At 45.7% G+C, this 288,358-nt stretch overlaps 3 protein-coding genes and 2 pseudogenes across 5 annotated transcripts in view; 1 reads left to right on the top strand and 4 right to left on the bottom strand.

Annotated features, from left to right (window-relative positions):
* The first annotated feature begins 1,170 nt into the window (after positions 1 to 1,170).
* Positions 1,171 to 113,926, top strand: AAAS (aladin WD repeat nucleoporin). The gene is made up of 17 exons (XM_082246790.1): positions 1,171 to 1,270; positions 25,142 to 25,274; positions 26,856 to 26,983; positions 29,884 to 29,939; positions 42,823 to 42,914; positions 52,659 to 52,705; positions 53,915 to 54,013; positions 62,279 to 62,422; positions 63,342 to 63,462; positions 63,583 to 63,707; positions 63,778 to 63,838; positions 63,942 to 64,032; positions 84,373 to 84,466; positions 84,545 to 84,612; positions 84,700 to 84,781; positions 113,377 to 113,461; positions 113,544 to 113,926. The coding sequence occupies exons 2-17, from the start codon at positions 25,152 to 25,154 to the stop codon at positions 113,685 to 113,687; spliced, it is 1,560 nt and encodes a 519-aa protein (XP_082102916.1). The 5' UTR covers positions 1,171 to 1,270; positions 25,142 to 25,151; the 3' UTR covers positions 113,688 to 113,926.
* On the bottom strand, positions 38,629 to 39,507 carry LOC309546725 (lamina-associated polypeptide 2, isoforms alpha/zeta-like; annotated as a pseudogene). Its single transcript has one exon. The product of its transcript is annotated as a lamina-associated polypeptide 2, isoforms alpha/zeta-like (transcript).
* Positions 113,927 to 133,078: 19,152 nt separating the features above from the next.
* LOC309548206 lies at positions 133,079 to 135,844 on the bottom strand (annotated as a pseudogene). Its single transcript has 2 exons — positions 134,909 to 135,844; positions 133,079 to 133,230 (listed from the first exon to the last, which is right to left on the bottom strand). The product of its transcript is annotated as an uncharacterized misc_RNA (transcript).
* Positions 135,845 to 207,130: 71,286 nt separating this feature from the next.
* Positions 207,131 to 234,835, bottom strand: MYG1 (MYG1 exonuclease). Its single transcript, XM_082246287.1, has 7 exons — positions 234,571 to 234,835; positions 226,482 to 226,594; positions 223,429 to 223,588; positions 219,885 to 220,034; positions 213,193 to 213,315; positions 208,123 to 208,304; positions 207,131 to 207,389 (listed from the first exon to the last, which is right to left on the bottom strand). Exons 1-7 carry the CDS (start codon positions 234,790 to 234,792, stop codon positions 207,230 to 207,232), a joined length of 1,110 nt encoding a protein of 369 aa, XP_082102413.1. The 5' UTR covers positions 234,793 to 234,835; the 3' UTR covers positions 207,131 to 207,229.
* A 34,146-nt stretch (positions 234,836 to 268,981) lies between these two features.
* The window catches only part of ESPL1 (extra spindle pole bodies like 1, separase), a 270,074-nt gene continuing 250,697 nt past the window's right edge, over positions 268,982 to 288,358 (bottom strand). The window contains exons 29-31 of the mRNA XM_082244709.1: positions 272,448 to 272,531; positions 272,180 to 272,344; positions 268,982 to 269,321 (exon numbers count right to left, since the gene is read on the bottom strand). Coding sequence (XP_082100835.1) covers positions 269,114 to 269,321; positions 272,180 to 272,344; positions 272,448 to 272,531 — 457 coding nt within the window. The 3' untranslated portion in view covers positions 268,982 to 269,113. The remainder of the gene's footprint in view (positions 269,322 to 272,179; positions 272,345 to 272,447; positions 272,532 to 288,358) is intronic.

Genomic DNA, 288,358 nt, shown 5'->3' on the forward strand with positions numbered 1-288,358 from the left:
CTTGGTATGGAACTCGGCTAGGGAGGGGGCAAACAGGTGAACTCTGCAGTGCTTCCTGTGTCGGCACTGTGCAGCACTTCTCTGAAAGTTTACAAATTGCTGAAGGGGGGGGAGTGTGCTGAAGGAAGAGTACACTTCCTGCTGTGAGGCTGTGCCACTCTAAGACCTAGGACGACACCTCTATGGAGAAGTCTTGTGTGACAAGAAGCCAGGTGGGTCCTGCTCTGATCACATTGCACCGATGAGACTGCTCTGATCTCATTGCACCGATTAAATCATTCTGATCACATTGTACCGATGAGACCGCTCTGATCTCATTGCACTGATGAGACCGCTTTGATCTCATTGCACCAATGAGACCGCTCTGATCTCATTGCACCGATGAGACCGCTCTTATCTCATTGCACTGATGAGACCGCTCTGATCTCATTGCACTGATGAGACCGCTCTGATCACATTGCACCGATGAGACCGCTCTGATCACATTGCACCGATGAGACCGCTCTGATCTCATTGCACCGATGAGACCGCTCTGATCTCATTGTACTAATGAGACCGCTCTGATCACATTGCACCGATGAGACCGCTCTGATCTCATTGTACTAATGAGACCGATCTGATCACATTGCACCGATGAGACCGCTCTGATCTCATTGCACCGATGAGACCGCTCTGATCACATTGTACAGATGAGACCGCTCTGATCACATGATTGTACCGATGAGACCGCTCTGATCACATGATTGTACCGATGAGACCGCTCTGATCACATTGTACCGATGAGACCGCTCTGATCACATTGTACCGATGAGACCGCTCTGATCTCATTGCACCGATGAGACTGCTACGTCCGCTGTAATTACTTTGACCGACCTACGAAAAAAGGATAACACGCCCCTAATTAACATACCACTCCACTTAGACTGGTTTTCTGCAAAAAAAAGTGTCCCTAAAAATGTTTTGAGGAGTTTGACAACTATGATATACATGCTCATTCCCCAAATTCAGAACCAGCTAATCCTCTGAGGTAGGCTGTCTATCAGTGTATACAATAATGTGGTCACAGTAGTGAGGGCTCATAGGATAGGAAAATACCCCCCATACTATGTCCTTCATTCTCCCGGAGCGCCTGTGGATGACGTCACGGCACAGTCACATGACACGAGGCTGTCGTTCTCCGCCTGTCACATGGTATCGACGTCACTCAGCTCCAGGATTCGCCGGGCAGGCGGCGCGGGATTGTGAATGCGGTGTTGGCGCTGTAGTGCAGGTGACGTGTGTGATAGTCCGTGGCTGTGAGCGTCCCCCATGGCTGAGTGCAGGCAGAGGGTGCACAGGCGGCTGCTTTCTATGAATGAGTGTGGAGGGGAAGCTTAGAGCTCCTGTCTGTACTGGACTGGAGGGAACAGGGGAAAGAATTGAGCGGGGCTGACTCACTATTCCAGGGTTGTTTGGTCCCTCAGGCTGCTGGTTCTGTGTCAGTGATTCATGGCAGCCTTTACCAGCGTTTTGAAGATGGCAGTGTAGTTGCTGCTGACTTGTTTCTGGGGCCTCATCCAAAAACCAGGCGAATGAAGGCAGCTGGACAGTGCTGTACACATGGCCGCCACACTTTGGTGTTGCCTACATTTATACCGCATGATGTGATTGGCAGACAGTTGCCTGTAAAATATGAGCATTGGGACCTTTTCATGTGTGCCGCTAACATGGTTGCTTGTCTAAAAAGTGATCTGTTGTAGTTTATTTTCAGAGGGTAATTAACGCAGTGCAGAGGTGATATGTTGCCTCCTCATCACCTGTTTTAATCCTCAAAATGCGGCAACTGTTTGCAATTCACGTAAATGGTTTGCGTTCAGCGGTAGAACAGCCAGATGAAAGGGGCATGCCCTTTAACCTCCCCACGCCAACCGCCTCCCGGCTCTTTAAGAGTTCTAAAAGGCGGAGGCGAGCGCTCAGGTCATGTGACCACTATGATTGGCTGCCACAGCGGTCACATGATGGGAAAGCTCCTGAACAATACAAGTATGCATCGGAAGCTTTCTGGTACCAGCCAGTTGCCATGCTAAGAGCATGCTCCGTCATTTTAACAGGGCTGCATATATGTGTGCGCCCACTATCAAGGGGTTAATTTTTGCCATGCCATGTGTACAGCCCTGAGCGGCTGCATTCCCTTGTTCAGGCAGGCAGTTAGGGGGCAGTAGAACTGTGGCTTAGCTGCCACACTCTGGCCGCTTATGTGCGTTATCAATTTGATTATAATTAAAGCGTTATTAAACCCAAAAGCAAACATTTATTATATTACAGTTCAATTCTTAGGTGTAATGGCTGCATTCTTTTTCAGGCTTTGTTTTATTCTATTTTCATCTTGTGATCCAGGCAGCAAGTCTGTTGTTTTTCAGAGTAGAAACTCTCCACCAGAATTTATCAGTTCACAGTGGTTCTCAACTCCGGTCCTCGGGACCCACTAACAGGCCAGATTTTAAAGCGGAGTTATGGCCACAAAAAAAAAAAAATTTCAATGAACATACCCCCGGGACAGTCAGGGCTAGTACATTCCACAATGGATAGCCTCTGATCTGTCCCGGTTCGCACTTACCTGCAAGAAGAAATACTCACTTTTAAAATTTCTTCTCCAGCGTTGCCATCTCTGTTGTGGGCAGCTGAAGCCAACGCGATCCTCTTCTGCGTCCTCTTCCGTGTCTTCTTCTCCCAGAATGCGCATTCACCGGCCCCTCTTGTCACTTCCGGTGCGGCGCTGCATTCCTCCACAGCTTCTGGGCATGCCCAGAAGCTGTTTAGCAGGGAATGCGGCGTCGCACCGGAAGTGACGAGCGGGGCCGGTGCCGTCGCATTGATTCCTGGGAGCGATGACGTTCAGCTCCCAGGAATAATTGCAAACCGGAAGTGATGGCGCGGGCCGCGGCCGCCGAGGGAGGAAGTGGAAGAAAGGTGAGTATTTCTTTCTACAATAACAAGGTAAGTAAAAAAAAAAAATCCTAACTATCCATTTCCTTTTCAGGTGAAGAAAAGCAAGCGGATGGCCACAAAATCGATTATGTCGATTTTGTGGCCGGAACTCCGCTTTAAGTATTACGTTGGGGAGATGCAGACTAGAATACTGCAATCACTGAGCAGCAAATGAGATCACCTGTGATGTAATTTAGTTATCTTGCAAACCTTGCCTGTTAGTGGATCCAGAGGACTGGAGTTGAGAACCACTGGTTTACATGGATGAGACAAACCACCTAAAAGAGAAGGTTGGGGTTTTTATGTTTCTATGTTTTTTTTTTTTTTTTTTAATTTTCAAAATAGTAGACAAGTGTACAGAACATTTTAAAGCTGTCAATACTAGGGATCGACCGATTATCGGAAAAGCCTATATGCACTTCCCCGATATATCGGAATCGGCTCCGGAGGTTTCCGATATTGCCGATATTTAGGGAAAGTGCTGTACCGGAGTGATGCCTGCAGCTAGAGGCGTCACCCCGGTACCGGCGTCCATAGCCGACAGTTGGCTGTCTTGTAATGACAACCGATGCAGCTGAGAAGCTGCTCGGCTGTCATTACAAGGAGTGGGAGGGAACGTCTCCCATCCCACCGGAGACCCGGGCAACCAGCCTGCACGGCCGCCGAAGACCCACTCAAAGCCGCATTTGGCTCTGATCGGCTCTCCATGCAAAAACCGGAAGTGATGTCAAGACATCACTTCCGGAAGTTCCGCCTACTGATGCCAGATTTAAAAAAAATGACAGCATTCAAAACAGCCAAACTTTCAGCTTTGAATGCTTTTAAGTGCAGCAGAGGGGTTTGGGGTCTTTTAGACCCCCAGATCCCTCCACAAGAGTACCTGTAAAGTTAAAAAAATCGCCGTTACCCATACGCGATGACCAAAATATCGGTAATGGCAATGAAAAAACGATATCGGTCGATCACTAGTCAATACATTGTATGTCTTTTAGAACATCTATCACAGTGCTTACTGTAGAAACACAACAAAGTTGTATCTCTTTAGTTGGTAAATCTGTTCAAGGCGCTCATTTACAGTGTTTGCTAAACCAGGACGTGTTGCCCACAACCCCTGGCACCCCATTGGGTGCAAACTGTATTCTGGGGCAGAGGACGACCCGCCCAGACCCTAGCCCTTATTTCAACAGTGTTCATTAAAATTTCCAACAATGCTATTTCTGAACGATTTTTCTTCATAACCTCCAACAGAAGGCGTTAAATCATAATATATTTACTTAGGACAAAAAGTATTCCACAATAACAAAGAATAGTTGAAAAAGAAAAATAACAGGGTAGAGGAAGATAGAGATATAATAAAGAAAAGAAGATGTCTGTGTCCAGGTTTCATTCAGTAGCCCCTCCATAGGAGTCAGAATCTCTCCCTCTAGATCATCAAGGCCCTGACAGGTATTTCATCCAACGCTCCCATATTTTTCCAAAGAGGGTTAGCTTATCCTTAAGAATGGCCACCATTCTTTCATCAATCATGATCCAGGTCAGTTTAGCCTTCAGCAAATCAAACGGGATCACTGGCGACTGCCTGTAAAGATTAAGGCGATTAGGCGTTTCACATGTCCCGGGATCCCCTCAACCGGCCTCCCCAATAAAGCCTGGTTTTGAGACTTCACTAGATTGATCTGGGTGAGGGAATAAATGAAATTGTATGTGCGGATCCAAAACCGCCTGATTTCTTTTTTTTTTTTTTTTTTTTTTTTTTACATGTCCACCAAATATGGAGGACTGTTCCCTCCTGTCCACATCCTCGAAAGTACCTGAAGGAGGCCCCACGAACAGCGGATGAAAATCTTACTGGGACCATATACCATCGCAAGAAAACCTTATAATTCGCCTCTATAAGAGAAGTGGCGAGGTATGATCTGGAGTTGTTGGGTTATTTCCCCCACTCTCCCATGTCTCCTAACTCCTCTCCAAAATCTTCCCATCGTAGCATATATGGTAATTTAGTTGTCTCTTCACACAAGATGTTACATAATTTAGATATATGGCCTGTGTGTTTATCCACTGAGTCACAAATTTAATTCCATGGGAGTCGAGGAAGTAATATCACCTGTACGTTTGAGGGTGTTCATGAAATGTAAGATCTGGGAATATCTAAACCTCTCTTCCGAGGGGAGCGAATATTTTTCCTGTAATGTGTCTCTAGAGATCAATCCCCTGTGATCACATAGATCTGCTAATCTAAGAAACCCTTTGTTTGTCCACCATTCAAACGTGGAGGGACTGAGTATCTCTTTGACAATCTTTCCCATATCCCCATTGAAAAAGATAAGGTCGGGCACAATATACCCGGTCTGTGTTTGGCTTTCAGCCACATGAGATTATTAATTTGAGTACTACGTAGATGAGAGGACTCCAACTGCATCCAAATCGGGCATGACCGCTTTGAGTGGAAACTAAATAATTGTGTCAGTTGGGTGGCATAGTAGTATTTGGCTAAGTCTGGTGCCTCCAGCCCCCCCCCCCCCCTCAAATTCGGAGTAAACAAGGTGCGCCTGTTCACCCTAGGCCTCTTGTCTCCCCATTTAAATTTCAATACCTTCTGCTGGAAAGTAGGGTTTGGGGTTTTTGCAGATTCATACTTGCCTAGGTGGATGCAGCATCGGTCCCGCGGCGCCTCTAAGACTAAGAACCAAGCGATCAAACATCGCTGATCGCTAGGTTCTCAGGGCTCCCTGAGCAGAGAGATGGTGACTGTTAGGTAAGGTGAAATATAATACAGTTTTGAGTTTAGTACTGCTTTGAAGCCCATCTCTGGGAAACCTGAACATTTAATTGTTCATTTAGTCTAAGGGAGAGGAAAATACCTGCGCTCAGAGGTCAAGGATGTACTATTGATTGTCAAGTGTACTATAATAAGCCAAGTGGGCATGTGATTTATGGAAAGGTGAATATGGAGCAACAAGAGTAATCTAGTCACTAGTAGTGAATACCTACATAATCGTTGCTTACGGTTTTATATGGAGCATAAAAGCCCCAGACCCCAAGATCGAGACTTGTCTCGAACCGCACCCACTGGTCATAGACCACAGTAAGTGGGAAGCCCACGACCAGTGAGCCCAGCTCTCAGCAAATATTACAATTTTCCAAGTATTATGGCAAACCATTTTTAGGGTAACTGATTTCCAAATGTAGGATTTATACCTCGAGATAGGAAAGGGGAAACATTGAGAATATGGTACCAGACTGGTATGTATCAGAAGAGCGATAAAAAAGAATAAGGATGGAAAAAGAAGAGGGACAAAGTAGGAGGGTGTGTCCGTCCAGATGTTTCGCACATCAACCCGTTTGCGTGTTTAGGCTTACTCTTCTGGAACCTGTAAGTAGGCAAGCCAAGGGGACCATATATTGACAAAAATATTTTTTTCATTCAACATAATCTATGTGAGCTTGCGTTTCGCTAATGCAATGTCTATGACCTGACATTTCCACGCTGTTGCTATAGCAAATTTGGCTGACAAAAATATGAAGTAAATTAATGTTTGAGTATGTCTCGGGATATCTTCGACAGGCTTATTTAACAGGGCGATGCTGGCATCCTTAGTGATGTTGACCTATGTGACTGTAAAAATGAAGGAATGGATCCTCATTCAGAAACAGCGAACATTGGGGCACGTGCACCACATAAGTAACGGTGTACCTATCTGTCCACAACCCCTGAAGCAGTAGGCTGAGGTGCCTAGGGAACATTTTTGTCAAGTGTTCTGGAACTAAATACTATCTAGCCTGGACTTTGTACCCTGCCTCTTTAAGGCAACATTGAGAATGCCTTTATGGATTCTTGCACTCCATTTGCGCCAGTCCTCCACCTCGGGGGCAATAGACAGATCGCCCTCCCATTCTGTCTGGTAAGATAGTTTAGGGGCAGAGTTCACCTGTAATTTGCATAACATGAAGCTACCTCTGCGCTGAGCAGCATCTTGCATGCATCTATTTTCAAACATCATTCGGACTGCCATGTCCGTGTTTTCCTTTTGCAGAGATTTAAGAAAATGATAGATGTGTTGTAAGTGGAAGTTCTCTGCTGGAGGCATCTCCAGGCTACCTGTGTAATAAGAGGGGGGGCGTATTCCCCTGTGATTCAAGTAATCGCCTATGCAATATAATTCCTTGTTTAGCCACCAGCCAAAACTATCGGGTTGCGCACCGGGTGGAAACCGGGGATTTCTGAACAGGGGTGTGTGTGGAACGTAAGGGCCACCTTCTGCAGCTTGTATCCCATACTTTGTAATGAGTGGGAGAGCGTAGGGCAGAGGATAGCACTACTATGTGTCTGTGGGATCCAAAGAACTAAATCGGAAGTGGAGAACATGCCTGGGCTTCTATGAAAACCCAGTCTGGGCGATAGCGATAGCTATGAAATTGGCTTCGTTGGGCAAGATGTGCAGCTACATAATATTTCCTAAAGTCAGGCACGCCTAGTCCACCGGAAAAACTTTAGGAGAGTACATTGTGGCCCAAGCTATTCTGGAACCTTTGGGGCCCCAAATGTACTGAAAATGTTTTGATTGAAACTGTCGCACGGCATGAGTAGGGACCTGGATAGGTAGAGTGCGAAAATAATATAGCAACTTGGGAAGTACTGTCATTTTCACTGAAGCGATCCTGCCCATCCAAGACAGACCCAAGTCTGCACATCCTTCAGTAGCATGACAAATCATTTTGGATAATCGGCTTTGTATAGAGAGAAGATGTTTGGGGTCAGTGGGATCCCTAAATAGGGGAGGGATATCTGCTGTCACTGAAAGGGGAATTGATATTGAATACTCTGCAAAGTCGAGTTTGGCAAGTTAATAATTCATCGCCTCTGATTTGTCGTGATTGACTGTGAGTCCTGAAATGTTTTCAAAACGTTTCAGTAGACCTCAGGTTTGGTAATGTGGTGTGGGGGGAGGAAATAAATAATAGATCGTCTGCGAATAATGCGCATTTGTGGTTTCTGCTTCCGCTCTCTATACCCTGAATGTCCAAATTGTGACATATTGCGAGGATCTCGATTAGCTATAACAAACAAAATGGGGGATAGCGGGCATCCTTGCCGAGGACCTGATTGGATTTGTATTGGGTCAAACTTGTGGCCACGCATGACTCTCTGAGCAGAAGGTGAACTATATAATGTGTAGCGAGGCCACAAATCTGGGACCAAAATTTCATCTTGACAATTCCCGGAAAAAGGACCATGGCAGGGAATCGAAAGCTTTCCCTCACCCCTGTCCTATTCGTCCCACCATCCCAAGCAGAGTGAAGTATGGATGCAAGGTCAATTGCTCTTCGAACCTGGTTGGCTGCCTGCCTATGTGGTAAGAAGTCCACCTGATTCGAATGTATATAGTCTGCAATAAACATCGATAAGTGATTTGTAAGAATTTTGGTGAACAATTTCAGGTCGATGTTAATTTTAGAAATGGGTCGATAGTTGGCTACTTCGCTATGATCTTTGTGTGGTTTAGGGATAAGGGTAATAAATGCTCTGTTTGAGTCAGCGTCCAATGGGTCACCCTGTTGGATGGTTTTGAAAAAGTGTGTTAAGGTAGGGGCCATTAAAGAAGCAATTTTTTTGTAATGGGTTGTGAATCTTTCAGGACCTGGTGCGTTGCCCAAGGGAGCTTGTTTGATGGTGGCCACTACCTCTTCCACTGTGATTTCCCTGTGATTTCCCTATCTAGAATGTCTCTATGTTCGTCAGTGAGGGTCGGGATGGGAAGTTGGTTCAAAATTGTCGAAATCCAATCGGGCAGTGTTGCCCTTGTCACTATACAGATTTTTGTAGTATGTCTGAAATGCTTGTAGCACCAATTTAGGATTTTTGGTATAGGAACGGTTAGGTTTCCTAAGTTTTGGATTTTGAAGGGGGGCACGTCTGGGGTCCAATCTTGTCGCTAGGAGTCTGCCTGGTTTATCGGCTTGGGAATAAAACCTGGCTTTTGTCCAGCCTAATTGCTTTTCTGCCTTTGTAGTAAGGCATACATTTAATTCTAGTCGGGCGGCTTTGATCTGACTGCGTAAATCTGTCTGAGGGTTGCGTTTTTATGCTCTTTGAGGAGGGCTGTAAGGTTGCCCTCTTTTTGTTTTAACCAAAGATTGTTTTTTTTTTTTTTTTTTTATTTTTTTTATTTTGTACCCCTGCTTGTGGCCTTGTGAGAGGCTTGTGCTGGATTGTTCAGAGAGAACTCCTTTGGAGCCATCTCAATATCAAGGCAAATGGCCAGATTGCTGAGTTGAGTTTCAGCCACCAGATACGGGAGGATACCGAACTTTGCAAAGAGAAGAGGGCTACCACCGGGGAGTGATCTGACCAGGGAGTCTCAAGAATCTTTGAAGATGTGCATAGAGATAAAGACCTGGTGGTTGTGAAGAGGTGCTCTATCCGAGAGTACGTCAAATGGATGTGAGAGTAAGAAGTAAAATTGCGTTTTTGTAGTATTGAATTCCCTCCAAACGTCCACCAAATCATTATCCTGCAACAGTTTCGCAAATTTAGTGCCCAGTCATGTGGGCTTTAAAACTTGGGATCCTGGAGGACGTGTTTTGTCTAATGTGTCCCCACCCATTATTAACGTTCCCTCAGAGTGGGGACAGTTGTTGGAGTAAATTTTGAAAAAGGGAAACTGGTCCCTATTCGTAAGTGAGTAATGTCACTAAACTGCCCTCTAAATCTCCCATAACCATAAGGTAATGGCCTTCCCGGTCATTGATCTGTGAAGGAGAGAAAGCTAAGCTCCTTGCCACACAGCCACTCTCCTTTTCTTGTCTTGATTTACGGGTGAATTAAGACCCTGCACATTGTGTGATATGAGCTTGATGGGTCTTTGTGTGTGTGCATGTTTAAACTAGCCATAGCATGACATGGGATGGGGGTCGCTTACCTTACCTTTCAAAACCATATTGATAGTGTGAGCACATGAGAGTTGAACATTGATGACACCTGGACAGAGCACCCGAAGGAAAAAAGGAAGAGAAACGATTGTATGCCCACCAGGGGGCAAGGACCTGGGAGAAGGACCAAAAAAGAACTTTAGTGCAATTCAATGAGAACAATATGAAATGCATTGAGTAGAAAGCAGTTAGTGTATCAAAAATATATATCAAGTAGGCTACAATCAAGTGCAGGCCACAAAGCCACCATCCCTGATCAATAAAAATATCGGGGGGGGGTCTGGAATATAGGTGAGGTGCATTACTCACCAACCCAATCCAAACTGCACATTAACTGTAATGTCAACGATGAACGAGTGCTTAATGCTTAGTCTATGTCCTAATTATGACCATTTTTATACCTGAAACATTAGAAATATAAGACTTATTGTAAGCGACAGTGGTAAACGGATGACCTCTAGTGGACGAAGTTAAACAGCACCTATGTAGTTTTATAGGCATAGTCTACCTTGAACCTTGATTCGTTAATTAGAATAAAGGTACTTGAAAACTAAAAATTGTAAAGAAAAAAACTTAAAAACAATCATTCAGCAACTGTATATGAGGCACCCAGGATATAAGGAGAGAACCACAGAGAGATTTCTCTGAAGAGTGATTCAAAGATGATGTGCGACTTCTGGTTTTTCTAGGAGATTGCCACAATGGTGAGACTGGGCGGCTTCTGTCATTCCAGCCACGTCCAGAAGTAGTATGAGAACCTGACGATGGGGGAAGTGAGGAAGAGATGAGACCCAGACATTTAGGTAAAGCGTCTCCATCCGAGAAGTTGGAAAAGGAATAGGATTTGCCTTTGAAAGGAAATGTGAGGCGAAATGGAAATGATCATCGATACCAGATACCCTTTTGTTGTAGAGGTTGGAGCAGTGGTTTAACCACTTGCCGACCAGCCGCCGTACTTATACAGCGGCAGGTCTGCTCTGTCCCGTGAAACGACGTACATGTATGTCGTTTCGCGGAACAGCCAGTGGGGGCGTGCCGATAGGCCACAGGGGGGCCAATCAGCAGGTCCGGCGGCCCAGGCACCCGCGGTCGCTCCCCGTGGAGACAGAACGGCGGTCTGCTTATGTAAACATGGCAGATGGCTTTTTTTTGTCAGTAATGAACACTGGGATTCTGTGTTCCTCCTATTTAGAAACACAGGTCTCTGTGTTCATCCAGCAAGCCCACTTCCCACACAGTTAGAAAGCACCCCCTAGGGACACATTTAACCCTTTGCCCCTGGTGTTAACCCCTTTCCTGCCAGTGTCAGTACAGTAACAATGCATATTTTTAGCACGGATTACTGTAGTAATGTCACTGGTCCACCCCAAAAGTGTAAAAAATGTCAGGTGTCCGATCTGTCCGCTGCAATGTCGCAGTCCCGCTAAAATTCGCTGATCGCTGCCATTACTAGTAAAAAAAAATAAAAATGACAAATCTTTTCCCTAGTTTGTAGATGCGCTAACTTTTGTGCAAACCAATCAATATACACTTATTGGGATTTATTTTCTTACCAAAAAATATGTAGCAGAATACATAGTGGCCTAAAACGATGAAAAAATTGTATTTTTAAATTTCAGAATTGTCATTTTTTTTTTTTTTTTTCGTTTTTGTTTATAGCGCAAAAAATAAAACTTGCACAGGTGATAAAATACCACCAAAAGAAAGCTCCATTTGTGGGGGGAAAAAGGGCATCAATTTGTTTAGGGTACAGTGTCGCAATTTTCAGTTAAAGTAACACAGTGCCGTAGCACAAAAAATGGCCTGGTCATTAAGGGGGTAAAACTTTCCGGTCCAGAAGTGGTTAAAGGACCAACGTTTTTCCACAGTTGCAGGTGAAATGTCAGCAAATAGATTGAGGGTAGCTCTCTGGCCATTTTGCATAATGCTTTCCTTCACCTTGTAGCAATGAGGCTTAACAATAATGTCCCTTGGGACATTAGGACGCAGGGCTGTAAGGGCTCTGTGAGCACGGTCCAGCTCTAATTTACTAACAAGGATGTCTGGAAGCAGTGAGGTCAGTAATGTGGTGGCGGCCTCTTGGACGTCTGGTTTTGATTCTGGTAACCCTCTGATGTGGAAATTGTATCTACGGGACCTATTCTCAAAATCCTCAATTTTGGACAGTGCCTCTTCCAGGCGTGCTTCAAGATTGTAGATGCGGTCCGTATTCTGATTTGTTCTGTCCACCATGGCATCAAGCTTATTTTTAATGGCGTTGAACCTAGAACCCAGTTTCTGAAATTCCTGCTTCAGATCCCCTGTAATTCTCTTGCTAGCTTTTTCTAGGCCCTGTTCTAGTAATGGAGAGAATTTTTGCCAGAATTATAGGGTCTCCCGAGTAGGCAGGTTGGGGGGCTATGGGTTGGGGGCTGAGGAGTTCCTGGGAGGCCTGCAGGCTGTTCTGACTGGTGATGATTTCCCCCATGGCCCGGTCTAATGAGGAGCTGGATGAAAACGGGGACTCACCACCTGATCGCCATCCCTTGGAGTAGGAAGGATTGCTGGAGTGGCGGAGCAGTCCTCTATGCCTGCGGAATGTCCTGTCTGGGGTCCTTCAGGATAGCCAGCCCGATGCAAGGCCTTGCGCGTCGGCAGCATCGCCATATTAGTGGATCCGGCAGCTGCTTCACAATTTTCTGTGATTCTCCTGGGGTGTTTTTTGGCTTCCTCTTTTGCCATATAAATGTGACTGGGTAGTCGATGGAGGGCTTTGGATGATTTTTGAGAGTCCTGGGCCCTCGGATCAGCAAGATGCAGCCGGATTGAGTCAGTCGCGATGGAACCGGCTCAGAATGCGTCCTCCATGCTCAGCTGCGTGCATGCGCCTCAGTTTAAAGCAGCCCTGAGGTGGTTATGCCATAATGTTAATATGCACTGCAGACCCACCTGTCAAACAATCCACTCTAGTGTTGTCTCCCCCGCCCCCCCCCCCCCCCCCCCCGGTCTGTATCAGACCCTTTGTGTCAGGTATGGGTTTTAAAGGGCAGCTCCCACGCCAAAGTGTTAAAGAAAAAAAATGGCATGGGGTTCCTCCCCCTCCCCCAAAAAAAGAAAAATTCATACTAGACCCTTATCCGAGAATGCCGGTGAGCGGGGGTGGGGGGGGCAGGGATGAGCAAGCGATACCCCCCCCCCCCCCTCTCTCCCCTCTTATTCATACCAGGCCACAGTAAGGTTTAAGGCTTGGTTTCCACTAGTGCGACTTGCGGTGCGACTTGACACATGTCAAGTCGCACAGCAAGTCAAAACCCATTGTTTTCAATGGGGCACGTTTCCACTGCCGCGGCTTCAGTTGCCGCGACCTCAAAAGTAAATCGTGTACTACTTTTGAGCGCGACTTCCCTCTATATATGAGGGACAAGTCTAACTGAAGCCGTGGTTTACTTTTGCTACGAAGTCGTGCTAGAAGTAGCACGACTTCGTAGCCGCACTAGTGGAAACCGAGGCTTACTGCCCTTACTTACAGATGGAAGAAGTTCATTCCATAAAAGAACAAAATGATACATTGTAAAACGTGTTTATAGTTCTGTAGCAGCCTTGATGTTGATAAACATTTGCTGGAGGCTCTTTTTTTTTTTTGACACTTGTGAATGAGCAGAGAACAGCTTTGTATGAATCGAGGAAATGCTGTTTAAGTTGCGGTTCACATTTGTGCGATTGCGGAGATCGCATGTAATTCGGAGCACACTGCTCCTAAATTACATGCGATCTCATGCGGTGCGAATTTCAGCCATACACTTTGTATGGCTGAATTCGCACCGCATCCGCAATAAACACGCACATGAGGCTTTTTTAATCGCAGTAGAATCGGATCGATAGTGGTTCACACTAGTGGGATCCGATTCTGTGCGAACTTGCAGATCGCACTGCGATATGCGATCGCAACTGGGGGTGTTGACTTTTATTTGACACCCCCTGCGTATCGCATATGTCAGTGTGAACTGCCAGAGGTGCGGATGCGATGCGGGATCACGCTGCATATTGGCAGCGTTCTTGCATCGCACAAATGTAAACCGGGATTTAGGATCTTGAGGGGGTTGAATCGAGAGCGCGATCTTTAACAATTAATCGCGCAGCTCTGTGAGTTCGATTTAAAGCGGCAATAAACCCAAAACCAAAATGTCATATATTTAACAATCAGATGTGGTTTCATTCCCTCTGTTTTCACCTGGTGATCTTGACAGTACCACTCCTACTGTATTAGAGTGCCTCCACTCTGCATGAATGCGCACAAGGTCAAATTTGGACAGCAGCATAGTTAGTCTGGGGGAATGCGAGTGTTTGATGTCCTAGCAGGTTTATATACACTAACACAGGGGTCTTCAAACTATGGCCCTCCAGTTGTTCAGAAACTACATTTCCATTCATGCCTGGTCATGTCTGTGAATGTCAGTTTTACAATGCCTCATGGGATGTGTAGTTCTGCAACAGCTGGAGGGCCGTAGTTTGAGGATCCCTGCACTAACAGATTGAAGCCAAATTCCAGCTCACACTATATATGCGATTAAAGCAACAGTTTTTTTTTCCTTTTTTGGGATAAAAGTTTTACATAAAAACAGCTAACCCCTTTGCGCCAGTGCTTCCTGGCCCTTTAAGGCCCTGGTCCTCAACCCTGGTCCTCAGGGCCCACTAACAGGCCAGATTTGCAAGATAACTGAAATACATCCCAGGTGATATCATTTTCTGCTCAGTAATTGCAGTACTCTAGTCTGCATCTCCCCAAAGTAATACCTAAAATCTGGCCTGTTAGTGGGCCCTGAGGACCGGAGTTGAGGACCACTGCTTTAAGGGGTTTCAGATGCTGGGAGGTGGGGTTTATAACCACTGACCACCGTCATTGGCTGTCACTTGTCGCAAATAGTGATCGTGAGCTTTGTGTTAGCTGCCAGTAACTGTGCTGGGAGCGCGCAGGGCGTGCGCTCTTGACACGGCTACATTTACAATCTGATACACAAATATGCGATCGGCATCAGCGACCCGCCGCATATTTGCATACTGTTTGCATGAAGGGGTTAGGCACCCGTCTGTGGTAAATGATTTGTCTCAACCCTCTAACCACTACATCTGCAAGAGAGCTTATTTTGAAAAACAGCCTTGCTGGTCAGATCGCCAGGTGAAAATAATCGAAATCGGAAGAACTGACAATCCAAAATGCATAACTTCCCTGCCTATCAATTTAGATTAGAATTGATTTTGGCATTGCTGAAATGCTTTGTTTGATTAAATCTCAATTGATTGATCAGATTATAGTTTTACATGGCACAGAGATGTAATCAATAATCTGAGAGTATGTAGGTGTGGTCATCTGCACTCATGCCCAGGACCAGGCGGAGACTGCAGTCATGTGAAGAATCTAACATTTACACAGTTCCCCGACTTAGAGATGAGCTATTACCGTGTGCAGTAATTAAAATAAGGAGTTCCTCTGAAAAGCGACTTGTTCCATGTTACTACACATTGTAGTGTGTATGGCCACCATCCCATAATCTTCCTACCTGATGCTGTCCATTTAAGTTTACTTGGTGCAGGGGTATTGAACTAAAATTCAAGGAGGTCCAGTCACTAAAATTTTCTTCCGGCCGAGGTCCAAATCTCAAGTCTGTGCTATAAAAGATTGTACACGTCTACTTTACTTTTTTTGGCGCAAGCCACACTCTCTGGTGCTTTTGTTATGGTTTCCTCCACACATTCTGGTCATTCTCTGTAATTGTAAATGTCCCCAATAGTGTTTCCCCTTATATCAGGTGCCCCTACTAGAGTAATTAATTACATTGGGTGCTCCCATAAATTGGTTGCCACCGTCAGAGTACCCCTTATATCGGGTGTCCCCATCAGTGCCGCCTTGCATCAGATATTCCCATCAGAGTGCCCTCTTACATCAGGTGTGCCCATTGGAGTACTCCTTTACATTAGGTGACTTCCCATCAGTTGTGCCCATCTTTCATCAGGTGTGCCCTTCACAAGGAGTCTTGCTGAAGGGGGCGGGATACATAAATTGCATCACATACCTCGTGGCAGGCAAGGAGTGAGAGCTAGGAGCCACAAGATAACAAGCAGCAGGGGGTGGGGTGCGCATATGACGTCACGCCTTACCTCGCAGCTTGGCAGGGAGTGAGAGCCAGGAGCCGTAATAAAGTAGGCAGCAGGGGGTGGAGCACACGCAATGTCATTGGTTGCTGGAAGGCCGCGGTCACTTTACACTGGCGGCCTGACAGTCCTGACAGGAGCGTCGCTCGGTCCGTGTTTGGACCGCGGCTGCCATTTAATGACATCTGACTTAGTAGAAGTAACCCTGATAAAGCTTGCTCTTTTTGGCCTGTACTGGTCAGAGATAAGACCTTGTTAACACAGCCTTCAATGTGTACAGCAAGCTTGTCCCCAAAATATTTGCATGTTTTTATCAAACTTTGACCAGCTTTGTAAAAGTGTCACCAAAGGCAAAAGTGTATTTTCATTTTTTTTTTTTTTTTTGTATAATCAATTTTTATTGAAAATAAAAGTGCAATAACAATCGACAAAAATACAAGAACAAAAGTATACAGGATGGATGGGCAGAGCACTGGCACAAGCATATAGAAAAAAGGACACAACATAACATCGAGGCGACTCGCCTCAAACCCCAGCTCACATCAGAGGAGCTGCTGAGTGGGATCGAAGACCCTCGGCCGGGGTCCGGCCGCTAAGTAACCAAAAACTGACGGGGCCGGGGCTCTCCCAGGCCTGGGCATTCGGCCCCAGTTGGCCCAACCCCAAACCCCGGAGGGGGCGGGGGAAGAGAGAGCCCGGACCACCAAACCAATCTACACACTATGGCCCACCACTCCAGCATCGAGGATCCCCATCCAGAGCATCAGAGAAGGGGGGGGAGGAAGCTTCGCCAGCCAGAAACAAAGAAAAAAGAGAGAGAGAGAAGAAAAAAGGAAGGAGAGAAAAGAAAGGGAAAGAAAAAAAAAAGGGGGGGGGGAAGGGGGGGGAAGGGAACAGGGAGGTCCGCGCCTGGCGCCCACAACTCACACCACCGACAGGGTGAGAAATGTAGCTAGGTAGTAGGAACCTCCGAGGCCTGTTGGACTCGTCGGCGGAACTCAGGATCGGCCAGCGCCAAGAGGGCCACGTCCAGACTGGAGGACACAGGAAAAGAATTCGGGGCGTAAAAACGCCACTGGGACCAGGCAGCATCAAATTGTTCCTTAGCTCCCCTACAAGTCGCCAGCCACTCCTCAGCCTCCATAATCTCCTTCACCTTACGAAGCCAGTCCGCTTCACTAGGGACCCTGGAGGTCTTCCAATGGATCGGGATAAGGCGCTTAGCCGCATTGAGCAAATGTGGAAGAGCGCTTCGTTTGTATTTCGGAATGGGCACCAGAGGGGCATGCAGGAGAAAAAGACCCGGGCAGTCCGGCAGGTCCACACCGGTGCCAGCCCGAATGTGTTGCCGAACCATATCCCAGAACGGGCGGAGCAAGGGGCACGACCACCAGACGTGGAGGAGCGTCCCCCTCTGCCCACAGCCCCTCCAGCAGCCATCCGAGACCCCGGGGCAAAACCTGGCCAGAGTGGCTGGGACCCTATACCACCTAGTAAGCAGTTTGTAGTTATTCTCTTGCGTTTTTGAGTCTACCGAGCTAGAATGGGTCATGCGGTACATTCTATGGAGTTGTTCGGGGGAGAACTCCAGATCCAAGTCCCTCTCCCATGCCCGGATAAAGTAAGGCTTTGAGGGGGGCCTGGCCGACTCCAACAACTTATACAGAAAGGAAATTAGATGCGGCTGGGGGTCACGGGCCGCCCATAGACGCTCAAAGCCAGTAAGCTCGGTCCTGATCTGCGCCCGCTGACAAAGCGAGGCCACGAAATGTGACAGCTGTTGGTGCCTCCAGAAATCAAATGGAAAGCTCCCATAGCGATCACGTAGTGTCCCCAGGGGGACCAACTGCCCATCCGACCAGAAACGAGCCAAGCTGACCTCACCGTCGCTGGCCCAGGAGCCCAGAAACGATAGCCGCTCACCCGGGGAGAACCAAGGAAATCCCCCCACTGGAGCCAGCGGAGAAGTGGAAGGGGCCAGAGCCAAGGCCCCATTCAACCTATTCCACACCCGAAGTGAGTGGGTCGTCAGGGGGGATGCCCAATGCGACAGTCCCCTGTCCTCCGCTGGCACCCACGGGGCGTATGCCAAGTTTCCGCCGGCCACCGTTTTCTCTAAGGAGACCCACAGTTTAGTGGAGGTCTGAAACCGCCAATCCAACAGGCGTTGGAGAGCCACAGCTCTATAGTATTGCAAAATGTTAGGCAGGCCGAGGCCCCCCTCTCTTTTGGTCCTCTGCAACAAAGCAACAGCTATCCGAGGTCTCTTGCCCCCCCAAACAAAGTTAATAAACAAGCTCTTCAATTCGGCGAAGAAGCGCCGGGGAAGCGGCACAGGGAGCCTCTGCAGGAGAAACAACACTCTAGGGAGAACCGCCATCTTAAGGATATTAGTGCGGCCGACCCACGTAAAGGAGGATTTATTCCAGGACTCGAGATCTCCACGAATCCGCCGTAACAAGGGGACGTAGTTAGAAGCGTATAGGGAGTCCAGGGAGGGGGTGAGATGGACACCCAAATATTTCATGGTGGATACCGTCCACGAAAACGGGAAGGAGGACCGTAACGCCGACGCCATAGACGGGGGTATAGAGATGGGTAGGATCTCTGACTTAGAATAGTTTACCTGAAAGTTGGACACTTTACCATACTCCGAGAGTTCCGCCATCAGATTGGGCAGCGAGGTGACCGGGTCCGTCACGTGGAACAGGACATCGTGCGCGTAAGCGGAAAGCTTATGCTCCGAAGAGCCCACCGTGACCCCCTTAATGTTCACATTCGCCCGCACCCTGCAAAGCAAAGGCTCCAGGGTCAGGGCAAATAGCAGGGGCGACAAGGGGCAGCCCTGTCGTGTGCCATTTCGGATGGGGAACGGCTCGGAGAGGTTGCCATTGACCCTAACCTGGGCCACTGGGGATTGATACAAGGCAGAGATCCAACTCAGCATACGGGGACCTATATCCAATCGCTTTAGGACGGCCGTGAGAAAGCTCCAATCCACTCGATCGAAAGCCTTCTCCGCATCTGTCGACAGCAGTAGATAGGGGGGCTGGGGAGACCGGGTGCGGACCCAGTGAATAAGATGGAGGGCGCGGACAGAGTTGTCCCTCGCCTCCCGCCCCAGCACAAACCCTGTTTGATCCGGGTGCACGATGTCGGGAATCAGAGACTTCATCCTATTCGCCAGGACCTTGGCAAAAAGCTTCAGGTCCGTGTTCAAAAGCGAGATGGGGCGGTAATTTTGGGGTACAGTGTGATCCCGGCCGTCCTTGGGTAGGACCGTAATGTGCGCCAAGGACATGTCCCGAGGAAGGCTACCCCCCTCAGCCAGTTTGTTGAAAAAGGCGCACATGTGCTTGTGGAGTAGGGGGAAATATCTGATATAATACGCTTTGGTGAAGCCGTCCGGACCGGGAGCCTTCCCGTCCGGCAGAGACCGTACCGTGGTTAGTAACTCGTCTACCGTGATGGGGGCCTCCAAGACCTCACGTTGGGCCGAGGAAACACCCGGCAAACCCACGGACGACAGGTATTCATCTATCTCCCGGCGCCTACGCGCCAAAGATGACGCATCCCCGCCAGGAGAGAGGTCATACAGGGCCGCATAGTAGTCCCGAAACATCGACGCCATTCTAGAGCTGTGAAAGACCGGGGTGCCCGTCGGTGTGTGCAGCTTGGCGACATGGACCGAGAGCCGGCGCTTCCGGAGCGCTCTGGCCAACATCCTGCCGCATTTGTTACCGAACTCGTAGTACCGATGTGCCATGTACCTAAGCCGACGGGTAATCTGGCGATCCAACAGTTTCGCAAAAGTGGCACGGAGCTCAGTCAGTTCCGCCAGAGCTGCAGGGTCAGAGGTGCGCTTGTGGGACAGTTCCGCACGCTGCAAAGCAGAGAGGACCCGCTGAAAGTCCAGCTGCCTTTCCTTCTTAAGCTTGGAACCCCAGGCAATGAGGGAACCCCGGACCACGGCCTTGTGCCCCTCCCACACCATGCCTTCGCTAACTTCCCCTGATGCTTTTTCGGAAAAATAGTGGGCGAGCGTCTCCTCGACCCCCGAGGAGACCCGAGGGTCATCCAGTAGGTTCTCATTGAGTTTCCAGGACCAGGGCTTCGCGGATACCGGGGCCAGAGCTATGCGCAAGGTAATGGGGGCGTGGTCAGAGATCGTGATCTGCTCAACCGTGGAGTCCAGGAGCGAGTCTAAGGCACCCTGATCGACAAACAGCAAGTCGATCCGGGTGTAGACATCGTGGACAGCGGAATAGTAGCTATAATCGCGAGCGGAGGCGTTGAGCACACGCCAGCTATCGACCAACGCGTGCTCCTGGAAGGATTTGCGAAAGTGCCGTAAGAAAGCGTAGGAATGCGCCGAGCGGCCCGCCGACACGTCCAACGACGGGTCCGGGGACACGTTAAAATCCCCCCCCCAAGGACCAGACGACCCTCGCGAAAACCAGACAATAGCTCCAGCACCCTATCAATAAAGGAAATCTGCTGGGTGTTAGGGGCATACAACGTAGCGAAGGTGTAAGTCTGGCCCCCGATGGTTCCCTTAAGAAACACAAAACGGCCCTGTGGGTCGGTCAGGTGAGCGGTCGGCTGAAAGGGGCAGGTCTTGTGGATTGCAATAGCCGTACCCCGGGATTTAGATACCGGGGAGTGGCTCAAGAACCACTGGGGGTACAGGTGGGTCGGGAGTTTGGGGGCAGATGCGGCCGTGAAATGAGTCTCCTGCAGAAAAACCACCTGCGCCTTAAGTCGCTTCAGTTCCAGCCACAGACGGCTGCGTTTGTTGGGGGAGCAGAGACCACGAACATTGTAGGACACTACCTTAACCTCAGCCATGATGTCAGACGCATGATCACCAGGGGCGCTGCTGCAAGACACAGGGAGCCAGGCGCGGAAAAACCGGAACCTAGGGGAGAGGAAGAAAAAGAAGGGGGAGGGGGATGGAGAGGAAAAAAGGGAGAGGAAAGGGAGGCAGAGAGAGACAGTTATAGAGCCAAAAAAAGGAAAAAACCATGAACAAATAAACATACATTCAATGAACAACAAGGCCATGAAAAACACGGCCACCTGGGCAGTACGCCAGGCGATGGGGTCGGAGGAGGGCGCGGAGCCCACCCCCGGGCCCATGTCCAGTAACATGGCTGCCCCCTGCGGACCCCGCCATGGTGCCCAAAATAGGGCAAACTCCCAAGGCCCCGTAGGGACAGGGATATGGCCTACAGGAGAAGTGAAGTCAGACACGAGGAGCAGGAGCCTGTACAGCCCCCGCAAAAACAGTGCAAAAAATAAACCTGGAATCATGAAATGAATAACGAACCCCACAAAGGGAAATAAACCCCCCCACCCCCTCCCCCAAGCAAACCAATTCCAGCAGCAGTCACAGGAAAGCCTCAGGAGGAGGCCCACCCAAACGAGAGGCAGAGAGGGGAGCGGGGGCAGACAGTCACTAGGATAGGAGTTTAGGCCTGGTCACCCCGGGGAGCCGGGCCAGGGGAAGCCCCGCCCGATCGGCGCTTGCGACCCCGAGAGCCCTTCCGAGCCCGAGCAGGGAGCCAGGGACCATTCTGCTGTGGGACAACCACATTGAGGTCTTGACGCCAGTCCACAGGGCCCAAATCCAGGTGGGATAGAAAGCCAGGGAGATCATCTTTCGTGCGCAGTATTGCAGATTTACCATTGTGCTCCGCTTGGAGGCTAAAAGGAAAGCCCCAACGATACGTAGCTCCTGCGGCCCTCAGGGATTCCAATAGAGGCTGGAGAGAGCGTCTTTGCATAAGGGTGCGTCTAGAGAGATCCTGATAGAAAAACAAGCGGGCTCCATCAAATTCAAAGAAAGGGCGTCTGCGCATCTTCTGCATGATCTGCTCCTTAATAACATAACGGTGGAGTTTACAAATGATGTCCCTGGGATTGTCAGCGTCTTGCGATGGCGGACGGAGCGCCCGGTGGGCCCTGTCGATCTCCATAGGGGCCGCCGCAGGCAAATCCAGGATCTCCCGGAAGATATCCTGTAAGGTGGGAACAATGTCTTTGGCAGCAGTTGCCTCCGGCATCCCTCTGATCCTGATATTAGATCTGCGGCTGCGGTTCTCCTGATCATCCATTTGGCAAAGGAGAGCCTCAATGCGCTGATCCTGTGCCCTAAACCGCTCCTGGAACTGTGTCAGCACAGGAAGGGAGTCTTCAACCTTCTGCTCCAGGGATTCCAGCCGGGAACCCAAATGGGCTGTGTCGGTCTTCAGCTGCTCAATGTCCTGCTTGAAGGCCGTCTCCACCCGGCTAGCAAAGCGGTCAAGATCAGCCTTAGTCGGGAGGGCCCAAATGTGCTGGCGCAGATCCCTATCCCCAAGGAGGTCTGGAACGTCAGAGCCCCGGTCAGGGGAAGCGGAGGATCCCGGGGAGGGTGGGGGTGCAGTGTCACTCACCAGCACGGGCGAAGGAATAGGTGACGCTTCGGGTTGGGAGCAGCCGTCAGCCGTAGGAGCAGTGGCTTCCCGCGAGTCGCGGTCCGGCGCCATCTTGGAGGGGCCTGCACGCTGGCCCCGATCCTCCGTAAAAAAGGAGCTGATGGAGGTCTTGGACGATCTCGCCGAGCCCCGAGGCTGGGACTGGGCCCTCCTGCGTTGTGACATGGGGGTTCAGGAGAAGTTGGAGCAGGCTGTTCGTCCGGTTTAAGGCTATAAAAGCGGCGGGCTGCGGGAGCCGAAGAGCAGTGCGTCCTCACTCGGTCATGTCCAAGCCACGCCCCCGTGTATTTTCATTTTGAATAGTGTAAGGAAGTGTTATAACCCATCAAGTTATTTTTTTTTTCTTTCTGCACAGGCACACATACTGACTGTTATGTCCCTTGTGCTGATTATTGTTTTTATTTTGGCTGCACTTATGCCCCGTACACACGTGCAGATTATCTGAAGATTTTTGTCTTCAGATTTACCTTTTCTATGTAGTGCAAGGGCCTACCGGATTGCATACAAATTGAAAGTGTTTAGGTTTGACCTCATATTATATGGTTTTGGTAAGTCTGCAGACAAAAGTCTTCAGATAATCTGCACGTGTGTACGGGGCATTAGTCTCTAAACGCCAATCAAAACAAAGGGTGCTTTCTGTTATTTTAAATGGCAAGTTCACCTTTATACGCATTTCACAATAAGGTCCCCATGCACCACAGTGTTTCTAATATATTAAAATCCTGTGCTCTGTTCTTCAAAAAAATGGCCATCTCTTCAGCGAAATACACCATTGTTGTGCCCCCCCCCCCCCCTCCAAATCCGTCTGGCAGATGGCAGGATGCACCCACCCGTTGCTGAATGCACAACCCTGGGAATCCACAAATAGGCTGTGGTACACACTGTGGTACATGGGGTCCTTTTTGAAGAACTGTGTGTAAAGAAGTTTCAAGCTGTGCTGGAGCTTACTGAAGCCTGATAGCAGCTTGTTTGAAGTGACAGAACAGAAGCTTAGATATCGAACATCCTCAAAATGCAGCTTAATAGCACTTTAAAAGCTTCAACCATGCTGTTTTCCTGACGTTTTCAAATGCTGAAGCCCGTGTGAACCAGCCCTTAATTTCTTCTATGTTATCCTGACAGCATGATGTACAGTATATGTGTCTGTTTTCTGCACTGAGTTCAAGCAGATGTGATGGCCTTATAGCTTGAAACCTTTGCACTCATAGAGAGAAAATGCATATAAAAAATATATGTATATTTATACTTCAATTTGTTTTAAACACACCTGGCCTACTATAATGTAGCACAGATCTGAACAGTGGATTCTTGCGGTTGGAATTGCAGGTGGTTTTGGACAGCTGCAGCTGGAAAGCCTGTACAAACCAATGACTGTCACTGCCGCAGTATGTATGTACAAATAGTTTTCAATAGTTAGAAGATATATCTTATCGCAACACATACATATATTATGTTTGTAAAGGCCTTTGTCAAAGTACCCATGTTGATCAATGAAAAATACACACTGTATTATTATCAAAAGTATTTAGATGGCTGCCTTTAAACGCAAATGAACTTTAATGGCATCCCAGCCTTAGTCTGTAGGGTTCAATATTAAGTTGGCCCACCCTTTGCAGCTATAACAGCTTCATCTCTTCTCGAAGGCTGTCCACAAGATTTAGGCTGTCCACAAGATTTAGGAGTGTGTCTATGGGAATGTTTGACCATTCTTCCAGAAGGGCATTTGTGAGGTCAGGCACTGTTGTTGGACAAGAAGCCCTGGCTTGCAGCCTCCACTCTAAATTAATTTATCCCAAAGGTGTTCTATCGGGTTGAGATCAAGACTGTGCAGGCCAGTCAAGTTTCTCCTCCCCAAACTCACTGATCCATGTCTTTATGGACCTTGCTTTGTGCACTGGTGCGCAGTCATGTTGGAACAGGAAGGGGCCATCCCCAAACGGTTCCCACAAAGTTGGGAGCATGAAATTGTCCAAAATGTCTTGGTATGCTGACGCTTAAGAGTTCCCTTCACTGGATGCCCAACCCCTGAAAAACAAGCCCACACCATAATCCTCCCTCCACCAAATGATTTGGACCAGTGTACAAAGCAAGGTTCATAAAGATATGACTGAGCGAGTTTGGTATGGAGGAACTTGACTGGCCTGCACAGAGTCCTGGCTTTAAGCCGATGGAGGTACCTAACCACACAAATGTGCTTCTGGAAGAATGGTCAAACATTCCCATAGACACACTCCTAAACCTTGTGGACAGCCTTCCCAGAGGAGTTGAAGCTGTTATAGCTGCAAAGGGTGGGCCAACTCAATACTGAACCCTACGGACTAAGACTGAGATGCCATTAAAGTTCATGTGCATGTAAAAGCAGGCGCCCCAATAATTTTTGTAAGATAGTGTACCGGTTTTGTGTGCACCAGAAAAAAATATTTTTTGCTGGGTACATTGTATAATTTTATAGCAATTTCAAGAATCGTGGATGAAAAATGCCAGCATCACCAAATTTGTTGACTTTTAGTATAGTGAAACCCTTTGAGGTAATATTATGAACAGGCTTTAATAAGTCACTTCAGAATTGTTCATAGTCATTCTAAAAAATAGCAGCTATGTGTTTAATATTGTGTCTTTCTTAACATTTGCAGATCCAGCAAAATGTGTTCTTTGAATTTGTTCCCTCTGCCTCTTCCACGTGGAGATATCATGCTGTATGAACACAACAATAAAATGATGCCATCGCATACAAGTAACAGCCCACCCTCTTCCTTTAATACTTCAGTAAGTGACTGTAGCAATAGAAGTAAGTTACTGTAGCAATAGAAGTAAAGTAATATATTGAAAATAATTTAAACTGGACACCTCCGGTGTACTGCTTGGTTACTCTCTCTGTAAAATAAAACGTGAAATGAAGGAAGCAGGCAAGAGCAGCAAAGTGAAAGATGGGATATAGTAGAGAGTGGGTTTGGTTTTGTGGATCATGTGGGGTACAGTTGCTAATGGTGTTTATACAGCCTCTGATGCAGTAAAACCAATCAGGCTGTTCCTCAGCTGAGCTACTTATGCCTTATGGAGATGTTGCCATGGACTGATAAGTACTACAAACGTGCACTATTGGTTTGTCCCACATATGCCATGTGGATTTGGAACTAATATTATGGCTGTCTAAGTATATGTGTGATTGGGCTGTATTGACTTTCATATGGTCTAAGTAGAGCCATTGTGTTTATTCCTGGAATGAGCAATACATTTCCTAGAGTGGGTGTGTTGGACTTGCGTATATCTTCCTTCCTTATGGCTCACCCTGGAGCACTACAACCATTGCGACTGTGAAGTATTCTTTGTCAGCATCATCAATGAGGGTTGAAGTCTTTGCAAGCATACCTAGTATATGGCTACACCCCACCAAGTGATATGACACCAGTGAACAGTTGGTCCAGTTGGCTCCTCGGACTACACACCAGTATTTAATTTACAGCCCCCTTGGTGGAATTCCACACTATATTTGACTTATACAGCCATTTCATCTATATGACTTATCCTAAATTCCAGTAGGATGACCTCCTGTTTCTAGAGCTTTTATTTTGAGGTGTAATCCTAATAGTCTTTATTCCAGCCAGCATAAATTGTATAAGAGTGGTAACTTTTTATTGCAGGTAGTTATTACAGAAAACAGATTGCTATCTGTATCCATGCTGCTGTTGGTCTGTAAATGCAACATTACAAAACCATTGATTTTATAGGTTAGAATTCAGTAAGAAGTCAAATAACTGCAAGATGACTTATGACTTCTCTCTCTGCCTACGGTACAGCATGTGTGGTTTTTAAAGATGAACTATAGACAGAAAATACACAAATCAGGCAAATCTGTAATATACATCATTAAATGTATTTTTTTTTTTTAAATGCAAGCAGTAGAAGTACTTGAATTTGACCTGATAAGAGTTTTTTGCGGTGCCTGTATAGCAAAGCTGGAGTGTTACAGGAAGAAGCAGCACAAGGATCCAGTCGGCTCAAGTGCTGCCATGAAACATGGTATTAGTAAGAGAAAGCAGAGTGACAAGACTAGCCTCATCACTGTGCTGTTTCTTTTGCGGTCTAGTCATAGGCTGGAGGTGGGTCCACGAATACCTGGGCTTAGAGGAAATGGGTTGAATGATGTGATCAGACTGAGGACCGCATACTGCAGGGAAAATCTCTGGAATAAATCTAGTTTTGTTATTTTTTGTTAATGGGCTGTTCATTTTTATTTTTTTTGTTTACTGGAGTTCAGGTTTATTCTTCTGAATTTCATATTTTAGTTATGCTTTTTGTGCTGTTCTTTTTGCCAAAAACGCAACCACTGTGTTTTTGTCTTTATAGCTGGTAAATGTTCCAGAAATTACAATTCCTCTAGATTCAGTGAAGGTTCCGGGTAGAATGGAAGTTAGCAGCAAAGCAGCATTTATCCATCATAAGGAGAGCGTGTGGAAAAGATGCTTGAATTCATGGTAAGTGACCATGCCAAACTTTGATTATTCTCTTTTAAGGCTAAATTCACACTATCTTGTTTTGGTGTGGCACACATTTGCACAGGGAAAAGGTCTGTGTCCCTTTTGTAAAACCACAGCTGCATTGAAACCACATGGTGCTTTGGCACCATCCATGCGGTTCTGCAGGTTTCTGCGTAAACATACTGCTTTTTCCGAAACCTGGGGGTGTCATTTGGTATAAATGGCACTCCTGCCATGCCTATGGTTGCGGAAAGGCGTATGATTTAACCCACCTGCAATAGTTTGAAACTAGCCAAAGTTCATGTCTCTGTTTAGTTATTGCGGGCTATGTTACGCCTGGAATTACATCTAGGAAACCTAAATATCAACTCCGAGCAACTTAAAAATGATCCCTTGCAGTGGGGCTGTGCCTGCACTGCAAGGATTATTGCTCCCCCCCCCCCCCCCCACATTCACATTGCAGACCCCCACAGCTCTGTCCTTCTATTCACATTCTAGCCCCCTCAGTTCTCCTACCTTACTTAGGTACATAGAGCAGGAGGCAGGACAGCTCTTGACAGCGGGAGACACCGCAGCTTTGGATGAAGAGCGGGAGCTGCCAGAGTTAACTTTTCAAGCGTCCCAGCAGGTAACTGGTTGCTAGGACCACCCTACATCCGCACACCAATCACCTGCTGGAACACTTGAAAAGTTAACTCTAGCAGCTCCCACCCTCTATCCAAAGCTGCTTTGTCTCCCGCTCCCTATCTAGAGTTGTCCTGCAGCTGCCTCCCACTCTCTGCTCTGCTGTGATAATGACAGTGGCAGCAGCTGATGTGAAGAACCGGCTTTTAAATGATGGAGCCGCAGCGGTCCGAATGGGACAGTAACTCTGTCTCCATCCGGGCCGCTTTCCGCCTTTTTAGTGATGCCTGGTCTAAGAGAACAAAAATGGGAAGTTCAGTTACACCATCCTTCGCTCCTCCCTGCAGTCTCTTCTCTCTGCACTCTTGCGGTCAAGGTTCCTGACATCATCAAGACCACAACAGGGTCCATAGCCCTGCAATTGGACATTTTCTTGCCGAGGGACAGTTCACTGCTAGAGTTCCATCTGCCAAAGAAGCCGGGGATCAGGTGAGTAAAACTGTTTGAGGCTGTCACAAACACAATGCCTCCTGCACTTAGGAAAATAGCCCCGGGTATGGGTATGTTTAAATCTTCATTACACTTGAAAGCAGAAAGCCATGGTCTTGCTGCCCTCAAAGACTTGGGGAAGTCTACAACACTGCAACTATAAAAACAGAGGATGCACCAAGCTAGTGCCTTATCCTGAGACAAATAATTTATTGTATTATAAACGTGGTAAGTATTCTACTCACAAAGTTGCAATTGTTAAAAAAGCCTGAAAGATCTCAGCATAGTTCCTTCCAATTTATATCGACATGTAACAGATACAACAGGAACTGAAGACCCCCGTGGGCTGACGCGTTTTGAGGAATTCCTATTCAGAGCCACCTCGAAACGAAACAGCCCACGGGGGTCTTCAGTTCCTGTTGTATCTGTTACTCGTTGACACAAATTGGATGTAACTATGCTGAGATCTGTGATCCGCTTTTAACAATTGCAACTTTGTGAGTAAAACTGTTCCTGCTCTGTACTAAACAAGACGAGCAGTTAACCCTTCCAGTGAGATGGCGCAATGGTTTGTGGGATACACGTTTTTAAGAACCACCTCCTCTTCATCAGTTTCTCTGACAGCTGCTTCTCGGCTTGTTTTAAATGAAATATAAAGGAAATCAATGAGATCTATTAATGATGATAAAAAATTTTCAGGATAACTAAAAGAATGAATGAAAATGTAATGTAAAACCAACAAAAGAGTCATAAGCTTATTCACAACGCCAGTCAATGCACATGATAGAAATACAAAAGAAAAAAACCATGATGAAAATAATAAAAATCGTACAATCTATTAAAAATTGTTTGGTTGTAATAAAAGTCGATAAGCTAAAAAAAAAGGAATAATTGAATTTGTTAACAGAGAGAACCTCATGTGCAGGTAAAGGAAGCACGGTGTGGACCGTATAAAGACTCTGTGTGATGTATATGAAAAGGGGAAAAAAAAGTGCTTAGTTGATAGTACAATTTGATACCTTAAACGGGTGTAGTTGTTTTAAATTGATTCATACACAGAATGCAACAGACATGAGGGTGGCAAAAGTAAGGCGTTGGGGAAAGAAGAAAAGAAGCAAGTACCTGGAAGGTTAGGCAAGACCATAAAGCTAAGGAGAGCTCCCCATACATAACGATGCAGTGTTTATAGGAATGCAGAGAGGTAAACCTGGTAAGGAGGTGTTATGTTAAAGGATAGTATGACTTCTACCTCTTTTGCCACCCTTATGTACTATTAATTTAATGTCTGTTTTTTTTCTTTTTTAATAACATAAATGTCGTCTATATACGGTCCATACTGTGCTTCCTTTATGTGCACATATAAGGCAAAGCCCCATTGCAAGGCATATTCTTTGCATACCTTGTCATTCTTTTTTTACCTGTTCTTCTCACTATGGCCTTTTTCACTAAGGGGAGCTGAATTCATCTCCCTTTACTGCCTCCTGCAACATGTGCCAGTGTACATCATCTGGGGGGTGGGGGAGCATATTTGATGCTGCCTTCCCAGAATGTGTGGGGCAAGGGTTACATCGCCAATGGCTCACTAATCAGGGTGTGTCATTGTAAGTGATCTTTAGGGAAAGGTCTACTTTTAGTGTGACAGCAACATTATTTTCCTTTATAATCATTAATACATCAGTTGGGTGTAGTACAAGAGCAATATTCCATTTGTTAAAAAGCACTTTGAAGAATGTCGCACTTTTCATACTTGACATACACTGTCCATCTTATTTAATCCTTTCCAGGAAGCAAATGGGACTCGCTGGGATGCTTGAGGAGATCTCAAACTCAGAAGGAGAAGGTAAGATCCATGCCACAAAACGGATAATTTCTGACTGAAGTGTACAGTCCTTATTTGTCTGCTTGCTCTAGGTCAGTGGGCTCAATTCACTTAAGAATTTTCTCCAATTATCTCATGAGATGCTGAAAATGTCAATTCACTATCACCTCATGAGTTACGTATTTACCTCACAAACCAAAAACATGAGGTAAATAACTCCTAAAACAGTGTTAAAGTTGATTCACTAAGGAAATAAATGCATGAACTAATTAGGTAGTGGTCCAGGCATGAGGTACATAAGGCAGCCTTTTTCAGCTAGGGTTCCTTGAGGTTTTCTCAGGGGTGTCTTGGCAAAAAGCCTAAAAATTGCCCAAAAATTGTATACAAGCCGGCGTGTGGATGAAAAGCCTGCCTTTTAATTAAACCAAGCCAAAGGTTTTCATTGTGCACTGTTACAACCTTCTAGCTGCCGGCATCCTAACTACCAAGGGCACCATCAGTTGATATGAAGGATGTCGGTCGCCTGCATAGCATCCTTGTTTGACCCTCCCCTGCTCCTCTCCATCAGCGTTGGGGTGACATTAGCTGAGTGATGGAGAAACCTAGGAATACTAGTCAGTAATAGTTTACAAAAGTGTATTTGCTTTGGGAGGATAAATCCTCGCTAACGTTGGGTGTCCTACATGGGTGAATGTTGCTGCATTATGTAAAACTATTATTTTACATTTTAGAATGGGGTGCCTCAAGACTGCCCATAATTTTTAAAGGGTGCCTCAAGATTGTCAATCATTTTTAAAGGGTGCCTTGACTGAAATAAGGTTGCAAAACACTGATTTAAGGAATGTAAAAATATAATAGCTAATTTGGAGGTGTCCCTACCTTTTTTGGATCAGTTTCTCAACAGTTATGCATAGAAACTTAAATATGGAAAAACACAAACGGTGGGGCTGATTTTATTTAAAGTAAAACTTTCTTTTTCTTACGTTCTTTGACAGACACAGCTGCCTAGTGAGGAGTAAGGACCTGGCTCCCTGCTGGGACCTGAAGTTCCATTACTTTTTTTTTTACCTTTTTATTTTTCCTGCAGAGATCTTCTATTAATAGCCAGGCAGGGCAATCTAGATCCAGGCGGTCATCCCAGTCTGGCAGTATATATGAAGACTACCCCCCCCCCCCCTCCCTCCCCGGGCTTGTTCTCCCTCTATCTCCCTAAGGTGTTTGTGGCATATTGAGATGTTGCCGAGTCCCCCTAACTCAGGGCTGTGTTACTGGGGTACTTTAGGCTGAGACTTTTGCAGCCTACTAGTGGTACAGCTGCGCCCCCAACTTTAGGCCGCAGCTTTTGCGGCCTACCAGCAGTGTAGTGGCGCCTACGACTTTAGGCCGCAGCTATTGCGGCCTAATAGTGGTAAGGCTGGACCTGCAACCTTAGTTCGTGGCTTTTGCAGCCTACCAATGGTACAGCCGCGCCTGCAACTTTAGGCTGCGGCTTTTGCGGCCTACTAGCGGTACGGCCGCACCTGCAACTTTAGACCGCGACTTTTTCAGCCTACCAGCAGGGCTCCCTTGCCTGGCGGGACTACCCGCTCCAGTGGCGGGGCGGCCAGAGGCGCCGCTGCCTTGCTGCTGGGCCCTTGCCTTCCTCCCTGCTGTAGTGCAAAGGTCAAGGCGGTAGCCACTTTTTGTGTTGTGGCCCCCCCCCCCGCGACAGCCTTCCTTTTGGGGGGCCTCTCGGATGGTCTTCTTTTTGCTGGGCCTCATTTTGCGGCCCCTATCTGGGAACCATATGGGGCCTTGGCCAGCAGCCTTCTTTATGGGGTCTGACAACAGCCTCTTTTGCGAACAGCCCCCTTTTGTGGGTCCTTGGGCGGCGGCTCCCTTTGCGAGGCCTTTGTTTTGCGGAACCTCGGTCAGCCTCCTTTTGCAGGTTGCCTTTCTCCGAGCGGCTCATCTGGCAACCGCATGGCGGGTCTCCCTTTGAGCCCACGGCTAGGCCTTGGCATGTAGATTGGCCCTGCCTTGGTTTTCTAGGTGTAATATCACCGTTGTTGGTTTGTGAGTCTTAAGATTCACATTATATGGGCCATGTACTGTGGCTGTCAGGCCATAGATAGTCACTTCTACTTGCTGCCTGAACAGCTCCAGCTCTTTGAGGCCCCCCCTTGGAGGGGGGTAAGCATTCCTGGACCAACGATTCCACGATGCTCCCGGATAAGTCCTGTTCAGCATTGAGGTGGTTCCACCTTCTCTATGGGTAGGGCTTTGCCTTGCTGGTTTTTCGGACCATGGAACCCACCATGTTCACAACATGTGGGTCTGCGTTCTCAGTATCCAACTGTGGTATAGCGTCGTCTCCTTTATCCGCTTAAGCAGTTCTTTCCCTCCAATTTATTTTTCCTCTATGCGCCTGGTGCTGAATCTGCCACTCTAGGCGGTATTTGTCCCTATGTCCAAGCTGGCACAAGTTCCGAAGGTTCCTCCTGTACCAAAGGCCAGGCTGTGGGTCAAGCTGGAATCCATCCATGTCTTCTCAGGGTTTTTTTCTTCGCAAACCGTAGACATCCAGGATGCTTACCTGATGCTCCTATGGGCGAGGGACATGTTTCCTGCGATCTCCAGTTGGGGACGTGTCCCATCTATAATGGCATTTTACCTTGACCTGCTTTGTTGCACCCAGTTTTTTCTGAGGTGTTGGCTCCAGCCATGGTGTTGCTGAGGCAGCTGGGATTGCTTTGCCTGGTGACGGATAGCTTAGGGGACCTAAGGCTCCTTGCAGGGCTTCGGCTGGTTACAGAGCATCCTGAGAACCGTTCTGACCAGGGGACTGGAGTCTATGGACCTGATTCTCCACTCAGAGCATGCCAGCATGTTTCTTCTGGTAGACGTTTTTCAGATTGCAGTCGGATTGCTTTTGTCCTGTGGGTATCCTCCCAGCAGTCTTGTTTGTGGGCTCTGGTCCCTATGGTATCCACCTTTCTTTGTTGCCTTGTGTGAGCAGTTCCATGTGAGGATTCTGCAGAGGGAATTGCAGTCCATGCAAGGTGACCCTTCATTTCCTTAGACTTCCGTTTTTTCTGGACTGATCAACGGCTTTCCTCTTATGGTGGTGTTCCAGTTCGCTGTTTGACTAACTGGGGTGCACTCTCTTCCCTTCCTATGAACGGTCACTATTAAATGCCAACCTATCCAGCTGGAGGGAGAGCTCTTGGTTCGCCTGCTCTTCACTGTCTTCGGGCACGAGAGTTGAGGTTGACCCAGGAGTTATTTTTCTTTGCCTTCTCAATGGTTTCTTTGTTTGGGTCAGATCAGATGCTGGCAAACAAGGAAAAAAAGCCGCTCAGGTGCAAGTTCAAAGCCCGGTGCAGGTCAGATCCGCCGTCCAAGCATAGAAACATCCAAAAAGATAGAGACCGCACTCAAGGGTATAAGATGAAAACCAATCAAACTCCTTTATTCTCCATAAATACAGCAGACAGACAGTACAGTGCACGAACAGACATGTCGGGTAGACGCGTTTCACGATTGTATATCGCTTATTCATAACCACACACAATGAGACTGTGGATGCTGACAAACATTTGTAGATGAACCAAGTGGGTGGTAGCCGGGAAATGTAATCACTCGCACCTTGAATTAATTGGTAGGAGAACAGCTGCGAGTTCAGCAATCCATAGTCTCAGGGTGAAGACAATTAGTTACAAAAAACTCCCTCCCTCCATAGGGAGGGGGAAGTGTGCATACAAACCAGATCAGATGCTACCACCACTGTGGCCTAGTTCTTCAGCCAGGCTGACACGCACATTGTCCTGTTGTGGTGGGGTGCACAGCACTTTTCTGGCCTTCTCCGTCGTGCACATATCCGGCATTGAGAATTGGCATTGGAAGTGAGTTCTGTACCCAAGCTTTGTTTTTCGGCATATTTGCCTACAGTGGAGAATCCCTGGAGGGGTTGTCCTGATCTCCCTCCTTTCAAGGAGGTGTAATGATTGGGGGAGACTAAGGGTATCCCGGGCGGATGCATTGGATGCGTGTGTTCCCCTTGTCTGCTGTAGGGTTCATGGGATGGCAACTGTAGGGGTTCTGGTTCTTCGGGTGGCCCCAGACTAGTCTGTAGTACACTGACATGGTACGGTCTTAGATGTTCCCTGGTGGTTGCCTTTTCAGAAGGGTCCCCTCCAAAGGGTCTGGACCACCTTGGATGATTTTTTTTTTTAGGGGTTTCTCGTTTACATTCCCTGTGTTCTCTCTGTGACCCTTATTGGGTTTGAGTTGGGGTTTTGGTTCTCTAGAAGCCTTCCCTTAGTGAGTATAGAGGATATTACCTGGCTTCTCTTTCTCAGAGGGTTGCCCTTTTGAGTATTTTCTGCTTCTGCAGGGCGCATCTGAGTTGGCTTCCTCCTCTCCATTTGTTTTTTCACAGGGATAGGTTGATTCCTTTTTTTTGTCTCCCCTGCCTGGCAGGTGATGTCAGTCTCTCACTTACCTAAGAATATTGCCATGCCTTTGTTGTGGCAATGTTTTGGCATCCTAAGGAGCTTGCGCTGCACGCTTTTGGACGTGGTCTGTGTGGTTCATGTGCCCTTGTCCACTGCAACCTCCTCCTGTTGGTTTTGGGGAAGGCTTGGACCCTGCCATGTTTTTTTCTGTTGGACGCCTGTTCAGGCTTTCACTCCTAAGGGCAGGTTTCTCTTTTGCCTCTGGTGCATTCGGGCATCTATATCTCAGGGTTGCGAGACAGCACCTGGTCTGTGTGTTCTCTTAGGGCCCTTTCACATGGGCGTTCCGCATGTCCCTATATCATCCTATTTTTTTGTGGATGATATACGGACATAATGTATGTCAATGGCATTGCGGATGACCATCCGCTGACATCCGATTTTTTTTTTTTTTTTTTTTTGTCCTTTCAGTCCTGTTCCGTTTTTTGGAACAGAACCCTTTTTTTGTTCTGTTTAAAAAAAACGGAACGGATGCAAAATCGGATGTCCATAGACATACATTATGTCCGTATATCATCCGCTCCGTGAAAAGTGTCATCCGCTCCGTGAAAAAAAAAAGTGCCGGAGCGGATCGAAATGTGGTCCGCTCCGTGTGAAAGAGCCCTTACTAAATCTTCCCTGTTGATGTGTTGCATCTTCAGGTGTGTTTTTTTTTTTCTTTTTTTTTTTATGGGCGCAAAGTTTTGCAGGCTGCTGTTTACGCTTCCTTGTGGCCCCCTTTTAGGGGTTGTTTTGGTGGCTAGCATGTTTGCCTTGTTTCAGTTGTGTTTCGCCACCCCTCATTGAGGCACTGCTTTGAGACATCCCAAATGTCAAGAATAAAGAAGCTGTGTTCGTCAATGAATATAGGAAAAAAAATAGATTTTTGTTAGCGTAAAATCTTTCTCTGAGTTCATTGACTGACACAGCACCCATCCCTCTGTTGGTTTTACTTGTACTTTGTTAAAAAAAAACCTAAGTTAGACTTACCGGTGACGGTATTTCTAAGAGCCTTTCAGGACAGCACCTGGAGAGAGCGCAGCTCCACCCACTTCAACAGGAAACACTGCAAGTTTAAAAGCTCCACCTCTTCCACCATGCCTCAGTTATAGGGTATCCTCCGACATCTGGAAAACATAATGAAACATAACAACCACCACAGGTTAATATTGTTAATAAAATAACACAAAGATAAAAACGAGGGAGGGTAGTTGCTGCTGTCCTGAAAGGCTCTTAGAAATACCGTCACCGGTAAGTCTAACTTAGGTTTTCTCCAATCGCCTTTCAGGACAGCACCTGGAGAGGATAAGCGAGTAACTTACACTTAGTTCTGCAAGCTGTAGTCCCACCCTTTCTGCCAAAAGCCTGATCCGTGGCTGACAACAGATCCAATCTGTAGTGTCTGAGGAAAGTCGAAAAGCTCGACCAGGTAGCTGCTTTGCAAATCTGCTCAGGCGAAGCACCAGCCCTTTCAGCCCATGAGGTTGCCACTGACCTTGTTGAATGTGCTACCACACCTTCTGGAGGTTCTTCCCCCTGGGCCAAGTAAGCTTGTTCAATGGCCCATCTAAGCCATCTTCCCAAAGTACTTTTGGATGCTTTTTCACCCTTACGAGGGCCCAAAAAGAGCACAAATAAAGCATTCGTTTTCCTGAACTCCTTGGTTACAGAAAGGAAACGAAGAAGACATCTTCTTACATCCAATGTATGAAAAGCCTCCTCTTGCGAGTTAGCAGGCATCGAGGAAAAAGTTGGGAGCACAATTTCCTGGGTACGGTGAAAATTGGAGACAACCTTTGGAAGAAAAGCTGGATCTGTACGGAGTACTACTCGATCTGGAAATACTGACAAAAAAGGATCCGCAACTGAAAGTGCCTGGATTTCACTAACTCTTCTGGCTGAGGTGATAGCAATTAAAAAGATTGTTTTCAGAACTAAATTCGTTAAAGGAACTTCATCCAAAGGTTCAAACGGAAACTTGGTTAATCCCTGTAAATAAAACATTGGACAGGTCCCATCTAGGGAACACCTTGAGTGCTACTGGTCTATTGCGGGCTAAAGCCCTAAAGAATCTTATAATTAAAGTCTCTTGAGATAAGGTTCTCTCAAAGAAAACTGAAAGTGCCGCCACTTGGGTTTTAAGGGTGCTGGCTGCCAGGCCCATCTCCATTCACTCATGGAGAAATTCCAGCACTGAAATTAAATTCAAAAGTTCATACTTCTTAGTGGAACACCATGAATTATACTTTTTCCAAATCTTCATATAAATGTCTCTGGTAACCTTCTTCCTGCTGGAGAGAAGGGTGGTAATGAGTTTCTCAGAAAGACCCCGGGATCTTAAGAGGTCTTCCTCAGAAACCACGCTGTTAACTGAAGTTGATCTGATTCCGGATGATGCAGGGTCCCCTGAATCAGAAGATCTCTTCTGGATGGAAGCTTCCAAGGTGGTTTTGAAGCCAGATTCAGCAACAGGGCAAACCAAGGCCTTTTTGGCCAGAAGGGCGTGATCAAAATGAGATCTGTGGATTCTTCCTTGAATTTCCTGAGAACCAGAGGTATTAACTGGAAAGGAGGGAATGCATAACACAGAGGGAAGTCCCACTGATGAGCTAGAGCATCCAGCCCCCAAGCCTGATCCTCCCTGTGGAGGGAAAAGAATCTCGCAACCTTGGTGTTTTGTTGGTTGGTGAATAGATCTATCTGGGGAAACCCCTAGCTTCTGTAATCATTGTGAAAACCTCCTGATTCAGACTCCATTCTGCCTCTACCACTCTCCTTCTGCTTAGCAGGTCTGCTAGGAGATTCTGTGACCCTTTTAGGTGAATTGCTGTTAGGGAGGCCACATTTTGTTCTGCCCAGGAAAGCAGCTGCATCGCCAAAACAGAGTTCTGCTCCTTGTTCCTCCTTGTTTTGTAACATAAGTCACTGCTGTTATGTTGTCCGAAAGGATCTGTACATGTTGACCCCTGATCATTTCCTGAAACTCCTGAAGACCCAGAAATATAGCCTTCAACTCTCTCCAGTTGGATGACCTTCTGGATTCCAGTTTGGACCAGGTCCCCTGTACTGTTCGACCATCTAGATGGGCTCCCCATCCCCAGGCGCTGGTGTCTGTGGTCAGACGTTTGTTCCGGGGGAAGGACCACATCAGACCCTTCTCCAGATTCCTGGCATCTCTCCACCACCAAAGAGCTCTTTTTGCTTTTTCGGAAATTTTGATGGATTTTTCCTGAGGTTCCAGATGTGACCAACTTTGTAGGATATCTCTCTGAAAGAGACGGGAATGGAACTTCGCCCCCTGAACCGCTGTAATGGAAGTGGTGAGTAGACCCAGAGCTGCCATAGCGGATCGGACTGACACCTGGACATTGGTCTGCATGTGAGCGACTGCAGCTTGTACGTTTTTAAGATCTTCTCTTGAGGTAGAAAAACCTTTTGAAGAACCGAGTCTAAAGTGTACCCCAAAAACATTATCCTTTGGGAAGGAACTAGATTGGACTTCTCTAGATTCAGCAGCCACCCCAGGCTCTCTAGATGGAATCTTGTTTCTTGAATGTGCGTCAAGCACTGACTGTTGGAATCTGCAAAAATCAGGAGATCGTCCAGGTATGGAGATCCCCCTCAGTCTCAGAGGCTGTAGGGCTTCTGCCATCACCTTGGTGAATATCCTTGGAGAGGAGGAAAGACCGAAGGGAAGGGCCCTGAACTGAAGATGCCAGACCGAATCCCCTAGATTGACCGCCAATCTCAGAAATTTCTGATAGGACAGATTTATTGGGACATGCAGATAGGCGTCCCTTAAATCCACCAGAGCCATGAAGCAACCTGGGGACAGAAGTTTGGTTACAGAATAAATGGTATCCATCCTGAAATGCTTGTATCTGATTGATTCGTTTAAGATCTTTAGATTTAGAATCAACCGATACTTGCCCGAAGGCTTTTTCACCAGAAAAATGTGTGAATAGAACCCCTGACCCCTGGGAACTTGGGTGATGACCTCTTGAGAAATCCACTCTTTTAACAGAGATATCATTGCAGAGGCCTTTTCCCGATCTCTTGGAAGTGGAGTCATCCAAAACCTGCTTGGAGGGGTTCTTGAGAATTCGAGACTGTACCCCTGAGCCACAATGTTCTTTACGAAAAGGCTTGAGGATACTTCTTCCCACTGTGGGAGAAACTTTAACAATCCCCCCCCCCCACCGGGAGAGGAATGTCACTTGGTTTTTGTAGACTGCTCAGGTGGTTTTCTGGGTTTGCTGAAAAGGACGAAAATTTTTCTTTGGTGGTTTCTTCTTGGAAGGAAAAGCCTTTTTCCTATCCGCCGTTCTATCCAGGATAGTTTCCAAATCCGGACCAAAGAGCAGGTCTCCTGAAAACGGTAAACCACAGAGTCTGGCCTTAGAGGCCGAGTCACCCGTCCAAGTTTTCAACCAAATCGCACGTCTTGCTGAATTCACCAGAGCCCACGACCTTGCTGCCATTCTAATTGATTCGGCTGAGGCATCAGCCATATATTTAACGGCCTTAATGAGCAGTGGAAAGGAATCAAGAAGGTCTTTCTTAGCCGTTCCAGCCTCCACTGAGCTGATCTAACCAGCATTCTAAGTTTCTGGCTACCACTGTGGAAGCCATGGCCGGTCTAAGGCTGGATGTAGAGGAATCCCAGGCCTTTTTGAGGGAGTCTGCCCTTTTGTCCATAGCATCCTTCAAAATCCCCATGTCCTCAAACGCCAGATCTGTTCGGCGTGAAACCTGTGAAAAAGCCGCATCTACTTTAGGTTTTTTATTCCAGGGATCTGCTACATCATCCTCAAAAGGAAATCTTCTCTTTAGGGATTTGGAGAAAAAGGGGGCCCTCTCAGGGTCCTTCCATTCACTTTTAATTGAATCCGTAAGAATCTTGTGGACCGGAAACACCCTATGTTTGGTTTGATCTAAACCCTGGTACATTTTGTCATGTACTGACATCTGTACTTTTTTCTTCCGGAATTTCCATGGTAGTATATACCGCTTTAAGGAGTTCATCCACTTCTTCTAAAGCTAATTTTATATCTGGACGTTCTAGTCACTTCCTCTTCTTCCACTTCTTCCTCAGAATCTCTGAGGGAAAGTAAAGTACTAGCCCTTTCTTCCTCTGTGTCATAAGCTTCAGCCGACTTGGAGGTGGATGCTTGAGAAATTGCCCATACATTTTGCTGTGCTTCTGTCTGGGAATCTGTCTGGGAGGCTGATCCCCTAGCTAATAGGGAACGGACAGAAGTTAAAGTATCCTTAAGCTCTTGAACAGATGAAAACAGATCACTACTCTGTTGGGCTGTTTCTTCTTTTAACAAATCAGCTATACATGTTCTGCAAAGTGGCTTAGGCCAGGTATCCTTAAGAGGATTTTTGCAAGAAGGGCACTTCCTTGAAGTTGCTGAAGCCCTGGCTTTAACTGTGGCTTTAACCTAAGAGAAAAACCAGAACTAACTTAGTCATGCTGATTAAAATACAAACAGCCCCCCAGACAATACATACAATCCTGCAAGCCTAAGGACATATACCTCCAACTACAGGGCAGGCTTCAAAGGAGGAACAACAAAACATACTATAAGCCCAATAGTAAAGAAAAGAGGCACCCCTGTACCTCTCTTAACTGGGCTGGGCCGGTGCTGATGGCGCCTGCTTCCACCGACGCTGCGGTTCTGTCCTCCATCGCAGAGCCTGCAGCAAGCTGGACAGATCCTCCCCGCATGTATTGCATTTAAAATGTCCGCTTCCCGCGTCCCCCTGTGGAGACCGGAAGCGGAAGCACCGACCCTTGACCTGCTCCCGCCTTCTGCGCTGCTAGTGGCTGGAACCAAAGCCACCACGCCCCCGCCGGAAGTCCCGCCTACCGAGTCTGACGTCCCCCGACAGCCGGGACCAGGGACCGATATGCGGAAGAGAAACATCCGCCCGAGCTGCCTACCAGCCCCACAAGCGGACCCCAGGCGCACAGGCGAGACCCTCCGGCGAAGCTCTGCTCCTCTGAGCTCGAAAAGGCGGCCGCTCCGGAACAACCCCTTTGTCCTCAGGGAGGGGTGCTGGGATGGTCTCCACAAAATACGAAGAAAAAAAAGGGTAAGTCCACCCTGCTCCACCAGGAGAGAGCGCAGCCCCACACACTGGTTCCATGCAGTGTCTCCCCATGGAGGAGGAAACACAAAAAAAAACTGAGGCATGGTGGAAGAGGTGGAGCTTTTAAACTTGCAGTGTTTCCTGTTGAAGTGGGTGGAGCTGCTCATGACATCACGTCCGGGTTTTTGTATGGAGGAGACCCAATCAGAGCTGGGGGGGGGTGTAACGTCCCCCCCCCCCCCCGCTCTTTGTAATGACTGCCGAGCGGCTTCTCAGCTGCATCGGTTGTAATTACAAGACAGCTGATTGTTGGCTATGGATGCCGGTACTGGGGTGATGCCTCTAGCTGCAGGCATCACTCCGGTACAAGCACTTTCCTGAAATAGCGGCAGTATCTGTCACCTTGGTGGCCGATTCCGATATATCGGGGAAAGTGCGTATCGGCCCTCGATCTATCGGCTTTGCTGATAATCGGTCGATCTCTAGTGGCAGTATAACCCGATGGTCAAGAAAAAAAGAAGCTGTGTTTGTCAAAAAAAAGAAGCTGTGAATGTTTACATGGTGTGCAATAAAAACATGGCAACATTTCATTCTTTGTGTGTTATTAGTTTAAGCAGACTGTGATTGTCTATTGTTGTGACTTAGATGATGATGATCAGATCACATTTTATGACCAATTTGTACAGAAATCCATATCATTCCAAAGGGTTCACATACTTTTTCTTGCAGCTGTATATGTGTGTTTTTTTTTTTTAAGACTATTTTAATTCAATATTTTACATTTTTATAGAGATTTATTTAACCGATTGCCAACCGCTCCATGTATATTTACTGCAGGGTGGCGGCTCCTACAGGCGAATCAAGTACCTGTCTGTCTTTTGCACTTCTGGGTTTGCAGCGACTGGCTCCCACTGCGACTGTGATTGTTTGACAGAAGCAGAACGGCGGTCTGCCTATGTAAACTAGGCAAATCGCCATTCTTTGACAAAAGAAAACGGAGATCCTGTGTTTCTGTTAAGCACAGTACAAGCACCACCCACACAGTTAGAAAGCACTCCCTAAGGACACATTTAACCCTTTGATATCACCCTTGATGTTAATCCCTCCCCTGCCAGTGTCTTCAGTACTGTGACAGTGTATATTTTTTAGCAGTGATCACTGTATTGGTGTCACTGGTCCTCAAAAAGTGTCAGTGTCTGATTTTGTCCGTCATAATGTCCCAGTTCTTCTATAATTCGCTAATTGGCGCCATTACTAACAAAAATAAATAAGTTACATAAAAATATCCCATAGTTTGTAGACGCTATAACTCTTGCGCAAACCAATCAATATATACTTATTGTGATTTTGTTTTTTTGTTTTTTTACCAAAAATATGTAGCAGAATAAATTTTGGCCTAAACCGATGAAGACATTTTTTTTTTTTCCCTAACCTTTTTTTATTGGGTGTGTTTTTATAGCAGAAATGTAAAAAAAATTATATATATATATATATATATATATATATATATATATATATATATATATATATATATATATATATATATATATATATATATATATATATATTTATATTCTCAAGATTGTCTGTTTTTTTGTTTAAAGCGCAAAAAAAGAATTTCAGAGGTAATCAAATACCACCAAAAAAAAGAACATCAATTTTATTTGGGTACGACCGTGCAATTCTTAAAGTAACGCAGTGTGGTATCACAAGAAATGGCCTGGTTATGAAGGGGGTAAACCTTCCGGAGCTGAAGTAACTTAACTAGGTTTTTTTTTGATACACCACATGCGTTCTGTGAAAGCAGCTTCCCCTTGGTATTCTAGTAATCCTTTTTTTTTATTTTGTATTAATACGTATGCTCCAGGGACTGCAATGATTTAGTCAGTCCACATATTTCTACAGGTTAAACCATTTTACCTTTTTATTAACAATAAAACTGAAGTGGTTCTAATCCTTTACTGTATCCATCTCACATCATGTCATAAGATAAAATACCTAATGGTTTAGTAAGTAAAATACCTCACATTTTAATGAAATAACATTCATGCTTTATTTTAGTAGGGTTTTTTTTGTGAATTGAAAAAATAATTATTTTATCTCTGATTTTAAGAGTAAAATAATCTGAGAATTTAGCCCAATGAGTCAAAATCCCAGACAACTAGACTGTAGAAGTGGAGGTCATCAACGGCAGGCATCATCATTCTCTCCTCCTATAAAGCATCTGTATGTTTATGAAAGAAAAAAAAATATTCTGTTTCTGTCAAATGTTTTGCAGGTTAGTTGGCATCCACCGTTAAATATGTTGTATTTCCATTTTTTTTTCACAGTACCCCAAAGTTTGTGTCGTGTATCCTGCTGCTGCCTTGCTTTATGTCGCTGGTTTTCCTCTTTCCATGGGTCGCTATTCCCACACCTGTCAGTAAGTCACCTTATTGTGAATATGCAGCTGCATAAGACTGAGCCTCTCAAATCTGAGACCATAATGGATCTGTTGTGCTTAGTAAACAATTACTGAGGGGGAATTCACACATCGTAAAATGCCTGTCACCACAAGGACACACAGAAAACAGTTGTTTTCTAGGAGTATGATTCACACTGCAACCCAGCTTGGAGCTGCGCTAAAATGAAGTATGCTGCATTTTAACGCAGTGCACTGTACAGAACTGCATGGCACTGTACAGCAGCCCATCACGCTGCTGTACAGCAGAATTAAGTGTATGTTTGTGTACACTTCAAACAAAGTTTGTACCAAAATATAGGGAGCTGTGTAATGTGCTGAATTACGCACCACACTGCCCCCTACTGCAGTCGTGAACAGACAGACCGCTGCTATAAAGGTAAAGAGCTCTGGCAGCTGTCCTAGTGTGAATTCGCTCTTGTTCTTGGTAATTTTTAAACTATTATTTATTTAACTCCTTCCCATCAAACACACACGTATATGCGGCCTCACGGAAGTGGGTCAGTTTCCATGGGGCTGCATATATGCACGTCTCTTTGTGTGGGGAGCACGCCTCGCAACGCTCTACCAGCCCAGAGATCGGGCTCTCCTGAACGATTGGAACCTGGAAGTCACTGGAAGCCCACCCCTGTGTTCACTTTCTTTTTCTGCAGAGAATAAAGCTGTGTGAAAAAAAAAAAATGTATTAAAAAATTAAAGGTAAAAAAATAAAGAAAATAACCAGAGTAAAGTTTGCCAGGGTTAGTGTTAAGGTCGTTGGAGTAAAAGGTTACGGTCAGCATATTTTGGGTAAAATAAAAAAAAATAATAATTTTAAATTAGTATCATTGTTGGTGTCGGGTGTTTTAGGCACGATAAGAAAAATAAAAAAACACACCATTGTTTCTGGGCCCAACTACGGATGCAAACAACTACTAACGTGTGGTATTGCTACAATCATCAGGAGTAGGAGAATTTTTATTTTAGGTAGGTTTGTTGGTAAATTATGGTAATTGCCAGAAACATACATCTACTATTGTGGGCCAGTTTTCCTTTGATATAAAAAAATAAATAAATCAGGAGATATCCATTACCATTTACCACCAAAAGAAAGCCCAATTTGTCCAGAAAAAAACAAGGTATAATTCACCTAGATACTCAAACATGTCAAAGTTGAAAAATTGTACTTGGGCTTAATATTTGTTTTTCCCTTAGGGGAGGGAAAGGGTTAAAGTTTTTAATGTCTAAGATACAGAAAAAAAATCTTTCAAAGTAAACAAAATTTGGTATGAAGGATTTGGTATGAAGGGGCTGCTTATATATTTTTGATTACCTGTCATAATGTCAGCTATATTTTGACACCGAAAGCTAGTAAGCACCAGATTTACCCAGGTAGTAATTGCCTAGATTTACCCAGCAGACTGAAAACGACAATACAATATAATTATAACCTTTTTACAGTGTGATCAGTTACCAAGGGAAAAGCTCTTCATACCTTAGGTAGTCCTTTGCAAATCCCATAAAGTGTTATCTTACTGCTTCCCACCCGTGTTTTTGTAAAATTATGGATGGGTAAGAATCCTATTGTTCCAGGAGGACATCATATAATGCCTTACCGAGAACGCGCGGCCACTGCTGGGCCACGCTCTGGCATGATCTGTTACTCGATGTGTCCACTGTACACGGTGGATGACTAATCAGTGTACCAGCCTGCTGCTGGTAACATGATCGCTGTGACCAATCACAGCAGATCACATGACAGTTGTAAACAATGAATTAGCTACTTTTCATGCCATATATTCATTCATTGTATACAATTGTGTTGCTAGCTGTGATTGGTCACAACGATCACATGGTACAGACAGGGCCAATCACAGTTCATTTGTACCATGTGATTAGCTGTGGCCAATCACAGCTGATCACAACAATGCATGTGTCTACACACTGTCATTTAGTAAAAATGTGTGCTTATAGCAGTAAAATTCATTGCTATAAGCAATCATAGTATGTAAAAAAAAAAATCCTGATCAACTCCCCTGAATGGTAACACTGTATTGCTCTGGCCACAGTATGTAATAAAAAGAAAAATATTTTTAAAAATTGAATTTATTTTTTTTGTCACCAGTCAGTGTCCCTGTTCACTGCCACACCAGTTATATAATGGTGCTGTACTGCACTTGTGACAGTATGTACACATGTTTTTCATTCTTGTCCTTCAGGACAGCCACCTTTTGAGAGACCTTGGCTCCTCCCTTCTCAGGAAACACCGCCCCATCCATGCATATTTAAGCCCTGTCAGCCGGTGCCCTTCAGTTCTGGTGTTTCCTCCGGTGGGGAGACATCACCGGGAACCGAGGGCTGAATGGCCAGGGGGCTGAGGCTGTGTTTTCTGATGGGAGAGGCTAAGGCCTTTCCAATGGTGGCTAAAAGTCTGGGTAGGGACTCGGTTTACCTCTGCGGCTGCTGAAATGTCACCCAGCTTCTCAGGGGAGTCCGAGGCTGTGGGGGTCCGCTCTCTCTTGCTTGGGGAGAGCACTGCGGAAGTGCAGCAGGTCCTCCCGCATCTTGTGGCCAGCATGGAGCTCCGGGTGGCCCGGATGGTGGGTGGCGTCCCTTCCGGTGGAGGCTGGCACTTCCGCTAAAGCCACAGCCTCCGGTTTCTTCCGCGGTAATGGAGAACAGGCTGGGCAACAGGCTGGTACAAGCCAAAAGCTGGGGGACAGCTACAGACACAGGCTGCGACCATTCTTGGATAATGTCGAATGCACAGGCCTCAGGGACTGCTCCAAGTGAAGCCAGCAGCACCAGCCATCCTAAGGTAAGAGAACCCTGGGGTGGTGTTCCCTTCCCCCCACTAGCTCCACGGTGTAGTCCCCCCCCCCCCCCCCCAGTGGTCAAGGGGGGGGATTGTGGTGGTAGTTCTGGGACTGTGGTGGTGGGTCCCAAGTGCACTACTAATGGGGCATGCTGTGCTTATGTGCTGGGGGGCCTTGCATGGGTGCTTAGTCCATATGGTTTTCTTTTTTTTTTTTTTTTGTATTAGAGTAAGGCCTCAGACAAAACCAAATCACCACATAGCTCCAAGAGAAAATGCCCATCATGCAAGGCTACTATGGGGGGAATCCTGGACCAAGGCGCTTTGTAAAGAGTGTGTAGAGAGCCTATTTAGGGAACGTTTGGCATAAGTGTACTGATCTAACTGCATCGGTTAAGGAACTTTCCAGCACTTTTCAGTCATTTAAGGATTTAATTTTAAATCTATAAATTCCTCAGCCCCAGAACCCCCCTCAGATAGCACAGCAGGAGATTGCTCCACTCCCACCGGTGGTACCCTCTACGAGTGGAGGAACACTGGGGGGGTACTGAAAAACAGGCTGAAGAGTGTGATAGTAGACCTTCAGGCTCCCAGGGGGAGTCAGAAGGAGAAGGGTTGGATGGTGAGTCCACTAAAGCTTCTTGGTACAAATTGACCCTTGAAGAGGTGGAGGATCTTTCTGGAGCTATCCACACCACCTTGGGAATCCAGGAAGAGAAGAAAACTTTATCTCTTCATGATCAAATGTACTAGGGCCTGGGTGGTACATGGAGTCCTAGTGGAAGTGGTCAAAAAAGAATGGCAAGATCCTGAAAGTAAGCCTCTCTTCCAGAGCCCTGAAAATTAGATATCCCTTTCTGAGGAGGACGCATCAGTTTGGAACAAATCACCGAAATTGGACACGGCCTTCTCTCAGGTTTCAAGACAGACAGACCTAGCCTTTAAGGATATGGGCTCTCTTTCTGATCCCATGGATAAAAGGATGGATTCTCTCCTTAAAAAGACCTGGGATTCCTCCTTGGGGAATCTTAAACATGCAATGGCTATGACGGTAGTTGCCCGCAATCCGCAGTACAGTAATACTGAAGCACACATTGAGGCTGGCACCTCCAAGGAGACAATTCTGTCTTTCCCTACGTTTCGGTTCTACGGGTCGTGGCTTATATTGCATATGCATCAGCGGAATCTGTACACATGTCCGTCAGATCTTCAGCCCTAGCCAATTCAGCAAGGAGGGCTCTTAGGCTTAAGACTTGGCAGTGCAATAGCAGGTCCAAGGCTGGGCGATAGTGGGTCCAAGGCTAAACTGGTGGGATTCCCTTTACAGGGGACCACCTATTCAGACCAGGCTTAGAAACTGTCCTGGATCAGACAGCAGGCAAGAAAAAAATCCTTTCTTGTCAAGCAGGGATTGATGAAACCTTTCAAGAAGACTTACCCTCAGAGAAATTTCTCTGCCCCGAGGAGGTCTAAGGGGCAGAAGAAATCCTGGAGCCAAAGAGGCAGGGGCTGAGGGGGGGGCGTTTTTTTTGCGCTCATGAACAGCCCAAGAAAAATGCAATGAACTGACCACGGTGGGAGGAAGACGGGGCCTTAATCCCACAGTGGGAAGCGGTCCCCTCCAGTTCATTCTGGGGATCATAAGGGGTTGTCATTTTGAAATTTTCACTTCTCCCTCCGCACAGGATGTTAATCACCAAATTACCAAGATGCACAGAAAGGGCGCCTTCTTTACTTTCCTCCCTGAAAGAGCTGGAGGAACAGAGGGTCGTGGTGAAGGTTCCACCAAAGGAGTTAGGCAGAGGGTTCTATTTCCACTTTTTTCATGCGGAAACCTTCAGGCAAGTACAAACTTATCCTGAACCTAAAGCCCTTAAATGTCTCAATTGTTTACAAAATATTCAGGATGGATTTGATCTTCTCGATAAAGGCTATCCTTCCTCCAAACTGCTTCATGGCCTCAATAGACCTGAAAGACCGCTACCTGCATATTTCCATATCGGAAGAGTGTCAGAAGTTTCTCAGGTTTGCCATAAGGACAGAAGAGGGCACGTTGCATTTACAATTTCAGGCCCTTCCTTTTGGTCTGTCCTTTCCCCTCCTCATTTTCACCAAGATCATGGTGGAAGCCTTGGCTTGTTTGCGGCTCAGACTTTTCAGTCATTGCCTACCTGGACAATCTTCTCCTGTTTGCCCCTTCTCAGGAGCAGGTGTCCAAGGATCTACTGATGACAAGGCGATTCCTAGAGAGCCTGGGGTGGATCCTGAATCTGGAGTCCAGTCTGGTATCCACACAAAAAGTTACCTTTCTGGGCTATGAATTAGATTTCACACTTCAAAAGGTCTTTCTTTCTTTAGACAAGAGTCAGAAAATATACAGTCATGGGCCTTTTAGAAAGAAGTCGGCCTATATCGGTAAGACAAGCCATGTCGGCACTGGGGTCGCTAACGGCCGCAATCCCAGCGGTACAGTGGGCGGGTCTCCACTTACGCCCTCTACAACTATTCATCTTGGAGGTATGGGACCGCACTCGGGGCTCTCTGAATTCCTTAGTGCACTTACCGGTATGCATAAAAAGATCCCTCTGGTGGTGAAGGATCTCAAACCTGTCCCAAGGTCTCTTGGGTCCCGTCTGTGTCCAGAGTCGTCACCGTCGGGATGTGACGCAGGGTGGGGCGCACACCTGGACTCCCAACTGGTGCAGGGGTCCTGGATGAGCGACGATTCAAAGCGATATTCAATTTGGAGAGAACTGAGAGAAGTCGAGCTGGCTCTCAGAGCTTTCCAGACAGAACTACAGGGACACAATGTGCAGGTTTGTTTAGATAATTCTGCAGTAGTTGCTTATGTCCACCAACAAAGGGGAACAAGGAGCAAGTCTCTGTGGGCTCTGCCAGAAGGAATTCTTCAATGGCCGAAGCCCAAGTGTTCTCCCTGTCGGCTTTTTACCTAAAGGGAGCATTGAACCAATTGGCTGACTCCTGAGCAGAAAAACTTTAAGGGGAGACGAATGGATCCTCAATCAGAATGTCTTCAGGTTGATCACTTAGATGGGGGATGCCGTGCATGGATCTGTTTGCCTCTCGGCAAAATATGAAAACGCGGCTCCTCTTCTCCCTGAACAGGTGGGACAAGGGCGCAGGGAGTGGACGCACTCGCTCAAAGTTGGCTTTTCGCCAGATGCTATGCCCCCCCCCCGCCCCCCGCCTGTACTAATACTGGCGGTCCTGAGGAAGTTTCAGAAGGACACTAATATGATCCTCCATAGCATTGGCCCAGGAGACCGTGGTTTTCGGTCCTTAAAGCGGAGTTCCACCCTGGATTTTTTTTTTTTTTAATACCCCCGGGACAGTCAGGGCTAGTGCATTCCACAATGGCTAGCCTCTGATCTGTCCCGGGTTGCACTTACCTGCAAGACGAAATACTTACCTTGCAAACGTCTTGTCCAGCGCTGCCATCTCAGATGTGGGCAGCTTGAAGCCAGCGCGTCCTCTTCGGCGTCGTCTTCCGCCTTCTGTGGTCCCACGATGCTCTGCGCCGGCCCCGACGTCACTTCCGGGTCGCGCGCGTCACCCCTCCACAGCTTCTGGGCATGCCCAGAAGCTGTTTAGAAGGGGATGACGCGCGCGACCCGGAACTGACGTCGGGGCCGGTGCAGGCGCAATGATTCCTGGGAGCTATGACGTCCAGCTCCCAGGAATCATTGCAGAGCCAGGAAGTGACGACGGGCCGAGGAAGGAGGAAGAAGGAAGTAAGGTAAGTATATTTTCTTCGCTACGAGGTAAGTAAAAAAAAAAAAAATATGCGATTATCCATTTCTTTTTCAGGTGACCCGGAGCGAGAAGATGGAGGTAAGTATAAAAATAGGGTGGAACTCCACTTTAACAGTTTGGCAGTGTAACCCCCCTGGAGCAGGAAGCTCCTTGGATATAGGTAACACAACAAATTGATGGGTATGATGGCTCTCCCAAGACTGATGACAAGTGGGCACTTTGGAGTCCCAAATATTAAAAATTAGTCGCAGTGAAAAATATCAGGTTTATTAAAATCAATAAAAATGGTATAAGGCACTGTAGACAGCAGGGTGCATCCAGCAGTGAGGCAGTACCTTTTGGAATGGACCCAGGGATAGGGTGGGGGCGCCTGTCCAGATGTTAGGAGGACAACAGAAGCACTGATGCCTTGAAGATGGGATCACCTGAGGACGATGGAGGAAGGAGGGAAGAGGGGGGAGAAGCTCAACCCCCGTGGCCCGATCCGGCCGCAAGCTGTCCCGCAGCACAGCGGCGTCGTCTCCTTGCTTCAGGCGGCTGAAGCGGCGCTGAGGGATGACGTCATCAGCGGCTGACAGTCGACTCGCAGAAGCCCATACAGCGCACCATGCAGAACCCCGTAGCCGATGGTCCCGATGTAGAAGGCAGCCTCGCCGCACCGAACGCCCCACACAACAGTGCAAGCTGCCTTACAGTGGGGGAAACAAGAAGCCACAAGATGGAGGATTACATGTTTCGGGCTGTGCCCTTCATCAGATCTTTTTAATATTTGTGACTCCAAAGTGCCCACTTGTCATCAGTCTTGGGAGCGCCATCATACCCATCAATTTGTTGTCACATGTTTCTCAGTTAGGCTCTGGGCATGGGTCGGCTGCAACCCTGACATGACTTACTGGCATTTGGCTATAATCCGTCCATCCCACATAATTTGACTCTACACATTTTTTTTAAAACCTCTGATTATCTGTTTTTCAGCGCCAGGATTTGCTTGTATTTGCTTGGATATAGGTAGCCCAGTGACAGTGATGGAATTTCTACAAAGTGGGGCAGACAAATGTCAAGCTGTTAGCACCCTAAAAGAGTCAAGTTTCGGCTAGAAGTGTCTTTCTAGAAGTATCCTTAGCCAAAAATCCTTGCGTGATTTGTCTCTTTAAAGAGGTTGTAAACTCATTTTTTTTTTATTTTTTTCGTTTGCACCCTGAAAGAGAAACACATAATGAGCTAGTATGAATCGCATACTTGCCTTAGAACGAGCCCCCGCCGTGCCGCCCGCTCACCTCTGACGGGCGACATGTTTAGTCGTCCGTCTTCCGGGATCGCGGCATCCGGCCATCTGATTGGCCGGAGCCGCGGTGACGTCACTCCCGCGCGCGGGAGCAGACGGTCACGGGATGGGACTCTGAAGGAACGGCACCAGCGGCCGTTCCTTCAGAGCGCATGCACCAGTGACGTCACTGGCTGCATGTAAGGTAAATATCTCCTAAACGGTACATGTTTAGGAGATATTTACAGTACCTATAGGTAAGCCTTATCATAGGCTTACCTATAGGTACAACTTGCAGAGGAGGGTTTACTTCCTCTTTAAGGCCTTAAACAAGTAGAGACCAGTGAGTAATCTTCCCTTTTCTATATAGGATCTATCCGTGGTTCCACAGGCTCTCTTAGGAGAGCTGTTTGAACCTATTAAGTCTTGTACAGAGAGGTATTTAACCCTCGACAGGTTTTTTGGGTGGCGATCAAACCGCCAGGAGGGCTAGTGAACTAAAAGCTCTTTCTTACAAGAAAGCTCCTTTTCTACAGGTTTTTTTCGGATCGTATTCTGTTTAGAACAGATCCGGCTTTCTTACCAAAAGTGGTCTTGAAGTTTCACAGAGACCAAGAAATCGTTTTACCAACTTTCTGTGCGAATCCTGTGAATGAGCAGGACAGTAAGTTTCATAGGTAAGAAGGTGTGTCCAAACATGGATTGTACAAAGGAAGTCAGGAAGTCCGATTCCTTCTTTGTTCTATTTGCTGGCTCTAATAGAGGTTCTAAAGCCTCTAGACGTTCTTTAGCCAGATGGCTTAGGTTAGCCATTAGCCAGGCCTATGCTTCAAGTGGGGAGGAGATCCCGGTAGGTACCAGGGCACATTCCACTAGGGCTCCCCCAGAGCAGATCTGTCGGTCAGCAACCTGGCCCAGTTTTGCAACTTTCACCAAGTACTACAGGCTGGACCTGTTGTCCGCCAAAGATCAGGCTTTTGGGTGCAAGGTCCTTCGAGCGGTGGTCCCACCCTAGGGGTAGGTACTCACTTATCCTCTCAAAGGTGGCTGTCCTGAAAGACCGGAAGGGAAAAATAGTTACTTACCAATCACATCTTTTCCAGTAGTCTTTCAGGACAGCACCGTTACCCACCCGAAGAAGGTCTGGACATAAGACTGTCAGAAAATGGAGATTAGTATGATCTCTGTGTCTCCCCAGCTGGCCGGAGGTACTCTTAGAGAACTTATGGGCACTGGCTAACGGGGCTTAAATCTGTATGGATGGGGCAGCGTTTCCTGAGAAGGGAGGAGCCAAGGTCTCTCAAAGGTGGCTGTCCTGAAAGACTACTGAAAAAGACGTTACCGGTAAGAGTAACTCCTAAAAAAAAATGTGAAAAAAATTTTTTTCTTAATTTTTTCCCAAAAGTTTGGACTGTCTACTTTCCAAAAAAGTAATTTGAGTGGGGGTATTTGTACTGTCCTGGCATTTTCAGGTCTCCAATGAGTCCATCAGTACATCAGGATTGATCAGTTTTCTGATATATACCATAGTTTGTGGACTGTATACCTTTCCTACAGACTAAATAATATACACTGATTTGGGTTACTTTCACCAAAGCAGATACACTAAAAGCTGAAAATTGGCCTGGGCGGGAAGGAGGTAAAAGTGCCCGGTATTGAAGTGGTTAAGAAGCAGATGGAATGGCTTCTTTCTACATATGTAATATATTGTATATCACAGTTACCCAATTTCAGCTGGGGTCATGTAACAGTGCTTGATGACAATTTCACACCTGTGAAAATCATTAATGGTGGAGTCAGAGCCAGGATTTGATGTGTTATGATTTCCAAAACTTGAAATAGTGGTTCTAAACTAACTTTTATGTGTCCACAGATGAAAAGTGAAGATCTCACAGCAGAATTCTCCCAAGGTCGTTACTGGTATGTATATCCTGAGAAGTGCCTTGGCTGAGTGTTGGTCATTCCTTTCATGGTAAATTATATTAGGGGAAATTCAAACATGCACCAAAATTGTTGGTGCTTGCACCCCCCCCCCCCCATTCATGTACCTGTCAGAGTCTGGCACCGAGGTTGGAGTGTCTATGAACACTGAACACTACTGGACACTTCTTCCTCAGTGTGCTCTCTCTCAGACCACTGCACTGATTGAAGCATGGCTAAGCGCTTTTGTAGTAGGGGTGGGATGAGCCTAAAGTGGCAGTAGTTAGAACTACCTGAGTTTGTTGCCTGTGTTATTAATGTTACTGAAACTGGTGCAATACTTATCTTAAAGTAATTGTAAAGTCTCATGTTTTGTTTTTTTTTTAAATAAACATATTATACTTGCTACCTCTGTGCAGTTGGTTTTGCATAGGGCAGCCTGGATCCTCCTCTTCTTGAGTCCTTTGTTGCTGCTTCTAGCCCCTCCCTCCTGTAGACTGTCCAAGCCGAGCTGCAGTTCCGTGTGTCCGTTCAGAAGCGGAGCTGCCGTTTGGCACAGCCCCCTCTCCCTCCTGATTGGCCACCGGACTTTGACAGCCGCGGGAGCCAATGGCGCCACAGCTGCGTCTCAGCCAATCAGGAGAGAGAGTCCCAGATGGCCGAAAGACTCATGGACAGAGATGGGGCTCAGGTAAGTATTGGTGGATGCTGGGGAGACTGCTACATAGAATGCATTAGGATAAAAAAATCTCTTGACTTTACAACTCCCTTAATTAGGTGCAGGTAGATCTAAAGAGAAGTACTGCAAGAAAAGTGGCATTGGAGCGTTATTGAATTCCCCAGATCATGCCTTATGCCCAATATCAAAGCTTCATTGAAGCTCACAAGACTATTATGCATTTGCCTCCTTTGTGACTCCAGTGAGACAGTATTGAAAGTTCGAAGAGCAGATCTTTTATATAACTGTAATATGTATTTCCTACATGCTCCCTTTTGTATAACTGTAATGTCTACACATGACATGCTTCAATAGGATAGCGGTCTCAAACTGACATCTTGATCATTATACTCTGTTCGTTATACTCTGTACTGCTGTTCAAAATGGCAGAGGATTGCAGCAGCCAATACAAAGGGCTGTTGCGACCAAAAGTATTAGTTCTGCCTTGATTTTGACAAAGCTGATCTCCTATTGCTTGTTCTGTCTTCTAGGATCACTTGTTCACTCAGAACTTTAGCTTGGCATCCTCACACAAACAAGTTTGCATTGGCTCTTGTAGATGACTCCATTCGAATATATGCAACAGGAAGGTAAGGAATGCAGTGAAAGATGACAGGTTAAACACTTACGGACCAAGCCTATTTCTGACACGTTTACAAGTTAAAATCAGTATTTTTTGCTAGAAAACTACTTGGAACCCCCAAACGTTATATATATTTTTTTTAGCAAAGACTCTGGAGAATAAAATGGCCCTCGTTGCAATATTTTTGTCACGTGGTATTTGTGCAGCGGTCTTTAAAACTCAATTTTTTGGGAAAAATAAATTTCACTGCATTTAAAAAAAAACTAAACAAAGTTAGCCCAATTTTTTTGTATATTGTGAAAGATGATGTCACGCCGAGTAAATACCTAACATGTTACGATTTAAAAATTGAGCACACTCGTGTAATGGCGGCAAACTACGATACTTAAAAATCTCCATAGGCGATGCTTTAAAAATGTTTGATTACCAGCTTAGAGTTAGAGAATTTCCAGAATTATTGCTCTCTCTGGCGATCACGGCGACACCTCGCGTGTGATTCAAATAATTTTCATTTGTGGGCGCGACTTATGTATGCATTTTTCTTTATGCGCGACCTCACGGGGGGTGCTTTAAATTTTTCTTTTTTTCCCTATTTATTTTTTTATTTTTAACAAAATCAAATCTGATCACTTTTATTGCTGTCACAAGCAATGTAAACATCCCTTGTGACAGTAATAGGCAGTGACAGGTACTCTTTATGGAGGGATCAGGGGGTCTAAGACACCCCCACTGCACTTCAAAGTATTCAACATGCCAAAATCTGCATATTTTTGAATTTGGTGCCATTGGCAGTAGAGTAAACCGAAAGTGACGACGTGATGTTGCTTCAGGGTTACATGGTCAGAGACCCGATCGAAGCCGAATTCCGCTTCGTTCAGTACTCCAATCAGCTGGCAGAAGTGCCAGCCGGTTGCTCGGGTCTCCCGATGGGACGGGAGACTCGGGCAGAGCCGTGGAAGGGTGCGGGGGGGGGGACATTCCCTTTCGTTTGCTGGGATAACGGCAGAGCGGCTGCTATTCCCTGAAAGCCGACTTCCGGCTCTAAAAAATAGTACTGGGGCATCATCCCAAACAACCACTTCTGCCAGCCGACGTACAGGTACGTCCTTTTGCGGGAAGTTGCTAAACAGGACTGTATTCATTGTATAAGTCTGGTGTTTAAAAGAGATCATTTGTTTCTTGTAATGTGTGTTGAGGCCTTAACCCCAAAATTGTTCCAGATTTTTCCTGTTTTAAAGCTGCATTAAGCCCAAAACCAGAAATGTTATACTGTATATTGCAGCATACACATAATTGGATGGAATGGCTGCAATAGTTTTTTTTTTTTTTTTTTGGCTCCCCCCCCCCCCCCCCCATTATTTTCACTTAGTGATTTGGTTAGTAACAATTCCTGTAATAGGGTGTCTCCATTCCTGGTGGAGGCTCAATGGAGACAACGGAGGTGAGGTTAGTGTTAAATAGATTTGGCTAATAAAATTAAACTCCTGCTAACGGTTTTTTTTAAGCAGTTACAGCAAAATTTTCTGCTGTTAGGATAAAGGTTTTACATAAATTAATCACAAATGACCATTGTAAGGCATTAATTGATTTGCTTAACTCCCTTAATGTCACTTTTGACGGACAGATTGAGCTGTTGAGGGAAGTTTAAAGCTAACAGGCTTACTGGGAGGATAAACAGGTGAAAATAAAGGGGAAAATCATAACCATAAATGCTAAAACAGTCACCAATCTTAGAATTGGTAAGCTACAATATACTGTATTTTTTGGCGTATAAGACTACTTTTGAACCTCAAAAAAATCCCCCAAAAATGGGGGGGTCGTCTTATACGCCGAGTATAATATCTTCATGGTAACCTAAGTATAAGTATTACTGGTAGATGAAAATTAGGGGGGTCGTGTTATACGCCCAGTCGTCTTATACGCCGGAAAATACGGTAATATATTTTTGTTGCTGTACACTGGCACTAGGGCATGACCGTGACTGCTTTCTGCGTCAGATCCTATAAAGGGATATCTCACCAGTCATGGACATGCGCCTCTAATCCTCACCAAAAGTCTGCCATCCCACATTGTTTAACGAATTTAACGAGTTTAACGTTGTTTAGCGAATTTCCAGAAGCTTTTACCCTCTTCCCTCTTCCTGACCAGAGCTATTTGGCACTGTGCTACTTTACCTGGTAATTGCGTGGTCATGCAACACTGTACCTAAACAAAATTTATATAATTTTTTTTTTCACACAAATAGAGCTTTCTTTTGGTGGTATTTTTTGCGATGTAAATGAAAAAAGACTGAAAATTTTGAAAAAAAAAAAACCCAAATATTTTTTACTTTTTGCTAAAAAACATATCTAATAAAAATGTTTTATTTTTTCATAAATTTTGTCAAAATTCTGCTACATGTTTTGATAAAAACAAATCCCAGTAAGTGTATAGTGATTGGTTTGCATGAATGTTATAGCGACTACAAACTAGTATATACACTGTAATTACATTTTTTTTAATACTACTAATGCAACGACTGCGATAGTGCAGCAGGCAATCTGACACTTAACTGAAGCTGGGGAGAAATGACTACCACTGACATCACCAGTGACATTAATAGAGAAAACAGTAATACTATACACTGGCTGCCAAGGAGTTTACATCTAGGGTGATCAAAGGGTTAAATATGTGCCTAACTTAAATATCTGTTTCTCATCCCTGACCAAGAAACTGACAGATCGCTCCCTCTGTAAAGAGCTCTGTTTTGTTTACCAACACAAGAGCTCTGTGCTGTTATTGCAAAAGCCACTCAGCAGGTCCTAGCCATTAATCATTGGCTGGGACTTGCTGACAGGCTCCTGTTGTATACAATCACAGTGGGTGCCAGGCAGGGGAGCATGCATGCGCACGCCTGAAACCCGGATGTAGGCAGCGACGTACGGGTATGTCTTTTTGCATATAGCGCTCACAAAGTGGATATGTATAAATAATTGGTTGTTACGAAACTGTTTGCTGTGAAGATTGCCAGTGTATGAAGCTCAAGAAGTCTGTTATCACTGTCAATTACTTTTCTCTTTCGTTCATTGACGGACACAACTCCTCATCTTCATGACTATATGGGTTATACTTCCCCCCTACAGGAGTAGGGCACTAGGCAGACAAAATATTGATTACGCCTATGGGGCAGTCCAAGGGGATAAACTCCCACACTCTGCTATAGATATTCAGTTTTTTTTTTCTGCCTAGTCAGGAGTAAGGACCTAGTTCCTTGCTGGGATCTCTGGTCCTGGAAATTTTTTTTTTTTTTAAATGGAATTTTCTTTCCTCTTTCTATTATTTTGTTCCTGTGTGATCTACAATCAAGTGTCGAAATGGGCAACGAACTGAATACTCTAGATTCTTAGGGTTCCCCCAGTCCGACCAGCAAGTGTGTGCAGACCGCAGCTCCATGCTAGGTCGGCCGCGACATAGCCCCACTGGACGGGGGCTGGCCTGCTAGTTAAATGTCCCACGGGGGTGCATATGAACTGGCTTCGGCCTGAGTCACAGCATTTCCTCTTGGCCGGCAGCACCTACATTACAATGGAGCCGTGGTCTGTCGGGAGCAGTACCCACACTGTTCCTGGTGTGGTAAGTAGCTGTCCCCTTTCTACCCCTGGAGGGTTTTGGGGTGGACATGGCCCCTCCCTGGGAAGGTCGGACCCCCGGGCTCCCCTCCCTCCCAGTCAGTGTGTCCCCTGTCTCGTGGTCTATTGCAGGCCTTTACCCCCCACATCTGTGCTGGGCTCTGTGGTGCCAACAGTGCGGTGGGGTGTCCCTTACAGTGTTCTGCACCTTTTTTGTGGAGTCCCTGAAGCATATTTCACCACCTGATCCCCTCTCAGAGGCTATCAGGCCCTCCGGGTGCCAACAACTGACTGCACTGACAGCGGTACTTGGTGTCCGAGGTAGATTTGGTCCAAACGGGCTAACAAAAAGCACCCCCGGCCTTCACCTGTTTTCTCTGTCTTATCAGATCCAGAATCTGATTCGGCCGCTGTGGATGCAAGTTACCTTTTCGGGGGTTTGCTTCTACGCACCCCGCGTGCTCAGATAGTGAGGATGATTCCTCTACTCCTCTAGCTGTACATAAAAAGCCGCTAGTGAATGCACTGATTGCATCAGTGCGGGAAACCTTAAAGATGGAGGATGCGACTAAACCAGCATTGGAGGCGAGGGTCACCTTTTGGTACCCACAGGTTCTCAAAAGCGGCGAAGGTGTTCCCCTTTCCCACATTCTTTTACAATATTGTCACAAAACAATGGGGGTGCCCGAAACGCACCTTTGCAATCCCTATGCATTTTGCAAAGCGGTACCCCTATGAGGATTCCCTCCTTTGAAAAAAATGGACGGTTCCTCCTGTAGTGGACTCTCCGGTTTCCAGGTTAAATAAAGCCACTGTAATCCCGGTGGAAGAGTCCCCGGCTGATAGGTCGGAGGCCTTGACCCGCCATATGTTCCCTGTGGCTGGTTCGGCACTTGGACCAGTATTCACTATTGCCCTGGTGTCGCAAGCTATGACAGAGTGGGCAAAACTTCTACGCCGGGACCTGGACGGGGAACAGCTCCCCCCTGCCTTTGCGGAGCTTGCGGATCAGTTGGTCCAAGGGCTACAGTTTGTCTGGGACACCTCTTTGGATGCCGCTTCCTTGATTTCTAGACTGTCTGTCTCAGCAGTGGTCCTGCGGCGTATTATCTGGCTAAAATGCTGGCCTGCAGACCAGGCTTCTATGAAGGCCTAATCCGATCTTCAATTTGTGGGGGATTGCCTGTTTGGAGCTTCCTTGAATGACCTAATCAAAGGCCTCACAGGGGGAAAGAGTAGTCTTCTTCCTCAGGTTTCCAAGGGTAAGGAGTCTCTTTGCAGATGGGGGCCTTTCTTTTCGCTCACAAATGTCCTTTTCTTCCCTCAAGGTCTCAAGACAAGGGATCTAACTGGGGGTACTAAGGGGTCTTGGTCCCGCAAGCCCTGAGCCGGTTCTGCCAGACCTGTGAACAATGCGCATGAAGGGGCGCCCGTATCTGGGGTGGGGGGACGTCTTTGCTGGTTTCTGGATCTGTGGACCTTCCTGATCCAGGACAAGTGGGTCCATGAAGTCCTTCGCTCCGGCTACAAGATCAAGTTTCGATCTTCTCCTCCGGAAAAGTTCTTCCCTTCCATCCTGGACTTGTCCCCAGATTGCTTAGGGGATCTCTATGGGACAGTGCATGACTTGTTACTTTAAGGGGTGATTGTTCCAGTTCCGACATTAGTACATTTTCAAGGTTTTTACTCAAACCTTTTTTTACAGTTCCCAGGAAGGAAGGCAAGGTGCATCCCATTCTGGACCTCAAGGCGCTAAACTGCTTTGTGGGGGTACCGAAGTTCAGAATAGAATCCATTCGCACGATAGTGGCGTCCCTACATCGGGGATTTCCTCGCCTCCATCGACATCAAGGATGCCTACCTTCTTATCCCAATATGTCGCCCACCAGAGTTTCCTCTGCTTTGGCGAGGAGCATTCTCAGTTTGTGGCTTTACCCTTTGGTCTCGCCTCTGCTCCTTGGGTATTCACAAATGTATTGGCCCCGGTGCTATCATTGCTTCGTCAGTGGGGGATAGCGATACTGGGGTATCTGGGCGATCTGCTTTTGCGAGCAGAGACTTCTGACTGCTCTGTTGGACAACTTGGAGATTACTCTGCAAACTCTAAATCTTCAGAAGTTTTCTCTGGTTCCGTCCACAAGTCTGGATAATCTGGGTCTGACGCTGGACTTGGCCTCAGCCAGAGTTTTTTTTTTCTCAGTAAAAACTTCAGAAATTTCAGGATGCAATTTTGCTTCTATCCAGCAGACGATCATCTCTTCGGACTTTCATGCGTGTGCTGGGCCTGATGGTTTCTACCTTCGAGGTGGTTCAGTTTGCACAGTTCCACACAAGATCTCTGCAAAAGGAGATTCTGGTGAAATGGAACAATGATCCACCGTCTCTAGACAATCTGATCCTGTTGAGCCGGAGTAGGAGGGGGTCCTTTTCGACAGGCGTTGGACCAGGGGAAATGGTCACTTCACCCGGAGGTGTTTCATCAGTTGCGTCTTCGGTGGGGTACTCCTGAGGTGGATCCGTTGGCCTCTCGCCTCAACCGGAAAGTGCAGAGGTTTGTGGTACGGTCTCGGGATCCTCTAGACGACGTCACAGATGCATTAGTGGCTCCTTGTAGTCAGTATCGTCTGATTTACGCCTTTCCTCCTCTCAAGCTTCTGCCGAGACTCCTGCGCCGGATCGAGGCAAAAGGGATTCTAGTCATCATAGTGGCCCTGGACTGGCCTTGCCAGGCTTGGTAGGCCGATCTGGTGCCATCAAGGGCCAGGTCTTGGAGGTTTTCTTTGTTGCATCCCTTTACCCAGGGAGGGAGTTACTTGGTTCCTCCAGTGCGGTCTTTGTTACCGCCGTGGGACCTCAATTAGGTGTTGTCGGTTCTCCAGAAGCCTCCCTTTGAAAATATTCAGGAGGTTCCCCTGCTTACGTTATCCCAGAAGGTGGCCTTTTTGTGGGCTATCACTTCTGCATGCAGGGTGTCGGAGCTGACGGCGCTGTCTTGCCGTTTACCTTAACTGGTGGTTTACAAGGATAAGGTATTTCTTCATCCATGTCAGTCGTTCCTTCCGAAGGTCGTCTCTGATTTTCATCTGAATGAAGACCTTGTGCCCCAGGCCTAAGCATCCTAGGGAAATTGCTTTGCATTCCCTAAATTTGGTTTGGGCAATAAGGGTGTACTTGGCAGCTATGGAGTCTTTTAGAAAGTCAGACTCGCTATTTGTCCTCACGGGTGGACCTAGTTAAGGCCTGGCTGCTTCTGCTGCAATTATTTCCAGATGGATCAGACAGACTGTGGTTCAGGCTTATTCTATTAAGGGTCAGGTTCCTCCTTTCCATGTTAAGGCGCACTCTACTCGGGCGCTTGGTGCCTCCTGGGTCTTCCGTCATCAGGTGTCCAGTGATGCCGGTTTGCAAGGCGGCTACCTGGTCGTCTGTGCACACGTTCACAAAGTTTTATAAAGTGGATGTGTTGGAATCTGCAGATGCTTCCTTCGCCGTAAGGTTTTGCAGGCTGCTGTTTAGAGGACTTGTCCTCTTTGAGGGTGTTTTTTTATATTTTTTTCAGGTGAGCTCCAGTTGTTGATAGTTGAACTCCATGTTACCTGGTTGGCTATGTTTAGCCTTGGGGAAGGTTTTTTTTCTTGCTGTTCCTGCCCCTCATGTTTGACACTGCTTTGGGACGTCCCATATAGTCATGAAGATGAGGAGCTGTGTCCGTCAATGAACGAAAGAGAAAATGGGATTTTTGACTTAACGTAAAATCCATTTCTCTGATGTTCATTGATAGACACAGCACCCGCCCCTCTATGGTGGTGTTTTTTTTTCTTCTGACACTGCTTGTAACAAAACTGAATACCTATAGAAGAGATTGGGAGTATACCCCCTGGAACTGCCCCATAGGTGTAGTCAAGTTTTTGTCTGCCTAGTGTCCTACTCCTGTAGGGGGCAGTATAACCCATATAGTCAGGAAAATGAAGGGCTGTGTCCTTCAATGAACATCAAAAAAATGGAATTTCACAGTTAGTCAAAAATCCAATTTTTCCTACACCATCTACTATACAGCACTTTAAAATATAGTCTGGTTGTTCAGTGTTACCTCAATACCCTGTAACGTAGGGATCCTGACTAGTTCCTCGCAAAGATTGGATTGAAGTGCTTTCAATAATTAGCCTCTGGATATGGCAGATTTCCTTTGGCTACGTATTGAGTATATTTTCAAAAATTTCGTAATAGTTTAAACACATAGAAGTTTAAAACTTCGTTGTTTCTAAATGTCCATTATAATTAGTGAAACTTTTTAAATAAAAATTTGGGAACAGGTAGGATTTTGAATGCAGAAGATATAGAGATTATACAGAGTTTATTCACACTGTTTTTACACTTTCAGCATCTGTTCTGCTAATTGGGACCATTATTAAAAACAAGGTAGTAGGATATATTCGATCACTTTTCATTCAACTTTAACCTAACGTATTGTGCTCTGCTCAGGTTCAAACTTTAGGATGGACAGAAGTGCTGCATAGAAAAGCAGAAGCTTTGCACAGTGGGAAGCGCAAAGTGCTTGGTATATTGGCTTGTAATATGATTTTTGATGCATATTCAGTTATGTACGTAATGAACCTTGTGTGGATTAATATACTGTGATGTAATTTCTGTGACTTATGTTTTAGCTCAGTCACACCCATATTAAAGCATCGTTTACAGAAAGATGTGGCCAGCATGGCGTGGAAGCCTTTGTGTGCATCTGTATTGGCTGTAGCCTGCCAGAGCTGTGTAATTGTATGGCATGTGGACCCCACCTCTTTATCAACAAGGTATTAAAAAGCTAAATTTGATGGGCATTGTTTACTGATCACAGCCTATGTATACATTATTAGAAATGTGACACAATGGATTACTTTAGGCTTCTTGTATGTTTTTGACATAAATAGAATATATGAAATGAGAGGCATCACTGATGTATGTATATTGCTTTAAATATTTTTTTAATATATTGCTTTTAAATATCAGGATTTTGTATACCACATAGGATCTTCCATGATCTGTGCTTCTTTCTGTTCTTATCTGATTTGTGGAACCTGTCTTAGATAAGCAGTTTTACTGTGAGTAAATTTCAAATTTATATTGTCTACACCTTCATTTTTCTCCACTTGTATGATCTAACCAGATCAGCTAAAATGATCCCTCAAACACCACCAAGATGCAGCACAGTTGTGTGAGTGCTGTCATAGAGCTGGGTCTGTGTGCGGGCAGAGACAATTAAGAGTTTGTCTTTGTTTGAGAGGGAAAAAAAGTGGTTCTAAAGCTGGCCATGGATGGAACAAATTTCCAGTGGTTGCAGTAAAGAAATTTGTCAGTCAGTGTTGACAAGGGATTCCTCCTGCCAAGCCATTGTGTTCTCCCGCCGGGGGAGGCTGTCCCTGCTGGGTGAACACAGTGTTTATTGCTAGCGGCTATAACAGCGGCTAGTGATAATCACTTGTAAATTCGGCAGGCTGGTTGTACCCAAGTTGATCGATTAACTTGGGTACACTGAGCCTGCCTATACATATTTTGAACTCGGCTGTTTCCTGCTGAACCAGCCGAAATTCGAACCGTCTATGACTGGCCTAACTGCTTACAGATCCTATCTTCCCCCTTCAGTATTGTTGGGGTATTTCACCGAGGGCTACAACTGTTATGTTGGCTTAGATTTTTTTTTTTAATAAGTGCATTGTTTTCTAAATCCATTAGGCCTTCCTCTGGCTGTTCCCAGATCCTTTCACACCCAGGTCACAGTCCAGTCACTAGTGTTTGTTGGTCCCCTAAAGGTGGGCTGTTGCTGTCATCCTCTCCTGTGGACACAGCCATGTTGGTGAGTAGTAAAATTTACTCAAGTGTTCTCAATAATATGACTTCGCATAATATATGTGCATCATCTACTTTTTAGATATTTGCATATATATATATTTGTCAAAGTGTGTGTTAATTATAGGTGTGGGATGTGCCTACTGAGACCTGTGTACCACTTCAGAGAGTTGGAGGCGGGGGAGTTACGTTCTTGTCTTGGTCTCCTGATGGCAGCAAGGTGCTTTCTTCCACACCATCCCCTGTGTTCAGGTAGAGTGACGTGTTTTAAAGTTCTTGGTATATTGCTATTGATTAGTATTACAGTGCTACTATCTTACAGGGTATGGGAGACCCAGATGTGGACATGTGAGCGATGGCCAACACTTAAAGGCCGTTGTCAAGTATGTTTTCTAAAGCTCAGTATGTGTTTCTCTCCTGATACATTTCATTGATTTGTCTTGATATTTGGCTAATAGTTTCTCTTGTCTCTCCTTCACCCACTAGACTGGCTGCTGGAGCCCAGATGGAAGTCGCCTATTATTTGCAGTGCAAGGAGAGTCTGTAATATACAGTCTGTCCTTCACTGCTCCAGAAGGTATAGTGTTTTCACATACTGTAAAAGATTGTCTATGTTCACGTTTATTTATGAGCTGGAAATGAAGTAGCCTTCAAGTAGAACTCCACTTTTTTTTTTATATACATTTTTTTAAATTTATTTTTTAAATTGTTTTATTATTATTTTAGGACGACCACAAGTGAAATAAATTACATCCACTTAAATGTTTATTGGGGCTGCAGCGCTGCTATAGAAATGAGTTTAATTTGTGTTGAATAATAAACATTGCACCCTTCGTCTGGCACTGCAACTAATAATTTTGTTTATAGTACAGTATGAATGTTAGTCAATCACTTTCCCATCATCCATTCACAAATGGGCTTGTTTCTCTTCACAGAATATAAGGCATTTGTTTTGATCAGTAGATATGATATACTGTTGGTATATCCCCCGCGCCAATGGGCCTTATTATGCTAAAGGGGAAGTTGCAGCTGTTATAGTAAAGTGCAAGTGAATTATGTGTGAATAACCTTAGTAGGAAAGGTTACCTATAGCGCTGGCTTGATAATGAAACTAACAAATAAGGTGCATATAGTACAGGTATGTTTCAATATTAGATATTGGTGCTTCAAAGAAGGGTGCATAAATGTTTTGTGCAAAACAATGCAGTTATGGTTCAAAATAAATACTATACCAAAATGAATACAAAAAAATATATATCCAATAAAGTGTTGGGTTATAACAATTCACTATAAAGTGCACACTGTAAATAAAGTTATTTCATAAGTGCAAAAACTCAAGTTCATATAAAGTGCATGAGACGTGTAAAAGTCTCATAAGTGCTTCACACAGTTCATATTTAAAAAAGGGACTTCTTGTGAGATTGTTCAAAAAAAAATATATCTCTGTGCAATACAAGAGATAAAGTGCAGGTGTTCTGTGTCAGGCTTCTCAATCAGATTTGGTGTCACTCCTTATTCCATCGTGGCTAATAGTAAAATGGCTCACTCACCGGAACAAATGGGTCTTATTTGCCTTATGGCATTAAGACCAGAAACGCTTAGTTGGCCACCAGGGCCAGGATGGGTCCCCCTCCGGGTAGGTACCTCTGCTTGCTCCAATAGCAGCTATAGCATCTCTTTCCCTCATCCAGCTGGGTATATTAAAAGAAGGGAGAGCTCCAAATAGTGCAGTATCGTTTTAAAATTTTATTTGCACATAAGTAAAGCCAAAATTTTGTACGGTCAAAGACATGTACAATAGAAGTATAAACGCTGTCACAATGGAGTTGAGACCGGTAACTACCGGTTTGCGTTCCACCCAGCTCCTGTGACGTCACGATGTGCGTGCCATCTTATGCATTTCGTCACTGCATCGACGTCTTCAGAGACCTCTGTAGACGTCAACGCAGTGACGAAACGCACGTCGTGACGTCACAGGAGCTGAGTGGAATGCAAACCGGTAGTTACCACTCTCCACTCCATACCTTACTTTGAAGCACCAATATCTAATATTGAACCATACCTGTACTATATGCACCTTATTTGTTTCATTATCAAGCAAGCGCTATAGGTAACCTTTCCTACTAAGGTTATTCACACACAATTTGTTTTGATCAGATCATTTTTCATTTAAATGTTTTTTTCTTTTTCACAAAACAACAAAATAAAAAAATATGTTCCAGTGTGTGTAAATACGAGAGTGTGAAACACAAGACATTACTTGGTTCTATAAATGCTTTACAGGTACAAATGAGTTATGGTTTGAGTGCTTCCTGAACATTACAGGCATAGTGTATATTAAAAAAAAAAAGGCGATGCTTTAAAAGCATTTAAAGCCTAACTCTGGGAAATTTTAAAATGATTCTGTGCCTAATCTCTTGGTTAATTGCTCATTTAGGTCTAGGGGGCATAGAAAAGAGAATACTTAACCGATCCTCCACTTCTCTGTGCTGCCAGACTCATCACTGCAGTGTCTTCTCCCCCTTGTTCAAGTAGGCCATAGCCCTGCATTTAATATGATACTGAGGGGCAGTCCACTTCCAGCGTGGGAAGTGCCATCTGCTGGGGAGCAGAAGATCGGTTAAAGTGCAAAAGCTCTCCCCCAAGACTAAACGAGCAGCTAACCCTTGCAGTGCAGGTGCAGTCTTCTGGAGTTGGCCTTTAGTTGTAAAACCCAAATTATAGCTCTTAGTCTTGAGTGTGCATCGATATCTTATGTGTGAGTGCATCTGAAGCCCAATTGCGTACATGTGGGGATAGGGGCTATTAATAATTCTTGGTTTCTTTTTTAAAACTTTAAATTTACAATTTTACTTAAAGCGGAGTTCCAGCCATTTACTCACCTGTCCAGCGATGCGGCCGCCGGAAACCTCGATCCTCTCCCTCGGCCCCCGGCATCACTGCTGTGGGCACCCGGCTGTTACAGTTTGCGGCTTCACAGCCGGGTACCCACTGCGCATGCGCGAGTCGCGCTGCGCGCCGTGATTGGCCGGCAATCTTCTGGGACCTCTGACGTGTCCCAGAAGATTGCAGGGAGGGACGGGGAGAGGAGAACTTCCGCTCAGGGCGCCGCGGCGCTCCGAGCGGAAGTGGGAGCGGGTACCTGTCAAAACTAGGTACCCGCTCCCCCCCCCCCCAAAAAATGACATGCCAAATGTGGCATGTCGGGGGGGTCAGGACTCCCTAAAGCGGAAGTTCCACTTTTGGGTGGAACTCCGCTTTAAGTATTGCTATCATAATGCTCACAAGTGATAGGTTCTCTTTAGGAACATATCGGGCTTGTCCTAGAACCTTAATGTCACCCCTGCACTCTTTTGAAGCTAAACAAGCACAGATGTGCTCCATTAGCTCTCTCCCTGGCTTTTCTGTCAGCTCTGAACCCAGAAGGTGATCAGAGCTTGTCACTTCTGGGTTCATTCTAGTTTGGGGCTGGTTCCACTCCCTCTGCTGACATCCATCTTGGATGTCCCAGGTTCACCCGGAGAGATAAGTAAGCCCAGCATACATATGGGGGGGGGGGGGGGGGTGTCAGCATGTTTCCACACACGTGGAATCACTTCCACAAGAAAAAAGAATGACAAAATGCAAATTAGGAGTTTGTGTACATGCTGGCATTGCTGCCATCGTATGACCTACATTGGTGGCAGCAAAAGGGTTAGAGTGATTGCTGAGCTGTTAGCACATAGGAAACAGAACACATCTTAAGGCCAAGTGAATCTGAAAACTCAGGAATGTATGTTGATATTGGCTGAAATAGGGGAAAGACCAAGAAGCAGAGACAGACTGGGAACAAGCTACAAAATGCCTTGCTCCTTCTAGGTAAACTTATTACACTAAAAATAGGTCGGAGACATGGTCAGTCAGTAAATATTTGATGGCACACTTTTATTTATTCAGAAGAGCATTGATCTTACATAATTCACCTCCACACCTCGATGGGACTTTAAAACTTCATTTTCAAGATGTGTTAAGTGTTAATCTAATCATTTTTATTTGCATTGTTAGAACATGTAAAAGATTCAGGAGTTTGTCATAACAAGAGTTGTTTTAGACTTGTTTTCGAAGTGTTTTGCGGTTTAGATAATTTCCCAGTATTGTCCAAAAAGAGCATATCTTAAAAGGCAACTCCACTGTTGAGAGAAAAAAAACAATCCCCTCTGGGTGATCAATGTACAATGTAGGGATTTTAACAAACTTTGTTGATTCCCACCTGTTTCTGCTTTGAAGAGCGAGCGGTTTGTTTGCCTATATCTTTTGTATACGTATTCTGAAAGGCAGACACTTTTTCATTATTGATCACTTGATGCACTCGCAGTGTTCTAATGAGGAGAGTGGCAAGGTCTGCATGCCTTTAGAACTGATTAACCCTTTAGGAGCATCTCGCCAAAAAAAACAGAATTTCTCTGTCGCTCATTGACAGACGCAGTCCTCTTGATTAATAACACATTGGGTTATACTGCCCTCTACAGGAGTAGGACACTAGACGGAAGAAAAACGTTCTGGCCACACCTTAGGGGCAGTCCCAGAGGGTATATCCTCTCTCTCTCTGCTACAGGAAGTCAGTTTTTTCTGTCTAGTTAGGAGTAAGGACCTAAGTTCCTTGCTGGGATCTTGGTCCTGGCAGGATTTTTTAGAAAAACTTTTTTTTAGGCAGCTTTTTTTTTCTCCAGTTGTTCCTGTGAGATCTTCAAGCAAGTACGCTGAAACTGGGCGACGGGCTCGATGTTGAGATCCAGTGGTCACCCCAGTCAGCCTGCGAGCGCGTGCAGGCCCTAGCTCCGCGCTGGGTTTGGCTGCGACATAGTCCCACTGGACGGGGACTGACCCTGCGAGTTAAACGTCTCGCCTGGACGCCGACGACCAGTTGGAAACTGAGTCACGGCGTCCGCATTGGTCGACAGCCCCCCCCACCTCGGTGGAGAGGGGTTCTGTCAGGAGTTGGCGCCCGCCTGGTTCCGGTATGGTGAGTAAAATGTTCCCCCTCTCCCCCTGTCGGGTTTGTTGGTGGACGCTCCCTGGGATGGTCGGACGCTCATGTTTCTGGGTCCCCCCTCTATCCTATAACAGGTGTCACAGATCCCCCAATTGAGTGTGATTTTGTGAATAAGAAACCAGGAGGCTTGGTTTGGGAGCTGACTATCTAAAGTCACTGTATGAGTGTGCACTGTTAAGGGACCATGACTGAAGTCAGTGGGGCATTACTGTAATGATGGCCATGTATAAGGGTGATAGCATCCTACCTGATAAGGTTGCAATACAGGCCGATGCCTGTGCCTGGACTACCGCCATCCGCAGGCCGCCATCCTCCCGCAGGCCGCCATCCTTCCACAGGCCGTACACCTCCCGCAGGCCGCACAGGCCGGTGACTACCTCCCACAGGCCGCTGCCATCCTCCACAGGCCGCCATTTTCCCACAGGTCACGCGGGGCCGCCATCTTGGATAAGCCTCGTGTCTCCAGCATGGGGGCGGCCATGTTTGAGATGACCAAACACCTTAAGGAGTAATTGGGAGGCGCCGGAAGGCGTGTAAAGGGGCGGAGCCGCCTCCTTTACCCGGGAAAAGGAGCCAAAGACTTCCTGTCTGTAACAGACAGTGCTGGGAGCAGGTTGATAAATAACTTCTGTGCATCAGGTGGATGAGCCCTGGCTCTCTCTCTCTCTCTGTGGGGTCCAAGCAGGTAACATTAAGGGGCACTATTGCGGTGGGGGATTACAAAAAAAAAAGAAAAAGTTTTTTTCTTTGCAATTATTATTTTTTTATTTTTTTGCTGGCAAAGTGTCTTGTATAATCATGGACCCTGCCACACATGTATCCCCTCGAGGTGGCCGCATTCTGAGCTGATCACTGCAGTTGCAGGTCCCCTCTTCTGGGGCTGCTGTCTCAGGTACGGTCTCCTCAGACAGTGAGGAGGACGTTTTTGCCTCCGCCATAGCACAAGAAGAAGCGTTGGTGGATGCACTAGTTGTGTCTGTCCGGGAAACGTTAAGTCTTGAGGTTACACCGGCAGAGGTGGCTGAGATTGAAATTCCCTTTTGGTGCTAGTTAGCCTACCAAAATGGCGAAGGATTTTCCTTTGCCCAAATGGGGTCGTCTGAAACGTACCCCTGCTATTTCCAAACGCATGGCTAGGCGCTATCCGTTTGAGGAATCCCTCCTTAAAAAAATGGACGGTACCACCAGTGGTGGACTCACCGATTTCCAGATAAAGCCACTGTTATCCCGTTGGAGCACGCTCTGTCCTTTAGGGATCCGGTGGATCGAAGAGTGAAAGCGGAATCCCGCTTCATTTTTTCCCTGATAGGGTCAACCTTTAGGCCAGTGGTTTAGTTTCAAGAATGGGTTGGCTAATCTCCCCTTTCAAGGGGATCGCCTGTTTGGGTGAGATTATAAAGGATCTCACTGGGGGGCAAGAGCACTCTCTTGCTAAGACAGCCTGATGCGCCCCCACCCATCTCTGGGGTGGGGGGACGTCTTCACCGGTTTCCAGATCCATGGTTTTCCTGAATCCCGGACAAAGGGGTTCAAGAGGTCATATGGTCGGGATACAAGATCGAGTATTCGATCACTTCTACCGGTGCGATTCTGCCCTCCCAACATTCGTATGCTACAGGGAGCAGTAGTTCCCGTTCCTTGGATAGAACGTTTTCAGGGGTTCTATTCGAACCTGTTCACAATGCCCAAGAAAGAGGGCAAGGTGCATCCAAATTCTGGACTTGGGAAAGATGGAGTCCATCCATACAGTGGTGGCCTCCTTGCATCAGGGGGATTTCCTGGCGTCCATAGACATTTAGGATGCCTATCTTCATATCCCCATCTTTGCAGGACATCAGCGTTTTCTTCGCTTTTCCCAAAGATCATCCCTGGTTCCCACCAGGAGACTGAACTATCTGGGCCTAATTTTGGATAAATCCTTGGCAAGGTGTTTCTCCTTGCGGAGAAACTCCAGAAGGTTCAGTCAACGATTCGGATGTTGCTGTCCGTCAACTGGCTGGGACTGATGGTGGCCTCCTTAGAGGCAGTATTGTTCGCCCAGTCTCATACCCGAATTCTCCAAGAGGAGATTCTTCTCAAATGGAATCGGAATCTCGATTCTCTGGACAATCGGATCCGGTTGAGTGAGAGGACCAGGGAGTCTCTGGTCTGGTGGCTTCGGTCTCCGATGCTCAATCAGGGGAAGTCATTTCTTCCGATAGTATCCAGGTTACCAATAAAGGTATCGGAACTGAGAGCGATCAGACTTTGTCTGATTTACTGGACCGAGCAGCTCCAGGGCAGCCCGGTTCGGATCCAATCGGACAATGCCACGGTCGTGGCTTATGTCAATCACCAAAGGGGCACCTAGAGTGTCCTGGTGGCCATCGAAATGACCAGCATCTTTCGTTGGACGGAACGGTTTGTTCGGGCTCTCTCCGCAGTATTCACTCCGGGGGTGGGAAATCGGCAGGCAGATTATCTCAGCCGTCAGATTCTGGATCAAGGGGTATGGCCTCTTCATCCAGAGGTATTTCACTAGCTGTCCCTTCATTGAGGCACCCCGGATGTGGATCTGTTGGCGTCTCGGCTCAACAGGAAAGTGCGGAGGTTTGTAGCTCGCGCCCGCGATCCTCTAGCGGACGCAGCAGACACGGAAACTTCTTCGCAGGATAGAGGTGGAGGGAATTCCAGTTATCCTGGTAACTCCGGACTGACCTCGTTGAGCCTGGTACGCCGACTTGGTGAGGCTAGTCGCGGACGCTCCTTGGAGACTTCCTCTAAGGGAGGATCTGCGGTCTCAGGGACCGATCTTCCATCTTGCTTTACAATCGCTGGCTTAATGGCTTAAGGGATTTTCAGCTTCAGTTATTCCTACTCTAATTAAAGCAAGGAAAGCGACTTCCAGCACATGGAAGTCTTATATTGCGTGGTGTGAATCTCTTGGATTTCCTCCACTTACTTATTCGGTGACCTGAATCTTGGCCTTTCGGCAACCGGGGGTTGAGCAGAAACTGTCCTTGAGCACTATCAAGGGTCAGGTTTCAGCGTTAGCAATCCTCTTTCAGTGTTGTCGGTTCTTCAGAAACCTCCCTTTGAAGATATCAGGGAGATTCCCTTGCTTACGTTATCCCAGAAGGTGGCCTTCTTGGTGGCCATTACTTCTGCACACAGGGTGTCAGAACTGGCCGCATTATCTTGTCGTTCCCCATATCTGGTGGTTCATAGGGATAAGGTGGTTCTTCGTCCGAATCCATCCTTCCTTCCTAAAGTGGTTTCAGAGTTTCATCTGAATGAGAATATTGTGTTACCTTCCCTGTGTCCTAAGCCTAGCCATCCTTGGGAGTTTGCATTACACTCCTTGGATATGGTTCGGACAATCAGGGTACACTTGACTACTACGAACTCGTTTCGTAGAACGGGTTCACTTTTTGTGATCACGGATGGCCCTAGAAAGGGGTTGCCTGTTTCTGCCTTGACCATCTCTAGATGGATCAGACAGACGGTGGTACAGGCTTATTCTATTAAGGGGCGGGATCCCCCGTTCCCTGTTGAGGCGCACTCTAATCGGGCGCTTAGTGTTTCCTGGGCCTTCCGCCATCAGGCGTCAGTGGTCCAGGTTTTCAAGGCGACTACTTGATCGTCGGTTCATACCTTTACAAAATTTTATAAAGTTGTGATGGCATCGTCGGATGCCTCTTTTGGCCGCAAGGTTCTGCAGGCCGCAATTTGAGGAGATCGTTGGTCTACCTCGAGGGTTTGTTGGCTGATTGGCTCCGGTTGGGCCTTCTGGATTTTGATTTCTGTTATCCCACCCCTCATTTGTGGCACTGCTTTGGGACGTCCCAATGTGTTATTAATCAAGAGGACTGCGTCTGTCAATGAGCGACAGAGAAAAATGGATTTTTGTAAAATCTCACCGTAAAATCCTTTTCTCTTAAGCTCATTGACAGACGCAGTTTCTGAGTTGTTTTTGAGTTGGGTTGGGTTAAATTCTCTAACACTGCTTTGTGACATAACTGACTTCCTGTAACAGAGAGAGGATATACCCTCTGGGACTGCCCCTAAGGTGTGGCCAGAACGTTTTCCTTCCGTGTAGTGTCCTACTCCTGTAGAGGGCAGTATAACCCAATGTGTTATTAATCAAGAGGACTGCGTCTGTCAATGAGCTTAAGAGAAAAGGATTTTACGGTAAGATTTTACAAAAATCCATTTTTTTGTTGCGGAGGATACCTAAAATCTGACTTGTATCTTAGTGTAGATTTCTGGGAGAGTATCATTGAGTCAATCAGTAAATTATATTACTAGGGGTGTTCCGTACACCAATAGTGAACAGAACACTGCCAGGTTGCCATATTGGATTGAGGTTTACAGCAAATTACAGTGCTGCAGACTAAAAAGGAAAGAGAATTTTAATAGTCAATCACAATATGGCTTGTGCTCTATATTTTTTATTGGCTATATTTTTTTCCAACAAACATGGCGTTACCTGTTGTACATCACAGGACACAGAAGAGGTCCTATTCATGGCGACTAGGAAAATGCTGCCACCTTCAGGTGGATGGACACAAAGGCAGGAATTCCTGCCCAGGCATAGGTACACTCCCTCAAATTAAGCCTCAGTTTTTTTGCTAGTCTCCTTAGCTGATGGATGTGCTTCCTTGTGCCTCTCTGAAGAACTTTTGCTGGGCTTTGTTCCCATTTCTCCTGGCCTGATCGTTACCCCTCTGGTGGAGTTGGTGGGCTTTATCACATCGGCAAGTAGGCCAAGAGGGAACTATACCTAGACCACACTTTAAAGAGTAGGGGCGTCTTGTGATTACTGCAGGACTTTGCAGGATACTCAAATCCCCACACCCGCGCAAACTGAAATTATAAGTGATGAAAATTATATATAAAATAGATAAAAAATATGAAAAGTGATATTAAACTACATGTGTATATTGAGAGCTGCTTGTTATAAGACTAAAGTTAAGTCTATAGATAAAACAATGAAAATAAATCACTCGTGCTCTCGCAACCCCATAGCAATAAAACCTACATATGAATTTATCATGTCCATTAAAAATAATTCAAATGAGGTGCCTAGTGCCGATAAATCCAGAAGTGAAAATGTGATACCAAAAAAGGTAGGATGCACTTTATTAGCTCTCTTGCATATGTCTCAATCACATTGTATAGTACAGGGGTATTGAATTAAAATTCATGGAGGTCCGATTAGTAAAATTTTCTTCCAGCAGAGGTCCAGATTGCATTTTTGCGTGATGACTCGGATTCTTGACATCACAGCCCAGGTGTACAGGCACGACAGCCAATTCATTTGAATGGGCTGTACTGTCTGCGTTTTCTGCTGGGAAAAGGCCCTGGCACCTTTTTAAAAACGCTGTGGCATGGAAACTGCATGGTGCGTATGTACCATGCAATTTCAATGTGTGGGAAACCGCACCTTGTATTTCATTGCATTTAAGAGTCAATTGTACCCCTGCACGTTTTCTGTGCAGCTGCTTATCCCCCTTCACATCACCACTCACAGCACCGTCCCCCTTCACATCACCACCGTCCCCCCACACACACACACCACTGTCCCCTTCACATCACCACCCCCCACACACACACCACTGTCCCCTTCACATATCACCCCCCAAAGCGCTGCCCCTTTCATAACTCCCAACCCACAGCACTGCCTCCCTTCACATATCACTCCTGCAGCACTGCCCCATTCATATCCCCCCCACAGCACTGCCCCCTTTACCTCCCCCCACAGCACTGCCCCCCTATTATCCCCCCCACAGCACTGCCCCCTTCACCTCCCCACACAGCACTTCCCCCCTCACATATCCCCCCACAGCACTGCCCCCTTCATATATCCCCCCCATCAGCACAGTCCCTCTTACATATCCCCCCAACAGCACTGTCCCTTTCACACCCCCCTCACAGCACTGTCTCTCTTTACATTGCCCACCCCACACACACACACACACACACACACACACACACCACTGCCCCCTTATATCACCCCCACAGAACTGCCCCTTTGCATCACCCTCACACACATACACAGCACTGCCCTGTTAACACACACCCCTATAGCACTGCCCCCCTTCACATCAACACACACCACTACCCTCTTAACATATCATCCCCACACACCACACTACCCCCCCCTGTACATGATCTCTGCTCCCCAATCATCCTTCACAACTTCACAGCCTTGTCCTCCCTTCACTCTCCTTACCTTACACAGAGAGTGGAGAGCAGGAGGCGGGACAATCTCGAGGAAGACAGAGGAACAGCAGCGCTGCATGCATAGAGGCAGCCAACTGTGTGCCTCCCAGCAGCCAATCACCTTCCACCTCCCAGCAGCCAATCACCTTCCGCCTCCCAGCAGCCAATCACCTTCCGCCTCCCAGCAGCCAATCACCTTCCGCCTCCCAGCAGCCAATCACCGCCAGCCTGAAATGCTAATTCAGGCAGCTGCCTCCCTCCATCCATTCAATGCCGGTCCCGCCCCCAGTCTCAGTCCCACCTCCGGCCATCCGCCCTGCTCTGCTAATGACAGCAGCAGAGACAGGGAAGAAATCCAGCAGCTGATGGCGGCGGTCCTGATGGCCGCCATTTAGTGATGCCCGGTATAGTATATCCAATTTGAGTAAAAGAAGTAAAAAATGCACTTTTAAATTGCATTAATAAGTAAAAACGCTGGTTTGACGTCATCATGGGTCCTTGCAGGATACTACAGGCAGTGTTGTCAGGTAGCTTCTTCACAGGAAATTTTACTTTTCAGACTATAGACAGAGGTCATGCATTACCCTACATAGTGCCATGCAGCATGCCTTGCTTGAACACAAAGGGAAACTTCTTACACAGGAATGTGAAGATTTACTCTATTTTAACAGATAAGAAATAGAGGGCGCACCAGTCTATTGCATTACCTTTGCAACAATTTGTTAACAAAAGAATAAAAAAAAGTATAGGTATCTACTCACAATCAATGACCTCAATTAGGCATAACAAAGTCCAGAAAGTGCCCCGACCACCCTGGTCTGCCTGACAAGTCCCAAATGTGAGATGAATTTCCAAAAGAGCTGATGCGTTTAGAGGGGAGTCCTCTCCAAATGCGTCATCTCTTTTGGAAATTCATCTGACATTTGAGACTTGTCGGAGCCAGTGTTAATTTTGTCAAAATTTTCATCTGTGGCCTTTTTACAGTGACAAAAAGTATACGATGTTTTCGTCCACTGACGAAAACTACGACGAAAATCAATTCAGTTTTCACTAATGAACGAAAATGAAACAAAAATGTGAAGGAGGGACATTTACCCTCGTGACCTTCTGGTTTCCATGGAGCTCCAAGCTTGGCAGTAAGTACTAGGGATGTTGGCTGCATCTCTCACACACAAGTGTCTGCTTTCTTATCTCACTTAGCATGGGCTGCAATTGTTTCAAGCAACAGAAATATGAATACCAGTGTGAACCAAAAGGGTTGTTCACATTTGCAGCAGGCACTGTCACCCCACTGAAAAGTGATCCATGCTCTGGTCACTTTTTAGAGGCATTTGACAGGCAGTGATGAGGTGATATCACATTTCCTCATTGCCTGTTTTAGTCTCCTCAATGCCAATCCCTCAAGGTAATGGCATGGTTCACTTCCAACTCCACCTAATTTCCTTAACTATCCTTTGGTATTCAATGTGCTCTCACCTTATTTTCTGCACATCTAACACCTAAAGAGAGCAGCTAAAATAAGATGGAGTTCAAAGTGAATTTCCACATGTACACGGAGCACTTTACAGAACGTCTACCCTACTACCCATCTACACTGCCCTGCACTGCACTGAGGCACGCTAGACTGGAGAGAGCCCAATGTGTTGGAGGGGGCGACACCAGGTTTTAAACCCACCAGGTGACACCAAACCTAGTGACGCCACCGATTACAGGTCTCCGGACAAGAGTTCCGACTCATGGCCATCCGGAGCAGAGCATTGTGAGTGTGCATTACAGGCCTCCCCTCAGACCATCAAGAACACTGTGTGTATTACAGGCCTCCTCTTACTAACAGCATCTCGAGCACTGTGTGCATTACAGGCCTCCTCTTACCACCAGACTCCAGAGCAATGTGTGTATTAGAGGCCTCCTCTTACTACCAGCATCCCGAGCACTGTGCATTACAGGCCGCCTCCTACCACCAGCATCCAGAGCACTGTGCATTACAGGCCTCCCCTCAGACCACCATCAAGTGCACTGTGTGCATTACGGGCCTCCCCTCAGACCACCATCCAGCACTGTGCAGCATTACAGGACTCTCAGACCACCATTCCAAGGCACTGTGCATTACAGGCCTCCCAAGACCACCATCCAGAGCACTGTGTATTGCAGGCCACCCCTCAGACCAGTGTCCAGTGCACTGTGTAGCATTACAGGCTTCCTCAGACCACCATCCAGAGTTCTGTGCATTGCAAGCCTCCTCAGACCATCCATAGCAGCTAAACCTGTATCTTTGAGTTTTTTCAAACAATAATATAAATAAAAACATGTTAGAATTTTTTACTCCAGGTGTATATAATAAATTGGAAAATTCTAGAGAAATGCTTAAATAATGTATTACAATTTAACTAAACCCATTAGATTTTAGCCGACTAAATACGACTAAAACAATTGCAGATGACTAAAATGGCATTTTAGTTAAGACTAAAACTAAATCGAAGTTTGCTGCCAAAATTAACACTCTAGTTGGAGCACTTTCTGGACTCCGTTATGGCTGGTTGATGTCATTGTGAGTAAATACCTATATGTACTCCCTTTTTTTTTTTTTTTTTTTTTTTTTTTAATTGTTGCAAAGCTAAAAAAAAACTGGTTTTAAGAGGTTGTTTTTCAGCTGTAAAAACGCTCTAAGGGTCATTTTTACACAGGGCGGACCGTTTTTTGATCCGCTCCGGCACTTTTTTTTTTTTTTACGGACACGGATGACACTTGTCATCCGCTCCATATGTCCGTTTATCATCCCATCCGTTTGCGGATGATAAACAGAGATAATGCATTTCAATGGGATTGTGGATGTCAGCGGATGACACCGCTGACATCCGTTTTTGCGTCTGTTTTTTTAAACGGAAGAAAAATAGGGTTCTCTTCCGTTCAAAAAAAACACTAAACTGATCAGGACGCAAATCAGATGTCAGCGGATGGTAATCCGCTGACATCCCGCAATCCCATTGACACACATTATGTCCGTTTTTCATCCGCAAAAAAAATGGGATGACATACGGGAGCGCCCGTGTGAAAGGACCCTAACTCTGATAAAAGCTTAAAAATGCAGCTATTCCGCATTTATCAATGTTGTGTCATAAGCTTTTGTGGGAGTATAGTTTTTCTAAAAAATGCTACAGCTAAAAAAAAAAGCTAAAGAACGCTACTGCAAAAAAGCTGGAGAACTCCTCCTTCAGCTACAGCTTTGTGCTGACGTTTTGATAATGTCCAGTGTGCATGAGGCCTTAGTTTTTTAATTTGGGTTTCCCAAGCCTGTTATAAATGGCTGCATGTCTTGTGTGGGAGTTGAATCAGCTAAAGTGTGGCTGCACATTCCTCTCAAGCGCAGGAGATTTGCATTTTTTTCTTTGTTTACTATAGGCTGTACTTACAGGGCAGCAATGCTGCAATGAAACAATATGATCCATGCACATATTGTGCTGGTAGGAAGGTTTATAGTGGTTTTAAAAGGGGTGGTCTGGCATGTACTTAATTACATCATTGTTCACTTCTGTCGTTTTCTTAATTACTGGTCACATCATACATGAATTTGAGCTTCCTGATTCTACCCTGGGGAGGTTGGTTCACACTGCTCTGGAAGTTAGCCTGCTTAAGCGCACTCTGCTTCCAGCCTTTCTCATCCAGGTGCAGCAAGTTTTAGGACACTTTTCAGTTGCTTGGGGGTAGTCGTTTCATAGGTGTTCATGCTTAGACTGACATGCTGCGTGGTCGATTCAGTCTGGGTTCACAAGCCATTGCCCCTTCCAGGCAGAGATTTGGAGTTGGGCAATGGGATTGGCTTTCAAATCCCTAGATCAGGTAGAGGACCTACATTGTTCACCTTACAGTGGCTCCTGGAAGGGTCAGATTAGCTCAGAATTCCTGCCCTAATCTAGTATATCTAGTGCTTCAGGGACACTGTCCTCTGCAGATAAGGTTGCGAAAAAATTCCTCCCTTAAAAACACTGTGTTATTAGCTTTATGGGATTCTTAAGAGTTTTTGTTTGAATAAATATTTCAGCAATAGATATATATTTAAAAAAAAAAATGCCAGGGTACAAATTACCTCAGTGCTGGTAAGTGCCAATATACAGAAAATATACAGAAAAATGGGTATAACAACTACTGATAGTTGTAAAGTGACAAATATTAATCTTAATGATTAAATAAATTGGCAATGTAAATTAAGTGAATATAAAAATATCAAGGTGCCAATTGCCTCAGTAAAGTGCTAGCTGATGCAAAGGATAAAAATCAATAAATATAGCAACTAGGAATAATAATAAGGTGGCAAAGTGCAAAAAAGTGACTTTAGTGCCTATAGCACTAATTTGAATTTAAAAGCTGATGCAAGTACAAAACTCAGATAAAGCAACTACGAAAAATAAAGTGACAGTTGCAAAAAAGTGACAAACCTATATGTATAAAGTCCAAAATGTCCATAGAATTGTAATATGAAATATATGTAAAATATTGTAGACAGTGATCTTCAGTGGTGACTGGTGACCGTGAAAGACACTCGTGCACCCCTCTCTCCCAGGACCACACTCGGCAGATAAACGAACCCCTACAGGGGTAGCATGCACCACAGATTTTTAGGGATGGTTCTTGTATATTTCCCAATATTAAACCACAATGCCGGGAGATGGCAGGTTGGATCTGAAATGTCCTGGGTATATGGGAATAAAGACATCTTCATAGTATAATACCGTTTATAAAACCATTTATTTAAAAATTCTATATCGTACTCACAAGCACGGATAGACAGAAAACGGTAAAATCAAAGAAGCAAAGTCTTTCCAGATACAAGGAACACTTCCGGAACACCGTGCGTTCCCTATGCGTTTCATCGATGTGATGTCATCAGGAGCAGCTATAGGCACTAAAGTCACTTTTTTGCACTTGTCACCTTATTATTATTCATAATTGCTATATTGATTTTCAGCCTTTGCATCAGCTAGCACTTTACTGAGGCAATTTGCACCTCAATATTTTTATATTCACTTAATTTACAATTTATTCATTAAGATTCATATTTGTCACTTTACAACTATCTGTAGTTATATCCTCTTTTTCCTCTTACGCCCTCTGTTAGTCGCAGCCCGGTCCAATCAGCCTTCACTATTGGGTAATGGCAACCTCCGCAGGAGTAGCTAGGCAGTGAAAAAGTTAACACAACAAGACTTTTACACTTGACACACCCCTAGGGGCTGTCCCCCATACATTACCCTGCTCACCTCATCCCATGCTCTGTTTTTTGCTGCCTAGCTTCAGGAGTAGATCTAGGTTACCCAGCTGAGACCTATGTCTCATTTTTTTACATTTTTTCTTTGAAATCACTCACTATTGCCAGCTAGTCAGGGGGACCCCTGGAGGACTACAAGCAACAGCAGAGCTGGGCCTCGCACTGGGTAATATAGATCCTTATGGTGTCCCAGCCTGCCACCGAGCGTCGCAGGTTTGTGGTGCGTCCAGGCCTTACCACGACTGTGCCCCTCTGGATGGGGACGAGCCTGCGAAGATTCTTCGCCGGGATGTCTCAACTTTGGTACGCCCTGTGTTGCTAGCATCCCTTCCTGGCTGACGGCACCCCCGCTTAGGGTGGGAGGTGTTTCCTGTCTTGGAGAGGAGCCTGCGAATCGTGGTATGGTGAGTGATGCTACCCCCTTGTCCTGGGATAGTCTCCGGGGGTGTCATGTGGACCCACTCCTAGGGGATGGCAGAAATTAAGGCCTCTGTAATATCCCCATGCTCGACCGTTTTCTGATCCGGACACACTGGGGGCACTATACACTCTGATTGGAAAAGTGCGTGCGGGGAAGGGGGAGTGTGGGGGCTTGCCTCATGTCTGGAGGGTCCCTGGAAGCTATCCCCGTGGTTGTCAGTGACTTTGTACCGTCAAACTTTCGGCCACCATTTTGGGTAAGGGCAGGCTTCTAGTCTCACTGTGTGGGCAGCGGCCATTTCTTCTGCCCTTTGGCGCCGTTCGGGCGCCATCTTGTATTTGGGCAGCTGCCTTGTGAGGGCAGCGGCCATCTTTAATCTCTCCCCTCCAGTACTGATAGGCAGACAAGGCTGGGGCAGCCTTAGTGCATTACATCACTTCCCTCTCTTCACTGCAGCAGTGCGTGGAGGTCTGGTACAGTACACTGTGACACTGGGGGCTGTTTTTTGCTGTTTTCTCTGGCATTTTCCCTGCAAAACTTTACCTTCTCTGCTCTAGTTCAGTTTAAAGGGGGTCTCTATCATCGGTGTAGATTTGCGGTGGAACTGCCGATTTAAAGGGCCAGTGTCAAAAAAAATTTTTTGTGTGCGCATGGACTCACAGGACAGCAAATTCCCTCCAGACCTGGTTGGGTCTTCAGGGACACCTGAATCTTCTTCTATGGCCTCCTCCTTATCTGCTGTGCTTGCAACTTTAGCGTCTAAGGTGGATCTGCTGATGTCAGAATGCACTACTCACAAATACCCAATGCCCTCTCAGTCTTCTGACTCAGAGCCTGACTTGGTTGCCGGGGACAACGTCTCCCTGGAGTGGTCCCTGTCCTCGCATTCAGATGGGGAAGAGGAGGAGTCTCCCTCCAATACGGCGCGGGAACGTGCTATGATGGATGCACTCATTACCTCTGTCAGGGAGACTTTAAATATTGTAGAAGAACCCTCTCAATCAGGTAAGCGGGTTTCTTTCGGTTCCCGCAAGGCCCAGTGGTCGGGTCAGGTTTTCCCCTGTCCCGAGGAGTTTCACGAAACAGTGACCCGGCGGACAGGCGCACGGAAACGCTTTCACGCTATATCTTTTTGTTGGCGGGTTCCCTACTCAAACCAGTTTTCGCTTCTGTGATGGTATCTCAGGCGGTCACCGAATGGCTCAAGGATGTTAAGTGCATCCTGGTGGCGGAATCGGCCCCCCCTGCGGCCCTCGATCTAGTGGATCAAATGTCCCAAGCCGTATTGTATCTGTGATGCGGCTTTGGACGAGGCTCCTTTGGTCGCACGGCTATCTGCGGTAAGGATCGCTATCCGTCGCATTATTTGGCTAAAGAGTTGGTCGGCTGACCACGCCTCCAAGAAAACTGTGTCAGATGTCCCACATATGGGGAATTTACTTTTTGGGGATACCTTGGATGAATTGATCAAGGGTCTTACAGGTGGAAAGAGTACCCTACTGCCCCAAAATTCTAGGGGTAAACAGCCCCGCCCTCGGAGGGGTCCTTCCTTCGAGGCTTATTGGGGGTCCTTACGTGCCTCAGGGTCACAAGAAAAAGGTAAATCCTTCAAGGTCCCCGGGGGGACCAAGAAATCCTGGTAAGTCCAAGACGGGTCAGACCGGCTCGGCGGCCCAGTCCTCCTCCTCCCATCTGAAGGGATGCCCTCACCCGTTGTAGGGGTGGGGGGACGTCTGCGTTACTTTCAGGTACCTTGGTTGTTCAAGATTCGGGACAGATGGGTTCAGGAACTGATTTGCTCAGGTTACAAGATAGTTTCGTTCTCATCCCGCAGACAGATTCTTTCCGTCAAATCTGTCTGCCCCGCGACCGATTAAAAGATCTCAATGGGGGCAGTGCAGGATCTGGTTGCCCAAGGAGTGATTGTGCCAGTCCCTCAGCGGGACAGATTCCACGGATATTATTCCAACCTGTTACTGGTCCCCCAAAAAGAGGGCAATGTCGTCCGATTCTGGACCTCAAGTCCCTGAACCGATTTGTGCGGGTACAGGATGGAGTCCATCCGCTCAGTGGTGATATCCTTAAGTCCAGGAGCCTTCATGGCCTCAGTCGACCTATTTCCTTGATTCACACTTTTATAAAAGGCGTTTTGTCATCTAGCTCCCCCGCGGACGGCTCCATTGCCTCCGGGGGACTTTTGGTTTTGTCCGTTCTACAACGGCCTCACTTTGAGAATATCAGGGAAATAGCTTTGCCTGTGTTGTCCCGAAAAGTTGCCTTTCTGGTAACTGTCACCTCTGCCCGCAGAGTGTCTGAATTGGCGGCGCTATCTTGTCGTTCGCCTTATCTGATTGTTCATAGAGATAAAGTGGTCCTGTGTCCCAATCAGTCTTTTCTTCCCAAGGTGGTATCTGCCTTCCATCTTAACGAAGATATTATTGTTTTACCTTCGCTTTGTGCGAAGCCCAAACATCCCAAGGAATTTGCCTTGCATTCCTTGGATGTGATCCGAGCGGTCAGGGTTTACCTGGCTGCCACGGAGTCCTTTTTGAAAGTCTGATTCCCTGTCTGTCCTTCCCGAGGGACCTCGGAGGGGTTTGGCTGCGTCCGCTGCAACCATTTCAAAATGGATCAGACTATTGTTCAGGCCTATTCAATCAAGGGTCAGGTGCCTTCTTTCCCTGTGAGGGCACATTCTACGAGAGCTATCAGTGCCTCTTGGGCGTTTCGCCACTTGGCTTCTGTGGCTCAGGTGTGCAAAGCAGCGACTTAGTCGTCGGTGCACACTTTTCACTAAATTTTATAAACTTGACGTGATGGCATCTTAAGATGCTTCCTTTGGCCGCAAAGTTTTGAGTGAGGCAGTTTGAAGAGATATGTTTCTTATCTCTCTTATTGGGTGTTTTTTGGTTTGAGGTTTAGCTCCTGTTGAGCTTTTGTTGCCCTGTTGGCGCAGTGGTTTTTTGTTTTTTCCTCTGGCCCAGTTGACACGTTGCCTTTTTCCTAGTAGGTTGTGTCTTCCCACCCCTCAAACCTGCACTGCTTTGGGACGTTCCAATAGTGAAGGCTGATTGGACTGGGCTGCGACTGTTAGAGGACGTAAGAGAAAATAGTTTTTGTAAGAACTTAACCATAAAACTTTTCTCTGAGTCCTCTGACAGTCGCAGCCCCCCGCCCCTCTGAATTTTTTCTTGGGGTTGATGCCTTCTGCTACTGCTTGCTACAAAACAGAGCATGGAATGAGGTGAGCAGGGTAATGTATGGGGGACAGCCCCTAGGGTGTGTCAAGTGTAAAAGTCTTGTTGTGTTAACTTTTTCACTGCCTAGCTACTTCGGAGGTTGCCATTACACATTTACTAAGTTCTACCCTGTAGATGTTTATGCTTCTGTAGATGCCAGTTAATTGGCAAAAGGCTTGTAGTAGTGTTCGCAACCTCCTCCCCCCCCCCCTTTCCCATTTTGTTTTTGGGGTCTGGACCAGTGTTGTCCTGTTGCTGTGTTGCTTACCCCTCATGTTCAGTGCTTTGGAACAGGTCAAGTAGTCATGAATGTGTCCTGTGATGTAGGATTAGGAAATTAGGCTTTATGGTTCACCTGAAACTGAGGCCTAGCCAAGCTTGGCAGCAGTTATGCCTGGGTGGAGATTCCTGCCTTTTTTGGCCAGTGTCCATTCACCTGAAGACAGCAGCATAAACAAAGTAGTCAGAGAAATGTGAACTGCTCTGTGTCCTATGATGTACTCTAAGAAAGGGATTTTGCAGGTAAGCTGAAAATCCTAATTTGTGTGCAAGCCTTTGTGAATAGTGATTATGCACAAAGCATAAGAGTTTCCAATTATTAACTTCGCTGTTAGGATACTGATACACACAGAACATTTATTGAACTTTAGAGATCTTTAAATTGAAACAAATCATTTTTAGAAAAATAGTTTGCTAGCTCAGCTCACACTTCAGGGTGTGTTTTATATTAACATGGTCCTTATGATATCACTACACAGGTGAGATGCACTGTTCTGTTGGTGGAAGTCGAAGTGCAACGGTGGTCGCTGATGTATCTGAAACTGTTTTTGACACAGAGATGGGGGAAATAAGGTGGGTATAATATATCAAGTCTGTTGAACATCCCCTAGTTCTGAGAAAATACAATTCTCCCATAAACCTGTGTTGCAGAATTGGTGGGGAAATCCAGTCTATGGTTTGGGATCCGAGTGGAGAGCGGCTTGCTGTGCTACTGAAAGGTTGGTGTCTTGTTATAGACTAACCTGGATTTGAGCCCATTATTGGGTTAAGTGTTTACATTTAAGTACTGTGTCTGCCTTTTCCAGAGAACCCCAATGATGATAAAAGTGAATCTGTGATTGCGGTTTACAGGACAAAGAACAGCCCCATATTTGAGCTACTTCCTTGGTAAATATCTTATGAATGCTGTGAGGGATGTGATCTACTTGACAAGCATGGTTTAAACGTATTGCCTTCAGCTATGTATGTCTAAATGTGATATAGGAAAATGGGAAAAATATGATTTTACTGCCTTCAGTTGTGATATTTTTCTATGCTAGGCTATGAGCAATTACTGTATGATTTAAAGGATAAGTTCACCATTTCAAGTAAAAATACCAAATGCACATCTTTTTGCATTTAAAATTTTTTTTCCTGCTGAAGCATTTGAAAATACAGGAAATTGTGAATGAATGAAGCGACCGTGTGGGTTGATCCCCATACAGCCATGCGGTTTTCAAATTGTGACAGCAAATGCGGGGAGAAGATCCAACGCCCACACTGAGAGGGGAGAGGTGGCACCCTAAATATGGATGGCACATGTAACATGTTCCAAAATGTAAACTTAGCCTTTAAAGAGGAATTCCAGGTAATATTTTTCATACATACAATAGTTAATTGGTATATACTATACCTGGCTGATGCCCCTTAGAACCTGGTAATCCCTGAAGTAGACACTGCTACGCCAGTGATCTCCACTCACTTCCTGTCCCAAGCTGAGCTGCTGGCCTATTGCATTGTGAACACAGGCGGTCAGCTGATCAGCATGAGCGCCATTTCGAGAATGCTTTGCACTGCCCACCTTTCCACCTCTTCCAGTCAGGGAATGTTGTGCATTTATTCAGGCGATGCAAAGCATTCTGAATGGTGCCCATGCTGAGCGGCTCACATCTTGAGCTTGTAATGCAGCTGGCCAGCCGCTCAGCACAGAACCTGAAAGCAAATGGAAATCATTGGAGTAGCAGTGTCTACTTCAGTGATTTCCAGCTTCCATGGGCATTGGCCGGCTATGGTATATATACAGTTTAACATTGATCCCATCTGAACCAGCGATACTATGTAAAAATATACTGTACCCTGAGTTCGGCTGTAAAGTTTGTCTTTGCTGACCTCCCCTAAAATTCTAGTTGCCTGTGACCATTACACTCTGACTTTAATAATTTTAATATTTGAGTCACAGATCCAGAACAGGTATGAACCTCAGTAAAGTCAAAATACAGTACCTGCAGTACAAAGCTGCTGTTAGTGAGTGGTAAAGTATCAAAGTCACAGGCAGCTAGCATTTTCTAACTGTTCATCACAGGACACAGAGCTTGAATATTTATGACTAAATGTGTTATGCTGACCCCCCCCCCCCTTAAATTGAATTGACATTGGCCTAAAAAGGCAAAAACCCTGCCCAGGCATAAGCTCTTCCAACTGAACTAAGCGTCAGTTTTTTGCTAGTGTCGTGGGATGATAAATATGTCTCCTAAGATCTCTTTCATGGGCTTTTTTCCCCTCTATAGCTGGGCCTGTTCCTTACAACCCTGACAGTAGAGAAATGGGCTCTACCTGGGATCAGTTGCTATGACCAGCAGGCCAAGGGGTGAGGACTGTACCCGGACCCTGTATGCAACAGGGATGTCCTGTAATGTCTGGTGGTCGGCGCTGGACCCTGCAGGCACTAATCTCTGCTGTACAGTGTAGCCGATGACCTCTCTTGCGGAGTGCTGTACAGGTCAAGGGCAATGGTCTGCCTGGAGCGGGGGTCGAGTCCCTGAAGGCCCTGTGGGACACACGCTGTGATGGGTTAAGATTAGGAATGCTTTCCCTGCAGCTATGTGCATACTATCTGTACATGGGTGGGCACAATTTTCTCCTCGTGCATGCAGTACACCTATCTTGTTGGACCTGAGCTACGCAATGTGATACCAGACTGCAGTACATGATTAGTCTGCCTACAGCCCTATGTAGCATTGCTGCTTACTTATTCAGGTGCAGCAAGTGTTGAGACTTGTCTGTTGCTGGTGAATGTGTGCTCTGGCTTAGGCCAGTACTCCACTAAGCTGAGTGGCCACTTCCTTCTGGGGTTCCCTAGCCTGTTTAACCCTCAGGAAACTATGTCCTAGTGAAGAAATGAAGGGAGGATGACCATTCCCTCAATTGAGTAGGGAGGACCCCTCCAGTTCACCTAGTAATGGCTTCCCAAAGGGTAGGATTAGCCATGAATCCCTGCACTTATCTGGTATTTCCACTGTTTTGTAGGTGCAATTCTCCACTTTACTGGCTTCTAATCCCTTTTTGGGGATGAGGCTTTGGAGGAAATTGCTCCAGTAGGGGGAAGCTGTTGAGGATCAAGAATCCTCTTTGAATAAGTCCTAGGAGGAATCCAAGGATCCAGGGCTGTCTGAGACACAGAAGCCCACTATGGGCTTCCTAGTGGACCACTGCAGAAATCCTCTTCTGAAAAAATCATTGGTTTTGGGTTCTGATATCCGCCAAAAATTCACAAATCCTTTCCAGTACACATTTCTAGCTAGCAAGAAATCATGTATGCCATTTGGGCTCAGCTGATAAAAATGTTTTCACTGCCAAAGTAATTCGCTCACCAGTACCCCTCGGGGTTGGGGTTTTTACAAGAAATTGTGTTCTTCAGCTGTTGACCCGGCTATTTCATGCTTAAATAGGATCCTGGTCTTTAAAGCGGAGTTGCACCCAAAAATGGATCTTCCACTATTTTGCTTCCCCCCCCCCTCCGGTGCCACATTTGGCACCTTTCAGGGGGGAGGGGGGGGGAACGGGTACCCGTTTTTGACAGGTACCCCTTCCCCGCTTCCGGGACACGGGCCGCGGTGCAGTGTCCCGGAAGTTCGCCCCCTCCTCCTTCCCCCTGCCGCCGAGCCAATAGGAATGCGCAGTACGCTTCGCGCATGTGCAGTAGGGATCCGGCCGTGAAGCCGCAAGGCTTCACGGCCGGGTTCCATTTCCCAGAATGGCGCAGCAGCACCCGAGAGCCGATACCAAAATCGGCTTCAGGTGCCGACATCGCTGGTCTCCAGGACAGGTAAGTGTCCTAATATTAGAAGTCAGCAGCTACAGTATGTGTAGCTGCTGACTTTTAATTCTTTTAGGGGGAAGGCGGAACTCCTCTTTAAGCATGCCTTGGATAAGAAGTTAGAGGCTCTCTTTAAGGTGTCGTCCTTCCTGGTAGAAGCGACTCTACAGTCTGCAGTGGGAGTTTTTCAACACCTTGATGACTGGGGAAGCATATGCTCCATTCCAGAAAATCAGATTTAAAAGCTCCTGCTATTTGGCAGCACAGGGAAGAGCCTTGCATTTCTCATAAAATGCCTCCATAAGCCAAATTTCCTGCTTGGGCAATGGGCATCAAGTCTGTCCATGTAAAAAGGATCCTATGGCTCAAACGACGGTCAGTGAAACTTCTCTTCAAATGTTTGGACCATCCTTGGACTCTTCTATCAAAGGTGACTGTGGAGGAAAAGCACGTTCTTAACCCTTAAGAAGGCGGCAAACGTGACGGGTCAAAAACCAGTAATGCCTTTGGAATCTAAGAAGAGTTCCTCTCTTTGGTAACCAACTTCGGGCTTGAAACATTGAAGCCCACGTTTCGGTTCTGTAAGAATAGCTGGACTCCCGAGTCCTCTGGTTCTGAAGGCAAATATTCCTTACAGTGAAGGTGTCTGAACTTGCGCAGGTGGGGGGATATCTATGGGCCTTTGTGGCTGCCTGCACTCAGGAAGTCACCACTGACCTAGGTCTTCAGTGTGGTGTCCAGAGGCTTCAAGCTACAAAGGGGGTTTTGCTGCTTTCCTTCTCCACACTTTATACACTCAAGGAAATCTTAGGATCTACAAAGAGTGGTTTTCTTTGAAACCCTAGAGAGACTGCTGTCCCAGGGGGGCATTGCTGTTAGTGGCAGAGAAAGGAGTCTCACAGCTTTATATCCAAACTGCATGGTTCCCATATCAAATATAGACAACTGGCCCATTCTGAACCTCAAAGGTCTCAACTAGGTAATGAAACTACAAAAATTCACAATATATTCCATCTGGTTGGTAATTGCTTCGCTACATCAGGGGACTTTCTAGTGTCTACCTGCACATCCTGAGTTGCTGGCCTCACCAACTGTTTCTGTGATTCACAGTTGAGGTCACCACTATCTGTTTGTACCTTGCCTTTAGGCCTGCCCATAGTCCCCAGGGTGTCTTACCAAGTTCTGTGAATGTTGTAAACCCATGGTATCCCCATAGTGAGGTAACTGGATGACTTTCTTCTCAGGGAGTGATCAACTCAGAAACTGACGTACAGCAGAGACAGTACAGGTCTTGGAGAGCTTTGGCTGAATGCTGAATACTGAACCTTCAAAAGTTGGCCTTTGTTCCAGCTCAAATCCTAGAGTACTTCGGCTTAATCCTCAATATGGCTTACGTGAATGTACTGCTCCTGCAGGAAAAAATACTTTCCTCTTTGATCACAAGTGAAGTCCCTAAGGTTGTGGTGAAGTCCCTCGATTCGGGCCTGCATGAAGCTGCCGAGGAAGATGGTAGCCACCTTCAATGCAGTCCCCCTATGCCCAGTTTCGCTCTATAGCCCTTTAGCTCTGCATTGTATAAATATGGGACAAACATCAGGAGTCCTTGGATCAGAAGATGCATCTAACTCCCAGACTAGATCTTGAGCAATATGGCTGGCTTTCCTACACTGGTTTCCCTGTCAGGGTGCAGCTGATTTAATGCTGTGGAATACATCAGCCATCAAGGAGGGACAAAAAGTCACAATGCTCTGGAAGATGCAAACCTAATCTTGTCTTGGACAGAACTTTGTTCCAGCCATCTCTGCTGCACCCATTCCAGGCATGGAAAATTGGCGGGCAGACTTTCTCAGCCACCAGCAGCTGAATCCGGGAGAATGGGCTACAAGGAAATCACAGAGATTTGTCTGTGGTTAGGGTTACTATATGTGGATCTGTTGGCTTCCAGATTCAGCAACTAGACAATATATATAGTGATGTGAAGTGTTGTGCTGCTCCAACTTTGGCATCAATAAAATAAAACAATATTTCTCTATTGTTCATTGATGGGCGCAGTCTCTGATCTTCATATCAATAGGGTTATACTGCCCCCTACAGGAGTAGGACACTAGGCAGAAAAAAGTTCTGGCTACGCCTATGGGCAGTCCCAGGGGGTATACCCTCTCTCCCCGCTATAGGATGCCAGGTTTAATCTGCCTAATCAGGAGTAAGGACCTAGTTCCTTGCTGGGATCTCTGGTCCTGGCAAAAGTTTTTTTTTTTTTTTTTTTCTAGATAGTTTTTTTTTCTAGTTCACTTTTCGCAGGATTTTTTCCTGTGGGATCTGGGCGACGGGCTGGGTATATAGATCCAGTGGTCACCCCAGCTGGCCAGTGAGCATTCGCAGACCCCAGCTCCACGCTAGGTCAGCCGTGACATAGTCCCACTGGACGGGGACTGCCCCCCCGCGATTTAAATGTCTCGCCAGGTCGCATATGATTGGGTCTAGGCCCGAGTTGCAGCATTCCCCCCACTTCGGCGGAGAGGGGTTCTGTCAGGAGATGGCGCCTGCCTGTTCCTGGTATGGGGAGTAAATGTTTCACCCCCCTCTTCCCTTGGTGGATTTTGGGGTGGTCGTGGGCCCCTCCCTAGGACGGTCAGACCCTCCCAACCCCGGGATCCCCTCTGTCCTGTCACGCACCCCCACCTGCCTGCCCCCCCCCCCTTTACTACTGGGGCTATGTGACGTTTGTTACTACTCCTGGGGGCTGGGGCCGAGCTTTAGGCTGAAGGTGGGGGGGTTGCCCCGGGGACGGACGACCGATTGTGCGGGGGGGTTTAGCTGCTGTCCCAGGGCCCCCTTTCCTGTCAATCCCGTCCAGGAAGCTGGGGGGTCCCCACGAGGGTCCTCAGTAGCTCTGCAGGCCACTCAGGGCCACCATTTTCTTGTAGCCCATGTGCTCTGCAAGATTCGGTGGCCATATTGATACACCTGGCAGCCATTTTGCTGTAGATTTCTAATAGGAATCACTGACAGCCATGTTTTGGGATGTCTTGTTTGGGAATCTTTCTTTCTGGATCAAGATCGCTGCAGACACGTGCTGTGCAGACGTTCTGGGCCTCCTGGTGCATCTTTGGTGAAGGGTGGGGAGTCTGGGGGGTCTCTCTCTCTCTGCTGGGGGTCTTCAGTGCGCTGTGCCGGATCTCTGGGGGCGCTGTAGCACGGTGGGACGTTCTTGGGAAAAAAAAAAATGTTTCAACTTTTGCTGACGGGTTCCCCTGGTGCAACATGGACCCTGCAGAACATGTCACCACCCGACCCCCCCTCAAGGAGGCCGCAGGGCCCTCCTTATCCCAGCTTTCCATAGATGCAATTTCGGCGGTCCTGGAATATTTTGTGTCCCGGGTGGAGGTGGCCTTTAAAGGACGAGGTGCCAAAAAACGCCCTCCGCCTACCCCTGCTTTATTTGATATGTCAGATTCTGAGTCTGATTCAGCTACAACAGATGCGGGTCTCCCTACCGGGTCTACTACCTCACGTCCTGTCTCTTCTGACAGTGAGGATGACATCTCTACCTCCGTCACCGCGCAAGAAAAGGCGTTAGTGGACGCCCTGATTGTATCAGTGCATGAGACTCTAAAGATGGAGGATGCGACTGGGAATGAGGCGCAAGTTACGTTTGACACTCACAAGTCATCCAGAGCGGCAATGGTTTTTCCCTTTCCCACCAAACCTTCCAAAGCGTTCCCCTGGGGTCCCTTTTGCGGAGTCCCTGATAAAGAAGTGGACCCTCTGGTCTCAAGACTGAATAAGGCTACCATGATCCCAGTGGAGGATTCCCCGACCTTTAAGGATCCCCTTTCCTTTAAGGATCTGGTGAAAAGATCCTTAAAGAAAAGACTGAGTCTGTGGTCCGCAATATGTACTCCCTGGCGGGGTCTGCATTAAGACCGGTGTTTACGGTTGCCCTTGTCTCGCAAAGTTTGACTGAATGGGCTAAGTTACTACGCCGTGACCTGGAGGGGAAACCTCTTCCCCCTGCCTTTGAGGAGCTGTTGGACCAGCTGGTGAAGGAGCTGCAATTTGTTTGCGATGCCACGCTAGATGCTGCTCCCATTTTGGGCCGACTGTCAGTTTCAGCAGTAGTCCTCCGGCGAATACTTTGGCTAAAGTGTTGGTCTGCGGGATCAGACTTCAAAGAAGGCCTTAACTGATCTGCCCTTTCAAGGAGATCGCCTGTTTGGGGCTATCCTGGATGACATTATCAAAGGTCTCACAGGGGTTAAGAGTATCTTCCTCCCACAGGCTAACAAGGGTAAGGACCCGCGTCGCAGACGGGCCCCTCCTTTTCAGCACATACGTTTTTTCGTCCCTCAGTCGATAATTCAATGTCCTTCAAGGCCCGCTCATGTGGTTCCAAGCGACCCTGGTCTGGCAAACAAAAATCAAGTTTCTCCAGAACTGAGGACAAGGCCCCTTTGGCCAGAAGGTGCGCCCTCACCCGTATCTGGGGTGGGGGGGCGTCTTTGCCGATTCCTGGACCTGTTGCTGCCCTGGATACAAGAGACAAATGGGTTCACAAGGTCATATGGTCCGGGTACAAGATCGAGTTTCGATCCATCCCACCGGTAAGGTTGTTTCCTTCCAATGTGCGACTGTCCCAAGATCGCTTACAGGATCTCTTTGGGGCAGTACAGGACCTGTTACAACAGGGAGTTATAGTTCTGGTTCCGTGTGCGGAACGTTTTCAGGACTTTTATTCAAACCGGTTTACGGTCCCCAGGAAAGAAGGCAAGGAGCGTCCAATCATGGACCTGAAGGCACTGAATTGCTTTGTGTGAGTTCAAAAATTCAAGATGGAATCCATTTGCACGGTGGTGGCTTCCCTACGTCAGGGGGATTTCCTGGCCTCCATAGACATCAAAGATGCCGACCTTCACATCCCAATATGTGCGAGACATTAATAGTTTCTGCATTTTGCCATGGAAGAGGATAATTTTGTGGCTTTACCTTTTGGTCTCGCCTCTGCTCCTCGGGTCCTCACAAAGGTGTTGGCAACGGTCCTGGCGTTGTTATGACAGCAGGGGATATTGGTCCTGGGTTACCGGGACAATCTGCTTCTCCGTGCGGAGTCTCCCACGGTGCTGGTGACGAATTTGGAGATCACCATGAGAACTCTGGAGGAGTTCGGGTGGATCCTGAACCTTCAGAAGTCGTCCCTTCCATGAGACTGGACTATCTGGGTCTGACTTTGGACTTGTCAGAAACCAGGGCGTTTCTTCCTCCGGAAAAACTACAGACTGTGAATCAGCTGTTGCTGTCCAACAAATGGTCATCCTTTCGGATCTGTATGAGAGTTCTGGGACTGGTAGTGTCGTCCTTCGAGGCGGTCCCCTTCGCTCAATTCCAAAAGAGAATTCTTCAGAAGGAAATCCTTCTCAAATGGAACAAAAATCCAAATTCCCTGGTTAATCAGATTCGGCTGAGCCAGGTGACCAGGGAGTCCCTGATGCTCAAACAAGGGAAATCCTTCCAATATATTGGACAATTGTCACCACAGAAGCCAGTCTGTCCGGGTGGGGAGGAGTTCTCGGCAGGTTTTCTGCTCAGAGTCTGGTCCCTGGAAGAATCCAGGCTACTGGAGCTGAGCGCGATCAGGCTTTGCCTAGTTCACTGGACCGAGTACCTTTTAGGGTTGTCCAGTGCGTATTCAGTCAGACAATGCTACAGCCCTGGCTTATGTCAATCACCAAGGGGGCACCTAAAGTGTCCTTGCTGCCTTGGAAGTGGGCGGCATCCTCCGATGGGCGGAACGCTTTGTTCCAGCTCTCTCCGCTGTTCACATTCCAGGAGTGGAAATTTGGCAGGTGGATTTTCTCAGTCGAGACCTTGGATTCAAGGGGAATGTTCTCTCCATCCAGAGGTGTTCCAGCAATTGTGCCTTCATTGGGGCACTCCAGAAGTAGATCTGTTGGCGTCTCGGATCAACAGGAAAGTGCAGAGGTTTGTGGCCCGTTCTCGGGACCCTCTGGCAGACGCCACGGATGCGCTGGTGGCCCAGTGGGGTCAGTATCAGCTGATGGTATGCCTTCCCTCCATTCATGTTGCTGCCAAGACTTCTTCGCAGGATCGAGGCGGAAGGGATTCTGGTCATTCTTGTGGCTCCGGACTGGCCTCGCCGAGCTTAGTACGTTGACCTGGTCAGGCTAGTCGCAGACACTCTTTGGAGACTTCCTCTCAGGGAGGATCTACTGTCTCAAGGGCCAATCTTCAATCCTGCTTTAGTCGCTGGCTTTGACGGCTTGGCTGTTGAAAGCAAGGTGCTGAAGGACAGGGGTTTGTCTGCTTCAGTGATTCCTACTCTGCTTAAAGTGAGGAAAGCGACTTCTAGGAAGATCTATCATCGTACATGGAAGTCGTATATTGCATGGTGTGAGTCTCTTGGGGTTCCTCCTCGATCTTACTCGAGGCTCGGATCTTGACTTTCCTTCAACGATGAGTTGATCAAAAGTTAGCCTTGAGTACTATCAAGGGTCCAGTTTTGGCCTTGGCAATTTTCTTCCAAAGGCCGCTATCCACCCATTCCTGGGGCGTAGCTTTATTCATGGGGTGCGACACTTGACACCTCCGGTGCGACCTTCGTTGCCACCTTGGGACCTTAATTTGGTGCTGTCGGTTCTCCATAAACCTCCTTTTGAAAGTTTTCGGGAGATTCCTCTGCTTACCTTAACCCAGAAGGTGGCCATCTTTGGGGGCTATTACTTCTGCACGCATGGTGTCGGAACTGGTGGCGTTATCCTGTTCTCTCTATATGGTAGTTTACAGGGATAAAGAGGTGCTTCCTCCGGATCTTTCCTTCCTTCTGAAGGTGTTTTCCACTTAAATGAAGACATCCTGTTACCCTTCTTGTGTCCTAAGCCTAAACACCGTAAGGAAATTGCACTACATACTTTGGATGTGGTTCGGGCACTCAGGGTGTACTTGGTGTCTGAGTCTTTTCGAAAGTCAAGATTCGCTCTTTGTACTCACGGATGGCCCTAAGAAAGGGCTGCCTGCGCCCGCTGCGACTATTTCCAGATGGATCAGGCAGACGGGCGCATTCTACTTGTAGGGTGTCTATGGAAACACTAAAAGTATAGGTGGTTGCCGTTATCCCTGGATACTAGAACTGTGTTGTGTTGGTTCCTCAAACCAAGAGAAATGGAATTGTGTAGGCAAAAAAAATTCTACTTGGACGCTTCGTGCTTCATGGGCTTTTCGCCATCAGGCATCTGTTCGGATTTGCAAGGCGGCTACCTGGTCGTCTCTTCACACTTTCACAGAGTTTTACAAGGTGGATGTGCCGGCATCTGCGGATGCCGCTTTTTACCGCAAGTTTTGCAAGCTGCCGTTTTTAAGGGTGTTTTTTAGTCTCCCTTAAAGGTGTTTAATGTTTTTCAGGTGGGTCTCATCTTGTTGTTCTGATGAGTCATATGTTGCCTTGTTAGTTGTGGTTCAGCCTTGGGGAATTATTTTTCTGCTGTTCCCACCCTCATATTTATGGCACTGCTTTGGGACGTCCCTACTGATATGAAAATCAGAGACTGCGTCCGTCAATGAACGATGGAGAAAATTTGGATTTTTGTCTTACCATAATATTATTTTCTCTGATGTTCATTGACTGACCCAGTACCCGCCCCTCTTTTGATTTGGGTTGGTATTGTTTTCTCTGACACTGCTTTAATACAAAACTGACATCCTTTAGCAGGGAGAGTATATACCCCCTGGTACTGCCTATAGGCGTAGCCAGAACTTTTTTCTGCCTAGTGTCCTACTCCTGTAGGGGGCAGTATAACCCTACTGATTTGAAGAGACTGTGTTCGTCAATGAACATCAGAGAAGAGGATTTTACGGTAAGACAAAAATCCATTTTATTTATGCATCAAGAATGAAAATGCAGAAAAATACCAAAAAAAAATATTTCATTCATTAGAATATACATTTAGTGTGCAATGATAGTCTCCTATATGGTGGTTTTAGGTGAATATCTCACAAAGCCTCTAGCCTCTCAGATTATAGATGTTCCCTATGAGTAATATAGGTCAAAAAGCACTCTTACCCCTTTTCGGTATTAGGATTCCCTATTTTCCTCCTCATGCTGCGGTATCAATACCTTGGTATATGCCCTTTTAAGGGAATAGAAAAACCTCTCGCTCCACTGGCAGCAATATCTGAAAGCTCAAGATAAGATGATGACTCTCATTGTGCAGTATTTCACAAGGATTAGGGTTTTTCTAAAAAGTAGTTCTAACTCCCCACAGTAGGAGGAGGCGGCGCTGCGCTGCGAGAAGCCGGAAACTGGAACCAGGAACGTGTGTGTGTGTGTGTGTGTGTGTGTGTGCGGGCAGGCAGCGTGCTGTGTGCCAAGAGAGGAGGAGGAGGAGAAGGTGCTGCGGGGGGAGCCGGAGTGAGTGCGGGAGATTTCGGGGAATCGAGGTGACCGGGGGGAACCGAGGTGACCGGTGACTGAAGTCACTGATCGGCGGGGGGCAGCGGCGGAGGACCCAGAGGGACTGAAGGAGGACCACGACGTGAGTAGGTGACCGATCAGCTGATCGGCCACTGGGGGAAAGTCAGAGGGAATAGTCTTTGACTATAACTGTACTGTGACTGACTGTAACTGTACTGTAACTGACTATAACTGTAGAGTGATCTGCGATCTGGGACTGACTGACCGAGCTCTGCGACTGACAGCGATCTGTGGCTGACTATGCTCTGTGACTGACCGTGCTCTGCGACTAATAGCGACCTGTGACTGACTGACCCTGCTCTGTGACTGATAGGGATCTGTGACTGACCGTGCTCTGCGACTGATAGTGATCAATGACTGACTGACCGACCATGCTCTGCGACTAATAACGATCTGCGATTGACTGGCAGTGCCCCGTGACTGACGGTGCCCCGTGACTGACTGAGCGTGCTCTGCGACTGAGTACCTGGGAAGACTGGTAAGCATCTTAGCGACTGGTGAGTATCTTGGCGACTGGTGAGTACCCCAGGTTTAGTACCAGGGGTGATAGAGGTAGTGTAAGGAATAGCAGGTCGTTACCATTATTCCCATAGAGTAGTGGGTAATAATGTCCGACAGGATTGGGGATGCCACTCAGTGCACTTCTTGCTCCATGTATGCGTTCCTTGATGAACCAATCGAGGGCGAATACTGCTGTGCAGGATGTGTGCGACTTGTTTCTCTGGAAGCCCAGATCCTGGATCTAGAAAACATAGTGGCGACACTGCGTAGCATCAACAACCTGGAAAGGAGCTTGGACATTACCCATCAGGGGCTGGCATGGAGGAGTAGAGGAGACGCAGGCATCAGAGGTAGGCAGTTGGGTGACCTTTAGGAAGGGTAGAGGGATGAGGGTCAGGGAGGCCAGTCCTGAGTTGGTACACCCTAACAAATTTGCCAAGTTGGAAGTTGAGGGGATATCAGCTCAGGGGTGGCAGTGCTGGAGCAGACGCCCTCCCCCAGCTGCCAGGGGAGTGGTGGCTCCAGGAAGAAGGGGGGCCGAGATTCAGGAAAGGTTAGACAGGTTGTGGTAGTTGGGGACTCAATCATCAAGAGGACAGAGAGGGCAATCTGTCGAAAAGATTGCGGTAGCCGGACAGTATGTTTAACGGGAGCTCGAGTTCGGCACATCGTGGATCGGGTAGACAGATTATCGGGCTGGGCTGGGGATGACCCAGCAGTCATGGTGCACGTGGGCACTAATGACCAAGTAAAAGGAAGGCGGAGGATCCTAAAGAATGATTTCAGGGACTTAGGGAATAGATTGAGGACTAGGACCTCCAAGGTGGTTTTCTCTGAAATACTCCCGGTACCTCGAGCCACACAGGAGAGGCAGAAGGAGCTTAGGAAACTTAACAAGTGGCTGAGGAATTGGTGTAGGAAGGAGGGGTTTGGGTTCCTGGAGAACTGGGCTGACTTCTCAGTCGGCTACCGGCTCTTTAGTAAGGATGGGCTGCACCTTAATGGGGACGGTACAGCTCTTTTGAGGAGAAAGATGGCCACCAAGTTGGAGGGGCTTTTAAACTAGGAGACGGAGGGGGGGGGGGAGCTCAGGAGTAGAGTCAGGAGGGAGCAAAGGACAGAAGTCAGTAGTAGAGCCAGCAGCGACAGTAGTTCATAACGTCAATTGGGGGGTCTGTGCGGGGAAAAAACCTCAGACCAAACAGGAATAAACATAATCACCATTCACGATTAACTCCCACAAAATTAGGAGGGGTATATGCTAATGCCAGGAGCCTAGCTAATAAAATGGATGCGTTGGAAATGTTAGTACATGAGGAAGACATAGACCTTGTGGCAATAACGGAAACTTGATTCGACCCCTCACATGGCTGGCTGGCCAATATCCAAGGGTATTCTGTGTACCGGAAGGACAGGGTAGGAAAAAGAGGGGGAGGGGTATGTCTCTATGTCAAGAACAATGTAAGGGTGATAGAGAGGAGTGATATTACAGAAGGGATGAGTATGGAGTTAGAATCCGTGTGGGTAGAACTCCATAGGGAAGAAGAAAAGGGAAAAGTTATTGTGGGGGTTTGCTATAGGCCACCCATCCAAAGGGAGGAGGTAGAGCTGGAATTTATATCACTGTTGGGTAAAGTGGCAAAACTGGGATCAGTCATCATATTGGGGGACTTCAATTATCCCGACATTGACTGGGAAGAGGGGACTACACACTCACAGAAGGCCCGTCTATTCACGGACACCTTACAGGACAACTACATGTCACAGTTGGTGGATTCTCCTACTAGAGAAAATGCAGTCCTGGATCTATTGATCTCTAATGACCCAGACCTAATCTCGGAGGTAGGAGTCCAAGACAACCTGGGCTCTAGCGATCACAGGATGATCGCATTTAGCGTAAATAACAATATAACAAGGCAAGTGGGGAACATAAGAACCCTAAACTTCAGAAGGGCAAACTTTCCAAAATTGTGCTCATTGATCGAAAGGGTAAACTGGGACCAAACCCTGGGATCACTGATCACGGAGGAAAAATGGAAATGCTTTAGGAACATATTAAACAAATACATCTTGCAGTGCATTCCTATGGGAAATAAATTTAGAAGAGACCAAGCCAAACCAAAAACTTATTAGTGGAAAAAAATGGCCTTCAAGAAATATAAATCAGAGGGCACAGTATCGGCTTGCGAGCAATACAAGAAGGCAAATAAGAAAAGTAAATACGAAATCAAAATGGCTAAAATCAACTTTGAAAGACAAATAGCGGAGGATAGTAAAAAGAACTCAAAGAAATTCTTTAAATCAACAGCAAAAAAGCTAGGGCAGAGCATATTGCACACATAATTAACGATGATGGGAGGATGGTTACAGAGGACACTGAAAAAGCAACCGTGCTGAACGCTTTTTTCTCGTCAGTCTTCACACAGGAAAAGGAGGGGTACACTGACCACCACTGTATGGTTAGTAGTAATACACAGGTTTTGCCGCTATGGCTACCAGAGTTTGAAATCAGGGAAAGGCTGGATAAAATTAACACAAACAAATCACCAGGCCCTGAAGGCGTACATCCGAGAGTACTCAAAGAACTCAGTAAGATTATATCTAGACCACTGTTCCTGATCTTTGCTGACAGTATTATGACAGGAAATGTACCAGGGGATTGGAGGAAAGCTAACGTGATACCGATATTCAAAAAGGGGCAGAGGCATATCCTGGGAAATTATAGGCCTGTCAGTCTGACATCGATAGTATGTAAACTTCTGGAGGGGATAAGGGACTATATCGTAGAGTTTGCTAAAGACAATATCATCATCAGCAGTAATCAGCACGGGTTTACAAATGGGCGTTCTTGTCAAACCAATCTCTTAACATTCTACGAGGAGGTGAGCTAGATAGGGGCAGACCAGTGGATGTGGTGTACCTGGATTTCGCTAAGGCGTTTGATACAGTTCCCCACAAGCGCTTAATTTATAAAATAAGGTCTGCAGGAATCGACCGCAGGGTTTGCTCTTGGATACGGAACTGGCTAAAATGGGGTGTCCAAAGGGTGGTAATAAACAGCGCATACTAAGACTGGTCTGAGGTGGTAAGCGGGGTCCCCCAAGGCTCAGTCCTGGGACCAACCTTGTTCAATTTATTCATAAACAGCATTGAGGACGGGATCAGTAGTTCGATATCAGTTTTTGCAGATGATACAAAATGGGCAGAGCAATAACTGCACAGCATGAAGCAGATATCCTACAGAATGACCTGGACAAAATAACAAGCGGCAGCTGCCAAAGCCAGCAGAATATTAGCATGCATAAAGAAAGGGATGCATTCCAGAGATAAGACTATAATCCTTCCACTTTATAAAACTCTGGTCCGACCACATCTGGAGTATTCTGTCCAGTTTGTCGCCAGTCCTCAGGAGGGATGTGTTGTGTTTGGAGCTGGAGAGAGTCCAGAGAAGGGCAACTAAACTAATTAAGGGATTGGAGGACCTTAATTATGAAGAGCGTCTGCAATCGCTTGATTTATTCTCCCTGGAGAAGAGACGCCTGAGAGGGGACATGATAGCAATTTATAAATATCTCAATGGTGATCTCGGCATAGAAAAACAGCTATTCAGTCGAAGGGATTGCTTGAGGACTCGAGGGCATACAATGCGATTAGAGGAGAAGCTTTTTAACCTCAGGCAACGTGGGGGATTCTTTACTGTTAGGGCTACAAGATTGTGGAATTCTCTAACCACAAGAGGTGGTTTCTGCTGGAAGTATGGTGGCTTTCAAAAGACTCTTAGACGTACATCTCAAGGATCAGAACATTCAGGGGTATGTGAGATGATTACGACCACACACACCTACACAGGTTGAACTGGATGGACTATTGTCTTTATTCAACCTCACCTACTATATAACTATATAAAATTAACGTGCATTACCTGGTGTAATTATTTACTGGTGCTCTACAGAGGAAACACTTATTAAAGGTTCAGTATCTAAAATGGGTGCTGTCAGTCCTGTTTGCAACGTCACCCGGCTGCATCCATACGCATATCGTCATAGATCATATAACTTCAGGGGCATTCAGATGTTGCTACTGGTGAAGTGAGAGGTCTTTCCTTTCCCTTAAAGAGGCACCTAACAAGATATTGATACCGAGGCATAAGGAGGAAAATTGGGAATCCTTCAATTGATTGTAAAGGCAGAAGGTTTTTTTTAATCTTAATCCATTTTATGCATTAGGATAAAAAGCATTCTGTGTGCAGTAGCCCCTCTAATATCTACTTGAGGTCCCTCAATGTTGCAGGAGTGCCTCAGCTACCTGGGACTAGCCTCCTCCTGCTGTTGTCAATCAAAGTCAGTTGGCCAATGAGGAGAGAAAATTGACGGGGCTGGGGTGCTGCCCCGTGTCTGAGTGGACACAGGGAGCTGTGGCTCAGCTTGGGTACCCGCATAGCAAACTGCATGCTGTGGGGCACTCAACAGGAGGGAGGGGTCAAGAGCACAGAAGAGGGACCCGAGAAGAGGAGGATCCATTACAAAACCCTTACACAGGGCAGTTAAGTATAACCTATTTGTTTTTAACTAAAAAAAAAAACTGAATTTTTGTAAAATCTTACCGTAAAATTCCTTTCTCTGAGTCCTCTGACAGTCGCTGCCCACTCAGTCAGTCTTCACCAATGGGTATTGACCTCTTATCCATAGGAGCAAGCTAGGCATAAGACTTGTTAAAAACAAAGTAATTTACATAGACACACCTGTCGGGGGCTGTCCCACTGGTCCAATACCCCCCTGCTATCAGCATTCCCAACTCAGTTTGGTAGCAAGCAGTTAAAATCCAAAAGAACCCCAACAAGAGGGGCGGGGGGGGGGCGACTGTCAGAGGACTCGGAGAAAGCAATTTTACGGTAAGATTTTACAAAAATTCCGTTTTCGCTTACGTCCTCTTGACAGTCGCCGCCCACTCATTCAGTCTTCACCAATGGGATGTCCCAAAGCAGTGTGGACATGAGGGGTGGGAAGCGCAACTGTCACAAGGCAACGCAGCACCCAGGTCAGAGAAAGGAACCTTATCTGAACAGAAAAGTAAAAACTCTGGGTAACAGAAAAACTCAACTGGAGTTTTTCCTCAACCCAGGAAAGCAAATAAAGGGGAAAAAACAACCCCAACAGACGGGGACCGGCCAACGCCATGGCCCCCACAAGGCACTGCCGCACACAGAACTTTGCGGCCAAAGGAGGCATCCGCTGATGCCAAAACGTCAAGTTTGTAGAATTTGGAAAAGGTGTGCACGGACGACCAAGTCGCTGCCTTGCACACCTGGGCCACCGAAGCCTGATGTCGGAAAGCCCATGACGCACTCACCGCTCTGGTAGAGTGCGCCTTGACAGGAAAGGGCGGCACCCGTTCCCTAATTGAATAGGCCTGTACAATTGTCTGTCTGATTTATTTTGAAATAGTCGCCGCAGACGCAGCCATACACTTCCGAGGGCCCTCGGGAAGGATGAAGAGAGAATCCGACTTCCTGAAGGATTCAGTAGACGCCAGGTAGACCCTGATCGCCCGGACGACATCTAAGGAATGTAAAGCAAATTCCTTAGGATGCTTAGGGTTCGCACAGAGCGAAGGCAAAACAATGTCCTCATTAAGGTGAAAATCCGAAACCACCTTAGGAAGGAAGGACTGGTTAGGTCACAAGACTACCTTGTCCCTATGAACCACCAGGTAAGGGGAGCGGCAAGACAGAGCCGCCAACTCCAACACTCTGCGGGGAGATGTGATCGCCACCAGAAAGGCAACCTTTCAAGACAGCACAGGCAGAGGAATCTCCCTGATGTTCTCAAAGGGAGGCCGTTGCAAAATGGACAGGACGAAATTTAAGTCCCAAGGAGGTAAAGGCGCTCTCCTAGGAGGAGCCAAATGACGCACACCTTGAATAAAGGTGCGTATCAAAGAGTTTGATGCCAAGGGGCACTGGAAAAGGACAGTGCCAGTGCAGACAACTGACCCTTAATCGTGGTCAGCGCATTACGCTGGTCCACACCAGTTTGCAGGAAGGCCAGCACCCTCGCCACCGAAAAGGAGCGAGGGTGGATGCCCCTGGATTCACACCAGGCAAAATAAGCCTTCCAGGTACAGTAATAGATCTTACCAGACGAAACCTTCCTAGCATTAAGCAGCATAGGAATGACCGCCGACGAGAGCCCCCGATCTCTCAGGACCTGGCTTTCAACAGCCACGCCGTCAAAGCCAGCGACTTTAAAGCAGAATGGAAGATCGGCCCCTGAGACAGCAGATTGTCTCGTAACGGGAGCCGCTAGGGAGGCTCTACGACCAGTTGCATGATGTCCACGTACCAAGACCAGCGCGGCCAGTCCGGGGCCACCAGAATCGCCAACTTCGGTTCAGAGACCAACCTGCGAAGGAACCTGGACAACAACTGAATTGGGGGAAAGGCATAGATCAGCTGATACTGATCCCAAGGCACCACCAGCGCGCCCAAGGCGTCTGCCAGAGGATCGTGCGATCTTACCACGAACCTTCCCACTTTGTTGTTTAGCCGGGACACGAACAGATCCACATCCGGGGATCCCCATCTCGCACACAGCATCTGAAACACCTCCAGGTGCAGGGACCATTCCCCCTGGTCCAGGGTCTGGCGCCTCAGATAATCGGCCTGCCAATTTTCCACACCCGGAATGTGAACTGCCGAAATCGCCGGGACGTGAGTCTTGGCCCAAGACACAATCTTGGTCACCTCCTGGGCCGCCCGGGCACTCCTGGTGCCCCCTTGGTGATTGATATAAGCCACCGCAGTGGCGTTTTCCGTCTGCACCCGCACAGGGCGGCCCCGAAGCTGATCCGACCAACAGATCAAGCACAGTCTGATCGATCGCAGCTCCAAGATGTTGATCGGGAGGGAGGATTCCTCCTCCGACCAAGTGCCCTGGGCATGACAGAGTGCCCAGAACGCCACCCCAGCCCGACAGGCTGGCGTCCGTGGTGATCACCGTCCACAACGGCCGAAAAGACTTCCCCCTCCACCATGGCCGGAGACTGGAGCCACCACAGAAGATCCTCTCTTGTTTGGCGACTCAAAGATATCCTCTTTTCCAAGGACTGAGGAAGGCTGTCCCACCTGGCCAGGATCGCCGCTTGGAGAGATCGTGTGTGGAACTGTGCAAACGGTATCGCCTTGAAGGCTGACACCACCAACCCCAGGGACCGCATGCAGGTCCTGAGTGATGAGGAATCATTGTCCCTGAGGGACCTGACTTCGTTCTGCCGAAGGACAAGCTCCGGACCATGCAGAAAGACTTTCGCTTGGGCGGAGTCCAGAACCATTCCCAGGTAAGGGAGACTAACAGAAGGGGACAATGTCGACTTCTGAACATTGATGGTCCACCCGAACTCTTGGAGCGTCTGAACCATAGTCGACAGATCGCGTAACAGACTCGGGCTGGCACTCGATCTTAACAGGAGATCGTCCAGATATCCCAAGATCGCAACTCCCTGCGCCTGTAACAGGGCCAAAACAGGAGCCAGCACCTTGGTAAACACCCTCGGAGCCGAAGCGAGACCGAAAGGTAACGCCACAAACTGATAGTGTTCCTCCGCGATTGCGAACCAGAGGTACCTATGATGACCCTCGAATATGGGGATGTGTAAATATGCATCCTTGATATAGATGGAAGCCAGGAAATCTCCCGGGCTCAGGGAGGCTACCACCGAATGGAGGGATTCCATGCAAAATTTTTTAACCTGCACGAAGCGGTTCAGAGCTTTCAAGTCCAGAATCGGACATGCCTTGCCCTCCTTTCTGGGCACAGTGAACAGATTGGAATAAAACCCCCGAAATCTGTCCCGATGCGGCACCGGGACGATAACCCCCTGGGCTAGGAGATCCTGAACCGCCCGATGAAGATCTTGCAAACGATCTGGGGTCAAATGAAGATTTGACGTAAAGAACCTGTCCGCTGGCCGCAAAAGGTATTCGATCTTGTAACCTGATCGAATGATTTCCTGAACCCACCTGTCCGAGATCCGGAACAGCCAAGGCTCGAGAAAACCGCGCAGTTGTCCCCCCCACCCTTGGAACGGGTGAGTGCGTCCCTTCAGGTCGAGTCGGACTGGGCCGCCGCGTCGACGTGGACGGCTTTTGACTTGCCTGCCCAAGGCTTCCTCTGGCCCCCATGGCCTTTGAAGGGTTTCCCCTTGCCCTGTGCTTTGAAAGCACGAAAGGACCCCTGATTTGGTTTAAAGGAAGGGCCTCGCTTACCGCGGAAAAACTTACCCTTGGGATTCTGAGGCAGCAGCGTGCTCTTGCCCCCAGTGACCCCTTTAGCCAATTCGTCCAGGGAATCCCCAAAAAGGCGAGTCCCCGCATAAGGGATGTCAGAGACACCGTCTTCCTGGAAGTTTGGTCAGCCGACCAGCTCTTCAGCCACACCAAACGACGGGTAAGCACCGCGACACCAGACAGTCGTGCGGCTAAAGGGGCCTCATCTAAGGCCGCGTCACACAGGTACAGAACAGCCTGAATAATCTGGTCTACCATCTCCAAAGTGGTAGAAGGAGCGGAATCAGCCACAAGGGGTGCGTCTGAGCACCTTGGCCCAATCCACCACAGCCTGAGACACCATGACGGAGGCAAAAATAGGTTTCAGCAAGGAGCCCGCCACAATATAGGAGTGACGAGCAAGAGATTCCATCTGCCTATCCATGGGATCCCTGAACACCGGAGAATCCTCCGTGGGCACAAGAGTGGCCTTGTTTAACCTGGACACCGTGTGATCCACCTTAGGGGCCACGGACCAGCGCAAATCCGTAGGAGACACAAAGGGGTAACGGAGTTGAAACCGTTTTGGTACTACAAAATTGCGCTTCAAATTGCGCCATTGTTCGTTCACCGTCTCGTGAAACTCAGCGGGACAAGGAAACACCTGTGCCGCTTTCTGGGTTCTACGGGTCCCAAAGGAGGACCGCTTACCCTGAGGGTTGGGCTCATCCTCTAAATGTAGTGTATCTTTTACAGCGTTAATCAGCGCAGACATAGCAGCGCGTTCTCTGGCCGTCCCAGGGGGGGAATCTTCCCCCCCCCCCCTGCTCGTCCTCCGCCTCCCCTTCCGACTGGGAAGACTGAGACCCTTCAGGGGGTACACTGTCTATGGCAACCATATCCGACTCTGAATGAGAGGAATGAGAAAACCTAGGCCTTTTTCTAGAATCCCGTTCAGACATCAATAGACCCACTTTGGACGCCAAAGTCGCCAGTGAAGCAGTAATCGCAGATGATTCAGACGTACCTGAATCATCCCCCAAAGCTGGGGGAAATTTGCTGTCCTGGGACTCCATAAATACTTTTATGGCGCTGGCCCTTTAAATCGCAACAGCGGCGATTCCACCGCAATAGGGACTATACTGAAACACCCCACAGGCAGGAATAAAACTGATAGCCAGGAGATATCCCCCAAAAAACAGCAATAAAAGACCCCCAGGAGTGTTACCACGCTTGCTGACGATCTCTCTGCATGAAGAAAGGAAGTGATGTCACACCGCTAGAGGCTAAACAGGACTCGGACCAAGGGAAAATGGTTGCCCATAGAATTCAATGGCCGCCGAACACATGTATAAGGCAAAAATGCCACACACAAGATGGCGCCCGAAGGCTACTACTATTAAAATGGCTGCTGAAGTGCCCTCAATGAAGTCGGAGCAGCCGCCCACACCCAAAATGGCGTCCCCCGCGTTTTTTACCGCTGCGGGCCGCCCACACATGTCTGCACCCCAGGAAAGAGCACCTTAATAGTGTCATAAGAGTTAGGGACCCCAGCAACCCCCCACAGAGTGTCCTGGACGTGGTAGAGCCCCCGCAGGGACCGGGAGGAATGTGATCCCCAGACACACAGACATGAGGGGAGAACACAGACCTAGCAGACTGCCATCCCCAGACAGAGGCCCCACACAGAATGTACTTACCGTACCAAGATGACGTGGGTGCCTCTCTACGACGGGAAGCCTCCCACCCCAGGTGGCGGGGGGTGCCGTCAGCCAAGCAGGACTCTAGCAACGCACGGAACTGCGTGTGAGGCATCCAAGCGAGGTGGCCACCTCACGGGCTTTCGTCCCTGAGGACAGGGACAGGTCGTTTGCGAGGCCAGGGCGTACGCATAGCCTGCTAAACGCTTGATGGCGGGCTGGGATTCCATAAGGTCCTCTGTCCTGGAACACCAGGACGAGCAGTCCGACTCCCAGCTCCGCAAACGCCGTAGTCTTCCGAAGATCCGACTAAGGGCAGGAACAAATAAAAAGCTAGTAGTGCAAAGAAAACACTTGGCATAAAATAAAAGTAATAAAACAGAAGAAGGCTGAGACTGTAGGCCCAGCACAGGGATAGCCTATCTTACTCCTAACTAGGCAGAAGACAAACTGAGTTGGGAATGCTGGGGGGTATTGGACCAGTGGGACAGCCCCCTACAGGTATGTCTATGTAAATTACTTTGTTTTTAACAAGTCTTATGCCTAGCTTGCTCCTATGGATAAGAGGTCAATACCCATTGGTGAAGACTGAATGAGTGGGCGGCGACTGTCAGAGGACGTAAGAGAAAAGAGACTTTACAATCACTTTAAACCCAGAAGGGGGTAAGAGCGCCTTTTGACCTTTTTACTTATAGGTCACATCTATAAGGTGAGAGGCCAATCGCACTGAGGTGGAGTACAATTGAAATCATAGTTTAAATGGGGAGCACTGGAGGAGTTTGTGGGAAATTCCCCTGAAAACACCATATAAGAGACTATTATTGTACATTAAGTGTATATTCTGATGAATATGTGATATTTTTTTGGTATATTTTTGTGGAATCGGTGTATGTTTTGTGAGATTTGATCATTTTTGCTGCATATCAGTGGTTGATCTATAGAAAATATATTGTTTTATTCAAGGCAAAGTTGGAGCAGTACGGCACTTCATATCACTTTATATACAGTATCTCACAAAAGTGAGTACAACCCTCACATTTTTGTAAATATTTATTCTATCTTTTAATGTGATAACCCTTTGCTACAATGTAAAGCAGTGTACAGCTTGTATAACAGTGAAAATTTGTTGTACCCTCAAAATAACTCAACACAGCTATTTAATGTCTAAACCGCTGGTAACAAAAGTCAGTACACCCCTAAGTAGAAATGGCCCAAAGTGTCAATATTGTGTGGCCACCATTATTTTCCAGCACTGCCTTAACCCTCTTGGGCATGGAGTTTACCAGAGCTTCACAGGTTGCCACTGGAGTCCTCTTCCACTCCATGATGACATCACAGAGCTGGCGGATGTTGGAGACCTTGCGCTCCTCCACCTTCCATTTGAGGATACCCTACAGATGCTCAATAGGGTTTAGGTCCGGAGACATGCTTGGCCAGTCCATCACGTTTACCCTCAGCTACTTTAGCAAGGCAGTGGTCATCTTGGAGGTGTGTTTGGGGTCGTTATCATGTTGGAATACTGCCCTGTGGCCCAGTCTCTGAAGGGAGAGGATCATGCTCTTCTTTAGTTGTCGCAGTACATTTTGGCATTCATGGTTCCCTCAATGAACTGTAGCTCTCCAGTGTCGGTTACACTCATGCAGCCCCAGACCATGACACTCCCACCACCATGCTTGACTGTAGGCAAGACACACTTGTCTTTGTACTCCTCACCTGGTTGCTGCCACACACGCTTGACACCATCTGAACCAAATAAGTTTAGCTTAGTCTCATCAAACCACAGGCAAGGGTTCCAGTAATCCATGTTCTTAGTCTGCTTGTCTTCAGCAAACTGTTTGTGGGCTTTCTTGTGCATCATCTTTTAGAAGAGGCTTTCTTCTGAGACGACAGCCATGCAGACTAATTTGATGCAGTGTGCGGTGTATGGTCTGAGCACTGACAGGCTGACCCACCCCCCTACCCCTTCAACCTCTGCAGCAATGCTGGCAGCACTCATACGTCTATTTCACAAAGACAACCTCTGGATATGATGCTGAGCACATGCACTCAACTTCTATGGTCTACCATGGCGAGGCATGTTCTGAGTGGAACCCTTCCTGTTAAACGGCTCTATGGTCTTGGCCACTGTTGCAGCTCAGTTTCAGGGTCTTGGCAATCTCCTAATAGCCTAGACCATAGGTCAGCAACCCGCGGCTCTTTTGAACCTTTGCTGCGGCTCCGGGGCGGATGCTAGCGAGGGGAGGAGGCGCACTGTGCGCCCCGACAATCCCCACTGTGGTGCTGTCCTGGCTGTGACGTCGCGTGGGGGGCGGTGCGTGCGTTAGTCACGCACCGTCCCGACGTTACCTTCCCGCCCGCTGTCAGAGAGGAGGGCAGCGGCGCGCATGCAGTTTGAAGAAGACGTCCGTCCAGACTCCCGTCAGGAGCAGCACGCCAGGCACCAGTGTGAGGTAAGTGAACTGATGCCTCAGGGGGGGGGCCCACACACTGCTTTGAAGGGGGCACACACGCACGCTGGTCTCTGCATTGAAAGGGGGCATGTATGCTGGTCACTACATTGAAAGGGGCATGTATGCTGGTCACTACATTGTAAGGGGGCATGTATGCTGGTCACTACATTGAAAGGGGCATGTATGCTGGTCACTACATTGTAAGGGGGCATGTATGCTGGTCACTACATTGTAAGGGGGCATGTATGCTGGTCACTACATTGAAAGGGGCATGTATGCTGGTCACTACATTGAAAGGGGCATGTATGCTGGTCACTACATTGAAAGGGGCATGTATGCTGGTCACTACATTGAAAGGGGCATGTATGCTGGTCACTACATTGAAAGGTGCATGTATGCTGGTCACTACATTGAAAGGTGCATGTATGCTGGTCACTACATTGAAAGGTGCATGTATGCTGGTCACTACATTGAAAGGGGCATGTATGCTGGTCACTACATTGAAAGGTGCATGTATGCTGGTCACTGCATTGAAAGGGGCATGTATGCTGGTCACTGCATTGAAAGGGGCATGTATGCTGGTCACTGCATTGAAAGGGGCATGTATGCTGGTCTCTGCATTGAAAGGGGCATGTATGCTGGTCTCTGCATTGAAAGGGGCATGTACGCTGGGCTCTGCATTGAAGGGGGCATGCATGCTGGTCACTGCATTGAAAGGGGCATGTACGCTGGTCTCTGAATTGGGGTATGATCATTGGGCATAGCAAATTTTGCTATGGGGCCCTGTGATTTCTAATTACGTCCCTGTTTTCGACCCCCAGGTAGGTTTTTGTAAGTTTTGCGGCTCCCAGTTTTTTTTTTCCTTCGTAAACGGGTCCAAGTGGCTCTTTATGTCTTAAAGGTTGCAGACCCCTGGCCTAGACCATCCTTATGTAGAGCAACAATCCTTTTTTTTTTTTTAATCCTCAGAGTTCTTTGCCATGAGGTTCCATGTTGAACTTCCAGTGATCAGTATGAGAGAGTGAGAGCGAAAACGCCAAATTTAACACACCTGCTCCCCATTCAAACCTGAGACCCTGTAACACTAACGAGTCACATGACACCGGGGAGGGTGTCAATCAGGCATGATTGGTGGAGTGTTGTAGACATTGTTCTTTTTGGAAGGTTCTCTCTGGTCAGAGTGACAACAGAAGAGAGAGTGCCCCACAGGGATTTTTTAGGCATAGGCCAACCAGATAAGAGTAATGGAGAACGTAAGAAGTGTGTAAAATCAACTTTTATTCAAAAAATCAACCTTCAAGTTCTTCTTCGCTCTTTTCAGAGTGACCATAGGGTACTTGGTCACCTCCCTGACTAAGGCCCTTCTCCCCCAGTCGCTCGGTTTGGCCGGGCGGCCCTCTCTCTAGCAAGAGTCCTGGTGGTTCAAAACTTCCTAGGTTTACAGATGATGGAGTGCACTGTGCTCATTGGTACCATATGGTAGCTGCATAAAATTTTTCTGTACCCTTCCTCAGATCTGTGCCTCGATGCAATCCTGTTTTGGAGGTCTACAGACAATTGTTTGTGCTCTGACATGTATTGTTAACTGTGGGACCTTATATAGACAGGTGTGTGCTTTTCCAAATCGGGTCTAATAAACAGAATTTACCACAGGTGAACTCCATTAAAGTTGTGGAAACAGAATGACCCCAAGCTCAGTTTTGAGTGCCATAGCAAAGACTATGAATACTTGTGTACATTTGATTTTTTTTTCGTTTTTTATTTTTAATAAATTTGCAAAGATTTCAAACAAACTTCTTTCACGTTGTGATTATGGGGTATTGCTTTAGGCTACATTCGCACCTGAGCGTAGCGTTTTCGTGCGTTTTTTAACGCGATTTTTACCGCGGTTTTTGTGCAGGCGTTTTTAGATTGAATAGAGACCAATGGAAAACGCCTGTAATCTGCCCAAAAAGAAGCTCATGTACTTTTTTGAGCGTTGGGCGTTTTGCTCACAGCGTCAAAACGCTCAGATGTGAACAGGGGCCATTGAAATGAATAGGATTTGTATTGTTGGGCGTTTTGAGAGCTGATCCTAGAGCAGAAAAACTCCCCAAAAATGCCTACATGTGAACGGAGCCTTAGAGAATTTTGAGAAAAATAGAGAATTTAATCCATTGTGGAATAACAAAATGTGGAAAAAGCGAAGCGCTGTGAATACTTTCCGGATGAGATATATATATATAGATATAGATATAGATATAGATAGATATATATATATATATATATAATATGTGATCGACTGATGACGTTTTTTTTAGTGCCAATACCTATATTTTGGTCACCGGATATCGGTATTGGCCGATATTTTCAGACATTAAAAAAAAAATTTTATTTTTTTTTCACAGGTATGACCCCAAACCCCTCATCTACACTTAAAAGCATTCAAAACAGCCAAGTTTGGCTGTTTTGAATGCTGTCATTTTTTTAAATCTGGCGCCGAATACCTGGAAGTGATGTCATGACATCTCGTCCCGGTTTTTACATTGAGGACCCGATCAGAGCCGAATGCGGCTTTGATCAGGTCTTCTCTTCAGTGACCGTGGAGGTAGGATGCCCGGGTCTCCCGGTGGGACAGAGACCCGGGCGAGCCGCGGGAGGGAGGGACGTCCCCTCCCACTCCTTGTAATGACAGCCAAGCGCCTTCTCAGCCGCATCGATTGTCATTACAAGACAGCCGACATTCGGCTATGGACGCCAGTACCGGGGTGATGCCTCTAGCTGCAGGCATCACCCTGGTACAGCACTTTCCCAAAATATCGGTAGCCTCAGGGACTGTTTCCAATATATCGGGGAAAGTGCATATCGGCCCCCGATATATCGGCATTGCCTAATAGATGTATATAGTTGGGCAAAAAAGTATTTAGTCAGCCACCAATTGTGCAAGTTCTCCCACTTAAAAAGATTAGAGGCCTGTCATTTTCATCATAGGTATACTTCAACTATGAGAGACAAAATTAGAAAAAAAAATACAGAAAATCACATTGTCTGATTTTAAAAGAATTTATTTGCAAATTATGGTGGAAAAATAAGTATTTGGTCAATAACAAAAGTTCATCTCAATTTAGCGGTGGGAGGATGCAAAGCTGTCATGGCAGGAGTCTTCGCCGGGTGAGGCCACACCCCACCCGAGTTGGCAGCCGGCAATTATTGTGATTGACGACGGATCTACACTGGGGGACATTGATTTTGTTTTTTTTTTAATAAAAGGACATTTTTATTTACTTTTTGACACACTTTTGGTGAATTAACAGGGGCACAGTGTACCCCATACTCATTCACGTTGTGGGGCTGAAATCTGGGGACCCCTATGTTAAATGAGGTTTTTCAGATTCCTGGTATGGTTCAGGAGGGGGGGGGGGGCGGCACTTGCTAGTCTCCCCCTTTCCTGGCCTGCCAGGCTGCATGCTCTGATAAGGATCTGGTATGGATTTTAGAGGGGCTCAAGCCATTTTTTTGAACTTTGGCACTTTTTTTTTTCTTTTTTTTTTTATTGCTGGCAATTGTTTTGTTTACATTCAGCTGTCAGCAGGGAATCCCACTGACAGCTGATAAGTAATCCATTGTTAATGACGCAGGGGTTGCCGCTATTCACTATTTATGGATGCTGGCAGCCCCCACTCCTTAACCAAAATGTTACTGCTCCTAAACATTTTTCAAAACGCTGCTAAATATGTGCGTTTTTTTTATCTAGGGTTTCTTAAGCGTCTAGTGTACATGCAGTCTTAGGAGATGAAGAAGGACCACTTCCATGTTACTCTTCTGAAGGATTTCTTTTAGTGTAATATGTTCAGCTTGGGGAGGGGGGAAAGCTTTAAGCTTTAGAAACAACTTAAAGCTGACCTCCATTCAAACATTAAAAAAATGTTGTTTATACATTCAGTAAAACATAAAGCCCCGTTGAACTTTCAGTTTCATTACAAGTTAAATACATTGCTGGTAGATCGAAGTCAAAGCTGTACAAAGTCTTGCAGTTTGGGTATAAAAGCATGTGTCTTGTCAGCATGATGCACAGCGGAACCCCTTGCGCTCTGCAGTGCATCACTGATCCCTTTGCAGATGACCGACCCGCTACGGAGTCAGAGCCAGAGCTCGCCAGTTAGCAAGGAGCATTGACTTTGTTTATTGCAGATGGTTTTCGCCACTTTAAAAAAAAAAAAATGTTTATGCATGGAGGTCTCAATGAATCGGCATATGCCTCTGGTATAATATTTCTGAAACCCTAACATATATAATTCTTTGTCTCCAGTGCCTTCCTTCCAGGCAGAATGGGAGAGGATCCGCACTTTATGCAGTTTCATCCATGTTTCCCAAAGGGGGCACTGCTTACCGTGGTAGGGTATTTGTCTTGTCCTTTGCTGTGTTTCACTTATGTTCTACATCCACAGTAGTCTGACTGCCTCTTCTTTTCTCCAGCTCTCAAACTCTGGTCGCCTGTTCCATGTGCCCTTCTACTTTGTCAATGCACAGCATCCGCGGTTTATTCCAGAGACTGAAACTATGGTGTTAGCAGATGATGGCAGTGCAAAAGACACACCTTTGCTTTTTACACAAAACTAAATATCAAATCAATATGCTTTTGTTTTATATGCTGTATGTTTTACATAACCAGCACTACACTGTTTAGATTTAAAAAGGAGACTATATATAGTACATACTGACTGACAAAAATGCAATTGTGTGTGTTTTGTGTTTGCTGATATGTGGACCAGAACACAAGATATTGGCTCTCAGAGTAAGTGCACGGTTGGGTGGTTTTCATTTCAGCATTTAGCAGGTAATTATAATGCAATTGTAAGCATTGTGTTTGCACGGGGGTCTAAAATATTTCCAGATAATGTAATATTTCAGTTCCTCACATTCTTATTTCTAGTGAATTGTAAAAATGCAGCATTTACCCAATTCTGTGGTGAAAGAGATATCATTAACTGAGTTAAAATTTCTCAAGGCTTTGGAGAGCCTTACCTGACAACCATAGTGAACAAAATGACTACCTGTCAGCAAATTGAAATGGTGGTTTTCCTTTCAAGTGTGGAGGTGTGGGCAGACAGCTACACAGACTGCAGGACTGTGGCATTGCATTCACGATCTGTTAATCATGGGTGCAATGCTTTTACAGGTCCCTAACAACAAAAAAAAAAATTTTTTTTACCTGCAAAAAAAGCGTTTAATATTATTTTCGTAAAAGTGAACTTCTTTATTTGCCATGTTTTTGACTTTCAATAGATTTTTTTTTTTTTTTTAAACATGGCGTAAAAAGACTTTGTAATTGCCAAGAAGGTGTTAGACGGCTGGAACATCGCTGCCTGGGATGTGATAACATCCAACAGTATCAATAGCAAAATAATAAAAAAAAACTTGTAGCCTGCAAGTTAGAGTAGGTAACAACTATATTTTTGAATTTGAATCATTAAATTGTTTATGAAGCACTCCCAATTAGTAAATATTTAACCACTTGCCGACTGGTCACGTTGACCGTACTGCGGCAAAGTGGTTCGTTATTGTCCAGCAACGTAGTACTACGTCGCTGGACTCCTCCCACTGTAGGCGGCGCCCGCCGCCGGAGGCGCACTCCCGCTGTTTTCATTCACAGCGGGAGTCGGGCCAGGGGAGGAGCAGCGGCGATTGCCGCTGCTCTTCCCCGATCGTCGGGGAATCTAGTTTGGAGATCCGCCCGCCTGTGTAAACAGAGCGGGCGGATCTCCTCAGTGACAGGGAGTGACAGATCGCAGTGTTCAGCATAGCTGAACATCCGATCTGTCCCTGACTCACTCAGTCACCTCCCCCCCACACACGTCAGTAAGCACCAGGCATACATTAACCCCTCCCTCTCCAATAAAATTAACCCCTTCCCTGCCAGTGTCATTTTTTCAGTAACAGTGCATATATATAGCACTGATTACTGCAGTAATGTCACTGGTAACCCCAAAAATGTCAGTCAAGGGTCCGATCTTTCCGCCGCAATGTCGCAGTCCCGCAAAAAAAATCGCAGATCGTCGCCATTACTCATTACTCAAAAAAAAAAAAAACACCAAAAATGACAGAAATCTTTCCCTTAGTTAGTAAACGCAATAACTTTTGCGCAAACCAATCAAAATACGCTTGTGATTTTTTTTTTTTTTTTACCAAGCATATGTAGAAAACAAATTGGCCAAAAATTTTAAAACATTTTGATTTTTACATTTTTTTTGGGGGGGGGGGGGGGAATTTCATATAAAAAATGTTAAAAATATTGTTATTTTTTCAAAATAAACGCTATTTTTTTGTTTATAGCGCAAAAAGTCAAAATCGCACAGTTGATCAAATACCACTAAAAGAAAGCTCTGTTTGTGGGGAAAAAAAGGACGTAAATTTTGTTTGGGTACGGCGTACCACGACCGCGCAATTGTCAGTTAAATTCGCACAGCGCCGAATCGCAAAAAGTGGCCTGGACGTAAGACAGCAAAATCCTCCGGTGGTAAAGTGGTTAAAACACCTAGGGTTAACACAGTTTGAGTCAAAATGAGACTATAAAGTTCTGCATATATTAGGTTGTATGAGATAAATTTAGGGATACATTGGTCTCTAATTAGCTCAAATATTTAATTTGCTGACTTTAAATTTAGCTTCATGTCACAAAACAGCACTGGTTTTAATTGTATGTCCAAAACAAAAAGTAACTTGAAAATAAACTGCTTCAGCTGCCGCATCTGTACACTCTACAAAGCCTGAACCTATTGGATTAGCAGTTACTTTGTCATTATACCATAAATTATCATACCTATTTTTTTTTGTCTAAAAACGTTTATTGAAAGTGTTTCGGTACAAAAAATACAATGCATAATAAAACATCCATACATCGTATATATAATTTTGTTATAGAAATATGAAAATATAAAACCAAAAAACAAAAAAAATAAAGGTTCTCCTTCTTTTAGAAAAACCAACTGTAATATCATCAGTGATAGCAAAATATTTAAGTATATCAATGTCAATAGAACTCAGTAATTAACAAACGGTGTATTGAGGTAAAGGTTAATGTTAGGGATTGACTGGAGGTGCATCAATTTGTGAAGCTTTGTACATGAGCCAAGGGTTCCACTTAAGGTCATATGTGTCTGGTGTTAGTAACGGAATGTTGTAAATACTCCATATGTCTTATTTCCTCAATTCTACTAAGAACCTGTGGTAAGGGGACAAAATTTTTTTTCCAGTGTAGAGCAATTGTCCAGTGAGCGGCAACACAGATAGTGTGGATAAGTTGTTGGAACTGGGAGGGGCGTATCTTGTACGTTCTGGAAAAATATGCAGTGGAAGTGTGTCAGTTCAAGTCTCTTACCGGCCATCTTGTCCACAATCTTGAACAGTTCGGACCATACTTGTTTGACCCTGTCACAATCCCAAAATATATGTAGGAGTGTTCCAAGGTCTGGACAGTCGTCACGAAAGCACAGAGGGGAGGTGTCTGGAAAGAATTTATTTAATTGTACCGGCGTGTAGTACCATCTGGTGAATAGCTTAACTGCCGTCTCTCTAATAGAAAGGGATCTGGTGCATTTGCGCAAGTTTGACCACATTTGATTCCATTCACCAACCGAGTACACCGCATCAAGCTCTGTCTCCCACTTCAGCATATATGATAATTTAACATCTAAGTGTTGAGAGTTAAAATCATTGTATATGATACAGATGAGTCTTCTGCCCCTGGGTGTTGTAGGGTAGATATGTTCGAAGCCTGTTCCCGGAGAGCCGGAGGGCTTAGGGAGAGATGATTCAAAAAATTGTCTAATAAGTAGATATCTAATAAGTAGATATCTAATAATAATTGTCTAATAAGTAGTAAATATACCTATTTTTTAGGGAAAAATACTTTTAATTTTATGGTCGTCTTAAAAATATTCCTTTTGTGTATACAAAGGACAAAACAAAGTTTACCAGTTTTAAAACTAGTGTTATTGTTATGTCCCATTTATAAGAACAATAAAATTGTTTCTGGTAAAAATCTGGTAAAAAATAATTGTGACATTATAATAATGATCTGCCTGCCCAGTATAGACATGGTAAATATGGCAAACACAGCTGCCCAGCCCACTAATAAACAAAGAAAACGACTTGGAATTTTCCTTGCTGGGGGTTCCATAATGGAGCATATTAAAATGTAAACTGCAACAAATTCAAAGGAAAAAAAAAAGGAAAACCAACAAGTTTATAATTATATAATATAGTGAAATATTGAGGTTGAACAGTCATTGTAACATCATAACATAGGTAGTGTATGTGTAATAGATCAAGTACCAATTATCCTAACTTCTCTGTTTTCTATTAAATTATCATACTAAGACTGAACAAATAGAATTTTGGAACCATACATCACATATTTTAGTAAACTTAGAAAGAGAAGAGGATCTTAGAGCAAAGTGCCTTTATATCTCACATTGGTAGTAAAGATCTGATATATTTGAGAGTGAAGGAGTGGAGTCGGACTTCCAGAGTCTGGTGATGTTAATTTTTGCTGCGTATAATTATTCTGGAGTTGGGAGGGAATCGTTCTACATTTAGGTGAAGTAATGCTAGCTTGGGATCTGGTTGAGTTATTTTGCCTGAGATTTCAGAGATTAATGTAAAGATTTTATTCCAGAAAGATTTGATTGATTTACATGATCATATGATATGAAATAAGGAGCCTGTTTCACCACGTGATCTCCAACAGTATGATGGGTGATTAGGGTATATTTTAGAACGTTTAAGAGGGGTTAGATACCATTGGTGAAGAATTTTCAAGCATGCTTCCCAAAAATTGGTATAGTGGGATCGTTTAAATGAAGATATGAAGGCTTTTTGCCATGTTGATTCTGAGATGGAGTGTTCCAGGATTAAGTCCCACTTGGAGAGGGAGTGGGTTTTTAATTGGGAGTGTTTTATGGACTAGGTTGGAGTAGAACTGAGATAATCCGTTCCCTGGGTATTTACTTGCGAGAAAGAATTGGTAGGGTAGTAATGGGAGAGTGGACTAGGGATAGTTTATGGTGTTGTAGGCAATGATGGATTCTCAAGTATGTAAAGTAATCAGGGAAGGAGTTTAAATTTGGTTTGAAGATAGGGAAAGGGTGCTAGGTCGTCATTTTAAATAAAGGTCTCGTATCAGTCGTATTCCTTTGCTTTTCCAGGATGTAATATTTAAGAATTTTGTTATACCATGTAAGGTGTCGATGGTTAGTGGTATCGATCTATGTTCTGGAGTATTATAGGAAAGAAGGTTAGACCAGGCTTCGAGACGCTTTAATGCACAGGTGGTTTATATTGGTAGCATTAATGTTTAGAGATTTGAGGAGCAAGGGTGTCTTGGGGTGAAAGAGGTTTAAAAAAAACAGTGGTTCCATTGTGGTCCAAATTTTTTCCTTAGTAGGATGCCACCAAAAGTAGAGGTTGGTCCAAAAGGGTAGCTTGGTGGTAATAACGGATATGGGGAAGGCTCGCGCCCCCATTGGTTGAGGGACGTATTAATAAGTGGGTGGCACATCTGGGTCTTTTGGACTCCCATACATATTGGTTGAATATTTTTTGGATATCACTAAGGAATTTGGAGGATAGAGGTATGGGGAGGGTTCTAAATAGGTAGAGCAGTTTGGGGAAAATTAAACATTTTCAGAACTGCAATACGGCCTATTTTGAATAAACCAGTTGATCTGAAGGATGATGGATCTTTTGGCAAGGATTGTAAGAAGGGTTTGAAGTTATAATCAAAAATCTGCTTAGTGTTGGGGGTTAAGTTGATTCTTAAATATGGAATTGAATGATCTGCCCATATGAAGGGTAAATTATTAGGTTCTGTTGGGTCTGAAGAGGTGTTTTGAGGTTTGGATCAGTGATTTAGTTCCATTTAATTTGTAGTAGGAGACTTTAGCATATTGGGTTAGGATGGAGCGTATGGTGGCGAGAGGTTGGGTTGGTAATCATTAATATTATGTCGTCTGCAAACAGACTGATTTTGTGTTCAGTGTCTTTAAAAGGGATACCTGAAATTAAGGAATTTTCTCTCATTTTTGTAGCTAATGGTTCCTCAAGAAATGCAAAGATAATGGGGAGAGGGGGACATCCTTGACGTGTACCATTGGTAATGTCAAAGGGTTTCGACATTGCACCATCTGATAAGACTTTTTCTGAGGGGGGGGGGGGGAAGAGTAGAGGGAAAGAATGGCCTTTTGGAGCCAGTCCGTAATACCAAACTTTTGTAAAACTGCTTGTAGAAATTTTTGTAGATTCTAAGCTATGTATGAGAGAGTAATCTTCTAGTGGCATCAGGTGCTTGGCGTCCAGGTATAAATCCTTCCTGATCAGGGGTGTATCAGGGAAGGAAGGAATGGCATTAGTCTTCGAGCTATCACTTTAGCATAGATTTTCATATCTGTGTTTTATAAGAGATATAGGTCTGTAGTTCTGTACATGTTCTGGGTCTTTAGCTGGTTTGGGTATGGTCGTTATCACTGATTGTTACATCTCTTTCGGGATGGAGCCAGAGGTCGGCTAGGTGGGGGGAGAGAATGGTGGCATATTGTTTGTAATACTCATTAACGTAACCATCTCCTCCTGGGACTTTATTTGATGGTAGAGTTTTGATAATTTTTTCTATTTCTGCTGATGAGAATGGGTGGGATAAAGTTTGAATTTGTGACGGGGATAATGTGGGAAGTTGTATGGAATGAAGGAAGGTTTGTATTGATTCAGGGGTAGGTTGGTGGGTGGACATGTCATCTTTAAGATTGTAGAGGGACTGGTGATGGTCACTGAATGCATTGGCAATGTCCACAGGGTTGCTTACAAGTGATTTGGTAAACGGATAGTAAATGTGGGTTATTTTGGTTTTAAGACGCCGTTGTTTGATAGTTTTTGCTAATAAGGAGCTCACTTTATTCCCTAGGGAGTAGAAATTCGCTTTCGATTTTCTTAGGTGAGTAGCATATTCGAAGGACAATAGGGAATGAAGCTTATTTCTGTCATTAAGTAAAGAGGAGGAGAGGGATGGAGAGAGGAAGTGTTTATTTTTTTTCTTCTTTACTTTTGATGGATTCTAATACCTCTTCAATTTGTCACGACCTCGGTTTCCTGATACAAATTTGTATTTTAATATAATATTTAAAATACAAAATTACAATATTTAATTTTAATAAGAATGCCTCGCATAAAGGCTTTATACGTAGACCATAGAGTTGGGATTGAGATGTCCGTGGTGGTATTTGTCTTAAAGAAGAGCAAGTGGGCTTTTTCTATTGTCTTAAGATGTTTCGGGTCTGCTAGGAGTGACGGATCCAATCTCCATAGGCGAGGACTGAAGATGTTCTTGCGAGTACCTTTTGTAATACTCACTGGAGCATAGTCAGACCATGGTTTTGTCTCAATAGACGAAGAGGTGATCTGTGGAAGTGTCCATTTGTCCGTAAGGAATAAATTAATCCTTGAGTAGGACAGGTGTGGGGGAGAAAAGTAAGAGTAATCTCTTTCGGCTCCGTGTAGCCATCTCCATATATCTTATAGGTCATTGGAGTATAGAAAGGAGTTGAGAGTCTGGTAGTTAGGTTTTCTATTTGATGTGTCGAGTTCGGCGATGCCAGTGATGTTGAAGTCACCTCCTATAATTAGATGACCGCTTTTACATGTTATTTGTGAAAAGAGTTTTTCCTCTATCGTCCTTTGACAGACGCAGCCTCATCTTCATCAGCTGAATGGGTTATGCTCCCCCTTGCAGGAGTAGTCTAGGCAGGAAAAAAATGTACATTTTTTTCTGGTGTGAAGGCGCCTGGTTATTTTTATTTGATCTATAATATACCTGCTGCCCCTTTAAATGTATAAATTACAGTAACAATTATAGGTAAAAAGGCGCTGATATAGTTTAAATATTTTTGTGTGTATGTGCAATATACTGTGAATGGTTTTCAAAATAAAGTGCTTGCTCTCTGCAAAAAAATGCTATAAATTCCTCAAAAAAAGGAGCTGATTTTATGTGCAGGAAAAAAATGTACATGCCCACGGGGCTGTCCCTACAGGCATATAACCCACCCACACTCAGCTCAGCAAACCAGTTTGTTTCTGCCTAGAGAAGAAGAACCTAGGTTTCCTGCTGGGTCTTCGGTCTCAGTTTTTTTTATTATTTTCCGAATATTTTATTTCTCTTTACTCACTTTGCTAGCTAGTGTTCAGGGGGATTCTCCAAGTGATCTGCAAGCAATGCTGACTGGGGCTTCGCACTGGATAATCTAGATCCTTATGGTCCCCCCAGCCTGGCCTATGAGCGTGAGCAGGTTATAGTCCCGCACTAGGCCTCGTCACGATGGTGCCCCTTTCCTGGATGGGGACAAGCCTGTGAGCGGACCCCTCTCCAGGAAGCGACAACCTGGAATGCCCTGAGTCACAGCGCACCCCTCAGCTGGCAGCACCCCCACTACGGGTGGGAGGAGGTCTGCGCAGAGCGGAGCCTACCCGGTCCATGGCATGGTGAGTAAATGTGACCCCCCCCCCCCCCTTGCACCTGGTGGACTTGGGGGGGATGTGGGCCCTCTCCTGGGGATAATAGGACCTTTTACCTCCTAAAAGATCCCTCAGGCCTGTCAGGTACTTGGCCTTTGTGCCCTGTCTCCCTCTCCCGTCCCCACAGGGGACTATGTAACTGGGGCACCTGGCATCCTGATCGGGTAGCAATAGTACCTTGTTTCTTGCTGGGTCTTGTAGATCCTTGAGGCCTTCATTGTAGGGGTCCTTGGCGGCATGGCACGCCTTGGGCGCTGCCATCTTAAGTGTGGGCAATGTACAGATTTTTCCTATTGACTTGTATGGGGCAGCTATTTTCCCTGAGCTTCCTATTAAAATGCATTGGCAACCATTTTTGTTTAGTTCTATGTACTGCACTAGTAGCATGACCTTTTACATCCAGGCCGAGGTCACTTCCTGTGTCTCTTCTTCATGCTGTAGAGGCCGTTCAGGAGGGTTCTCTCTGGAGGTTGTACAGTACCGGGGTCTTGCGGGCATATCCCTGCATACTCTGCTGTTAGTGTATATTAAAGGGGGACTCTGCAGACCACTGCAATCGGCGGTGGGAACTGCGATCAGCGTTTCTTAACCACTTTACCACCGGAGGATTTTGCTCTCTTACGTCCAGGCCACTTTTTGAGATTCGGCGCTGTGCAACTTTAACTGAACAATTGCGCGGTCGTGGTGCGCCGTACCCAAACGAAATTTACGTCCTTTTTTTCCCACAAACAGAGATCTTTTGGTGGTATTTGATCACCGGTGCGATTTTTACTTTTTGCGCTATAAACAAAAAGAGCGTTTATTTTGAAAAAATAACTATTTTTAACATTTTTTTTTTTATATGAAATTCCCCCCAAAAAAATGTAAAAATCAAAATTTTTTTTAAATTTTTGGCCAATTTGTTTTCTGCTACCTATGTTTGGTAAAAAAAAATCACAATAAGCGGGACTGCGACATTGCGGCTGACAGATCGGACTCTTGACTGACATTTTTGACACTTTTGGGGGTACCAGTGACATTATTACAGTAATCAGTGCTATAAATATGCACTGTTACTGTAAAAATGACACTGGCAGTGAAGGGGTTAATTTTATTGGAGGGGTTAATGTATACCTGGTGCTTACTGACGTGTGGGGGGGAGGTGACTGAGTGAGTCAGGGACAGATCGGATGTTCAGCTATGCTGAACACTGCGATCTGTCACTCCCTGTCACTTAGGAGATCTGCCTGCTCTGTTTACACAGGCGGGCGGATCTCCAAACTAGATTCCCCGACGATCAGGGAAGAGCAGCGGCGATTGCCGCCGCTCCTCCCCTGCCTGACTCCCGCTGTGAATGAAAACAGCGGGAGCGCGCCTCCAGGGGGAGGAGTCCAGCGACGTAGGTCTACGTCGCTGGACGGAATCGTGCCACTTTGCCGCACGCACAGTGCCGCCGGTCGGCAAGTGATTAAAGTGACGGTACTCCTTTTTTTTTTTTTTTTTTTCCCTTTTAATTATGGAGTCCTTGGCTGTGAATTCACCCTCAGATCCCCTTTGTGTGACTCCTGGACAGTCAGGATTGCAGTCGCTGGCCTCGATTTCAGCAGCTCTGGAAAGCCTGGCAACAAAAGTTGATTTGATTTTGTCATAAAAAAGGTTAATAGCCGGAAACGGCCGCGGCCTTCTCCATCTTTGGTGAAGTCCTCTGATTCAGATGCCCCCTCCCCCCTACCTGAAGAGTCGCAGTCAGATGGTGAAAAGGACCTGTCTTCTTCAGCTGCAGCCTGGGAATGCGCTTTAGTGGAAGCCCTGATTAGTTCAGTGAGGGAAACTTTTAAAACTGGCTGATCAGCCCACACCGGCATGGACGCGGGTTGCCTTTGGCTCCCGCAAAACCCATCAGTCTGGAAAGGTTTTCTCCAGTCCCGAGACTTTTCATGATATTGTGAATGACCAATGGCGGCGCGTTAAGCATGTGCTAGTGGTGCTTTAAACGCCGGTATCCTTTTGCTGATATGGTCTCCAACCGTTGGACGGTGCCACCTAAGGCGGACCACCCTGTTTCCAGGTTGAACAAATCTGCTATTGTGCCTGTGGAAGGTTTCCCGGTTGGAATTCCTTTCCTACCATCTTCACGTGTTGGCAGGTTCCATTTTGAAACCGGTCTTTGTGTCTTGTTTTAGTATCACAGACGGTTACGGAATTAATTAGGGTTCTGAAAGGGAACTTGGACCCTGACGTGGTTCCCTCAGAACTAATGGAACTTTTGGACCAGATGACCCAGGCCCTGGTGTTCCTGTGTGATGCGTCCCTGGATCTGCCTCCCCTAGTGGCCAGAGTCTTGGATGTGGGGATTGCCCTGCGGCGCATGGTTTGGGTTAAGAGCTGGTCGGCTGACCAAGCTTCCAAGAAAGACTGACCGATCTCCCTTTTCTGGTGTTTGGCGACTCACTGGATGAGTTGATCAAGGGTCTGACTGGCGGGAAGAGTACTCTTCTCCCTCACTCCTCCAAAGAGAGTTTCTGGAGTGGGGGGATGTCTGCGCTTCTTTCAGGAACCCTGGACATCCTTCGTTCTAGACAAATGGGTTCGCAAACTGATATGTTCCAGGTACAAAATCGAATTTTGGTCCCGGCCGTGGGACATGTTTTTTCAGTCAAATCGTCCCCTGTCCCTGGAGCGTTTGAAAGATCTTCGGGGAGCTGTGCAGAACCTCCTGGCTCAAGGCGTGATCGTCGCTCTGAAGGTTTCTATTCAAACCTGTTCAGTGCCCAGAAAATAGGGCAAGGTGCGTCCAATCCTGGATCTCAAGGCCCTGAACTGCTTTGTGCGGGTGCAGAAGTTTCGAATGGAGTCCATTCGGTCGGTGGTGGCATCCTTGAATCGGGGATTTTCTGGCCTCCATCGATATTAAAGATGCGTATCTCCACGTCCCCATGTTCGAGGGACATCAGCGATTCCTCCGCTTTGTGGTAACAGAGGAGCATTTTCAATTTGTGTGGTCTCGCCTCCGCTCCCAGAGTTTTTAAGGTCCTGGCCCCTGTGCTGGCCTTGTTACGTCAGCGAGGAATCTCAATTTTGGGATATCTGGACGATCTGTTGCGAGCAGACTCTCATTCGGATCTGTTGATCAACATCTCTTTTACAGCTCAGACCCTTCAAGAATTCGGATGGACGATCAATTTTCAGAAATCTGCTCTGACGCCATCCGAACAGGGCACTTATCTGGGGCTGACTTTCGACTCTGCTCTGGCGAGGGTCTTTCTCTTCTTGGAAAAGCTTCAGAAGTTGCAAAGGGTGATCAGGTTTCTGATGGAAACCGATCACTCCTGCTTGCATGAGGGCCCTGGGCCCGATGGTATCAACCTTTGAAGCAGTCCGGTTTGCTCAGTTGCACTTGAGACCTCTGCAGAAAGAGATTCTGGCAAAATGCAAGAGGGATCCTTGGTCATTGGACCAGAGGATTCTTTTGAGCGATCTCACATGGTCGGCTCTATCCTGGTGGATCCGGTCACCTGTTCTGTCAGGGTAAGTCCTTCCTGCCGCTGTTCTGGACGGTGGTCACCACGGACACCAGCCTGTCAGGCTGGGGTGGAGTGCTGGGGAAGCTCTGTGCCCAGGGGACTTGGGCAACAGAGTCCTCCTTGCCGATCAATGTTCTGGAGCTGAGGGCGATCAAGCTTTGCCTGCTCCACTGGATGAGTCGGCTACGCGGCTCTCCGGTTCGGATGCAGTCGGACAATGCCACGGCTTACATCAATCATCAAGGGGTCATCAAGAGTGTCCTGGCGGCCAAGGAGGTGGCCGAGATCCTGGTTTGGGTGGAAGCCAATGTTCCGGCTCTTTCCGCATTCCACATTCTGGATGTGGAGAATTGGCAAGCGGATTACCTGAGTCGTCAGCTGTTGGATCAAGCATGCAAGATTCCTCTTAGGGTGTGGGATTATGTGGGTAAACTGAACATCTAAATAAGTGCAAATTTAAGTAAAAAATGAATTTTTGTAAAATCTTACCGTAAAATTCCTTTCTCTGAGTCCTCTGACAGTTGCCGCCCACTCATTCAGTCTTCACCAATGGGTATTGACCTCTTATCCATAGGAGCAAGCTAGGCATAAGACTTGTTAAAAACAAAGCAAGTTACATAGACACACCTGTCGGGGGCTGTCCCACTGGTCCAATACCCCCCTGCTATCAGCCATCCCAACTCAGTTTGGTAGCAAGCAGTTAAAGTCCAAAGAACCCAAATAGAGGGACGGGGGCGGCGACTGTTGGAGGACTCAGGAATTTTACAAAAATTCAGTTTTCTCTTACGTCCTCTGACAGTCGCCGCCCACTCATTCAGTTTTCACCAATGGGATGTCCCAAAGCAGTGTAGACATGAGGGGTGGGAAACGTAACCGTCATAAAGGCAACGCAGCACCCAAGTCAGAGAAAGGAACCTTACTCAAACAGAAAGGTAAATCCTCTGGGTAACAAGAAAGCTCAACTAGGGCAACAACCCAGGAAAGCAAATAAACAAGGGGGGAAAAAACAACCCCAACAGCCAGGGACCCGCAAAACCAGGGTCCACTTAAGGCATTGCCGCACAGAGAACTTTGCGGCCAAAGGAGGCATCAGCTGATGCCAGAACATCAAGTTTGTAAAATTTGGAAAGGGTGTGCACTGACGACCAAGTCGCAGCCTTGCACACCTGGGCCACCGAAGCCTGATGCCAGAAGGCCCGCTCTGGTAGAGTGCGCCTTGACAGGGAAGGGCGGAGCCCGGTCCCTAATCGAATAGGCCTGTACAATTGTGTGTCTGATCCATTTTGAAATGGTTGCCGCAGACGCAGCCATACCCTTCCGAGGTCCCTCAGGAAGGACAAAAAGAGAATCTGACTTCTTAAAGGATTCAGTGGACGACAGGTAGACCCTGATCGCCCGGACGACATCTAAGGAATGTAAAGCAAACTCCTTAGGATGCTTAGGGTTCGCACAGAGTGAAGGCAAAACAATGTCCTCATTAAGGTGAAAATCAGAAACCACCTTAGGAAGGAAGGACTGGTTAGGTCACAAGACCACCTTGTCCCTATGTACCACCAGGTAAGGGGAGCTGCAGGACAAGGCCGCCAATTCCGACACTCTGCGCGCAGAGGTGATCGCCACTAGAAAGGCAGCTTTTTGCGACAGCAGACGTAACTAAATCTCCCTGATGTTTTCAAAGTTAGGACGCTGCAAAACGGACAGAACCATGTTCAAGTCCCAAGGAGGTTAGGGCGCCCTCCGAGGAGGGGCCAGATGACGCACACCTTGAACAAAGGTGCGAATCAAAGATTTTGACGCCAAGGGACGTTGGAAAAGGACAGCCAGTGCAGATATCTGGCCCTTAATCGTGGTCAGCACCAGGCGCTGGTCCACACCAGTTTGCAGGAAGGCCAACACCCTCGCCACTGAGATGGAGCGAGGGGAGACGCCCCTGGATTCACACCCGGCAAAATAAGCCTTCCAGGTACGGTAATAGATCTTACCGGACTAGGCCTTCCTAGCCTTGAGCAGAGTAGGGATGACCTCTGATGAGAGACCCCTGTCTCTCAGGACCTGGCTTTCAACAGCCATGCCGTTAAAGCCAGCGACTGTAAAGCAGGATGGAATATCTGTCCCTGAGATAGTAGATCGTCTCGTACCGGTAGCCGCCATGGAGGCTCGACGGCCAGTTGAATGATGTCCGCGTACCAGGACCGGCACGGCCAGTCCGGGGCCACCAGAATCACCAACTTCGGTTACGAGACCAACCTGCGAAGGAACCTGGACAACAACTGAATCGGAGGAAAGGCATATATCAGACGATACTGGTGCCAAGGCACCACCAGCGCATTCGAGGCGTCCGCCAGGGGATCGCGCGTTCTTGCCACGAACCTTCCCACCTTGTTGTTTAGCTGGGACGCAAACAGATCCACATCTGGGGATCCCCATTTCGCATACAGCATTTGAAACACCTCCGGGGGCAAGGACCATTCCCCCTGGTCCAGGGTCTGGCGGCTCAGATAGTCGGCCTGCCAATTCTGCACACCCGGAATGTGAACTGCTGAAATCGCCGGGACATGTGTCTCGGCCCAAGACAAAATGCTGGTCACTTCCTGGGCCGCCCGGGCACTCCTGGTGCCCCCTTGGTGATTGATGTACGCCACCGCAGTGGCATTGTCTGTCTGCACCTGAACAGGGCGGCCCCGAAGACGATCGGACCAATGGCGCAGGCAAAGCCTGAAATTTGGGCTCAAGGAGGCCACCACCGAGCGGAGCGATTCCATGCAGAATTTTTGAACGCGCACGAAGCGGTTCAGAGCTTTCAAGTCCAGAATTGGACGCACCTTGCCCTCCTTTCTGGGCACAGTGAACAGATTCGAGTAGAACCCCCGGAATCTGTCCCGATGTGGCACCAGGACAATCACCCCCTGGGCGAGAAGATCCTGAACCGCCCGATGAAGATCTTGCAACCGATCTGGGGTCAAATGAAGATTTGAGGGAAAGAATCTGGTCGCGAAAGGAATTCGATCTTGTATCCCGATCAAATGATTTCCTGAACCCACCTGTCCGGAATCCGGAGCAGCCAAGGTTCTAGAAAACTGCACAGACGTCCCCCCCCTGGAATGGGTGAGGGCGACCCATCAGGCAGTGGCGGACTGGGCCGCCGCTCCAGCCTGGGCGGTCTTCAGGTTGCCCGCCCAGGGCTTCCTGTGGCCCTTGAAGGGTTTTCATTGAAGGGTTTTGGTTCGGTTTAAAGGAAGGGCCCCGCTTGCTGCGGAAGAATCTACCCTTAGGATTCTGGGGTAGCAGAGTGCTCTTGCCCCCAGTGACTCCTTTAACCAATTCGTCCAGGGATTCCCCAAAAAGACAAATCCCCGCATAAGGTATGTCAGACACCGTTTTTTCTGGAAGTCTGGTCTCCCCTTACCTGGACTGACCAATGTGATCCAGCATGATATAGTGACGGAACCAGGGGTTTGCGTAAATTTAAAGCCATATAGAATCCCAGAGGCCAGGCGAGAGGCAGTCGCAAAGGAAATAAAAAATATGTTAGAGTTGGATGTAATAGAAGAGTCCCACAGTGAGTGGTCGAGCCCCATAGTATTGGTCCCAAAACCTGATGGCACTATCAGGTTTTGTTACGATTTTAGGAAACTCAATAGTGTATCCAAGTTCGATGCATACCCGATGCCTCGGGTCGACTAACTCGTGGACAGGTTGGGACAGGCCCGCTACATAACAACCCTAGATCTAACGAAAGGCTATTGGCAAATACCCCTAACTGAATCAGCCAAAGAGAAGACTGCCTTTTCCACTCCTGAGGGCTTGTTTCAGTACAAGCGGATGCCTTTCGGTCTGCATGGGGCCCCTGCATCCTTCCAGAGAATGATGGACAAAACTTTGAGACCACATCGCTCATACGCAGCTGCTTATTTGGACGATGTGGTCATCCATAGCCTAGATTGGGACTCGCATCTGCCCCGAATACAAGCAGTGGTAGATTCCCTTAGGGAAGCAGGTCTCACGACCAACCCAAAAAAGTGTGCCATAGGCCTGGAGGAGGCCAAATACCTTGGGTATGTTATTGGTCGGGGACTGGTCAAGCCTCAGACCAATAAGATTGAGGCAATTCAAAAGTGGCCCCAACCGGTAAACAAAAAACAAGTTCGGGCCTTCCTAGGCATTACGGGGTATTACCGGCGGTTTATACCTAACTTTGCCACCATTGCCGCCCCTCTGACTGACCTAACGAAGGGTAGAGGGTCGGCCATGGTCAAATGGAATCCTGAAGCGGAGGAGGCGTTTCAGAGGTTAAAGCAGGCCCTTTGTGTACTGCTGGTGCTGGTGACTCCGGACTTCACAAAGGAGTTTGTGGTACAGACTGACGCCTCCGAGGTGGGCCTAAGTGCTGTATTATCCCAGAACAGAGGTGGTGAGAAGCACCCTGTTGTATACCTGAGCCGAAAGCTAAACAAGCATGAAAAAAACTATGCTATTGTCGAGAAGGAATGTCTTGCTGTTAAGTGGGCTTTGGACTCCCTGAAGTATTACTTGTTGGGGAGGTCGTTTAAGTTGGTCACTGACCATGCTCCCCTAAAGTGGATGTGTGACAACAGGGAGAAAAATGGCCGCGTGACAAGATGGTTCCTGGCTCTACAGCCGTTCAAATTTACAGTAGAGCATAGGCCGGGCACGCTCCAAAACAATGCGGATGCCCTCTCCCGCATGCACTGTATGATTGGGTCGATTGCTCAATCGCCGCCGCTTGAGCAGAGGGGGAGGATATGTGACGGTATGCGAGGTGAGATAGTATATAATCGCTATATTTCACCTCGCATACGTTCTGTGGTGAGAGACTAAACCGGAATCCGGCCCGGGTTTTTCCAGCCTCTGTGACAGGCTAGGTTCCGGTCCAGAGATTGTAAGTTACCTGAGTCCATGCTCAGGTGGACTTTAAATTAACAGGAAAAGAGCACAGAAAGGCTCTGGCCTGAGACTCAGAAGGGGATCTGAGAGAGGAGCTCTTTTTGGACTTTAAAAGGTTTGCTTTGCAATATGTTTTTTCGGTGATGGGGACCAGCCCCACACTGTATAGTGAGGAAAATTCCTTTATAGTTTAGCGCCGGACGGCAAGGATTTATTTTACTGTTTTGTTGTCTGTTTCATATTGGCAAACCTCTGCTAAATAAAGCTGGCAACCCACCAGACTTTTAAGAAACTACCTGCATGCTGACTTTATTTTGCTGGAAAAGGTGATCCCTGTGAGCGAATCTCCCACACCTTGTAGTTGGCATTGAAGTTATATTCAATTACGGACATATATATGCTTTTTTAATTGTGGTTAGTTCACCAACTAGGGCATGATAAATATTTAGGCTGGTCTACTTAGTTTTTTTTCCTGCCGTCACTTTTCTATGTTTCATTTTATTCTCCTAGCTCTATGTTCTGGAATCTTCTTCCAGCAGTCAAACTCCCAGCTTGTGAAATCCTGAAAAGACTAGAAACAACCATCGCAGTTCCCTTGAATACAGAAGGAGCTAAAAACTAAATTTGCCTTGCATCCTACGCTAGGAGGGGGCTACATCTACAAGTTATGTGTGCATGTATTTTTAAACCATAGAAATGAATCCAAAACCAACACTTTTTTAAATGTAAAGACCTCCTTTAGAGTGCATTTGCACTTTTGCAGCCAAATACGTTTGTTAGATGTTCTCAGTCACATAGCATGACTTAAGCAATATTTTAAAATTGCTGAATACCTTTTTAGTTGCTTTTTTGATAGCACTGAAAAACCCTATTCCGCGCCCTTTGTTTATAAGGGGCCTGGGCAGCCGTGCTTGACATTATTGCAGCTTTACTGTGCTGCTAGACTTATTATCAGTTATAAACTGGATTTGAACACCGTCGTTCCTAACAAAGTGATAACGATTTAGAAACATACCGTGTTAGTTCAGCTTTCTGTTTTTTGTGAAAAAAGTAATTTTTTAGAAATATTTCAGGTATGGAAATTTTTACATGATTACTTTGGCCAATCTGGACCAATGTAACTATGTGTAGCACCCTCCTAGATAGGTAATTCTGGCTCACTTTATCCAGTGGAGCTGCATTTTGTGCTTAGGTGAATTCATGTTTGGCTCACTGTGTGTGTGTGCCTGTGTGTTCTGGCTTGTTTTGTGTTTCAATGGCTGCAGCATTGACTGCTTCCCCCTGGTTGGTCCAAAAATGTTCTGAAAGTTAGTAGGCAGGAGGAGTCTAATCAGCAGCTGAATTTTAATGCAGTCCGTCCAATCCCTGGGGAGAAGTGCACAGATGGTAAATGGGAGTCTGTATAAATACTCAGACTGAAAGCAGCCTGGTCTTTTTCCCTGAGGAGGAGATCATAGCCCAGGGGGCTATTAGCTCCCTAGGCTATTCTGGCATGTTCCTGCAGGTTGTCGAGGACTCAGTTGGGCTACCTGGAGGCCTACATTGCTGAGAGTTGCTGAAGTTGACTAAGGGGCTGTTGTCTGAGGACCCAGTCTGGAACCACAGGGTGACGTGTCTGAAGGATTTTGTAAGGAGGACACCAATTTTCAAAGTACATTAGAGAGTACAGACTGGTGAGAGATATTCTAGACACTGTGTGCTATTGCCATTCCTCTTGTGCTACAGTAAGTGTGTTTACAGGGGACTATGTGTCCGGAAGAGCTCATTCTATTTAGTTCTTAGTGAAAGGACTTCTCTTTAACTGTGCAGAGAGGAAAAAAAAATCACCTCAAGTTGCTACTAGGAAGCTCAGTCCATCCTTTACGTGTACAAGGACTTGGCTCATAGTTTTACAAGATAAAGTTCAGTGTCCTCAAATCTTTCCTATGGGTTACTCGTGTATCCTACCATTACCTACTACCTATCCAGGTTCTGTAATAAAGCATCAGAAAAAGCATCCCCCTAGACTGGTTAATGAGCCTGAAGAGTGACTGGAACTGTGTGCTTGGTTGCGAGGAAACTACTGGAAAAAGGATCTGGGCAATTTACTTAGTGACTCCTACGCAGGTAACGCTACATATGCATATACCATACTTGTGGAATCCCTCTAGAAACTTGAAATCATGGTAGTTGACACTGCACTGCTGCACCGTACATTACATACTACTGACCCCTGCACCCTGCATTTACCATGCATGTTATATGTCACTAAACTTTCATCCAACCATTAAAAAATATTTGTTTTTTTACAAAGGCTACGATATGAAAAAAATAGCATTGAAATAAACATCAGCGGGTTTAACCAAGCACTTTTTAGCTCAAATTCTTCACCATCCTTGTTACTGGGGGTGCGCTTAGTGTATGTCTCTGCTACTAACTGTTCCTTGTTTGAATGGACTGTCCCCAATTTGGAACCAAATCCCTCTGTTTCTCTTTTCTCTTCAGTTGTTCCTCTCTTTGTTTTGATTTTTAGACCACTACCAAGTAAATGCACTATTTAACTTTATTAAGTGTTATACTACCTTTCCTCCAACCACTATATTATTGCACAAAAAGACAGGTATACCATTCAAAGTGAGTAATTCACCACGGGTTTCCCTGCAAAGTCCCCAGGTGCTTATCCAGCTCGTTGCACTTCACTGAACTAGTCGGGGAAGAAAATGAATCCCCACGCAGGGCTGCAGCAACATGTTTTGCTTAATAAACACCAGCAGGGGTCACCTCTATTTTATTGTATTTGATATTTTGAAAATCCAGTATAAATGAAAAGTAAAGGTGAACAAAAAAAAAGAAAAAACACCTGTGGGTTTAATTAGTCATTTTTCATATTAGTGCTTCATTATCAGCATAAGTGGAGGCATGGAAGGGCTAAAGAATGCCTCATTACAGTCTCAAAAATGTAGGAGGTATGCTAAGGAGAGTGCATCTAAAGTGAACATCCCATACATTTAATTTTCTTTAAAAAATAAATTCAGAAAGTATTGTTCATTTATTTTAAATAACTTACGGTTCATCACAGAGGTCTTCTCTAGTCGTATCTTTCTTTACCTTTTCCTGTTTGTTCAAAACGATATCTAATTCTGCTGCTTTGTTACTGTCTGATTGATACAACTTTTCAGATACTGCCTTTATCTCCTCATTAGTGATATCAACATCTAGAACAACAGGACAAAAGCTCAAAGGGCTGGTTTCTGGTTTGACACAAGTGGTCTCATATGAGACTTTGCAATATATATACACAACAAGGATTGCCATGCATGGAAAATAGAATTAAGTGATGCAAAACAGAATTCTAGCCAAATGTTTTAAAAGAGTAGGAAGCTTTTAGAAATACTGGTAAGTTTATATTGCTATTGGAATTTAGGGAGATTTTTCTCCTAAGCCAGGCCGTATTAACCACGGCAACAAGAAGTTAAGGGAATCTCTAAGCAGTCAGCAATAAATACAGGTGCATCTCAAAAAATTTGAGTATCATCAAAAAGTTAATTTATTTCAGTAATTCAATTAAAAAAAAGTGAAACTCACACATTATATAGATTCATTGCACACAGAGTGATATGTTTCAAGCATTTCTTTCTTTTAATTTTGATAATTGTGGCTTACAGCTAGTGAAAACTCAAAATTCAGTATCTCAGAAAATTAGAATATTGTGAAAATGTTCAATATTGTCATGATATATATGACAATGAGAATAGCCAGAATGTGGTACCCGACTTAGAAGTCAGGAGAGAGGATTTATGTACCGAGCAATTACGAGATGTCACCCTCCTTAGAGCCAGAGAAAACGCTAAGATGGTGGATGGGGAACCAGTAGATCCTCACTGGGGGGTGTCTTTTCCCTACATTGCCATTAAAAACAATTTACTGTATCAGGTGGTAAAACGTGGAGAGGTTGAGGTTGAACAGCTGCTGGTTCCCAAACCCTTCCTCAGGTTGGCCCTAGACCTGGCCCATGGTCATGTAATGGGGGGACATCTCGGTATCAAAAAGACCAGGGAGAGAATCACCCAGAGATTTTTCTGGCCCGGGTTGCATGCAGATGTCAGGGGGTACTGTGAATCATGCCCTGAGTGCCAAATGTCGGCACCATCGCCCCATTTTCTCAGTCCCCTGGTCCCTCTACCAATCATCGAGGTTCCTTTTGAGAGGATCGGCATGGACCTGGTGGGGCCGGTAGTGAAGTCTGCCCAGGGTCACCAGCATATTCTGGTAATCCTAGACTATGCGAAACGCTATCCTGAGGCCATACCCTTGCGTAACACTTCCGCTAAGGCTATCGCCAAGGAGTTAGTCCAGGTGTTTAGTCGAGTGGGAATCCCAAAAGAGATCTTAACCGATCAGGGCACTAGCTTCCAGTTCCTCCGGCTCCCCAGCCATGACAGGGAAAGGAAGAGGATCTCCAGCTCCCTCGATTCCCCCAACAGGGTTTCCTTCACTTTGGCAAAAAGGGTCTGGTGAGAGTTCCTGTGCTTCCGGAGCAGGGGGAGCTCTCTCCACCAGCCTCCCCTTGTTCTCCCACAACCTCCAAAAATGGGGGAAATCCCTCCCCACTAAAGCTTCATGAAGTAGCGAAGGCACCACCCCCACTGAATGGGTCACACTGCCCCAAGGGGTATCAACCTCAACCACTGCTGTCTGGTAGTCCCGAGTGTCCCCATGGATGCAAATGACCCCGATAGTACTGGGGTGTAGTTTTGTGGGATTTACACAATCACTTCTGACTAGCATCACTACACTTCCAGAGTCTAGCAGGGCTGTGAGCGGCTTTCCATCCACTGCAATAACACACATTTGTTTTTCAATGCGACTCTGACATGATGCAGTATATCTGACATGATGCAGTATATGCGACCTGTGCAAACCAAGATATGCGTCTTTTCCTATAAGCAAAATCGCATTGCATAGGTTCATCATTTATAGGACAGTTTGCAGCAATATGCCCAAATGCATGGCAGCGGAAACACTGTATGTGCTCTACCCCCAGTCCTCTTAGCGGTCCCAAAGACCTTCCTGGCTTCTTTGGCCAGTCTCCAGGCCTAGGACCAACAGTCTCATTAGCTGTAACAGTCTTATCTAGTTTCCCCATGCACTTGAACCCTGGAACAGTCTTACCAGAACCTCTGGGCGATCTTGCACCCCTAGACACACTGAAGTGGGGCGTAGACGGGTTCACCAAGTCCTCAGTAGCACTGTACCTCTCCACTAGGTCCACCAATTGGGCTGCAGTTTTGGGGTCCCCCTGTCCGACCCACTTCCTCAGAGCAGCAGGGAGCGCACGCAGGTACTGGTCCATTACCACACGCTCCACGATCTGGGGGCCCGTCGAGGTCTCTGGTTGCAACCACTTTTTGGTGAGATGGACCAGGTCAAACATTTGAGAACGGGGCGGTTTGCTGCTGGAATAGGTCCACTGATGCACGCGTTGGGCCCGGACTGCCATGGTGACACCCAAGCGTGCGAGTATCTCCATTTTCAGAGTCTCATAGTCCTGGGCCTTATCTGGGTCCAGGTCAAATACGCTTTTTGCGGTTCTCCTGTCAGAAATGGGGCCAACAGACCCGCCCACTGTTCGTTTGGCCAACCTTCACGGACAGCGACTCTCTCAAAAGTCGCCAGGTATGCTTCCACATCATCGGCCGGTGTCATCTTTTGCAGGTGGTACGAGGCACGTACCAATTTTGGTTCAGCTGGCACAGGAGATGCAAATGCTTTTTTCAACTCCAGCAGAGCCTCTGCAAACTGCCGGTTCATCTCCTGCTGGGCTGCCTGTTGTGCTGCAGCAACCTCCTGTTGTGCTCTAGCGGCCTCTGCGATTTGGCGGTTCATCTCCTGCTGGGCTGCGTGTTCTGCTGCAGCGGCCTCCTGTTGTGCTGCCCGCATCCTCCACCACGTGTGGGAGATTAGCTCACAGGGATCACCTTTTCCAGCAAAATAAGGTCCGCATGCAGGTAGTTTCTTAAAAGTCTGGTGGGTTGCCAGCTTTATTCAGCAGAGGTTTGCCAATATGAAACAAACAACAAAACAGTAAAATAAATCCTTGCCGTCCGGCGCTAAACTATACAGGAATCTTCCTCCCTATACAGTGTGGGGCTGGTCCCCATCACTGACAAAACATATTGCAAAGCAAACCTTTTAAAGTCCAAAAAGAGCTCCTCTCTCAGATCCCCTTCTGAGTCTCAGGCCAGAGCATTTCTGTGCTCTTTTCCTGTTAATTTAAAGTCCACCTGAGCATGGACTCCGGTAACTTACAATCTCTGGACCGGAACCTAGCCTGTCTCAGAGGCTGGAAAAACCCGGGCCGGATTCCGGTTCAGTCTCTCACCACAGAACGTATGCGAGGTGAAATATAGCGATATCTACTATCTCACCTCGCATACCGTCACAAAGGTTATATAGCGTATGAGAATAAATATAAATATAAAAATCAATAAAAAAGTGCAAAAACAAATTTGTGGCAAAGGGTGTCCGATACAATATTATACAATATGTGAATTCATATTAGTAAATTAGTGGACTATCCAAAATTAAAAAGCATATATAAATCCGTAGTTAAATATAGCTTCAATACAAACTGCAAGGTTATAAGGCATATATATATATATATATAAATATAAATCCAGGAATCAATAAAAAGTGCAAACACAAGTTTGTGACAAATAAGTGTCCAATAATTTTACACTGGTGCAAAATCCATAGAAGATATTAAGGTGCTCTTTTTTGCAGTGACCCGGAGTGCAGTGAGTGGGCGAAAGATAAGGTGCTCCCCCTCTCCTTAGGTCCCACGCTTACCAGAATCAAGTACCCCTACAGGGGTAGACCACGAATCGATATTAGGGATCGCTCCCATACAACAGTGATCTGGTCCCTGTTCCTTTCCGGTTTAATCCAATCCACCCGGTCACACTCCAACTCAATGCAAAGTGGCTTACAGCATCGATATCCCAATGGGGAGGAAATAGCCAGAACAATCCCAGGACCTGTACGTCTGTTTTGTTTTCTGGGTCTGCGCACCGCCGGCGACCTGCTCCTGCTGTGATTTGACACAGCAGAAGCCAATCAGCAGGTCAGACGCACCCAAGGAAGGGCATATAAATGGTCAAATACAAGACAGACACGAAAAACACAACCAGGAAATAGATCCTACAAAACAGGACAATATTACAGTACTCCTCTGATTCCTCCTCACAGGAGGTAGGAGAAGAGATGGACCTAAACCAACCGACAATGGATAACAAAGAGATGAGGACAGTAGAAGAGGGGATACCCCATATGAGAGGGAAGACCGTACAGAAATTGAAACTGAAAGCCAAGCAGAAGGGGAACAAAGACAACCAATAAAGCATCATCAGATCTTTACTAGATCGAAAAAGAACAAGGGAGATGGATCCCAAACTACAACCAGGTTTTTTAGGGAAGCAAAATCTCAAAACCAAGAAACCCCCCTCAATCAGTAGACTCCCTAGAAAGGAGACAAGAGGAGAGGGAAGAACTATGATTAACCTATCATCATATACCCTTACTACAGAACAAGAAGAGGTCTTATCACTTGGATTATCATTTTGCCCAAATACGGGAATAGATAAATTCGAGACTATTAAAGATATAAACCTCTTTGCACGGAACTTACTCTTTAAATCTATATACCAGAAAAGGCCACAATAAGAACAAATACCACAAACCCTAACAACGGCGGAATTCCGAGCCATAAAAGACCTAAACATACTCCTCCAAGAGAACAACATGGATATCTTCGATGAGCCCATGGAATCAGACATAATAGTGGAAAGCGAGGACGAAGAGGAACCACAACAACAACAAAAGTTCAAAAAGAAATCTAACAAATTTCCCTCACTCAATTCAAGTCCCGCGATTGCTCTCTTCGTCAGACAAACGACAAAAGATATTGAAAAATTAAAAGAAAAGAACACGGAACAAAATCTTACAAAACAACAAAAATCAGCTCTAAGAGAACTAAAAGAGAATGAAAATATTACTATAAAACCTGCTGACAAAGGAGGAAACATCGTGATAATGGATAATGATAAATATGAAGCTATGTGTCTGAACATTCTATCAAATCAAAAATGTTACAAGAAAATTGTTCCAATTATGATAAAGAAATACAATGAAGACTTCTACTTGAAAGCAGACAGAGCGTTGAATAACGGTACTATTTCACAAACATTATGGGAATACATAGGAACGCCGCACCCAAGAACTCCAACTCTGTACATACTCCCTAAGGTCCATAAGGACATAACAAACCCACCTGGAAGACCTATAATTTCAGGGAATGGTAATATTTCTGAGTCAATGAGCAAGGTGATTGACATGTACCGAAGACTGTATGTAACAGAACTACCCTCTTATACCAAGGATACCCTACACCTTTTAAGGATCCTAAATGATTTGACAATACCCGAAGACGCCTACCTTATCACCATCGATGTTGAAGCACTCTATAATAACATTGCGCATGCAAAAGGCCTACAGGCAATACAAAAAACTTTGGGCAGAGGAAGCAAGTACTACCAAAAATTCAATGACTTTATCCTGGACATGCTAAATTTTATCCTGAATCATAATGTATTTACCTTCTCTGGCAGTTATTACTTGCAGACATGTGGCGTAGCCATGGGCACTAGCTGTGCCCCATCCTACGCAAACCTCTACTTAGGCTTATGGGAGCAGGAATTCTTGGCTAAGGAAGAACATATGAACATTTCTAATAACATCTTAATATATCAGAGGTACATAGACGATATCCTGATTATTTGGAATGGACCTGAACACATGATCCATGACCTGCTACAAAATGAATCAAAATGACTATAATATGTTTTTTACATTGAACAATGACCAAAGCAAAATCTCGTTCCTTGACACTTGGATTAAAAAAAACTCAAGGCAAAATATCTACCACCCTATATAGTAAGGAGACAGCAGGCAACATGATCCTGCATGCATCCAGCTTCCACCCAATCTCACTCAAAAACTCCATACCCTACAGCCAATTCCTGCAGCTGAAAAGGAATTGTACAAGCCAAGAGGATTTTCAATCGGAAGCAAATGCATTGACAAATAGACTTCGACAAAGAGGGTACACAAAGACCACACTTTAATAGGGCAAACCAAAGAGAAAGAGAAACACTTCTCTTCAAAGACAACAAGGACCTACCCAGAAAGAAACCCACAACAAGGATCATATTGAAATTTACAAATGAGCATAAAAAAATCAGGCAAATCCTAAATAAACACTGGTCCATATTAAAAGAAGAACCGAGCATCTCAGGCCTACTCCCAGAATATCCTCCCATCACTTTTAGGAAGGCAGGCTCCCTAAAACAAACGCTAGTTCAAAGCGAATACAAAGAGGGGTCCAGGAAAGACCCCTGTAAGACTAAGGGAACTTTCCCATGTGGGAGCTGCGCCCAATGCCGTGTCATCTGTAAAACCACTGAAATTATTCTACCAAATGGGGAGTGTTTCAAACCAAGACATTTCTGCAATTGCAGGACCAGAGGGGTAGTCTATATGATGCTGTGTGAATGTGGATCCTTCTATATCGGGAAAACCCGACAGGAGCTAGGCAAAAGAGTTAACAAACATATGCATACCATGGACATCGGAAACTACTATGTACCCCTTGGAAGACATGTGGCCTTTGACCACAATTACAAAATGCCAAAGGTCAAATTCCTAGCCCTAGATCGCCTCCACATTCCAGCTAGAGGCAAGGACTGGAATAAAATCTTACTCCAAAGAGAAATGAGGTGGATTAGCCGCCTAAAGGCCACCCACCCACCAGGCCTACACGAGGCTCAAAGTTTTCACCCCTTCTTGGAAGGTTTTTCTTCCGGAAAAACAGACTGATTTTATCTTCATTTAAACCATGTTCCCATTTTTCCTCCTTTCTACTTGGGCTCACACTTAAAAGAAAAAGGAATCTTGGATCCATCTTCCTCATAGCACTATACTATGTGCCAAACGCACACTAAGTATATATGCTTTTTCCTTTTCCTTGTTTTGCGCTTTATGTAAACAGTGAAATCTGTATCCCAGATGTATATATCCAGAAATATACGCCCAGAGATATATATATATATCCCAGAAATATATGCCCAACGTGCCCCTCGGGGCAACCTCGTCATTCACCATTCTTGATCTATCCAGGAACCCAAGAGTGCACCTTTTAACCTCAGAACCAGTGGTGGCTGGTGCTCAAAATTTTTGGGGGGGCGCAAAAAGAAAAATGTAATAGGTATTGCTTCGTGCCAAAAAACGCAGTAAAAAAATTGCGTGACTTTGAAGCTGTGCCCCCTTCAATGCAATGAACACTGTGCTGTGCCCCCTTCAATGCAATGAACACTGTGCTGTGCCCCCTTCAATGCAATGAACACTGTGCTGTGCCCCCTTCAATGCAATAAACACTGTGCTGTTCCCCCTTCAATGCAATAAACACTGTGCTGTGCCCCCACAATGCAGAGTTCCGCGTGCATGCCCCTTTTAATTCAGAGCGCCACAGCATTGTCCCCAATCACTGCAGAGTGCCCACAGCATTGTCCCCCAATGATTGCAGAGTGCCACAGCATTGTACCCCAATGATTGCAGAGTGCCACAGAATTGTACCCCAATGATTGCAGAGTGCCCACAGCATTGTACCCCAATAAATGCAGAGTGCCCACAGCATTGTACCCCAATGATTGCAGAGTGCCCTCAGCATTGTACCCCAATGATTACAGAGTGCCACAGCATTGTACCCCAATGATTGCAGAGTGCCACAGAATTGTACCCCAATGATTGCAGAGTGCCACAGCATTGTACCCCAATGATTGCAGAGTGCCACAGCATTGTACCCCAATGATTGCAGAGTGCCCACAGCATTGTACCCCAATAAATGCAGAGTGCCCACAGCATTGTACCCCAATGATTGCAGAGTGCCCACAGCATTGTACCCCAATAAATGCAGAGTGCCCACAGCATTGTACCCCAATAAATGCAGAGCGCCACAGCATTGTACCCCAATAAATACAGAGCGCCTCAGCATTGTACCCCAATAAATGCAGAGCGCCACAGAATTGTACCTCAATGATTGTAGAGTGCCACAGAATTGTACCCCAATGATTGCAGAGTGCCACAGCATTGTACCCCAATGATTGCAGAGTGCCCACAGCATTGTACCCCAATAAATGCAGAGTGCCCACAGCATTGTACCCCAATAAATGCAGAGCGCCACAGCATTGTACCCCAATAAATACAGAGCGCCTCAGCATTGTACCCCAATAAATACAGAGCGCCTCAGCATTGTACCCCAATAAATGCAGAGCGCCACAGAATTGTACCCCAATGATTGCAGAGTGCCACAGCATTGTACCCCAATGATTGCAGAGTGCCACAGCATTGTACCCCAATGATTGCAGAGCGCCACAGCATTGTACCCCAATAAATGCAGAGTGCCCACAGAATTGTACCCCAATGATTGCAGAGTGCCACAGCATTGTATCCCGATAAATGCAGAGCGCCACAGCATTGTACCCCAATAAATGCAGAGTGCCCACAGCATTGTCCCCCAATAAATGCAGAGTGCCCACAGCATTGTCCCCCAATCAATGCAGAGTGCCCACAGCATTGTCCCCCAATAAATGCAGAGTGCCACAGCAATGTACCCCAATAAATGCAGAGTGCCACAGCAATGTACCCCAATAAATGCAGAGTGCCACAGCAATGTACCCCAATAAATTCAGAGTGCCACAGCATTGTACCCCAATAAATGCAGAGTGCCCACAGCATTGTCCCCCAATCAATGCAGAGTGCAGCGTGCGTGCTCCCTTCAATTTAATGCACTTACCTGGCGGCGGCGGGATCTTCCCTCCTCGATCCAGTCCGTCCTCTCTGCGGCGGCGGCGGGAAGGAGAGCGGCTTCTCCCTCATCCTCCGAGCGGCGGTGACGGTGAGTGACTGACTCACGCACCGGCACCGCCCCCATTGTGACGTCAGGGATCGGATGTACTGGATGATGATTGGTCCAGGCTGGAGACTGGACCAATCACAGCCAGGATATCCGAAAGTGGGGGTGTCCAATCGCAAGGACTTGCGATCGGGTTACGCCCCCAGAAGGCTGCCGATCGGCGCCCCTTTTGGGACGTAACCCCCCCCCCCTAGCCACCACTTCCCTTACAAAGGCCGGCGAACCCAATTTTTTTTTTTTTTAACTTTATTTGTTCGCTGTCATTTTTTTTTTCTTTTTTTTTTCTTTTTTTTAGGGGTAGGGGGGCGGCGCCCTGGCGCCCGCTATGCACGGGCCGCCACTGCTCAGAACTGTAACTGCTGTTAATACTTTAACAAAACACACAATGTTATATCTCTGTTATTTGTTTATTACTTCCAAAATATTCTTAATTATTATTTTGGCAAAGAATATATGTATATTATTGAACTGTACAGCTCTGCATGTCATGCTAAAATCCTCAGAAATCTCATTGCACCCAGCACGGCCAACCCTGATCTTTTGGTCGGGGTACATTGGGGCATGAGAAGAGTGCTCGGCACCTCCCGATCCTCCTCATGACTCCCTCTAGCCGTGCTGGCGGCCGTCGCGACACGACCGGAGAGCCGCCGGGAAGCGCCGCAAATCCTGCGCAGGCGCATTACCCGGCTAGGTTACACAAGGTGCGTGTCACGTGGTGCCGCGCAGCGCCGTTCTGCGCATGCATGCCACGTATAAAAGGCCGGGGAACAATCACAGATCCTCATTCTGTCTCCAGCAGAGGGAGAGAGAGGATCGTGAAGACGTTTGCTGCTGCATCCTCCACCTTTTTCAAAAAAGTAAGTTATCTATCAGACTTCGAACCAATGCGGAACAGTGTACATTTATTGATTTAAAAAAAAAAAAAAAAAATTCTCCAGAGCGCTGGAAACAGTTTGAAAACAAGAAACAGGAACTTGCATTGCAGGGAACCGTGAGGCAATCCTTGGGAGCCCACTGTCCACAATCCGAAGTAATTATATATTCTATCTAAAACTCTTTTCTGCCCAATATGGTTTTTAGAAATTATTTTTTTCAAAAAACGAATATAATACATCCACCTTGTTCTATCCCTACATAGGAGTACCACTTCGTGGAACAGCATTCTGTTCCTGTTGCAATTTGAATCTCTGAGGACAATGCACATATAGGCATGGACCGAGCATAAGATACATGTATGTTTATGAAAATTAAAACTTTTTTTAGCATATTTTTTCCGACTATGGAATTTATGCTGCTTTTTTCTCATATATACATATTGTCACCCATAGATTTGGTGATCTATCCTTGAGGAAGGCCTTTTTAGGCCGAAACGCGTAGGACTCTATGATCATCCACAAAATTTCTGCTCTGAACCCCTCTGTTACCCAGAGAACCACAGAGCTGAACAGTCCACTGTAAAGTCACTTTATGTGTCACGATTATTCCATACTTTTCTCACTTCACTTTATGGGCCTTTACCCATACACATCCACCATGTTATGGGTCATCCCATTATTTGTATTTCTTGATATTTCTTTATAATAAATCCTTTATTTTACCTAACTTTGAATTACTCTTGCCCATTAAGTCCCCACCATTTGGGTTTGAGGCACCCACATCTACAAACACTGGCACCCTGTGGTGGCTGTCTGTGTAACGCTCCTTGCGTTTCTTATAAGGTGTGGATTTTCAGCTGCAGAAGTAGTTCCACGTCAGTAGTCATGTAGGAGATATGCTGAGATACCAATCCCAACCTCAATGACTCATCATGTATGGAAGGTCTTATTTCAGCCAGTAAATACACACAGTAATTAAGCTGGTTCCTAGTGTGACTTTATATACATGTGGTAAGACAATGATTAAGGTCTTAGGGATAGGTTTGAGTGGAAGTGGTAGGTGACAGACACTTGAGGTGAGACAGTGCAGATGGATGCAGGAAGGGTTAGCGATCATGTATGATAACAGATGACAGAGTAGCAGGTGCATACAGGAGAGATCAACCCAGTGCAGGAAATAGTAGCAGTAGCCTCAAGAGCTAGCAATCTAGTTATGCAGATGTAAAAGACAGTCCTTGCTATGCAGAGCTAAATAGTGTAAGCCTAGTACAAGTCTATAGAGATTTCCCCTGTGGGGTACTTAGCACTAATAGCGATAGCCGAAGGATCGCTCAGGAGATGCGGATGATCCAGTAGCAGGATGCAGGGATCAGCGCAGCGAGGTTCGTCAGCGAGGAGAGCTTGCAAGCATGGAAGCTTCAAGCAAGATTAGTATCCAGGTACTGGTGTTTGAACGAACACATGTGAGTGAGAACCGACGCCCTAAATAGCCATCTAGTCCGGCGCTGGGTGATGACAGCTTCAGCCTTAAAGGGAAACACACCTATATGTGTTTCTTCTGTCTAGGTAGATGGAAATCACCCGGAATAAATGTGATAGGAGGCACTGAGAGTGCCAGAACCTTACATTACCCCCCCCCCCGTAAGGCCGGCTCCGGAAGGCCTCTAAGGCTGGTTGTCTATATAAGAATCGGAAAAAACTGGTTGCCGATACGAGAATCGGATAAGACTGGTTGCCGATACGAGAATCGGATGAGACTGGTTGCCGATGCGAGAATCGGATGAGACTGGTTTCCGATGCGAGAATCGGATGAGACTGGTTTCCGATGCGAGAATCGGATGAGACTGGTTGCCGATGCGAGAATCGGATAAGACTGGTTGCCGATATGAAAATCGGGAAGAAAAAAAAAAATGGTTGCCGATATGAGAATCGGATCAGGTTGGTAACCGATGAGAATCGGATCACTTGTTGCCGATATGAGAATCGGATCAGGTTGGTAACCGATCTGAGAATCGGATCACTTGTTGCCGATATGAAAATCGGATCACTTGTTTGCCGATATGAAAATCGGATCAGGTTGGTAACCGATCTGAGAATCGGATAGGACTTGTTGTTAGGGTGTCTGCTACATGGACCCCTCACTAGAATCGGACGCATAACCATCCGAAGTAATCCTAGTAGTCCTAGCAACCAATGCTTCTTCAAACATCCTCAGATCCTTCCTACATACCACCGTGCCATTAGAAGCACGTACGCAGTCAGGTGCAAGAATCTCTGTATTTTCATCGGAAGCCAGAAATGTGCTTGCAAAAATAGGAGTATCCTCAGGAGGTGGTACAGGAGGGTTTTTTGAACGTGGTATAAAGTTCACTGGAGTTGAAGGAATATCTATTCCAAGATTTGTTAATTTCTGGGTGTCCTTCACTGATATAGAACGGGGACAGGGCTGGCAACAGCCTTGATAATTTCCAGGCTGTTTTTCAGGGAAGACCCTTCGGATTCGCCTGGCCTCCATTGGGAGAGCCTTAGGCCTATGGGGTCTGGTTGGGCAGAATGTAATGAAATGTTACCCCTTCACCACAATAAAAACAAAGGCCACAGATTCTCCTGTGATCTCTTTTTTCTTGTGAGGACAACCTAGCATGTATGGCACCAATCTCCATAGGCTCCTCATCCATCTCTGTAGGATCAGGGTCCAAATGGGATGTGTCAGAGTGACAAGGTCGACTGTTTGAGGCAGGCTCGGACCATGACCAGGCAGGATCACCATATCTACTAGGTCTCCTTTTTTCCTTAGGTAGCCGGGGTCTGTGGTTACCTGGAGCGGGTTTAGGAGTGGGGTCAATAGCTGAATTCTGAGAAGAACTGGATAATGGCATTTCCATTTTTTCAGACTTCCTTTCTCGTAGTCTATCTATGGTGATACTGAGTTGTATCAATGTATCCAGGGTTTTTGGCATCTCTGCTCGGGCGAGCTCATCCTTGACGGCTTCTGATAGGCCAAGCCTAAATTGGGTTTTCAGAGATGCATCATTCCATCCTGAATCAAGGGTCCATCTCTTGAATTCTGCGACAAAGTCTTCTACAGGCCTTTTTCCTTGTTTCAAGGATCTTAACTGAAGATCGGCAGTACTCTGCCTATTGGGGTCATCATATAGGCTAGTGAGCTCTGCCAGGAACAAGGCATAGGAGTTGAGAAGCTGGTCGTTTTTTTCAAAAAGAGAATCTGCCCAGGCTCGAGGATCGCCTGATAGGTAAGAAATAATAGTACAAACCTTAATGTGATCAGTAAGGTAGGTACGAGGTTTTAGCAAAAAAAGTAACTCACATGCGTTTTTAAATTCGCGAAATTTTTTGCGATCGCCTGTAAATACCAAAGGGGGATTTATCTTGGGTTCAGGAGACTGTGCAGAGGTAAGTTGTGTCAGTCTAATTACCTGCTGCGACAGAGCCTGATTGTCGTTTTTCAATTCAGCAAGTGCGTGTATTAACGCAGATACCTGCTGTTTTAATTGTGTCACCTGAGTGGCTACTTCTGCTGAATCCATTTTTTGGGTTCGTTCAATCTGTAACGCTCCTTGCGTTTCTTATAAGGTGTGGATTTTCAGCTGCAGAAGTAGTTCCACGTCAGTAGTCATGTAGGAGATATGCTGAGATACCAATCCCAACCTCAATGACTCATCATGTATGGAAGGTCTTATTTCAGCCAGTAAATACACACAGTAATTAAGCTGGTTCCTAGTGTGACTTTATATACATGTGGTAAGACAATGATAAAGGTCTTAGGGATAGGTTTGAGTGGAAGTGGTAGGTGACAGACACTTGAGGTGAGAGTGCAGATGGATGCAGGAAGGGTTAGCGATCATGTATGATAACAGATGACAGAGTAGCAGGTGCATACAGGAGAGATCAACCCAGTGCAGGAAATAGTAGCAGTAGCCTCAAGAGCTAGCAATCTAGTTATGCAGATGTAAAAGACAGTCCTTGCTATGCAGAGCTAAATAGTGTAAGCCTAGTACAAGTCTATAGAGATTTCCCCTGTGGGGTACTTAGCACTAATAGCGATAGCCGAAGGATCGCTCAGGAGATGCGGATGATCCAGTAGCAGGATGCAGGGATCAGCGCAGCGAGGTTCGTCAGCGAGGAGAGCTTGCAAGCATGGAAGCTTCAAGCAAGATTAGTATCCAGGTACTGGTGTTTGAACGAACACATGTGAGTGAGAACCGACGCCCTAAATAGCCATCTAGTCCGGCGCTGGGTGATGACAGCTTCAGCCTTAAAGGGAAACACACCTATATGTGTTTCTTCTGTCTAGGTAGATGGAAATCACCCGGAATAAATGTGATAGGAGGCACTGAGAGTGCCAGAACCTTACAGTCTGGCACCCTGTGGTGACTGTCTGGCTTTCTCGCACCCTGAGGTGGATGGCTGGCTGGCACCCTGTGGTGGGTGGATGGCTGGCTGGCACCCTGTGGTGGGTGGGTGGGTGGCTGACTGGCTGGCACCCTGTGGTGGGTGGCTGGCTGGTTCAGGGCCTATGGGTGGCTGGCTGTCTGGCACCCTGTCTGTGGGTGGGTGGCTGGCTGTCTGGCACCCTGTGGTGGGTGGCTGGCTGGCTGGTACTGGGCCTGTGGGTGGGTGGCTGGCTGGTATTGGGCCTGTGGCTGGCTGGTACCGGGCCTGTGGATGTGGGTGGCTGGCTGGCACCGGGCTGCTGTGGGTGGGTGTATGGCTGTGATACACACCTGCGAGACTAGTCTCGACTCCAGACGAGGCTGTCCAAGGCTAGGGAGGCAGCCTAAGAAGGCAGAATGATGTCACAAAAATATCGGCCAGTTCCGGGGCTGATACCGATATATCGGGGAAGGTGCGTATCCGCCCTCGATATATCGGCCTTGCCGATAATCGGTCTATCCCTAATTCTGAACCCTGGCTTCTTGTAATTGAGAACCTGCAATAATTATAGGCTGTATAGCTTGACTGCTATTCTTTAAATGCTCATTAGGTGGCGACCAAACGTTAGCAGCTGACCTAGCAGGAGGTGCTGATACTGCAGCCTGACTAGACTGTAGAGTGTAAATCCCTAACTAATTCAGCTAATAAGTCTGAAATCCCTGATAACATAGGTAAAGATAAGACTCACCAGCACTAGCCTGCTGTGGATGATTACTTGCTTGAACTCCAGACTGTGTGATTACTTGAATGGGGCTCTCATGGTGCGAGGCTTTCCTGCTGCTGTGGGCTAGAAAGCCGACACCTCCTCTCTAACTCTGGCTGGCGTCTTTCGTTGCCTAACTCCAGCCATCCATCTTCCGCCCCGCCTCCTTAGCGATGCTCCGCCTCCGGACACAACCCCTGCCGCTCCACCAATCGCCCGTGCGGTGACGACCACAGAGCTCTCCTGACGTACTGCGGCTGGCTCCTTGAAGGGTAGTATCTTCGGCACGGGGTGTGCCTCCTCTTCGCCAGCCCGCCTGCCGACCCAAAGGTGACTCGGCGATCTGGCTCTTCTGCAAGCGGCTCCTCTTCTCTTTCCGGCAGTGGAAGCAGCACCACCATGTCCCGACCCGGGGCCTCTTCGACTCCTCGCTCTCAGTCTTCAGCCGCAGACTCACCGCAGGTGACTGCGACTGATGTAGCTCCCACCGGAGCCTCTTGACACACCGCTAGAGGTAGGTCCAGGCATCTTCTTATCCAATCTTCACCGCCTTCTTCTCCCGCCCACTCGATAAGACACCGCAGTAGGCTTATCTTCCGGCCCCATAAGCCACTGTTTGCTCAGTGGAGAAAACTCCTACAGCACCACAGCTCGGCTTCTGAGGCGAATGATTCTGAGCCCCACGGAACCCCTTTATATACCCCTAACCCAAGCCTTCTAGAATATTCTTCCAGAAGGTCACATGACCCCCAGCAGAGGACAGCTGACCCCTCCCATAGCCCTTGACCTTTTCAAGACTCCTAGCTCTTAGTGCCCAGAGGGAGACTTGAAACCGCCCCTCTCCCGCCACTATCCCATGAGGGAAAGGGGAGCTAGAAACTGCTCCCCTTTACCACACATTCCGTCTCCATTGAATGTGTCTGGCGTGGGTTATGAAGGTGGGTTTCATCAGGAATGATGTTCCATTCTTTAACCACTTAAGCCCCGGAGGATTTGGCTGCTAAAAGACCAGGGGGTATTTTGCGATTCGGCACTGTGTGATTTTAACGGACAATTGCGCGGTCGTGCGACACTGTACCTAAACGAATTTGACGTCCTTTTTTTCCCACAAACAGAGCTTTCTTTTGGTGGTATTTGATCACCTGTGCGATTTTTTGATCACGCGCTATAAACAAAAAAAGAGCGTCAATTTTGCAAAAATAACAATATTTTTCACATTTTTTATATGAAATTCCCAAAAAAAAAAAAGTAAAAATCAAAATTTTTTAACATTTTCGGCCAATTTGTTTTATTCTACATATGTTTGGTAAAAAAAAATCGCAAAAAGCGTATTTTGATTGGTTTGCGCAAATTTTATCGCGTTTACTAACAAAGGGAAAGATTTTTGTCATTTTTGTTGTTTTTTTTTTTAGCGTGTAATGGCGGCGATCTGCAATCAATTTTTTTTGCGGTACTGCGACATTGCGGCGGACAGATCGTACTCTTGACTGACATTTTTGACACTTTTGGGGTTACCAGTGACATTTCTACAGTAATCAGTGCTATATATATGCACTGTTACTGTAAAATTACACTGGCAGTGAAGGGGTTAACTTTATTTGAGAGGGAGGGGCTGTGTGTGTCCCTAGGGGTGTGATTCTAACTGTGATTGGCTGTGGCTTGAGGTGTAGTTACACTGATCAACGGTTCTACATAGTAAACCCGTATGATCAGTGTCTCTACACAGGGAGAACTGACAGGCAGCTTGTTTACACAAGCTGCCTGCCTTTCTCCCTCTCCCCCGACAATCGCAGAGTGACCGGCGGACATCGGGTCCGCCGGTCACACGCGTGGGGGGGTGCGTGACCGCCCCGCCGGCGGAGCGTGCTCGCTCCCCAGACCCTCCCAGGCTAGTGACGTACCGATTAGTCACTCTGCCTGTGAGGGGCTGACCGCCGTAGTATATGTACTTGCGGCGGTCGGCAAGTGGTTAAGTAGATTGAAGCCAACTTCTGATAGTAAAGGATTTTCCTTGACGTTTGATGATAAGCTTGGTCGGGAAGCCCCAGTGGTATCCTATGCCGTTTTGCTTAGGGCTTTGGTGATTGTAACCAATTCTTTCCTGTTGAGTAAGGTTGCTTTCGAAAGGTCGGCAAATAATTTGACGCCTGCATGTGAAGGTGGAAGCTGTTTTCCCTGTCTTGCCGCAGACACGATTTTTTCTTTCATATGATAGAAATGTATTCTTGCTAGTACATCTCTGAAGCAGGGAGAAGTCAGGTTTGGGGATTCTGTGAGCCCTGTCAATGGCTAATTATAGGTCGGTAATTGAAGGAATGAAGTGTTTCATCAGTTGTTAAATACATGGACTTAGTGCTTCAGATGTAATGGATTCAGGTATTCCACTGAATTTGATATTCTTCCTTCTGGAACGGTCTTCTAGGTCGGCTATTTTTAATTGTGTTGTATTTCAGTTTCATAGTGAGTATGTGCATCCACTTTATCATTATGGGCTGTGCATATCGCACTCCTTTTTGTTTCTACATGAGACAATCTGTGTTCTTGATCTTGTACTGCTTGAGAGATAGAGATTGATGTTATAGTTGTTGAACGATCCATGTGCAGAGATTGCCTTAGAGAGAGAAGCAAATTCTTCATAGTTCTGAAATAGGTTGATCTGAAGCTGGAAAGGCTTCTATGTCAGCCTGCATGTTAGGTGCAGATATAGGGAGAGAGAGATCTGCTGGAGCTGACAGGCAGGGTAGAGGAATGTCTATCCGAGGTCTAGACCTTACAGGGCTTCACGAAGAAGGGGAGAGAGGAGAAGAATCACCCGGATCTCCTTCATAGAGGGGCATAGAGAGCCTGCGGTCCTGCTGAAATGGTTGTTCTTCTATGCAGTGAGCGCCACCGCCATCAGCGCCATCTTGGCCACCTGAGGTGATTTTTTCCGGGTAGAAATCTTTCACTTTTTGCAGCCTGGCTGGTGATTTCCTGCATCGGGGCATGTTGCCCAGTGGTAGAGGAAGCTGTGCCAGTTTAGTAGGTGAGTAAAAGACCTTTAGGTCAGGATGTTAATGCTATTAAAGCTGGAGAAAATCAAGAGCTTTAGAAGATGACCCGCCTCCAGACATGCCCCCAAACTGCAATTTTTAAGTATTTTTGGTATACTATGTGAATGGGACATGCAACAAATATACAGTGGGTATAGAAAGAAAAAATCACCCCCCTTTAAAATCACATTTTGTTGCTTTGCAGCCTGAAATGAAGACACACAGATTTTGTTTTATCCAGATGTATTTACTAGTGCAACCCAGAACATCCAAGTGAAAGATATAAAACACCAACATGTCAGAAAAAAAAAAATCATAACAGAGTTGGCAAAAGGATCAGACCCGCCCATGTCAGTATTTTGTTGGACCACAGGTTGCTTTAATTGCAGCCTTTAGTCTGTTGGTATATGTCTCTACTAACTTTGCACATCTAGACTTTGCAAGATTTGCCCACTCTTCTTTGCAGAACTGATCAAGTTCAGTAAATTTGAGGGCTGCAAAAGTGGATTTACACCTTAAGCCTTGAGTCATACTGTCACCTTCAGGAGTATTTGACACTGGCAAACAGAAAAACAGGATAACCCCTACTATAACTAGCATGTTTTTTGCTAGCATCTATGAAGATGGACAGGTTTTCTTGTCTGCTGAAGATAAACCTATTCTGTTAGTACCTTTCTTATTTGATTTGTTTTATTTTAGTCAAAACTCTTTTCTACATCACTGGTGAAAGTACCCCTTCTTCTGGTGCAGTTGTCCTCAGCTTGGCTTTTGGATTATCACACCTGAACCCCACTGGACAATGTTGTGGGAATAGCCTGAAAGTGAACTTCAGTCCCTGGGTCCCACAGGGGGTAGTTTTCAGACTCTGTTCTGGTACACGTTCGTTGCAGAGAACTTTCCCGATAAGATAAGAAAATCGGAAGTAAAATTTTGTTTGACGAATGATCTGCCAATTTTCGGATCGTTAGTGTAGTGCTTTTGACAGCCAATTACGAATTTTCGGAAAACAAAAACTGAATATGCAGGCTATAACATTTGTATCATATGTGAACACAACGTCCAAATTTTGTTTAATAAGTACAGTTTTCGTCCAAAAAGAGCAAGACTACGCATGCTTGGAAACAAAAGAAACATACAAAACAATTCAACACATGACATTACTTCTGAGATATAAAAGTAACCTCTTCATTTTTGATATGGGACTAGCATGCAACAAAAAAGGATGAAAATTAGTCCGATAATCTGATTGTGTGTACGAGGCTTTCGTATAGAGTTGCTGGCATTGCCTCAGCTCTTACCCTGTTTGAAAACTCATTCAGTGAGTAGTGAGTGAGTAGTCTCCCTTGCCTTTGACGGGTGAGGCTCATTAAACTCTTACCACAAAATACTTCAAAGCTCGTTATGGAATTTGTGATGTTCAAATGCTCATGCCATTTGTTATCCAAAAAAAAAATAAAAATATCTAATGGTGGAATAAAGTAGGTAAAAAAAACCTCCATAAAATGTGCTCACATTTAAGTCTTAAGCTACTAAACTTTGAGCCGCCCAAGTCCTTGACTGATGAGCTCACCCCTGAGTTGCAGTTTACACAGGGTCCCCAGCTCCTTAGAAGAGTGGCCAAGGTGAGGGTCGGAGGGGCATGGGATGTGGGATCTGGGAGGTGGTGGGATGTGAACCTTTGTGATCAATGATTCTGTAATTTATTATTATTTTTGATAAACTTTTGAGGAGGTAGCCATTTGGGTGCGTCCTACAGTCTTTCTTCTTTTTGTTACTGATATTATTCCCAAGTTAAATTGAAAGGTTTTGGCTCTTATTGACGCAGTAGGCATTAGGCTAGAAGCCAGAGAATACGCCTGTTGCTTCTACAAGTGCTGTTTCCAGTTTTAATAACCAATAACCATACTAGTCATGGATGCACCTGTCTTTAATCACCAAAATATGTATGAGATTCTAAGCCCTTTTTAATGCTGTTTTCTTGCTGGTGGCTCTTGCTCTTTACCTGATCCTAGCTTTGAATTTACTTTGTCAAACTGTATGACTAAATACCACACAATACCTGAGCTATAATCCCCAATCCACCAAAAAACATTATATGTTGCTGGACAAAATGTTATCCCCCAGAATAAATAATTTGAGCCAATAAACCATTGCTTTAGAATAGTTAATGTAAAAGAGGGAAATTCCAATAAAAATTGACTATTTTTAATCCTCATGCTGCTAGCATTGGTAAATAGATAGGAAAGTATTTCATATTTATTTCTTTTAAACTTAAATTTTTTTTTTTTTACCTTTCTTCAGCTACTTCCTGGTTTCTTGCCTAGGCAAATGGTTTCATACATCCCAGTCTTCAGGAGAGGAGGGATTTTCTCAACTAAGCAAAATCTCCTGCATGCATGCCTGAGGGCAGATGGATTCCAAGTAGCAAATATTGCATGAATCATCTGCCCTTACTCAAGATGGCCACAGCCAGGAATGCTAGGGGTTTGTGATTTCTGAACAAAATAAAGCGTGGAGACATGGATAAGTGGGAGAGTTTGCTTTGCATTTTAAAATTGAATAGAAAAGTGTTTTTGGCTTGTGGTGCTCAGGTGCAGTAAAGATCGACTTTAACAAAACAAACATGCTATGTATCCCATCCAAGTTAGAGTGATCAATATATTAGGAATAAATACAATATTGCATGTGACAAGTATTTTAGTGATGAACATTTATATATATATATATATATATATAGAGAGAGAGAGAGACCCCCTGAACATCAGAATACATTATATGGCAGTTATATAAAAAAAAAAAAAAGAAAAAGAAAAAAGTCCTTCAGTGACTATATCCACAACATGCCAGAAATTAATTTTTCCTCAATTCTTCACCTCTCTGCACCAACATATAGAAATATAGCACGCTCACCAAATTTATATGACCATTTAACTCCAAAATAGTCATACAATCGCTGATAGTTAAAGGATAAAATCACCACCGACACCTCTTCTTTTTATTATTTTTTTCCCAACTCCCCCTCTAGTTGGATTGTTATCCTTCCAACCCTCCCCTCAAGCTTCAATATCAAACCCCCAGAACTTCTGGGTTCCCTATATAGGGTCTGATGTTACGTGTGCTGTGATCACAAGAACATCCTCATGAAGGCAGCACACTTGAGTGTTTGGGGGTTATTCATATTGGAGCCTGTTTTTTCTGTTTATATGCACAATGGCAATTGGCAATTTGTCTATCTTTTATGCTGCGTGGAGGGCTGTATAGATAAGGGTCCAACTGAAGGGGGAGTTGAAAAAAGAGGGGTAAAAGAAGTAATTGATTCATCGCCAAGGATACCACTTTAGTGTTAAGTGATGGGTCTAAACAGATGAAGATAACGTGATTGACTGCTGCAGTTATAAAGTGTATAAGTGCAAATGCAACTCAGTAGTGAAAATGAAAAAAGTTTACCGCGCTAGTCCCTTTAATATATGAACATTCAACAAAGATTGATAAAGTGCTTAACAATTCATTAATACACCATTGTAAAAAAGCCAAATAATTGTTATCCACACTCAATAATTTAATCAACGAAATCCCATATTGGTTAAAAGCCTACTTAGCAGGTGTTTGGTAACATGTATGCTTTAATGTGCTTGATCCACTCTGAATATGGTACCCCACATGAAATTGTACTTACCAGAACCTGTTGACCAACTCTCCCTAGTTTGATCAAACTCTTTTGTAGGGCATTTCCCTTTTAAATGTTTGTCCGCTGGTCCAATGGTACCATTCATTGGGAAATGATAAAAGGAAGCCCACAGTGTAAAACCATTATTACAATTTTTTTTTAAAAGAAGGTATTACACTCCATTTTCTGGTGACGGTTGGAACATGGGACCCGGTGTCTACAGCATTGTTTTTTGCGGTGCCCGCCGTAGTAATTCCATGCTCAGAAGAGCAGCTCTGGTCCCCGTTCAAAGATGGTGCCTGGTGGAAGTGCCTCATGATGACACAAGCAAATCTTTGAGTAAAGTAAAGATCTCCTGGTGCTCTTGGTCCTAAGGGTGCTCCTTGGACTTAGGGCCTCGCTTTTTGGCTACACTGTGAAAGTCTCACAAATGTAGTATCTGCATTCATGGGAAAAGTAGTAGAATGTGTTTTGAGGTGCAATTCTAGGTTTGCTTATGCGTCCTCTATCACCTCTCCTATTTGCTATTGAGCCCCTGGTGGAGTGCCGACTTGAGTGTCCAGGGTCTTATTAATAATGGACTAGAGGAAAAAGTCTCCCTTTATCCCACGATATGATTATTTAGTGGACCCACAGTCATACCTACAGCAATTGTAAGCTACTAATCAAGAATATGACCACGTCTCGGGATTCTGTGTAAACTGGGAAAAAATATATAATTTTCCCTCTGGACATGGGCATTTCCCTACACATTCCAAGTTCTTGTCCACTACCAGTTTTTGATGATTGGGTAATGTCCAACAACCCATTCAACGTTATATTTTGTGAATAATTTAACCTCTACCTGTGGTCTAAATCAGTGGTCCTCAACTCCGGTCCTCAGGGCCCACTAACAGGCCAGATTTTAAGTATTACCTTGGGGAGATGCAGACTAGAGTACTGCAATCACTGAGCAGCAAATGATATCACCTGGGATGTATTCCAGTTATCTTGCAAATCTGGCCTGTTAGTGGGCCCTGTAGGCCAGGGTTGAGGACCACTGGTCTAAATTACCTTTAGCTATAATGGACAGTATAAGTATTTTAACCACTTAAGCCCCGGAAGATTTTACCCCCTTCCTGACCAGGGTTTTTTTTGTGATTTTTTTTTACTGCGTGACTTTAACGGACAATTGCACGGTCGTGCGATGCTGTATCTAAACGAATTTGACGTCCTTTTTTTTCCCACAAACAGAGCTTTCTTTTGGTGGTATTTGATCACCTGTGCGATTTTTACTTTTTGTGCTATAAACAAAAAAAAAGAGAGTAAATTTTGCAAAAATAACAATATTTTTCTAATTTTTTTATATGAAATTCCCCTCCAAAAAATGTAAAAATCAAAATTTTTTAACATTTTTGGCCAATTTGTTTTCTGCTACATATGTGGTAAAAAAAAATCGCAAAAATCGTATTTTGATTGGTTTGCGCAAAAGTTATTGCGTTTACTAACTAAGGGAAAGATTTTTATCATTTTTGGTGTTTTTTTTTTTAATGAGTAATGGCGGCGATCTGCAATTTTTTTTTTTTGCCGGACTGCGACATTGCGGTGGACAGATCGGACCCTTGACTGACATTTTTGACACTTTTGGGGTTACCAGTGACATTACTGCTGTAATCAGTGCTATACATATGCACTGTTACTGCAAAATGACACTGGCAGGGAAGGGGTTAACTTTATCGGGGAGGTAGGGGTTAAGTGTGTCCCTAGGGGAGTGCTTTCTACTGTGATTGGCTGTGGCTACTAGTGTAGGAACACACTACACAGGGGAGAATGACAGGCGGCTTGTTTACATCAGCCGCCTGACTGTCTCCCTCTGTACCAATGATCGGTCGAGAGACCGGCGGACATCGGATCCGCCGGTCACACGCATTAACTTCCCTGTGAACGATCCGCGGCGGGCGTGTGCCTCCGCGGGCGCGTGCTTGCCCGCTATTGGCTCACAAGGAAGTGACAGGCAAGTGACGTACCGGTACGTCACTCTGCCTGGCCCGGGGCTGACCGCCGCAGTATATAGTGGTGCGGCGGTCGGCAACCGGTTAAAATTGTTCTTTTTGCCAGACTTCCTTTATATCTTTACAAACTTTCCAGTCTATATCCCTAAGGCAGGCGATGGATGAAATGTGGTTGTGGGAAAGAAATTTGCTTGATTTCCCCATCAACACAGTCAGCTGAGTTATTGTGTTCTCCCAGTGGGGGACGCACTGAGCCATCCCTACCAGGAGAATACAGTTATGATTGTTAGCACCTATAGCCCCTGGTAGTAATTGCATGTAAAAATCCATCATGCTGGTTGTACCAAAGTCGATCAATGGATTGACTTGGGTACAATCAGCCTGTCCATAGATGGTTTGAATCTCGATGCTGAAAAGACCAAGATTTGTACCATCTATGACCGGCTTAAGCGGTGTGTCTAAGAAACTAACTTGCTAATATGGTCTTTCCCCTAGGGAGGTAAACCAGCAAGGATAAGAAAGATACTTTGCAACTACCAATGTCAGAAGGAGATTTAGCAGAAGGAGATTTAGCACTACCCAATCTTCAGGGTTAGTTTCGTTTTGCATCTTGCACATCCCCACTGGTGTTCCTTAACTAAGATTAATACACTGGTTTAGACTAATTAAACAAGTAATCTCCATGTATAATTTAACCTACAAAGCCTGAGCTTGTTCCCCTGCCTGGAAACAGTCTACAATATCTGCTGAAATGTCTGTATGTGGAATAATGTTTCTTAGTACATACATACAGTATGTGTTTACTCCTAATGTTGGAAATAGCAATCCTCACCTTTTGGATGTACACGCTCTCTTTAGAAAGTCCTAAAATACATATATTGCTGTTTTACCTTGAGGATGTTTCTGATACGTGTGATTGGCTGGTATTACTGTATATAAATACTTTACTGTATGGGTCAGTATTGTTTCTTGAACTTTGTATGAACTGTACAATCCTATTTTGGTTTTGGCACGTGTAAATTCAATAAAAGATTTACCTTTAAAAGAAAAGTATGGCTATGCTGTGTTCTAATTGACAACTTTGTGTAAAAAAAAATTAGCATTTTTCAAAAACCTGTGGCAATTTTTTTTTTTCAAAAGATTTACTAAGTCTTTTAGAAAATACCTTTTGGGTTTTTGCTTTCCAAAATGTGGTCATTTTGTGAGTGATAGTCAGGAAATGTGATGCGTAATTTATGCTCCTTGAAAGCCCAAAGGTATTCCTTGGATTTTGGGTCTCTCTATCAGTCTAGTCTATGAAAACGTCTCACATATGGTATCTCCATACTCAGGAGGAGTAGCATAACGTGCTTTGGGGTGTAATTGTAAGTATGCCTATGCCATGTGAGAAATAACCTAAAATGACAACTTTGTGAAAAATGTATCAATCCTGATAAATTGCCCAAAAGATTTGGCTGTAAAAGAATAGAGTGTAAATATTCCCAGCTGCCCGCTGTACCAAACACTGATCTTTCTCTAAAATCTGCTGAATATTAAAACTTTCGTTTGTACAGATCTCCTATTACCCCAGCTGTGTTCAGTGTTTACTCCCACTGACCAGGGCAGGATTAACTATTAAGCAAAAGAAGAAGATGCTAAGGGCACCAGGGAAGTCATGGCTTTATATTATAAGTGCACTTTAAAAGTTGGCCATCCACTAGTGGTTCCTTCAGTCAAACGTTGGTTTGATTTTACAATCGTTAATGGGGTCAAAGCAATGTTAATTTTTGACTGTAGCGATAAAAAAAATTTGAAGGAGCACAATGAAAAATGTTTCTGGAATGTAAAAATTTCAAATAATGAATGTAGTTTTGGTTGGGAAATTACATTAATTCCAAAATCAATTGTTAAAATTCTGGAATACTTTCAAATTACATTTGTCAAGTCATCGAATGTATTGAGAATTTTCAGACAAATGTGTGTACGCAGTGTATGGCCAGCTCTAAACAAAGTGCACCTATTTTTTTTCCCTGAGCTCATCTTCCCTCTCCACAGATGTGTGCTTACCGAAAACCGATATCCTAGGCCTTGGTTTACTTACCTCCCACACCCCAATATCTCTCTCTCTCCTGACCCCTGCAGATTTTAGTGGACTTGTCTACCTTTTGTCTCTACATAAATACAACAAAAAAGTTTTTATTTAACATAGTTGTGGGGTCGGGCCTGGGACTGACCTAAAAGAAAACAGAGAGAGGTTTATATATTTTCAAACTTTTATTTCACAGCGTTTAAGGCCCCTTTCATGCGGAGTGGGATCCGCTTTGCTCAGCAGGGAATCTGTCTGCTGATCCCCCGCTGAGCAGAGGAGAGTGAAGCAGATGATACAGACACAGCCCACTTTGCTCTCTGGACGGCTGGGTGTAAATGGAATGGCTGTCTGTTTACACCCAACTACCCTCCAATCTGATCTGCCTAGACGGAGGGGACTAGATCGGATTGGATATAGGCGGTGTAAATGGACACAATTCCGTTTAAACCCGCCGGTCCATAGAGATACATGGACCATCCAATTAGGTCGCCTGAAAATTAAAAAAAAAAAACCCTAAAAAAGAAAACCAATGCAACCATCACATCTAAGAATTGGTAAGCTGCAATATGTTTGCTTTTCGGTTTGATACAAATTCATGGCTAAGTTCACACATGTCCGGATGTGGTTTGCAGTCAGTTTTTAAGAGTCCGGTGCAGCTTTGTTCACTAGTTCAGGTGTCATTCAGGTGCACATTTTTACTTGAATTCTGACCTGAACCAGACCCAAAATCACACAGGACTCTCTTCAAGAACGGACCGCTGCCTCCCCAGACATGTGTGAACCGGCTCCATTCAAAATGTGTCTGAAACGCATATATGTGAACCAAGCTAAAGGTACGTTCACGCCTGCATTTTGGCCTCAGTGTGTAGATTAAAAAAAAAAAACCATTGGTGGGGGGTCTGCATCCAGAGCCAATAACTTCAGGTAATCGACACGTAGTAATAACATGTGAGTGACTGCAATTAGCTGTGGCAGTTGGCAGCCTCCTATTGCTTTTAGTGGGGCTGCCTTCCACCACTAATTACCAGGACCCCCTGCTGATTTTCTCACGTCTACATGCTGTGAGGCCAAAATGCATGTGTTAAAGAGGTTGTAAACCCGATTTTTTTTTTTCTCACCCTGAAAGAGAAACACATAATGAGCTAGTATGCATCGCATACTAGCTCATTATGAAATACTTACCTTAGAACGAGCCCCCGCCGTGCCGCCCGCTTACCTCTATGGACTGAACATGTCGCCCGTCTTCCGGGATCGCGGCATACGACCATCTGATTGGCCGGAGCCGTGGTGACGTCACGCGCGGGAGCCGACGGTCACGCCACGGGGCTCTGAAGGAACGGCACCAGCGACCATTCCTTCAAAGCGCATGCGCCAGTGACGTCACTGGCTGCATGTAAGGTAAATATCTCCTAAACGGTACATGTTTAGGAGATATTTACAGTACCTATAGGTAAGCCTTATCATAGGCTTACCTATAGGTACAACTTGCAGAGGAGGGTTTACTTCCTCTTTAATGTAGCCTAAATATTTCATTTGGTCCAGCTAGCCCAGACAAACTATTTCTTTCACTAACACATGCAGTGGTTGTGTGCCCTGCATGAACTGTGTGTAGCCTCAGCTTCTGGAACAAAATTGACTTGGAATGCATGCTGCTCAGCCATTCTCAGGGAGCTTTGTATTTTATGAATGATTACAAAGCTTCCTCTGACTAGATGAGGCAGTGGTGAGGGCAGATGAAGTCATGATTTCTGACTCCACCAATCAAAGGAAGCTTTGTATTCATTCATAAAATACAAAGCTCCCTGTGAATGGATGAGCAGCACTCAGCCTGACTCAGTTTGTTTTACTCCGCTCCAGACGCAGGAGGATTTATTCTCTTATTTTATAGACACAATTAACCACCTCAGTTCCGGTAGGTTTTACCCTCTTCGTGACCAGGCCATTTTTTGCTATTTATCACTGTGCTACTTGTACTGGTAATTGCGCAGTCATACAACACGGTACCCAAAAAAGAAACTATACTTTTTTCACAGAAATAGAGCTTTCTTTTGGTGGTATTTGATCACCACTGGGTCTTTTATATTCTATAAATGAAAAAGGACTGAAATTTTTGAAAAAAAAAAAAACATTTTTTTTACTTTCTGCTATAAAACCTATCCAATAAAAAAAATAAAAATAATAAAAATGTTTCCATAAATTTAGGCCAAAATGTATTATGCTACATGTCTTCAGTAAAAAAAAAAAAAGAAAATCCCAATAAGTGTATATTGATTGGTTTGCATGAAAGTTAAACTATCGTATATACTGGAATTTTTTTTTATTTTTTATATACTACTAATGGGGTTGATCAGCAACTTGTATTGGGACTGCCATAGTGCGGTGGTCAATCTGACACTGAGTGGGAACTGACTAGCTGCCACTGACCTCACCAGTTACACTAATACAGTGATCAGTGCTAATATTCACGGCCACTGTACGAAGGACACTGGCTGGGAAGGGGTTAACATCTCAGGTGATCAAGGGGTTAAATGTGTGCCTAACAATGTGTAATATGAGCTGATTTTTGATAGGTCCAGTAGTAGTGGTGGGGGGGATGGATACAGTGGCAGCAGTCGTTGGGGGGGGGGGATTGAAATTAGTGTCGGCAGTGGTGGCGGGGTGGATGGGATGAGTGGGCAGCGGTGTGTGTGTGGGGGGGGGGGGGTGCGAGATGGGATGAGTGGCAGTGCCAATATGGGGGGATGGGATCAGTGTCACTAACTTGCAGATCACTTGGTTCCCCCTCCATGCTCAGTCTCAGTGCATATCCTGCTTCCTTCCTTCCCTCTGGATACACATAAAGCATTTGACTCAGTGAAATGGCCATACTTGCATGAAGTATTGGCAAAGTTTGGGTTTGGCGATAACTTTCTCAGATGGATTCAATTATTGTATTACAGACCTAAAACCCGTTTAACCCCCTTAGCGGTAACCCCGAGCGTGACTCGGGGTGGATTTTTCATGCTAGGATCGGTATCCCTGAGTCACGCTCGGGGTAGATGTGCAGAGCCTGCAGCAGGGTTCCTTACCTTCTCCTTGCGATCCAGGGATGATCTCCCATTGCTGTGATCGCCGCCGAGATCCCCGCCGCTCGTCCATCAGTCTGATGACTTCCTGGTTCCGTTCCCTGCAGCAGCAATGGTGCATGGGAGCGGAACTGGGAGGGAAATTCAAAAGTTGCACCAAAACAAACACATAAAAAGGAGGTGATACAGTGTACCCTGAGAGGATTACACTGTATCACCTTAGTATCAGACACAGTGCCCTTTCAGTGCCCCTTGCCATTGTCACTTGTGAGAAATAAAACCGTTTGAAAATGGCACCAAAAAGCGATGTCCTACAAATGCACTTTTGGATCAGCTGAGCGACAGCGGCAGCGACACGGAGCAGCTCGCAGAACAGAGCGACGTTGAGTCGTGGGGAGATTTGTCATCTGACTCTGACACCAACACTGATCCAGAAAGTGACAACGCCGATGATCCCGCACCTGACCTAAAGTGATGTGCGCACTTGGTGCCCACTAAACAGCGATGCGGACCAGGCAGCGCCCCCGAGATTCCGATTCACTGGATCTCCTGAGATGAAGGTTGATGTGGAGAGTGACAACCCTCTGGCGTACCTGAAATTATTTCTTACTGAGGAGGTAATTTTAAAAATCGTCACAGAAACCAACCGCTACCATGAGCAGCAATCCGCTACGCTGCGTGCCAGATTTTCCAGATCCAGAAAATGGGAACCGGTCACTAAAGAGGACATCTGGCAGTTTCTGGGACTCATCATCCTTCAGGGGGTGGTGGGGAAACCGCTCCAGAAATGGTATTGGACCACCAATAAGATGCTGGCCATTCCATTTTTTGGCACAGTGATGTCCGAATATCGTTTTTCACTCATCATGAAAAATTTACACTTCGCCAACAACGAAGAGTTTGATGAGGCCACGCATCCTGCGCCCAAACTCAAAAAAATCTGGGAGGTGTGCCAAATGATTGTCACCAACTTCCAGTGGACCTACGTGCCAGAAAGGGATGTCAATGTGGACGAAAGTCTGATGGCCTACAAGGGACACCTGAGCTGGATACAGTTTATTGCATCCAAAAGAGCGCGGTTTGGCATCAAATTTTATATGCTCTGTGAATCATCCAACGGATATATCTGGAACGCGGTCATTTACACCGGTAAAGGTACCAAGTTCAATCCCAGGTACAGCAGCTATGGGTTGGCCACATCCTCTGTCCTTTCACTGCTGGACCCATTGCTGAACCAGGGATATTGCGTGACAACGGACAATTTTTACACATCTCCGGAACTTTGAGGTTTTGCTCCTAAACAAAACTGATGGGTATGGTACTGTTAGGCCAAACCGGCGTGACATGCCATCAATGTTTGGCAGGAAAAAACTAAAAAAAGGAGAGATGGTTGCCTTTCAAAAGGGTAAAATGATGGCAATGCGGTGGCGAGACAAAAAGGACGTGTGTCTCATGAGCACCGTGCACAGGACCTCCACTGCCATGGTCCGCACAAAACACGGAACAGATGTGCTGAAGCCGCAAGTCGTGATCGACTATAATCACACAATGGGAGGTGTCGACCGATCTGATCAGGCAATGACATTTTACCCGGCGATGCGGAAGCAACAGAAAAAGTATTACAAAAAGATTTTCAGGCATCTCCTTGAACAATGCCTTTGGAACGCCTATATCCTTTATAAAGCAAACACTAACATACCTCTTGTTCATTCTGACTTTATCTGGAAGGTGGCTGAGCAGATTTTTGTCTACCACCCGACGCCATCAGTATATGCTAACAGACCCGGACGGCACGCTGTTGACGTTGGCAATCCAGAACGCCTGACAGGCCGTCATTTTGTAGACTTTGTACCGCCAACCGCAAGAAAGTTAGCGCCTACCAGGATGTGCGTCGTTTACTGTTCCAAGAAGGATGGCAATGGAAAAAAAGTCAGAAACCAAACAAGGTACTATTGTCCTGATTGCAACGTCGGACTTTGTCTAGTTCCATGCTTCAAACTGTTTCACACTCAGCATGTGTATTGTATTTCTTTGTTTGACAAATTTCATTATTTTTCATTGCATTATTGAATAAAATTATATTATTGATTAGATTATAATTCATGTGTTTGTGTTTCAAATTTATCACATCTGGGATGTCTACTGGAGTCTTGTTTTGGTCAGGTTTAAGTAAGTATTTACTAAGAATTGTAGGCCTACAATACATAACGCCAAATTTCCATGTAAAAAATTGTACCGCTTTTGGTACATAATTCCTGACCTAATCATACCGCCAGGGAGGTTAAGAGTAAATACATATGTATCAGACCCTTCCCTATTGCGAGAGGTACTACACAGGGCTGCCCCCTGTTACCGTTGCTTTTCGCCAAAGCAATAGAACCATTGGCTGAATTGATTAGGGCAAATCCTGGTATTAAGGGCCTATCGATTAACCACTTCAGCCCCGGAGGATTTTCCTGCTTCACGTCCAGGCCACTTTTTTCAACTTGGCACTGCGCAAATTTAACTGACAATTGCGCGGTCATGTAACGCTGTACCCAAACAAAGTTTACGTCCTTTTTTTTCCCACAAACAGAGCTTTTTTTCAGTGATATTTGATCACCTCTGTGCTTTTAATTTTTTGCGATATTAATTTAAAAAAAAAGCAAAACTTTTGCGAAAAAAATTGATATTTTCTACTTTGACAGTTAAAAAATATCCAATATATTACATTTTTGTCATATATTTAGGCCAAATTTTTTTTTTAAGTACATGTCTTTGACAAAAAAATCTCAATGAGCGTATTTTTAACCACTTTAAGACCGGAAGATTTTACCCCCTTCCTGACCAGGCCATATTTTGCGATTCGGCACTCCGTTAGTTTAATGGACAATTGCGCGGTCGTGCGACGCTGTACCCAAATTAAATTTATGTCCTTTCCCCCCCCCCCCACAAATAGAGCTTTCTTTTGGTGGTATTTGATCACCTGTGCGACTTTTTTTTTTAATTTTTTAAAAAAAGAGCGACAATTTTGAAAAAAATATATATTTTTCACATTCTGATGTATAACATTCCCCCAAAAAAATTTACAAATCAACATTTTTTAACATTTTAGGTCAATTTGTATTCTGCTACATATTTTTGGTAAAGGAAAAAATCACAATAAGCGTATTTTGATTGGTTTGCGCAAAGGTTATCGCGTTTACTAACTATGGGAAAGATTTGTCATTTTTATTGTTTGGTTTTTTTTTTTTTTTTTACTAGTAATGGCGGCGATCTGCGATTTTTTTTTTTTTTTTTTGCGGGACTGCGACATTGCGGCGGACAGATCGGACCCCAAACTGACATTTTTGACACTTTTGGGGGGACCAGTGACATTACTACAGTAATCAGTGCATATTTATAGCACTGTTACTGTAATAATGACACTGGCAGGGAAGGAGTTAACACTGTTGGTGATCAAGGGGTTAAATGTGTGCCTCATGCTTACTGACGTCTGTGGGGGGAGAGGGTTGTGTGACACAGACACAGATCGCAGGTTCAGCTATGCTGAATCCTGTGATCTGTCCCTGCCTGTCACAGAGGAGATCCGCCCGCTTTGTTTACAGAAGCAGGCGGATTTCCTCACTCTTTCAGGGAAGAGCGGCGGTGATCACCGCCTCTCCTCCCCTGGCCCGACTCCCGCTGCGCCACCGAGAGAGGAAGGAATCCTGCGACGTAGGTCTACGTCGCTGGACCTAGCCGAGCCACTCTGCTGCAGTAGCAGCAACGTGAGCGGTCGGCTAGTGGTTAATGGGCTTGAGGAGAAGGTGTCCCTTTATGCAGATGATATGTTGATATATCTAGCAGACTCAAATTCTTCCATAAACATGTTATTGGAGGCCATCAGCTGCTTCAGCCACTTCTCGGGGTTCAGGGTGAACTGGGCGAAATCCCTCTTGTTTCCAGTGGATTCTGATTTTCCCATAACTCTTTCATCCTCGTGCCCATTAAAAATCGTAGATACCTTCCGCTATCTAGGGGTAATGGTACAACAACCGCAATCACTATATTTCAGAAATAATCTAGATCCTCTCTTAACCTAATCTGAAATTGTGGGCTAACCTCCCGCTCAACATACGTTGTAGAATTAATATTTTTAAAATGATCTTTTTTGCTGCCGTTTCTTTACTTTATTTTTATTTTATTTTATTTTCGTTTCTTTACTTTAGATATCTTTATCTGCGGCATTCAGCTGCGACTCAGTTTGGCTTGTGTATTATCTCCAAAAAGCCCTCTCCTTTTAGAGCGTCTTTTATTAGACCTAAATCATTCTAAACTCCTATCCACATACTATTTCTCACTACTACACTCCAAAACGGACAGACTCAATCTCACTGAATCCAAATGGCGTGTACAGAAATACCGGAGCTTACGGAGGAAATATGGCAAGAAGTGCTTCCATTGCAGGTATCTACTGGTATTTCCTCCAGGGACAAGGTTATTCAAACAAAATTTTTATATAGAGCATATTACATTCCCTATCTGTTGTTTAAGCTAAATAGACTATCATCAGCATCGTGCTATCGTTGCTCCATAGCTGATGGCACTTTTTATCATATGGTGTGGGAATGTCCACCTGTCAGGACTTTCTGGTTGGAGGTGACTGCATTTATTAGCTCTATTTCCCTGATACCTAACATATGTAATCCCTTGAGATGCCTTATAGGGAATATTGATGATGAATCCTTATCTAAAAACGTTTAGCTTTTTATGAGACTGGTGTTATATTATGCCAAGAAATCCATACTTATGCAGTGGAAATCCTCCACTCCTCCTACTGTTGACTTTTGGCTGACATTGGTCAATCAGGCACTTCCTCTATACAAACTGATGTAAGAAGCTAGAGGCTGCCCTCATAAATTCCATAAAGTTTGGGATACTTGGGTGAACTCTGTTAGAGAAATTAAGAATGTCTTTATAATCATTTATGTATAAGGCTGACTGTGACTCCATTTTGTTCTGCTTGAATAAAATCTAACTGGTTTTAAATGCCCTATACTATATATGGTAATGGCTAGATTTCAGAGTTTGTAAGATGAAGCTTCTTCCCCTTTAAGGAAATGGCAATAAAAAACAGACATTCCTTATTGTCCTGGGGGAAGGGTGAAGTCAGGACGTTTAACTGTATATATATGTGCCAGCTAGTTTAAGAAGTCAGACAAGTCTCAGATAAGAAGCCAACTAGGCTAGCTACTGTGTATATGCCACGGGTCACAGGCAGCTAGAACCGGTGGGTGAATATCTGAAAATCTCCTGTACTTGTCTCCTCATATATGAGAAATAAATCTTTCCTTTTATCAGTTTGTGGTCTAAAGGTGATTTCCCTTACATCTTTGGTGCCGAAATTTTACCCGGGAATCCAAGATCCTGTGAAGTGCCAGAATACCGGTGACCGATACTGTACAGGGGAATTTCCGGTTCAGGCGGAATTCCTATCTTAAAGTCCTCCGTTTGAATTGACGTTATCAGAGGCCGGTTATCTGGGGCTGGCCCATAGTAACAGGTGACGTATTTTCCACGAATCAGTAAGAAAGAGACCCAATCTGGTTCAAGGTAAGAACATTTTATTTATATATGCATATATCGATAACACTAAGAATGTTAGTTGTGTAAATGGTTAAAAGGTTTATTTGTTTGTCTATGTATATTATTTGTTTGACTTGTACTATTCTTGATGAGAGGAAGTGAGTTGTCACGCACTCCTCGTTCCGAACATCTGTGGCCATCTTGGATGGGCAGATAAAGTGACCGATCTGCGTTTTGGTAAGACGGACTCAGGGCGTCCTGAGTAGACAGTCGAGCACTGCAGATCAATTTCTCTATCTCCTCTTGTTGTCTATGTATCAGTGTGTTCTTGTCAATCTTATTTTGTTTCTGTGTCTGGTTTGATGTACGGATATGGTCTGTAATATAGCCGGGCCACAGATAAAGAAAATTTGTAGGACTTTTAAGTCCAAAGCAGCCTTGTAACTCTGTAAAGAAGTCCCGTGCAGACAACCTAAATATCCGTGAGATCAAACAACTGCATATCGGTCTGTCTGAAGTGTCTCTGTCTTAGCTTGATACAGGGATGTGGTCTCTAACGGCCAGGCCACAGATAAAGGAAATTTGTAGGACTTTTAAGTCAAAGCAGCCTTGTAAGGCTCCATGTACACGGGACGCTGGAAATGGACGTTTAGGAGCAGTTGGGCGTTTTTTTCAGAAGTCCCTGAACGCAGCTCCATGTTATCTTATCTGTCCATGTACACATGGTAGTTTACAGTCATTTGCAGGCAGTTGCGTTCAGGGACTTTTTTTAGAACGCAATTATATTGCGTTCGAACGTGTGTTTCCCGACGTTTCAAACGCAGAAACGCGGCCGAACGTGACTAAACGTGACTGAACGTGATGAACCTACGTTCAGCCACGTTATACGTTTTTTTTCTTCCATTCAAAATCAATGGTTCCCTATGGGAGCCTATTGATTTGAATGAAAGTCGCACCGCAAGTCGGATCCGACTTGCGGCGTGACCTGCACTGTGAGAATCTTGAGGGGGAACTCCACGCCAAAAATGGGAAAAAAAAAACTGCGTGGGGTTCCCCCCCAGGTTCCAAACCAGGCCCTTCGGGTCCAGCATGGAATTTGAGGGTAGCCCCACGCCGAAAAAACGGCGTGGGGTCCCCCCCAAAATCCATACCAGACCCTTATCCGAGCATGCAGCCCGGCAGGCCAGGAAAGGGGAGGGGACGAGCGAGCGGCCCCACCCCCCCTGGACCACACCAGGCCACATGCCCTCAACATGGGGGGGTGTTGGTGCTTTGGGGCAGGGGGAGCTCTGCACCCCCCACCTCAAAGCACCCTGCCCCCATGTTGATGAGGACAAGGGCCTCATCCCCACAACCACCGGCCAGGGTTGTGGGGATGAGGCCCTTGTCCTCATCAACATGGGGGCAGGGTGCTTTGAGGTGGGGGGTGCAGAGCTCCCCCTGCCCCAAAGCACCAACACCCCCCCATGTTGAGGGCATGTGGCCTGGTGTGGTCCAGGGGGGGTGGGGCCGCTCGCTCGTCCCCTCCCCTTTCCTGGCCTGCCGGGCTGCATGCTCGGATAAGGGTCTGGTATGGATTTTGGGGGGGACCCCACGCCGTTTTTTTCGGCGTGGGGCTACCCTCAAATTCCATGCCGGACCCGAAGGGCCTGGTTTGGAACCTGGGGGGGAACCCCACGCAGTTTTTTTTTTCCCATTTTTGGCGTGGAGTTCCCCCTCAAGATTCTCACAGTGCAGGTCGCGCCGCAAGTCGGATCATCCTGATCTGACTTGCGGTGCGCCTTCCATTCAAATCAATAGGCTCCCATAGGGAACCATTGATTTTGAATGGAGGCAGAAAAACGCTGCTAAAAGCAACGTGGCCAAACGTGCAATAACGCAAATGGAAAAAGCTACTGAAAGCACGTTTAACAGCTGCTTTTTCCCGGCGTCAGAAATAGCTTTGCAGGACGTTTTTTCTAACGTCCCGTGTACATGGAGCCTAAATCTGTAAAGAAGTCCTGTGCAGACAAAATAAATATCCCTGAATCAAACATAAAAATAGAAAACTGCATGCCTGTATTTTTAGCAGGACGCAAGATCGGTGTATTCTACAGCAACGTACAGCTGTAATAAGTCCGTGAGTGCCTGTGAGATAACAAAGTACTGTGCATAAGTGTTAGGAATACCAATGCTTTTTAGTAGAACATAGAACTGGAAGATTGAAGGAGTATAGTAAGTTTTCCAGAGAATCTGTGGCTGTCTGCGAGATAACAAAAGTATTGTGTATAATTTGCATGCACGCTAATAAAAATTGTGTAAGAATGGGCCAAAATTGTGTGAGAATAGGTCAGAGATGTGTGAACCAAGAAGAAATGAATGAAGACACTAGATATATGTTTGATTTAGACAGAATGTGAAGTGTCTTGGGAAATGGATGAAATGTTATGATTTTGATGCATCGTTAGATAAAAATGAATGTGTCAAGTTGTGCAGGAGAATTAAAAGTGAAGCCGGTACCAAGATTAAGAAACAAAAGAAACTAGGACTACTTCAGGCCAAAAAATGGCTTGAAGAGTCTAATAGGAGAATAAGTTCCCAAAATCATAAAAAGACGATGTTCATAGATAAAGAACAAGATAATAATTCTGTTGTCTTACAAAGCCTTACCAATGTCCTTCAGCAAGCCTTACAAAATCCTGCAGCTCCAGATCCCCCACTTGAGGCAACTGCACCCCTATCAGCTCAGCTAGTAGTGCCTCCTCTCCCACCAGCGTATCAAATTTACCCTGAGGTTCCAAGGGAGCCTATGCCGCCCCTAAGAACAACCTTGTCTGTAAAAAGGACCAGACAGGGTACTCCTTATAGCGCCGCTGTAACAGGTTTCCTTACAGATCAAATCGTAGGTCTCTTAAACCCTATTAGAGAACTCCTATCCCACAGAAACAACACGGGAAAATAGAGGAATATCCCATGATTCCAGTTCCCAACCCCGGGGCAGGACAGAATGTAGGTACTGATCAACAGCCTGATATTTTACCTGATACCTTCATGGTCTACAGACCATGGACACCTGAAGATGTAAAGAAAGCCACTGAGTGCATCCCACATCCTAAGTTAAATATAAGACAATTTAGGGATGGGGCAAGGGGAATGATTGCCAGTTATAATCTAAATGGCAGGGAAATAGAACAGGTTGTAAGACAGATACTAGGACCAGATTGGCACCATGTGGCAGGGGATTAGACGGCTTTAGACAATAATGGTATAGTGCTACCTTATAATAATGCCCAATTAGGGGTAAACACAAACGCCCTGATAACAAGAATAGAACAGCGATGGGTGCAAAGGGCTGACTAGGCAGCCATTAATCAATGTATTCAAGGTGAGGATGAAACCGTTGATAACTTCATGATAAGAATGAGGGAAGTGTTCAATAATAACTCTGGAATTGAGGTCCCAGCAAATCTAGTTAATGATACTCCGTATGAACAACAATTAAAAAATGTGATTTTAAAGGGACTCCAAGCCCCCATTTCTGGTTTCGTGACCAAGCACATGATAACCCACAGAACTTGCAGGCTCCATGAGTTCATTGAATACGCACGCCACGCTGAGCGTCATTTTCAATTAAAAAAGAAAAACAAGAAAGGAAAGGTTTTCATTGTAGAGGAAGATACTGATGCATATGTCATTGAAAAAGGTACCGGGAAGGTAAGAAGGCCCCAACGGAGACCTCGTATCAAGGATTACGAGGGTAGGAAGGAAAGAAGGGAATGTTTTTTGTGTGGTAAAAAGGGCCACATGGCAAGAGAGTGTAAGTCAAAGAGAGAGAGAGAGAGGAGAAAGCATGACTAGTGGGAAAGGAGAAGAATGAAATAGAATGTATCAAGAATGAAATAGATTCAGGAGAACTTGACATGTTGGACATATGCAATGTGGAAATGTATTTACAAATTGAGATAAAACCAGAAATAACACTCACTGTACAAGGGAAACAAATTAACTTTTTGTGTGGCACGGGGCATGTAAAACTTTGATTCATCCTCAGGATTTACCTGAAGGTATCAAAAGAAAAGGAACAATTTTTGTAAAATCAGCGAGTGGTGGAATATGTGTCTGAAAAACTTCTTGTAGAGGACCCACAAACAAAAAGAAAAACAGAGTGTAAAATTGTGATATCTGAAAAGTGTCCGATTAACCTATTAGGCAGGGACTTGCTGCATGCACTAGACATTTCAGTTATACCAGCAGAGGGGGGTTTGAGAGCCTACCGAGCCTGCGGAACATATGTGATGAAGGCTGACAGTGAACCTTATTACTGGTACAGCTTGGACTTAAGTTCCACAGGTCCAGGAAGCATGCAGCAACCCCTTCTCAAAATAGCAGAAGAAAAGCTTAAAGGGAAAAGCTATGAGGTTCAACATAATTTACACTGTACTATGTATTTTAAACATTCCATAGGAACTGATGTTGATTATGAAAGAAAATTGCGTAAGTTTTCAGGGGTCAGAATGACATTGAAAACTTTATACTGGGATCAGGAGGGAAACAGCATGGCCACCTGTCTCCTTCCTGATGAGATATTCAAGTTACATAGGGGAAGAACTGTACCCCATGTATCAATTACTCAGAATGTCTCGTTAGATTGGTATGAGTTAAGGCCCGTACACACGTACCGATTGTCGGCCGTAAAGATTCTGCCGACGACCGATCGGCCGATTGTAGGCTTGTTAGTATGATGCTTCCGACAGCCGACAGCGCATTTTCGGCCGAACAGAATCTGTCGTGCAAGCATTAAAATTTTTGTTGGCCAACACCAGAACGGCCGATTGTTCGCCAGTCAGTACAGATTTCGGCCGACAGGCAGCAGATTTGCAAGACTGGGCATGCTCAGAGAAGAAAAAACACAGGGAAAGTTAACCATCACATGACATCACTTCTGCAGTCGGCTGTTGTTGGCCGACAAAATTCGTGTGCAGTCTTTTGCACTTTTCAACAGACAAGACAGCCCTCGGACAAAAGACGGCCGATCGTTCGGCCGACAATCGGTACGTGTGTACTGGGGCTTATGGGGAACTTTTGACTGACTGGGTACATATAACACCTGAACAACAGAAAATAAAGGGAATCCAGTCTTTCAAACTTAATTGGGTCACACAATGTACTCCAGGAGTGCACCTTTCAGGAGGATACTATGTCAAGGAATGACTATTCCTCTTGACCCAAGAGGAAGAGGATGCATTGAAAGACATCCCCGACTATCTTTGGTCAAAAGGAAAGAGTGATGTTGGACTGATCAAAACGGCAAGTGAAGTACAAATCACCCCTAAAAGTACTATGAGACCCTATCAAAAACAATACCCTTTAACCACTTTACCACTAGCCACTGTGCTGCTACTGCAGCACAGTGGCTCGTTATCGTCCAGCGACATAGACCTACGTTGCTGGACTCCTCCCCCTGTAGGCGGCGCTCGCGCGCCGCCGGAGGCGCGCTCCCGCTGTTTTCATTCACAGCGGGAGTCGGGCCAGGGGAGGAGCGGTGGCGATCGCCGCTGCTCTGCCCGATCGTCGGGGAATCCAGTTTGGAGATCCGCCCGCCTGTGTAAACAGAGCGGGCGGATCTCCTAAGTGACAGGGAGTGACAGATCGGAGCATAGCTGAACATCCGATCTGTCCCTGGCTCACTCAGTCACCTCCCCCCCCACACGTTAGTAAGCACCAGGCATACATTAACCCCTCCCTCTCCAATAAAATTAACCTCTTCCCTGCCAGTGTCATTTTTACAGTAACAGTGCATATTTATAGCACTGATTACTGCAGTAATGTCACTGGTACCCCCAAAAGTGTCAAAAATGTCAGTCAAGGGTCCGATCTGTCCGCCGCAATGTCGCAGTCCCGCAAAAAAAATCACAGATCGCCGCCATTACTCGTTAAAAAAAAAAACACCAAAAATGACAGAAATCTTTCCCTTAGTTATTAAACGCAATAACTTTTGCGCAAACCAATCAAAATACGCTTATTGCGATTTTTTTTTACCAAACATGGGTAGCAGAAAGCAAATTGGCCAAAAATGTAAAAAAAAATTGGTTTTTACATCTTTTTTGGGGGGAATTTCATATAAAAAAATATTAAAAATATTGTTATTTTTTCAACATAAACGCTCTTTTTTTGTTTATAGCACAAAAAGTAAAAATCGCACAGGTGATCAAATACCACCAAAAGAAAGCTCTGTTTGTGGGAAAAAAAAGACGTAAATTTTGTTTGGGTACGGCGTCGCATGACCGCGCAATTGTCAGTTAAAGTCGCACAGCGCCGAATCGCAAAAAGTGGCCCAGATGTAAGACAGCAAAATGCTCTAGTGGTAAAGTGGTTAAGAAAAGATGCAGAAGCTAGTGTGGATCCAGTAATTAAAGAATTGTTGGATAGAGGTATAATCATAAAATGTCCAGATTCGCCCTGTAATACACCATTGTTCCCTGTTAAGAAACCGCAGGGAGGGTGGAGGCTCGTTCAGGACCTACAGGCAGTAAATAAGGCTGTGGTGCCAAGGGCCCCAGTCGTGCTTGACCCCCATGTCCTCCTGAATGATCTTCAGCCTGAAAACAAAGTATTCTCTGTCATTGATATAAGTAATGCGTTCTTTTCAATATCTTTGCATAAAGATAGTCCGTTCTGGTTTGCATTTACTTATAAGCAAAAAAAGTATACACATACGCGATTACCGCAAGGGTATTGTGAAAGTCCTACGATTTTCTCACAAGAAATGTCCAACAACTTGTCCAAGTTTACACCTCCCTGCGACAGCCAAATACTTCTGTACATGGATGACATATTGGTGGCATCTCCTACAGAATTAAGCTGCCAAAGAGATACGCTGGCCCTGTTGTCCTTTCTTGCTGAGCAGGGACACAAGGTCAGTAAAGATAAGTTGCAGCTTTGGAAGACACAGGTGAAGTACTTAGGATGTACTATATCACAGGAAGGTAGGCATCTGGATGACGGCCATAAGACGGCTATACTTCAGGTTCCTAGACCACGCACTAAGAAGGAAATTATGTCTTTTCTTGGGATGGTTAATTTTTGCAGGTCTTGGATAGCAAACTATGCAACAGAAATAGCTCCCTTAGCTGAACTGATTCATAGCACTCCAATGTCAGCTAGAGACAAAATACAATGGACTTTAACCTGGCTCTAGATCCGGTGGTGGACACATCTAAGGGGTCCTCCCACCTTTCTTATGCTGCCCTGAAACGCTTCAAGACGCTGTTCCAGGGGTTCCGTCTGGTTGATCCTTGGCGTATCCTTCATCCGGAAACGAGGGACTAAACCTTCTACTCCCCCCCCCCATGCCTCTTATTCTCGTATCGACTTTTTCTTGTTGCCCCAGACCTTGCTGCCACGCGTCGTCGCGGCTTCCATCGGGTCTATTGCATTCTCCGACCATGCCCCGGTCCTTTTGGATCTGGATCTGAGCTCCTCGGACCGCCCGCAGTGGCAGTGGCGGCTGAATGATAGTCTCCTCCATGACACTGCCGTGGTGGAGGAACTGAGCTCGGAGCTTAGGGGTTTTTTTACCACTAATGCTACGTCCGAGAGCCCTCCCCTGATGGTATGGGAAGCGCATAAGAGTTACATGCGTGGCGTTCTCATCAAGCTAGGGTCACGCCGCAAAAAAGAACGTATGCAGCAGTTGAGTGATCTCCTCTCTAAAATCAGCGCTCTGGAACTGACCCACAAGCGCTCTCTGGCTCGGGCTGCCCTGCAGGAGCTGACGGTTTTGAGGGAGCAGCTGCGGTCCTTGGTCCTTTTCCGGGCTAAGGCGGCACTGGCCAAGTGCAGACGAACCTTTTACGAGCATGGAGACAAATGTGGGAAATTGCTGGCTCGAGCGCTCCGTGTGCAGAGGGCCCGCACCTTCGTACCTGAGCTCTCGACTTCGGGGGGTCGCAGAGTGCATTCTACAATGGACATCGCTGAAGCCTTCCGTCAATATTATTCGTCTCTTTACAATTTGTCACCGTACTCACTGTCCCATTCCGGGGCTGGGAGGATCGACGCGATCCGATCTTATCTTAGTGCTTCAGGCCTCCCCTCCCTTCCGGTGGAGGAGGTGGAGAAGTTGAATGAACCTTTGCGCCCTGGGGAGCTGTTAATGGCTCTGAAGGCGACACAGCCGGGGAAGGCCCCGGGCCCGGATGGCTATTCCATCCGTTACTACAAGTGCTTTAATGACATCCTTTCTCCCCATTTCCTTGCTGCATATAACGCTACGGGTGAAGGAGTCACGTTCCCGACGGACTCACTTAGGGCTCACATCGCGGTTCTCGCAAAGGAAGGTAAGGATCCACTGGTCTGCGCCAGCTACAGGCCTATCTCGCTCTTAAACGTCGACCTGAAGCTCTTTACTAAGATCCTGGCCTCCAGGTTGGCCCCGCTGCTTCCGCAATTGATCCACGACGACCAGGTGGGCTTTGTCGCTTCCCGGGAAGCCCGACACAACACCACCAAAGCGCTTGACCTGGTGCACCTTGCCAATACCCGCCGAATCCCGACTTTACTTTTATCCACCGACGCGGAGAAGGCATTAGATCGGGTAAACTGGGAATTCCTCTTTGCTACCATGGAGCACGTTGGAGCGGGGGAGCGGCTCATGTCATGGGTTTGAGCAATATACTCAGCCCCATCGGTGAGGGTCGATGGTCACCTATCTGACCCCCTGGTAATCTCCAACGGGACCCGACAGGGCTGCCCACTCTCCCCGCTGATCTTCGTCTTGACCCTCGAGCCTTTCCTGCATACGGTGAGGGCCAATGTTGATGTTGCTGGGGTATCGGTCTCCCCGACGCTTTCCCCTAAGGTGGCGGCGTACGCGGATGACCTCCTCTTCTTTCTTACGAAACCTCTGACCTCTTTGCCCAATTTGCTGAGAGAGTTCCGCGTTTATGAATCCCTTTCGTTCTATAAAATAAATCAAACTAAGTCCGAGGCCCTGGCGGTGGCAATTCCACCCGCTCTCTCTGCTCTCCTCCGGGCAAATTTCCCCTTTAAGTGGGGATCGACCCATGTTCGCTATCTGGGGATTTCCCTGCCGCACTCCCCGGACCGAGCCTTTGACTGCAACTTCCCACCCTTATTGACACGTATCAAGAAAGATCTCGATGACTGGCACGGGGGACGATTTTCGTGGTTCGGGCATTGCAATATCATAAAAATTAACGTGATGCCCCGCCTATTATATATGTTCTAGGCGGTCCCGGTGACCGTCCCGGTGACCGTCCCGGTCTCCTTCCTCCGGAAGGTTAATCGAGTATTCCGGGAGTTTCTGTGGCGCAGGGGCTCCCCGAGGCTGGCGTTGCGTGTTCTGCGCATGCCTAAATTGAGCGGTGGCATGGCTCTGCCGGATGCTGTCGCCTATTATGAGGCATGTCACTTGTCCCGTATTTTGGACTGGTACCGCCATGGCCCCCTGAAACAGTGGGTACGATTGGAGCGGGGCTTGGTGGGGACCCCACCCGAGGCCTCCCTGTGGACTCCCTCAGCTGTCCAGAGGGAACTTTCAGACCACCCGACTATTGGCCCTACCTTGCGGGTGGGGAGGCAACTGTGCCACGGTGGCTCATTGGCTGCCCTGCCGTCCCCCCTTCTCCAGGTGGTTGACAGCCCTGATTTTCTTCCGGGGGTGGACCAGCCGGGATTCAGGTCTCTGAGGGATGCGGGACATGGTCAAGCCCGCCACTTTGTGTGGGACGGGTCATGGATCACTAGGTCTCGCCTTCACTCGGACGCCACCTTCTCCGAACTGAACTTCTGGCAACAGGTCCAACTCTCGCATTTTTTACAGTCTCTGCCAGCGGCGCCCCTATTTGCCAGACGTCTCACCTACTTTGAGGAACTTTGTTCCGTTCCGTCTCCTTTACGTCACACTATTTCCCTCATGCACAAGACTCTGGTCACCCCTGAGGCGTCATTCCGACCTCCCTATTTTGCACGTTGGGAGCGGGATCTTGCTCTGTCCTTCACTGATCAACAGGTGGAACGCATACTGTTTTTCACATACAAAACTTCGATTTTCTCTCGCTACCAGGAGGTAGGATATAAATGTCTGACCAGGTGGCACTATACCCCGGCGCGGTTGAGTCGGATGTTCCCGACCAGTGTTGACACTTGTTGGAGGTGCGGGAAGGAGCGAGGGACGTACCTCCATATTTTCTGGTCATGTGAACGGGTGCAGCCATTCTGGACATCGGTACGCCTCATTGCCCAAAAATTCACAGACCACCCTCTGACACTTGACCCTGCGCTTTTCCTGCTCCACCATCACGAGTTCCCGAGGGCGTCATATCGGAAATCCATCTTGCCGTTATTGTTCACAGCAGAGAAGAGTTGCATCCCCCCCCTTTGGAAGCAGACCCAGCCCCCGACCGTGGCCATGTGGCTTAATAAAGTCAAATGCATTAATGAAATGGAAGATCTGATGGCGACGGAGAGGGGAACCAGAGAGAAATTTACGAAACGCTGGTTCTACTGGCACGAGTTTACATTCTCTGCGGAATACCGTGATTTGTTGCTTTAAATGCTCTGTAATTGTAGGTGCTGGTGGGCTGCGCCAGCCCCTCCCCCCTTATCTTTCTCCCTTACCCCTCTTTTTTCTTCTCATTTCGCTTTCTCCTTGCTGTCCCTCCTATACCCCTTTTTTTTATTATTCTGTCTGGCTTACTCTTGTAGGCGTATTTATCTGCTTATCTGTCAAGATCTACGTCTTGCTCCCAGACGGACGTACTGGTGTCGATCCCCCCCTGCCCCTGAGGGGTTCTTGGGATGCCGTTAAGGGGCGGCCCCCCGCGCGCCTGATACCGGCCATGTGTTGGATGCCGGTGGTGGCGGGGGTCTGCCTCGCGATGGCCCTTGGGCTCCTGATTTTACACTTAGTACCATATTTTCCTATGTGCTTGGGTCTAGGGGGTCGAAATGCTTCTGTTTAAGTATCTGGGGCTATACGCCCCCATGTTTCACTATGTTATTATCCTGTTATTCCATGCTGTCTGAATGAGCCGAGAGCTCTGTTTCCTACTTTTACATTGTTACTGCTTACTGTGTTTATCTGGTGGCTTGTAATGTGCCTTATTTTTTTGTTTCAATAAACGAATTTAAAATACAATGGACTTCAGAGGCAGAGAAAGCCTTTACTAAGATTAAACAATTGATTGTGGGGTCAGCGGTTCTTGGATTTCCCAACTACAAAAAGACTTTCTATCAAACAGTAGATTGTAAGGATGGGTATATGACCTCTGTCCTCACTCAGGTGACAAGCACAAACCAATTGCATTTTACTCTACCAGGTTGGATCCAGTGGCACATAGTTTACCCCACTGTGTCCAAGCTGTTGTAGCAGCCTCAATGGCCATTAAGTCTTCAGCCACGATAGTTCTCTTTCACCCCCTCATCTTGAGGGTTCCACATGCCATTTCAGTAGTTTTGCTGCAGGACAAAATCTCCTACTTGTCTCCAGCAAGGCATCTGTCATGCATGACCACTCTTTTAGGGCAACCCCATATTACCATTGAAAGATGTACTACACTGAACCCTTCCACACTTATCCCTACACCTGTTGAAGGAGAGACACACGATTGTATAGCTCAAATTGATGAAAGAATACTTCCAAGAAAAGATCTCACAGATGTACCACTTGATAATGCTGATATTACGTATTTTGTTGATGGATCCAGCAAAAAGAATGATATAGGTACAAACCAAACGGGCTATGCCGTGGTAACACATAACCAGGTTGTTGAAACAGGTAAATTACCCAATTTCTATTCAGCTCAACAACCAGAGATCATAGCGTTAAACAGGGCATGTGACCTGGGTAAAGGGAAAAAGGTGAACATATATACAGATAGTCAGTATGCGTTCTCCACTATACATGTATTCGCACAACAATGGAAAAATAGGGGCATGGTCACATCAACAGGCAAACCTATCCAACATAGGGACCTCATCCTAGCCTTACTAGACAGTGTACAGAAGCCAGCTCAAGTAGCTATATGGAAGTGTGCAGCCCATAAGAAAGGGACAGATCCTATCACACAAGGGAATGCCTTAGCAGACAAGGCCGCGAAAGAGGCAGCTGGAGGTAAACAGGAAACACACTCCTATCTTGTTAAACCAGTAGAAATACAGAAAACAATAGATGAGACCTGGCTGACAGAAATGCAGAGAACAGCACCTGAAAGCGAAAAACAAAAATGGTTATCAAAAGGAGCGACACAGGCGAAAGGTATCTACACAAGTACTGAAGGCAAACCTATCTTGCCTTCCTCCTTGTTTAGATATGCAGCCTTATTGAGCCATGGGCAAAGCCATGTCTCAAAAGGGGGGATGGTACAGATGGTTAACAAAGTGTTCACAACGTATGGTTTCACTAATTACTCAAAAAAATTTTTTTGACATGTTCAACCTGCAATAGGTATCATGTGAAGGGGGCACTTAGACCTCTACAAGGTCGGTTCCCTAAGCCTCCTTACCCCTTTCACACGATAAGTATGGATTTTATTGAACTGAACAAATGTGAAAATAGGAAATTTTGCCTAATAATAGTTGATTTACACACGAAATGGGTGGAAAGCTTTCCCCTGACACACCCTGATGGGCAGTCAGTGGCCAAGGTAATCATAAAGGAAATAGTTCCCAGGTTTTGGATTCCTTCCATCATTTACAGTGATAATGGTTCTCATTTTGTGAATCAGACAATACAGCAAATCGGCATATGGTACAGTATTGACTTAAAAAACCATTGTGTCTATCACCCACAGTCTGCAGGTACCGTAGAAAGACATAATGGTATTTTAAAAGGTAAATTGAAAAAATTAATGGAAGAGACTGGTAAAAACTGGATACAGTGTCTGCCAATAGCCTTGCCTTTTTAAGCATGAGAGTAACTCCCACAGCAAGGGGGTTGACATCTTATGAGATACTGTACGGGAGACCCTACTATATTCCACAACTTAGGCCATTTGTTAGGGAAGATGAGGAAATGGATTGTGAACTAGCAAACTATATGAGAAAACTGTTAACATCTAAGGAAATATTGTCTCGAAACTCCGGCAGAGCAGGGTATCCTTGTGCAACCAGGGGATTGGGTGTGGATCAAAATAATCAAGAGAAAACAGTGGTCAGATCCAAGGTGGGAAGGGCCTTATCAGGTATTATTGTCTACACCCACAGCTGTAAAAATAGCAGAAAGAGTACCTTGGATACATCTATCACATTGCAAGAAAGCAAAGTATCTAGGGCCAGAAGAGGGAGCGCCCACAGAGCCTTGATTGTAAGTCCGGCTACAAAGGGGGGTGACTCCAAAAGGGACCACTCGTCTCAAACCCGGTGAAGAAAATGGAACAAGATAGGCTCATAGGGGCGATAAAACAGCTTAGGGAAAGACAGCTATTAGAACCTGGGTATTTTACTAAGACATGGACAGGTAGGATCTTATTAGGTGGAATGGTAGTCGGAGGGATTATAGCACTGATATTGATACTCTTGCACATCAACTCCCCTCAGTGGGTCAACAGGGTAAAGTCAGGAATGACAAAAAGAGAGATAAGAAGAGGGGACAAAGATGGAGTATATACTATGACGGTCAATGAGGGGGTTACCACAATGATGCAAATTGATATCTGTAGCATTAACTACTGCCCCAGTAATTGGAATTTAAGGTATAATAGTAAAAAATATGAGAGATATCGGTGCGGAGACCCCACCTGTTCATCCTGGAGTAATGTATGGTGGACAACAGATAAGTTAGGATATTACAACAAAGGTGCTGTGGTCCCTGAGAGTAAAAAGAATTTGGTATCCAGACTGTCAATAAGTCACTTTACTTACGCGGGCTATAACCATAACTTTTTGACTGTAACCTTAAAATATCCTAAAAGCACTGACTCTGGAGATTATGGTTTAGGAATAGCTGTCCCATGGAACTACGGATCAGACATTTTGATGAGAATAAGAATCCAAGTGTAGCGGGGTTAAACATGCCTAAAGACACTGTTTGATATGTGGGAAGGAACTAGGCTCCCTCTAGTGGTAGCTGCATGGAATTTCCCGGGCTGTGACTTCCTTTTCACAAGATGAAGAAACTACATCTCCCAGGCTGCTTTGCAAGATCCAGGAACTAGGCTCCCTCTAGTGGTAGCTGCATGGAATTTCCCGGGCTGTGACTTCCTTTTCACAAGATGAAGAAACTACATCTCCCAGGCTGCTTTGCAAGATCCAGGGTGCACGGCTGCACCGCACGGCACTATGGGGGAGGTTATTTAAAGGAAGAGAGAAGCGCGCGAAGGGGGGGGGCCTTTCTGCGCTGGACTCTGAGGAACCAGCGAGCGAGAGTGAAGGACTGACACTGGATATTGGGCCAGAGCCTTTTAGCCTGGAGGGACGACGTGGAACCGTCCCATCTCAAGCACGAGGCACATTCCTGGAGGTCATACTGCTGTTTGCCGAGACCGGAAGTCATCCGCCAGAAGGACCCCGCGCGGCTGGCATATAGCCAAAGGACTGAGACCGCAGTGGAAGCGCGCGAAGGAGAAACTTCTGTTGGTGAGAGGGCACATGCCCAATAACTGACTTTATCTGCTGAAGAGACAGTTTTATCTACAGATAGCGGTAGCGCAGCAGGAGGTGATAAAACCCCGGGGTTTATCACCATACTCTCTCAGGAGACTCATAGACAAACAATAAGGTCTGTAAAGGAGTCGCCAGAGGCTTATCTCTCTCGCAGAAGTTATTGCTCAGTTACGCAGACACCCTGCGGTGACAACTAACAGCTCGTTGTTTTTTCTTTCTTGATCTTTATTCCTAATCTGGATTACAAATGAGCTCTATTCAATAACCTTGCTAGCGAAGATCAACAAGAAAGAAGAGAACTCTGGGGGAGGGACTCAGATAGGCCCACCTACCTGGTACTGTGTCTAGCCTTAATGCAGGAGGAGTGTGGGGGTATTCTTTTACCTTTTTAAAGCTGTTTTAAATAACCTTTTATGGACTTGTATTGTATTGTATTGTATCTCCCCTATTCAATTTGATACATAGTAAACTAAGTTTGGTTAATTACAATCTTGTGCGTTGTTCCATTGTGTCACCCAGAAGGACTACTATTCAAGAAGGTAACAAGGTATTGTTGCATAGTGAAGTATTGTATTCCAACCTGTGTATCTATTTGATAGTCCAGTCCTATTCTGGGTCAGTTGTGCCTGAGGAGGGATCGAGCCAATTTGATTGGGTTGTTAGGCAGGGTGTAGACCCAATAATATAATCAGCAGCTCCTGCGGGGGTGGTGCTACACGTGGGGGCTCGTCCGGGATTTCTACAGTCCTGCAATACAACCCTCTCAGCCATAGAATCCCCTCCCACGCAGAAATGGATCCTGTCGCTGCTGCTGAGTGGTGCAAGGAAGAGAATGTCATAGTGGAAAATGGCCTGGTGGTTGAAATCAAGGGAGAAGCCTGGACTGAAGAAAAGCTCCTCCCTGTTTTGAGGGCACTATCCACAGACAGGAAATTTTGGGTGATTGACATGAAAACTGACACCACTGTCCCACACACGTATGCACTGTGTGAGTGGAGGAAGGGGGTCCCTGATTATTTCAACGGAAACAGTGTAAAAACTACTGACCAAACAGAACTTTTCCTGATACATCCAGGAGTTCCTATTGCGGGTCCCTCATCCACCACCCCTGGGGTATCCAGCCAAGAAAAAGGTGTCCAAGAAGGGCATCCTGAGTCATCACCTTTGTCGACTTTTAGCTCAGAACTGTGTGCTGTTCTTGGGGAGATTGTGGCAAAATGTAGTAGGGACTCCTCGAGCTATTTGATGACTGGATATAGGAAGCTCCGGACATTCTCTGGGAAACAGCCTGTGCCTTCAGCAGAAGATGGGTTCGAAGAGTGGTTAGATACCGCCACTCAGGCTTTGGAGGAATGGGAGGTACCAGAACAGCACAAGAAGCAGAGAATCACAGAGAGTTTAAGGGGACCTGCATTAGAGGCTGTACGTAATCTAAAGCTTAGCAAGAAGAACTGCACTGCACAGGATTATTTGGACATTCTGCAAGATGTGTTTGGTCGGACGGAGAACGCGGCTGAACTTCTCTACCAGTTGGACCACTGTTATCAAGAAGAGGGGGAGAAGTTGTCCGAATTCATTAAACGTCTGGATAGGATTATCCACCAGATTCTGTTAAAGAAAGGAATAGACCACCGGAAAATAGATGAGACTCGTGCACGACAGGTTCTGAAAGGGGCTCAACCTTTAGATCCCATTGCCATACTGTTACGAACTCGTCGAGATGGCGGCATTCTAGAATACCCCGATCTGATTCGAATGGTCAGAGAGGAAGAGGTTATGTTGGACAACAAGAAGAAAAGTCGGCAGTTTGACTCAACTGCCCGGGTTGGAGTGATAAGTGTGGAAGAGGGTGACTCTCAAGTTGAACTTCTAAAGACCCAAGTGTCTCAGTTGATAGAAATGGTGTCCATCCTGACTGGTCAGGTATCCACTCTACCCAAGGGGAGTATATCGGAGAGGCCAGATGAACCTGTTAGTCTCAGCACAGATCCAGAGCCACGGCCTGCAAGATTGTTAACTTGTTTCAACTGCGGGGGAGTTGGGCATGTTAGAAGGGTATGTCCCAGCTCAGGAAATGCTGCCGCGAAACCTCGCGAGCCAGCGGGAAACTTCAGAGGACACCGGTGAAGGAGTCAACCGGGTGTCCGCCAGTCTTAAGGGACTCCAGAAGTGGTGCAGGATCAGGGAAACTGAGTCAGGGGGTCAGACCCAAATATAATACCCCCAGTTCTAGACTCCGGGTTACTGAGGGAAGGAAAGTCAATGCACACCGGGTTCAGCGGGGGCCCAGATCAAGGAAGAAAAAGGAGAAGAGGGCCAGGGTACAGAGAACTGAATCAGACAACCAGGCTACATCAAGAGAATTCCCAACTAACTTGGTCGGGCCCTCCCCAGTGGTCTCGGTTCAGGTGGAAGGAATTTACACAAGAGCCCTCCTTGACACAGGGGCCCAGGTGACTCTTTTGTATAGAGACTTCTATGATAAATATCTTACCCATCTACCTTTGCAGAAGTTGGAAGATCTGGAGATATGGGGTATTGGGACCCAAAGTTTTCCCTATGACGGGTATCTGCCAATCAAGTTGACCTTTGATCCATCAGTGGCTGGTGAAGCGGAAACCTTCGACACCTTAGCGGTGGTCTGTCCTCGTCCACCAGGGGCCAACAAAAGCTCTCTCATCGTAGGAACAAACACTGACCTGGTAAGGCGCCTTCTGATACAACTGGTCCAGGGACAAGATGCTCAGGCGCCAAGGATCCATCCCATGCTACGGCAGGCCTACCAACGATTAGTGTTGGAGCAAGAGACCCCCGCAGAAGGAGTTGGACGACTCTGGAAGCTGGATAGAGCAGAAAAGGTCTTACAGCCAGGAGAGGTGGCCTGTTTTAAGGCTTCTGTTAAACTCACATGGCAACAGCCGGGTCCCTTCATTATCTTTGAATCAGGTCAAAAGGAGAGACAGAGAGGGATAGAAGTGATCCCTGAGGTGATCCCTTTGAAGGTGTTACAGGAAAACCGTGGAAGGGTTTTAGTGAGTGTCAGAAACACCTCTATTACACCAGTGAAGGTACCGGCCAGAGTGCTCCTGGGCCAAGTCAACCCGGCTACCCCAGTTGCCCCCATTGATTTCAAAGAAAAGGAACAGGGTGAAGCGGTTATAGAGGAGCTTTGCTCTGGAAACGCTGCCCTCCCGCCGGAATGGGTGAAGAGGGCCAAGGCACAACTTGCTCGATGTAGGGAAATATTCTCTAAGGACGAGTTTGACGTGGGATGTGCCAGGAGCGCTACTCATAAGATCCGCCTGAGTGAGGACAAGCCTTTCAGGGAGAGAGTCCGGCGAGTCCCCTTAGGTGACTTAGAAGATCTACGTCAACAGCTGGCAGAGCTCAAAAAGATCGGGATTATCCGAGAATCCAGGAGCCCGTATGCTTCCCCGATAGTGGTAGTCCGGAAGAAAAATGGATCTTTGAGGCTTTGTATCGACTACCGAACGCTGAACAGAAGAACCATCCCAGACCAGTATACCACTCCTCGAATCGAAGATGCCCTACAGAGTCTGTCAGGGGCGAAGTGGTTCAGTGTGATGGACTTAAAGAGTGGGTATTATCAGATCCCCATGCACCCTGAAGATCGGGAGAAAACAGCCTTCATCACCCCTGTGGGGTTCTTTGAGTTCAATCGCATGCCTCAGGGGTTGTCCGGGGCCCCTGCTACCTTCCAAAGGCTGATGGAGAGGACCGTTGGAGATATGAATTTGATAGAGGTACTGGTATACTTGGATGATGTTATCGTGTTTGGCAGAACTTTAGAAGAACATGAGGAGAGGTTGGAAAAGGTCTTGAAGAGGCTACATGAAGAAGGTCTGAAACTTTCTCCTGAGAAGTGCCAATTCTATCAGTCCTCGGTCCATTACCTGGGCCATATCGTGTCTGAAGAAGGGGTGGCCACTGACCCGGACAAGCTGGATGCTGTTGCTTCCTGGCCGAGACCCACAAATGTGACCGAACTCCGGTCATTCTTGGGCTTTTGCTCCTATTACAGGAGGTTTGTGGAGGGGTTCGCCCAGATTGCCCGACCCCTAAATGAGCTCCTGAAGAATGAAGAAGATGATGTCCCTGAGTTGGTAAAGCCGGCGAAGTCCACCATAGGCCCCCGGAAGGCTAAGGAATCCATCCAGGATCAGTGGACCCCGGAATGCGAAGGGGCCTTTGTCCAGCTGAAGGAAACCCTAACCACTGCCCCTGTGTTGGCCTATGCGGACCCCACAAAACCATATGAACTGCATGTTGATGCCAGCCGAGATGGGCTGGGGGGGGTACTTTATCAGGAGCATGAGGGTCATCTGCGACCTGTTGCCTATGTGAGCAGAAGCCTATTGCCTGCTGAAAGGAATTATCCTACTCACAAACTTGAATTCTTGGCCTTGAAGTGGGCAGTGGTTGACAAATTGAAAGACTACCTGTACGGAGCTGAATTCATTGTCAAGACAGATAATAATCCCCTCACCTATCTGTTGACTACGGCCAAGCTGGATGCAACAGGACATCGATGGTTGGCTGCCCTCTCTAGCTTCAATTTTAGCCTGAAGTATCGGCCAGGAATCGGAAATAGGGATGCAGATGCCCTATCCAGAAGGTTGCATGTTCCACAGGAACCTGCGGAAGAATGGACTCATTTGGCTCCAGAAGGGGTGCGTGCCCTATATCAGGGAACTGAATTTCGATCCCGAGGAGGGTCAAGAGCAGAAGAGATTGGGGTTTCGGCTATCGGAGTACCCAAATGCTACTGCCAGGTGACCCAAGTTGAAGGGGAGGGTTTGCCCCGGCTGTCCAAAAGGGACTTGCGGAAGGAGCAGTTGGAAGACCCTTTGGGAAAACTTCTCTTGGAAGCTCTGGAGATCCAGAGCCCTGAGTTGCTTCTAACTGACTCCCCTCAGGGGGCCCGTCTGTTGCATAGAGAGTGGACCCGGTTACAGATCAGAGAAGGAGTGGCCTACCGGAGAGGTCCATCTGAAGATCTGGAGGAGAAGTGGCAACTGTTCTTACCAGCTAAATACAGAGAGGGAGTTCTGGCCGCTCTTCATGATAATCATGGCCATCTGGGGCCCGAAAGAACCTTTCAGCTTGTCAGGGACAGGTTCTACTGGCCTTGTATGAGGGCCGAAGTTGAAGGATACTGTCATTCTTGTGTCCGGTGTATACAGAGGAAGACTCTGCCACGTCAAGCAGCCCCAATGGGCCATCTACAAAGTCAGGGACCCATGGAGCTGGTGTGCATTGATTTCCTTTGCTTAGAGCCTGATCTGAGTGGCCAGGGGAATGTCCTTGTGGTAACAGACCATTTTACCAGATATGCTCAAGCATTCCCAACAAGGGATCAGAAGGCCTCAACGGTAGCCAAAGTTCTTGTAGAGAAGTTCTTTGTACATTATGGGTTACCACAACGCCTCCATTCTGATCAGGGAAGGGACTTTGAAAGCAGACTGATCAAGAGACTGTTAGATATGTTAGGCATTCAAAAGACTAGAACCACTCCCTACCATCCACAGGGGGATGCCCAGCCTGAACGATTTAACAGGACTCTTTTGGATATGTTGGGGACTTTGAGCTCAGAGAAGAAACAGCATTGGGGCAAGCACGTAGCTGCCATTGTGCATGCCTACAACAGCACTGTCAGTGATGCTACTGGATATTCCCCTTATCGGCTGATGTTTGGAAGGGAGGCTCGGTTGCCAGTGGATTTGGCCTTTGGCATTTCGCCTGATCATACCTCTTCAGCATCGCATAGAGGATATGTGGACCGACTGCGGAAGAGTCTGAAAGCGGCCTATGACAAGGCTCAGGCCACATCTGATCAACGTGGACTGCGGAATAAAAAAAATTTCGACCTAAAAGTTCGGATCCATGACCTGCAACCAGGGGACAGGGTTTTGTTGAGAAACTTGGGTGTCCCGGGAAAACACAAGTTGGCAGACCGCTGGAAGTCCCAACCTTATGTTATCTGCAAGCAACTGCCAAACCTTCCTGTGTACCAAATTCGGCCTGAAGGAAGTGTGGGTCCATTGAAGGCTTGGCATCGGAACCATTTGCTGCCTCTCTCTGAAGCGGTTCGTATGCCCCCTGTGGAAGACTTGTCAGAGGCCCCTTCGACTTCTCGCCGGTCCAGACCAGTTACCAGATCTCAGACGACGCTCCCAGATGAGGGAGAGGGAAGTTCTCCATCTGAAGATTTGGAAGATGAAGAGGAGGTACCCGACTGGTTGTGGTCATCTCAGTTGCCAGAACCCACACCTGCCTCCCTGTCTTCATCTGACTTGGCTGATAGAGGAGCCCTTCGGGCAGAAGCCCCTGAATTCATACCCTTTCATATGCTTCCAGAAGAAGCAGCTGAGGATGAAGATCCTGAGGAGGAGGTTGCACCCTTCTCTGAAGAAGAACTGACCTCTCTTGAACCATCAGGTTCCTCTGTGTTGGAACATGAGGAGGGGGACATTGAAGAATCCTCAGAAGTGCCTGATCCTAGCACCTCTGAGAGCATGCCTCCACGGGAACAGAGGGAAAGGAGAGTCATTCACCCACCTAAGAGACTGACCTATGATCAATTGGGTGAATGTTCGGAAGAAGCTGTTTTTACCTCCAAAAGATCTCCTGACCAGCCTAGTTCCTCCACTGTAGATTTGGTGGGGGACAACCCTAGCTCACCCCCAGGCACAACTGTACAAGCCACCCAAGTTTTGGGGGGTCTGTGAGAGATCATGAGAACAAAGTATTGAAGTAGAAAACGTTTGCATTTAAGTTTGTACATAAGGATATTGGGTTTGGCCATTATAATAAGCACAGTTTTTGATGTTCACAATTTGGTTTACTTTGTGAGTTAATGTTTGCGCACATTTTGTTGCTCTGACCTCACTATATGTTTTTTTCTCTTTCTCACCTTTTGATGTTTTTTTTTCAACACAAACTTTAAGATGTAAGTGTTTAAGAAATTGCAAAGGCACATGTGCTTTTTAAAGGAGCACTATATAAAAGCACTAGAAATCAGCACTATATTAACACTGTAGAAATCACTTATTTGTTTATTAATTGCACTTTATCGTTTTACTGTTGCACTGCTATTAGAATACAAAATTGGATGTATTCAGATTGACTTATTTCAGCAAAATGTTAATGTTTTTGTTGTATAATGCCAACCTATGCACTAGGGTACATACTGTTGACCTCTTTGCGGACCAAAGTTTCTCAAGTGGGGGGAGTGTGTAGCGGGGTTAAACATGCCTAAAGACACTGTTTGATATGTGGGAAGGAACTAGGCTCCCTCTAGTGGTAGCTGCATGGAATTTCCCGGGCTGTGACTTCCTTTTCACAAGATGAAGAAACTACATCTCCCAGGCTGCTTTGCAAGATCCAGGAACTAGGCTCCCTCTAGTGGTAGCTGCATGGAATTTCCCGGGCTGTGACTTCCTTTTCACAAGATGAAGAAACTACATCTCCCAGGCTGCTTTGCAAGATCCAGGGTGCACGGCTGCACCGCACGGCACTATGGGGGAGGTTATTTAAAGGAAGAGAGAAGCGCGCGAAGGGGGGGGGCCTTTCTGCGCTGGACTCTGAGGAACCAGCGAGCGAGAGTGAAGGACTGACACTGGATATTGGGCCAGAGCCTTTTAGCCTGGAGGGACGACGTGGAACCGTCCCATCTCAAGCACGAGGCACATTCCTGGAGGTCATACTGCTGTTTGCCGAGACCGGAAGTCATCCGCCAGAAGGACCCCGCGCGGCTGGCATATAGCCAAAGGACTGAGACCGCAGTGGAAGCGCGCGAAGGAGAAACTTCTGTTGGTGAGAGGGCACATGCCCAATAACTGACTTTATCTGCTGAAGAGACAGTTTTATCTACAGATAGCGGTAGCGCAGCAGGAGGTGATAAAACCCCGGGGTTTATCACCATACTCTCTCAGGAGACTCATAGACAAACAATAAGGTCTGTAAAGGAGTCGCCAGAGGCTTATCTCTCTCGCAGAAGTTATTGCTCAGTTACGCAGACACCCTGCGGTGACAACTAACAGCTCGTTGTTTTTTCTTTCTTGATCTTTATTCCTAATCTGGATTACAAATGAGCTCTATTCAATAACCTTGCTAGCGAAGATCAACAAGAAAGAAGAGAACTCTGGGGGAGGGACTCAGATAGGCCCACCTACCTGGTACTGTGTCTAGCCTTAATGCAGGAGGAGTGTGGGGGTATTCTTTTACCTTTTTAAAGCTGTTTTAAATAACCTTTTATGGACTTGTATTGTATTGTATTGTATCTCCCCTATTCAATTTGATACATAGTAAACTAAGTTTGGTTAATTACAATCTTGTGCGTTGTTCCATTGTGTCACCCAGAAGGACTACTATTCAAGAAGGTAACAAGGTATTGTTGCATAGTGAAGTATTGTATTCCAACCTGTGTATCTATTTGATAGTCCAGTCCTATTCTGGGTCAGTTGTGCCTGAGGAGGGATCGAGCCAATTTGATTGGGTTGTTAGGCAGGGTGTAGACCCAATAATATAATCAGCAGCTCCTGCGGGGGTGGTGCTACACGAGTCACACCTAATACTCCTCCAACACCACTCCCAGTAAACCCCGACTTAAATCTTCCTGATACTAAATCTGAATACCTATTTAAAACAGATTTTACCTACAAAGAACAACTAAGTATTGAAACAGGATATGGAGATAAGAATGAATGTATAGAATGGGTTAGATGGACTACTAAAAGTAAGGAGCAGGGAAATTGCATTTCGTGTGCCAACTCACGACCCTACTTAGCAACAGTCCCCTTCCTGGCTGACGAAACAGATTTGACGTGCATAATAATGATGTTTAACCACTTTACCACCGGAGGATTTTGCTGTCTTACGTCCAGGCCACTTTTTGCGATTCGGCACTGCGTGAATTTAACTGACAATTGCGCGGTCGTGCGACGCCGTACCCAAACGAAATTTACGTCCTTTTTTTCCCACAAACAGAGCTTTCTTTTGGTGGTATTTGATCACCTGTGCGATTTTTACTTTTTGCGCTATAAACAAAAAAAGAGCGTTTATTTTGAAAAAATAACAATATTTTTAACATTTTTTAATATGAAATTCCCCCCAAAAAATGTAAAAATCTAAATTTTTTTAAATTTTTGGCCAATTTGTTTTCTGCTACCTATGTTTGGTAAAAAAAAATCACAATAAGCGTATTTTGATTGGTTTGCGCAATATTTGCGCAAAAGTTATTGCGTTTACTAACTAAGGGAAAGATTTCTGTCATTTTTGGTGTTTTTTTTTTTTAACGAGTAATGGCGGCGATCTGCGATTTTTTTTTTTGCGGGACTGCGACATTGCGGCGGACAGATCGGACCCTTGACTGACATTTTTGACACTTTTGGGGGTACCAGTGACATTACTGCAGTAATCAGTGCTATATATATATGCACTGTTACTGTAAAAATGACACTGGCAGGGAAGGGGTTAATTTTATTGGAGGGGGAGGGGTTAATGTATGCCTGGTGCTTACTAACGTGTGGGGGGGAGGTGACTGTGTGACACAGGGACAGATCGCATATGTTCAGCTATGCTGAACACTGCGATCTGTCACTCACTCCCTGTCACTTAGGAGATCCGCCCGCTCTGTTTACACAAGCAGGCGGATCTCCAAACTCGATTCCCCGACGATCGGGGAAGAGCAGCGGCGATCGCCGCCACTCCTCCCCTGGCCCGACTCCCGCTGTGACTGAACACAGCGGGAGCGAGCCTCCGGCGGAGCGCGCGTGCCGCCCACAAGGGGCGGAGTCCAGCGACGTAGGTCTACGTCGCTCGACGATAGCGAGCCACATTGTTGCAGTAGCAGCAATGTGAGCGGAGTTAAAGTGGTTAAAGAGAATGTAACAGATGACCAGTGCAAAAATGAGCGGGAGTTATACCCGGCAACTAAAATGTGGAGTGTGCCCCCATTAATTAGAGTAGTTCCCGGAAATTTTACTTGCTTCATCAGTACTGATGAGACGGGACAACAAGTAGGAGAGCTACACTCATCTTACTGCCCCCAGAACGTACCTATCACAAATTCACCTTACCAACAGACATGGTTTGAGGATCAGGAGAAGCAATTAGCTGATGTATGGTGGCAGTGGCGTACCTAGAGCATTTGGCACCCGGGGCGGATCCTATATCTGGCACCCCCCCCCCCAACTTTAAAATGTAAAAACACCCACAAAAATTTGTAATGTTTTCAGGAATATTTATTGCACAAATTTCACAGCCCCCCATCACAGTGCCCCTTGCAGTGGCCCTCCGTCTCTCTAATCACAGTGCCCCCTTTTACACTCTCTGCCTCCCCTGCACAGTCCTACCTTCAGCATAAATAGCTAATATTATTAGCAATGTGTTTAAGTTTGAGTAAGAGATTGGAGACTTGTTAAAGGAGATGGTCAGAGACTGCGGACATGATACAGGAGATGGTCAGAGACTGCAGACATGATACAGGAGATGGTCAGAGACTGCAGACATGATACAGTAGATGGTCAGAGACTGCGGACATGATACAGGAGATGGTCAGAGACTGCAGATATGATACAGGAGATGGTCAGAGACTGAGGACATGATACAGGAGATTGTCAGAGACTGCAGACATGATACAGGAGATGGTCAGAGACTGCAGACATGATACAGTAGATGGTCAGAGACTGCGGACATGATACAGGAGATGGTCAGAAACTGCAGATATGATACAGGAGATGGTTAGAGACTGCAGATATGATACAGGAGATGGTCAGAGACTGCGGACATGATACAGGAGATGGTCAGAGACTGCGGACATGATACAGGAGATGGTCAGAGACTGCGGATATGATACAGGAGATGGTCAGAGACTGAGGACATGATACAGGAGATGGTCAGAGACTGCGGACATGAAACAGGAGATGGTCAGAGACTGAGGACATGATACAGGAGATGGTCAGAGACTGCGGACATGATACAGGAGATGGTCAGAGACTGCGGACATGATACAGGAGATGGTCAGAGACTGAGGACATGATACAGGAGATGGTCAGAGACTGCGGACATGATACAGGAGATGGTCAGAGACTGAGGACATGATACAGGAGATGGTCAGAGACTGCGGACATGATACAGGAGATGGTCAGAGACTGAGGACATGATACAGGAGATGGTCAGAGACTGCGGACATGATAGAAGAGCACTAGGGGGGCCGGAGAGCACAGGCGAAGCAGAGAGCACTGGAGGAGCGGAAGGGCACGGTGGGGGGGGAGAGAATTAAGAGGGGGTTTGGAAAGCATTGCAGGGGGGTTGGAACGTGCAGGGGGTGGAGAGCACTGGGGGGGACAGGGAGCACTTGGGGGGGCGGGCAGGGAAAACCAGGGGGGGTGGAGAGCACTGGGGGGAGGGAGATTAAAAGCACTGTGATGAGCTGAAGAGCCCTGGGGGGGACTAAAGAACGGGGGGGTCTTCCTGCAGGAGGGAGAGGAGGAGAATCAGTTATTCAGCAGCTGCAGGACCAGGAACCTTTCCCTGCTCTATTTACCTTCCCTAACAATCAGGGACACTGTCCTTGACCTACCACTCGCTCCAAGCATGCCTGAATGACGGTGTCAGAGAACAGTTTGTAGAAGGATTGGCACATCTGCAAATGCCCAGCAAATCCAAAGATTGGCACATCGAAATTTGCCAATGCTAATGCACTTGTGCACACTGGCAGGATCCATGCACCAATGTTCATGCAATGTGTGACAGATGCTGGTGCCCACTGGCTGCTGCCCCATCCCCCTCCTATCCAGCATACACACTTGGGCACTTACCTTCTTCCCGCCGAGGCCCTGCCCCTTCTTCCAGCCGAGGCTCCACCCCTTCCTGTCGCGGCTCCGCCCCTTCTTCCCGCTGCGGCTCCGCCCCCTGCTAGCAGTGCGGACTGAAGGAGCTGCCAGCCTGCCACTGCAGCTGCCTTCACACTGCATACGGGATAACCAAAACACGCCGGGCAAGACGCCGGCTGACACCCCCCAGTGCGTGGCACCCGGGGCGGGCCGCACCCCCACCCCCCTGTTGGTACGCCACTGTATGGTGGTTATGCTGGAATATGAAGCTTAGGCCTAAACTCCCTCCCAGGTGGAAAGGGAGCTGTGCTTTAACACACTTGCTTCTTCCCTTTTATATGATACCTGTAGGTGCTGAAGTAAAAATGCCTCAGTTGGAGAAGCACCACTTTCGCATGAAAAGAGAAACACCTCGAGGATCGTTTGACAATCGAGTCTATGTTGATTCCATCGGAGTGCCACGAGGAGTTCCTGATGAGTTCAACGCACAGAACCAAGTATTAGCCGGACTCACCTCCATCTTCCTATTGGTACAGCCCAACAAGAATGTTGACTGGATAAATTACATCTACTATAACCAGCAAAGGTTTGTGAACTATACCCGAGACGCTCTTAAAGGACTAGTCAGCCAACTGGATGCAACTTCGTTGGTAGCCTGGCAGAATCGTATTGCTCTCGATATGCTGTTGGCAGAAAAAGGAGGTGTGTGTAAGATGTTTGGACCCTTTCGTTGCACCTTCATTCCTAACAATACAGCTCCTGATGGTAGCATAATGAGGGCTCTGCAAGGATTGCAGATGCTATCTGAGGAACTAGCAGAGAATTCTGGGGTGGAAAACCCCTTAACTGGACTCTTTGAGACTTGGCTCGGTAGGTGGGGTGAACTGGTGAAAAATGCGTTGATTTCAATAATAATAGCCGCCACAGTGCTAACTGTGTGTGGTTGCTGTTGCATTCCCTGTGTTCGAGGACTCCTCCAACGTTTCATTGACACCTCTTTAACAAAGACTATGTATCTTCAAAGGGACCTAGACGGACAATACTCTGGACTTGGTTCTGAACCAGATGAGGACGAATTCAAGAACTTTACCCCTGACTCTTATGTGTGAACTATATGATGAACTTTGGCAAAATCTTAGAAGCTAAGGTTCTGATGAACTTGTCATAAATGAGTATAAACAGGGGGGGAAATGTTAGAGAAATTAAGAATGTCTTTATAATCATTTATGTATAAGGCTGATTGTGACTCCATTTTGTTCTGCTTGAATAAAATCTAACTGGTTTTAAATGCCCTATACTATATATGGTAATGGCTAGATTTCAGAGTTTGTAAGATGAAGCTTCTTCCCCTTTAAGGAAATGGCAATAAAAACAGACATTCCTCATTGTCCTGGGGGAAGGGTGAAGTCAGGACGTTTAACTGTATATATATATATATGTGCCAGCTAGTTTAAGAAGTCAGACAAGTCTCAGATAAGAAGCCAACTAGGCTAGCTACTGTGTACATACCACGGGTCACAGACAGTTAGAACTGGTGGGTGAATATCTGAAAATCTCCTGTACTTGTCTCCTCATATATGAGAAATAAATCTTTCCTTTTATCAGTTTGTGGTCTAAAGGTGATTTCCCTTACAAACTCTGATCGTACTATATCTCCTAATACATAGACGGAGACGAGATACTATGAATAAAAGTGTGACATTCATTTTGCTATAATACTACGTTAATGGTAGATAACCTGTTCACAGCTTACATGACCCTTGCTGTTATATGTGAATACTATGATGAATCCCTTACTGTCACTATGTATTCCTTGCACTGACCCCCCCCCCCAAAGGAATAAAAATAAAATTGTTGCATGCTCCTTCCTGTAAGATAGAATGGCCATATGGTTTCTGGTTACCATGAACGGTGTTGATGTTTCTATTTTTTTAACTTATTGCATGAAGGTAAAAAACCTACAAGCAGCTCCCCCACCCTCTCAAATACTTACCTGATCCCAGGGGTGGATCCGGAGGCGGGCAACGGGGCAATTGCTCCCCCCAAGAAAACATTACTGTCTCTGAGTCAGAGCATCTCTGCGCCATCTTCTGCTCTGGGATGGCAGGTCGGCCAAGCACGACCCACCATCCCCAAGCATCAGTGTGAAGAATGGAACTGGCACTAGAGGAAGCAGAGCCAATGCTCTACTGAGAAGCATCGGCTCTGCTCTCTACTGCAGCTACATGCTTCCTCCAGCGCTGCTCCTGTCACACTGATGCTCAGGAATGGTGGGTCAGGAACCAGCCAGCAGTACCAGCCAGAGGTACTTGCCAGCAGTACCCACCAGCTGGACCAGCCAGCAGTACCCACCAGCTGGAACAGAAACATACACATAAGAATCCTTATTCTCCAGGTGGGCTAGTGCTAGGTCAACTACCAATAAGATAGCATCTGCAGTGGATTAGTTTTGTCTGCATGAATATAAATGGGGGACATTCTGTTTCTGATCTTCTTCATATGTGCCATGTCCAGACGAAGCAATTCATTATTATTTATTCATAATTATTTTTTATTATCCTGACTTCCATTTAAAAATCGTGCCCAAGTTGGACAAAAGTAGTGCAGGAAGCATTTTCAAAGTTGGACCAGTTTAGACTACTTTCATAGGGAACCATTGATTTTGACATGTCATGCGACTTGTGCTCTGGAAGTCGTTGCATATGTCAGACCAGTGTGAAACGGACCGCACAGTGTCTTGCCATATTCCTCCCTCATCCCAAACACCTCACATGGACTCTCTGTGGTGACAAGGTGGAGTGAGCATTGTTCTCCCTACCCAGTTTTTTCAGACATTTTCTGGCTGTATCTGGGACAGAGCACTTCCTCACACTGGCACAGTGGCAGTTCTTGTGAATGACCGCTCTCCCTGCTCACAGCAGATGATCACTGGCATATCACCTATCCTCCACCATCATCCCTGAGGGCTCACAACATATCCCATCCTAAGTTCCCCCATACTTACACTATGCCCTCCGCCCCTGTTCATAACACATGCATTCCTCCCCAGTCAATTCACAGCCCACACTACCCTTCTACACACAGCACATCCCTATCACAGCAGATCTCTGCACATCTCCCAAGCCCCTTCCTTGCTCACAGCCAAACTCATTCTACAGCAGGGGTATTGAATTACAATTCACCGAGGTCCGGTCAATAAAATTTTCTTCTAGCAGAGGCCTGAATATCATGTCAGTACCGTTGCGCATTTTCACGTGCGCAAAGCGGCATGTTGCTGTAGTACCATGCGGCTTGGTGCGGCGCAATTTTTTTACAAAAGGGTAAAAGGACTTCTTTCCATGTTTCTTGCGGATAGTGCAGCCCATGATGTGTGCACTAAATGCACATGCACAGATTTTAACCCATTCTTACATCAGTGTCCTCAGTCTCCACTGCACATCACAGTCCCCTCCCTCTTTCACATCAAGATCCCCTCTTGAAGAGTCTCCTCAGCTCACCGTTTACATCATCCCAGTCTGCCCCTTTCACGGTAATGTTCTCACACTTCCTTCACATCAAACCCCATTACCAGTAATGTCCTCTGCCCCTATTTACACCATTCCCCCACATCCCAGTCCTCGGATCCCCCCACATTCCAGTTCTCAGTCCCCCCCCCATATTCGAGTCCTCAGCCCCCCCATCATTCGAGTCCTCCGTTCCCCCACATTTCAGTCCTCAGTCCCCTCCCCCACTTTGATGTCCTCAGCCTCATCACTGAAATCCTCAGCATCCCCCCCCCCCATTCAGTCCTTAGCTCTGTTTAACTTCATCCCCCTCACTGTCCTACAGTACTTTTCACAGATGGATCAGAGGGAGACATGCTGCACCGTCTGGATGGAGGCAGGCGTTGCAAGATAGTGATTGGCTGCTGGGACTGCCCTTTATCCTAGCAGCCAATCACCTGCTTCTTAACCTCTGGCAGCTCCATCCTTCCAGAACTGTCCCGCCATCCGCTGTCGGCTCTGTGAGGATTACAGAGCGACGGCAGGGGGAAGAAAAGGCTCTTAAATGTCCTGCCCTTTAGTGATGCCTGTTCTATACCCTACTATGTAATCTTGCCCTGCCTACATCCCTCTGCAGCCACCTCACAGAGCACAGGCTGACATAACACCCCCATTAATTTCCTGTCACTCCAACCAGCTAGCAGAGTCCCCTTTCTTTCGGAGTGCAGAACACCTCCTTTTACTCACATTCAGGCTTCTTGCTGCTCGTGGTAAAACACATTATAAAAAAATGATTGTCCATAATTTAACTACTGGTTAATTTCTTGGCAAAGAATTAAAGTGAAACTCCAGTAAAAAAAATGATTTTTTTTTTTTCCTATGAATAGTATGTTAAGTATCTTTTATATTATTCATTTTCTGGCTAGCTGCTTGTGTTGCTTAGAAAATCTTATTCTAAGCTAGACAATCAGCTTCTTTGTGTGTGAGAGTGAGAGATGAGTTATAGCCTCCGTTTCCACTATTGCGACTTGTCATTTGACCAGACTTGTATAAAGTACTCGAAATTTCTACTTGAGTAAAAGTACAAGTGCTCGATCAAAAAGTGACTTGAGTAGAAGTGGAAGTGCTCGCAGAAAAAGTTACTTAAGTAGAAGTACTAAAGTATTCAACATTTTTTTTACTTAAGCATTGCAAGTAGTTTTTTCAAAAAATTTGCTACTTAAGTACTAAAAGTAAAAAGTACCAGTAGTTTTGAAAAAAAATTTGTACTCAAGTACTGAAAGTAGAAGTACAAGTACTGTGTTATGTAGTTATTAAAGAAAGAAGTCAAAAGTTTGAACATCATATTGTTTTTTATTATTTCAAATGATTTATTCAAATGATTAACCTGTGTTTGTTAGTAGTTTCTTGATGCACTTTAAGCGCTGTAGCACCATTTATTTGTTTGTTTCATATTTTCTTTTTATTGGAAAGATTTGGTATAGCAGCTTTTATTATACACAGCCTTTATTTTCGTATGCGCTGATTTACAAATGACATTATACACATTTTTTTGAGCTTTATGCAACCTGCCATCTACTGTTCTGGCAGTGGTCATTTTTTTAAAAGTAACGAGTAACTATGCAGCACAAAAAAAAAATACTTGAGTAGAAGTATCGAAATCATCGAAAAAAATGTAGTGAAGTAAAAGTAGAAGTAGGAGAAAAAAATTCTACTCTAGGAAAGTACAGATACCGCATTTCGGTACTTAAGTACAGTACTTAAGTAGTTCTACTTCGTTACTATACATCTCTGCATTTGACTTTGTGGTCAAAGTGGCATGACAAGTCACAGCCCATTGATTTCAATAGCATCCGCTCCCATCTTTGCCACTTTGAAAAGGTGCCTGCGCTACTTTGATGCGACTTTGACCCAAAGAGTGTGAAGTTGGATCAAAGTTGCACTCTAAATTGCAATAGTGGAAATGTAGACTAAAGCTCTGTTTCCACTAGTGTGACTTGTCATGAGACTTTGGACACACAAAGTCACAGCCCATTTATTTCTGTGGCACCCGTTACCATCTATGCAACTTTGAAAATCAGTGACCTTGAAAAGGTACCTGCACTACTTTGATGCAACTTTGATCCAGAGAGTGTAAAGTTGGATGAAAGCTGCACTCATAGTAGTGCAGGTACCTTTTCAAGGTCACTGATTTTCAAAGTCGTATTGTATTGATTTGCGAACCTCAATCAGGCTCAAAATAGATTTCTGCTTCTGGATCTAATTAGAATGCATGCATGAGGAGATCACACTGACACAACGTTGTTCAGGTAAATGATACTTCCTGTTTTATTTCTATTGTGCAGTGAGTTAAATAGTTAGTAGGCGGTGTCATAAATTAGTACGTCATTAGCATAATACTGATTATTTGCAGCTTTCGGATTAGTCATGTCCATTATAAGGAAGTCCCCTTCGAGTTTATGAATGTTATCTTCTCTTCAAGGCTCCGTGCCAAAGCGCCATCTTTCTCAGACATTCCTTTCCTGGTGGAAGGGGGAATCTAGTAACGGCCATTTTGGGTAAGGAAGTCAGAAAAAGGATATGTACATGTACGGAGAAACAGACATAGAAAAATAGACATTTTGCTTAATTTACAAGTGTTCATTACTTTCCTTCGCAGTCCCCCCCTAAAATGGCTATAGTTCTTTTGTCCCTCATACTAAAGTGCCTACTCACCTGGCCCATACTCCTCCGGAACTTTTTTAACCACTTGCCGACTGCCGCACGACTATTTACGGCGGCAGTCAGCCCCTCACAGGCAAATTGACGTAGGGCTGTGTATACTGGTCACTACATTGAAAGGGGGCATGTACGCTGGTCACTGCATTGAAAGGGGGTCTGTACTGTGGGGGCCTGTACTGTGGGGTTTGTGCCACTCTCAGTCAGTGCATCCCATAATAGGATGTCTCTCCCAGTATACCCCATAATAGGGCCCCTGCTCCCTATTATGGGATATACTAGTACTGATGGACCCCTTAATATGTGATATATTGGGAGAATTTGTTCACGCAAGCAAAATACAGGGGACAAAATGGGTGGAGTCTATAAGGGGTGGGGCTTCTGAGAAATGGGAGGGGTCAAAATGGAAGGGTGGGGTCTTGCGCCCCACCATCTTAAAACTTCACCAGCTGCCACTGCTCAGGAGGAGTAGCAATGTATTTTTGGGTGTCATTTTTGCTATGTACATGCTGTGTTAGAAATATCCTATAAATTGACAACTTTGTGTAAAAAAAAAATAGGTTTTCATTTTTTTCCCACATTTTCCAAAAAATTGTGGAAAAAAATGACATGTTCAAAAGACTCACAATACCTCATAGAATATACATTGGAGTATTTTCTTTCCAAAATGGGGTCACTTTGTGGGCAATTCCATTGTCTTGGTGGTCCAGGGCCTTCAAAAGTGTGATAGGTAGTCAGAAAATCATGTGTGTAATTTATGCTCCTAGAATGCCTGGCGGTGCTGCTTGGATGTTGAGTCTCTTTATGTGGCCAGGCGGTGTAAAAGTCTCACGTATGTGGTATCACTATACTCGGGAGGAGTAGCAGAATGTATTTTTGGGTGTCATTTTTGCTATGTACATGCTATGTGTTAGAAATAGTTTATAAATTGACAACTTTGTGTAAAAAAAAAAATAGGTTTTCTTTTTTTTCCCACATTTTCCAAAAACTTGTGGGAAAAAAAAATGACATGTTCAAAAGACTCACAATGCCTCATAGAATATACGTTGGAGTGTTTTCTTTCCAAAATGGGGTAATTTTGTGGGCAATTCCATTGTCCTGGCCAGTCAGGGCCTTCAAAAGTGTGATATGTAGTCAGAAAGTTATAAGTGTATTTATGCTCCTAGAACGCTTGAAGGTGCTCCTTGGATGTTGGGCCTCTGTATGTGGCCAGGCTGTGTAAAAGTCTCACACATGTGTATTACCATACTCAGGAGGAGTGGCAGAATGTATTTTGGGGTGTCATTTTTGATGTGTACATGCTATGTGTTATAAATTGACAATTTTGTGGGGGAAAAAAAAAAAGTTTTTTTCATTTTCCCAAGAATTGTGGGAAAAAATTAAAAGTTCAAAAAACTCACCATGCCTCTTACTAAATACCTTGGGCTGTCTACTTTCCAAAAAGGGGTCATTTGGGGGGTATTTGTACTGTTCTGACATGTTAGTACCTCAGGTGTGATCAATTTTCAGCAATTGGTACCATAGCTTCTAGACTCAACTTTCACACAGACTAAATAATATACACTAATATGGGTTATTTTTACTAGAGATAAGTAGAAGTATACATTTTGGCCAAAATGTATGAAGAAAAATTAATTTTTTGCAAAATTTTTTAATAGAAACTAAAAAAAGTTTTTTTTTTTTTTTCAAATTTTTGCTCTTTTTTTGCTTATATCACAAAAAATAAAAAACCCAGGTCAGATCAAATACCACCAAAAGAAAGCTCTATTTGTGTGAAAAAAATGATAAAAGTTTTGTTTGGTTACAGTGTAAGCATGACTGAGCAATTGTCATTCAAAGTGTGTGAGCGCTGAAAGCTGAAAATTGGTCTGGGCAGGAAGGGGGTCTAACTGCCCTGTATTAAAGTGGTTAATGGATTACCTTTTCCATCTAGATACTTCCATTTGGCGAATTGCTCCAAAGACTGTCTTCGCTGCAGCAAAACGAGTACTGTATCTGACTTCTCATGTGAGGAACCGTACAGCAACTTCCATCTAAAGTGGCGTTAAGAACTTCTCTACATTTCCTGCCCAAACTACAGTAGCTTCAGGATTCCACATCAAATAGGAATCTACTCTTCTGGCCATTCCAACCTCATCAGAGTCGGAAAAATTATGTTGGAGAAAGCTAGACCTCAACAGTATCCAACAAACTTACCTCCTTAGAACTTAGCAAATCTGGAAATCAGAAAGCCTTTTCATTTTACCAAAGGTTTCCTAGAAAAGCTCTTCACCCCCTAGGGTGATTTCTTCATGTATAGTGTAGGCTTATTCACATTGCCTATATGGCAGAAGGGCTACCTCTCCAGGGGTGATAAGCAAACATTCACCCAGAACAGTGTCTGCATCCTGGGTAGCATGATCAAAGGTCTCAGCACAGGTGTTTGTAAGGCAGTAAGCTAATGTGCTCCAAACCGCTTTATTTGCCACTATAAAATGTGCGTGGCTTCAGAACTAAGAAAGATCATGGGTACACCAATCTTTTCCTCCACCTTAGCACAGCAATAAAATTGTTCAAAACAGCATCTTAGAGCTGGTGTTTTTTCCCTCCCTAGTACCATGGTTAGTTAAGTCCAGGCAAGGGTTGACATTAAACAAAGCCAGAAAAATAGAAAATTTTTAAAACACTGACCCAAATTTGCCTTTCTTGGCTTTGCCTTATGTCAGCACAAATCCCACCCTATTCCGTTGAGAGTCTATAGTTATGGAACACTTAGCATAACCCTTACTAAATCAATAAATTTAAGGTGGCTGTACATCTAAGGGAGACGAGGGGAAAATTATTTTATTTGATAAAAATTTTCCATTTTGACTGTTAATATGGAGGAAATGTTAAATTTGTTGTAGAATATCAAAATGGGCAAGTAACAATTTGTTCAATTGCTAGTGGAAGTACCTGGGTCAATCCCCAAGACCCTGGAGATGACCAGAGATAGGGTCATGGTCTGACAGTTTAGCTGAGATTAGGTTGGCAATGGCACTGGGAGTTACAAACATGTGACCAGTTCTGGAGTTTGTTTTTTGTATGCAGGAGAAAATGTATGTATAATCTCTAGAACGTTTGTGTTCTCACTATACGTTAATAAGCTTATGTAGAAGGTCAGCAAGATTGTGGCTAGTTTTGGTCAGTGTTTACATGTTGTCCAGTAGGTAGTGTTGTCGTAGATTGCATTCTCCCCTACCTCAAAAATACCTTGACATTTGTAAAAGCTCTACAAATAGTTTTCAAAGGAACTGCAATTTACCTGTATTTGAGGAACAGCAAGTAATAAAGGTTCTCAAATTTATACCGACAGATAATTATGATCTGCTCAGAAAAAGTAGCATCCCTCTGAGACAGAAAGTTACATCTGGCATATTGTTATCTAATCAAGTTTCTGTTGTGGGAAATGACAACAGTCCCTTATTTCCCAACATTTAATTAGTCAAACCCCACCCATTTTGGTATTCACATTGACCAGAAAGAAAGTTGGAATAGCTACCCTGGTCCCGATCGTTCTAGGTTTAGTCAACAAACCACCCTGTTTACTCCTTTAACCTCCCTGGCGGTATGATTCTTTTGGATTTTAGGTGCTGAAAGCGGTACCATTATTTTGCATGTAATTCTGGTGAATGAGCAGTCCAAACCAACTGTATACATTTATTTTATATATATATATATATATATATATATATATATATATATATATATATATATATATATATATATATATATATATATTTACATAAAAAGTACAGTAAAACTGCAGGAAAGGGCACTGGGGGGCAATGTAATGTGATTTTATTTTATTTTGAATGGTATCAGTGTGTTTGGTGCATTTTACATTTGAATTTTCCGCCGGTTCCACCCCCCGGCGGACGTCACGTCGCCGGAGACGGAAGCCGGGGCTCGCAGACGATCGGGAGGAAGCTCCGCCGCCGCACACCGCTCGCAGTCTTCGCTGGATCCCGGAGAAAAGGTAAGTAAAACCTCCTCCAGCATCCAGCGATCTTCTTAGCGCTACCCCGAGTGCGACTCGGGGTTACCGCTTTTGGCACTAAAATCTTACCCCGAGTCACACTCGGGAATACCGCTAGGAAGGTTAAGTCATTGTAGTCTGTTACGCCAGTCCACAGATACTGCAGTATGCTAAGCACTGCACTAAGATACAATAAAAAATAAGGCAAGTTTTACATTTGCAGAAATTCAGTTGCACTGTACCTATTTACCTGTTTATATCATCTACCCTTTACACAACTGGGAGCCAGAAAAGCAGCTGCATTGTGGTGCTCTGCCATAACAGTTACACATAGGAATTCTTCCTGGATCCAAACACCTTGAGTGGATGGGAGACCCAATACTCCGCTCCAGCCATGCAATCTGGAGTTTGCCATTAATATTCTCCAGTATAGAGGAGAACCAACTTCCCAGCTTGCAGCAGGAGTGTGTGAAGCCAAAACAGTTTTTTTGCATCAAGCTTACCTTAATCTTCCTATCCACACACTTGTTCCACTGGAACAGGATCTTATGCTGCAATTTCCCAGTATAGTGCTGCCCATAAGGAATTGTTTAGAAAGACACCACGAGACCCCCAAACTCTCATGCAAAGGCAAATATATAGCCAACTGCAAGCAAGCTGCAGGTGAACCCGAATCAGGGTTCATACACCTTTTCACCAATAAAATTCCATGACTTTACAATGACTTTTCCATGACTTCACGTAAATATTCATGACCGAATGTTTCATGAAATGTCTATGTACACATGTTAAATAAGATGAAAATCCATGTCACACCCAGCATATTTTTACTAAAATAAATGACAATCTTTGTAGTGTACAGTACCTCTGCAGTTAGGGTTTTGTTTCTGGATACAGCGTGACTCAAAATGGTCCCTTGTTTTACAGTGGATGAGATGGAAGCACCACTGCCGCAGTTGGGAGCCGGTGTCACTTCAGGCACACGGGTGGAAAAGCCAGCGATCAGATTGGAAGCTGTCAAGCACGCAGCTGCAGACTGGTGCTTTGCACCTTTAGCGTGGATAGACAGCGCTGCCTCTCCCATGTTCCAAATGTCAAACGTTTTACGACACACACTGTACATTTAGCAGACATGACACAGGAGGTGGTCAGAGGCTGCGGACATGACACAGGAGGTGGTCAGAGGCTGCGGACATGACACAGGAGGTGGTCAGAGGCTGCGGACAGGATAGAAGATAGAAGAGCACAGGGGAAGCAGAGAGCACTGGAGGAGCTGAAGGGCACGGGGGGGACTGGAGAGAATTAAGGGGGGGTTTGGAAAGCATTGCAGGGGGGTTGGAAGGCGCGCAAAACGGTTACCACCCCCTTCCGCGTCATCATCACGCTCATGTGGCCGGCCCGCCCTCCAGTGACGCTTCCGCTGCCTCATTGGTTGATAATCTCCCGGCTGTTACTGCTGCTGCTAGCCAGTCACATTGTCTCCAGGCAAACTCCGGCCAGCCCTCCCCGCTGCCTGATTGGGTCATCTCTTCGGCTGCTGCTGGCCAATGACAGCACGCGCATACCGTGGACCCGGAAGGACGCTAACACAGCGAAATGTAAATACAGTATGTGGCAATATAATTATAAAATAATTAAAATTAAGCAGCCGCTCCTCCACAGTAATTTAATTCCATGACTTTTCCAAAACCTAGTGTGTTTCCTAATTTTCCATGACCTTTCCAGGCCTGGAAAGTGTCATCTAAAAATTCCAAAACTTTTCCAGGATTTCCATGACCATATGAACCCTGCCGAATGTAGTTTCTCCGATGGGAGGAACACCTTGGACTAGTTTGTGTCCCAAGTAAGAGTACATGGACACATACACCCTTGACATCAATGGATGCCAGAAAGTTTGCCACAGCCAAAGATGCCACTACTGAACTAATTGATTCCATTTTGAGCTATTGGATTTTTACAAAACATTCAATGCCATAAAATCCTAACCAGATCACACAGTAAAGAGGTTTGAACAGAAGTCTATGAACCTTTCCACAGCCAGAACTGGACTCGCCATTGCCACATGTAGCTTCAGCTCTACTCTTCGATCCCTTGACATCCTTACTCAAACCATAGAAAAGCAAAAAAGCAACAACAAACCAAAGCATGGGGTACAAGAATTTTAAATCAGTTTAAAAAAGTAATGAAAACAAACACGTTTCAGGGGCTACACCACTTCATCAGGGCTCTACACAGGATAAAACAGTGACTTCACAGATTTATATTAGAACTAGTATTACACTCTTCATATAGGAGTAATAACTTGACAGCAGTTGCAGAGCAGCAATAATCGAGTCCATCCAAGTTTTATCCTGGTTTGAGCCCTGATGAAGGGAGAGCAGTGTTGTCCCCAAAACACTGGCTGTATTTATAGGACTTTACCAACACTTAAAATTTATCTTACACTCATTTATCCAATTTTAATATGGTGCTCCTTTCTGTAACTCTATGGTATGAGCTACTGTTGGGTGCCATCGAGGGGTGGGAGCTTGTCTGAAATTCTCCATCTAACTACACATGTAAGTCTAAAAGTTCCCAATACCTGAGAGTTTGTTGTTCGGGAATCCTTACTCACTTTTCTGCGAGACCCTGCGTTCCCTGAAAGCGAGCCTGGGAGGGGTAGGCAGTTGACTGCTTCGAGTAAAACTGGATTTTCTTTTCATTAGTGGGATCAAATTCACATTCATTTTCAACAGCAAGGACAAGAAGGGAGGGCAGCCCAAGATGGGGCCCAGGAGCTGGCAGAACTCTACTCTCCAGGTGAGAGGATACACCCCAAGGGCCCCGCCAGTCAAAAAAAAAAAAAAAAAAAAAAAGGGAAGAAGCTATATTATAGAATATAAATAAATGATAGAGGGGGCGCTTTCACCAGACACACAAGAAGTGCACGTCATTCACTACCACTCACTCCTAGGGGCCCTTTCATGCAAACAAAGCACACAAGGGCATGGAGCATGGTAATCAGAACAGCCAACATTTGAACAAGTTGATTACAAAAATATTTACTGATGTCACATGATATAAATACAATGGTTTCTCTTCTGCATGGTACTTTATGTGGCTGAATAAATACAAGGGGTCCGTTCTAGGAAGTCAAGGCTTTCCGTGCCATTTCCAGTGCTCCTCCCTGTGTCTCATTCCCACCAATGAAGCCAGTGGTGTGTACGAAGATGCAACCTGGAATACCACTGACTGAGGAGAGGTCATCTGCCCGCAGTCCACGCCAGTCTTCTGGGAGAGAAAGTCTATGAGGGGAAATGAAAAGTTTTTTTTTTTAGGTAACAGAACAATGTGCAAATTACAGGCTAAATGGCATGAAAAAGGTAAAAAGAAAGAAATATATGGTTAGGATGTTGCATTGTTCAATGTCATGGATACCTCACATTCTAGCAGCAAGTGGTCGAAACAATTCACCATAGGTGAGCTATGCATCAATTGTATCTTCCCTGTAATCAGCTGCTTTATACACAGGCCACATGTAATGCATAGCTATATGGACAGCATTCCTTTTTTCTATTATGCTAAACCAATGTCTTCAGTCATTGACCTATAAAAGCCATCCAGGCAAGAGAGAGGGAACCCTAATGAGAAGCATGCTTAATATGGCACCAGATGTTTTGGGGGGGGGGGGGGGGGAATTGTAGATATTACAGCCTCTCTATCCCCCATTTCACAGAAGGGCCTTTAATATCCAATATATACCCATGCTTTCTTTTTATACAAAACAGCTTTTTTAATGTACACATATGAAGCATAGCTACACATCAATTATATATCACACAACTACTACAATATACAAGTTAGATGTTTTCCCAATGGAACACAAAAAAAAAAAAAAAAAAAAAAAAAAATCCGACAGGGGTTATAACCCTTTCTTACTCTATCTAAACTGGGAAAAAAAGGGTTTTGCCTATAGTTCTACTTTAACACCTCTAGGATGCTATTCAACATTACATCAAATTATGTTTTGTTACTCACCGGCTTTGGAAAGTATTGGGACCTGTAGGGACACACTGCACCCTCCACTTTCCGCTCTGATCTGGATAAATTACATATTTTATTTGTTTCTCTAGACTTAGTTCTTTTTCCACCTGGAAAAGGTGCTCCTTCCAAGGACACCCACCTTGCGCCAACATGACCACTTCCCCACTGTTATCTACCTGAAAAGAAAAGAAGGAGAGAAGGTCTAATTTACTGGGATTGTGGAGAACAGCAACAAAACAGTCTTTTGTTAGCCAAACAGCAAAATAATTTTCACAACCTGCAGTATTTACCATAAAGAAACAAGGCATACTGCCTGCAAACACAGTGCTAGTTGTAATTCCTTAAATGGTGGTAGCAGGGATATCTTGCAGCTTACTGAATGAGAGGAAGAACAGTCCAATGCTAAAAGCCTTAGCATACCCCTGCACATTCCCAGAAAGCCTCCGTTTTGAATTAAGCAGGACATAAGTTGCAAAAAACAGAGGAGAGGGACACAAGTCCAGTAAAGTACTCAAGGAATAAAACGTTTTTACAGGCAAGTCAAAAATCCTAGTTCTTAAGCATACAGTAAAGGAAACAGGATAGTAGTTTCAGACCATTGGGATGTCCAAAAGCAATGCTACTAAGGGGTGGGCAACAGCAGCAAAACATTAACAGGCCCACATAATGAACAAGCCAACAAAAGGACTCAAAAACTCAAGAGCAGAGCAGTCTATAACCTTTAGGAGTATATAAAAGAAATTATACATGGTCTATTATAATAAAAAGATTTTGTATTTTATTATATCAGTATGTGTCTTGGCACCTTTAAAATCCCTCCTTTTCACAAGATTTACATGTTCTGGTAGTAACAGAAACTGTTGCTAAGGGGTAGATTTGAACAGCATGTTCAGAAAGTAAACACAGATTACCTTGGAATGGCAGGCAGAGAAAGAAGCACAATGTCCTTGTCCTAGGAAGACACCACTCAACAACTTGTCTTTGTAACACTAAAAAGGGCTCTTTACAGGATAAAGGTCAAACTACAGACTTGCCTTGCAGAGGTATAATGACAAGGGGGATATCCCAGAGGTTCGAAGAGCCATCTCAATATAACAGACAAAACCAGGTTGAGATCCCACAGCGTCACAGCCAAACTGCTACATAAAACAAATACTGATGCACTTTGAAAAGACTACATATGCAAGTATTTTTTTTCATATGTTGCTTTAAATAAAAGTGGGATTTTAGGCTTTGTGTGATTTGGTTCTTCTCCAGAGTATGGATGGAACATGCCCTGGAACCATCCCTCAGCTTCTGTGACCTACCTGATGTATACAATTATAAGTCATTGCTAGAAGGCAAGTGTTGTCCCAAAAAGGGAGTAACATTAGACTAGGAGTGTTTTGTTCCGTTCAAAATTTAGGATTTGGAGAGGGATGGAGGGAAGGAATAGGGAGGGAAGGGAAGGAAAGGGGAGGGAAGGGAAGGAAAGGGGTCACTGTGTGGATATTGATAATTAAAACCACTGCACGATCACATATGGATATTATTGGACACTATTTTCATGGACATTACTTGTGCATTTTTGCAACTTGTGTTTTGGGGACATTTTACTCAGGAGTGCAAAAGTGTCACATATTGGTTTTTAAAAAGAAGACGTTTATGTGCCGGTAATAGGAACATAAAAGCAGGCATCCTTTATCTCCAAAAAGGCCAGCGGGTGAGACTGACCCAGAAAAGGACATTGAGAACACTTGACCCAATAAAGTGGAAATGCGGCGAACAGGCATTAGGTAGAACCCCTGAAGACTATTCTGCCCTGAGACAAATGACCAAGGTGCTTTGAAATGGTGCCAGAGTGGTGGGGAGTATTGCCCATCATAACAGACACTGGCAGGGTAAACAACATGAAGCAGAGTGGAGACAAAGTTGGAAATCTGGCTTGAAACATCTGGATACAACAATCTGGACCAAGCCCATGAAAGTCCATAGAAAAGGTGTCCAGGGAGACCCCAAAAAGAATACCCTAATCAAGGCCTATGCAAAAGCATTCCCAACTCAGACCATCCTCAAACTCACTGACAATACAGCAGGTGTCCAGATATGCATGTGTACTGTCTGGTCTAATTAGGATCACGATTTTTCCTCTCATACTTTATTTTCTGGAGCAAATGAAGCATAATTTGCACTGGAGGGAATGTGTAAATTAGTCTGAACTAAGGCTAAGGGATTATCAAGGCATCTGAGGCTAGGGCTAGAGGATCTCTGGTTCTGGCAACAGACGGAAGTAATTTGTCAAAGCTGGAAGCTAGGATGTCCACATCCAATTTTTGGTATATCAGATTAAAGACTTCTGGGATGAATGGCCCATTCCCCTTGATCAGGGTGATGGAAGTGGAGGTAACCTGCTTTCCTGTTGTCCACTCCTGGGATCTTTAGCACATAAATTGCTGGATGTGGGATTTTTTGGTTTGCTTTCTTCAAGGCAGCCAGACTCCTGCTGCTCCCTAATGGCTGATGCAGGCCATTGTCATAACATTGTTTGACTGTACCCCAACTGGTTGCCCTTTGAGGGGGGGGGGGGGGTCCTGTGCTTCAGGCTCAAACAGACTGCTCTGAGCATCAAGATGTTAATGGGAGCTTGGTTTCTCCCAGAGACCATATTCTTTTAGACTGCCAAGAGATTGAAACACTTCTCCCCAGTCTGTCTGTTGTGATATGTTGTTTCCAGTGATAGGGAAGCAAGGACTTCCCTAGTGATCAAACAAGATAGGGAATTACTTGCTTGGCTGTACAGAAGCATGGGTAAATTGAGAGAAGGAGCCTGCCGATTTGAATAGTTCTTGAATGGAAAGGAGCGAATGATACTGCCTAGAAGGAGGCTACAAATAGGCCTAGAAATCTCCATGCGATTAAACCCAAAAATTTGGAATTTTAAAGGAATCTGTTGGGAGATTTTAAATCCAGAATAGGACAAATACTCCCATTGGGCTTTAGTACTGTAAACAGAATCCTTTTTATCCAGTCTTGGCAGTACAACAAATCCCTGGGACAAGAGATGGTTCAGGGCATTCTGCACATCTAACTGTTCTTGGACAGTTTATGGTTGATGTGAAAGAAAGCGGTGAGAGGGTAGAGAGTTTTGAACTATTTTGTATCCTTTTGAAACCACCAACTAAGCCCACAGGCCTGGGACATCTGTGATCCAGAAAGAGATAAACAGCTGTTCCCCAACCAAGGAGTGAGTGCACCCCATCATTGTGAATAGGGCTTTGGGAAAGGCTTGGTGCCCTTCGTGGGCCAAGCCTTGTGCCGAAAGGTAGGCTGAACATAGGTTTTGAAGTTGAAGCCCAACTGCCTCACCAGTTGTTCAATGTTAACCAGCATGTTGCATATTCTTAAATATAGTTTCAATCTTAATAAAAATCAACCGCAGCTTCCTCCAATACTACCTCAATATCCTCTTCATTACTTTGTGTTTTCCAGGACTGGCATATTGTGATCCCACTCTGGTTGGTGGAAACAAGAGTAGGAGAAGAGGGGGGTGGCATTTCTTTTTTTTTTTTTTTGCCTTAGACCTATTATGGTCTTCATTCAGCCATCTTCGTCCAAGGAAATGTGACAAAGATGCAAACAATTCTTCTTTAGTCAAACAGGCGACCTGTTGCATGTCTGAAATAGAGCTAGAATTAAATTTCATGACTGATGTTAGAGCCGACACTTGCTCTGGTGCAAGTGACACATCACTCTTAGGTCGAGTATTGCGTGGGCTTCCGTTACAGCAAATGTAGTCACAGAATAGAGTGCAGAGTATAGGGTAAGCATGTCTGTAATAAGTATGCGGTAACCCAGGTGTAGACCATCCTGTAACGAATCCTTTTGTTGAAAGTTTGAAAAGTTTACACCGGGAGGTGAATACATTCAAACATAGTTCAGTTCATACAGTAAAGGTCAGATTTACAGCGGGACCCCGCCTTACCAGTTCACAATGCTGAACTGTAAAGCATCCTGGGTTCGATAGCAATAAACCCTGGTCCTGTACAGGACTCTGCAGCTAAGAATGTCTTGCACCAATTGCCAAGGTGGGTGCACATGCAGGATTCAGTGCCTGAAGTGACATTACAGGCTGTCCCCACAGTGTGGGGTCTGGGTACGACTCGTAAAGTTTTATAAAGGTTGTGCCCATCTGGATACACTTCTATGTAGGCATTAGAAAAATGTAAGGTGTGAACTGAAGAAAATCGAAGAAAAAAAAAAAAAATAAAACTTGTTAAGCTAAGGCTGATTTTCTCTGTGAAGGAGAAAACTCCATCATATGCAGACAGTAGCACAACCAGAGGACTCAGAGGGTTAAAAGGCAAGGCTCCCAGGGTGTGTGTCCTCAAGTTTTGCCAGTGTGATCACCTGAAGGAAAATGCCTTTAACATATGGTTCATTAATTCTCTGCCCGTGTCCTGTACGATTACGATATTGGGCTTGCATGTTATTGCCTTAACATGTTTTCAGGTTACCACATATTGGGCTCAGGCATGTTTGGATTGAGCCCGCCAGGAAGACATCACTGCACACTGCCTATCATAGGCAGTGAGGAGTTTCCCAACCGGCAGCTGCACATACACACGCTGCGAATGATTGGTGGTGTGAAGTGCTGGCTTCCTGGCGGGCTCAACCCTAAAAACGCCCGAGCCCATCGCTAGTTACCACATGCAAACCAGGGATTAAACCGAGAACCTGTGCAATTTTTCCTAACTACTAGGATGCCACCACCAGAGTTAATGGTCTGGCAGCCCCACTGCAAGCTAGTGCTGTTCTTTTATTCTAGAATCCAATTTCATTCATTTATTCATTCATTCTAGTTGCAAAATATGCCTGCTTACCACTGGTGATTGTAAATACACTATGTATTTCTTTTTACTAAACCGTGTTTTACTGCACTAGGTTGGTGCTTTTCTTTTGTATGTGTAGTTTCTTTTTACTCAGAAGAGAAGCCCTGTAAACAAAACAGTGATCCGAAAAAATTGAAATACTTTAACTACCCCACCTCCCCCACCCAACAATTGCAGAACAGTTTATGTACTAAACCTGAAGTCTCTCTCTGATTGCTTGCTCAACCAGAGCACGAGCTGGTAGCCAGGATCGATTATAAAAGTCCAGACGAGACACAAACTCTGTTCCAGCCAATTCCATAGCCTTTCTAAAGCCAACCTGCAAGGCATAGTTAGGAGAAAAAAAAAAAAAAAATATGAAATTGCAATTTATTGTTATTGATGATCGGTTCATTTAAGTGTCCACCTCCATTCAATGCAATGACTAGCTGAAATGCATTGCTTCCAACTAGCCCAGTACACATCAATGTGCCACACACACACACACACACATATATATATATATATATATATATATATATATATATATATATATATATATATATATATATATATATATATACACACACACACACACACACACACAGTGCCTTGCGAAAGTATTCGGCCCCCTTGAACTTTGCGACCTTTAGCCACATTTCAGGCTTCAAACGTAAGTTATAAAACTGTAATTTTTTGTGAAGAATCAACAACAAGTGGGACACAATCATGAAGTGGAACGAAATTTATTGGATATTTCAAACTTTGTTAAGTAAAAAAAATGAAAAAATTGGGCGTGCAAAATTATTCAGCCCATTTACTTTCAGTGCAGCAAACTCTCTCCAGAAGTTCAGTGAGGATCTCTGAATGATCCAATGTTGACCTAAATGACTAATGATGATAAATAGAATCCACTTGTGTGTAATCACGTCTCCGTATAAATGCACCTGCACTGTGATAGTCTCAGTGGTCCATTTAAAGCGCAGATAGCATCATGAACAAGGAACACACCAGGCAGGTCCGAGATACTGTTGTGGAGAAGTTTAAAGCCGGATTTGGATACAAAAAGATTTCCCAAGCTTTAAACATCCCAAGGAGCACTGTGCAAGCGATAATATTGAAATGGAAGGAGTATCAGACCACTGCAAATCAACGAAGACCTGGCCATCCTTCTAAACTTTCAGCTCATACAAGGAGAATACTGATCAGAGATGCAGCCAAGAGGCCCATGATCACTCTGGATGAACTGCAGAGATCTAAAGCTGAGGTGGGAGACTCTGTCCATAGGACAACAATCAGTCGTATACTGCACAAATCTGGCCTTTATGGAAGAGTGGCAAGAAGAAAGCCATTTCTTAAAGATATCCATAAAAAGTGTAGTTTAAAGTTTGCCACAAGCCACCTGGGAGACACACCAAACATGTGGAAGAAGGTGCTCTGGTCAGATGAAACCAAAATCGAACTTTTTGGCAACAATGCAAAATGTTATGTTTGGCGTAAAAGCAACACAGCTCATCACCCTGAACACACCATCCCCACTGTCAAACACGGTGGTGGCAGCATCATGGTTTGGGCCTGCTTTTCTTCAGCAGGGACAGGAAAGATGGTTAAAATTGATGGGAAGATGGATGGAGCCAAATACAGGACCATTCTGGAAGAAAACCTGATGGAGTCTGCAAAAGACCCGAGACTGGGACGGAGATTTGTCTTCCAACAAGACAATGATCCAAAACATAAAGCAAAATCTACAATGGAATGGTTCACAAACATATCCAGGTGTTAGAACGGCCAAGTCAAAGTGCAGACCTGAATCCAATCGAGAATCTGTGGAAAGAACTGAAAACTGCTGTTCACAAACGCTCTCCATCCAACCTCACTGAGCTCGAGCTGTTTTGCAAGGAGGAATGGGCAAAAATTTCAGTCTCTCGATGTGAAAAACTGATAGAGACATACCCCAAGCGACTTACAGCTGTAATCACAGCATAAGGTGGCGCTACAAAGTATTAACTTAAGGGGGCTGAATAATTTTGCATGCCCAATTTTTCAGTTTTTTATTTGTTCAAAAAGATTGAAATATCCAATAAATTTCGTTCCACTTAATGATTGTGTCCCACTTGTTGATTCTTCACAAAAAATTCCAGTTTTATATCTTTATGTTTAAAGCCTGAAATGTGGCAAAAGGTCACAAAGTTCAAGGGGGTTGAATACTTTCGCAAGGCACTATATATATATATATATATATATATATATATATATATATATATATATATATATATATATATATATATATATATATATATATATATATATATATACATATATACATACATACATACATACATACATACATACACACACACACTGCACAGTAAGGAAAAAAAATTGTCAGAGCGGAGTTCCGGCCACAAAATCGGCATAGTCGATTTTGGGCCGTCCGCTTGCTTTTCGTCACCTGAAAAATAAATGGTTACTATTTTTTTTTTTTTTTGTTTACTTACCTTGTTATTGAAGAAAAATATACTCATCTTTCTTCAATTTCCTCCCTCTGCGGCCGTGGCCCGCGCCGTCACTTCCTCTTTGCATTGATTCCTGGGAGCTGAACGTCATCGCTCCCAGGAATCAATGTACCTGCACCGACCCCGCTCGTCAGTTCCGGTGCGGGCGCGTCATTCCCTTCTAAACAGCTTCTGGGCATGCCCAGAAGCTGTGGAGGGATGACACGCCCGCACCGGAAGTGACGATCGGGCCCGGTGCAGGCGCATTCTGGGAGAAGAGGACGCAGAAGAGGACGCGCTGGCTTCAGCTGCCCACATCCGAGATGGCAGCGCTGGAGAAGAAATTTTCAAGATAAGTATTTCTTCTAAAAAGGTAAGTGCGACCCGGGACAGTACAGAGGCTATCCATTGTGGAATGTACTAGCCCTGACTGTCCCGGGGGTATTTTTATTGAAAAAACCTTTTCGTGACCGGAACTCCGCTTTAAGGATTTATTTCCCCCACAGAAAAAGACAAAAAACGCACATCAATATATTGTACTAAATAAAGCCTGTCAGTCAACGCACATCGTGTGAATTCCACCTCAATCTATAACCATCTACAATGTTGCACTAGTTCTACAGATATTGAATTGTTGCTTTCTTGTATCTATTGAAAGAGTAGGGACAATCTGTATGGTGTCTGCAGAGCACCCTATGAAATGCTTTCTGGTCATGCGATTGTTTTTTTTTTTTTACTAGTGCACACTTACGTTGAGCACGCAAGAACGAGGGAGTGAAAACAATGCAGGTGTAAGATTTCACAGCAAGTAACAGTTTGGTAAAATGTTGGAAAACTGACATGGACTTATTTTTTTGAGTGAGCAAACTAGAGTTTAAAAAATTATTACAAGGAACACCCAACTGTATTAATAGATTTAAAGGCCATTTTCACAGGAAAAAAAAACCTATGCAGCAGTCAAGGGGGCCTCCTATCAGGTATAAGCAATTGTAAAGTTACAATGTTATCATTACATTTTGCGTAATGATAACTCTTGATTCACACCTTTTCATTTCAGTAACAGGTGTTCTAACACATTACCACGTGAGGGAATTCACTGTACATATGAGCTAGGATACATTGTCATTCATTGTGTGTGGCATCCCACAGCATATATAAAGTAAACCTAAAACGTACCTGCGCACCTGAGGTGTGAGTGGACCAACCAACTATGAATGAACATTTCAAGAAGTTTTCTATACAGACCAGCTTAACTGCAGAGTACAAACACAATACTACCAAAAGTAGTGGGACGCCTGCCCTTACATGCACATGATCTTTAATGGCATCTCAGTCTTGCCTAGGGTTCAATATGGAGTTACATATTTACATAGTAGGTGAGGTTGAATAAAGACAATAGTCCATCCAGTTCAACCTGTGTAGGTGTGTGTGGCTGTAATCATCTCACATACCCCTGAATGTTCTGATCCTTGAGATGTACGTCTAATAGTCTTTTGAAAGCCACCATACTACCCGCAGAAACCACCTCTTGTGGTAGAGAATTCCACAATCTTGTAGCCCTAACAGTAAAGAACCCCCCACATTGCCTGAGGTTAAAACGCTTCTCCTCTAATCGCATTGTATGCCCCCCCGAGTCCTCATGCAATCCCTTCGACTGAACAGCTTTTTTTCTAAGCTGAGATCCCCATTTAGATATTTAAAAATTGCTATCATGTCCACCCTCAGGCGTCTCTTCTCCAGGGAGAATAAATCGAGCGATTGTAGACGCTCTTCATAGTCAAGGTCCTCCAATCCCCTAATTAGTTTAGTTGCCCTTCTCTGGACTCTCTCCAGCTCCAACGCATCCCTCCTGAGGACTGGCGACCAGAACTGGACAGAATACTCCAGATGCGGTCGGACCAGACTTTTATAAAGTGGAAGGATTATAGTTTTATCTCTGGAATACATCCCTTTCTTTATGCATGCTAATATTCTGCTGGCTTTGGCAGCTGCCGCTTGACATTGCATGCTGTTGCCTAGTCTATCATCAACCAAGACTCCCAGATCTTTCTCCATTTTTGATTCCCCCAAGGGTTCCCCTCCTAACGTGTATTGTGCTTTTATGTTTCTAGTCCCCAAGTGCAAAACCTTACACTTCTCCACGTTAAACCTCATTTGCCATGTCGTTGTCCACTCCGTTATTTTGTCCAGGTCATCCTGTAGGATATCTGCTTCATGCTGTGTAGTTATTGCCCTGGCCAATTTTGTGTCATCCGCAAAAACTGATATCGAACTACTGATCCCGTCCTCAATGCTGTTTATGAATAAATTGAACAAGGTTGGTCCCAGGACTGAGCCTTGGGGCACCCCGCTTGCCACCTCAGACCAGTCTGAGTATGCGCTGTTTATTACCACCCTTTGGACACGCCCTTTTAGCCAGTTCCGTATCCAAGAGCAAACCCTGCTGTCGATACCTGCAGACCTTATTTTATAAATTAAGCGCTTATGGGGAACTGTATCAAACGCCTTTGCGAAATCCAGGTACACCACATCCACTGGTCTGCCCCTATCTAGCTCACCTCCTCGTAGAATGTTAAGAGATTGGTTTGACAAGAACGCCCATTTGTAAACCCGTGCTGGTTACTGCTGATGATGCTGTTGTCTTTAGCAAACTCTACAATATAGTCCCTGATCATCCCCTCCAGAAGTTTACATACTACTGATGTCAAACTGACAGGCCTATAATTTCCCGGTATATGCCTCTGACCCTTTTTGAATATCGGAATCACGTTAGCTTTCCTCCAATCCCCTGGTACATCTCCTGTCCTAATACTGTCAGCAAAGATCAGGAACAGTGGTCTGGATATAACCTTACTGAGTTCCTTGAGTACTCTCGGATGTACGCCATCCGGGCCTGGTGATTTGTTTGTGTTAAGTTTATCCAGCCTTTCCCTGATTTCACCCTCTGTTAGCCAAAGCGGCAAGTCCTGTGCATTACTACTAACCATACAGTCATGGTCAGTGTACCCCTCCGTTTCCTGTGTAAAGACTGACGAGAAAAAAGCATTCAGCACGGTCGCTTTTTCAGTGTCCTCTGTAACCATCCTCCCATCATTGTTAATTATGTGTGCAATATGCTCTGCCCTAGTTTTTTTGCTGTTGATATATTTAAAGAATTTCTTTGGGTTTTTTTTTACTATCCTCCGCTATTTGTCTCTCAAAGTTTATTTTAGCCATTTTGATTTCGTGTTTACTTTTCTTATTTGCCTCCTTGTATTGCTAGAAAGCCGATACTGTGCCCTCTTTTCTTTAGGAATGCACTGCAAGATGCAATTGCTTAATATGTTCCTAAAGCATTCCCATTTTTCCCTCTGTGGTGGAGTGGGCCCTCCATTTGAGCTATAACAGCTTCAATTCTGGTAAGGCTGTCCACAAGGTTTAGGAGTGTCTATGGGAATGTTTGACCATTCTTTCAGAAGCGTATTTGTGGGGTCAGGCACTGATGTTGGATGAGAAGGCCTGGCTCGCAGTCTCCGCTCCAATTTATCCCAAAGGTGTTCTATCGGGTTGAGGTCCGGACTCTGTGCGGGCCAGTCAAGTTTCTCCACCCCAAACTTGCTCATCCATGTGGTTAAAGACTTTGCTTTGTGCACTGGTCCAAATCATTTGGGGCAGGGGGATTATGGTTTGTTTGTTTTTTTTGTTTAGGGTTTGGGCTTGGCCCCTTAGTTTCACTGAAAGGAACTCTTAAGGCGTCAGCATACCAAGACATTTTAGACAATTTCATGTTCCCAACTTCGTAGAAACAGTTTAGGGATGGCCCCTTCCTGTTGCGACATGACTGTCCACCAGTGCTCAAACAAGGTCCATAAAGACATGGTTGAGTGAGTTTGGGCTGGAGGAACTTGACTGGCCTGCACAGAGTCCTGACGTCAACCTGAAAGAACACTTTTGGGGTGAATTGGAGTGGAGTCTGCGAGTCAGGCCTTCTCTTCCAACATCCGTGCCTGACCTCACAAATACACTTCTGGAAGAATGGTCACACATTCCCAAAGACACACTCCCAAACCTTGTAGACAGCCTTCCCAGAAGAGTTGAAGCTGTTATAGCTGTAAAGGGTGGGCCAACTCAATATTGAACCCTGCGGACTAAGATTGGGATGCCATTAAAGTTCATGTGCGTGTAAAGGCAGGCGTCCCAATACATTTGACAATATAGTGTATGTGCATGGCTACGCCTTCAGCAGGTGCCCCTTATGCTAGTATTACTTTGAGGGAACAATAGCTACATGCCAGAAACATCCTAATCATATAGACCTTTCCTAGTGAATAAACTAATAGGTGATAGCTGGGCATCTGTAAACATCAAAGCCTGCCAACCTAACAAATAAAAAAAAAATGAAACACTATAAATCTCACTATGGTTTACTTATTACCTCTGTGTCCTGTTCTAGTTCATTCCAGCGTGGGTTGAGATGTGCCACTCTGGAACTTAGAGTAGTGGATATGTTGTAGCGCTGCTCTCCATCAAACTGTGATATCCCATTGTCAATAGCATCAATTTCTTCAACAAAGTTTTCATACATCTGAGAAACAAGGAAGGAAAGGATATTTACACCACCTAATCAGGTCATTAAAACCTCTGCACCACAGACGACAAAAAAAAAAAAGAGAACACAGGTGAATGCGATTACGGCTGCTGCAGTCTTCAAAATGGGTAACTTCCACATTCGTCAACCTTATAAATGTGCATATAGAGACTGTGCTGCCAAAAATGTTGTTTAAAGCAGAGATCCAGTCATTTTTGTGTTTATTAAAAAGTCAGCAGCTACACTTTTTTTTTTGCTGCTGACTTTTAAGAAACACACACTCACCTGTCCCACAAGTCAGCAATGCGGCTACCCGAAGCCTCGCTAATCTCTTGCCTCTCCCTAGGTCCAGCATCACAAGTGTGGGCACCCGGCAGTGACAGCTTGCGGTTTCACAGGCGGGTGCGAACCGCGCATGCACGAGTTTCGCTGCGCTTCCTTAATGGCCGGGCAATTTTCTGGGACCTGTGACGTGTCCCAGAAGATTGCAGGGAGGGAGGGGGGGTGGGGGGAAACATTTCACTCGAGCTGCCTAGGTGGCACGAGCGGAAGTGGGAGCGGGTACCTGTAAAAACTAGGTACCCGATCCCCTCAAAAAAAATATGACATGGCAAATGTGGCATGTAAGGGGGGTGAGGAGTGCTTGAAGCGGAAGTTCCACTTTTGGGTGAAACTCCACTTTAAAAAGGAGTAAACTGTTTGCCACATGCAAAAGTGAACAAACCACCAGAAAATACAACTATTTTCCAATAAGTCCCATTCAATAGTTGCTTAAAAACAAAAAAGGTAAGGTGAACAGGTGCTGGTGTCATTAGAAACAGATACACACGTGAACACTTTCAGGTGCTCCAAGTGACCCCACATGGATTTACACTCCACCACAATGGATGAACCTCCTTTTACTAGATAGGCGTCATTGTGCTTTTTTTTGGTTGGACCCACTGTATCTGGTCACCCAACTTGACCATTCACATGTACCACAATGCGATTCTTGTCAATGCCATGCACCACCCCTAATAACAGTTGAAGAAAGAAAAAAGGACTTATTGCGCAAAACAGCCGACTTTTATTAATCACTTGCTTACGGGCAAAATTCTGACACTTCTCATATAAGAATCAGTGTTTTTTTTTCCCCTAATAAATTGATTAGAACCTCAAACAAAAATTATATGTATATATATATATATATATATATATATATATATATATATATATATATATATATATATATTTTTTTTTAGCAGAGGCTCTGAAGAAGAATAAAATGGCGGTCGTAGCAATTTTTTTATTTCACACGGTATTTGTGCAACGATTTTTCAAACTTAATTTTTTTGGAAAAAATACAATACTAAAATTAAAAAAAAATATATAACCCAATTTTTGTAAAAACATAAAAACATGAAAGATGTTACGCCAAGCAAAATAGATACCCAACATGTCATGCTTTAAAATTGCATACGTTAGTGGAATGGGGGTAAGATGGGGCATGTGCCGACAATATCCTCACCTAGCTGGAGTCGGCACCAGCGGCGTATGCGTTTGGATTTACTGCATGCTAACAAGAGATTGAATTTGTAAGTTTTTAACCAATACATTTCTAAATAATATTACACCATTAGAGGGCTCTCTCCTTATATAGCTATATAGACCTACAGGACGAGACTTCCATAGTTCCAGTCTGATGTGGAGTACCAGTGACCCCCCCCCCAAAATCAGATGATCCATTGTTCTACTATTGTGCCATGCCAGACCTCCTATAATTTGGGGGTTGGCGTTTTTGTCAAGCGCATGAATTTACCTAGATGGAGGGTTCACGGATCACATTCAGTTATATTAACGCAACATGTGGACACCATTGTTTGAGCACACTGGAATGGATACACTCTGAATACATCTGTGGATTTTATGTATTGTTTAACTTTTTATTTATTTTTATGAATGATCACACAACTGTGTATTTTTGCATTTTGGATTGGATACACCTTGAACACATCTGTGGACTTGATATATTGTTTTACCTTGGACCTATTAATTTTACCTACACGTTTTTGGTTGTTCATTAATTTCTCACATAGTGCAACTATTCTTTAGACATTTTTCACCAAGCATTTAGTATTTATAGCTTTTGAGTGCAGCTCTGTGACATAATATGGATGGTATCATCTTAAACAGAGTACAGTTTATTCACTTTGGACTTCAATATCTCCATAGAGCAGGGGTGGGGAACCTTTTTTCTGCCAAGGGCCATTTGGGTATTTATAAAATCATTCGGGGGGCCGTACAAACTTATCAACTTAAAAATGTGCCCATTATATTTGGTCAAACATTGAATTAACTCACCCCTAATGCGATGGCTGCAACTGCTTCTCTTTGGTGAGGTGTGTGATGTTAGCTGGTATTGATGATGTTGCTACTGGCAACTGGTTTTCCAGGTTTGCATTGGTCAGTTTTGAGCGCAGTAGACTCTTTGTGGTGGTAAGTTTTGAAAAGAACTGCTGGCGAGTACAGCTGGCTGGCACCGCTGGCGGGTACAGCTGGCTCAGGCTGGTACTGTGCTGTGGGTACTGCTGGCTCAGGCTGGTACTGCTGGCTAATATTGCTGGGGGTACTGCGCTGTATATGTACTGCTGACTCTGGCTGGTACTGCTGTGGGTACTGCTGGTTCCATTGTGGGTACTGCTTTCTCTGGCTGGTACTGCTGTATCTTAGTGCCCCCTTAATGCAGAGCGATTCGTGCCCCCGTCAATGCAGAGTGATTCGTCCCCGGGAATTAGAGCGCCTCCTGATTACACAAAAAGCAGGGTTCTTCCACTTACCCGGCACTCTCATACGAAGTCACGCCTCCTGGACCGACTCCTATGATAGACGTCACCACTGTGCTGTCTATCATAGGTAGGAGGCGTGACTTCGTATGACAGTGGCTGCACCGGGTAAGAAGAAGAACCCTGCTCTTTGTGTAATCAGGAGGCGCTCGCCCTCCCCTTCCCCTTCAGAGGCAGCCCAATGGTAGGCAGAGCAGATGCTGATAAATATATTTTCCCTGAATGTATTTGAAGGATAAGTTCACCTTTTGGAGCATGTTACAGGTTATATGTATATTAAGAGAGTGTAAAATTATCCAGTTTCTGCTCCCTGCACCCCCCCCCCTCTGTGATAGCAGGTGGAGGTTCTTCTCCTTGCACCTAATGGAACCTTTCAAAATTGGCGCAGCTTTACAGTGCTCCGCTCGCAAAGCTGCTTCATTCTTTCACAGGAATGCACGAATAAAGAGAATATAAGGTCTGTCTTCTACCTTGGCAGACAGCTTATAGTTCTAAATGAGCTTTGAGGGTGCTGGGGAAAAGTTTAAAATAAATGACGTTCTTAGAAACGTGCAGTCGCCTTCACTTGCCTTGTCATACAACACAGGTATAGTAGGGTCATCCTCTTCTGTATCCAGAAGTGTAGCCAAGATCTGAGTCCCAAAGTGGGCATACACTAGGCCGGCACTGCTGAGCTTGGTGACCCATGGCTTGTCAGGATACAAGCTGTTCATTGTCTCACAGAAAACTCTGCAGGGTTTAAAAACAAAACAAAAAACAAAACAAAAGGTTACAAGAAAACGAAACAATTAAAAATTTTGAGATGACCTGCTACATGTGCATTACCACAATTCTGAAATGTACATATAAAAGTTTACATTTTTAATTTTCTTGCAGCAGTGTAATTTAAGAGCAACTAGTCTACTCACACAATTTGTGATAAAAACATCTTTGCCATTCTGAAGCTTCCTTCCAACCACTTTGCGTATTATTTTACATGCACTGCGATTCTGTGCTTACCAAAATATGCTGCAGAAATCTCCCTCCACCAAGTCTGGATGCAGCCGTTTTAACTGTGGGCAGCTAAAGCTATACATATACACACGACCCCCCCCCTATATACAGACAGACACACTGACACCACTGCTTGCCTGTACATTTCTCCTCTCTTGATGAATACACATGGATCTCTGCAGTCTCCTGTTATCTCTGCCCTCATCCAGCACCCTCCAGCTCTGCAGCTCTCCTTGGCTTTCCTATGACTCATGACTCCCTCCCTTGCTGGCAAACTCATGGGTTAGACAGAGAGCTGTGCATGATGTCATTAGCTTAGGTTAATGATCAGACAAGAAAGGAAGTGGGCTGCATAAAGTATTTACTGGTAGAAAAAAAATTTTACTATCCAAAGTTAAAACAAGGGCAAAATATTAAATAGATGGAAACAAAAATGACTGAAGAGCCACTTTAAGGACAGTGTTTATCCAAACTATCAGCCATTTACCATCATTACAACCTTTGGAGTGTGAATGCCCCCTGCTAATATTGCTTTAGCTCTGCTCATTGTCACTACAGTTTTAACCAACCTGCAACATTAAACCAAAATTTCTTTCCTTCTTGTAGCTAAATAGGTTGCATCCTTTTCATATTCATATCCGTACTAAGATGGCCATAAATGAAAACCAAAGTACCTCTGCCTATTCACCACTTGAGGCTGTAGAAACGTATATGTCATAATGCAAAATACTAACATGCTACTCTAATGTCCATCACTGGAAGTGGTTATTGGAATGAGAGTACCCTCCCTCCAGGCATCCCTATACATAGAAATTGGGTTGCAGTACAATTTACACCGAGGAACAACTACCATCCATCATCCAAATCACAACACACAAATTGTAATAGGACTACACTTGTGGGTTATGGTTCTCTTTTTAACCATTGTGTTATCCCTTCTAAAATATGACTGCTCAACACAAAATTGGGAATGATTTGTCAAAGGGACTTAGAACCTTATCTTTAACCACTTTACCGCTAAGTACTGTAATAGTACTGCGGCAAAGTGGCTCGTTCTTGTCTGACGACGTAGACCTACGTCGTCAGACTCCTCCCCTGTAGGCGGCGCTCGCGCGCCGCCGGAGGCGCGCTCCCGCTGTTTTCATTCACAGCGGGAGTCGGGCCAGGGAAGGAGCAGCGGCGATCGCCGCTGCTCTGCCCCGATCGTCGGGGATCTAGTGTGGAGATCCGCCCGCCTGTGTAAACACAAGCGGGCGGATCTCCTCAGTGACAGATCGGACTGTTCAGCATAGCTGGACATCCGATCTGTCCCTGTCTCACAAAGTCACCTCCCCCCCACACGTCAGTAAGCACCAGGCATACATTAACCCCTCCCTCTCCAATAAAGTTAACCCCCCTGCCAGTGTCATTTTTACAGTAACAGTGCATATTTATAGCACTGATTACTGTAGTAATGTCACTGGTACCCCCAAAAGTGTCAAAAATGTCAGTCAAGGGTCCGATCTGTCCGCCGCAATGTCGCAGTCCCGCAAAAAAAAAAATCGCAGATCGCCGCCATTACACCATTACACGTTAAAAAAAAAAAAAAAACACCAAAAATGACAAAAATCTTTCCCTTTGTTAGTAAACGCAATAACTTTTGCGCAAACCAATCAAAATACGCTTATTGCGATTTTTTTTTACCAAACATAGGTAGCAGAAAACAAATTGGCCAAAAATTTAAAAAAAAAATTGGTTTTTACATCTTTTTTGGGGGGAATTTCATATAAAAAAAATGTGAAAAATATTATTTTCTCAAAATAAACGCTCTTTTTTTGTTTATAGCGCAAAAAGTAAAAATCGCACAGGTAATCAAATACCACCAAAAGAAAGCTCTGTTTGTGGGAAAAAAAGGACGTCAATTTCGTTTGGGTACGGCGTCGCACGACCGCACAATTGTCAGTTAAAGTCGCACAGCGCTGAATCGCAAAAAGTGGCCCAGACGTAAGACAGCAAAATGCTCTAGTGGTAAAGTGGTTAATCTTCAGTGTTCTGGCAATATCTATGGACTACTTGGAGCATGTTCACTATTCAGTTAGGATCATATTCTCACATTCCTTGGCACTGAATTACAATAATCTGTAAGGCTAGGTTCACACTAGCCCAAACTGTGGGTTCCGGTTGCGGGAACCACATTGATTACCACACCCAAATCGCACTGCTCTTGCGAGACGTGCAGGGCTGCCATTATTTCTAAAAAGGCACCCCCAAGCATCTTAGCCCATAATGCGATTGCAGGTGCGGGAACCGCAGGGAAACAGCATGGTCAAAAAGACCATGCAGTTTCCCTGTGGCCGCGTTTTTAAAAAGGTTCATTCACCTTTTTTGTCCGGTTCACAAAATGATCTACACATGCGCATCGGTAGGGTACAGACTGAAGATGAGCCCCAGCTTTTACACTGGATGATACAATACCTCCCACATATAATCAAATGAATGGTCTGCCATGCCCGAGCAAACACAGGAAGCACTAGTGTGAACCTAGCCTTAACCTTGGGTTTATTAAGCTAACCTCAAAGCTCTTCCCCATATTCACCATACATACTGATCAATGAAAATAAGTTATAGACTACATGGTATATGGATTTACCTCTGATGGTGGTCATAACGATTTCTAGATGGATCATACTCTCCACCTACATCAACCACAACATCACACTGTGCCAGTAGCAAGGGGTCCCTTGTTCTTATAATCTCTGAATCCTAAAAAAGATAAACAATTATATAATTAAAATCTAAATATGCAAAACATACACTGAGGGATTTATATCACAAACATAAATCGTTAACCTAACAGCATAGCTTTTATATACGCACTGATGCACAGCTCAGTCCAGATCTCAGGTCAGCCTATAATCTATACTGTTCCTTTATATCAGGCCTCGACAAAACCCGGGCGCCAGGTCGCATTTGCGACTAGAATTAGCGACCTGGCGCCTGGGGTGCCCTGCAGGTGTCCTGTCATTTTTGCACGGACTTCCGGGCTGTCCGAAAATTGAGGCCCCGGCTTTTCGGCCTACTTGAGATGAGAGGCTTCCAATGGGGAACTGGCGCCCTCTTGTGGTGGCCGGGAGTAATGACTGTTGTAATTACTGTTTCCACTGCCTGTTTGTTCACAATGCATTACCATCTCCCTGTCCAGTTAGTTACCTTTGACAGGGAGTGTTGTTATTAATTTAATTTATTTTTTAAATGTAAAAACTAAATAATATTTTCTTTTTTTTTCCCTCATCGCCGTGCCACAGCCGAAGGCCCCTTTCACACGAGCTGTCTGATCAGGTCCGCCTGTCAGTTTTTCAGGCAGACCTGATCGAACCCTTCATTCTCCTCTATGGAGCAGTAATCTGCCACCATCTGATCCTGTCCGCCAAAAGCAGACGGATGGTGGTTCTATTTTCTATCCATCCCGTGGATTGGATCAGATGGCGTCGGATGGAAAGAGACAGTCTGTTTTCATCCAATTGCGCTAGAGGAGAGTGGGGTTCTAGTCGTATTTATGTGTAAATTTAGTATCCGTTTTATTAAATAAAGCTTGGTTGTAATAGGTTAAAAAAAAAAAAAAAAATGGCTCCTAAGTTTTTTAGCTGGCTCCTAGATTTCAGGAAAATTTGTCAAGCACTGCTTTATATATTTGTAGAGATGAAAACCCTAAAACCAAATGGTATATCAGGGAACATCCAAGAAGTTCTAGATTTGGCCTAAAAGCCATGTCTAAAAGGTCTACTGTAGAGACCAATATTATCTATAGAGGACATGAGTGAGAAAATGCTAGCACACTGCTGACTGCTGGAATATCAGAACAGGAGTATGAAGCATCCAAAATATTTCTGGAGCTGACCAAATTGTCTCAACAAACATTTTTTGGAGAAAATTAGTAGGGTGTTTTTTCCTAATGACGCAATGCATGAAGGTAGACAACACCCAAGCCTTTAGAACCACTTACCACCCGGCTACTTTACAACAGCTTTGAATACTATCAAACAGGGAAAGCTTAAAGCCAAAGCCCGGGCAACAAGTTAACATTACTAGCTCACTGAATGTGTTATTAAGCAAACAATGCAATGTTGTTACACAGGGAGATTTACTAAAACCGATGCACTCAGAATCTGGTGCAGCTGTGCATGGTAGCCAATCAGCTTTTAACCTCAGCTTGTTCCATTAAGCTTTGACAATAAAACCTGGAAGCTGATTGGTTTCTATGCAGAAATTACCCTGATTTTGCACTCTCCAGCTTTAGTAAATATACCTTACAGTCTTCTCACAGCACATTAAAATGAATCTACAGTCAAAACCAGCAAAACTTCTATGCAATAATTCCATAGCCAAAAACAAAAAGCAGAGACTGGTGGCTATCTGCAAGGTTGTGCTAGCACCCACATAATGATCTATGAAATTTTAAATGCAGAAGAGACGAAGCATGTCTATTCTACATTCAGAATCTTGACCGTTTGCTCATTTTTGCTTTGTACATAAAGTTCCACTTTAAAGTAAAACTGAAGCTCTGCTGTAACAAACCGCGAGCAGCAAGCTGCTTACTGCAGAAGAGACATGCAATGTCTCTTCTACAATAAAAAGGACCTACCTGCCTGCTCGCTGTCTTCTCAGCCATGTAGACCAAGCTGCACATTACAGTGCAGGCACTGTCCTGGTGTGCAATTACGGCTTCCTGTACATGTCAATGAAGACAGCTGAAGACCGGTGTTCCGTGAGAATTACCTACCCCATGAGAAAAACCTACCCTCGTCACTTCCTGCCAGGAACAGCTGAGCAGCGCAGCTGTGCGCATGCTCACAGCTCCGGATACGTAATGGAGCAGCTGAGGAGCTGACTAGTGCGCATGCGCACTAGCATGAAATTTTCACGGACACCGTGATCAAAACCTACCCACGTGGCGGTTACATTAAAACAGCTGTGCTGCAATATGAGTAATCTCCGCTCCTATCCCTGTCACTTCCCTGATCTTGGCTAGTAAATATAAAAGCGGGTCTCGGCTCCGTGATTTATCTTTTCATACACCCGCCGCCGCTTTTATATTTACTAGCCGAGATCAGGGAAGTGACAGGGATAGGAGTGGAGATGACTCATATTGCAGCACAGCTGTTTTAATGTAACCGCCGCATTACACACACTGCCGTGCACCGGAAGTGACGAGGGTAGGTTTTTCTCACGGGGGAGGTAATTCTCATGGAACACCGGCACAAAGGAGAAGATGCTGGTGAGGGTCAGGATTTGATGAGGGAGAGGTAAGTATTAGAGCTGCACGATTGATCGTTAAAAATAAATAAATGCGATTGAGATCTCGATCCACCAAACGCCCCCCCCCCCCCCACACGATCTTAAAACAGCATGTCCTCCATTCTTACAGAGACATTCCCTGCTCACTCACAGCTGTATGTAAGAAAAAAAAAAAAAAAAAAAGCCCAGCAAAATGTTTTTTCAACATTGTTGAGGCTGGTAGATAATTATAAACACAATGCTTTACAATGTATAATTTAGTTCTTTTAGATCAAAGGAATGAACTTCCGTCTGTAAGAGAGGGCAGTTTAACCTCTTAGTGCCTGTTCACACTTTTGCGGATGCGGAGATCGCATGTAATTCATAGCGCACTGCTCCTAAATTACATGCGATCTCATGTGCGGTTGCGAATTTCAGCCATACACTTTGTATGGCTGAATTCGCACTGTATCCGCACCAAACATGCACATGAGGCATTTTTTTATTCGCAACAGAATCGGATCGCATAGTGGTTCACACTAGTGCGATCCGACTTTGTGCGACCTTGCAGATAGCACTGCGATATGCGATCGCAACTGGGGGTGTCGTTAACTTTGAATTGACACCCCCTGCGTATGGGGGGGTGCGGATGCGATGCGAGATCACGCTGCATATTCGCAGCGTTCCCGCATTGCACAAATGTGAACCGAGCCTTAAAGACTAAGGCCCCTTTCACACTATCCGTCCGTCGGACGGACTCCGTTTTTCTCAGGAGGATGACAGCTGTGTGCAGAGACACAGCTGTCAGTTCCCCATGCATCTCTATGGGGGAAATCGGATGGGAACGGACCGTCGGTCTGTTCTCATCTGATCCCATCCATCCGATATCCAGACATGTCTCCGCTGACATCCGATCCCCCATAGAGATGCATGGGGGGACTGTTCAGATCCGCCAAAAAAACGGACAGGCGGATCTGAACGGTTCGCCTGTGTGAAAGGGGCCTAAGGCCCCTTTCACACATACGGTCCATTTTTCATCCATCCGTTGACGGATGAAAAACGGACATCAATGCATCTCTATGGAAAAACAGGTGACAACAGATGATCATCAGTTAAACACTTAAGCCCCGGAGGATTTGGCTGCTCAAAAACCAGGCCCTATTTTGCGATTTGGCACTGCGTGACTTTAACGGACAATTGCACGGTCGTGCGATGCTGTACTAAAATGAAAATGGACGTCCTTTTTTTCCCCATAAACAGAGCATTCTTTTGGTGTTATTTGATCACCTGTGCGATTTTTAATTTTTGTGCTATAAACAAAAAAAAGCGACAATTTTGAAAAAATAATATTTTTCAAATTTTTGATATGAAATTCTCAAAAAAAAAAATTGTAAAAATCAATTTAACATTTTAGGCCAATTTGCTTTCTGCTACATATTTTTGGTAGAAATAACTTTGCACAAAGTTACTGTGTTTACTAACTACGGGAAAGAGTTATGTAATTTTTATTGTTTTTTTTTAAACTAGTAATGGCGGTGATCTGCGATTTTTTGCAGGACTGCAACATTGCGGCGGACAGATCAGACCCCTGACTGCCTTTTTTTGGGGGGGACCAGTGACATTACTACAGTAATCAGTGCTATAAATATGCACTGTTACTGTAAAAATGACAAGGGGTTAACTTTACTGGTGATCAAGGGGTTAAGTATGTCCCCAGGGGCGTGATTCTGTGGGGGGGGGGGGGGGCATGACTTGTGAAGTAATCACAGAGACATACAATCCTACATAGCAGGATTGCATAGCCTCTGTAATTACTTTAGTGAGAATGACAGACGGCTGTGTTTACATCAGCCGTCTGTCTTTCTCCCTCTCCTGCGGGAGATTGCGAGTGGCCAGCGGCCATCAGAGCCGCCAGTCACACATGCATGCTCCCCAGGGAACGAGCGGGGGCGCGCCGGCTCCCCCTACAGGCTCGTGGGCGAGCGACATAGTACTACATCGCTTTGCCTGTAAGCGGCTGAGTGCCGCAATAAATGTACAGGAGGCAGTTAACATCCGTTTTCATCCGCTTCTGTCAATGTCCATTTTTTGGAACGGATGAATGCCCTATTTTTCATACGTCAAAAAAACGGATCGGACGAAAAAACGGATGTAAACAGACAAACGGTCCGTTTTTGCATTGGTAGTGGATGGAAAAAAAAAAAAAAAAAAGGATGAAAAAAACGGATGCATTTTGACGTGGCTGAACCAATGACCTGAACGGAGGCCCCTTTCACACTTGTTCGACTTAAAAGTCGCGCGATGCTGCCGCGACTTGAAGCAATGCCTATGTCTTTGGACCTCAAAATGCATTAAAATCGTCCAAAATGAGTGCAGTGACTACTTTGACGTCATACAGATATGAACGGTACTCATTGGGAATCATGGAGAACGACTTGTCATGCAACTTTGCAGTCTCAAATCAAATCGCAGGACAAGTCGCACAAGTGTGAAAGGGGCCTAAGCCTTTTTCTGACACTTGTTGCCTACAAGTTAAAATCAGTATTTTTTGCTAAAAAATTACTTAAAACCCCCAAACACATATATATATATATATATATATATAAACACACAGTACAGACCAAAAGTTTGGAAACACCTTCTCATTCAAAGAGTTTTCTTTATTTTCATGACTATGACAATTGTAGAGTCCCACTTCAGTCAGTAGTCACCTGAAATGGTTTTCACTTCACAGGTGTGCCCTGTCAGATTTAATAAGTGTGATTTCTTGCCTTATAAATGGGGTTGGGACCATCAGTTGTGTTGTGCAGAAGTCAGGTGGATACACAGCTGATAGTCCTACTGAATAGACTGTTAGAATTTGTATTATGGCAAGAAAAAAGCAGCTAAGTACAGGAAAACGAGCGGCCATCATTACTTTAAGAAATGAAGGTCAGTCAGTCCGAAAAATTGGGAAAACTTTGAAAGTGTCCCCAAGTGCAGTCACAAAAACCATCAAGCGCTACAAAGAAACTGGCTCACATGCGGACCGCCCCAGGAAAGGAAGACCAAGAGTCACCTCAGCTGCGGAGGATAAGTTCATCCGAGTCACCAGCCTCAGAAATCGCAGGTTAACAGCAGCTCAGATTAGAGACCAGGTCAATGGCACACGGAGTTCTAGCAGCAGACACATCTCTAGAAAAACTGTTAAGAGGAGACTGTGTGAATCAGGCCTTCATGGTAGAATATCTGCTAGGAAACCACTGCTAAAGAAAGGCAACAAGCAGAGACTTGTTTGGGCTAAAGAACACAAGGAATGGACATTAGACCAGTGGAAATCTGTGCTTTGGTCTGACGAGTCCAAATTTGAGATCTTTGGTTCCAACCACCGTGTCTTTGTTCGACGCAGAAAAGGTGAACGGATGGACTCTACATGCCTGGTTCCCACCGTGAAGCATGGAGGAGGAGGTGTGATGGTGTGGGGGTGCTTTGCTGGTGACACTGTTGGGGATTTATTCAAAATTGAAGGCATACTGAACCAGCATGGTTACCACAGCATCTTGCAGCGGCATGCTATTCCATCCGGTTTGCGTTTAGTTGGACCATCATTTATTTTTCAACAGGACAATGACCCCAAACACACCTCCAGGCTGTGTAAGGCTATTTGACCAAGAAGGAGAGTGATGGGGTGCTGCGCCAGATGACCTGGCCTCCACAGTCACCGGCCCTGAACCCAATCCAGATTGTTTGGGGTGAGCTGGACCGCAGAGTGAAGGCAAAAGGGCCAACAAGTGCTAATCATCTCTGGGAACTCCTTTAAGACTGTTGGAAGACCATTTCAGGTGACTACCTCTTGAAATGTGACTCTACAATTTTCATAGTCATGCAAATAAAGAAAACTCTTTGAATGAAAAGGTGTGTCCAAACTTTTGGTCTGTACTGTGCGTGTATGTGTATATATATATAATAGTAGATGCATCAATAATGTATAGCTAGTGACATTGCTGATTATGCACAATTAATGTTTACATGTCAGACACCCGAATGAGTAACTTAAAGGATAACTAAAAGGCAAAAGTTTTTTTTTTTTGGATGGTGTGTAGAGGAAATAGAACACCTATTAGGTTTTTATTGCTGTCTGTGCCCCTGTTCTAAAATTTAGTCGGACCCATGAAAATTCCAGACCCTCCTCACTTCCAGTGACGCTACGTCATAACCCAGCTGATGCGAGCCTAGGTGCGCATGCGCACAAGGCATTTTCAAGGTCTGATAAAATTCTAAGACTTACGAACATCTGACTGAGTGGAGGAGGGGCTGAGGTGGGACGCACACCACACCAGAGTAGACTTAGAGGAGGCGGGAAGGAAGTGAATACTCATACTAAATAGTAATGATAAAAATAAATACTAAACATTTTTTATCATTACTATTTAGTATGAGTATTCACTTCCTTCCCGCCTCCTCTAAGTCCGCTCTGCAACATGTTCCTTGCTCGATGACGCGGCGGTGATGTAACATTTTCCCGCGGCGGTGTGCGCGTCCCACCTCAGCCCCTCCTCCTCTCAGTCAGCTGTTCGTAAGTCTTAGAATTTCATCTGACCTTCAAAATGCCTTCTGCGCATGCGCACCGGGGCTCGCAGCAGCTGGTGGTGACGGAGCGCCCCCGGAAGTGACGAGGGTCCGGAATTTTCATGGGTCCGACTGAATTTTAGAACACCCCCATTAGGGAGATTTACACGCCCTCTTTGTCCTGTTTACTATTAGCATTAAAAGTAAAATTCTAAATTTTGGGTTGTCTACGGAAAAGTAAAAGAGGGGAAATCTTCCAATGGGAACAATAGTTCTAATTACCTGGGGGTGGCAAATGAGAGCCTTAATTTTCAGGAATTTCCTCTCACTTCCTGTTTGGCTATGGGACAGGAAGTGAAGGGAAATCTCCCAAATGGGACACCAATGGCTATATATATATATATATATAAAAAAAAAAAAAAAAAAAAAAAATCGACAGTTATAACCCTCTTTTATGCTATCCAAAAAGGAAAAAAAAAAAAAGTTTTGCCTATAGTTCTACTTTGAGTGGTGATGGTAAAAGCGGACAATGATCATGGCCTTTGGCTATTTGCCACATGAATGACTCCTAAAGGGCCAATGTATGAACATGCATAGAGGGTAATGAGTGGCAGCAGTGGGTAAATGATTGGTTGGTGACCCATAAGAGCAAGGTGCACATGTTACACAGGATCTCTGTGCAGGGTGAAGAAGGCCTCAACACCTATCCATGGACACTGCCTCAATAAGGAGAACCTTCCACATCCCAAAATAAACAGAGCACCTATCAACCATGGCTGCCCCTATACATTCCCCGGACTGAGCCTTGTCCCCCATGTCTGTGGAGGAGAAGCAGGCCATACTGTCCTGTCATAGTGTACACAGACAGTGTGGTGTGCACCCTATTCCCTCCCCCCAATATACACAAGCCCAGTCACCCTATAGGGCTCCAGTGTCCGCAGCAGGTAACACGCCAGCGCCTCGTCGCAGTGGAAGGTCCCGTCGTGGGTGCCAATCTTGGGAGCCATGTGTCTCTCCTCCCGCCGGGGCCTCTTCGGGTCTTCAGGCATGAAGAGGGGGAAAATGTGACGACTGACACAGAGATGGCGGGAACAGGAAAATAGACGGAGCTGGCCGGAAAACAGAGCCCGACACACCATGTGGAACCAAATAAAGCGGCCGACCGAATGGAATAAACGAGTGCACAATGCACTTCCGGCTGCCGGGAGAGAGAGTGGACGTCACTTGTCCTTTATTCCTGCCTATGATAGACCGTATACCTTGCTCCCAACTGTCCCTCATATAGAGGGATTGTACCTCATTTGGAACAAAGTGTCCATTTCCTCCTCATTTTGTTCTGATTTATATAGCTGTATATAAAATGAACTACTTATCCATCAAAATGTGCTAAATTTTTCATTCAATTCTAAATTGCTGCATTTGTAAATACCAAAAGCCAGTATAAAGGAATAGTAATATAAAAAAACAATGGTGGGTTTAACCAATCCTTTTCTTGTACAATTCTCCTTTAAGGGGGCATGGCAGGGGCTGTATCCTTTGCCTACATACATTTGTTAACCACTTGCCAACCAGCCATCGCAGTTCGGGGGGGGGGGGGGAGCGCGCCTACTTGCCAGCGGGGAAGCTGATCCACAGGGCCAGCGGCCACGATTGCCCCCAGGCACCCGCGATCACTCTCTGTGAAGGGAGAGCGGCGGTCTGCTGTTGTAACCACAGCAGACCGTCGCTCTCTCAGCCATCAATACAGAGCTCCTGTGATCCTCCTATGTAGGAACACAGGTCCCTGTGGTGATTGCTTAAGCGCCCCCCCCCCGCAGTTAGAAAACACCCCCTAGGCCAGTGATGGCGAACCTTGGCACCCCAGATGTTTTGAAACTACATTTCCCATGATGCTCATGCACTCTGTGGTGTAGTTGAGCATCATGGGAAATGTAGTTCCAAAACATCAGGGGTGCCAAGGTTCGCCATCACTGCCCTAGGCTCACACTTAACCCTTTGATCACCCCTGGGTTAACCCCATTCCTGCCAATGTCATAATTACAGTAACAGTGCATATTTTATAGCACCGATTGCTGGAGTAATGTCACTGGTCCTCCCAAAAGTGTCAAAAATGTCAGTTAGTGGTCCGATTTGTGCGCCGCAATGTCGCAGTCCTGCTAAAAATTGCAGATTGCTGCCATTACTAGTAAGAAATAAATAAATAAAAAAGACAAATCTTTCCCCTAGTCTAGTCTAAAATGATGAAAAAAATAGATTTTTTTTATTTTTCTGGGGGTAGGGAATGTTACATAGCAGTAAGTGAAAAATAATGTTTTTTTTTTTTTTTTCATTTTTAAAAATTGTCGCTCTTTTTTTTGTTTATAGCACAAAAAATAAAAATCGGACAGGTGATTAAATGCCAACAAAAGAAAGCTCTAATTGTGGGGGGAAAAATGCATCAATTTTATTTGGGTACAGCATCGCACAACCACGCAATTTTCAGTTAGGCTCCGTTCACATGTTAGCGTATGGATCACGGGCAGAACCGCCGCGGTTCCACCCGCGATCCGGAGATTATTGCAAATCGCGGGACGCCTGTGCGTTGCCCGTTGATTTGCAATAAACCCCCAAACGCTGAGCGATGTTGCCGTGATTTCCGCCTGCCGAATCGCGGTAACATCGCGCAAAAAAATAATTGCGGGACACATTACGACTAAAAAAGTACAAGAGCTTCTTTGGATCGTATTGCGTCCCCCGATTTTTTTTGCGCGATGTTATCGCGATTCGGCAGGGGGAAATCGCGGCAACATCGCTCAGCGTTTGGGGGTCTATTGCAAATCAACGGGCAACGCACAGGCGTCCCGCGATTTGCAATAATCTCCGGATCGCGGGCGGAACCGCGGCAGTTCTGCCCGTGATCCATACGCTAACATGTGAACGGAGCCTTAAAGTAACACAGAGTGCCGAATCGCAAAAAATGGTCTGGTCATTAAGGGGGGAAATCTTCCGGTGGTCCAGAAGTGGTTAATAGGTGTCCCGTGTTCCCATCTCAGAAAGTTGGGAGGTATGTGCATAGAGGAGCTGTGTTATAGTGATGTACGGTGACACGAGTGCCGGCTGTACAATGAAGTGGGGGAATGTACAGTATTGACAATAATGTACAGCCCACAGTAGGCATTAATAGTAATAGCTTCATGACAGAGAGTAACAAAATGACCCCTGGAAGATTTACCCCCCTTAACAACAAGGCCATTTTTTGCAATATGGCACTGCATTACTTTAACCACCCACCCGCCGTATTCTAAAATGACAGTGAAGCAGTGTGGCTCTCGATCTGGGACAACGTCATATGATGTAGCCCCATATTCACCGCTCTCATGCACCCACGGCAGTCGCACTGTTCCTAGGACATGGTGTGACCCCGATCTCAGTAAAGAACTGATGATGCAGCTCTTTTACCGCTTGCCAACTGCCCACAGTAATATTACTGCAGCAGTGCGGCTCCCCTGGGTCCAGTCACGTAGTACTACGTGACTGGAGGGGAAGGTGGTTTCGGCGGCGCGCTCCCGCTGTGTTTAGACACAGCGTGAGTCGGGCCACGGGAGGAGAGGCGACGATTGCCGCCTTCCTCACACTCTGTCAGCGTGAGGCGAGGAGAGCCGATCGGTGCTATCGCCTTGCTGGGGAGACCTGTACAGGTAATTAGGGCACTGATCATCAGTGCCCTGATTACAGTACAGCCCCAACAGTGCCCATCAGTGACACCAATCAGTGCCCATTAGTGATGCCAGTCAGTGCTCATCAGTGTCACCCATCAGTGATCATCACAGCCACATATCAGTGCCGCCTATCAGTGATCATCAGACCTGCATATCAGTGTGGCATATTAGTGCCTCATCAGCGTCACCTAACCAGTGCCCTTCAGTGCTGCCTCATCAGTGCAGTCTATCAGTGCCACCTCATCAGCGCACATCAGTGAAGGAGAAAAGTTTGGTATTTACAAAATTTACAGACAGAAACTAAAAAAAATGTTTCTTTCAAGAAAATTTTTTACATTTTTTTGGGAAAAAATAAAAAACACAGCAGTGTTTATATACCACCAAAAGAAAGCTCTATTTGTGTGAAAAAATGATAAAATTGTATTTGGGTACAGTGTTGCATGACCGTACAATTGTCATTCAAAGTGTGAAAATGCAAAAAGTGTCCTGGGCAGGAAGGGGGTGAAAGTACCCAGTATTGAAGTAGAAAATAAGTAAAATTTATGTACACGCAATGCTGTACATAAATGAAAGTTGTAATTTTTTTCCCCACAAATAGAGCTTTCTTTTGGTGATATATGATCACCACTGGGTTGTTTATTGTTTGTGCTATAAACAAAAAAGACCAACAATTTTGAAAAAAAAAAACCCAAAACAATACTTTTTACTTCCTGCTATAAAACACATCCAATAAAAATTTAAAAAAAATCAAATTTCCTCATAACATTGGGCCAATATGTCTTCTGCTACATTTTTTTGGTAAAAGGAAATTCCAATAAGCATACAGTACCTTGCGAAAGTATTTGGCCCCCTTGAACTTTGCGACCTTTTGCCACATTTCAGGCTTCAAACATAAAGATATAAAACTGTAATTTTTTGTGAAGAATCAACAAGTGGGACACAATCATGAAGTGGAACGAAATTTATTGAATATTTCAAATTTTGTTAACAAATAAAAAACTGAAAAATTGGGCGTGCAAAATTATTCAGCCCTTTTACTTTCAGTGCAGCAAACTCTCTCCAGAAGTTCAGTGAGGATCTCTGAATGATCCAATGTTGACCTAAATGACTAATGATGATAAATAGAATCCACCTGTGTGTAATCAAGTCTCCATATAAATGCACCTGCACTGTGATAGTCTCAGAGGTCCGTTTAAAGCGCAGAGAGCATCATGAAGAACAAGGAACACACCAGGCAGGTCCGAGATACTGTTGTGGAGAAGTTTAAAGCCAGATTTGGATACAAAAAGATTTCCCAAGCTTTAAACATCCCAAGGAGCACTGTGCAAGTGATAATATTGAAATGGAAGGAGTATCAGACCACTGCAAATCTACGAAGACCTGGCCGTCCCTCTAAACTTTCAGCTCATACAAGGAGAAGACTGATCAGAGATGCAGCCAAGAGGCCCATGATTACTCTGGATAAACTGCAGAGATCTACAGCTGAGGTGGGAGACTCTGTCCATAGGACAACAATCAGTCGTATACTGCACAAATCTGGCCTTTATGGAAGAATGGCAAGAAGAAATCCATTTCTTAAAGATATCCATAAAAAGTGTAGTTTAAAGTTTACCACAAGCCACCTGGGAGACACACCAAACATGTGGAAGAAGGTGCTCTGGTCAGATGAAACCAAAATCGAACTTTTTGGCAACAATGCAAAATGTTATGTTTGGCGTAAAAGCAACACAGCTCATCACCCTGAACACACCATCCCCACTGTCAAACACGGTGGTGGCAGCATCATGGTTTGGGCCTGCTTTTCTTCAGCAGGGACAGGAAAGATGGTTAAAATTGATGGGAAGATGGATGGAGCCAAATACAGGACCATTCTGGAAGAAAACCTGATGGAGTCTGCAAAAGACCTGAGACTGGGACGGAGATTTGTCTTCCAACAAGACAATGATCCAAAACATAAAGCAAAATCTGCAATGGAATGGTTCACAAATAAACATATCCAGGTGTTAGAATGGCCAAGTCAAAGTCCAGACCTGAATCCAATCGAGAATCTGTGGAAAGAACTGAAAACTGCTGTTCACAAACGCTCTCCATCCAACCTCACTGAGCTTGAGCTGTTTTGCAAGGAGGAATGGGCAAAAGTTTCAGTCTCTCGATGTGCAAAACTGATAGAGACATACCCCAAGCGACTTACAGCTGTAATCGCAGCAAAAGGTAGCGCTACAAAGTATTAACTTAAGGGGGCTGAATAATTTTGCACGCTCAATTTTTCAGTTTTTTATTTGTTAAAAAAGTTTGAAATATCCAATAAATTTGGTTCCACTTCATGATTGTGTCCCACTTGTTGTTGATTCTTCACAAAAAATTACAGTTTTATATCTTTATGTTTGAAGCCTGAAATGTGGCAAAAGGTCGAAAAGTTCAAGGGGGCCGAATACTTTCGCAAGGCACTGTATATTGATTGGTTTGCGCAAAAGTTATAATGTCTAGAAACTATCGGCTATACTGGAATTTTTATTTATTTTATTTTCATTATACTAGTAATGGTGGCGATCAGCAACTTATCGCAGGACTGAAATATTGTAGCAGACAGTCACTAACGGACACTTTGTGGGAACCAGTGACACTAATATAGTGATCAGTCCTAAAAATATGCACTGTCACTGTGCTGACACTGGCTGGGAAGGGGTTAAAAACAAGGCGAGAAAAGGGTCAACTGTGTGCCTAGCCTGGGTTTTTGTGTACAAAGTGTGGTGCTTTCACTTAAGGATATGATGGATTTTCTTTCCCTGCTTGGCAGGGAAAGAAAATCCATCTCATCCCCACTGTCAGGATGAAGCTTTGTCCTGTGTCTATGCTCAACGATCAGCAGGTGCTGGTGGCCATCCACTGACCAGCACCCGCCGATTGGCTTCTGCTGTGACTCTATTTACAGCAGAAGGGGCACGCACGCCCCCTACCCGGAAGTGCAGAATCACATACACAGTGACGAAAATAATTATTTGATCCCCTGTAGATTTTGTAAGTTTGCCCACTTACATAGAAATTAAGAGGCTATCATTTTTATTATAGTTGTACACCATATTACCAAAAGTACATGCACATGAACTTTAATGGCATCCCAGTCATAGTCAGTAGAGTTCAATATTGAGCAGTATTTTGCAGCTATAACAGCTTTAAGTCTTCTGGGAAGGCTGTTACAGAGCTGGTCCAGCTCGGGCAAGATCGCAATTGTAAAGTCGGGATGTGCCCATGTGCCTGGACCGGCACCCGGCTCAGCCTCTCAGCGAGCTGCTGAGAGCCTGAGCCGGCTGCTCCCGCCCCCTCCACGGGGGGCCGATGCTATGCATATGCGTATGCTCATCGTTAACCACTTGAAGGCTGGTGACATTTTGAAATTTTTCCTCTATTTTAAAATCTAGAAACTTACTTAAAGTGCCCATATGGGCAGTAGTAGAGAGTGAGACCATGATCCTTTGCGCCCTAACTGAGGAGTTTGGTTGGCTGGGGCAGTCACATGGGGTATCCTCCCTCCCCCTGCTGTACCTATTGTATATAACATCCTCTGTGGACAGGGCTGGATTGCTGCTGCTGCCATAAATAGGTCTCTGGAATCCTGTATAACTACACTCTACAAGTCCATGCATGTTGTTGGTAAGATCCTATTTATGGCTCTTTTTCCTTTTTTGGGGTAGTCTTTCTGTTTTCTTGCTCATTTTTTAAAGGCCCGTACACACGTACCGATTGTTGGCCGTGAATTTTCGGCCGCCGCCCGATCGGCCGATTATTGGATTGTTAGTATGATGCTTCCGACAACCGACTGCGACTTTTCGGCCGAACAAAATCTGGTGTGCAGGCTATAAAATTTTGTTGGCCGTCACCAGATCGGCCGATTGTTCGTCAGTCAGTACAGATTTCGGCCGACAAAAGTCAGATGAGCAAGACTGGGCATGCTCAGAGAAGAAAAAACACACGGAAAGTTAACCATCGCATGACATCACTTCTGCAGTTGGTTGTTGTTGGCCGACAAAATTCGTGTGCAGTCTAGAGCACATTTCAACCAACAAAACAAAACTGGACAAAAGACGGCCGATCGGTCGGCCAACAATCGGTGCGTGTGTACGGGGCTTAAGGCAGCTTGTTGTTTAGCCTTACCGAGACATGTAATATTATGTCTATTTGTAGTTTGGGTCCCTGATTTGAGTGTCCTATTATGGGCTTAAAAACAAATTGATTTACTAAAGAAAGTTCCAGCCTCATCGTTCCTCAAATATCTCCCATCATCTTTGTAAGGTAAGATTTCCAGCATCTGTATACAGTTTTTTCTCCATAAAATATTTATTTATGAAATTGCTAGTTTTATAATCTCCTTTTTGTTATCTAGACATTTGTTTGAGTAGGAGAAATTCCTACTATTCCTTGAGTTCCCTCTCTCTGTTCACTATGTGGGTCACCGGCAACCTATGGATAGAGGAGTGTTGCCTTTGGGCTGACCTTTTGTACTTTCTCAGCCAGTACTGTACGTTATTGATATGATCAATGTTAAAGCGCCTGTTGTGTTTTACTTTTATGAAGGTTTTTCTGATATTCATATTTACATTACAGAATGCCCTCCCATCTTTCCCTGATAAAGATTCTTTAGAATTTGAAACGCATCAGTCTCACATGTTACAGTTGGTCATTTAATTGCAAAAATGTATTTATGTGACGTGTGTTGATTGGTGGTTCAAATAATAGCCATATGCAGCCTTGTTTTATCTTGGTTTTATGTAACACATAATAACATTGATTATTTTATAATTTTGGTTTTCGTTGGTGCCTAAAAAAATTGGATTTTTGACTTACCGTAAAATCCATTTCTCTTGGAACCCCGTGGACATGTGCAGTTATCTGCTGGGGTGTAATTTAAAATTGTTGTGTAGGGGGTTCTATTGCTTTGTTTACTCCATTGCTTAGTTGTATTCTGTACGGTATGACAGATATTAATGGATGGTGTGATGACATGTCTCCCATGCTCTAATTTCACTGTTTGCTTTTATGATTGTGATTCAATAAAAAATAAATAAATAAATTTCTCTGATGTTCATTGACGGATACAGCTCCTGATCTTCTTAACCATAGGGTTCTACTGCCCCCTACAGGAGTAGAACACTAGGCAGAAAAAAAAGTCTGGCAACGCCTATGGGCAGTCCCGGGGATTATACTCCCTCTCTCTGCTATAGGTACTCAGTTTTGTAAGAAGTGTCAGAAGAATTACAACTCCACAGAGGAGTGGGTGCTCTGTCCGTCAATGAACATCAGAGAAATGGATTTTACCATAAGTCAAAAATCCCATTTTCTCTTTCGTTCATTGATGGACACAGCTCCTGATCTTCTTAACCATTGGGACGTCCCAAAGCAGTGTTAAAAATGAGGGGTGGGAACAGCGAAAAGAAACTCCCAAGGCTAACTATAGCCAACCAGGTAGGTAAACAGGAGCTCAACCAAAACAACTGGAGCCCACCTGAGAAAGACAATACACCCTCAAAGAGGACCAGATCCTCTAAACCAGTGTTCCTCAACTCCGGTCCTCGGGGCCCACTAACAGGCCAGGTTTGCAAGATAACTAAATTACATCACAGGTGATCTCATTTCCTGCTCAGTGATTGCAGTATTCTAGTCTGCATTACCTAAGGTAATACTTAAAACCTGGCCTGTTAGTGGGCCCCGAGGACCGGAGTTGAGGACCACTGCTCTAAACAGCAGCCTGCAAAACCTTGCGGCCAAAGGAAGCATCCGCAGATGCCAGCACATCCACTTTATAGAACTTTGTGAAAGTGTGCATCGACGACTAGATAGCCACCTTGCAAACCTGTGTCACTGACGCCTGATGATGGAAGGTCCAAGAGGCACTGTGCACCCGAGTAGAGTGCTCCTTGACAGGTAAAGGAGGGACCTGACCCCTGATTTAATAGGCCTGAATCACTGTCTGTCTGACCTATCTGGAAACGGTCGCAGAGGAAACGGACAACCCTTTCCGAGGCCCATCTGTGTGCACAAATAGAGAGTCTGACTTTCTAAAACTCACACCACGCAATATACCTCTTCCACGTACAATAGTAGATCTTTCTAGAAGTAAATTATCTAGCTTTTAACAGCGTTGGAATCACAGACTCAGACAAACCTCTATTCATCTGCACCTGGCGTTCAACAGCCAAGCCGTCAAAGCCAGTGACTGTAAAGCAGGATGGAAGATTGGTCCTTGGGACAACAGATCCTTCCTGAGAGGAAGTTTCCAGGAAACGTCAGCGACCAGCCGCACTAGATCGGCGTACCAAGCCCAGCAAGACCAGTCCAGGGCCACTAAGATGACCGGAATCCCTTTTGCCTCGATCCTGCGTACAAGTCTTGGCAGAAGCTTGAGAGGAGGGAAGGCGTACTGTAAATCAGACGATACTGTCCCCCCCGGGGCCACCAGCGCATCTGTGGCGTCTGCTAGAGCAGTGGTCGCATGTTGTTAGCAGGTCAGGCCAACCTAATTAAAATGATCCTTATGCCACAGCTGTTATATGTTCTTCATAATTCCCCGGTGGTCATACCTCTGAGAGTATTTCGTATTATTAATTCTATTTTTAGGTCCCTTCTATGGTTGTCTAAGAACCCTAGGATCAAGCTGGAGTATCTCCAGCGACCGAAAGATCTTGGGGGGCTGGCACCCAAGTCGCACCTCTAAGTACAAGATAAGTGGGGAGTGATCTGACACACTCAGTCCATATCTAATATTGGAGACATATCTGAGCGCATCCGTGGAACAAAGGCACAGGTCAATACGTGAAAGCGACATATGCGTTTTGGAAAAGCATTAAAACGCTTTTTCGGCCGGATATTGAAGTTGCTAAGGATCTACTCAACCCATCTCCTCAGCAATTTTAGCCAAGATCGTACAGCCTGTGCCCCCGCCGCGACAGAGTATCTGTCTAAATTGTTGTCACATACACAGTTAAAGTCCCATATCTCCCTTCCCCATCTACTTTAGAGTGGTGTTCCTGATAATCCAGGGATCTGTGGATCAACACACTGACCCCCCCTAGATTAGGAGGTATGTGTAGAATGATATTCCCACCCTAGCCAAGCAAAGTGTAAGCAAGATTGAGAGTCCGCAGTTAGATGAGTCTCTTCACTCTCTTGTAGTGAACAAATGGCCAGTAAATGCCTCTGGAGCACAGAAGAGACCATTGTGCGTTTAAGCGGGTCGTTCAAACCTCTTACATTCCATGATACCACTGGTAATGATGTCATGGTGGCTGGAATGCAAGCTTTGCAGTGAAACAATGGGGCCTGAAATACAGGTCCCATCCTGTCACCATCAAATTACAAGGTATATAAAAGGGAGCATATCCATCTATGCATGGAAGATATCCGAGGCGCACCTCGGTCGGACTCACAACTGTAATGGCCATCAAGGCCAATGAACATAACATAAAACTAATGTCTTCAAAAGTGCTAGGGGGAATGTGCCCCGGGCTGCAAAGCAAACCCTTAATCACAGGGCCCAGTCCACCCAGCACAAAAACAATCAAGACTGGAGAACTCTCCAACACAAGCTGCACCTCATTTTTCCTAGCTACCATACCCAGCAGTTGCATATCAAAGACAAGATGTTAAACAGTCTGTGTGAAAAATGGATATAATTAATTGAACCAAAGGTCCGCAGAATGGTCAGATCCCCTGAGCTCAAAAAATAGAAAAAATAAGTAAAAGTTCCCATCATGGTTCCATAGCGGTACATGTAATAAAAAAAAAAAAAAAAAAATACACCACTTCAGCCCGTCCATTAGTCCACAGTTATAGATATGCCTATTTCAACCGTCACCCTCAGGTGGAGATGGACGATGGCGCAGGAGATAATCATTGCGGTCAATCCAGGTAGAGGCCTGCGTAGGATTTTCAAAAAAATGACTCCGGCCCCCTGCAGTAATCCTCAGCTTAGCTGGATATAGCATGGCATGTATCACCTGCATTTGCCTCAAGCATTTAAATGCAGAGAACTTCGCTCTACTCCTTTGGACCTCCGCTGAGAAGTCTGGATAAAATTAAACTCTTACTCCATTATATTGCACATCACAGCATTCTCTTGCTGGACGCAATACAGTCTCTTTATCATTGTAATTAAAAAGACGTGCGAGCATAGTACACAGGGGGCAGCCCGGGTGCAGGGGGCGAGAGGGGACCCTGTGAGCCCTCTCAACTGCATAGAGATGGGAAATTTTTTTTTTTTTCCAAAAATGTCAGTCAACCAAAGTTCAATGAAACCCGTAGGGTCCCTGCCCTCCACCTTTTCCGGGAGACCCACAATCCTGATATTATTTTGCCTAAGGCGATTCTCTATGTCTTCAGCCCTTGCTTCCAGAGCCCTGGTCAGCCGAGCAGTGTCCTGAAAATCCTTGGTCAAAGGATGCAACAGATCTTCTAAAGGCCCGTACACACGTGCAGATTGTCGGCCGAAAAGATTCGGCCGACGACCGATCGGCCGATTTTCGGCTTGTTAGTATGATGCTTCCGACAGCCGACAGCGCACTTTTGGCCGAACAGAATCTGTCGTGCAAGCATTAAAATTTTTGTATGCCGACACCAGAACGGCCGATTTTTCGCCAGTCAGTACAGATTTCGGCCGACAGACAGCAGATTTGCAAGACTGGGCATGCTCAGAAAAGAAAAAACACAGGGAAAGTTAACCATCACATGACATCACTTCTGCAGTCGGCGGACAAAATTCGTGTGCAGTCTTTTGCACTTTTCAGCGGACACGACAGCCCGGGGACAAAAGACGGCCGATCGTTCGGCCGACGATCGGTACTTGTGTACGGGGCTTAAGTCACTTATCCTGCTTTCAGCCACAGTTGTGCGTTTGCTGACCTTCTGCAGATCCTGACGGATCAAGGAGACTGCTTCAGCCAAGTTAACAAATTGATCCACAGAAGCATTGCATTTTTGAATTGCCGGAAATATATCACCTAGCGTGGGCTGCTCAATGTCCCCATCCTGCACCCCCACTGCTGTAGTATCAATAGTAGTGTCCATGGGCTTGCTCCCTCCCTGTACTGAGGGCTCCACTAGGCCCAATCAATGCATCACCCCCGCACTCACCTCCTTCCTCGCTGGAATGGGGGATTTCGGTGTATAAAAATGCATGTCACGCTGCACTTCCTTAGAAGTAGATTTAGGCAGCTTACTGACTTTGTTGGAACTCGCAGGCTTGTCTCCAATAATGGATTTCTGTGATAGGCTCGGTGTGGCGGCTTATTGGATTCCTGGCATTGCGGCTTCCTCCTGCTGTTTGCGGCGTCGCATCACCCGGTGTACAGGCAGGTATAATTCCCGGGAGTCCGCAAGGCTATCGGGTATCAGTGGCTGCAGGGTAAGCCGGCTGTGGGGCCGGGAAAAGGATCAGTTTGGACGGATGCCGGTGGGAGCTTTGTGAGACACGTCTACTCACATGCCGCTCTTGGCAACGCCCCCCCCCAGCCAATAAACTTCTTGACCCCGGCTGTTCCTTACAGCTGGGTCATCTTTAACTAAGCTGTCTATGCTTGTGCGGCAAACTACCTTACTCCAGGAGGAGCTTAGTTTTGGCCCGCAGACTGCACATTTCTTCTTGGGTGGTTCCGCCTGGACCTTGTCCTGAGCCTTGGCCTGTGATCACAATACAAAAAGACCCAGTTGGAAAATCAGGCCACCCAGCTCTCCAAACACACCCTAGTGCAGGAGAGAGGAAACGTGCCCCTTCGCCAAGCCCCACAAAGCTTTTAAAGGAGGAGAAAAGCTCCACAGGATATGCAAGAGGGAAGAGTCCCCAGGCTTACCTGAGAGTTGCTGGAGCCAGAGCCTGCGTCTGCTGCCTGAGCAGTATCTGCAGAGGAGTCTATCCTGTTCTTCGTGTTCCACAGCATCTGCTCTGTCAATCTACACCAGCTACCCTGTTTTCCTGTTTGCACCTTTAAGGAGAATGCAACCAGCGTCTCTGGGGCCCGCTGATGACATAATCGCAACCGGAACAGACGCTACGCCACTTCCTCTGGGCCAGCGTGGCACGCAGGAACTCCGCCCCTTCCGTCTTACCGGCCCGGGAATCGGCAAATGCTGCACTCCCCCCCCCCCCCCCCTGCTAGGCCAGCCACACTGCTGGCAGGGACGCTGCCATCCCAGGCTGTAGACCAATCCGGCACAGCTGAACAGAGGCCCCTGACGTCACCAGTGATCTTGGCCCTCCCCCGGCACTGAGGACAGGAGATAAACAGCCACCATCAACCCTGCAGTTATGAGGTATCGCACTGGGCAGGAGAAGGCTGTATAGGATTCTCTACCAAGTCTACATAGGACAGACCATGAGACCTAAAAAACCAGGTTCCAAGAACATGTTAATCCCCCTGCCCAGAGAAAACACTTATACTGAAGGGGAGGCCTAGAGCAGTGGTCCTCAACCCTGGTCCTCGGGGACCACTAACAGGCCAGGTTTTCAAGATAACTGAAATACATCCCAGGTGATATAATTTGCTGCTTAGTGATTGCAGTACTCTAGTCTGCATCTCCCCAAGGTAATACTTAGAATCTGGCCTGTTAGTGGGCTCTGAGGACCGGAGTTGAGGATCACTGGCCTAGAGGACCGACTTTTATCTGGTGGGGTTAATGTGTTTCCTGTCCTGATAGGAGAAACCCTAGGTCTCATGGGCTATTCTGGCAGATGACTTGAGAAAAAAAAAATTGCAGTGGTGATCAAATACCACCAAAAGAAAGCTCTATTTGTGGTAAAAAAAAAAAAAAAGACAATTTTATTTGGGTACAGCATTGCATGACTGCGCAAATGTCAGTTAAAGTAACAGTGCCGTAGGGCAAAAAAATAAAAACAGCCTGGGCCTGAAGAGGGTAAATCTTCAGGAGGTCAAGTGGTTAACCTTTGTATTGTCACTGAATTGATCCAAGTTGAAATATTTTTGTAGGTCTGTGGGGATTTATCGATGTGTACCACAAGGTGGCTCCCTTTTACATAGTAAATTGGCCTTAATATTTTTGTTGGCCGTTAAAACGTTCAATTGTTTTCCTATTTTTGACCACTAGATGTTCTTTTGGTGTTTCATCTATGAGAGCATTATAACTTGCATTAGGCCCCTTTCACACAGCCACCTCCGGGAAGCTGGATCTGCTTGCTCAACAGGTCTGTATCTGCTATACAGACAGCCCACTTTCGACTAAAGGCAATTGGATGGAAACAGAGCACCTGTCTGTTTCCATCCAATCCGCCGAACGAATGGGGGAATAGGTTCCCCTCAAATCCCATCCATCCATCCATCCGTTTGTTGGCACACAGGATCAGAGGTTATGGCAGCCGCTGCTCCATAGAAGAGACTGGAGGGGCCAATCAGATCCACCTGATCAGGGGATTGTTGACTTACTGTAAAATCCATTTATCTGATGTTCATTGATGGACACACCTCCTGATCTTCATAACCATTGGGTTATACTGCCCACTACAGGAGGACACTAGGCAGAAAAAGAATCTGGCTACACCTATGGGCAGTCCCAGGGGGGTATACTCCCTCTCCCTGCTATAGGTACTTTGTTTCATTACAAGCAATATCAGAAGAATTACAACTCCACAGGGGGGTGGGTGCCGTATCTGTCAAACATCAGAGAAATGGATTTTTACAGTAAGTCAAAAATCCCATTTTCTCTTTCGTTCACTGACAGACACAGCTCCTGATCTTCATAACAATTGGTACATCCCAAAGCAGTGTAAAACAGGAGGGGTGGGAAAAGCAAACAAATTCCCAGGCAACTGAAGCTTACCAAAACAAATGGAGCCCACCTGAAAAAAAAAAAAAAAACACAATACACCCTCAGAGGATCGGTTCCTCTAAACAGCAGCCTGCAAAACCTTGCAGCTAAAAGAAGAATCCACAGATGCCAACACATCCACTTTATAAAACTTTCTGAAAGTGTGCACCGACAACCAGGTGGCCACCTTGCAAACCTGCATTACTAATGCCTGATGACAGAAGGACCAGGAGGCACTAAGCATCTGAGTAGAGTGTGCCTTGACAGGTAAAGGAGGAACCTGACCCCTGATGGAATAGGCCAGAATAACCGTCTGTCTGATCCATCTGGAAATGGTCCCAGAGGAAGCAGACAACACTTTCAAAGGCCTATCCATGAGCACAAATAGTGCGTCTGACTTCCGAAAAGACTCTGTAGTGGCCAGGTACACCCTAATTGCCCGGACCACACCCAAGGCGTGGAAGGCAATTTCCTTTGGATGTTTAGGCCTTGGACACAGGGAAGGCAACACAATGTCTTCAAATGAAAATCAGAGACAACCTTTGGGAGGAACGACTGACAGGGAAGAAGAACCAACTTATCTCTGTGAATCAACAGGTAAGGTGAACAACAAGATAACGCCACCAGTTCCGACACCCTGCAGGCAGAGGTGATAGCCACCAAAAAAAAAAAAAAACACCTTCTGTGGCAGCGTAAGCAAGGGAATCTCCCGAAGATTCTCAAAGGGAGGCTTCAGGAGGACCGAAAGACCCAAATTGAGGTCCCAAGGCAGCAACAGAGACCGCACTGGAAAAAACCAAATTACGTACACCCTAAAGAAAGGTACGCACCAGGCAGTGTGTGTCCAAGGGTCGTTGGAAGAAGACCACCAAAGCCAACACCTGACCCTTGATGGTACTCGCCCAGTTCTCTTCAACCCCTTGTTGAAGGAAGGTCAAAATCCGAGCCACCGAGAAGGAGCGAGGATGAACTTCAAGAGACTCACACCACGCAAAGTACATCTTCCACGTATAATGGTAGATCTTCCTAGGAGATTTCCTAGCTTTTAACAGCGTAGGAATCACCGACTCAGATAAACCTCTGTCCTTCAGCCCCTGCCCAGCAACTGTAAAGCAGATGGAGGATTGGTGCTTGGGGACAGCAGATCCTCCCTGAGAGGAAGCTTCCAAGGAACGACAGTGACCAGCTGCACCAGATCGGCGTACCGGAGCTACTAAGACGCCCCAAATCCTGTCTGCCTCGATCCTGCGTAGAAGTCTTGGCAGAAGCTTGAGAGGAGGGAAGGAGTAAATAAGACGATACTGACACCACAGGGCCACCAGCGTGTCTGTCATTTGCCAGAGGATCCTGTGACAGAGCCACAAACCTCGGCACCTTTCTGTTGAGCCAGGACACCAACAGATCCACCTCCAAGACGCCCCACCGGAAACACAACTGATAAAACCTCTCTGGATGAAGGGACCACTCCCATTGGTCCAACGCCGGCCGACTGAGGTAATGTGCCTGCCAGTTTTCCAACCCAGGAATGTGTACGGCAGAGAAGGCTGGAACAAACCATTCTGCCCACCTTGGAATGCCAGCAACCTCCAGAGCCGCTAGGACACTTCTTGTGCCCCCCTGGTGATTGATATGTGCACGGCCATGGCAGTGCCTGATTGAATGCACACTGGACATCCCTGAATCGCTATGGAATTTCAAGACATTGATTGGTAGCCTAGACTCTTCCAGTTTCCAGATCCCCTGAGCAGAATGTTTTCCGAGGACACCTCCCCAGCCGGAAAGGCTGACATGCTTGATGATCACTATCCAATACAAGGGGAGGAAGGATTTTCCCAGACGAAGCGCCAAAGAACAGAGCCACCATATCAGAGACCCCCTTTGTTCCCCGGCTCAGCTGGATAGCATTGTCCAGAGTAGAGATCAACTGATTATCAGCAACACCGATATATCGGGGGCTGATATGCACTTTCCCCTAATCGGCCTTTGGATTTACTGATATTGCAGATATTTTCGTGACATATTGCGTATGTTGCACGCACATGTTTTGCCTTCTAAGACCGCCTCCTACGCCTGCACGGCCCATACGTGACATTTTACCGCACACGCTCTCTGCCTTAAGACCACCTCCCACGCCTCAGACAGCCTCGTGTGCAGCCAGCTGCAGTCCGGTCCGGTCACATTGCTCATTGTTCCAGCCATCCACCCACAGGCTCTGGCCTCAGCCACCAGCCATCCAACCCACAACAGAACAGGGTGCCAGCAGGCCAGCATCCAGCCACCCACCCCACAACAGGGTTCCAGCAAGCAAGCAAACCAGCCACCCAGATGACACCAAGCCCGCCACACAGTGTTCAAGCAAGCCACCCACAACAGGCCAGGGTGAGTGAGGGACACCAAGCCAGCCAGCCAGCCACCACAGTGTTCCAGCAAGCCGCCAGCCACCCACCATAGTGTTCCAGCAAGCCAGCCACCCACCAATGTTCCAGCAAGCCAGTCAAAGCGTCACACCAAGCCAGCCACCCACCACAGTGTTCCAGCAAGCCAGCCACCCACAACAGGGTGATATCAAGCCAACCACCCAACAGTGTTCCTGCAAGACAGCCACCCACAACAGGGTGACACCAAGCCAGCCACCCACTACATTGTTCCAGCAAGCCAGCCACCCACAACAGGGCGAGACCAAGCTAGCCACACGGCCAGGCATCAGCCACCAACCCACAAGGGTGCCAGCAACTCAGCAAGCCACCTACACTGCCAGGCGTCAGCCACCGACCCACAACAGGGTGCCAGCAAGCAACCCACACTGCCAGGCGTCAGCCACCAACCCACAACAGGGTGCCAGCAAGCAACCCACACTGTCAGGCGTCTGGCACCACCCCACAACAGGGTGCCAGCAACTTCAGCAAGCCATTTTCTTAATCTTTTTTGTGTCTTTCAAACTGAAATGGAGATGGATGAGGAGAGAAAAAGTACAAGTGTGGTCTGGGACTATTTCTCGTCTCAACCTTCTCCAGGAAAAGCAGCAGTGTGCAACACATGTACAAACAACATAAGCATGATATCAGTAACTGCAAAAAAAAAACAAACATGTCAAATCTTTGGGCCCATCTAAGAGTTCATCATATTGAATTATATCATGCAGCACAGAAAAAACAAAAATGAATATCAATGTGATTTTGAAATACCTCCTCCACTATCCCAGGCAACAATAACATATGTTTCTGGAAAAAAAACAGGTGTCACTGTCTAGATTCAGATGGAAGATCCAAACTGCTGGACAGAGTAATCACAGATGATTGTCACTAATAACCAGCCATTTACAATGGTTTCTGACTCAGGATTTCAGCGGTTGATGTCCATACTTGAGCCAAGCTACACACTGAAGAGTGAGTAGTATTATTGAACCAAAATGCTGGGAAAGCTTCACCAAAAGGTCCTTGACAAAGTAAAGGCTATGCTGCATCCAGAGAATGCTGGCAACTCACTCTGATTCACGACTGACTGCTGGTTAGGACAAACAGTCACTAATGATTGTTACATGCCACTTCATTGACAGCGGATGGACAAAAAGGCAATTGGTGTTGAATACGAAAGTGATGCAAGGATCCCACACTGGGGAGTACAGTAGAGAAATGTTTCTAGGCATGCTTGAAGACTGGGGAATCAACAAAGACAGAGTGATGCTTGTGCTACTTTGAGACAGTGGAGCAAACATGCAGAAAGGAATGAGGCTTGCTGATATGTCATACCTCAGTGTCATGGCACACAACACCCTCCAACTTTCAAATGATAGTCTATCAAGCCAAAGAGCTTTGATTGATATAGGTTTTGAGAAGCACGAAGAGATTAAAAATGTTGTGCTTGCAAGTCTTTTAAATCCTCGATACAAGAACCATGCTTTCTCTTCTGATGATGTATTGGCAAAGGTAAATTATTGCTGACAGAAGATATTCAACAGGAGGTGCAGGAGGTTCCTGCCGAAAAGACAAGTCCAGAACACTATTTTTTATAAAGAAGCAGCATGCTGCAAAAACAGAAAAATGTCCAAAAATACGTCAACGAACAGAAGAGAATTTTCTTCATCGTGGTCGAATTGATCAGGACATTTTCAGTGTTTTATTGGGGCCTCATGTGGAGGATTCAAATTTCTTCTGAATCTGCAATAATGAGGCTGGATGATGAACTTCATCTCTATTTGAAGTAACCAGTAATTGACAGAAGAAGTCATCCTTTTTAGTGGTGGAAAGAAAATGAGGCACGCTACAAAAAGACTTGCTTCCCATGCTAGAAGATACCTCTCTCTCTGTTCCTCTGTCATCCTCTCCTCCTGAGCATGTTTATGAAGTGGCAGCATTATATGAACAAAACAGACCTTTAACAGGTGACCATGGACATGCTGAAATGTTCTGGTTTCTGCAGTATAATATTGTTCTACTTAACTGGAAGTATTGAAAAGAGTAGTGTCCACTCCAATCCACTGTCTAGCTTTTTTTCTAGCAGTTTTGCACTGACTGCTGTAGTTGCAGTGAGTGCCCTACTGCAGAGGTAGTCCACAGTGACTCCAATCCAATCCACTGTGTAGCTATTGCCTAGCATTTTTTTCTAGCAGTTTTGCACTGACTGCACTGCAGTCGTGATTTAAAATTATTGCAGTGAGTGCACTACTGCAGCAGTTTATCAGATGATGTGAAACTGATGTCCCTGCAAGTGCAATTTTCCTATCAGTTTTCATGCAGTCAAGGTGTGAAGAACGAGCCCTTAATGTTAAAAATGTTAATAAACATGTTAATCTTTATTTATTAACAGATTTGTGTGAAAAATTTTAAATGTGTGAAAATATCGGCCAATACCGATATGTGCCAAAATCGGTATCGGCAATGAAAAACGGCTATCGGTCGATCACTAGTCCAGAGACTGCAGTGTCTTGTCCCATTAGGCCAGAATCTCCCTTTGGAGGGACCTCGTTTGGAACTGTGCAAACTTACACCATCAGTCCCAGCACCCGCATGCAAGTCCGGAGGGATGACCATCTGCTGGACAGCAGGAGACGAATTGCAGCCTGCAATTTCTGGAGTTTGTCTAGAGGAAGGAGCACTCTGGCCAGGGCCAAGTCCAGAGTCAGACCCAGATAGTCCAGCTTTGTGGACGGAACCAGAGAAGACTTCTGAAAATTCAGAATCCAGCCAAACTCCCGCAGAGTTTGTATAGTGATTTCCAAGTTGTCCACCAGAGCAGTAGGAGACTACGCTCGCAGATGGAGGTCATCCAAGTAGCCCAGTACCACGATCCCCCGTTGGCGAAACAATGCTAGCACCAGGGCTAACACTTTTGTGAAGACGCGAGGAGCAGAGGCGAGACCAAAGGGTAACGCCACAAACTGGTATTTAAAAGGTGAACTTATGCGCTAAAATAGAGTAAACGACGTCCCCGAGGACAACAAGCAGCAGAATCCGGGCAGACGTGGAACACCACAAGAATGAGCAGCCAATTCAATAGTGTCACCACATATTTCAACAATTAAGAAAAAATAAATCGGCGCTCAACTCTTTCAGTGCGATGAACCACTCCCAATATGTAAAACCAGCACAAAAAGGGTCAGTATAAATAATAAAATGCTACTGCATAGAGGTGGGACAATCCAAGATCAATAAATCTTCTCTGCATATGTATAAAGGTAAAATTAATTAGTGATGTCTAAAAACGCAGGATATTTAGGAGGGAAAAAAGCTCTGGGAATTCATCACAGTAAAAATAGATCTGGGTGTAAAAATTCTCAACGTGATGGGTCACAAAAAATCAGTGACAAAAAGATAAAACAATCGATTAATGAATGAATAAAGGTGACAGGTGATAAATTAATTTCCTATCATAAAATATAAAATAAATAAATATATCAATATTTCTCATATCAATCTTCAATTAAATCTTAAATATGTAAAGTGATGACATCCACGTAGTAAAAATTCAACAATGGTGATTAATTGTATAAAAAGCACACGACACATTTGTGAATGAAAAAAATCTATGAATAAAGATAGTGCTAAAGTGCTATAAAAGGTGCATCAAAGTCAATTAAATTCTTGAAAAAATATCTTGACAGTGGTTAAGGTGCTGGGTGCTCAAAGGAATCAAATAACACATATGGGTGAATAGACGAGTGAGATCGAACTTCCAATCACAGCAGGGTGCATGTGAGCTAGCAATCCAAGACTAAGTGAAATGGCCGCTCACCTCCATATCACTCAAAAAGAGCGTTTTAGGGTTGTAATCTCAACTCCTCTCAGATATCCCAATCCTCTCCAATCAGATTTGCAGAGTAGTGTCAAAAAACAGCCGCCGATGCGGTCCGCTCCGATACTTCCGGTCTCGGCCGAAGACCGAAGTGACGTCAATACGGCTTGTCACTGACGCGTTGCGCTACAAACTCACGTAGCTTTCTCAAAGGGCTTTACCCCTTTGAGAAAGCTACGTGAGTTTGTAGCGCAACGCGTCAGTGACAAGCCGTATTGACGTCACTTCCGGTCTTCGGCCGAGACCGGAAGTATCGGATTGGACCGCATCGGCGGCTGTTTTTTGACTGTACTCTGCATTTGAACTTTCTGCAATCTAGTAAGTGACCTGTACTTTTGCTAAATAAACGTTACCCTAATATACTGCACGATGAGAGCTTCCTTTTGTCTGAGCAACTATTAGATCGATCGTTGGAGGAATAAGGAGATCGGCATATCCTTAGGCTGAATACAGTATATGCTCCTTCCTGAATCTAAATCCATTAAATATTGGAGGCAAATCTGATTGGAGAGGATTGAGATATCTGAGAGGAGTTGAGATTACAACCCTAAAACGCTCTTTTTGAGTGATATGGAGGTGAGCGGCCATTTCACTTAGTTTTGGATTGCTAGCTCACCTGCACATGCACCCTGCTGTGATTGGAAGTTCGATCTCACTCGTCTATTCACCCATATGTGTTATTTGATTCCTTTGAGCACCCAGCACCTTAACCACTGTCAAGATATTTTTTTTCAAGAATTGAATGGACTTTGATGCACATTTTATAGCACTTTCTTTATTCATAGATTTTTTTCATTCACAAATATATGTGTCGTGTGTTTTTTATACAATTATTCACCATTGTTGAATTTTTACTACGTGGATGTCATCACTTTACATATTTAAGATTGAATTGAAGATTGATATGAGAAATATTGATATTGAAGATTGATACGAGGAATATCGATATATTTATTTATTTTATATTTTATGATAGGAAATTAATCACCTGTCACCTTTATTCATTCATTAATCGATTGTTTTATCTTTTTGTCACTGATTTTTTGTGACCCATCACGTTGAGAATTTTTACACCCAGATCTATTTTTACTGTGATCAATTCCCAGAGCTTTTTTCCCTCCTAAATATCCTGCGTTTTTAGACATCACTAATTATCCACTTAAGCCCTGGAGGATTTGGCTGCTAAAAGACCAGGGGCTATTTTGCGATTCGGCACTGCATGACTTTAACGGACAATTGCGCGGTCGTGCGACGCTGTACCTAAACTAATTTGACGTCCTTTTTTTGCCACAAACAGAGCTTTCTTTTGGTGGTATTTGATCACCTGTGCGATTTTTTGATCACACGCTATAAACAAAAAAAGAGCGTCAATTTTGCAAAAATAACAATATTTTTCACATTTTTTTTATATGAAATTCCCCCCCAAAAAAAAGTAAAAATCAAAATGTAACATTTTCGGCCAATTTGTTTTATGCTACCTATGTTTGGTTAAAAAAAAAAAAATCGCAAAAAGCGTATTTTGATTGGTTGGCGCAAAAGTTATCGAGTTTACTAACAAAGGGAAAGATTTTTGTCATTTTTTTTAAACGCGTAATGGCGGCGATCTGTGATTTTTTTTGCGGTACTGCGACATTGCGGCAGACAGATCGGACCCTTGACTGACATTTTTGGGGTTACCAGTGACATTTTTACAGTAATCAGTGCTATACATATGCACTGTTACTGTAAAAATACAATGGCAGTGAAGGGGTTAACTTTATTTAAGAGGGAGGTGCTGTGTGTGTCCCTAGGGGCGTGATTGGCTGTGGCTTGAGGTGTAGGGACACTGATCAACGGTCCTACATAGTAGAACCGTATGATCAGGGTTTCTACACAGGGAGAACTGACAGGCAGCTTGTTTACACAAGCTGCCTGCCTTTCTCCCTCTTCCTCCGCCGATTGCCGAGTGACCGGCGGACATCGGGTCCGCCAGTCACACATGCGGGGGGGTCCGTGACCGCTCGGGAGCCCAAAGGCACATTCCACTATGTGCCGGTCATCAGCGCTTCCTCTGCTTTGCTGTGGGAGAGCAGCAATACCAGTTTGTGTTCAACTCTTTCAGTGCGATGAACCACTCCTAATATGTAAAACCAGCACAAAAAGGGTCAGTATAAATAATAAAATGCTACTGCATAGAGGTGGGACAATCCAAGATCAATAAATCTTCTCTATATATGTATAAAAGGTAAAATTAAAAATAACCACTTGCCGACCGCCGCAAGTAAATATACCGCTCTCTCCCCAGACCCTCCCAGGCTAGTGACGTTTATATACGTCACTTTGCCTGTGAGGGGCTGACCGCCGCAGTATATTTACTTGCGGCGGTCGGCAAGTGGTTATTTTTAATTTTACCTTTATACATATACAGAGAAGATTTATTGATCTTGGATTGTCCCACCTCTATGCAGTAGCATTTTATTATTTATACTGACCCTTTTTGTGCTGGTTTTACATATTAGGAGTGGTTCATCGCACTGAAAGAGTTGAACACAAACTGGTATTGCTGCTCTCCCACAGCAAAGCAGAGGAAGCGCTGATGACCGGCACATAGTGGAATGTGAAGGTTAGCAACCTTGATGTCGATAAAAAGGCAAGAAAATCACCCTGACGCAGGGATACCACCACGGTGCGAAAGGACTCTATTCTGAACTTCTGCACCCACCGAAAGCAGTTCAGCGCCTTGAGGTCCAGGATTGGACACACCTTGCCTTCCTTCCTGGAAACAGGTTTGAGTAGAAACCCTGAAAACGTTTCCCAAAGTCAGAACCGGGACAATCACCCCTTGAAGTAACAGGTCTTGTACGGCCCCAAACAGACCCTGTAAGCTGTCCAGCGACAGGCGTAAGTTGGCAGGAAAAAACCTTGCTGGGGGACAAGAGCGAAACTCGATCTTGTAGCCGGACCAAATTACTTTGTGAACCCACTTGTACTACCAGGGAAGTCCATGGGTCCGAAAACCAGCGAAGACGCCCCCCCGATACAGGTGAGGGTGAACCTTCATGCTAAAGGAGCCCTGTCTGAGGGTCTGAAGAAGCCTATTCTTGGCTTGCCAGACCAGGTACGTTTGGATCCTCCAGAGGAGGTCCTGAAAAGACTTCGAGCCCTTGTCAGTCGACCCTGAGGGACCGAAAAACTTCTAAGCCGAGAAGGAGGGCCCACGTCGACTACGAGGTTCCTTGCCCTTAGCAGCCTGTGGAAGAAAGGTACTCTTCCCCCCCGTGAGACCTTTAATGTTGTCATCCAGAGTAGCTCCAAACAGGTGATTTCCTTGAAAGGGGAGATCAGTCAAGGCCTTTTTAGAAGTCTGGTCCGCAGACCAGCATTTGAGCCAAAAGACACACCGAAGGACCACTGCCGAAACAGAGAGCCGAGCCACTAGGGGAGTCGCATCCAAAGAGGCATCACCGATAAATACAGCCCCCGGCGGGGGAGCTATTGGTAAAAGGTCACGGCGTAAAAGCTTAGCCCACTAGGTAAGAGTTTGCGACACCAGGGCAATGGTGAATACCGGCCTCCGTGCAGAACCAGCCAGAGTGTACATATTGCGAGCCACAGCCTCCGCCTTCCAGACAGCCGGATCCTTAAAAGCTGGGGATTCTTCAACCGCAATCATGGTTGCCTTGTTCAATCTGGAAACCGGTGGGTCCATCACCAGTGGAACAGTCCACTTCCTAATAAAGGACTCTTTATAGGGGTAACGCCTAGAAAATCGCTTAGGGACCCCAAGGGGACGCTTTGGTCATCCCCACTTTTTAGCGACAATTTTGTCAAAATAGGTGGGGAAAGGAAACACCTTTGCCCCTCTGGATGGCTTGCGAGTGCCAAAGGGAATCTGCGCCTCGTTGCAGCTGCGTCCTCTATCTTTAAGGTCTCACGCACAGATCCAATCAGTGCTTTCACTAGCGTCTTTTCGTGTGCGGTTGCAGACGTGCAGGAATCATCCTCACTATCAGAGGATTTCGGGCGTGTGGTTGCAGACCCAGTAGGGTGACTCACGTCCGCGGCAGGGAATCAGATTCAGGATCTGATAAGACCGATGAGGCAGGGGGCGCTTTTTGCTAGCCAGTCGCCCAAAAGCCACCTCCACCGAAAATGCCACCAACAGGGCTCCACTGCCGCAACTTGATGGCAAACCACTGCAAAATGGTCGCCGGACTACACAAACATGACCACAGTGCATAGAAACTCAGGCTACAGCAAAATGGAGCCTCGTGTGGCACCCAGGAGGGATCCTCAGGCCTCAAGGACAGGCCCAGTTAAGACGGGGGGGCCCTGGCAGGAGCCCCACCAGGTACAATCCCCCCTGCACAGATCTGCACCCCCCCGGCCCCCATCACCAGCATAGCACCCTGCCCCCACCCCAGGAGGTGGACCAGACCACTCACAAAGCCAAGCATAATTTGAGGGGGGGGGGGGTAGGATGGGGGGACAGATCAAAAGGGGTGGTGCCTGACAGGAAGGAAGGGAACCCGGGGGTCCGACTGTCTCGAGGAGGGGCCCACGTCCATCCCAAAACCCTCCAGGGGGAAGGGGGGGGGGAACAGCTGCTCACCATACCAGGAACCAGGCGGGCACAGATCCAGACAGAACTCCTCTCCATCTAAATGGGGGGGGGGCTATCGGCCAGGAGGAATGCTGCGACACAGGCCAACCAGTAGGCCTATGTCGCAGCCAGCCTAGTGCAGAGAGGAGGTCTGCACGCACTCGCTGGACAGACTGGGGTGACCACTGGATCTAGATTATTCAGCCAGCCGCCCAGTCCAGTAGTTGATTAAGGATCTCGCAGGAAAAAAAAAAAAAAAACCAACAGGAGAAAAAAAATTATATCTCAAAAGAAAAAATTTGCCAGGACCAGACATCCCAGCAAGGAACTAGGTCCATACCCCTGACTAGGCAGGAAAAAACTGAGTACCTATAGCAGGGAGAGTATACCCCCTAGGACTGCCCATAGGCGTAGCCAGATTATTTTTCTGTCATGTCCTACTCCTGTAAGGGGCAGTATAACCCAATGGTTATGAAGATCAGGAACTGTGTCCGTCAATGAACAAAAGAGAAAAACACATTTGGATTAGTATTTTTTTTAAAAAATTATGTATCATTTAATTTGCATACTTAATGGAGACTAGTGTTAGTGCGATAGAAAAGTTCATAAAGGTGTGATGATTCTGATTGGATTAAAAACACAGGCATTTGGGTGGGGTTCTTGTAGATTACATATTACAGTGGTGATCGAAAGTTTGGGCACCCCAGGTAAAAATTTGTATTAATGTGCATAAAGAAGCCAAGGAAAAATAGAAAAATCTCCAAGAACGCATTAAATTACAGATTAGACATTCTTATATGTCAACAAAAAGTAGATTTTTATTTCCATCATTTACACTTTCAAAATAACAGAAAACAAAAAAATGGCGTCTGCAAACGTTTGGGCACCCTGCAGAGTTAATATCTTGTACTGCCCCCTTTGGCAAGTATCACAGCTTGTAAACGCTATTTGTAGCCAGCCAAGAGTATTTCAATTCTTGTTTGAGGTATCTTTGCCCATTCTTCCTTACAAAAGTCTTCCAGTTCTTTGAGATTTCTGGGCTGTCACGCACTGCTCTTTTAAGGTCTATACATAGATTTTAAGTTATGTTGAAGTCAGGAGATTGTGAAGGCCATGGCAAAACCTTCAGTTTACGCCTCTTGATGTAATCCCCCGTGGATTTCGAGGTGCGTTTAGGATCATTATCCATTTGTAGAAGCCACCCTCTCTTTAACTTCAGCTTTTTCACAGATGGCATCAAGTTACCATCCAAAATTTAGTGAAATTTTATTGAATCCATTTTTCCTTCTACTTGTGAGATGTTCCCTGTGCCACTGGCTGCAATACCACCCCAAAGCATGATTGATCCACCCCCATTGCTTAACAGTTGGGCAGAGGTTACTTTCATTAAATTCTGTGCCCCTTCTCCAAACGTACCTTTGCTCATTGCGGCCAAAAAGTAAAATTTTAACCTCATCAGTCCACAGAACTTGTTTCCAAAACGCATCAGGCTTGTCTATATGTTCATATGCAAAGTTCAGACGCTGATTTTTGTGGTGAGGACGTAGAAGAGGTTTTCTTCTGATGACTCTTCCATGAAGACCATATTTGTACAAGTATCTCTTTATAGTGGAATAGCGTACCACAACTCTGTGTCTGCCAGATCTTTCTGGAGGGATCGTGCAGTCAAACGTGGGTTTTGAATTGTTTTTCCTCACAATTCTGCGAGCTGTTCTGTCTGATATTTTTCTTGGTCTTCCAGATCTTGCTTTAACTTCCACTGTTCCTGATGACTGCCATTTCTTAATTACATTCCGAACAGAGGAGATTGACATTTGAAAAACGCTTTGCTATCTTCTAGCCTTCTCCAGCTTTGTGAGCGTCAACTATTTTCAGTTTTCTAGACAACTGCTTAGAAGATCCCATGGTGCTGATTGTTGGGGCAAGGTCAGAGGAGTCTGGGCATTTAACCACTTAAGCCCCGGAAGATTATACTGCGGGGGGGGGGGGGGGGGAATTAAAGGATAGGTTTACCTTTAGTAACATGTTACATCCATTTTTAGGGTCTAACATGTCATTATCAAGCACCCCCCACTTCATTCCCCCCCCCCCAACTTGACAGCAGATATGGGTTCTTTTCCCTGCACCCACTATCACATTTTGAAACTAGTGCAGCTGTGCGGGGCTTGAGTAACTTAACCACTTAAGCCTCGGAAGATTTTACCCCCTTCCTGACCAGGCCCTATTTTGCGATTCGGCACTGCGTGAATTTAACGGACAATTGCGCGGTCGTGCGATGCTGTACCCAAATTAAATTGACGTCCTTTTTTTCCACAAACAGAGCTTTCTTTTGGTGGTATTTGATCACCTGTGCGATTTTTACTTTTTGCGCTATAAACAAAAAAAAGCGACAATTTTGAAAAAAAAAAAAAAGAATATTTTTCACATTTTTTTTATATGAAATTCCCCCCCCAAAAAAATTTAAAAATCAAAATTTAACATTTTAGGCCAATTTGTTATCTGCTACATATGTTTGGTAAAAAAAAAAAAAAAAAAAAAATCGCAATAAGCGTATTTTGATTGGTTTGTGCAAAAGTTATTGCGTTTACTAACTAAGGGAAAGATTTTTGTCATTTTTATTTATTTTTTTTAAATGAGTAATGGCGGCGATCTGCGATTTTTTTTTTGCAGGACTACGACATTGCGGCGGACAGATCAGACCCTTGACTGACATTGACACTTTTGGGGGTACCAGTGACATTACTACAGTAATCAGTGCTATACATATGCACTGTTACTGTAAAAATGACACTGGCAGGGAAGGGGTTAACTTTATTGGAGATGCAGGTGTTAAATGTGTCCCTAGGGGCGTGATTCTAACTGTAAAGGGGCGTGGATAGTGATGTAACCACAGAGACATACGATACTACATAGCAGGATCGTATGATCTCTGCAGTTACACCAGGGAGAATGACAGGCGGCTTTGTTTACATCAGCCGCCTGCCTTTCTCCCTCTCCAGCGGACGATTGCGGGTGGCCGGCGAACATCCGAGCTGCCGGTCACTCGAGCGGGGGCAGGAGCTCGCCCCCTATTGCCTCGCGGGCGAGTGACGTATATATACGTCATTTTGCACAGGAGGGGCTGACCGCCGTCGTAAATAGTCGTGCGGCGGTCGGCAAGTGGTTAAAACATTGGAGATTGACATCACCTGGTCTTCCCAGACGATGACTGAGAACAATCCATGACACTGGCAGGTCTCAGCCTTGCAAAGGGGCAGTGCATGCTATAAATTTTGCAGGGTGCCCAAACTTTTGCAGACGTCATTTTTTTTGATTTTGAAAGTGTCAATGATGGAAATAAAATCTTACTTTTGTTGACATATTATAAGAATGTCTAATCTGTAATTTGATGCCTTTTGGAGGTTTTTTCATCTTTCCTTGGCTTCTTTATGCACATTAATACAAATTTTTACATGGGGTGCCCAAACTTTCCACCACCACTGTACACACAAACGTAAAAGGGCCGTCTCTGGACATTTGACCCTTGATGACATCAGACATTGCTGTCGAAACGCGATGGGTGGGCCTTTCCACGACATATTTCAGGACGTTGTAGTGCTTTTAGTTTCCATTTCATGCTGGAGTATATTTTTTGGAAGGAAGTGCAATTTTAATCGATTTTTAACAACATTTGATTCTACTACACTTCGAGAAGTTACTTTACATCGTCTCTTTGCTTGTGAGGTACACACAGGATCTTGTTATAGGAGATGGTGATGCTCATTGGTACATATGTTCAGGATATCCTTGGTGGATCAACTATACATCTGTTTGGGGGAAACACCAGCTGAAGATACCATAAGCAATTCTGACCTTCCTTTGGAAAAGAGGTAATCTCTTTCCATTGAGTATGGTAATCTCTTTCCATTGAGTATGGTATATTTCTATCTGGAAGCTGTCACGCTTTTATTTCAACACAATTTTTCATCACTTTTTGAATTTTACTTACACCAAACACTTTATTTGGACTGTTTGTGAACTTTACTACACGTTTATTTATTGAGGTATATTTGTTTTATATGAGCACGGTCTAGTTTTCAAACATTCCCTGTGTACAAAAATGGCTGCTAGAAGCATGCCCTAGCCAACTCCCATACAATAGAATAGGAAAAAGCCCACCACAAAATGACAACCTTTATAAAATATGTCTGCTGGACCTCCAACAAAATTGCCACTGCAGCTCAAAGAATATGGCTGCCGGCCACAGCTCAGCCTCCCAAACCCCCAAGGAAAGGGAGTAAAACCACCCCAGACTACAGAACTAAAGGCTAGGCAGGGAGTGTGGGGGGGGGGGGGGATGACACCCCACAGAGTACAGAGCTGCAGGGAGGGAAGGGGGTAGGTAAGGCTCCCAGGACAGACCCTCCTCTCCAACTACGTTGGGGGGGGGGGGGGGCTGTCCTGGGAGCCTTTCCTACCCCCCTGACACACAGAGGGTGCAAGGTCATGTGTCCCCACAAGACATTTAACTTGCTGTCTGTCCCAGTCCAAAGTGGGGCATGTTGTGGCCTTCCCAGACTACGGGATCTAGAACACCCAGCTCAGCTGTTGAAGATCTCTGCAGGAAAAATCTATGGAACCGTAGTACATACGGTTCCACAGATTTTTTTTTTTTTTCCTGGGAACTAGGTCCTTACTCCTGAAACATTAGGCAAAAAAAAAAAAAAAAAACTGGCTTTCCTATGCAGAGGGGATTTTATGCCAAAGGGGATTGCCCTAGGAGGTGCCAAGTTTTTTCATGCCTGGCATCCTAGTCCTGTCGGTGGTGCTATAAAACCCCATTGGTTAAGAATCTGAAATGCTGTGTCCATCAATGAACACAATAGAAGGTGCTGTTCCTTTTTTCAATATTTAGTTTATTTGACCAGCCTAACCCATTTTTTTTTTGAGGGTCATTTAAACATATGTAAAATACATGTGATTAATGAAAGAGGAAGCATACCTTTGGTACAAAATAATATAACTAATCCTTTTCTCTGAAGTTAGACAGGCGCAGCTCCAATGGGTTATGCTCCTCCTATGAGGAATAGGCACTAGGAAAAAAAAAGCCTAACCACGCCTATCGGGCTTGTCCCTGCAGGAATAACCCCACACACTCTTCTAAATTGCAAGCAGTGTTAAGAAAACAAAAAACCCATTCACTAAAAAGTAGAGGGGTGGGTGCTGCACCTGTCGAGCTTCAGTGAAAAGGATTTTACAGTAAGTTCTTACAAAAATCCAGTTTTCTCCCATCGTTCGACAGGCGCAGCTCCAACATCTTTAGACCAATGGGATGTCCCAAAGCAGTATAATCATGAGTGGTGGGAAGACAACACAAAAAATGCAATTCCCCAAACGCTAAACCTAGCCAACCAGGTAACTTGAAGCTCAACTAGGAACAACTGGAGCTCACCTTGACATAACATACACGCTCAAAGAGAAACAAAAAAAGGATTCTCTTTAAACAGAAGCCTGCAAAACCTTGCAGCCAAAAAGGAAGCATCTGAAGATGCCAACACATCTACTTTGTAGAATTTTGTGAATGCATGCACAGACAACCAAGTTGCCGCCTCGCAAGCTTGCAGCACTGACGCCTGAGGGCGAAAATCCCAAGAAGCACTCAGCGCTCTAGTAGAATGAGCCTTCACTGGGAAAGAAGGAACCTGACCCTTCAGTGAATAAGTCCGAACCACCGCCTGCCTGATCCATCTGGATATGGTCGCAGCAGACGCAGCCAACCCTTTACGAGACCCTTCGGTAAGGACAAAAAGAGCGTCTTACTTTCTAAGACTCAGTGGCCTCCAGGTAAATCCTGATCGCCCGAACCACATCCAAAGAATGCAAGGCAATTTCCTCAGAATGCTTGGGCTTAGGACAGAGTGAAGGCAGCACAATGTCTTCATTCAGATGAAAATCAGAAACCACCTTAGGAAGAGATTTGGTCGGAGTACCACTTTATCTCTGTGGACCACCAAATAAGGCGAGCGGGCAAGACAACGCCGCCAATATATATACTCTGCGGGCACAAGTGATAGCCACCAAAAAGGCAACATTCTGAGACAAAGAAAGCAGAGGAATCTCCCGAATGTTCTCAAAAGGAGGCTTTTGAAGAACAGACAATACCAGATTTAGATCCCACTGAGGTATAGCAGGGACCGTCTCGGAGGGGCCATATGGCGCACTCCCTGAATGAAGGTACGAATAAAGGCATGCGTAGCCAACAGGCGTTGAAAATGTATAGCTAAAGTCGACTCTTGACCTTTGATAGTGCCCATACTCAAAACGCTGTTCAACCCCTGTTTGCAGAAAGGCCAAAACCCTAGCTACTGAAAACAAGCGAGGATGCACCTTCAGTGATTCACACCATTAATAGCAGGCGCCACTCCAAAACAGCTCACCTCCCACCCGGGATGGGGGTGCTGTCAGCCAGGGGGAAGCTGAGACTCAGAGCATTCCAGGTCGTCGCGTCCCAGTGAGAGGTCCACTCGCAGGCTCGTACCCTCCGACGGGGCACTGTCATGGCGAGGCCTAGTTCTGGACTACAACCTGCTCACACTCGCTGGCCAGGCTGGGAGACCTTAAGGATCTAGATTATCCAGTGCGAAACCACAGCCGGCTGTTACTTGTAGTTCCCTATTAAAAGCCAAGACCAAAGTCCCAGCAGGGAGCTAGGTCCTATTCCTAAAACTTGGCAGAAAGATGATTGGTCTAAAGATGATGGAGCTGCGTCTCTCGATGAATGATAGAGAAAGCTGTAGCGTGTAAGCCAGGAATACACAGGTAGTAAAGGCAAAAAAGTAGTCAAAGTGATACCTTTTGGTAACAAAAAATAAATTCCAAAAAAATACAAGCTTTCAGAGCCTAAAAATTCCTTCTTTAAATTGTCACTAAAAAAAAAGGTGTTACCTTTAAAGCTTTTTTTCCTTCTCTACTGGAGATTATTAAAGCAAACCGGTCATGCAGGAAATATGTGGGACATTGGCAAGGCTAGACATTCTTTCACCTGAGGAAACGACTTGATTTAGCGCCGCCCAGAGGACAGTATCAGTAAGGCAGAGGTTGGTGTCAGTTTACTTTTTTTTTTTTTTTACTGTTTTTAGGAGCCCTGTTGGGGGGCTTTGGTTAAACATCAAGGGTTTAAAACAGACCCCTGGTGTCTCACTTTTGAGACTGAGGACAGATCCCCCCCGGTCCCTTTCTCTGCAATCTCAGCTGCACTGGACAGTGAATGAATGGGAAGTGCTCTGTGCTGAGTAGCTTTCTGTTCTTTCATAATCTGAAGCATAGCAAACACAGTAAACAAGTACTATTGCTTCACTTGTGAGATGGGGGGTCCTGGTGCTTAGTGGGGGCATTACAACTCAGTGGGGGAGGGGGGCACTGGTGCTTAGTGAGGGGAGATGGAGGGTCCTGGTGCTCAATACCTGGCTGCTTGATCCATCTTCAATCCTGTAGAAGCATCATCCCTCGCTCTTACTTTTCTTCTCTGCCGATCTTTCTCCAGACAGATGCAGTGATAGGCCCTGGCTGGTCTGGAGAGATGCTGGGGATGTCAAGTGATATGTACAGTGAAAGCTCAGACGATCACTGCTGCCACTTGTAAACAAACAGCCGAAAACAAAAGACTACTTCCTCTACTCCTTCTTTGCCGGGCTCTGACTAATACTCATCTTATGCAGAGCCCAGCAAAAGAAGTCTGTGGTGGAAGTCTTTTTGCTGCTATTTGTTTACTCGGCTCAGCTGTCACTGCACTGGCATCCCCAGCATCCCTCCAGAGGTGCCGACTGCAGGTGTTCTAATACTGCTGTCAATTCTCCAGTCAGTGGCGGCACCGGGGCCAGATGCTCCCCCCCCCCTAGTTTCAGCCCTGATGTGGGCTGTCCTTACCGAGAACTGTGAGGATTAAAAAATGAGTGCATTGCTTCAAGTTGAAGACTCAAAGTATTTTTCAAACAAGCTCAGTTAACAGCAACTCCTATTTTTCTCTTATGACAGGTTTACTTTAAAAAATAAAAATGAAATATCACAAAGCTAGTAAATGTAATTCATAATTGTGCTGAATGCATATGAAAATGATGTGTAGATGCCCAGAAAACCGTCATGACTTCTGGGAGATTGTGACCGTATATAATCCTATATGCAGCAATTCTTACCTTATTGGTCATCTGTGGCAAAGGGCTTGCTGTCAACTCGTATAGCTGCTAAGCTATTGGATTTATAAATCAAAAAATATGAATATGTATGGAAGGTATAATTACATATTACTGCATCTCAATCATGTGTGGGCTTATTCAAGAAATGTTCCCTAAAAAAGTTATCTTTGTTGAATTGAAAGTTTTATAAACCTGCAATATCAAACACTGCATTTATGTTTTCCTTACAAAAAAAACTTGTTGTCAGCTTAGCCGTAAGTCACTACTACATCCATGCCAGTGTAAACTCCACCTGTATCAGCATTTGTATTGATGTGTTACACACGTTTTTATATTACTTGTGCTACATATTGGGAGCTTCTCTGAAGCTTTAAGTTACATAACAAATAAAAAAAATAAATTTATACAATCATTTGCAATCATAAAAAATAAACTGAAACACTTTATTATCCAAGTTAATAATTTATACACACATATCAATCAGAAATATTTTCATAAATCTCTGACTAAAATATTTAATACAAAGCAGGAATATTAAAACATTACCTGAGTGATGTACATAAAATACTGAACCCCCATTTTCTCTGGATTTCTCAGGCTTAAAGTCTTTAAAGTTATACAAAATGTCAGAAGTTAACATATCACTTGATCACATTAAAACTGCATTGTGGCAGCTCTGCTGATATAATACAATATTTGAGTAGATTCCCTTGCAGGTTGGATACTTCCAAACAAAAGGATTTATGCTTAAATATTAGAGCATTTGTTTTGTTTTTTTTTTTTCTGAAAAGCACCAAGATATGCAACTTTGTAAAAAACATTTTCAGCTGTACAGCTATAGAACAGTGTTTAGGTTGCTTGTCTTTGCAAAGTTTATAAATAAATGTCTGTACAATGTGCTGAATTAGGCTTAAAGTCGCTGAAGGGCCACAGGCAAGCCATAAGCCACAGGAGCTGCACCAATTATATACTTGAGCTTTGGAGCCTGGCGTGACTCTGATAGGTACTTCAGAAGTGGGCTACCAGGCCCTGCCTTCAACCAACCCTGTAAGAAAGCCACTGTGTATCGGTCAATCTCTCGATCTGTGACATCCCATAAGTTTCCAACTACCGTAGGGCTAAAAATTAAATAAAGAAGCAAAATTATACATGCAGCATTTACTAAGCAGTATTGTGTAGATGATTTTGAAAGCAATTTCATAAGGTTATATATAGTCTCAGTGGTGACTGTGCAGCTGTTTCTGTTTGGAGGACTTTGCTACACTTTATTTTTTTATTTACTTTACACAAAGAATAGAGAGTCTGTTGAACTCAAGGAAACGTACATGCTGTGTTCAAAAGTAATCTTGATATTTTGATGCAGAGAGGGAGGGGTCATTACTACCCATATAAAGCTGAGACCACTTCTATACCAAGCTCCAATCAATTAGGGTATAGTTTGTATAGGATTGGTATCAGAATAAAGGTTTAAGTTGGTGAAGGAGCAGTAACCCCAGCGTACTAGCCATAATGCTTGGCTGTTAACATGACACTATTTAGCAGGCAGACAAACATGACTAGAAACTATCCTAATGGGGATTTGTCATATTGGCTGTTAGTCACAAAAAGAGGCTCTCCATCTGGCAACAGAAGCAATCCTTGCTCAACTCTCAAAAATAATGTTCGTTATGAGGCAAAATGCAATTCTGCAGCAACGTGAGATATGCACGGCTACTGGGTATTTTTAATAGCCAACTTCACTAATGGATAGAAGAAGCATTACCTGTGCCAAAGTGTGTCCATCCCTAAAAACACAACCATCACTGTATTAACAAAAGTAATTTTTGGTTTACCTGTAAAATACTTTATAAACTTCAAAGGACACAAAGCATCTTCATATTTATGACTACTCGGGTTATGCTGCCACCCTCAGGTGAACACAATGGCCAAAAAAAGGCAGGCTTCCCTGCACAATCATAACCACTACCAGCTCCACTAAGCCTGAGTTTTCTAGTAAGCAATGAAGTACACAAAGAGGGATAGAATCTCTGCGTCTTGTAATGCACTCCAATGAAGGAATTTTACAAGCCAACATATAATCTCAATTTCTTAATCGTACATCACAGAATACGAGGTGTCTTCATATTCTTGACTCCTTGGGATGTCCTAAAGCACTGAACATGAGGGGTGGCCAACAAGCTCAAAACAGAAAATACCACTACAGAGCCACCTACAGGTCTTGGTATCCACAGAGGGATGATCATCATCCTAGTAGAACAGAAGACAGGTAGCAGCCATACCACACTGTTGACCTATTAGTCTGCGATGTCCCAAGTCCGGACAGCTGTAAAGCTGATAAAAATACCTCTTCCCACAAAAGAGGGCAAGCCCCTTCATTAGACTTGTCTCTGGACTTTGGAGGTATTTGACGTCCAGTTCTTGTTGTGAAACAAGGATTATAGGCTTGTGCTTGAAGCCCGAGGCTGACATAAGGACCTCAGCTTCTGCTTTTCAGAATTTCTGCCTTCTTCAGAGGTAGTAGTGAGGTTTTACCCATAGTCAGCTTCTGCATAAAAGCATTTAATGATAGCCCAAACAAAAAGATGCCCACCCTTTTACAGAAAAGTTTAGCAGACCAGCGATTTAGCCACAGGATTCTCCTCATATGAATAGAGATAACGTCCAGTCAGTTGCCTGATCTAATCTTCCAAGACATCCACTCAGGTTCTTGGAAACTCCTCCATGTATTGTCTATGCTTTGGTCCAGGGAATTAGGTTCTGAGGATCCTGTCATTAAAGTTTGCCCACACTTTTAAAGGCCTGGCAGACTCCCATTGCAGTTACAGAGCTGCGCCTATCAAAAAGAAGGGTGTCTTAAAGAGGGCTTCCATCCTATTCTCTGTAGCACCCCTAGAGACTGGAACCTTGTCTGCTGAGACCATTGGGGTCCTGGTTAGGTAGGAAACTGATGTGACCACAGTTGGGAGAACTCCTTCTATACGGGGATCTGCTAAAGACGCAAGCACCTTCTTCAGGTAAGTTCAATCGGCATACCTCACCTGAAATGAGGAAGCAGATAAGATTTGGAAGGCCACCCCTCAGCCCCCCCCCCATCCTCTTAGTCATCCCTCTCCTTCCTACCACAGAGAAGAGTGTGTACCACAGTAAGCGACTCTCTGTACAGACTGTCCTGAATACTTGCAGGGATAGCACTCAGGAGGGGGGACCTGTCCCCGGGCCACTGTTTTGTTGTGGAAAGCTTGTCCTGTCGCTGAATGACCTGTAAAGGGTCTTCCATGATGCCAGCAAGCAGGAGCTTTCCCACCATACCCTCCATCACCACAGAGGTGCAGCACCCAGTAAGTGGCGTAGCAACAGCACACCAATAAATCTCACCAGCTTTAGTGACACAGCTGCCCCTACACCAGCAGCACACCACCAAAAAGGGACCTTCCATTAAGGGAACAGTCAAATGAGCACAGCCACATAAAAGGACTTCCATCCAATGAGGCACTCCCCAATCCAGGCTGCAGGGCCACTGTAAAAACCCAAATCTTTGCCATTATGGCAGGCATGCCCCAAAGGGGCTTTTAGGGACACGACTTCCCATTAGGGGTATACTGTCCTGGACCTGTGGGGTACCCTTGGTTAGCACTGCCTGCAGGACGCTGGGCCGACCAGCAACATTAAAGGCCAACCCCCAACTACTCTGTGGGTCCAGCTACCGTTCATCTATCAATCATCTACAGATGCTAGCACAAAACTGTGGCTTAGCTGAGCTAGGTGGGATTATGCCTGGACGAGGAAGCTTCTCCTTTTTGGAGGGCAATGTCCCTTTAATTGAAGGTCACAGCATAACCTAAGCAGACATGAATATGAAGACGCCATGTGTCCTATGTTCACAAGCCTGCATGAATAGATTTTAGAAACTTAAGAGGAAACAATGCGATTGGTTTATATATGATTATCTCATGAATAAAATAGTTTTAAGACTTACCATCCAGCCATTAAGTATTTCAAGACTAAACCGGCGCCTTCTAGATCTCCCCTGACAGACAAGGCAGCACTACTGCATCCAAACAGCAACACTACTGCATTACAATCCAACCGCTGCAGAGTCTGTGCATCCATGAAATGTGCACCTGCTCCATGTCCCACATAACTGCACAAAGAGAAAAAAAGATAGAAATTAGCCAGCAAATTCACAGCTATCCGATCACGTTTTTATCTAGACTGCAGAACAAACGCTAAAAAGAAATACTCACATATAGAGATCTTGTGTTGTTAGTGCGGTCTGGAGAGTTTCAGACTTTGGAGAAGATTTAACAACACCTGTCCATCCAGGTTCACTACAAAACAGATCAAAGCATCTCAAGTGAATAGCTCAAAGTATAAATGTATTGTAACAATCTGAAGTGTATACACAGGCATGTTGAATCACTTTGAGACAGCGAGGTTGATTTACTAAAACCGGAGTTTGCAAAATCTGGTGCAGCTGTGCATTGTAGCCAATCTGCTTCTAACTTCATCTTGTTCAAATAAGCTTTGAAAAAACAACAACCTGGATGCGGATTGGTTTCTTTGCACAGCTGCACCAGATTTTGCACTCAGTTTTAGTAAAGCAACCTCACTGTCAACCAACCAAGCGTCATTAATCCCAGACTATGAAAAACTCATGCGTTTTGTGTAGAGTAAAATACACCTAGTTTATTTTGCCTTCTGCTGTCCCCACTTTAGGCTGAGATTGTGCTGGTGTCCTCTGTTCCCTTCCAAGCTCTTCATTTCACTCTCGTTACCTGTGCAGCCCACATGACTATAGAGTCACACATGTGGGTGTATACACAGTGGTAAATGACACTCCACTCTCTCCCCCTCTATGTCCTCCTATTGCTAACACTATGGAGATGGGATATAGTATGCTGATTGATTACATTCACCAAAAAAAAAAAGCTTTTTTTTTTAAAATAAAAATCAATCAGTATTAAATATATCGCACATAATTGCTAAAACCCGTAAAGTAAAAAAGCCTTGGATGCAGATGCAATCTAATAAAATGAAAGCTAGTGTTAATCATCTTTGACTCCACCCACACCAAATTATTGCACAAATACACATTAGGTTCAAAAAAGATTTATAAGAAACTGTAAAAAACAGTAATTTGATATTTATAATTTTAATTGCTCTTCTGAAACTTTGGTGCTGTGCCAGTCACATGACTAATCAGGGCTGACCAAAACACAGGCTTACACTGTTGAGAGCATACATCAGCAGAGTAATAGAAGGAGGGGGTGGGAGCGGCTGGCTCAGGCAGTCAGCGGCTCACTGAGAGCCGTCTGCTGGTCCAGATATTTGGGTGTATCCCGAAAAAGTCTGGATCTCTCCAGAGTCTGTAGCAACCGAGTGACGTCAGACAGCTGAAAATGTTCAGAATCTACAGAACGAAGTGCACTCCTGTGATTCCCAGGAGAAGTAGGGCCCAAAAGAGCTTTGGCCCAACTTCTCCTTTAAGGTGTGGGTTCTGACTGGGCTATTTAAAAAAAAAAAAAATGGATTTTTGACTTACTGTAAAATCATTTTCTCTTAAGTTCATTGACTGACGCAGTCTCTGATGCATATCAGTAGGGTTATGCTGTCCCCTACAAGAGTAGGACACTAGGCAGAAAAAAGTTCTGGCTACGCCTATGGACAGTCCCAGGGGGTATACCCTCTCTTCCTGCATAGGATGTCAGTTATGTATCGAAGCAGTGTCAGAGAACTAATACCAACCCAACTCAAAATAAAGGGGCGAGTACTGCGTCCGTCAATGAACTTTAGAGAAAAGGATTTTACGGTAAATCAAAAAATGGAATTTTTGTAGAATCTTACCGTAAAATTCCTTTCTCCGAGTCCTCTGACAGTCGCCGCCCACTCAGTCTTCACCAATGGGTATTAACCCCTTATCCACAGGAGCAAGCTAGGCATAAGACTTGTTAAAACAAAGCAATTTACATAGACACCTGTAGGGAGCTGTCCCTTTGGTCCAATACCCCCCTGCTATCAGCCATCCCAACTCAGTTTGGTAGCAAGCAGTTAGAATCCATAAAACCCCAAAAGAGGGGCAGGGACTGTCAGAGGACTCCGAGAAAGGAATTTTACGGTAAAATTCGCCGCCTCCTCCAAGTCATCACTGTTGGGTATTGACTTCCGCTCCGCAGGAGTAGCTAGGCATAAAGACTTAGTCAAAGGCATTTGCATACACACACCCATGGGAGCTGTCCCATCTGGTCAATACCCCCCTGCAGTGACCACTCCCAACTCAGTTTGGTAGCATAGCAGTAGGTAACAAGAACCCCAAAAGATGGGCGGGGGCGGCGACTGTCGGAGGACTCCGAAAGGAATTTTACAGGTAAGATTTTACAAAAATTCAGTTTTCTCTTACATCCTCCGACAGTCGTCGCCTCCTCTAAGTCATCACTGTTGGGATGTCCCAAAGCAGTATAGACATGAGGGGTGGGAGACGCAACCGTAGAAAAGGCAACGCAGTACCCACATCAGAGAAAGGAACCTTACATGCACAGCAAGAGAACCTCTGGGCAACAGAAAAACAATGCTCAACAGGAGCAACAGCCCAGGGAAGCAAATACCAACAGCCAGGGACCCATAAAAAACAAGGGTCCTTCATGGCACTGCTGCACTGAGAACCTTGCGGCCAAAGGAGGCATCAGCTGATACCAGAACATCTACCTTGTAGAATTTGGAAAAAGTGTGCACCGACGACCAAGTCGCAGCCTTGCACACCTGGGCCACCGAGGCCCGATGCCAATAGGCCCAGGACGCACTCACAGATCTGGTAGAGTGCGCCTTAACAGGGAAGGGTGGAACCTGTTCATTCAAAGCATAAGCCTGTTCAATGGTCCGTCTGATCCATTTGGCAATAGTCGCTGCGGATGCAGCCATGCCCTTCCGAAGTCCCTCAGGAAGGACAAAGAGGGAATCCGTCTTCCGAAAAGATTCCGTAGACGACAGGTAAACCCTGATCGCCCTGACAACACCCAAGGAATGCAGAGCAACCTCCTTAGGATGCTTAGGCTTCGTACAAAGCGAAGGTAGGACAATGTCCTCATTAATGTGGAACTCAGAGACCACCTTAGGAAGAAAGGAGGGATGCGGACGCAAAACCACCTTATCCCGGTGAATCACCAAGTACGGAGAACGGCAAGACAACGCTGCCAGTTCAGACACCCTGCGAGCCGAAGTGATCGCCACCAAAAAGACAACCTTCTTAGACAGCAGAGGCAACGATATATCCCGAATGTTTTCAAAGGGAGCACGCTGTAACACGGACAGAACCAAGTTCAAATCCCATGAAGGTAAGGGCTCCTTCCTGGGAGGAGCCAAATGTCGCACACCTTGAACGCAGCGCATGCACAAGCGATCCCCGCAGGGACCGCATCAGGGAGTCACACAGGCACAGACATGGGGGACACACAGCAACACAGGACTGCCACCCAAGACAGAGGCCCCACACAGAAGTACTTACCTGTACCAGATGGCGTGGGGTGCCTCTATGAACGGAAAGCCGCTGTCCTCATGACGGAGTGCCGTTTGCCAGGGACATGACACTGCAGCATCGCAGATGTGTCCTGTGAGGTAGCCACCTCACGGCTGCATCCCTGCTGCGAACAGGGATGGGTCATTCATAGTGCCAGGGCGAACCATAGCTGAACGCTCGATGGCGGGCTGGGGGTCCATCTGACCCTCTGCCCTGGAGAACCAGGGCGGTCAGTCTGAATCCCAGCACCGCATGATCCATCTTCATCCGAAGAATCTACTCAAACTAAAGCTGACAAAATAAAATGCTAGTAAAGTAAGACAAAACATTTTCAAAAGAAAATCAAATAAAAAAAGATTAGATAGGCTGAGACTGTAGCCCCAGCACAGGGAAGCCTAACTACTCCTGACGCTAGGCAGATTAAAACTGAGTTGGGAGTGGTCACTGCAGGGGGGTATTGACCAGATGGGACAGCCCCCATGGGTGTGTATATGCAAATGCCTTTGTTCTTTTGACTAAGTTCTTATGCCTAGCTACTCCTGCGGAGCAGAAGTCAATACCCAACAGTGATGACTTATAGGAGGTGGCGACTGTCGGAGGATGTAAGAGAAATTCAGTTTTCTGTTACGTCCTCTGACAGTCGCCGCCCACTCATACAGTCTTCACCAATGGGATGTCCCAAAGCAGTGTAGACATGAGGGGTGGGAAGTGCAACCGTCACAAAGGCAAAGCAGCACCCAAGTCAGAGAAAGGAACCTTATCTGAAAGGTAAATCCTCTGGGTAACAAAGAAAGGCTCAACTGGAGCAACAACCCAGGAAAGCAAACAAACAAGGGGAAAACAACCCCAACAGTCAGGGACCGGCAAAGCCAGGGCCTCCTCAAGGCACTGTCGCGCACAGAACTTTGCAGCCAAAGGAAATAAAAGTATAAAACAGAAGACTGAGACATGTAGCCCCAGCACAGGGAAGCCCATCTTACTCCAAACTAGGCAGAAGACAAACTGAGTTGGGATGGCTGATAGCAGGGGGGTATTGGACCAAAGGGACAGCCCCATACAGGTGTGTATGTAAATTGCTTTTTTTTTTTAACAAGTCTTATGCCTAGCTTGCTCCTGTGGATAAGAGGTCAATACCCATTGGTGAAGACTGTATGAGTGGGCGGCGACTGTCAGAGGACGTAAGAGAAATCCAGTTTCCTCTATCGTTCATTGACGGACACAGTCTCTGATGCACATCAGTAGGGACATCCCTAAGCAGTGCCATACAATGAGGGGTGGGAACAGCAGAAAATTAAGTCCCCAAGGCTAAACATAGCCAACCAGGCAACATAGGACTCATCAGAACAAAAGATGATGCCCACCGGAAAAAAAAATTAAACACCCTCAAGGAAGGCTAAAAAGCCCCCTTAAGCTCCCTGGTGGTATGATTAGGTCAGGAATTTTGTACCAAAAGCGGTACAATTTTTTGCATGAAAATTTGGTGTTATGTATTGCAGGCCTACAATTCTTAGTAATAACTTACTTAAACCTGACCAAACAAGACTCTAGTAGACATCCCAGATGTGATAAAGTTTGAAACACAAAATCATAAATTATAAATGGATTTTTGTAAAATCTTACCGTAAAATCCTTTTCTCTTAGCTCATCGACAGACGTAGTCCTCGGTGATACACCACCTTCGGGTTATGTTACCTCCGCAGGAGCAGGACTAGACAGGAAATTAAAAAGCTCTGGCCACACCCTAGGGGCAGTCCCAGAGGGTATATCCTCTCTCTCTCTGCCTCAGCAAATCAGTTATGTGAAAAAGCAGTGCTTAGAGAATTTAACCCAACCCAACTCCAAAACAGAGGGGCGGGGACTACGTCTGTCGATGAGCTAAGAGAAAAGGATTTTACGGTAAGATTTTACAAAAATCCATTTTTCTCTAGCGCTCATCGACAGACGTAGTCCTCGGTGATACACCACCTTCGGGACGTCTCAGAGCAGTATCACAACTGAGGGGTGGGAAAATGGAAATCAAATCCCAATCTAGAAGGCCCAACCGGTGCCAACTAGAAGTTTACAATGCTCATCCTTAATGATGAGACTCAACCAAAAAAAGAGAAAACAATTTTTTTTTTTTTTTTTTTTTTCAAACAGAAAAAAAAACCCTCGAGGTAGACCACCGGTCTCCTCAAATTGCGGCCTGCAAAACCTTGCGGCCAAATGAGGCATCCGCCGATGCCGTCACATCAATTTTATAGAATTTTGTAAAGGTATGTACCGACGACCAGGTGGCCGCCTTACATACCTGGACCACTGACGCCTGATGGCGAAAGGCCCAGGAAGTACTGAGCGCTCGAGTGGAGTGCGCCCTAACAGGGAACGGAGGACTCTGACCCTTAATAGAATAAGCCTGTACCACCGTTTGTCTAATCCATTTGGCAATGGTCGTGGCAGATGCAGGCAAACCCTTTCTGGGGCCATCCGTGATCACAAAAAGTGAATCCGTCTTACGGAATGATTCCGTAGCTTTCAGGTATACCCTGATTGCCCGAACCACATCTAAGGAATGCAACGCATGTTCCCGATGATGCTTGGGCTGAGGACACAAGGAAGGTAGTACAATATCTTCATTCAGATGAAAATCTGAAACCACCTTGGGAAGAAAAGATGGCTTAGGATGAAGTACTACCTTATCCCTATGAATCACTAGGTATGGTGACTGGCATGATAATGCAGCCAGTTCGGACACCCTGCGAGCAGAAGTAATAGCCACCAAGAAGGCCACCTTCTGGGATAGAGTAAGCAAGGGAATCTCCCTGATGTTTTCAAAGGGAGGTTTCTGTAGAACCGACAAAACCAAATTAAGATCCCAGGGCGGTAAGGGCGCGCGGACTGGAGGAGCCAGGTGCCGCACCCCCTGGATGAAATTCCGCACCAAGGATTTGGTAGCTAAAGGCTTCTGAAAGAAGATTGCTAATGCTGAAAACTTGACCCTTGATGGTGCTCAAGGCTAGCTTCTGCTCAACCCCTTGTTGCAAAAAGGCCAATATTCGAGTCACCGAATAGGTACGTGGAGGAAATCCTAAAGATTCGCACCACGCAATATAAGTCTTCCATGTGTGATAATAGACTTTGCTGGAAGTCGCTTTCCTTGCTTTAATAAGGGTAGGAATGACTGAAGTAGACAAACCTCTGTCCTTCAGTACTTGGGTCTCAATGGCCAGGCCATTAAAACCAGCGACTGTAAAGCACGAAGGTAAATTGGTCCTTGAGACCACAGACACTCCCTGAGACGAAGTTCCCACGGAACGTCTGCGACTAACATGTCCAAGTCGGCCAGGCCGGCTTGAGGAGGCCAGCCTAGAATTTCTAGGACCACTGGCGCTGATTGGATCTGAACCAGGCGTCCCTAGAGCTATCTGGCCCCGACCATCCGAGAAAGTCTGGTCGTTTTCTGTTCCCACACATTTATCAGATACCTGATAGTTATCAGGAAGGGTGATCTTTTCTGGTTGAACCTCAGGGACCGAAGTCACCTGACTAGAGGCTACTTGGCCTATCTGGTCAACCAGATCCGATTCCTGTGAGGTATCGAGACTAATCTTAGGAAAAGGTAAAGGAAAAGATCTTTTCAGGGAACGGTAACTACCGCTTCCTGTGGTACTTAAATGTTGGAAGGGAAGAATCGCACCGGTAGTAGTGGTTGATGCTCGATCTAATGTCCTGAATACCGGTGAAAACGTCCCCCCACCCTGAAACCGGGTGGGGGCGCACCTTCAGGCTGTGTACTCCTTTGCTTCGGGTTTGGCTGGGTTGGTCCCCTTCTTGAACCCTCCTGGAGGAGTCTTGCCTTTCCCGCTAGTACCAGCCGGGCGCCCTTTATGGGCGGTAAAGAAAGGTCCTCGCTTGTTGCGAGGTCCCTTAGCTTTTGCAGCCTGTGGCAAAAAAGTGCTCTTGCCCCCAGTGGCATCCTTAATGATTTCATCTAGGTTGGCTCCAATAGACGATTCCCCTGAAAGGGGAGATTGGTCAAGGTCTTTTTGGAACCTAGGTCAGCTGACCAGCATTTTAACCACAGCACACGTCTGAGGATCACTGCTAACTTAGATGCGTGCCCTAATAGGGGAGTAGTGTCCAAGGCTGCGTCACAGATAACCCGTAGCCCTTGTATGATCTGTTCCATCAAATCAGATGTCTCCTGGGGAATATCTTTTCCCCTAAGATCTTGGCGTACCATTTTCGCCCATTCCGTAAGTGTCTGGGAAACTAGACCAATAACGATTACTGGTCTAAATGCTGACCCTATCAGAGAAAAGATAGTGCGGGACTCTGCTTCTATCTTTCGATCCACCGGATCCTTAAAGGACGAAGTGTCCTCCACTGGAATAACCGTGGCTTTATTCAGCCTGGAAATAGGCGGATCCACGACTGGTGGTACCGTCCATTTCTTAATGATGGATTCCTCAAACGGATAGCGTCTAGCAATACGCTTGGAAATAGTAAAGGTACGTTTAGAATGCTCCCATTCTCCTTTAATCTGATTACCAAAACATTTAGGTACAGGAAAAGCCTTCGCCGTCTTGATGGGCTTATTAGTCCCAAAAGGCCTCTCTGTTTCAGTTGCCTCTGCCGGTAAAGCCTCAAGTTTTAAGGTTTCTTGCACTGCCACAACTAGTGCGTCCACCAATGCTTCTTCCTGAATTATAGCAAGAGAAGAAGCGTCCTCACTGTCTGAGGGGGCTTTACCTGGGATAACAGCCCTTGCAGAGGAACCTGCAACTGCCGTGACCATCTCTGAATCTGAGTCAGAGGTGTCAGATGGTATAGGGGTAGGCGGGGGTCGCTTCCTTGACCCCCGTCCCTGACAGGCCGCCTCCACCCGAGCCACCATAGACTCCAAAATTGCTGTAAATGACTCTATACTCTGTGCACCGGCGGGTCCCGAGGCCCCCTCGAGGGAAACAGGTGGGGGAATATGTGTGGCAGGGTCCATAATAACTCCAGTTACTTCCTGGATAATATAATTCAAAAGTAAAGAAAAAAATTTTTTTTTTTTTTTTTTCTGACCCCCAGCGCCACAAAAAAGCCCCTTAGTGTTACCTGCTTAGGGATCCCTATCGATCGAGAGAGAGAGAGAGATAGACCCCCAGGCTCACCACTTGATGCTCAGAGTTAAACTGCAACAGCTTACAGCGCTGTCTTGACAAACAGGAAGTCTTTTGGCTGGCTGCCCAGGAAGAAAGGAGGCGGCTCCGCCCCTCTGCACGCCTTCCGGCGCCTCCCCCAAGCTCCACGAGGTGTAGGATCACCTCAAACATGGCCGCCCCCATGCTGGAGACACGAGGCTACGCCAAAATGGCGGCTCGTGCGATCCAGCAAAAAAAATGGCGGCGGCCTAAACTGAATAGCGGTGTGCTGCAGGGCACACAACACTCTCTCTGCATGGGGATATGGCGTGGTTGGCGGTACCGGCCCTGGCGGACCGCGTGGCCGTTCGGGAGGCCTGCTAATAGCTGGAGATCTGATTTGGAAGGCAGTCTACATGTCCGTGGCTTCTGACTGGTAGGTAGCTTATACTTAACCCATAAGATTCCCAGAATGCCACAGATTACAGCTTTAAAACATGTATACAATAGATTGTTAGCTCCCAAGCCAAGCCTCCTGGCTTTTGCACACATAAATCACACTCAAAGTAGGAGGATTTGTGACATGTTATAGGATAGAAAGGACTCTTTCTTACCATACAGAGAGGGGCCCGCGTTCACCACAAAACCCGTCAGGGAAAAAGGGGGAACATACTACTCACCATACCGGAACCAGGCGGGCACCAACTCCTGACAGTACCCCTCTCCACCGGGGCGGGAGGGCTGTCGACCGATACGGACGCCGTGACTCATGGTCTTTGGCGTTTCGGCGAGACGTTTAACTCGCGTGGACAGTCCTTTAATGGGACTTTGTCGCGGCCGACCCAGCGCGGAGCTATGGCCTGCACGCGCTCGTAGGCTGAACTGGGGTGACCACCGGATCTCAACATCCAGCCCGTCGCCCAGTTCAGCTTTCTTGCTTGAAGATCTCACAGGAACACTGGAGAAAAAAGCTGTCTAAAAAAATCCTTTAAGAAAAAATTCTTGCCAGGACCTAAGATCCCAGCAAGGTGTCTAGGTCCTTACTCCTAACTAGACAGAAAATAACTGATTTGCTGAGGCAGAGAGAGAGAGGATATACCCTCTGGGACTGCCCCTAGGGTGTGGCCAGAGCTTTTTAATTTCCTGTCTAGTCCTGCTCCTGCGGAGGTAACATAACCCGAAGGTGGTGTATCACCGAGGACTACGTCTGTCGATGAGCGCTAGAGAAAATATAATAAATAACTATATCTATATCTAGTAATGTAATCCAATATATCAGTGTGTTTGTGCGTTTTACTTTTTGAATTTGCCGCTGGTTCCAGCCCCTGCGACGCAACGCTCGCAGGGAACGGAAGCCTGGGCACACAACAGCAGGCGGAAGATCTGGCCGCTGTACACTTCCGGAATGCATCTCGGGACCCTGGAAACAAGGTAAGTAACCTCTTCCAGGATCCAGCGACTTCTCCCTGACGGTACCCCGAGTGTGACTCGGGGTTACCGCTAATGGTACTGAAATTCCACCCCGAGCCACACTCGGGAATACCGCCAGGGAGGTTAAACAGCAGCCTGCAAAACTTTACAGCCAAAAGAGGCATCTGCATATGCCATCACATCCACCTTATAAAATTTTGTGAAGGTATAAACAGACAACCAGGTAGCCGTCTTGCAAACCTGAACCACAGATGCCTGATGGGGAAAAGCCCAGGAAGCACTAAGCACCTGAGTAGAATGCGCCTTAACAGGGAACAGAGGAACCTGATCCTTAATTGAATAAGCCTGCACCACTGTCTGTCTGATCCATCTGGAAATAGTCTCAGAAGACGCAGGCAGCCCTTTCTTTGGACCATCCATGAGTACAAAGAGCGAATCAGACTTCCGAAAAGACTCAGTCTCCAAGTACACCCTGTTTGCCCAAGCCACATCCAGAGTATGCAGTGCAAATTCCTTAGTACCGGTATGTTTTGGCTTAGGACACAAACAGGGTAACACAATGTCCTCATTTAAGTAAAAACTGGAAACCACCTTCGGCAGGAAGGACAGATCCGGGCGAAGTACCACTTTATCTCAGTGAGCCACCAGATAGGGAGAACGACAGGACAACGCCGCCAGTTCCGACACCCTGCATGCAGAAGTAATAGCCACCAAGGAGGCCACCTTCTAGGATACAGTAAGCAGAGGACTCTCCTGAATACTTTCAAAAGCGGGTTTCTGAAGAACCGACAGCACCAAATTAAGGTACCAAGGTGTTAACGGAGGGTGCACCGGAGGTGCCAAATGTCGCACCCCCTGGATGAAGTTACGCACCAGGGAATGGGTGGCTAATGACCTTTGGAAGAAAATTGCCAAGGCCGAAACCTGACCCTTGATAGTACTCAAGGCCAACTTTTGATCAACTCCCCTTTGAAGGAAGGTCAAAAATCGGAGCCACCGAGTAAGCACGAGGGGGGAGCCCCGAGGGACTCACACCACGCAATACAAGACTTCCACGTACGTGGATAGTCCTAAATCTTCCTAGAAGTCGCTTTCCTCGCTTTAAGCAAAGTGGGAATCACTGAACTGAAACAGACAATCCCCTGTCCTTCAGCACCTGGCTTTCAACAGCCAAGGCGTCAAAGCCAGCTATCGTAAAAGCAGCATGGAAGATTGGCCCCCGAGACAGTAAATCCTCCCTGAGAAGAAGCTTCCAAGGAGCGTCTGTGACTAGCCTGACCAGGTCGGCGTACCAAGCTTGGTGAGGCCAGTCTGGAGCCACAAGAATGACCGGAACCCCCTTCCGCCTCAATCCTGCGAAGAAATCTTGGCAGCACGGAGGAAAAGCATACATCAACTGATACTGACCCCAAGGGGCCACCAGCACGTCTGCCAGAGGGTCCTGGGAGTGGGCTACAAACCTCTGCATTTTTCTGTTGATCCGGGGCGCCAACAGATTCACATTTGGGGTGCCCCAACAAAGGCACAACTGCCGGAACACCTCCGGAGAGACCATTCCCCTGCATCCAAGGCATGTCGGCTGAGGTAATCCGCCTGCCAATTTTCCACTCCTGGAATGTGAACAGCGGAGAGAGCTGGAACAAAGCAATCGGCCCACTGAAAGATGCCTGCCACTTCCAAAGGCGCAAGGACACTTTTGATGCCCCCTTGGTGATTGACATAACCCATGGCCCTGGCATTGTCTGATTGAATGTGCACCGGACAACCCTTGCAGGTGCTCGGTCCAGTAGACTAGGCAAAGCCTGATCGCTCTCAGCTCCAGAACATTGATCGGGACCAGACTCTGAGCAGAAAGCCTACTGAGAACCCCTCCCCACCCAGACAGACAGACTGGCATTCGTGGTGACAATCGTCCAATACACAGGGAGGAAGGATTTTTCTAGCTTAAGCATCGGGGATGGAAGCCACCATACCAGGGACTCCCTTTTTCACCTAGCTCAGCTGGCTCTGGTTGTCCAGAGAATTTGGATTCTTGTTCCATTTGAGAAGGATTTCCTTCTGGAGGATCCTCTTGTGGAATGGAGCGAAGGAAACAGCCTAAAAGGACAACATTATCGTCTCAGAACTCTCATACAGGTCCGAAGGAACGACCGTTTGCTGAACTGCGGTCTGGAGTTTTTTACGTTTTTCCAGGGAAAGAAACAACGTGGCCGAGGACGAGTCCAAAGTCGGGTTCAGATAGTCCAGTCTCATGTAAGGGACCAAGGATGACTTCTGAAGGATCAGAATCTACCCAAACCCCTCCGGAGTTCTCATGGTGATCTCCAAATTTGTTTCCAGCACCGTAGGAGACTCCGGACGTAGAAGCAGATCGTCCATGTAACCCAGGACCGATAACCCCTGCTGCCACAACAGCGCCAGGACCGAAGCCAACACTTTTGTGAAGACCCGAGGAGCAGAGGCGAGACCAAAGGGTAACGCCACAAACTGATAGTGATCCTCTCCCACGGCAAAACGGAGAAACCGTTGGTGTCCCACACATATTGGAATGTGAAGGTAGGCATCTTTGAGGTCTATTGAGGCCCTGATGTAGGGAAGCCACCAATGGCAAACTGATTCCATCTTGAATTTTTAAACTCGCACAAAGCAATTCAGTGCCTTCAGGTCCAGGATCGGACGCACCTTGCCTTCCTTCCTGGGGACCGTAAACAAATTTGAATAAAAACCCTGACAACGTTCCGTGCACGTACCCGGAACTATTACACCCTGTTGTACCATGTCCTGAACTGCCCCAAAGAGAGCCTGTAAGCGATCCGGGAAATTGCAGCCCCAGCCCCAGCTGGTCCAACAGCTCCACAAAAAGCAGGGGAAGTTCTTTCCACTCCAGGTCACGGCGTAGCAACTTAGCTCATTCAGTCAATGTTGGCGAGACAAGGACAACCGTAAACACAGATCGTCCGTCAGTCGCCGGCGGTGCACCCCACACGGGGCCTGAATTGTGCTCCCAGCCCCCGGAGGTAGGCCCAATAGCGCCCAGTAGTGAGGGGGGGGGGGTAGGAGGGGGGGAATGACAGAACAGAGGGGAACTCAGGATTTGTGAGGGTCCAACCATCCCAGGGAGGAGCCCGCGTCCACCCCAAAATCCGCCAGGGGAAGAGGGGGGGTACATTTACTCACCATACCGGAAAACAGGCGGGCGCCATCTCCTGACAGAATCCCTCTCTGCCGAAGTGGGGGGCTGTCAGCCAAATAGGAAAACTGCGACTCAGGCATAGACCCGGTCATATGCATCCTGGTGAGACGTTTAACTTGCGGGGCCAGTCCCTGTCCAGCGGGACTATGTCATGGCCGACTCATCGCGGAGCTAAGGCCTGCGCACGATCGTTGGCCAGCTGGGGTGACCACTGGATCTATACATCCAGCCCGTTGCCCAGATCGGGCATAGTTTCTTGTAGATCTCACAGGAAAAAATCCGGAGAAAAGGGAACTAAAAATAAATGAAAATTATTCTCTAGGGGAAAAAAAAAAAAAAAAAAAAAAAAAACTTTGCCAGGACCAGAGATCTGCCTAGTCCAGCACAGAACTAGGTCCTTACTCCTGACTAGGCAGATTAAAACGGACATCCTATGTAGGAAAAGAGGATATACCCCCTGGGACTGCCCATAGGCGTAGCCAGAACTTTTTCTGCCTAGTGTCCTACTCCTGTAGGGGGCAGCATAACCCTACTGATAAGCATCAGAATGCGTCCATTAACGATAGAGAAAGGTGCATTTTCTTTTTGTGAAGCCAGTCTGCTGGATTTACTTTTATGCTTAGGGTCATTGTCCCGCAGCAAAATCCAACTTCTACCAAGTTTCAGCTGGTGGACAGTCACCCTGACATTATCCTGTAGAATATTTTGGTAAACTTGGGAATTCATTACTTCAACAAAAGCGCTTTATGGAGGCGCTGTGGAATGACCTCAAGAAAGGCCTTCACACCACTGTATAATCACATTGGAACACTTCTTTTAAAATTAATGGTTTAGTGACCGGATTCCTGTGGAACTCCCTCCAAAAATGAAAATAAACGCTTTAGGGCTCGTTTACACATGAGCCAATGCCCTGCGGCATTTAGGCAGTGTTTCTAAAGTCTCATAACCACACAGTGAAATACACACAGGAGAAGAAGTAGGCAGCATGTCGCCTTTATAAGGCATCGCCGCTCATCAGCTGCCTCTAATTTAAATGGCAATGCATCGTAACTGCACCAATAAATGGATTTTTGTAAGATCTTACCGTAAAATCCTTTTCTCTTAAGCTCATTGACAGACGTAGTCTTCTTGATTCTCAAGAGCTGGGTTATGTTGTCTCCGCAGGAGTAGGACTAGGCAGAAAGACAAAACGTTCTGGCTCCACCCTAGGGGCAGTCCCTGAGGGTATATCCTCCCTCTCTCTGCTACAGGGAATCAGTTCTGTTTTAAAGCAGTACAGAGAATTTAACCCAACCCAACTCAATGATAGAGGGGCGGGTACTACGTCTGTCAATGAGCTTAAGAGAAAAGGATTTTACGGTAAGATCTTACAAAAATCCATTTTTCTCTATCGCTCATTGACAGACGTAGTCTTCTTGATTCTCAAGAGCTGGGACATCCAGAAGCAGTGCCACAAATGAGGGGTGGGATTGACAAAATCAAATCCAATCTAGAAGGCCCAACCGGTGCCAAACTAGAAGTTTTAAAGGCTCATTATAAACAAAGAATGAGACTAAAGAAAAAATTTTCCAACGGAAAAAACCCTCGAGGTAGACCACTGGTCTCCTCAAATTGCGGCCTGCAAAACCTTGCACGTTTACTCACCATACCGAACCGACAGGCACCCTCTCTTCACAATACCCTCTCCACCGGGGTGGGGGTTTGTGGACCACTCCGGACGCCTCGACTCTCTGGTACCTGGCGTCCAAGCGAGACTTTTAACTCGCAAAGTCAGTCCCTTCACTGGGACTCCGTCGCGGCCGACCCAGCGCGGAGCTCTGGTCTGCACGCGCTCGTAGGCAGAAACTGGGGTGACCACTGGATCTCAACATCCAGCCCGTCGCCCGGCTATGCATACTTACTTGAATATGTCGCGGCCGACCAAGCGCAATGCCATGGTCTGCGCGCGCTCGTAGGCCGGCTGGGGTGACCACAAGTGTCGCCCAGTCCGGCATTTTTTGCTTGAAGATCTCACAGGAAAAAACACTGGAGAAAAACTACCTAAAAAATGTCTTTTTCTTAAAGAAAAAAAGTCTTGCCAGGACCAAAAGATCCCAGCAAGGAGCTTAGGTCCTTACTCCTGACTAGACAGAAAAAAACTGATTCCCTGTAGCAGAGAGAGGGAGGATATACCCTCAGGGACTGCCCCTAGGGTGGAGCCAGAACGTTTTGTCTTTCTGCCTAGTCCTACTCCTGCGGAGACAACATAACCCAGCTCTTGAGAATCAAGAAGACTACGTCTGTCAATGAGCGATAGAGAAATAGCATTTACAGTGTGTTAATAAAGCATTGATAAAAAATTAGCTGGGTGCTGTGGGAGAAGCAATGGCATGTTTCCCAGAAAGCACTAGAAAATAGATAACTAGGATGGAGCAGTTCCAGACACTTCCTATTTGTAAAGAGCAGCTGTGTGGTAACACCATTTGTTTCCATGTGCACATCAGAGAAAAGGATTTTACAAAAATTCAATTTTCGCTTTCGTTTATCGACAGGCACAGCTCCCGAATCTTGACTATTAGGACGTTGCAAAGCAGTGTCAAACAAAGGGTGGGAAAAAACAGCAGAAAAAATTCCCAAAAGGCTAAACCTTGCCAACCAAGTAACATGGAGCTTAACCAGGAACAACTGGCGCTCACCTGAAAAAAACAAACATACACCCTCAAAGAGGACTAAACAGTGGCCTGGAAAATCTAGCGACCAAAAGCAGCATCCACAGATGCCAGTACATCCAATTTATAACATTTTGTGAAAGTGTGCACAGGCGACCAGGAGGCCACCTTGCAAACCTGCATCACTGACGCCTGATGGCGGAAGGCCCAGGAGGCACTGAGTGCCCGTGTAGAATGCGCCTTAACAGGCAAACGAGGAACC

The sequence above is a fragment of the Pelophylax lessonae genome (assembly GCF_965119305.1).
Source record: "Pelophylax lessonae genome assembly, chromosome: 2".
Lineage (NCBI taxonomy): Eukaryota > Metazoa > Chordata > Amphibia > Anura > Ranidae > Pelophylax > Pelophylax lessonae.

Bases quoted from the DNA above. Each gene is read 5' to 3' on its own strand.
- AAAS (XM_082246790.1), top strand. From the start codon at position 25,152: ATGTGTTCTTTGAATTTGTTCCCTCTGCCTCTTCCACGTGGAGATATC. The intron at 54,014-62,278 runs GTAAGGAATGCA...CTTATGTTTTAG, and splicing joins CGAATATATGCAACAGGAAG to CTCAGTCACACCCATATTAA. The intron at 84,613-84,699 runs GTTGGTGTCTTG...TGCCTTTTCCAG, and splicing joins GCTTGCTGTGCTACTGAAAG to AGAACCCCAATGATGATAAA.
- MYG1 (XM_082246287.1), bottom strand. From the start codon at position 234,792: ATGGTGTGTCGGGCTCTGTTTTCCGGCCAGCTCCGTCTATTTTCCTGT. The intron at 213,316-219,884 runs GTAATAAGTAAA...TATGCCTTGCAG, and splicing joins AACTAGAACAGGACACAGAG to GTTGGCTTTAGAAAGGCTAT. The intron at 208,305-213,192 runs GTTTAGTACATA...TTTTCTTTTCAG, and splicing joins CAATCAGAGAGAGACTTCAG to GTAGATAACAGTGGGGAAGT.